The sequence below is a fragment of the Pogona vitticeps genome, chromosome 4 (genome assembly GCF_051106095.1).
Source record: "Pogona vitticeps strain Pit_001003342236 chromosome 4, PviZW2.1, whole genome shotgun sequence".
Taxonomy (NCBI): domain Eukaryota; kingdom Metazoa; phylum Chordata; class Lepidosauria; order Squamata; family Agamidae; genus Pogona; species Pogona vitticeps.
In genome coordinates, this window is record NC_135786.1 from 53,174,618 (window position 1) to 53,416,965 (window position 242,348).

Genomic DNA, 242,348 nt, shown 5'->3' on the forward strand with positions numbered 1-242,348 from the left:
CCAGTCAGGAAGACAGGAGAAAAATGGCAGGAAAGAAAGTATAAGAAAGGGGGAAGGCACACCGTCTAGTTTAGTAGAGACAGAAGAAAGTGAGAGTAGTAAGACAGAGAGGATCCTGCCAACTGGATGGGAATGGATCTGCTTAAAGAATCCCTTGACACACAAGTGGGAGAGATTGATGGTGCCCAGGGAAGAAGCTGAGCACAGGAGAGTAGTTGTTCCTCAGAAACCTTCTTACTGGGGAGAGAAAGAAGCACAAGAGTGGGGGCATAGGCTGAGAGAGGAGACAGCAAGAGGAGAACAAGAAAGGAGAGAGAAAGCCAAATGAAGGGCACAAGAGATGATGGAGAAGAGAGAATCCTGGGGACCTGGGACTTCTTCGAATTGGGCAAGCAATTGAGATGAGATAGAATACCTGGGAGAAACCACCATGCTCCTGCTGCCGTTATCAACAGGGACAACCATGAGAGACTAGGACCAGATAAAACAACCAGGACCCTAGAATGTTAGTCAGGAGAACGGGTTGGAACACCTTGCTTTAGAGCTGGGATGGGGCAGATCTAACGGAGATGGGGGGAGTCAAGTGCCCTGCCACTTGTGCGGCCTCGGGCAAGCTCCATAGTCCCAGAGCGCCACCCGGAGGAGAGACTGCTTTATACTAGAAAACTCATCGGAGGGCTGTCGAGTTAATGGCACTGAAAAGACTGAATTGAAAAATTCCACGCCTAAATAATGTGGAGATTGAATTTTTAAAGCATTAGATGGCGCTGTTGTCTATCGTTTACAATCCTTTATGCTGAGAAATTACTTTCCTTATACTAAAACAATTTTTTCCCTCGGGGCTTGTATTTACCAGGCATCACATAATAATTACACTGGGCAAATATTTCATCCTGAGAAATACCTCCTCAAAGAATACTGACTTAGTAGTGTATCCCTTTCCCATTCCTGCTGTATTTGGTTCCATCCACAACAATAAAGCCCTGCCCACGAGGCTGGAATAAGCTACTTATAACAAAACTGGGGAGTCCCGTTCTCTCAGTGCAAAAGCATGAGAAGGAAACTATAACTTTAAACTGAAGAGAGAAATATACAAATATTTCTTAATTACTCTGCGACAGGAAAACCAGAATTTTTTTCACCAACTTTTTTTTCACGTGGCATAACCTCCCCCCCCCAGTACGAGTAGATGGTTGGTTCCATCCCGTTGGAATTGGCTAGGCAGGAGAGGGTGGCAACACTAACGAACCCCTTAGGAACCGCGGTGGCTGTTTAAAGGCGGCCTGAGGCCGGGGCTGCGCTGCTTTGCCGGTCCCTCTGTCATCGCCGCTTGGCTCTGCCTCATCTCCCCTGCCCTCCCTCAGGTCTTTCATATGGCGCGCTCTTATTCGTCCGTCTCTCACAAAGGCGACGGCGAGGAAAACCGCCTGCTTTCACACGGGGGGCTTTCCCGTTTTCTCCTTGCTCTTTGTGCATATTTATTAGGCTAACGAATACCTGCTCGGAAGTCATTTGCGGCGTGGAGGGAGCGAGAGTCTCTCGCCTCCTCCTCTTTCAGAGTCCTGCGGCTTCTACGAGAGATAAAAGAGGGTTTGGAGGGAATAGAGCCCAGTTTGTCACACGGCTGGGTGGTAAGGCCGAGGAGAAGGACGGCCTGACTCTGAAATGGTGGCCCACGGCTCTTGTATTATATAGAGTATAGAGAGAAACCTAAACAGTGAGGCAAAAGTCCACGGGAAATAAGATTGGGACCTAGGACTCCTTGTGTTTTATGGCAGCCTCGTCTCAGTACTTATCACAGTTTCTATGTTTACGTTCCCACACTGAGTTCTAAAAAATAAATAAGGGCGAACTAAGCTTTGGAAAGTTACTTTTAAATAGCACTAGTTACTATTACAATTTTATTGTGATTGGACAGTTACCTTTTTGTCAGTTTAAGAAATTTGAGAGCTACAAGCCTGTTGGCCTTTTGTAGAAATACACCTAAGTACTGAGCTTCTGTAATGAAAAACGTATCTAGAACAAGTTATAGATATACTGCAAGAGGATTCAAGTAATCACTTGGCACATTACAGTTGTAATATAACTGGGTTATGTTTGTTATTGCAGTATAAAAGTTATTATTTGTAACTAGTTCCAAGGTATGAGACAAAACAGTGAAAGTATTGTAGTTGAGTGAAGACAAATGAGATAAACTTCCCTATTAAAAAAGAAATACAGCTATTTGGTCCACAAGTAAAATAAAAGTAGCGTTAGATAATATGTTTATTTGACCATTGAAATACTAAAAATACAAGCTTTTGAGTCGTTCAGGACTTCTCAGGCCGGGCATTACAAAGTTTGGAATTGGGAGAGTCCAAAAATCATCCTTGATTGGATGTTATTGTTTTGGTATCTGATATTAGGCTTTAGTCCCAAAACTGAAATTGCAGGCTTTAAGGTTCATCTTGAGGTGCAGTGGGGGTCCTTCCCTACATAGGTGTAAGAAAGGTTGTGGATAATTCTTTATGTTTAATACTTAAGTGGGGTAGGCATCAAGGAGTGGAGGGGCGATGGTATGAAACATACTTCATTGTCAATCTTATGTGCAGCAGTCAGAGATCACAAATAAATGAGCTGCTAGGATATACAGTGCAGTATGGCCACTGTTATCTTAGGAAATAGTACCTTTTTAATGCTCATTTGCCTAACTGGGTTGCATTAAAATTTAATTTCCACACCTTTCAGAAGTTGCTTTGATGCTCTGTATCATTAAAGTTGTTTCTTCTACTAGGAACAAGATGCCTAATGTTCAGGATGCCACCTTTAGTGACTGCAGTGACTCTCAAAAAGGCACAGAGTGTAATGCTGGAAAAGCAAGGGAACATGAAAATAGTGATGGTGGAGACATTCCGAATCTTTGTCCGCCTGAGATGCCATCTTGTATGTGTAACTATGTTTGAATGCTGTAAAACTCAGGTTTTGTTTGTATTTGAGGCAAATTGGCAGGTATTAAGGACAAAAAAGTGCTTTAACTTGGTGATTGGTTTTGTTGAAAAAATCTGAAAGTACTTTGGCAATCAATGTGACATCTGAAGTGAATTGTAAAAGTTTTATGCAATTGTTTTGGGAAGAAAATCATACAAAGGTGTGCAGGAAGACTTTAGGCTAATATGATGATGTTTAAGACTAATAGAATCTTTTTTCCATACAGTATTAGATAAAGTTGTTGTAAAACAACTTTGCCAAACAGCAAAGCTCAGAATATGTATTAAACATTTTCCTAAACATACTTATTAGATGAAATAATATTTGTGTTATTATCAAGAGGTTGATGATGGGTGAGTACAGTATTGGATCATTTATTTATTTATTAGATCCATATTCCATCTCCCTCTCCCCACAAAATGGGACTCAAGGCAGTTAATACTACATTCAAAGAAAACATACAGGTAAATCATCTGAAAATACATAGCTGTTGAGCTGCAGTTAGCTTCGCTGTTCTCAAGTTGTGTACCTTTTTGACTGAATACTGATCAGTTTTAAAAGTTGTGCTGTCCATGTATAAATATTGCTTTCACCTTTGGTGGATAAAGTAAGAGCTGTTCTATTTTATTTCCATTCAGCTAGCCTTCCTCAACTTTTTTCTATGCCAGAACTGATAGAAACAGCCAACGAAGTCTCAAAAATGACCATTGCACATGAAATCATAGTAAATCAGGAGTTCAAGTTGCAAGAAGTGAACTTTGCTCCAAACAGGTAGTTATTGTTATTTTCCCCATACTCCAGACAGTTTTCAGGCAATGCTGTACAAGAGTGTAACTGGTAAAATCAGCGTGGGATTGGAATATATTAAATAGCCTTAATTTCTAGATTTTTGTTTAGCATAGGCATCCTTTAGTTTTTGTAATGTTTTAATATATAGAAAATATCAAAAATTTATATTTAAACTGTGACTCTGTATAAGAATGTACATAGTGAAATCCTATGCATAATCACACAGAAGAAAAGCCAGCTAATTTCAATACTCCAGTAACTCGACCCCCTCTAATTGAAAGAGTAGCATTAGGTAATCTATCCCATAAGTGTGTTTTAATAGTTGAACAACATGTAAACCTATTCCTCCAATAGTGTAGTGTAATATTTGAGTTATAGTCTGCCCTTCCTCACAGGGAAGGGAAGTAGAAGTGAATGTAAAGAATGTGCACAACTGTGAGATCCACGAAGCTGAAGCACGGCATGCTGGTGGAGAGCATTTGGGTGAAAATCAGAGGGAAGAGTGAAAATAGTGGCATAACTATGAATATCTGTTGCAGACCTCCTAGTCAGACTGAAGATTGGAATGATGACCTCCTAAATCAGATTGCTAAATGTTTGAAACCATAAGAACTACAATTATAACCAAAACACTGTCCCCCTTTGCTTCTTTTAAATAGCCCCTGAAGAAGGCCACAGGCTGATTTGGTGAAAGGGCAGTTTTTAAAGTATTAAGACACCAGTCCCCCCCCCCATTTCCTTTGACTTACTCTCTCCCTCATATTTTGTGACTAATGTGATGTGGCAGCAGAAACAAATGCAATATGAAGATTCATTGACAGAAGTAAAGCATTCAGATAGAGGAAAGTACTGTAGTAGTACCACTCTCTTCTGCTTTGGTAAGACCTCGGCTTGAATATTATGACCAGTTCTGGGCACTACAATTGAAGAAGAATGTCAGCAAGCTTCAATTAGTCCAGATGAGAGCAACCAAATGATAAAACACTGGGAACTCAACACTGTGAAGACTGAAGGAGTTGAATCTGTTCGTTCTGGAAAAGAGGAAGCTGAGAGGTGTTGCATTTGAAAGGCTGTTGCATAGGAAATGGAACAAGCTTGTTTTCTGCAGCTTTAGAGGACAGGACCAGAACCATTGGATTTAAATTACAGCAAAGGATATTTTGAATGACCATTGGAAAGAACTCTCAAATTGGGAGTGGATACATGATAATATATTCAGCCCTCTGAGCTGTTCCAAGGAGACACATGGTCAGTAGCATCAAAAACAGTTGAAAAATGAAGGAAGATGATCCCACCATCTCCCTAACAAAGGCAGTCAGAGCTGTTTCTGTGCCCTGTTGAGCCTGAATTTAGACTGAAAATATTCTAGATAACTCTGCTATATCCAGGAACATATGTAGCTGGTTGGATGCCACCCTATCATTCACCTTGTTCAGCATTAGGATTTTAGCAATTAAGTGGCAGTGATTTAACACCCTTAGTTGAGGGAGAACTCTTTCAAAAAAGGATGCACCATCACTTTCTTCAACAAAGAAAGAAGGGGGTGGGTTAATTAGAAAGAGATATGGGCACTAGTTGCTGTGTATCATGTGATGTTTCCTGCCTTCCTCTTTATACTTTGCACCAATAATCATCTCAGCAGCAGTATCCTTGGCTGCCCTTACTGTCTCATTCCACCTAGAGACATAACCGAGGCATACATTTGTAGAAATGGAAATAGGTTTAGTGTTAAACACACAAGATCTTTATGATGCATATAAACGGTCTCCATTTCAAGTGGTATATCATGTTTGTACACTTTAAAAATTATGTAGAAGAAATATACCTCAGAATAAACATTTGATGTGAAATTCTTAATCCACTTCTGTAATCTGTTGACTATATAAACTGCAGTAAGTAGGAATTTCCATTTTCCTCCTGACAGTATTTGCGTGAGAAGTTACAACAATTTACGTAGGACTATGAAGAGCTATGTGTAGAGACTGCACAAAGCAGTACTGTAATAAAACAGTGCGACAGTGGCCATATGATGTGGGGGGCAAGATTTTGAGCTGCAGTCTGCTAATATTCCAGTACAGTGTTGTGGTGGCTGTATGTGTACCTCACATTCTCACTCTGACATTCAAGGACTTAATTGTTTAGTTCTTTTTGTTGATGTTTCTCATGATGGGAAAGATTTTAATAGGTTAGAGGAAGAAATACTGAAGGCTTTACTATGGGTCACTTGGTATTAAATTGTGGGTGGAAAAATGTTTACCCAATTGCTTTTGATTTAATATAGTTTGGAAAACAGAGTGAAAGAGACATTGCACAAAGCATTTTGGGACAATCTGAGAGAACAGCTTTCTAAAAGTCCGCCAGATTATTCCCATGCTGTCAAATTACTTCAAGAGATCAAAGAGGTGAGTGATACATAGGTTAGTGAGGAAATATCCTTACTTGTGCTTTATTATTGACCTTTTGTGATGCTCAGATTTTTTTGGTCTTTAGTAAGTTTACATGGGACTGGAAGTAAAACAAGAGTTCCAAAACAAAAGAACTACCGTATTTGCCGGTGTACAAGATGACTTTTTGGGCCCAAAAAACATGCGTCCAAGTGTGTGTGGGGTCATCTTGTACGCCGAGTGCACTTCACTTGGGCTCGCTCGCCCGCCACCCCCCGTTTCCCCTTTTCTTCCTCCTCCTCCTCCTGCCACCCCCCCTCAGCCTCTTGCCCTCTTCCTCACCCTTGGCCAGAGCCCGCCGCCCTGTGCGCGCTGAGCCAGTGGCGCGCTCGCTCACCCGCCACCCCCCATTTCCCCTCTTCCTCCTCCTCCTGCCGCGCCCCCTCAGCCTCTTGCCCTCTTCCTCGCCCTTGGCCAGAGCCCGCCGCCCCCCGCGCACTGAGCCAGCGGCGCACTCGCTCGCCCGCCACTCCCCGTTTCCCCTCTTCTTCCTCCTCCTCCTCCTGCCGCCCCCCTCAGCCTCTTGCCCCTCTTCCTCCTCCTCCTGCCTCCGCCCGCCCAGGCTCTTCCTGTTGGGGGGTCGTCTTATACGGCCGGTCGCCTTGTAGGCCGGCATATACGGTATTTTACACTGCTGGAAGAATTTTGATTTCTATCATGGAAGACAATTCCTCCTATACAGTAACAGCCAGCTTTAAATGTAAGCAATTTGAGTTGTGGATGGACACTGGCCCATACTGAATGAATATCCATCCATCCATCCATCCATCCATCCATCCATCCATCCATCCATCCATCCATCCATCCATCCAATCTATCTTACCTACCTAGCCTATCTTACCTACCTAAAATATTTCTACCCTGCCTTTCTCCTTGAAAAGGACCTAAGGTGGCTTACAACAATGAAAAACAATATTTAAAGTTGAAAATAATGAGATACACAGTGGTTAGCATAGTTAAAAGACAATATTTAAAACTATGAACAATGAGTAAAGACGCATCTTACACCATTAGCAGACAATATTAAGGCAAAGATCAATAAGGATACTTTTTTTTTAAATGCCACTCTGAGAAATGGAAAACACCAAAATGGAAAACACAAGCAGTACTAAAAATCCAGTCAAAGCAGTAATACATAACAATCTATCTAAAAATCACACACAGGTAGCTGGTTACTGAGGGAAGGCTTGCCTGAAGAGAAAGTTCTTTGCCTGCTTATGGAAGAATAGCAAAGATGGGGCCAGTTTGGCCTCCTGTGGGAGGGAGTTCCTAAATATGGGAGCAACAACAGAGAAGGTTCTCTACTGTGTTCCCATCAGACACCCCTGTGAAGGTGGCAGGACTGAGAGAAAGGCCTCTCCTGATAATCTTGACACCTGAGCCAGCTCATAATGGGAGATATGGTCTTTGATATAGTTTGTCCCAGGCCATTTAGGACTTTGTATGTCGGACTTTGAGCCCGATAACTGATTGGCAGCCAGTGGAGCTGCTGTAATGGTGGTGTTATGTGATTCCTGTAAGCAGCCCTAGTCACCAATCTGGCTCCTGCATTTTGAACCTGTTGAAGTTTCCTTACACTTTCCATCGGCAGCCCCATATAGAGTGTATTACGGTAATCCAGCTGGGAAGTAACTAGAGTGTGTGCCACAGTGGCCAGATCAGATCTCTCAAGAAATGGAAGTAGCTGGCACACTAGTTTTAGTTGTGCAAATGCACTCCTGGCCACTGCCAAGACATGGTCATCAAGACTCAGATGAATCCAGGAGCACCAAGCTGCATGCCTGTTTTTTCAATTAGAGTGTAATTCTATCCAGTACCAACTGCAACTGTATTCCTTGATCTGCCTTTTGACTGTCTGGAAGCACCTCTGTCTTGTCTGGATTAAGTTTCAATTTATTCACCCTCATCCAGTCCATTACCAAACACTGATTTAGAGCTGAAGCAGTTTCCTTGGATTTATGTGGCAAGTAGAGGTAGAGTTGAGTGTCATCCGCATACTGGTGTCACTGAACTCCAAAGCTCTGGGTAATCTCTCCTGGTGGTTTCATTTAGATGTTAAATAACATAGGAGAGAAAACAGACCTCTGGGGAATCACACAGGTCAATGGCCAGGGTATTGAACATGACTCCCTCAGCACCACCACTTGAGTTCTTTCCTCCAGGAAGGAGTGGAGCCACCATAAAACCGTGCCCCCAAGTCCAATTCCAGAGAGATGGGTCAGGAGGATATTGTGGTCAATAGTATTAAAAGCCGCTGAGAGGTCCAGCAAACCCAACAGGGACACAGATCCCCTATCCAGTTCCCATTGTAGATCATCTACCAAGGCGACCAAAATTGTCTCTGTCCTATAACCAGGCCTGAAGCCACACTGAAATTAATCTAGATATTGTCTCATCCAGGAACCTCTGGAGCTGAGAGGCCACAACTTGTTTTAGTACTTTCCCCAAGAATAGGATATTAGAAACTCGTCAATAATTATTTATTATTTATTTATTTATAAATTATAATTATTCAGTATTGTGGGGTCCAAATAAGGCTTTTAAACAATGGTCTTAGTATTGCTTCCCTTAAACATGATGGGATCCTACCTTGTTGCAAGGAGGTGTTCACCACTCCTACACAATCAACCAGTCCCTTTCTGGAGGCTTTTATGAGCCACGAAGGGCAAGGATCCAACAAGCATGTAATTTGTTACATCCAGTGTTCAAGTTAGTATTTGCCACACAACTGTGCAGTTCAGTAGCAGTCTTTTGTGAGTCATCCCTATATTTGTCTGCACTTTATTCAGACTATTCAGACCCAGAGGATACAGTCAATCATACAGTTATTTTTTTATAATTAGTGATGTGTGAAAGCTAACTAGCCTGGAAAATTGTTTTAAAAAAAGAAAAGAAAAAAAAGAGGGGGGCACCTGCACTTTGCACTTAAAGCTTTTGTATGGGAAACGATCATACTATTCAGTTATTCATGTTTTTGAAACTCAAGATTGCAAATCATTTTGAGCTGCTTGCACAATGGTTATACTCCATTCTTGTGTTAGGCACTGCTGTCACTGCTTTTACCCCAGCAAACCCGTCTGCAGAGTCAAATTGAAGAAGCTCTGGACATGGAATTGATAAAGCAAGAAGCTGAACATGGGGCTTTGGACATTGCCAACCTCACCACTTACGTCCTAGATACAATGGCAATGCTTTGTGCACCTGTTCGAGATGAGGAACTACAGAGGCTACGAATGATAGCAGATCCAGTGTATTTGCTCAGGTGGGCACTTTTGGCTTGGACAAAGATAAATCTCTAAAAGTACAGTGTTGCCTCGCTAGACAATTGCCTGATGGGATGAAAAACCCACAAGACAATTGGTTTTTGCGATCACCATGGTGCCTGGCAAGACTTTTTTTCTATGACTGTGCTTCACAAGACTTTTTTTTGAGACTGATGCTTCACAAGACTTTTTTTTTATACCGATGCATAGGGAACCTCGCAAGATGATTTTTTTCACAAGACGACGATTTTCGCGGAATGAATTAAAATTGTCTTGCGAGGCACCACTGTAATATATTATTTATCAAAGCTACTTGAATTCAGATTTTCCATGTTGCTATTCTACATGTGAAACATTCCTATTAGTTGAAATGGGGATTTTGGTTGAAGTAACTTTCCAGACTGACTTGTGCATGGAAGTAATAAAGGTATGGGAATACTTCCTTTGTATATCATTTTCTTAAGAATTCCAGAAGTAAAATAAGCTTTGAGCTTGAAACTATTGTTGATAAAAATTGTATTGAATGGGTTGAAATATAACATTAATCCATAATTTAGTGCTGAGCGTAGGCATAGTGATGTGCCTTGGATTTACAGTATATACCATTATTTTCTACTTCTCTAAATCTGTTGCAAAGTCATAAATATCTGCTTTCATTTTTGAGTCAGTGATTTGCATCATGTCTAGATTAGAGAAACTAGGGTCAGTGTAAACTATGGTGTGCTAAAAACCCAGGATGATAAAACATAGTTTAATCCAGGCTTGTTTGAATGAACAATATTTTAAATTCAGCTGTTAATGAGGAATAACAAGAAACTCTAGTTTTGCCTCTTTTATATATGAGCTTTATTTTCTTCCTTTTTTGGGAGCAGTTTAAGGTTGTTAATCTGTTTGATTTATTGCCTTCAGTATTTAGCTTTGGTGGGATTAATGGATAAAAGGGTGCTGAAACAATAGGAATGATGGGCTGATGTGCCGTAAGACAAACTGGAAGAAATTCAGAAGAGGGCAACAAGGATGATCAACAGACAGGAAACCAAACCATATGATGAAAGACTGAAAGAACTGGGCATGTTTAGCTTTGAGAAAAGAAGACTGAAGGGAGATAAGATAGAACTCTTAAAATACTTGAATGACTGTCATACAGAGGAGAGGCAGGATCTGTTCTTAATCATCCCAGAGTGCAGGATATGTAACAGTGGGCTCAAGTTACAGGAAGCCAAATTTTGGCTGAATATCAGGAAGAAACGTAACTGTTAGAATCATAAGACAATGGAACCAATTCGCATTGGAGCACTGCAATCCTGGAGGCATTCAAAAGAACATTAGATGATGATCTATCATATGTATTTTGATGTTGATGCTTGCATTGAACAGGGTGTTGGACTTGAAGGCTTTATAGGCTCCTTCCAACTCCATTATTCTATGATTCTAGGAGGACCAGCAGCAAAATCTAAGTGTGGGATAGATGTTACTTTTACTTCTTCACATTTTTTTCTACATGTAGGATAGTTAGAACATTTGATAACCTGTAGGGTGTGTTTGTGTGTGTCTCTCTCTCTCTCTTTGTGTAGCAGTTATCTCAGTTATCTGTAACAAGACAGCCAAATTATGCCAGCCTGAATTGGTCTTGTTTGTGCTAATTAGGGTTGCTTCGAGATGCAGTATATAATTTGGGGCTATCCTTTGTATCCACATGCAGAGATCAGTCACACTGCATGTTTGGTTCAGTGTCTAGAGGGAAATGTAAGAAAAGTCTGTCTTTCATTTTGATCTGCTATCTTCCGTTTTCCTTGGCTTTGTAAAGCTGTTTCTGGTGCTAAGGTGAATCAAGGGATGGTCAAGCTATCTTCTTGGCAAGGAAGGCAGGCCAGAGACAGCAGATGTGTTCATCAAATACCACCAGTGAACTTGTTTGTACTTTTTAATATACATAGCTCAGCTTATCATGGTGTGGCACAGGTGAGGCACATGAGCAGTACTAATGTCTGTACTGCTCATTAGAGCAAAGTGTAGTAATGCATTGCCCAGCTGCAGCCTATAGATATAAACAGGAAAAAAGTATGAAGGCTGTTTGATTTGCCCAGTTGTTGTTTGGACTTGATGAGTGGTGGCTTGAAGGTCATGCTATCATCCAACTTATTGGGTGCACTGAGGAGTCTAAGTTACTCAATAATCTCTTCCTGTAAGCAGACCTGGAGCTGACTTGTCATCTCCCAGAGATTCTCACAAATTCCTCCTTTATCCATAGGTGGTGTACACACCATGCCCCAAGCAATCCTGTTAACACAATCAATATCTTCTTTTCCTTTAAAGGGAAAGATTTGTCAAGACTGTTAAACTGCTGGCTGACTATACCTTTGGTGAAGCTGCTTAACGATCTTGAGAAAAGAGAAGCATTAGACCAGTGAGCCACAAACTGGATGGAGTGGTCTTGATGCTCCTATATTGGGCAGGCAGATCAGAGTGAGAAATACTGTTTCTCAGCCCACCTACTCTGCTTAAAATTGAATTTTTCCCCACAGGCCAATGCAAAGTTGGGTGGGAAGTTCCCCTCTTTCCTGGCCAATGAACAGTCAAGGTGGGAGGAATCCCCTGCAGTCATTCTGCCTGTGACCCTGGCTGCTCCACATGGGAGCCATCATGGCATCTTTGTTCCCTTTCACAAGCCCATGGTCTGCCACTTCAGCAACAATAAGGGCACACCAGGTTCCTATTTCTGCTAACCTTTGGAAGGGAAGATGAAGCTTTCTATTTCTTTTTAATTATTGCTAACTGATACAGTGCATCAGCGATGTTTTGACAGGACTTTAAAAACTTTTCAGAACATTGCTGATACATTAACAACACTTAAAGGGAGATGCAAAACTTTTTCTCCCTTGCCCTCTAAAGGTGAATGGAAAGGAATCTTTCAGTTTCTCAAGATCATTAAGCAGCTTCACAAAAGCATTAACCAGCCAACTATCATACATGTTCAGTTTGAACCAAAATGGAGTGATCCTACCTGCACCAAAGGAACAGTAGCTCCTTACAGGACCCCAAAAGTGTATGTAGGCAATGATCAGGGGCAGACTGGTTTTCAATGGCTTCTACATTGTGTGGTCACCAGAAAAAGGAGTGATCTAGCCTGTCACTAACCTACACTAAACCATGGGGCAAATGGTCATCGGATAACAACCTCACTGCAATTGACTTTGTTACTATTGCCCATGATAGAGAGATCTTGCATATTCTGGACTTAATGAAAATGGATATGGTGAATTTTACCATTTGGACCCTTCGACCACATCTCCAGGAGCACTCAGTCCAATATGAGAGGACAAAATTTCAAGAGCTCCTGAACAAACTACCAGGTGAGTATCAAGGGTGACAGTAAAGAAGCTACCTGAGCTCTTTTCTTGAGGAAGATTAAAAAGTGATGCAACCAAAAACTCCATAATACTTCCTAAAACAAATACATACACGGAGGAAATGTTGGGAAAAAATGTAACAGTTTATGTTTGAATAGCTGGATATTAGGAGTCTTGTTCTTCTTTGTGGCCTCTGTGAATGCACACAATTGGGCTCTTCTACACCTGCGCAGGACCTATCAGAAGTTTCTAGAGCTTAAAGACATGTGATTAGTGAGATGTTCACCCGTGGAGTGCATGCTCTGCACGCCAGAAGCCCCCTCAATTCCACAGCCGCCTAGAGTGGTCACAAGACCAGATGAGCGGGGTATAAATAAAATAAATAAAATAATAATAAATAAAATTTTAGCCACCGCTTAGGTTTGACCTATTTCAGAGAGCTAGAGCGATTGAACAATTATTGAGATCATTACTTTATTTTCTCTTCTCAGTCACTGCTTTTGTTTGGATGCTTCCTCTGTGAGTTTATCCATTTCCTTTTTAAATCAACTCCACCCATTTTTTTTCTTCCCCGGTTTTCGATTCCCTCTGCTACCTCCTTTCCCCCCATTTTTTCCCAGCCTTTAATGACCCCCTTGGCCTTTCAAGCGGTGCGTGCTCTGCACGAATAAGATCCCGCTTACTTACGGTCATGACTGCCTAGGAGAGCAACACCAAACATACTCTTGCACTGAGTGCAAAAAGCTCACTAAACCTGCTATTAAACTGTGACTCCAGAGACTCTGTTCTTACCTTTGGAAGAAATCACTTAATCCGGCCTCCATGGACTCTGCGGCATCTCCTAATCCTTGCCCAGAGTGTCAGAAAAGTCCTCCACTGATTTCCAGCCCAATGACTCCTTAACCTCGTCTGAAGGACCAGTCGAAGTCGAGCTTAACATCGACGTCGAAGGCTGCAGCCTGTCGTTATGACCCTTCAAAAAAGAAAAAAGATAAAACTAAATCAAAGAAGACCAAGAAGTCTACAAAAACGGCACAAGTAGACCCACCCCAATCATTGCTTCCATCACCAATATTGGAAGTCGTCTAGAGACGCTCCAGGCTCGGTTTCAGACAGAGATGACCCAACTTTACCCCCGGCTCAGGCTTCTGCTTCCATTGCTAGGCTTTCACCGAGTATAGACCTATCTCTAGCTGAAGTTCATTCCAGCTTGGCCTTGGCCCATTCAAGCTCTTCTTTATCAGGGTGGGCAATACCTATTCAGGTCTTGGGCTCTGAATCGTCTCATCAATCCCCTCAGAAACATCGAGCGAAGAGACGACACCTCTCACTGGTCCAATATTACCCTCTGCATGGGGAATTCTATTATTATACTGAGCCACCCCAATACCAAACCAGGGAGGCACATAGGGATCTATACCATCAATATGATCCTTATTACCCTGAAGACCTATCTGAGCATATCTACTATGATGAGCCCAAGAGAGTTAGATATGCTTATCCATCTCGATATTTACCCTCCTTGTCACCTTCACCATCACGACACCAACACCGCTCTTCTTCTTTATACCCGACATCAACTCATCACCCGCTGATCCCTCCTAAATCAGTGTGCTCCTAAATGCTTCCTGCAATGGAGCATCAACAACCTCAACCAAAACATGTTAAGCACGCTACCAAACAACCTTGACAACACAATCTCTTCAAGTCACTACTACTTATAAGGGACCTCCTCCTCCTGACATTGACAGGCGTCCCGAATCACACTTGCCTCCAATACAGGAACTTCCTCCTCCATTGTAGACATTGACATTGAAACCTCCATGTCAATCCTCGTCTTCTGACTCCTTGTCATTGATCCAAGATTCAGCATCTGATGCTTTCCGCAAATCACCTTCTAACTTCCCTACCCCTTCCTCAGATGTCGCTGAGAATCACCCACCCTATCCATCAGAGGATTTCACTTCTTATTCCCAACTTATGAGGATGGCAAAATCTTTACAACTAGACATCAAGGAACCACCACCTCCTAAGTAAGACTTAGTATTTGATGACCTAAACCAAGACAAAACACCACCACTTAGCTTGACCTTTATACCGGCCATGCTGGAGTTAGTTAAGGAATCATGGGATAAGCCCCCTTCATCACTACAAATCTTGAGATGTATTGAAAACCATTACAAAACACACGGTCCAGACACAGCCTTTCTTTCCAAACACCCCATGCCAAATCATTGTTGAATCCAATCAATCATGAGCATGAAACAAGTCATCCATGGCACCTACTAATCAAGAGGGAAGAAAGCTTGACATCTTGGACAGATGCCTCTACTCCCTCACATCATTTTTGCCTGAGGGTCACTAACTACCAGGCTTCAATGGGGGCATACCATAGACTGTTATGGAACAAAATCGTACCAGTCCTCGAAGCGGCCCCTGAAGCTTCTAAGACAGAAGCCTTAAATGTTCATGCTGAGGCTTCTATTCTAGCTAAGCAGCAAATAATTGCTTCCAGACACACTTCTAAAGCTATGGCTACGTCTATCACATTCTGGCATCATGCCTGGCTCAGATTGGCAGGCATATCAGATGACACTAGGTCGAGGATTGAGGACCTACCATTCGGTGGTGCTGGCCTTTTCAACAAAATTACAGATGAAGTAATGGGCAATCTTCACAAGATTCGGAAAACTGCTCGCTCATACTCTACTCAGCAACCATACAGATATTAACGTCCCCAATATCATAGACAACCATTTGGCCAACAACCTTTTCACTCTTTTCAGGAACCATACCGACCTTACAGAGCTCAATTGCAAGACCGTCCATTCTCTGGCCCGTCCACCTCGACTACGTCTACCTTTTGACCCCAACAGCAATAACCACATTGACAGCCCTTTCGATGCCCACAAAAAAAGGGTAATCAATACCCTTAGATTCTTATCATCCTCTACCATTACTTCTACAGTGGTGACTCGCTTAACGAGCGCACCGTATAACGATGAATTCGCATAGCAGTCCCTTTTTGGGGATCGCTAATGCGAAGGCATCCCAACCGCCGCAATGGGCAAAACTCGCATTGCGACGCCCGCGGATCAGCTGTTTGGCAGTTTCAAAATGGCCACTGGACGCCCAAAATGGCCACACGCAGCGTTTTTGTGCCCTGCCCTCGCTTACCGAGGGCGCGAAAATGGCGGCGGATGGGGAAAACTTCGCTTAACGGTGAGTACAGAAGCCATTGGAGCGCATTAAACTAAGTTTAATGTGTTCCAATGGCATTTTCCATCCCGTTTAGCGATGTTTTCTTATAGCGATGGTTAATCCGGAACAGATTAACCTCGCTATGCGGGGCACCACTGTACTTCATTCCAAACTAGATTACAGATTTTCCTTACTGCATGGCATAGAATCACTACTGATAACTGGGTCCTTTCTATAATTCGCAATGATTATTTCATCGAATTCAAAAACACTCCATCTTTCAGCAAAATTAAAAATATGCCCTACTCATTAGCCCTCCAAGAAGAAATTTCACTTCTTCTCCAAAAACAGATCCCTCCCTCTGCCCTGCATGATGGCTTTTATTCTCAATATTTCATGGTACCTGAAAAGGATGGAGGACTCCATTCCATTCTCGATCTTAGGAACCTTAACAAATTCATTCAAACCATGTGCTTCAGAATGCTGACACTTGACACTGTCATTCCTTTCCTTTCACAGGGAGACTGGTTTGTTGTCATCAATCTCTAGGACACATATTTTCACATCTCTATTCACCCACATCACCACAAGTTCCTTCAGTTCCACTTCGACAGCATCACATACCATTTCTGTTCTCTCCCATTTGGACTATCCACTGCACCGAGGACTTTCACCAAGTGCATGGCATCGATCGCTGCCTCCGGCTTCAAGGTATCACCATATTCCCCTACATAGATGACTGGCTGATCGCCTCCAATTCCTATCACGATGCCATTAGAGCTATCCAACTTACGTTCAGCACTCTTCAAGACCTCGGTCTCAAAGCGAACTTCACCAAGTGCTATCTTGAACCCTCACAGACTGCTACCTATATAGGAGTTTATCTCGACTCCTGACAAGCCAGAGCTTTTCTCCCTCAACAAAGAATACTCAAACTGAAATGGGCGATCCAACCATTCCAACCTCATGCTTCGGTACCGGCACATCAAGCCCAACACCTCCTTGGGCTCATGGCTTCCACGACTGCTGTTATTCAGCACGCCAGACTCAATATGAGGTTGCTTCAGTCATGGTACCTATCCCTGTTTGATCTCATGACAGATCACCCGTCCAAACATCTCACAGTAATGCGAGAGTTAGCCCTACAACTTACATGGTGGACATATCTTCCACATCTCCTCGTCGGAAGACCCTTCACCCCTCTTCAGCTCACAGTACAAGTTACTACGGATGCCAGTCCATCTGGTTGGGGTGCGCACTGTCGACATCACAAGATTCATGGTCTATGGAGAAAACGAGAACAGTAATTGCACATCAACCATCTCGAGCTTTCAGCAGTTACAAAAGCGTTTCACGCCTTCTTGGCTATCATCACAGGATGTTCAACTCGCCACAGACAATACCACAGCTCTTTATAATGTGAACAAACAGGGTGGCACACATTCCATCTCTTTCCTGTACCTGACCGTCAAACTCTGGGAATGGTGTTGTCTTCATCCTATCTTCCTGGTAGCAGTCCATGTTGCTACAGAAGACAATTCACTCTCCGACCACCTCAGCCGCCTTACCACAAGGACACACGAGTGGTCATTACATGATGAAGTATTTACCCTTCTATGCCACCGATGGGGGACTCCTTCTGTAGACATTTTTGCCACCAAAGACAACACCAAATGCCGCCACTACTGCTCCTGTGCCAGTACAGACAACTCTCTCGGCGATGCCTTTATGATAAATTGGGACAGCAGCTTGCTCTACCTATTCACGCCAATCCCTCTCATTCAATGAACCATCATTCAACTTCGACAGTTCATGTGTCAACCGACTCGCTCCACCTACCGTTGATCCCCAACCTTCTCACACAGGACAAAGGAATGATTTACCACCTGGACATCAAATCCCTGAAACTGACAGCCTGGAGGATACTCCCGCTTGTAAGAGACATATTGATCGAGCTGGAAAACCCTCAGCCCAAATTCTCTACCAAAATAAATGGAAAGCAATCCTATCCTTTGCTAATTCTCACAGCTTACCTACAATACCTTTTTCTTTGAAGACCTTACTTACCTTTATCCTTCATCTTTTTCATCTCGGACTGTCCCATTCCACCTTGAATGTTTATATTTCTGCTATTGTAGCCCACCAACCTTCTCATTCAAATGCAGCTAGACTATTTTCCCACCCAACTTTGAAGAAATTCCTCAAAAGACTCTGCAATATATGTCCTCCACGCCAACCTATTCTTCCTCAATGGTCACTGCAGCTTGTACTCAATGCACTGACCGGCCCTCCCTTTGAGCAATTGGCTACTACCAACCTAAAACCCTTTTCTCTGAAAACTATATTCTTAGTAGCTATTACATCTGCTAAACGAGCAAGTGAACTTGCAGATCAGACCCACCTTTCTTGCAGTTCCATCTGGACAAGGTCACTCTGTACCCAGATATTTTTTACCTAAGGTTATTTCCGAGTTTCACCTCAATCAACTGTTATTACCTACCCTATTTTAATCCCCTTCCACACCTATTGAGCGCATGCTCCACATGCTTAATGTCAGATGCTCCTTGGCTTTCTATATTGACAGAACCAAATTATTCAGAAAAGCACCAAATCTTTTTATCTGTTTTCATGGCCCTAATAAGGGTTCGCCTGCTTTACCCCAGATGTTAGCCAGATGGATTGTACAGACAATTTCTTTAACATATCAATTGGCAGGTAAAACACCACCTGAACCCTTGAAAGCTCATTCTGCTAGAGCACTGTCTACCTCTACTGCCTTCCAACGTGGGCTTGACATTCCTCACATCTGCCATGCAGCTACATGGTCCAATCCATCAAGGTTTGTGACACATTACCATTTGGAAGTCCGGACAAAGCAGGATGCTGCTTCCGGCAGAGCTGTCTTGACTTCCTTTCTACCGTGACATCCCACCATCCAGTAAGTGAGCTTGCCAGTCACCCAATTGTGTGCATTCCCAGAGGCCACGAAGAAGAAAGAGAGGTTACTTACCTGTAACCATGGTTCTTCTAGTGGTCCTCTTTGAATCCACAGATCCCGCCCTACCTCCCCTCTGTCCGTCCTTTTATATAGCTCTTTGGCAGCAGTGGACTCTTATTGGAACTGAGGGGACTTCTGGTGGGTAGAGCATGTGCTCCATGGGGGAACGCACCACTAATCACATGTCTTTAAGCTCTAGAAACTTCCAAGAGGTCCGGCACAGGGGCAGAACAACCCAGTTGTGTGGATTAACAGAGGACCACTAGAAGAACCATGGCTACAGGTAAGTAACCACTCTTTTCTGCTTCTGCTACCGCATACTCTGTCTGCTTGCAGAAGACGTTCTGGGGTTGACCTTCTGATTGATTGATTGGCCATGTGGAACTCATCTGAGGCGATTTTCACGAGCAGAATAAGGGGAGAATTAGAGTCAGAAAACAGGCTTGAAAATGGTTTGGTGTAAAGTGTAATTAGTGGAAATATGGGAAAGGTACTATGCGGAAAATACTTCTGTCCAAAACTTAAAGAAGGGAAAGGGAGAAGAATACTCAAATGAGAGGAGAAGGTAGAGGAACAAGTGTGGATTACTAAAAGGTGTGGATTACTAAAAGGAAAGCACCAAAGATTTCCTCCACACAAACAGAATTTAATATTTAATTTTTCTAAAAAATTTTCAAAAGTATCTTAATCAAGAATCGATTGTCTCTTAATTTTTCACTGTTATTTGTTGGCAACATTTCTGTTCAGCCTGAGGAAAAGAGGAGAAAAATACAAGGAAACTACACGTTCATCCTTTCTTGCCTCTGCTTGCACACTTACTGTATACTGACATATATATTCTTTGTAATTGTTACTTCTTTCTTACTTCTCAGGGGGCCTAGTTTGCACAACAGACTGGCTGCGCAAAGCAGCAGCTGAAGTATCATCATTTGATTTGCTGTCCACCTCATCCACCTCTGAGATCAATGGATCACCTATTTCCTCTTGCCCCACGGCTGACAGAAATGTCTCATCTATCCCTAGTCCTACAGCTGTGCTAAACCAGGCATACATGAACTTGTTGCATTGGGATTTTGGAAAAAATGACTATCCTGAGGTAAGAGGCCTTTTTCTCTGTGCCAGAAAGAGTGGCTTTGCTTTATTTGAAGACCCTTGCCTGTAAAAGCAAGTGCGATGACAACCCCCAATAAGAATGTCCTCAGTTCCACTGTAGACAATGATTCTATTACAGACTTACGAGAATACCTTTATATTTCTTGTTAGCACATAAGATATGTTGTAAATGTTAGATATTTCTGTATGTGATTGTAGGAGAATATACTGTTATTTCTTTGCAGACAGTGTTGATGGACAAAGCTCGTTTGCATGCCCTTCAGGCAGAAGTAAGTCAGCTAACCATTATTGCTGCAGTTCTGCTAGTGAGCAACAGTACATGTGGAAGTAGGGTGTTCAGCACAGCAGGATATGGAGATAGGCTGAAACAGATAACAAAAGCCCTTCTAGTAGGAGTTCCTGATACGAGGTAAGTTAATCAAAATGTTTATGGAGAGATGGCTGTGTCATTCTGCATCAGGAAAAGCAAACATACATAAACAAGAAAAGTATGGCACCTTTAAAATTAACAGATGTATTTCAGTATAAGCTTTAATGGATTACCATGCTCCTCTTCAGACACAGAAATACAGTGTTTGGGCCACAGATTTATGTATAGTTTATGTGGTATAGGGATGGAGTGGGACCAAGTAGAATGGGAAATAAAAATTGACAGTTGCATAGTAATACCTGGTAATGAGCCTCCAATATAACAATGGCACGATTAACATTGGTAGTGAACATTCATAGTGTTGAATTATATTAACATCCTGACAACAGATAGATGTGAATGACATGAGTTTTAGGCTTATCGAGCTGGTACTGTGCCTCTGCTAGTACTTAGAAGGGCTGCATTCTATATCTGTCAATGTTTATGAACCACATTCAGAGGCAGCCCCATGTACAGCATGTTAGAACAGTCCCAGCCTGTACTTTTTCGTTAGCGCAGAAACCAGGAGAATTTCCTGCCCTTCAGAGGAGTGCAATCCCATAAAGATGCAATCTGAAGTGCAAATTTTAATTTTCATCTATGAAGAAACTGTTTAGGACCAAGCTACGTGAAGGACTATTTTCACTCACCCTGACATGCCCTTAAAAGTCTGTCCCAGATCCATGCTCAGTATTGAAGGCCGCCCATTCTAGGGTTAACAAATAAGCATTTTATTATTATTATATCTCACTCCATGCACCGCTTTTATTCCCATTGCTTCTTCCACAACGCAGCAATTGTATTTAGTTTCAATACAACTTAATTATTGTAACGTCTTGCACATGAATACTTGTGTAACTTTATGTATCTGAATGTATCTGTATCTGTATTAGAAACATCTGTATCAAAACTTAGAAACTGCTTTTACTGTAGACTGACCCTGACTTAGATCTCTTCTGACTCTTGCCACAATCACACCAGGGTGCTAACTTTACAAACACACCCTTGCATATCAAAACACATAGTGCTTCAATAGCCTTCTTTACAAACACACCCTTGCATATCAAAACACATGGGGCCTCAATGGCCTTCCATCTGCTAGCTGAGAGATATCGCCCCAAGGAACAGAACTTTCACTTCCCAAAACAACAGGCCTGCTCAGAGGGCAATTAAGGAGATGATTGGCACCCTTGGTATGCGTAGGGAGGAAGCTAAGGTACTTCCAACTTGACACCAAGGGAAAAGCTGTTACTTGAAGGCCACCATATACAATGCAACAATAAACAAAACGACAGAGATAAAACGAATATCTGGGTACTGTCAAATCAGACACATAGTCGCCATCTGAACCTTAAGGCCAAGGGGGCATGCGTATCATATACACATTCAGGTACAGCCAATAAGTCAGACCCACAGAACATCTAGGGCCAATGGGCATAGAGATCCAAAGTTTCGGGTTCAGGACACCAATCAGAATCTAACTGTTTATGGCCCTTTGTGTGTATTCCTATAAAACATCCATGCACCCGTGTTTCGGGGCTCGTCTCTGCTTTTAAGAGATTGGGCCCTAGCTGTGTAATCTAATAAATAATTGGCATTCTATACAGCTGGTTGTCTCGTGTCTTAGTCTGCTGCCTCTGCCGGAGAATTGCCTCGATTTTCGGGGTTAACATTATACTTCTGACAGGCTTGTAAACACTAGGAAGTGGCATCTCCCTAAGCACTGAGAGAAAGACATTCAAAAAGGTGTCCAGCTGGACGAAGTTTACATAAATGGCAATCTGCAAAACAGAACAACCAACAAGCCATTTAGAACAACTCTGAAGGCATATTTTGCTCTGGCCTTTTGTTAAGAAAGGATTTCGTGGAGTAATTGAATGGTTTGTTTTAATCTCCGTTGTCTTAGTATTTGTTGGAATGCTTTGGTTTTCAGCTTGTTTTTTTTACCTGTAGAAGGCTGTTTGTTTTGTTTGTTTGTTTATGCATACATGCATACCCCACCTTTCTCCTTAAAAGGACCCAGGGTGGCTTATATCATTAAAATACAGTGGTGCCTCGCTAGACGATTACCTTGCAAAATGGTTTATTCGCAAGACGATGAGTTTTTGCGATCGCTATAGCACTTTGCAAAATGGTTTTCCCTATGGGCGATTTTTGCTGGATGATGTTTCGGTCCGTGCTTCGCAAGACGTTTTTTTTCCCGGGACCGTTTTCGCAAAACGACTATTTCGACAGGTAGGTCTGTGCTTCACAAAATGGGTGTTTTCGGGACCGATTTTCGCAAGACAGCGATTTTGACAGCTGATCCGTGCTTTGCAAAACGGTTTTCCTATGGGCAATTTTTGCAAAATGGCAACGATTTTTCCCCATTGGAACGCATTAAATAGATTTCAATGCATTCCATTAGGGAACCGCATTTCGCAAGATGATGTTTTCGCAAAACAGTGATTTTCGCGGAATGAATTAACATTGTCTTGCGAGGCACCACTGTACAATATTAAAGCTAACAACAGTGAGTATACAAATACTGAAAAGGTTCAGGCACCATGATTATTTTTATGTATATATTAAACTTTGGAAATTTCCTGAAGTAGTGGTTCCCTTAAGATGTCATGAATAAATATATGAAGAAAAATGTTTAAAAGTAGTAGTAGGTTTCCCTCCACCCTTATGTAGGGTACAATCTTGAGTTGAAGGCAGCAGGGCTCTAGTAGGATAGTCTGGTCAGGAGAGATAAATAGCAGGTTAGGCTGAACTAACTTTGATGTCAGTCCATTTAGTGTAGCTCACATCCTTTCCAAGTTTTAAAATGAGGATGTGAGCTACACTAAATGGACTGACAGTCATGCTTTAATTGGTTTAGCATCAAAATCATGTCTTTTAATTATGCAAAGGGCATAGAGAACAGGATGACCAGGAGTACAATATGGAGTGAAAGAGTTAAAACTGTGGGAAGAGGTATAATTTGTAAATAATGTTATAGGCTAGTTATTTCCCACTTTTACTCCTGACAACAGATATTTTACATGGATTCTATGAAAATACAGTAAACTGACTCCTTTTTGCTATCATGAGAGCCTCCATGTTTAGTCTCAAGGAGCACACACAGTGACTGTCTGCCATTTATTCATGCTTTAGGTTAGAAGATGCTTTACTGGACATCAGCAATCAAATACATCAGGAAATAAATAGAATACTCCATCAGTTGGGGTATCCTGCTCTTACAGCTGACAATTCTGCTGTGCTTAAAGGCCAATTAAAGAGCCTTGTAGATAAGGATAATGCAGTGCGGATTCTAATTGGTGAGTTATAATTGTGATAATATATTTAATATCACATATTCTTGGATATGTGTAGGATAGGCTGTATGAGCATTGATTTTAATTCTATCCTGTTGATCATGAACAATATTTAAAACCCTATTTTGTGCTTGCATTTTATACGTGTATTTCCATATATGCTTGGATTTAGGGAGGCAAATAATATTTATAGGAGAGCATTCTAATTTATAAGAAAACTTTAGAACTATCAAAATATTCCCCCCAAAAAATCTCAAAATATTTCTATTTATTTTATTTATTTGATTTATATACTGCCCCATTACACAAACACTACACTGGGTGGTCTTCAGAAGATTAAAACTTAAAAATACATTCAGAAACAATATGGTGATACAACTGACAATAATTATAACTATAAATATGAATAAGTATAAAAATTTAAAATTAAAATAAAGAAAAAATTGGTATGGACAGCATCCTGCAGTCAATTACTAAAGGCAGCGTTAAATAATTCAGTCTTTACTGTCTTTCTAAACATAAGGAGAGAAGGAGCCTGGCATAACTGTCAGCATTTTATTCCAGAGTAGGGGCCAAAATAAAAAACACAAGATTTGTTTTGTTCATCTCGGTTCCTGTTCCTTCACTGAAAAGTGAGCATCTCAGCTTCCCATTCAGAGCCTTTCAAATTTTCTGCCTCATTGTCTGCTGCTGTTTTTTCCTCCTCAAAGTTAATATTTACTAAGTGTCTTAATTCTTTATTCCTGTATTTTTTTAAAAAAAATGTTTACTTTTCCTCAGTTCTTCCTTTTATTCAACCTGTTTATGGCTGCTTCAGGTTCCTTCAAAAGGTGTGTCAAATGTAAGAATAAAATCCCAGTGTCTGATGGACAAGCTAAGTGTTTGTACTCCCTGGGGGAAAGACACCAAAACCAGCAATGCCAAGTTTGTAATAAATTTTCAATAACGGCGCTTAAGAATCACCAGTCCTGCCTTCTCTCCTACCTCTGGGAGAAATTTCTCCAGGCAATTGACTCTATTGTGGTTACTTCTCCTCCGGCAGCCTCAAAAATAGGTGCTGCCAAAATAAAGATTCAGACAATGGAGCTTCTTTGTTCTGATGCACCTCCAGAATATATATACGTATTGGCAGACCAGCTGGCTTCTGCCGATACTGCTCAACATATGCTGGGGCCTATGGCTCACTCCATCCAATCACCTTTAGCTTTGGAAGTTTTAAATTCACCACAACACCCAATGTCTCCCTCAACATTGAAAGAGTTGACATCGAAAACTTCCAAACTGTCTAAGAAAGGGAAGCAGAAACCCTCTGATCCTCAGAACTCTGAACTTCAGCTAAGTCCAAGGCTAAAAATCCAAGGCTACAATCTCCTCTAAAAAAACTCTGCACCGGGTGATTTACATTCAGAAAGATGTCATGGCTTACCTAGATTCAGCTTCAGAATCTGACATGTTTGAGGACTGTTAACAGGCCTCCCTACATGGCCATTCCCCAGAGTGGGGCTTTCTGCCAAAAAGAGCTCTTGAGAAGCTTCTTCCTGTGCCTGTTCCAGTCATGGCCAACCCAGAACCCCCTCAACCCTGAGAAAGGTCTCAAGCATCTTCTCACTTGCTGGAGCTAAAAGTAAGACTGTTTCTCCACATGTAACTGAGCTGTGTCATTACTACTATTATTATCCAGGTCGGAGTAGCCATGCCCATCACCTTTCTAGGAGCAGTTTGCCTCATTTCACAGACTTCACCATCATGCAATGAATCCACAAATTTCAGACATGATCCATCCAATTTTACATACTTCAGCTCAGTGCTTATGGCATTCTCCTCATCCTGTCAACATTGAATGCTTCGTCTGTATCAGGTCTCCTTCACTGACTTGACACATGGTTTCTTGGTCCCCAAAGCATCCAGAAACCTCAAAGCACCATTCCATTCTGAAATCTGATTCCTTTTTTCCATCTTGAGACACTTAAGGTACTAAGTCTAAACATGGCAAACAACCAGCAGCGAGAGTTCCCCAACCAGATGCTTAAAGCCCTCAGCACTGAAACCGTCAACACTGAAACTGTCAGAATGCAAGCATGGCTCTAGACAACACATCCACTCTTGACCAGAATATTGAATGGCAAGGTTTGGTACCTTGTCCGTTCAATCTTCTAGCTGCCATTAGCTTGCCAACCCTTTGGCTCTACAGCTGCAGGTGTCTTTACTGACCTGTTAAGTTCCTGAAATGCCTTAATGATGCACATCCTAATATATGACCCCTGACCCTCTCAGTGATCCTTATTTGTCACCCTTTCCCAGCTAACGAAACCACAGTTTGAGCCTTTAGCACAGCAGATTGTTGCCTTCTTTCTTAAAAGACTTTTTTTGGTGGCAGATATCTGCTCAAAAAGCAAGCCAGTTGAGTGCCTTACATTGTGGTCCAGCCTTCCTCCAATTTTCTAGAGATAAAGTAGCTCTTTTTATATGGATCTCTTCTTTCCAAAGTGATATCTGACTTTCATTTAAACCAACTGTTGGTCCTTCCAACATTTTTTTCATCCCCAGTGTCCAGTGTAGAAAAATCTCTCCACATACTTAATGTACATAAAGTCCTGGCCTTCTATATCTCTAGAATGAAGTTTCAGACACTCAAATAGACCTTTTTATTTGCTATAAGAGGTAACAGAAGGGACAATATACCTCACTGCAAAGATGATCAAAATGGGTGGTCAATACTATTTTCCTTTGCTATCAGCTGGCTAATAAACCACCCCCAACCACACCTGGGGTGCATTCAACACAAGCCATGGCATTAATTTCTCTAAGGTGTACGTATCCCAGACATTTTTAAAGCAGCCGCACAGCTGCAACCTTCCACTTTTATCAGACATTACAGACTGGATATCTGGCCCAAGAAAAATGCCTCTTTCAGTAGAATGGTTATTTAATCAATACTTGTGTGACATCCCACTGACGTGTGAGCTTGGCAGTCACACAGTGTGTGAGTTCAGAGAGATCACAGTGAAGGACAGGTTACTTAATGTAACTATAGTTCTTTAGTGTCATCTGTGAATTCACACAATCTGCTCTACCTCCCCTCAGTCTGTCATGGTTCTTTCAGATTTTTAGCAGACTGAGGGAACTGGCTGGCACACTGGTGGGAGCATGTGTGGCAGTATGAGGGCATATCCAAATATTTTTTTCTAAGTTTTGGAAGGTCCTAAGAGGTTCCAAAGTGCACAGTGTAACCCATTGTGAAGGAACTCAATGTGTGAATTCATAGATGACCACTCAAAGAACTAGTTATGGTAGGTAACCTGTCCTTTAATTTTTTTTCAGTGTTTATAATTGGTACTGTATTATCTGTAGTTTATATGTGTTGGTTGTTAGCCACCCAGATTATATATTTCGCATTATTGGGAAGTATATAAGTTTAAAGATTAAATGAGTTCTTACATTTCCATAATCAGTGATAACAAAAATGTCAACAGGGTATAGGGCATTGTTTAGACAATGTTAATTACTTATTCTGTTTGAGAGTTATATGGCTGGTGAAACGCTTGCTACGTGCTTTCAAGTTGTGAATCCTGTTGTGATCAGCTTAAGACAGTGGTCACAAACCATATTTTTAAATCGTTTTGCTAACATCTTTCATAGTTTCACTTCACTACCCACTTAGTCTAAGAAATGGTTGTAGTCCTTGCCATTCATCTTCATTATTCTACCAGCCTTTGCAGTGTTCAGCCTACTGAGGGGTGGGCAAATGGGAAGATAACTACAGCAATCAGGTCTGTTTCCAAATCTATTTGTTTCCTACAGAGCAGCGGATCCAAACTTTCCTGAGGCATTGTTTGGCTCCTGGTGGCAAGATCTCTAAGAATCTACCCCATGGACTTGCTCCTATTCAGGAAGAACTACTGGATGTTGGCCAGAGGTTTGGTAATTTGATTAATCACAACAGACAGGTGTTTGGTCCCTACTACTCAGGGATATTGAAGAAACTGCTGCTTCCTCAGGGAATGGCTAATCCAGGTACTGTTTCCTGTTAACTATCTCAGATGAGCAGAGCACATGACGGCAGGGAGAGGGGAGATGACACCTGGCAATTGCTCAAACTGTATGGCAGTTCAAAGTCCAGTGTGACCAACAGAACAGCTGTCCTGCACTGTGATATGGGATCTAGCACACTTGTGCAGCTGGACTATTGAAGATGAAGTGCACAGTTACACAAACACCAACTGACAATGCCACGTTTGCTGCAGTAAACCTTTAAACAGCTCAAAATGTTGTTTTTGTCATTTAGACCAGCTGATGCATATTCTGAGGAAGGTAAGACTTGGTTCCTGGAAGAAGTCTTAACTGATTTCAAAGGAATGTATTAACAACCATGACTCATACCAAAGAAACTCATACAGAGATATCTAATTTTATTAATTTAGTCTGTTCTAAGTCATACAATTATGAAAAACAAACAAACAACAAAACGACTGCTGGAAGCCCAGGAATATTTACAATCTCGCCTTGTTGTAGTGAGGTCAGTCTATGTTGTTGCACAGATTGGTTATGTTTGGTACCACAAAAAAAGATTAACAGTTTTTATATACAGGAAATAAAAAGGAATCATTCAAGTATCAAAATACAAAGACAGATTAAATAACATTTTTATTACAAATCAGTCCCACTGCCATACATCACAATTATTTTAAAAATGTCTACACTGTAAACCAAACTGCCTGTTGCCAAGAATCTACTTGCCCTCTTGAGGTGTAAGCATGGCAGAAAATCTTGATACAACATTCATACTGATCATGCAAAAGGAGACAATGAGTGAGTGAAATATAATTCAACCCATTTTAATTTCACATGTGAAGTTTCTTTCAAAAGTGAGGTACCATTAGATATCTGGTCTGCAGGAACAGCACAGCTTACCACCTGCGTCTACTCTAAAATCTGTCTCCTGGAGGGGGCAGGGTACAATTGTCATGTACCTTAAATTCAAATAAGAATTTCCTCTCAAGCTAAGGATATCTAGAGGTTAATTTGTATGAGTCAAAATAATATATAACCCATACAGAAGAAAGAGATAATATGAACTTGAAATAAGCAGCTACTCCTTAGCATCTAGAACAGTGGTTCTCAACCTTAGGTGACCCAGGTGTTCTTGCACTGCAACTCCCAGGAGGCCTGGCCAGCACAGCTAGTAGTGAAGACTTTTGGGAATTGTGGTCCAAGAACACCTGGGTAACCTGGATTGGCAACCACTGATTTAGAGTGTTATTCTAGAGCACAACAAGACAAGTGTAAGTTTGCTAATGGCAAGATTTGTTTTTGAAAAGGAGAATATATGGAGCACTGGAACAAGCAGCTCAAATATATGATACCATTTCTGTATAGGCTGGTACTAGGAAACAAACAAGATTTTAAAATCAAGATCTAAAACATATTCAGTGCCAGGAATTTACGGCACATTTCTCATTATACAAACTCCACAAAGAGGCAGAAACTCCAAATACTGCAGAAGCATCCAAACTGATTAGAGCCTGGAAATAAGTGAAATTCCTAGGAAAGATCAAGTCCTGAATGGCTTTTATTGCCAGGAGATGGCAGATATTGCTAAGTCCATGTAAACTCAGAATGGAAGCACCTGATCACTGGAAGAAACCTATTAAAGATTTTACCATCTACCTTTGCCCCCGTATTCTAAGATTATTCCCTCTTTCATTAACAAAGTGTTTAATTTGCATTTATAGGACAATTACAGGATAGTAATATTTATATGAATATAAGCATATCAATCACATGTGTATATGAAGGTATGTTCCACTTCCATAATTCATCCAATTGTTTTCAAATCCAGGCCTCAGGGAGAGTAATTTGATTCTTATACTATCTTTTAATCAACCGGAATAAGACTAAATTACATCTTAAAGATAACAGCAGTAACGAAAACTGAAACAAGCCATTAACACAGTAGCTGGGTACCAAAAGTCTGCCACATTATTTGCACTTCCTCATCTGTCCTCTGATAGAGTATAAAAGGTTGCATTAATCACAGCCATAGACAAAACCAGTGTTTGGGACTGTGATCATTTATATTAAGCATAATTATAAGCATAGCTTTCACCTGAAGCAGTCATTTTTGAGTGGAGTAGAATAAGAAACCAACAGCTGTAGCATAATGCCCCAAAATCTCTCCACATCTGATACTTTGAACTTGTTATACTAAGCATATTTCGATTATGAATTAGTATAAAAGTGCTAATCAGTGAATAAACTTCTTAAAAACCTAAAACCATCAGGGCACAACACAGTTTTTAAAAAATATGGTACAGGAGTGAGATACAAGGAGCTACAGTACAGTTATCTGTATTTACAATCAGAAGGTGGTAACTTTTAATAGAAAAGAAATACTGCAATTATAACATTTATCTGCACTTAAAACAGGAACATAGCAGGCTTTGTTCAGTAATTGTCACACAAAAAAACTATTAGTAATTTTAATCACAATGCCCCATTTCTCTTGTAAATGTTTATGCAGGTCTGAAGATTGTAATTATCAGTCTAGATGGCCTGTACCTTCAAAAGTTTAATATTGCAGCAACTTAGGAATTTGTCTACTCCTCATCCAAGCCAAAGTAAAAATATATTGTTGAATATTCTGGTATCTTCTTAACCTATGTTGCAAGACAGGCATTTTCATGTTTCCTTTTAGCAGTTAGGATTCTCCACGTCCACCAATACTGTGCTGAAAGGTATAGATTTCACAAGATCACTGCATTTAAATATAGAACACATGGCACAAGTCTGTTAACCTCAGATGTTTCAATTCTCCTGCTAGAAACATATGCTGCTTTTTAGTCAGCTTGTGGTTGGAATCCCTTTTCACTCAACTCTGGAAGTCCTTAATGAGCAGCCAAGGACACATCCCAGAGACGGGTGTTGATCTTCATACCGCCAGGGTTTCACTGCTTCTTAGTGATTTGACCCTTTACTACATTTCCATTGGTTGAACGTGGGTGTCTGCAGTTCAGCTTGGCAGAAGGCAAAAGAATGGGGACAATATTAATGGAAAGAAAAATAGGGAATGAGTGATTTCATTCATATAAAACAACTGATGGAAGTGTACAATTACAGTGATGGAAAAGTTAAGAATCATGGCCTTGTATTTGTTGTGTGGTAAAAGCCTGCTATTAATAACAGAATGTTTTGATTCTTCCTGGACAGCTCACCATTAAAAGGCACATGTACTACATTACTTAGTTTTTAAAAGAACCAGTAATTCCTACAAATGTTATAATCAGGAGAACATTTAAACTAGAGATGGGATACATCGCATAGCGACATTTTCGTTCTGCAGCGATTTTTGCGGAACGAATTAACGTCGCTATGCGAGGCACCACTGTATTTGTATTTGTCTCCCAAGGGAGATGGATATGAGCATTGCCATCACAGATGGCTGGGCCCTTTCAGTCCTCCTAGAACCGGCTGGTCAATTCACTGGGCTTCGTGACACACATGATGCCATTGTCAGTAACAGCACGCCAATCACGCAAGTAGCTTGGCCAGTGCTTCCCCACTTCCCTGTGTTGCTGACCACTTAGCAACTGAGTGGGAAGATGGTTGTTGTAGGTTTTTCGGACTCTTTGGCCGTTTTCTGAAGGTTGTTCTACCTAACGTTTTGCCAGTCTCTGTGGCTGGCATCTTCAGAGGACAGCAGAGCACAGAGTGCAGTCCTCTGAAGATGCCGGCCACAGAGACTGGCGAAACATCAGGAAGAACAACCTTCAGAACATGGCCAAAGAGTCCAAAAAACCCACAACAACCATTAGATCCCAGCTGTGAAAGCCTTCGCGAATACATTGAGTGGGAAGACTTGTCATCCCGCCTCCTTGCTGTTGTGGCCAGCAGCATAGGGAGGCAGGGAAGTGCCGGCTGGCTATTCTGCGACTGGTGCGATGTTACCAATGACGGACATGTAAAGCCCAGTGAGTGGGGACCAGGCTGGTTCTGGTGGGAGGGAACAGACCTCCATGCTTAGTTTTCATATCCCCCCAGGATACAAATATGAAGCTCATATGTCCAATTTAAACTATTTAGATACAAGAACAAATGATTTACTTTTTGAATTTCTTTTAGAAGTGTGGCCATCAAACTTGAGAACAAAATAATGTAACATTTCAAATGATCTCTTCGATTGTTTTGGAAAAGTCTACTGTGTTGTCTTGAATGAGATTTCAAGAAAGAAGCACAAGTAGCTACAAGTCTGCATTAAATGTAGAAATCTGTATTACAGAAAGCTTCAGAGCCCAAAACTAAAGAGAATCTAATTTACAATACATTATTACATTTCTGTTGTCACTGAGCAAACTCCACATGTAAACATGCCATCTATTGTAGTCTAGACCACTGGTTCTTAACCTTGGGTTACTCAGGAGTTTTGGACTGCAACTCCCAGAAGCCTTAACCACCAACTGTGCTGGCTGGGGTTTCTGGGAGTTGCAGTTCAAAAACATCCGAGTAACAAAGGTTAAGAACCACTGGTCTAGACAAGCAAAGGCATTTAATTGCTGTAGCTGTACCTAATTGCAACCTATTCTGCCAAGGAACAGATTTCACCTGTAAGGACAAAATGTTGTTTCAGATTTTTGTCCAGTAAGATAATTTCTGTTTCCAGTGTGGACAAAAATATCACATTTAACAGATTGGGCTTAATATTAGTATCTGAAGACGATCAAATCAAAATTTGCCATTCCCTTACAATCTCCGTTTTAAGGAGCTGAGTAAAGTATGCCTTTAAGGATATGGTAAGTCAAGTAGCACAGACTGTTGGCCGGCTTGGAGATTGATGACTGCCAGATACATGGATAACTGAGTGTGTCACATGTAACAGATTATAGAGGAGCACTGTTCTGCATAGAATGTAGAACATGTTCTGCCTTTGAAGAAAAATTGTGAAATACAGCAAACCTAGTCCACCCCTCTATTTCTGTATTTATCTAAAACAGTCCTCACTGTCAGTCTCTGCCCACAAAGAGGACATGTGCCTTTGAAAGGTTCCATTTAAATGCAATCCAGAGAAATATGATTCAGAATGATATTTGTTAGCTGAATGATTACCCTGAATAAAAAGGCCTAGTGGAGATGAAAACAATTGCATAATGGGTAGCTGAAATTATCTGTTGGGCAGTCTCTTCTATATACCAAACCTGACTCCTAGTGGGAAAAAAAGGAAATGTAATAGGAGTGGTCACATTGCCTAGCAGACTTTTATATTATACCATGCATTCAAGGTGTCAAGGGGGAGCAAAAATTGTGAGCAGTATCCATGCAAGGAAATATGGTAAGAGATTTGCAAGCAGTATCACAGTGATTAGTGTCTTCTGAGATTATACGTAAAAGAGTGATCGTTGTTGGAACAGTTTGTGGCCATAGCTCAGTGTGGAGGTATAAATCTAGGTTGTGACAGCATATACATATGAGATCATAGTTGTAGAACAGTCCAAGATGCTAAATAGAAAAGGCCTACAGAGTGTTGTTTCACCCCACAAATTCACAGTGTCAAAATGAAAGTCAAGAAATATCAGGTGGTTTCCCAAATCCATATATTCCACTCCCATAGGCTTTGTTCTCCCACCTCTCAGACATCTAAAACAGGTGGCACTTTCAGTGAGTTAACCCTTGTTTCCATTAGGAGAATTCAATTCACAGTGTTCAGTAGAAATCAAATCAGATACAAAAAGCTGTTTAGTCTATGGTATCCTAGTGTTGCTGCCTCTGATGGTGCCACACCTAGTCCCAGCAATGAGCGGAAGGAAGGGTTTAGAAGAGCAGACAGATCAGACTGCAAAGGCACAGTTAGACTGGATGGATGCAGGATTTGTTTTCAGAAGATAGTAGTCTCATACTTAGTGCTGACGGTCCTCTTGGAATCCTGCTTGGGCTCAACAACCCAAGACACACTAGCATGAGACTGTGAGTCTTGGTCCACTTCAGATGGCTCCAGCTACAAAATATTGAGAAAAGAACAGGTCAGGAGAGCTGCTCACATTGAAAATGTGAACACAGAACTTCAGACACTTTGTTAAACTGTGACAGGAACAACTTTGGGAAACGTGTAGGCTGCTATTCCCCCAGCCCCTTTAAAGCCTTAAGTAAAAGGCATGCCCATGCACAGGGGTATGGCATTTAAAATGTCTCCATAAAGACCTGGGACAGCTTTTCAGTTAGAAACAGAAGCACCTTCTTTCAAGATAGAATACATTTTGTGTAAGTCCAAATGAATATGAACTTTAGATATAACCTAGTAGGCAGTTTGCTGAAATTCAGTAAAAGAAGATCAATAAAGAATCAGCTGGGTTTAAAGCAATACAGTTGTAGTTTTTTCTGGTCTGACAATAATACTGGACAACAGAACTGATTTCTTACTAAACTGAATTTAAAAAGGTAAAACCAAATTTTGTACTGAAGCAACATTTTAACTCCCTCTTGTGTAAAATAAGGGAAAACAGAATGGGCTAATGTATGCTTGAAAGGGTTAACTTGCTAAGACGCTCAAACAAAAGAAACACAGAAACAGTAACAAAGTTCCATGGGAAAGAATGCAGGAGCCTGAAGGAAAGTTTGCCTGGTTACAGAAAGCATTCATAAGTAGAGAGAACTAGCGACTGCAAGAAGGGTAAAGACCTTAGCTCCTTGACTAACAGATTGCAGCGGCAGATAGGAGGGACGGTGTGTAGTACAGGAGTGACAGTAACAACAGCGACTATCAGGAGGGAGCGGCACCTGAGGAATGGGAGCAAGCAAAACACAGACAAGAGGTAACATTACAGGACAGCAACATGTACAGAAAATATGTGGGCCAGCACACCGGTAGCTTTATTTCCTCATTAAACAACAAGGACTCTTGTAATTTAAACTGCTAAAGAACAGAAAATAACTGCCAATTAATACATTGGTGTTGATGAGTTCCTGTCAGTCTGATAGAGGAAGCATTGGATAAGGATTTTGAACACATGCACATAAGGCAGTAGCAGACAATCATTCTCAACTGACCAAGACTGGCATTAGACACCAGCAGATCATGATCCAGTGATTACCCTATCACTGGTGCCAACACAGAAGGCAAAACAGTTCTTGCAACAAAAAGCAGTAACTTTAGAGGAAAAAAGATACAGCCTACAATCTACCTGAAGAACAGCAAGTGTGGAGGGAAAAATACCAGATTTAAGATAGTAGAAGTACTGTCCAGTGTCTTCATGGGTTCCCATTTTATTTGCAACTTAGCAATTCCATGCAGAGTTCTTAATCAAGAAACACGTTTAACACAGAAATTTTCAGTGACATAGCTATGTTAGTCTATTGCAGCACAAAGCAGTCTTGTGGCACCTTAAAGATGTAACAGCTTTTATTTGGTATAAATTTCCATGAACTGTAATCCATGCATCTGAAGATGTGGGTAACAGACAGTGAAGGCCTGTGCCAAATAAAACTTGTTAGTGTTTGAGGTGCAACAAAACTCCTTGATGCTTAACTTAACAGCTTTTGATCTTGGCACAAAGATCCGTGTGAATATGGATCTTAGGCAAATTCTTCCATGCAGGTGCACAGCATCACTAAGTGAAACATAAAATGAGACATTTTGCACACATTCCTTTATTACTGTTTAAAACTGGTCATACGAATTCATCTCATCAGAGCATAATGTGAAAGAGTTTTCCCATGGTTGGTAGATAGATCTTTTCTGAGGGAAGTATTTATTTAATTAAAATATTTTTGCCCTGCCTTTCCCCTAAGAAAGGACCCAAGGAGGTTTACATAATATTAAAGCTAAAAAAATATGAAAATTTCAAATATTAAATTAATAACATGTTAAAAATTTTAGGTAACACAATACTAAAACAGATCTAGAAGTAAGAAAATGCAAGCTATCTCCTTTCTGAATGCTCAAACTATGAGTATTACCAAGTCAGTAACAACCTATGGCTAACCTATGCAAAAGCCACACAAAAAAAGAATCTGTGACCTGAAGCAACTGCAGGCAATGGCCAGAACCTTGTTATTTGTCGCCACTGGTATAAATCACTGCAGCTAATTCCCACTGGTTAAGAAGCCAAGGCTTTCATTTTTTAACTGCATACCAGTCATGTGACTTAGCCATTTACTAAAATGCAGATGTCAACTTTCCAACTAGTGACAATTTGCCAAAGCAATTTATGCTGTTTGACTTTTGTTGATGGCTGTTAGTTATAAGATTCTGTCCACTGTCAGCAATATTCTAACTCAAAAATTATGGGTTAATATTCCAAAACTCCATGGATGAATATTTTTAGTGTCTTAAAAAAACAAACAAACCAAGAACTGTATTAACATACAGTGGTGCCTCGACTTATGAACATCCCGACTTACGACCATTTCGAGTTATGACCAGCTCTGGCCGCAAAATTTTGCTTCGATTTGCTGCTGGAGCTTTGAGTTACAACAAGAAAAAGGCAGGGGGGAAAGGCGGGAAATTCAAATTGCTAACTTCTGGTAGGTGAAGGGGCTGCTTCTTTATAGCTCTTTCGCCCCAGCAGTTAGAGAGTGTGCAATAGGAAGAGGCTTCAGACTGCCTGGTAAGGTATGGTGCTGCTTTCTGCTTTTAAAAAACTTTTCTGGGTGGGTTTTGCAGCGTGGTTTTGGGCTGGGGGGGTTATGTTTCTGTGCTGTGATGGGTCTTGGGGGTTCTTTTTTTGGGGGGGTTCCCCATTTTCAATGGGTCTTGGGGGGTCTGCTTGTTTTTTTGAGTCCCCCCCATTTCCAATGGGTCTTGGGGGGTTTGCTTGTTTTCTGATGCTCTGCTTTTCCCCCATTTCTGATGTATCTTGCATGTTTCGCTTGCTTTGTGCTCCAATGTGTCTTGCATGCTTTGCTTGGTTTTTGCTTTGCTTTTCCCTAATTTCCGATGTGTCTTGCATGCTCTGCTTGCTTTGTGCTTTGCTTTTTCCCCATTTCCAATGCGTCTTGCATCCTTTGCTTGCTTTTTGCTTTGCTTTTTCCTCATTTCTGATGTGTCTTGCATGCTCTACTTGCTTTTCTACCCCTCCCCCCAATCAGCTGGAAGGGATTGTGTTTCCGATCGGTCCTGCAGTATTTTGGGTTTGGGTTTGTTTTTTTTTTTGGAGATTTTTTTTCTTCGGCTGGAATACGGCCATTTCGAGTTACGCCCATCTTCCGGAATGGATTAAATTCATAAGTCAAGGCACCACTGTAGTTTCAAGTCTATAATAATGCACAATACCTCATTCTAGCTTTATAGTTGTTTGAAATTGCTCTACAGAGTTAGTAGAAATGACAAGAATTTATATTGTTCAGAAAGGAAAAACAACTATTATTTGCTAAAAGTGTATTTTCCTGTCAGCTGAGCAAAGGCATCATGTTAAACACTGGCATAATTCTTAAAGTAGAGATCAAAGGATTTCAAAAAAACATACGTACTGCTGATTTCCTCATGCTGGCTCGAGGTTTAGGCACCGGTTTTGAAGATTTTGTTTCTGTTGTTTCAGCAGTCAAAGCACCTGGATGTTTTGATTTTTGAGCCTGAAGGGCCAACTGGTAGGCTACTTCAAATGCTTGCCCCAATGTCAAAATGATTTCATACGTGAGGTTCTTGAAGAAAGAAACGTAACATGTTATTTAGCAATAACTCTATGTTAAATATCATTTGAATGTAACTTATAGGCAAGGTTCACACTTCAGTCGCTGAACTATATTTGAATATTGCTTCTCTATATGAAAAAAAAGCTACATCCCAAAAACAAACCAGTAACTTGTTCACCTTTTACTGTACTTCACATCATGAATACAAATTATATTGGTCCTTCTTATCTCTATGTGTTTTACTGGTAAACTTCAAGTACGTGCACATCTCTGTTGATCTATCAAGTACTTAAAATATGGGTTATATGATAATTACATCCCTTTTTTCACTGAAAAAACTCATAACTGAAGAATAGGCCACCTCATGCGTTTTCCAGCGAATATAGCTCAATAAACATCAGCTATACAGTGGTGCCTCGCTTAACGAGCGCACCGTTTAACGAAGAATCCGTATAGCGATCCCTTTTTGGGGATCGCTATACGGATCTGCCCCAATCGCCGCACTCGCTTTGCGACGATTGGGGCGTCCGGCGGATGGCCCGAAATGCCCCCCGCAGTGTTTTCGCGACCTCCGTAAGCAAGGGGAGGACGCGAAAACACTGATAGGGGGCCATTTCGGGTCATCCAGCGGCCATTTGGGAGCCGCCGATCAGCTGATCGGCGGCTCCAAAATGGCCGCCGGATGCGAAAACATCGCTGGAGGGGTAAGTTTAATGCGTTCCAATAGGCTTTCCTTGCCCGTACAGCGATGTTTTCGCATAGCGAAGGTTAATCCGGAACGGATTAACCTCGCTATACGGGGCACCACTGTACTTCAAGAAATATTCAGTGTTATCTACAACTGAAATTTGGTATTATTGAACTTTTTGTAAAGAAACATTCTGAAGATGTACACGATAGATAGATAGATAGATAGATAGATAGATAGATAGATAGATAGATAGATAGATAGATAGATAGATAGATAGATAGATAGATAGATAGATAGATAGATAGATAGATAGATAGATAGATAGATAGATAGATAGATAGATAGATAGATAGATAGATAGATAGATAGATAGATGAGCTGAAAATCTACTTTGTAATACTTTAATTATTCCTATTTTGGAGTGCTCCTTCAGATATATATACCTTGTGAACTGCACAAATTTGCCAAAGGCTGGTATTTTTAAAGTACCATAGAATGGCAACATTCCCAAAATTGGATATAAAGAGAACTCTGCTTCTCTGAGTTTGGCTGATGCCATTCACAGGAAGAACATGTCAAAGAGAAAAGGGTCTCTAAATTTTATCTCAGTCAGCTCAGGACATTTCCCCAAGCCTGATAAAACTAGTACAGGGATCACCCAAACTGCATTGCTGCCAGTAGTGGAAAGTGTTGCCAAACTGTTGATCATGGGTTTTCTTTAACAGTTGCACAATTTTATTACGTCTTAAAAACAAACAGTATTTGAACATTTTTCCATAGCTTTGTCAACATTGTATCGGTAACAGAAAAATGCTTATGAGGGCAGAGATAGGAGAAAATTCAGTTTTGGTGGAGGTGATCTCTCTTGTTTTGGCAAAAATGTCTGTGATTAGTGTCTCGAAGTTAAATAAGAAAAGAAAAAGCTTAAAAGGTTTTTTTTTTTTGTGATTTTCATAGTTCTCATGAAATCTCAAAATAAAAACCAGGCTTATAAATGATTGTAGCTTTTACTTTTTACTTTTTAATCATTAATTTTCCTGAAGAAGCACTGTTGTTTATTTAAGAAGTTGTAGAATATAATTAAGATGGGAAACAGAGGAGTGATATCTCAACAGGTATCTTTTGTACTTGAAATGTTAATAAAATTATCAATTTTGTACAGGCTGTGACCATCAGGACCTAACTATACATCTTATACTGAACAAAATGACTTTTTATTACATCTGGTATAGTAGTTGTAAGCCATGGAATTTGCTTCCATAGTTTTTTGTTGTTGTTGTTTAATCGTTTAGTCATGTCCAACTCTTCGTGACCCCATGGACCAGAGAAGGCCAGGCCCTACTGTCTTCCACTGCCTCCCGGAGTTGGATTAAATTCATGTTGGTCGTTTCGATGACACTGTCCAACCATCTCATCCTCTGCCATCCCTTTCTCCTCCTGCCTTCACACTTTCCTAACATCAGCGTCTTTTCCAGGGAGTCTTCTCTTCTCATGAGATGGCCAAAGTATTGGAGCCTCAGCTTCAGGATCTGTCCTTCCAGTGAGCACTCAGAGTTGATTTCCTTTAGAATGGATAAGTTTCTTCTCCTTGCAGTCCAGGGGACTCTCAAGAGCCTCCTCCAGCACCACAATTCAAAAGCATCAATTCTTCGGTGGTCAGCTTTCTTTATGGTCCAACTCTCACTTCCGTACATCACTACAGGAAAAACCATAGCTTTGACTATTCGGACTTTTGTTGGCAAGGTGATGTCTCTGCTTTTTAAGATGCTGTCAAGGTTTGTCATTGCTTTCCTCCCAAGAAGCAGGGATCTTTTAATTTCGTGGCTGCTGTCACCATCTGCAGTGATCATGGAGGCCAAGGAAGTAAAATCTGTCACTGTCTCCATATCTTCCCCTTCTATTTGCCAGGAGGTGATGGGACCAGTGGCCATGATCTTAGTTTTTCTGATGTTGAGCTTCAGACTGTTTTTTGCACTCTCCTCTTTCACCCTCATTACAAGTTTCCTTAATTCCTCCTCACTTTCTGGCATCAGTGTGGTATCATCTGCATATCGGAGGTTGTTGATATTTTTTCCGGCGTTCTTAATTCCAGTTTGGGATTCCTCCAGTCCAGCCTTCCGCTTGATGTATTCTGCATATAAGTTAAATAAGCCAGGGGACAATATACAGTCTTGTCGTACTCCTTTCCCGATTTTGAACCAATCAGTTGTTCCATATCCAGTTCTGTTGCTTCCTGTCCCACATATAGGTTTCTCAGGAGGTAGATAAGATGTTCAGGCACTCCCATTTCTTTAAGGACTTGCCATAGTTGCTGTGGTCCACACAGTCAAAGGCTTTACCATAGTCAATTAAGCAGAAATCAGTGTTTTTCTGGAACTCTCTGGCTTTCTCCATAATCCAGCACATGTTAGCAATTTGGTCTCTAGTTCATCTGCCCCTTTGAAATCCAGCTTGTACTTCTGGGAGTTCTCAGTCCACATACTGCTGAAATCTACCTTGGAGGATTTTGAGCATAACCTTGCTAGTGTGGGAAATGAGTGCAATTGTACGGTAGTTGGAGCATTCTTTGGCACTGGCCTTCTTTGGGCTTGGGATGTAGACTGATCTTTTCCAGTCTTCTGGCCCCTGTTAAGTTTTCCAAACTTGCTGGCATGTTGAATGTAGCACTTTAACAGTGTCATCTTTTAATATTTTAAATAGTTCCACTGGAATGCCATCACCTCCACTGGCCTTGTTGTTAGACAAGCTTTCGAAGGCGCACTTGACTTTACTCTCCAAGATGTTTGGCTCAAAGTTGGCAGCCACACTATCTGGGTTGTCCGGGATATCCAAATCTTTCTGGTATAATTCCTCTGTGTATTCTTGCCACCACTTCTTGATGTCTTCTGTGAGGTCCCTCCCATTTTTGTCCTTTATCATGTTCATCTTTGCACAAAATGTCTCCTTTAATATCTCCAATTTTCTTGAACAGATCTCTGGTTTTTCCTTTTCTATTATTTTCCTCTATTTCTCTGCATTGCTCATTTAAGAAGGCCCTCTTGTCTCTCCTTGCTATTCTTTGGAAGTCTGCATTCAGTTTTCTGTATCTTTCCTTATCTCCCTTGCATTTTGTTTCCCTTCTCTTCTCTGCTATTTGTAAGGCCTCGTTGGACAGCCACTTTGCTTTCTTGCATTTCCATTTCTTTGGGATGGTTTTTGTTGCTGCCTCCTGTAGAATTTTACGAGTCTCTATCCAAAGTTCTTCAGGCACTGTGTCCACCAAATCTAGTTCCTTAAATCTGTTCTTCACTTCCACTGTGTATTCATAAGGGATTTGGTTTAGATTATACCTGAGTAGCCCAGTGGTTTTTCCTACTCTCTTCAGTTTAAGCTTGAATTTTGCTATGAGAAGCTGATGATCAGAGCTACAATCGGCTCCAGGTCTTGTTTTTGCTGACTGTATAGAGCTTCTCCATCTCTGGCTGCAGAGAATATAATCAATCTGATTTCGGTATTGCCCATCTGGTGATTTCCATGTATAGAGTCACCTCTTGTGTTGTTGCAAAAGTGTGTTTGTGATGACCAGCTTGTTCTTTTGACAAAACTCTATTAGCCTTTGCCCTGCTTCGTTATGAACTCCAAGGCCAAACTTTCCTGTTGTTCCTTTTATCTCTTGACTCCCGACTTTAGCATTCCAATCCCTTAGAATGAGAAGAACATTTTTCTTTGGTGTCAATTCTAGAAGATGTTGTAGGTCTTCATAGAATTGGCCAATTTCAGTCTCCTCAGCTTTGGTGGTTGGTGCATAAACTTGGATTATTGTGATGTTGAAAGGTCTGCCTTGGATTCGTATTGAAATCATTCTATCATTTTTGAGATTGTATCCCATTACAGCTTTTCCCACTCTTTTGTTGACTATGAGAGCTACTCCATTCCTTCTACGGGCTTCTTGCCCACAGTAGTAAATATGATAATCATCTGAATTGAATTCGCCCATTCCTGTCCATTTTAGTTCACTGACGCCCATAATGTTTATTCTTGCCATCTCCTGTTCGACCACCTCCAGGTTCCCAAGGTTCATAGATCTTACATTCCAGGTTCCTATGCAGTATTTTTCTTTGCAGCAACGGACTTTCCTTTCACTTCCAGGCACATCCACAGCTGAGCGTCCTTTCGGCTTTGGCCCAACAACTTCATTAGCTGTGGAGCTATTTGTACTTGTCCTCCGCTCTTCCTCAGTAGAATGTTGGATGCCTTCTTTTATCCTTTTGTTTCTGGTCATGGGGTTTTCTTGGCATAGATACTGGAGTGGCTTGCCAAAGACTGCTCCTGGTGGATTGCGTTTAGTCTGAACTCTCCACTATGACCTGCCCGTCTTGGGTGGCCCTGCACGGCATAGCCCATAGCTTCTTTGAGTTACTCAAGCCCCTTCGCCATGGCAAGGCAGCAATAGTTTTTTAAAATAGTGTAAACTAGTCTAAGTCTCTACCTTATTTTATATGTCATAGGACTGGTAGCCCAGAACATTTACTTGACTCTTCTACTTTCAGATGCAAAACAGTTCTATACAAACAACAAGATTCTACACATGCTGCTTCAAACAAAATCTAAGTATCTAGGTTTCATGCTTTTGGAGCCATGGCTCTTATACATCGTTAGCATAAATAGCTTACAACATCAACGGTACTGAAGACATGGCAATAGTGGTGGCTAGTCTGCAAGTCCTTGGTGATATAGGCAAATGTACAGAGATCCTCTGGGTCCTGGGCAGCACAAGAGATGTTACGGATTTCATGCTCAGCAATAACATTCTGCCAAATATAACCAAACAATGGATTTTTCTCATTATTAAACAGTACAGATTGTGCAGTAACAATATTCACAATAAAATAAAGTTTCATTTTGCTCATCTATAATTTCACAATAGTCATTCATTACTACCAAGTGGCTCCAGATGTTTCTATTAATCTTCTGCTAAATTGTAGGAATTATCTTGTAAGCTTAAATGGTCATTTAAGCCATGAGTAGGCAATTTGTAACTTTCTCCATGCCGTTGATTTGCAACTCTTCCCATCCTTTAATATTAGCTACATGGCTAGAGAAGGGTTGCAGAATCTCCTGTCTTTTCTGTTAGCAGCCACAGCACAGTCTGAATAGAAACAAACCTAGTGAACTGAAACAGAGGGAAACCACTCTTTCATATGCCCTATGGTGGCAATCTTTATATTACTTACCAATGTACTTTCTACAATAAGGAGTGAGAAGCTGCAAAGTAGATGAATGCCCAATTACATCTGCTATGTCACTATCACTTGTCATTCTAAAAATACTAGCCATGTGCTTGCTTTCTCTTACCTTGTTAGATGCATCTATAAACTTCACCCCTTTGTAAGTGATAGATAAAATTATAGTTGGGATCTTCTTCATATGTTCTGTAGATTTCTTTAAAAAAGAAAAAAAATGCATAAAGCGACATAGATAAAATTGTTCTTCTCATAAATGGGGCATATGTAGCCAAGAGTTATAATCTCCCATATTACACCATGTTTTTAAAAACTTATTTAAATATTATTTTGCACAGTTATAAAGAAAGGGAGGGAGGGAGGAAAGAAGAAAGGCATTAAAAAAAAACTGGCAGAAGCAAAGTATTAAATAAAAATCTGCCAACTCTTCTGAACTACTTCACGTTTGCTAAAAAGAAATCTGCTGAACAGCTCAGTCAGTACCATGTAACTGTAGGATAATTATGCAATTGAAAACCTTTTATAGTTTGTCTGTAGTATGGCCTGTGCTCTAAGCCACTGGTTCTTAACCTTTGTTACTCGGATGTTTTTGAACTGCAACTCCCAGAAACCCCAGCCAGCACAGTTGGTGGTGAAGGCTTCTGGGAGTTGCAGTCCAAAACTCCTGAGTAACCCAAGGTTAAGAACCACTGCTCTAAGCAAAGTCCCAAACTGAAGTTATGCAATACAGTTTATTTTTTCAGGAAACTTAACAGTTCCAGTTAGTGGATTTCTTTCATAAAATGCATACTTACCCTCATCTTTGCACAGGCATCCTGTGTAGATTCTGTCCCTCGAAGATCTTTGATTAACATTGATCCTAAATACTGATTAAAACAGAAAAGCAGTAACAATTGTTAGCACAGCTATTTGTATACAGTGTTCTCCAAACACAGAGAAAATGCACTTTCAGAATAATTGTAATTGCCCTTGAAAATCTGTTGCTCTAGCTCAGTGATGGCTAACCTTTTTGAGCCTGAGTGCCCAAATGGCGACACAAAACCAAATTATTTCTTTCGAAGTGCCAACATTGCAATTAAATCTAAATACTAATGTTTTAGTTTAGAAAAAACAACTCATACAGTTGTCTGAATTAATCATCACCTTTTGTCTTCAAAACATAACAGAACTTTCAATGATACAAACACTTTTTAATTGAAAAATAACCATTAACTCTAGTAAATGGAAACAAATATTAAAGTAATACAAGTCAGGTAATTTATACAAACTTTTAAAATAATTATATGCATGTATTTTTAATAAGTGATACTCAACTTGTCATGCTTTTGCACAATGTGATTTTTGATGTTGTATGCATGCTGATAATTTGTCAAACCTTGGCCCATATGCTGTTAGTTTGAGAGCAACACATGCAGCACCCATACAACCCAGATGGTGTGGTTGCTGACCTTGAGCCAGACATCCTGGAGAGTGAAGTCAAGTGGGCCTTAGAAAGCATGGCTAACAATAAGGCCCGTGGAGGTGATGGCATTCCAGTTGAATTATTTAAAATCTTAAAAGATGACTGTTAAGGTGCTACACTCGATATACCAGCAAGTTTGGAAAACTCAGCAGTGGCCAGAGGACTGGAAAAGATCAGTCTACATCCCAATCCCAAAGAAGGGCTTTCTTGGGCTCCGTGATCATTGCAGATAGCATAACATAACAATTTCTTAAACTAAGATCATGGCCACTGGTCCCATCACCTCCTGGCAAACAGAAGGGGAAAATATGGAGACAGTGACAAAGTTTACTTTCTTAGGTTCCGTGATCACTGCAGATGGTGACAGCAGCCAGAAATTAAAAGACGCCTGCTTCTTGGGAAGAAAGCAATGACAAACCTAGACAGCATTTTAAAAAGCAGAGACATCACCTTGCGACAAAAGTCCGCATAGTCAAAGCTATGGTTTTTCCAGTTGTGATGTGTGGAAGTGAGAGCTGGACCATAAAGAAGGCTGACCGCCGAAGAATTGATGCTTTTGAATCGTGGTGCTGGTGGAAACTCTTGAGAGTCCCCTGGACTGCAAAGAGAACAAACCTATCCATTTTGAAGGGAATCAACCCTGAATGCTCACTGGAAGGACAGATCCTGAAGCTGAGGCTCCAATATTTGGCCATCTCATGAGAAGAGAGGACTCCCTGGAAAAGACCCTGACGTTGAGAAAGTGTGAAGGCAAGAGGAGAAGGGGACGACAGAGGACTAGATGGATGGAGAGTGTAACCGAAGCTACCAGCATGAATTTGACCAAACACACGCGCACACACTCCTCACTCCCTCCATTTTGTACATACATTTAAACACGCTTGATGGAGTCACACATTCCTTCCCTCCTTAACCTGGAGCCTTTCTCTCCTGCTTGCAGTCACCTTTGGGTGGAAGCAGTCATTCACAAGCCCTGGATTGACTGCCGGGAGCTAGCTGTAACCAATCACACAGGCTTAGCTCCGATCTCTTAAAGAAGGAGTGTTGGAACCAAGGAAAATAGCAGGAAGAGGTGGCTGACGATGGTGCAGTTTGAGATTCGGCTGTGGGGGTGGGTAGTGTGGGGTAGTGCTCTCCTTGTGTGCCAAGGGAGACGTCTCCGCGTGCCACAGGTGGCACATGTGCCATAGGTTTGCCATCACTGCTCTAGCTAGTTTTGGCTCAGAGTCAGCAAGGGGTAACTTTATTCCTTTTGTGCTCTAAAGTTATGACTATGTGGGCCCTGTAATGATAGAAGAAAATCACTGTTTTTCAAGTACAGTGGGGTCTTGACTTGAGAACTTAATCCGTATTGGAAGGCGGTTCTCAAGTCAAAAAGTTCTCAAGTCAAATCTGCATTTCCCATAGGAATACACTGAAAACCATTTGGTCCGTATCTGCTCTTTTCCGTCCATAGAAACTAATGGGAAGCTGCTATTCCGCCTTCGACCACTAGAGGGGGATATTTTGTTTCTTTTTTTCTTAGGTCAAGAAAGGTTCAGGGTAGGCAGGGAAAAGACAGTCCAGGCAGTACAGTACCAGGCAGTCCGAAGACTGTCTCCCAATCCACTCTCTAAACGCTGGGAGGAGTGAGGAAGCAGACAGGCACCCTTTTCACTGGCCAACAGTTAACTGAAAGTTCACATTTTGCACTTTCCCTGCCTCCCATGTGGTTTTTTTCAAGTTCTTAACTCAAATCTAAGTATATAAGTCAAGTCAATATTTTCCTATGAGAGTGGTTCTTAAATCAAAATGTTCTTAACTCGAGCCGTTCTTAAGTCAAGACCCCACTGTACTATGCCTTGTGCTGCTGCCTCATGTTCTGTTGTGGCAACAATGAGAGGAACAGGAGATGTGTCTTTTATACTGCAGAATAGAGGTTTGTAGCATTCAGAGGCCAAAATCCAGCTGGTGATTTACACTTATGCAAGCAAATATAAGTATGGTGGCATATTGCCATTAATTAAGACAACTGCTGATTATGTGCCCAAGAACAGAATAATCACATTGTTAATTAAGAACAATTTGCTGCTATGACTTCACTCAAATACAGTGGTGCCTCACTAGACAGTTACCCCATATGACAGGGTTTTTTTTGCTAGACATTGGCTTTTTGCGATCGCTATAGTGATTCGCAGTACAGTGATTCCTATGGGGGAATTTCGCTGGACAATATTTGGTCCGTTTCGCAAACCAATTTTTGCTAGACAACGATTTTGTAAGCTCCCTCCGTGCTCACAAAACGGGTGTTTTGGGGACCTAAACTTCGTAAGACAGCTATTTAAACAGCTGATTGGTGGTTCGCAAAGCGGCTTTCCTATGGCCGATCTTCGCTAGACAACAACGATTCTTCCCCATTGGAACGCATTAAACAGGTTTCAATGCATTCCAATAGGGAAATGCTTTTCACTAGACAATGATTTCGCTAAACAGCGATTTCAGTGGAACAATGGATTATCATCGTCTAGCAAGGCACCACTGTACAAATTATCAATTGGATTGTCCCCAATGTATTTTTTAAAAAAGTAACTAAACTATTTTAATTACTTTAATTACAGCCAGTATTACACTGCAGATAAATTTATTTGTGTAAGAATCCAAAATGCACTTACATTGGCTTCATATCCACAGGACTCAAATATAAGTTTTTCTGGCTGGTGCTGCCAGTGTTGAACAGGGGCATAAGGAGCTGCCAGACTTGGGGGTCTGAGTGTAAGTTTTGATTCTCGGCGTTCCTCCTGAAAACACAAGTCACAGATTCTGGTAGAATCATGTCATGGAGTACTACTTTATTTATATTTATGTTTCGAGGATACATGTTAGACAGCATCCATCTCAAGACATTTATTTAAATATTTGTATACCACTTTTCAAAATGCTCCAAATGGTTTTGAGTGGATGCTAATGTATTGTGCCTTGCCTTGCTGCAGAGTGACATTAATGGAAGACAAAACGTTTCAGGGAGGTAAGTTCTCTGACCTGTGTCTTGAGTCTCTCTGTTCGAGGGTAAGATGCAGTATCATGGCTGCTCTCGTGTCTCCTCTTTCCAGCATCTCCCAAAGGTAACAAGAGCTCTGCAGACCTCCCTGTACAAGAGTCACTCTGGCTCAATGGCGAGGAAGTCTGGGATATCAAATCCTGGCACTGTAATCAAAATTACAATTTACATGTGGTTGGACAGCTTCAGAATATGTTTGCAAACCATGAAGAAACATTAGAGGACAAGCTCGTACTAGCATGACTGTTAAAACCAACAGAGAAATGTTGATTACCTAGTTAATATTCATGCTGAAGAAATCTGCTTTCAAATATAAAGAACAATAGAAAAAGGTTGTTCTCCGAAAACACAGGCTGAGGACTTGATCAGTAGCACAATGTGCACTGATCTGGTGATGCATTTGAGATATTATGTAAGTCTAATACAGAGTATGAATCACACTAGGACTCTCCCCAATTCAGACTGGCAGTCAGCTATGAAGCATTAGCAGCTGAAGGTCTAAGACTGACATCCAGCCAGCAAACTTCTTACAACATTTTAAGGTCATCATGTGAAAAAAAAAGCTTTTGTAACTACAGTGAAAAGAAAGACAGGATTCTTTCTGGATGGAAGTAATTGCTCTTTAGCCTTAATGAATAAAAAAACTTAAGTTATCACCAGTAACACCGGACATATTTATTTCCCATGTCAGCTATAGCCCTGTCTATAGAAACAAGTTATTTGACATCAAATTGCTTCTGACTTACAATAACCCCAAACTGAGTTTTCAACGTACATGAGATGTGCAAGGAGTGGTTTACCACTGTCACCCACCAGTGTTTTCACAGTCCAGTGGGGGTTTGACCCGAGATCTCCTGAGTTCCAGTCTAACATTCTGTTTACTACACCAGTGGTCCCCAACCTTTTCTGAGTCGTGGACTGATTGGGGTGGGTGGGGTCCATGCGTGGACGGGTGGGGTGCACTCACATGCATGTGTGGAGGGGTGGGACACGCTCATGCGCATGTGCGGAAGGGTGCGTGCACACTCACAAAGGGGCACCCGTGTGTGCAGGTGGCGGGCCGTGCGTGTGGGTGGGGGGAGTGCATGCGGGGGGGAATCTGTCTCCATGGCCTGGTCGTGTCATGGCCATGGACCGGCACGGTGCCACAAACTGGGAGTTGGGGACCCCTGCACTACACCACAGTGGCTCAAATTATGTCCTATCAATTCTGACTTACAGTGACCATCTCAGCATTTTCTAGATACAAATATTCAGAAGGTTTTTTTTTCTGGCAGCACTGTGGGACTACATAGCATGTCCAAAGCTACACAGGCTGTTTTTTCTGCCAGGAGGAAATGTGGGAAATTGAGCTCCTCACTCCTGGGCTCAATGAGCAGGTGCCCCAAGCCACTGAGCTATCCAGCCTGCACAATACAAAAATAAAGTGCCAAATTAGGCTTGTTTCATACATTATGTAGGAAGCCTCAGTCAGTTCCAATTCCTTAATGAATGCATAACATCTATTTGCAAATGCATCACTCATATTCTGTATTTTACATGGTTTAAATGTCTAGTGCACATAACATACACAAGCACACAAAGTAACATGACAACGGCCTAAATAATAAAGGTTTTTGTTAAACAATAGAACTATAATACATAGTACAGATGAGACTCATTTCTCCACTGTTGTGCCAATGCTAGAGAGAAGTTGCCAAGGCTTACTCCCTCTCTTAATGTTTACATCTGCTTTACCCATTGCATGATAAAAGGGTGATTTGAAATTGTGCTGCACAGTAATCTTTTTCATTGATTGTCCCATGATGAAGAATGGGATACAACTATCACTGCAATAGGGATGATAATGGGCTCAAACTCTGGCTGAATAATTTTGCAATGATCCTCTGGATTTTACACTCAGAAGTAGCTAATGTGCCATATGTGCTCCTGCAGGAGGCTATGTTCCATTTCAAAAGGCTATTCAATAAATATTGTCAATGAAACAAGAGTCTGTTGATACTGCAATTATCACACAGTTGTAAGATCTTCTTACCAAGACAAAGACTACTTATGAGGGGGACTGACAGGCAATAAAGCATAAAGGATCTCTCAGGTAATAAAATGTATGAACAATGCCTTGGTATAAGAGGGCTGCATGATAGTTAGGAGGCTATCACTTCAGATATTCCTGACAACCTGTTTCCTTGATGTTCTTGAAGTGAGTGGTTGATTCTCAAAACAAACTTATCAGCCTGTAGATATGACCCCTTTGGATGGTTTGGTTGAGGCTCAGCTTCTGAAGCCAGCAAAGTACATTCTGGGTTTTGCTACAAAATATTCTTTATGTAATAGAAACCAGCATGAGATTCAAGGGCCTCCTTGGTATTTAATTTCATGTATTAAACCAGCCGTACCCAACCTTTTCAAACCGTGGACCAGTTGGGGAGGCCAGAAGCATCCGTGGGTGGGTGGGCGGGGCACACATACACACACACACGGGTGGGTGGGAAACTCATGCACGCATGTGCAGGTGGGTGGGGCACCCATGCACACGTGTGGGTGGGCAGGGCACCTGTGCGTGCTTGTGTGCATGTATGGGAGGTGTACATGCAGGAGGCAGGAGGTCTGTCTCTGTGGCCCAGTTCTGCCAAGGTCATGGCCCCGTAACAGGCTGTGGACTGGGACCCCAGTATTAAAAGACTGTTTTCAACTCATGATCATTTAATTGTGTCAGTCCTGCAGCTTTCACTTCACCTGCTGCCACTTCACATACTCGGTGACGTCATTCTGTTGTACATTTATGGCCTTTTTGTCAAAAGACAAAACAAAACTGTGCTTTGACTACATTCGTATGTATTTTAAAAGTCAAACCAGTACTTTTTTCATTGGCTTCAATATATATTTTTAGGATTCATCGTATAATCAGTTGCATATAACCATTAGATAAAAACTATGCCACTATTCCGAATCAGTTTGCTTGGGCATATCAAAACTGTGGGCACGGTTATGTATAAGGTATTATATGCACAGATCTGTAGCAAGCTGCTTTTTATTGTTACAAGTTTTCTTTTGAAGAGGAAAGATCATGAAACCATGTGTCACATAACTATTTAGCGAGCAGAGGCAGAAATGCATATAGCTAGCCTGTGGTACATTGTACTCATTCAAATACAGACCACTATCTTAACCTGCAGGCTGGCTGGATAGTTCAGCGGTTTAGGTTTCTGGCTGCAGAGCCAGAGGCTGGGAGTTGGATTCTCCCACTGTGCATCTTGCCAGCCTGTGTGGCTGTGGGGAAGCTGCACTGTCCTCCCCCAAAATAATTTTTCCACTTTTACATTTATGTAGTGGCATGTGTTCAATGTTCTCCCCTCCAGTCCAAGAAGAGAAATTTGGTTTTCTTAATTAAATGCTAACTGAAGAACAAGAAGCCAGTGTTCTTTGCCAACCAAAGAAGAGGAGCCTCGTGGCACAGTGGTTAAACTGCTGTACTGCAGCCACAACTGTGCTCACGACCTGGGGTTCAATCCCAGGTAACCGACTCAAGGTTGACTCAGCCTTCTATCCTTCTGAGGTCGGCAAAATGAGTACCCAGCTCACGGGGGGAGGGGGGAATGTGTATCCTGTGTAATTAACTTGTAAACTGCCCAGAGAGTGCTTGAAGTGCTATGAGGCAGTATATAAGCAGCACACTTTGCTTTGCTTTACCAGTTGAGCCAGGATAGTGTAAAATAATAACAGTGACTCACTCTTAGCTGAGAGAACCGTGGTGGTTTTTGTGGGGGTTCCTCATATGGTCTATCTGCTAGGGAAGCTATTATACGCTTGCGATGGCCAAGAAGATTTACTTTCAGCACCTGCAATAAAGGAACGTTAGGTTTTTTTTTTAAAAAAAAAACTATTATAAAGGTTTTCCTACATTGTGGCATCTCAATATGAAGCCAGAACTTTAATACAAAAGGATCTGACTGTTGATGTTAGCTAGAGCTCAGTCCTATGAGCAACTTACATTTACTAGTTCAAGTTCCCAAAGGTTTTTCACAGAGTCTATAGAGCTGTAGCCACTTGACAAAAATGATTGAATGTAATCTTGTAGCCCTAGGGAGTCCAGCCAAGCAGGAACAGAAGGCTGAGTCCCATCACATCCCAGGGATTTCACCTGCAGACAGTGGAAGAGAAAAGATAAATGAGATCAAATACTTGCTCTTCCTAACGTCCGAACAGAAAAAGAGGAACTGAAAGGAAGATGGAGGAGGTGGAGCCTATATACCCTGGGGGGGAGCTAACTGACTCTTTTTTTCTATAGCTCTAGAATCTTCCAAATGTCCTGTGCAGGCGCCGGATTAGCCCAGTTGTGTGCATTCACAGAGACCACTACGAAGTAGCATCTGTTTACACTATGCAAGATTTTCCAAGAGAAAACAAGCGGAGCTAAGTCACTGAGACTAACTATAAAATACATCTAACTAAATATCAGTAGCCCTTCACCAGGGGGAAAAACTGTGGGGATTGAGCACAGAATTTAGAATACAGAAGCAAAGAGAGGAGCATTTCGAGAAGTATTTAGTTTTCTCTAAATCACTTCAGTAGTTCCTTTCCTTAAAGAAAAAAAAAGTCTGCCTATGTTTTCCTATTGTCAATGGTTCCCTTAAAGGTGAGAGGTCAAAGTGAGCCAAGACCTTATAAAGGATATTTCAACAATCCTTAGATCCTGGTCTCAGCTCAATTTGGTATGACTTCCTGTAAGCAATTGTCTTTGGGTTTGAAGATAAATTGGTCTCCCTTGGCTTAATGGAGGTAGGAAAGAAAAGGCAGGCCAGTCTGACAAAGAAAGAAAGAATGGAAATGGATGTATAGTTTGCCCAGTTTTGGTTCTGTCCCTACTTAATATTGGCACTTGGCTACTTGATTGATTATATCTGAGGAAACATATTCCTCAAAGAAAATAAAGTTCTCCACTCTGATGTAAAAGTTGTCTGATATCAACATATCCCAATTCTGAACATTAGTGACAAACTGCCCATTGTGTATATGAGTGGAACAATAAAAAACCTAGAATCTTTATATAAGAATCCATTTGTTGGATTCAGGAAGTTAATAGAAAATGCATACAGAAAGAATTAAAAAGGCATGGAAAACAGATCTTTATCTATAAAAAAATTCCAATTGGGAAATTACGTGGTCAATGTTGCTCTTTAAATAAGTCTCTGATTACTTTCATGAGAATGTACTAAAATTATACACCACTGACATTTAACTCCTGTCAAATTAAATAGACCAGATGGACCAGGTCTGGTCAATTGCACTCAGTGAAAAATCAACATGTAAATAAGAATATCAAAAGGATTTTAAATAGGAGAAAGATTTGTGCAAATTTTGAGTACTTTCTCGAATAGATTAGTAATCTTTGCCTCCATTAGACCACAGCAAGATAAGCTCATATTCTCAAAAGATGTTTTGTGAATCTTTATGCAGTTGATGTTTTGTTTATAATCAGTTTATTTCATATTCAGTAACAGATTTTTAATTGTGTTCTGTTGACCTCCTTGCCCCATTTAGATGGAGTTTAGTTTAGTTTAGTTTATTTGATTTATACCCCGCCTATTTGGCCCAACAGACCACTCAATTCAGGTATTTCACTTTTCAAAAGCAGATCACAGTGATCAAGCAAACCAGTGCTGCTAGGTTACTATTTGAATCTATTGAAAGCAAATGGTTTTTGAATTCAACACTAACATTGCTATTCTAGGAGTCATTTCATTCAAATGCAACCTTAATGCTTCATTAACTATGAAGTACAGGAGTACCATTTGGAAGCACCCTTTATTTCCAACAATAGAATTAGATAAAGGAAGTATTTACTATTGTATGTAATAACAGAAATATTTATTTTATTTATTTATTTATTTTATTTGTATCCCGCCTATCTGGACTACCAGACCACTCTGTACTTTTATTCTTAGGGAACTGCAGTCTGAACACAAACTATCTTTTTTTTTGTACTTAGCAAGTACTTAGCCTCTTTCTATTACCAGCCCAATTATTACCTTAAAATCATGGTTTTATCACAGGTCAATGTAAATCCCTTCACAATGTCTGAACTTTCTCTGGTGGAATCCTCTAGTCTGCAAATCTACCATTTACTTGACTGTTGCAATTAATACATTTTCTGGACATTGCTACAGAACCACTATTTAGAACTTTCTGATTCAAATATATAACTAAAAATAGTGTTCTACATTTGTTATTAGGCTCAACATTTCTAACTCATATTATAGTGGCAGAACATAGTTATTTGCTTCTTCTCCTGTAAAATGACCTGCCCATTCATAATTATAAAATTAAGGTATTAGAATACTACTTTAACTGAGTTTACATGTGGAAATATGTACTATTTTGACCTTAGGAAGGGAGCGTGCAGCCTGGAGAAGTTTCCTGCGATGCTGTGGGTCACTAATACCAATTTCTCGAAGGTCCTGATCCTCCATGACATTATAGCCCTGCAGGAAGACAAAAGGCAGACATGAGAAGAAGGCATGATAGTGGCAAAGAAATGAAGTACAGCATATTGTATACCAATAAAAATTGTTTGTGTTCTACAGTTCTGCATAAACACTGTGCAAATAAGGAATCTGGTATTTGGCCCAGAATTCAGCATCCTGAGAAATCCAACTTTTAATGTCGTTTCTTAGTTCTTCTGGCTATAAAAGATAGCCATGGTGTTTATGCAGAACTATAGAAACATAGGCAGACCTGCAGATATATGGAACCACACAAAATGCCTAAGCAGCTGGGGAGAAGCTCTATTTCTAGTGGTAAGGATTCATTTTTTCTACAGAGCAGCAGAATTATGCAGACAGTGATATTTTCATAAAATATAGTGATCAGAATTCAGATTTCCTTGGCACAGAATATGGGTTACATTAATACAGAATCATTCAATTAATCACAGCTTAATTTTCAACTCTGATTTGAGAATGGGAAACAATACGGGAATTGTTAAGATTAAACATTCACAGTTGCTGGCTAGCTCATAAACTCTAGATTTATTCTCAGATACTTGTTTATGCAGTGTTAGTCCTGAGTTGTAGAAAAATCTAAAGGAGATGTGCAGATGTCTTAGGCACCTTCAGGCTAGCATCTGTGACATATTTTAATGTACTAAATATACATCAAGCGTTTCTATTAAACTGTTTAAGGCTGCTTATAGTTTTAATAGCTTACAATATAAGAGAGATGAAACAAAAGAAGAAAGGAATGAAAATAAAGATATTCAGATATCAGTTTTTTCATACTATTGCATAAAGAAATTGCATAATGACCAAGCAATGATTCCTGTAGGAGATGGTTATGTAACAGCCAGTGTCAAACAGTAATTGGTCCCAGGAAAAGTCAGCAGAGAAGGATTTACTGCGTCATGTCTACTGGTGCACCCAGGTGGACACGATGTGATGATCAGCTATTCAACTTTCTTTCTCTTACATCAGGGAGCAATTTCTAGCAATTCTTTGCTAAACATTATTTGCTAGATCTACAGCCATATATATACCTGACAGCTCAAGGGCACATCCATGTCCATGCTGTGAATAACAAACTTGTCCCAAGCCTTCTTCTACAATGCACATTGACTTCCATTCCTCAGCTGCACTGAAAAAGCCACAAACTCATGTGTTCTGGAGTCTACTTTCACCATTAGCTGTACTGCACCTCTTTCCATCCAATACATTTTAGCCAAGTGATTTACATGACCTTCCCACTTCATAGATGCTTGCTTTCCTCAGTCATCCCTCTGATCACAATGTAACAACCTAGTATATCCAGATGAAGCCTCAGCTGCCTGGCCTTCTCTTGTTAGTGCACTGCACTGCATTCAGGGATAGCTCATCTTTGCCTGAACTCCACTGAGGTTCAAAGAAAGAAAACTGGTTTTATTTTAGAGCACACTAGCAATCCAGGGAAGGTCAGTATCACCATAATTTATCATACGTCTCCAAAGAAATGAAAACAACCACCTCTTTCCAGAGAAACAACTTTCATAATTAAACATCACAAAGCTCATTACTCCCACGTATGAAGTGTACAAGAATAAATGAGTACACGGTACTAATGAAACCAATGCTCAATACGTATTTTACTATATACCATTTTATTAAATAAAGGATAGATCCAACTGGGACCTCCTGTTTTTCTCCATGCATACATTTGTAGTAATTAAGTGCTAAAACTGATTCTCAAAAGATAGCTGAACAGGTCAGTTAGACTTCTCATACCTCTGCATGAGAATGGAAACACCAAAATGCAAAACCATCATCAAGGTAACTGACATCTTATTATTTTATACTACTTCTTCAGAAAAAGGAAGCTACCTTTTATGACTTCCCCCTTTTAAAGTTCAAGGATAAAATTTAGAATAAATTAACTTTTTCTAACAAACGACTCTTTGGATATGCACTAAAAATCCTTATATACATGCTGTTCTACATATGTTGATAGAACATAAACACAGAAGGTTGAATTACTGGTATTATATTAAGTATTCAATACATGACGAGATGGTTGGACAGTGTCATCGAAGCTGCCAACATGAATTTGACCAAACTCCAGGAGGCAGTGGAAGACAGGAGGGCCTGGAGTGCTCTGGTCCATGGGGTCACGAAGAGTCGGACACGACTGAACGACTAAATAACAAAATTCAATACATAGCTTGGAGTCTGAATATATGCAAGAGCATCTCTTGTCACATGAACTTGCAGGTCAATTATGATCACTTCTGGAGTCTCACCTCATGTTCTTCCACCAAGAGAGGAAACAAGAGATATGACCTTTTTGACGGTATTGTGCTGGTTCTAGAATCTCTCCCTGATTATTTCCAAATAGGCAGTTAAAATGATTTTATTCTGCTAGACTTTCAATATATGTTAACTGTGCCAGCTATTAGTCCTGCTTTTGTAAGTTTCTGTGTGGTTTTTAGCATCGTGTATTAAGATTTAGGGGGGAAAAATTATCGCCAACTGCCTTGAGGACACTCTGGGACCAAAAGGTAGAGATAAGAAATAATTTAAGAAGTGTCATACAATATGAAATTCCTATGCTATGCCAGCTGTCAGCATATTTAAGCAATAACAACTGAAGGGGCAGAAGGAAGAATACCTCAGTTATCATTCCCCTGAGTTTATTCCCAATGCGCCACTATCAATCATGAGAAACTGCACAGGATAAATCAACCTTTGTGAAGACAGCTTGCTATAAACATAGCAATAAAATACTGGAGACTATTTGAAAGTGAATTTGTTGTCTGCTGAATATGTGAGACAGATCAATTTTTTTAAGACATGGAATGGCAGCAGTAATAGCACTCTGTGAAGTAAGCCAGCGTACACTTGGTATGAGCACAAATATCACAGCATGGTGATTGTTCATTGCAATTTATGAATTTTACATGGTATGCTGTTTTTATAATTTTTAGGGACAAAGAAATATAACAATGAAGTAAAAGAGAACAGCAAAAGAGGAAACCTAAGAAATCTCTTTCAGAAGATTCAAGAAATCAAAAGGAAATTTAAACCTAGATTAGGAATGTTGGAAGACCAACTGGGGAATATACTTTGACCAGGAAAAATATAGAAAAGGTGGAAACAGTACACCAAACAAATATACAGAGGAGATGCAAGAATGACAGATTCCTCTGAACACAAAGTGGAGTGAAAGCTGCTTTGAAAGCAATTTGAAGAAATGAATCACCAGAGTATATGGAATATTAACAGATCTATTCCAAGATGCAGAGAATGAACCTGTCAAAATTATAACAAGAATGTGCCAACAAATATAGAAAACAAACTGGAAATATTCAATGTACATCCAAATTCCCAAGAAAGGAGATGCCAAGAAGTGCAGTAACTGCATTAATTTCACATGCAAGCAAAGTGGTACTAAAGCTATTGCACAAAGATCTTCCCCCTATATGGAGTGAGAAATCCTTAGCATTCAAACTGGATTCTAGAAAGCAAGAGGCATTTGAGAACATATCACAAATGTATGTTGGTTATAAAAGTGCACCAAAGAATTTTAAAAGAAGATCAGTCTGTGCTTCATAGACTACAACAAAGAGGGGGTGCTGATAAGTATTGAGCCTTTCCCAGAAAAAATTGAGCTAGGAAGCTATAACTGCCACAGTTACTCCCTCGAGGAAATCAATGCACTTGCGACATCTGTCCTGCAGCTTCTTAAGTCCCTGCAAATAAAATTCTTCTGACTGCTGGTGTAAGCACTCTTTTGCAGCATTAGTTGCCTCCAGAACACTCCCAAATCATTGTCCCTTTAGGTGTTTTTTGAGTTTGGGGAACAGATAATGGTCAGAAAGAGCCAGGTCGGGAGAATAGGGTGGATGGGGCATCACTTGAAAGCATAAGGACATCAGTTTTGCCATTGTTTCACCTGCACTGTGTGACGAGGTGTTGTCATGCAACAGGATGACACCTTTGAAGAGCTTTCCTTGATGTTTTTCCTTGATGTTTTGCCTCAACTTTGTCAATAAAGCACAGTAATATTTTGCACTGATGGCTGAACCCTGTTGGAGGTAGTCCACCAGCAGAAATCCCTTCTTATCCCAAAAAACTGTTGCCATTTGCACCCACCTTTGCACTCGAAACTTCTTTGGCCTGGGGGAATCACTGTGCCTCCATTCCTTAGACTGTTCCCTTGTCTCAGGATCATAACAGTAGATCCATGTCTCATCACCAGTTATCAGTTTGCCCAGGAAATCTTGCAAAACGTTCCAAAACAGCCACCAATGACTCCACATGTTTCCTCTTTTGTTTGGTTGTCAAAAGCTTGGGGATCCACTTTGATGCCAGCTTTCTCATTTCCAAGTCGTTGTGGATAATGGCACCAACTCTCTCATGTGATATTCTCAGATATATAGCAATACTTTTGGCTGATATTCGGCAGTCCTCCATGATCATGTAATGGATGGCTTTCACATTTGCAGGCACAGAGACAGAAACAGGCCTTCCACTGAGTTTCTCACTTTCAATACTGAAATAGCCAGTTTAAAAATTGACAACCCAACGTTTAACTGTTGCATATGAAGGGCCACTGTCACCCATAGTTTGTGACATTTCATCATGGATCTGCTTTGCACCTTTCCCTTGGAGAAACAGGAACTTGATTATGTTCCTATGCTCTTCCACATTGAACTTTTCTGGAGGTGCTGCCATGTTCACTTTGGACTTCAACATGAAAGATAAGTTAAAATCATAGGTAGCTGATTTTTGCACCATTGAATACAGACAAATTGGCCAATACATCCTGCAATTTATAGCTTCCTAGCTCAATTATTTCTGGGAAAGGCTCAATACTTATCAGTACCCCCTCGTATCATGAAAAACAACTGGTTGTTCTGAAAGAAATGGGTGTGCCTCAGCACATGATTGTCCTGATGCACAGCTTGTATTATAGACAAGAAGCAACAGTTAGGACAGGATATGGAGACACAGAACGGTTTTCCAGAAGCAAAGATATCAGACCAGGGTGTATTTTATCTCTCTGTTGGTTCAATCTACTTGTATAACACATCATATGGAAACTGAATTAGATTCAGATGAAAGATGAGTCAAAACTTCTGGAAAAAGCTCAATCATTTAGGAAACGAAGATGATTTTCATTTGTAGGAGTATGTCCATGTAACAGAGTGCTTCCACGCATGGCTTAAGACGTTGGCTACAGTGGGGACAGCCTCCACGCCGTTAGGTGAAGGGAGTCTAAGTCTGGATGAAATGTCCTGCTGTGATGCAGGGTCAGCAAGTGAGGAATTGCTGGGAAACAGAAATGGTCCACTGTTCTCTGCTGCAGGGTGGAGAACCATGGCTGGCGGGGCCACTGCAGAGTGATCATGACAATGTCCATATTGTACTGGCAGACCTTGATGACTGACTTCTGGATGAGCGGAATCGGTGGAAACATGTACAGCAGGCCAGAGGACCAGCTGGTCATGAAAGTGTCCTCTCAGGACCAACGACAGATCCCTGCTCACGAGCAGTAACAACTGCACTTCATGTTGTCTGCCGAGGCAAACACATCGACGTGCCATCTGCCCCAACTACAGCAGAGAAGACGGAAGATCTTGTTGTCGAGTGTCCACTTGCGGCTGCCAGACTGGAGTCCGCTGAGATGATCTGCTAGGGCATTCACCTCTGACACCACATGGACTGCCACAGGGTAAATGTGGTGGGCGTAATACCACTCCTAGAGTTGGACGGCCATGAGTGTCCCCTTGTTTGTTGACAGAACATGACTGTCATGTTGTCTGAAGCCACCTGAACCACACAGCCTGCAATTAGCTGTTCAAAGGCTCGGAAAGCCTTGACAACTGCGAGCAGCTCCAGGAGATTGATATGAACCTTACTCGGGGACCATAGGCCATGAACAGTCATGTTTCCACAGTGCACGCCCCAGCCCGTTGGGCTGAAATCTGTGGTTAGTTGGATCGATGGAACAAGAAGGCCAAATGACCTCCCCACCAGGAGATTCGAGGGACATCCTCACCAGGTCAACTGGGACACCAGCTCGACAGTGACTTTGAATAACTTGGATGGGGGGGTCGACTACCGTGTTGAAGAGGGACAGGTACAATGCCTGCAAGGATCTCATTTTCAGGCAAGCATGCTGGACCACTGCCATGGTCAATGCCATGAGGCCGAACAGACGCTGAGTCCAATGGGCCGATACCAAGGCCCTGAGGAGAAAAAATTTACTATCCTGTCCTCTGGCAGGTAGGCTTGGCCTAGCAAGGAGTCGAGCATTGCCCCAATGTAAGACACTAATTGAGTAGACTGTAGGGTAGACTTCTCCAGGTTGGCTTGGAGATTGATAAAAGAGAGTCAATGCTGTGTCTCGCTTGGTCTGGGCTCGAGACAGCGCCACCAGCAGCCAATCGTCCAGGTAAGGGAATATAGTGCTGCCCTGCAGGTGGAAATGAGGTGCCATGGGACTAATCACTTTGTAAACACTCATGGGGTGGTTGAAAACCCAAAGGGAAGGGCCTTAAATTTATAGGTCACACCTTTGATAGAGAATCTGAGAAAGCAGTGATGATCCTTGCAGATGCTGATGTGAAAGTAGGCATCCTTGAGGTCTATGATTGTGAACCAATCATTTTGGCTGAGCATCTGGATGGTACCCTCGAGGGAGAGCATACGGAATTGCCGAGGAGTGATGAAAGAGTTGAGGTGATGGAGGTTTAAGATGGGGCGCAGACCCTCCTCCTTGTTCGGGATCGTGAAGTACTGGGAATAGAAAATGAGTGTTACATCCGGGTTGTGAACCTGCATTATGGCATCTTTGTGAAGTAAAGAACATACCTCATATTCCAAAAGAGGAGAGGGGTTCATGGTTTTGAGTAGCCCTGTCATGAGAAGAGCATTGAATTTGATGCCATAGCCGATGGCTATGATGGTGAACATTGAAAAAGGGGTCCAGATGAATAGAAGAATGGATGACTGCTGGTGGATGAAAAAGGTCAAAGGTTCTGTGAGGCCTTGCGATCCGGGCAACGTGCCTGTTGCTGGGGGCGCTGCCTACACAGCTGCTGGTGGAAGGGTCTAGGTGGAAGACCTGAAACCTGTGGTCTTTGCTGGTCTTGAGAGGGCCTAAAAGTGTATGGGTGGTGGCAGGCACTCTGAGGGCGATATTGCTGGCTGGTGTATGATCAATTTTCCTCAGCTTCAGCAAATTGTTGAGGATCTCGTACGTCTTCTCATCAAACAGGCCAAGCCCGTCAAACAGAAGGGCCTCAACCTAGCATCCTCCAAAATGCTAGCGGACCGCAGCCAGACATGGCGGTGCAAGGTGACTGCCATGGCTACCTGCTTTGAAGCAGCATCTACATTGTGCCGCACCACTGTACTGTACGCTCCTGACATGCTTCCTGGTGGCAAGTGAGACCCAGAGTTCGGATGTCCTCTGGAGCAGCCTCCAGGGCCAGCAGCACCTTGTTCCACAAATGGCAATTGTAATGTCCAATTTCCTTCCCTCCTTGTTATTTGGAGTCGTTGCAGAGTCGTTCCTCACCCTGTTTTGTGTGGCATCAACAACAAAGGAATTAGGCAAAGGATGTTTTGACAAGAACTCCGTGTTGAATTTCCACATTAAAAAGTATGGGAAGCAATAACTGAGTTGTTGGAATTGTATCTTTTTTATGTACTGCCCTGAGCATCTTTGCCTTTATTTTTTAATTGGCAGAATGATCTAAAAAATTCAGGGCACTGAAGTATAGGATGTTCACAAACAATGTGGAGTTCTGACAGTAATTTGACTAAATGTAATTTAGTGTCAAGTCAGATTTGCCTGCAGTGATCTTCATTACCAAGCTGGCTTGTTCTTCCCAACCCCCACTCTTGATTTACAAGAGTACAGGGTTGAACCACAGCAACCTTGGGTGCATTAGTGTGCTGAATAAATGCTTTAATTAATGCCTGCCCCATCCTATTTCAATTAAATGTGAAATTTTATGCTGACAGTAAAGATTTAAGACTACAGTATTTGTTTCATACCCAGAGAAAGTAAACAAAGATTTCATTTATAGAGGATCTGATTTTGTATTTCTAGCTTAACTAGCATATATCTTTTCCCTCTGGGAAGTATGTTATATCTTGCATATTATATCTACATCCAAAATTAGGGACAGACAAGCTTCCCACTTTCTATTATAAAGAAAAAATACACATAAACATTGAAGCTCCTTTTACCCTATTATGAAAATAAACTAGCACAGGCATGAGGGAAAGGGTTTACCCCCCATGCACTCTCATCTAGGTCACTGGTTCTTAACCTTGGGTTACTCAGGAGTTTTGGACTGCAACTCCCAGAAGCCTTCACCACCAGCTGTCCTGACTGGGGTTTCTGGGAGTTGCAGTTCAAAAGCATCCGAGTAACAAAGGTTAAGAACCACTGATCTAGGTCACATCCTACTCCAGCTGCTGCTTCCAATGATGTTGAGGCTGTAGAGGCATTCAATTAATCTTCACTATCATGTCTATTTTGTCCTTAAGATTAGGATTCATTGTCTTTAATTCCCACAGGTTCCTAGAGATGCAACATGATGCATCTGAGCACCACTTAAGCAATGTAAATATGCTAGCCAATTAGTCTATGGCATTCTTCATTCATATGTTTTCAGAAGTAACTTAATTTGTGTGGCCAACATTTGACCCTACACTGAATTTACACCAATGTTGACCTTTCTTAGGTCACATTCACTCATGACTTTAAATCATTTTCCTTCTCATAATCTCATGGCACAGCTATCTGATCGCTGAATAAAACACCCTAGATAACTTAGGGCCATATGTATTCTGTTTGTGGTGAGGAGTTTTGGCATGTGCAAATTAGCAATTAGGATTTTTTATCTCCAAAAACAGCCATCAACCCCACACTATATAATAAGCTGCCTTTAAGACTCAACTGTGTTTCATAAACAGTTTGAAATGGAGGCACCATACTTTATAATTTACTGACCAGACTCAAATCTCTGAGCATGCCAAAAAATTATATTTGCATGCCGTCCCATTTATTTTCACTTGAATTCTGTGAAAAAATTAGTATAAGAAATAAAGGTAAGTTTTAGCTCTGATCTGATATAGCAGAATGTTGGTTTGGACATGTCTCTGCATGCTGCTTTTACACATTTTTCATACTTTCTTTCATTCTGTGGTTTCTTTTTGCTATCCTAGCAAAAGAAAAATGTTAGTACTGAAATATAATGCACTATGCTTGAGCCATAATTATATATACTCTTTGACAGAGAAAACAGTGCTTCATTTACCGGTGTCCGGTTTCTTCATAAAGACACTTCTTAATGTTTAATGCTTATTTTATATCTCAGTCAAAGTAAATAATGATGCACACTGTGAGAATCTAGATGTCTACTCTTTGAAATAGTTTATTATGTGTTATGTGCTGTAAAGTTGATTCTGTCTTATGGTTATCCTTGTAGGACTTTCAAGGTATGCAAGATATCTAAAGGAGTAGTTTTACCAGCGCCATCCTCCCATCAGTGAGTCTCTGTAGCTGAATTCTAGTCTAACTTTCACACTTGTGAGACAGCTGCTTCTCTGAAATACTTTCACAGAAGTAGTCAATTTTTTGTGGATGTAGAAAGCATGTCTATATTTAATTCTCTTTAGTGCATGAGATCATAAGGCCAGTAATACAGTGGTGCCTCGCATACCGAACGCACCGTATAACGACGAATTCGCATAGCGATCCCTTCTCCGGGATCGCTAATGCGAAGGCATAGCATCCGTCCATATGGAGAAAACTCGCTTACCGAAGGGTGCCAGGAAGGAGCCGCCGCCGCCGCCGCCGCGAGAGTGATGCGGGGCCGCGCTGGCCGGGAAGAGGAAGGCAGGCTGCAAGGCAGGCAGGCGAAAGGAGGGAAGCCGCGCGTTCGCGCGTCCTCTTCCTCCTCGTCCTTCTGCCGTCCCAAGGGACCAAAACAGGCTGCAAGGCAGGCAGCCGAAGGGAGGGAAGCCACGCGTTCGCGCGTCCTCTCTCCCCCCCCCACTTTCCCTCTTCCTCCTCGTCCTTCTCCTGCCGCCCCGAGGGACCAAAACAGGCTGCAAGGCAGGCAGCCAAAGGGAGGGAAGCCACGCGTTCGCGCGTTCTCTTCCTCCTCGTCCTTCTCCTGCCGCCCCGAGGGACCAAAACAGGCTGCAAGGCAGGCACTTTCCCTCTTCTCCTCTTGCTGCCAACCCCCCAAACCTCCCAGAGTCGGGCGATCAGCTGTTTGGCGGTTCTAAAATGGCCGCCTGACGCCCGAAATGCCCGCATGCAGCATTTTCGCGCCCTCCCCTCGCTTACCGGGCGCGAAAATGGCTGCCGCTATGGAGGAAACTTCGCTGAACGGTAAGTTTAGGGCCAATTGGAACGCATTAAACGATGTTTAATGCGTTCCAATGGGCTTTTACATTCCGTTTAGCGACGATTTCACATAGCGAGGTTTAATCCGGAACGGATTAACCTCGCTATGCGGGGCACCACTGTAAATGTTTTCTGTCTTGTGTTTTTCTTAGTAGCTAGTTTAAGTGTTCTGGCCTCACAATGGAGATAAATGTTAATTCATTTTAAAAAGACATCAAAGTGTATGTATTAAGAACTTTGGAGAATATCAAATACATATCTCCACTATTCAAAATTAGTAATAGAGTTAGTCTATTTTTGCCCAGAGCAATTTACCTCTGCATTGGTACTACACTGTTACAAGTATAGTAGTGATAAAGTAAATTAGTCATGGTTGTCAAACATCAGTAAAATAAATGAGGGGTAAAAAAAGAACTGTCACTTTACTTGCATTCTTAATTCTTGTCAGCCCTGAAGCAGCTAATAAATCAAATGTAATTTGTTTTCAGCTGTTGACTTTGTTACACTCATTGCCCTTTATGTATTCAATTTCTCTAGTTCTAGAAACTAGCATTCATATTGGTCAGATGGGTCACTTGGGGAGGCAGGAAATCATACAAGCAAAGAAAAATATTACATTTTATGAATAGAGCAACAACCTTATAATTAAATTTTGATTCTTGAATTTGCTCACTAAAATTCAATGTCCACTGACAAATTCCACTGAGAATAAGGCAAATGAGGAATCCATGCTTAAATTGTCCTACTGGTACATGCAACTATAGTTGGTGCAAATCAGGTGGAATACAATGGAAAAGATAATACTGGCACAGACAGGAACCAAACTAGAAAGATTTGAAACCTCTCAGAAGAAATGGGGTGAGAGATGGGATGCCCAATACTTGAACTGGGGAGATTCAAAATCAAGTTCCCAATTATTGGCATGTCAAATAACTTCTGTAACCTCCAGTAATTTCCTATTTGCTGAGAAACCAACATCAAGTGCTAAATGCTCTTAACATCCTGAGTAAACTGGTTGGACTGTACAGAATGGAAAATGCTTGACCTTCGGGGATCTGTTCTGCTACTGCGAAGGAAAAACAGGCAAGTGCCTTATTCTGGACTGGATTGTCACCAGTATTCCTTCACAGATGTACAGTGTCTACATGAAGGTAAGCCATGTGCAGCCCAACATTTCCACATTTGCCCATTTTTAAAATGTTGCTAAAGTCCATGTGTACCCTCTATGGGATCAATTTTACTACGTCTCAAGGTTATTCCAGCTACTTCCACACACCTAAGTTCAATTCTGACAAATTATTATTATTGGCCAATAGGTCACAAGAAGGCTTTTTTGGTTTAAAAATGTTTGAAAGAAAGTGGGAGATAGGTTATAAGATAGGGTGCGATCCCCACAAAGTCCAGAAAAGGTGTGCTTGGCCTTTGGACTTTCACAAGTTGCTAAGCCTTTATCTAAATCAGGAGAAGTAATGGTACCAATCTATCTATTTATTTTTAATTATAGAGTTTTCTGCTCCAGGACTGAATTTTTGGAAAATCCTGGGCAGTTGTCACCACCCCAGTTTGGGGTTTCAAGGTACTGGGGCCCTTTACCGAATTATGCAGAGGGACCAAGAAGTTAAGACTGGAAATAGAGCTGCCCCTGCCCCATGTTGGCAGCCATACCCAACTAGCAAGTTTTATGATGTTTACTGGAATAAAGAAAAAAAAACATAGCAAAACAGGTTGTTGCCAAGAGAAAATAATAATTTGGGGGTTATCAAAATGTGGACATATATAACAAAACAGGAAAGTAAGATCGCCAAGATTATGTGTTACCCTGATTTAAGGGAATAAGCTTCCAACCTGCCTCAGCAAGCCACAGGCTTTTCCTTTAGCTCATGCTTCAAGCTCCCAGGGGACGGACGGACGTCCATCCATCCATGACACACTGACCAGAATTCTATTACTTACACATGCCAGGGTAAGTCAAACAACATTAAGACACAATCACAAAAGAAAATACAACATTCCTTATATAGTTTCTGAAAGGCTGGATGTTTCATCCTTCTAGAAAATGAATGAAAATTAGGGCACTCTAGGCATCTACATGCTAGAGAGAGCAGCAAAATACTATTAAAAATCTCAAATTACTTTTACCTCAAAATCCCCTATTTTATACAGTCAACCCTCGATTTACGAACGGCCCTAGTTATGAACATTTCAACTTACGAACCACTCTGATAGGAAAAGTTCGCCTTGACTTGCGAACTTTGCTTCGAGTTACGAATGGAAAGGTCTACTGCAGTGGCCCACAGAACGGACCATTCTGGCTGGTTCACTGGCTGGTGGAGGGAGGGAAGAAGAGGAGGAACCTTGCGGTTGCCCTCAGGGTTAAGGAGTCTCCCCCCCCCTCCGTGGCCTTACTCTCTGTTGTTGTTTCTTTCAGGCCGAGACGACGAGGGTGAAGGGACATGTGGGGAGTGCAGTGGTTGTTGTGGTTGGCGCGTGCGGTGGGGAGATTGTTTCTGTGTTTGGTTGGCCGGGAAGGAGGGAACGGGCGGAGGTGGAACCGAAGTGGCTCGTTCGCTGGCTGGTAGCCCTCGGGGTTAAGGAGTCTCTCCGTCCATCTCATCCTATTCTCTCCACCATAATAAGATGCAAAAAACCGAGGCAGGCAGCGCCTCACCCGCCCCTTCTCTCCTCTCCCGGGAGCTGGGAGTGCACCATGTGAGAGGTTTGGTCAGCCAGGAAGGAGAGAACGGGTGGAGGTGGAACCAAAGTGGCTTGCCATGTGAATCCAAGTCCGCACCATCGAACCCAGACCATCTGGCAGCGCCTTTTCTACTGGGCAAGCAGGTGAGACGGCCATGACACTCCCTCTCTGAACTTTCTTTTCTGACTACGGCTTTTCTGATGACTTGCAGGAAATAGGTGACGTGCACAAGACAACTGTTACTGACATGGAACTGAGTAGGCTGCAGATGAACATTGCTGCCCTGCAAAAGATGAGATTGCTGGACTCAGGTTCTGTCAAAGAAAAAAAGTTTCTCATTCTTCTGGAAGGGAAAACCATTGAATGAGACCAGGGAATATGGTGTTGGCTTTGCAGTTAAGAAATACTCTGCTGAGATCCATTGTTCCACCTACTGCGGGGAGTGAAAGAATTCTCTACAGCTCCACTCATCAGCAGGACTGGTTACCATCATTAGTGCATATGCACCAATACAGTGGTGCCCTGCTTGACAACGATAATCCATTCCAGCAAAATCGCTGTTAAGCGAAATCATCGTCAAGTGAAAAAAACCCATTGGAATGCACTGAAAACTGGTCAATGCGTTCCAATGGGGAAATACCTCATCATCCAGCGAAGATTGCCCATAGAGAACCGCCGATCAGCTGTTTAAAATCGCTGTCTTCCGAAGCAGGGGGTCGGGAAAACAGCCATTTTGCAAAGGGAGGGAAGCCATTTTGCGGAGCTGGAAAAATTGTCATTTAGTGAACAAACAGTTCGCGAAACAGGCTCCTAATCGACGTCAAGCAAAAAAAACCCCATCAGAACCATCGTTTTGCAATCGCAAAAAACTCATTGTAAAGTGATTTTGACGTCATGTGGGGTAAGTGTCAAGCAGGGCACCACTGTACTGTCGTCTACAACAGAAGGCAAAGACAATTTCTATGACGATCTGGCAGGTATTATAAAAAAAATCCCCAAGAGAGAGCCGCTGTTCATTCTCGGAAACTGATCACAATTCTTGGCCCAGTTGTCTAGGCTGTTTTGGCATTGGGAAGATGAACAAAAATGGCCAACGCTTGCTGGAGTTTTGCTGTTATTATGGTCTTTGTGTCAGCAACACATTCTTTAATACGAGCTTCAACACAGAGTCTTTTAGAGGCATCTAAAATTGAAGCATTGGCATCAGCTCGATTTGATCCTCATTAGACACTCACTAGACGGGACGTGGTGGTGCTGCGAGTTAAACCGCAGAAGCCTCTGTGCTGCAAGATCAGAAGACCAGCAGTCATAAGATCGAATCCACGCAACAGAGTGAGCTCCCATCACTTGTCCCAGCTCCTGCCAACCTAGCAGTTCGAAAGCATGTAAATGTGAGTAGATAAATAGGTACCACCATGGTGGGAAGGCAACGGCGTTCTGTGTCTAGTCGTGCTGGCCATGGATAAATGCTGGCTCTACAGCTTGGAGACAAGGATGAGCACCACGCCCTGGAGTTGGACATGACTGGTGTCTGGAGACTGTCTTGTTTGGTGGTAGTTACTGTTGGTTGTACTGTTTTCTGGTTTTGGATTAGATTGTCATTCTCTTGCCTTGCTTCTCCTTTTTGAGGAAAGCAAAAGTTTTTGTCACACACTCCTGTGGTTGTTACATGTATATGGGGCCCACAACAGATTGTTGGTACTATAAAGCATTTCTGGTCAGGTTTTTAACCACTCTGTTCTTAGCCTCCCAGACGTACCCCCTTTCAGTCAGTCAGCATTTGGCAGCTCCAGAGTAATGATGTTCAGTTCTCAACAACCCCCACACCCAATTTAGACTACATAAAGCCCCGTCCTTTTTATTTCTGCAAGCTCTGGAGCAGACCTGGGCAAAGTGTGGCCCTCCAAATGTTGCTGAACTGCAAATCCGAACACTCCTCACTGTGTGGGCTAGGCCCAACTCTCGGCTGTGTGGGCTAGACTCAACTCTCCTCACTATTGGCTGTATGGGCTAGGAATTATGGGAGTTGCAGTTCAACAACATCTGGAGGGCCACATTTTGCCCACCCCTGCTCTGGAGTAATGTGGACCCTGCTGTCTAAACTTAAGCATGGACACTCAGTTGAAGATTGGTTTTTATGTATCATCTGATATATATAACATTAGCTTTGCCTCAGGACTATATTATTTGTTGAAACTGACAACTGTTGCCATGCTGCTTTATACATTTTTCCTAGTTAATAAATTAGTTTAAAAAGCAAAAAGAAAAAGAAAGAAGTGTGCTGCTTATATACCGCCCTGTAGCACCTAAAGCACTCTCTGGGCAATTTACAAGTTAATTATGCAGGCTACACATTGCCCCCTCCCCAGCAAGCTGGGTACTCATTTTACCAACCTCGGAAGATTAGAGGGTTGAGTCAACCTTGAACCAGTTACCCCAGGATAGAACCCCAGGTCATGAGCACAGTTTTGGCTGCAGTACAGCAGTTTAACCGCTGCGCCACAAGGCATATTTTGTGGAAAACTTTGGTTGTTCTCTCACGTACTATGCAACTAACTACATCATTTATCCACAGCATGCATTCTGTGTCTAAATAATCAGCTATGCCACACTGGTGGCTATTCCCTTTCAAGCCATAACTACTTTTTAAATGAGATTTCAATGAGATATTTAGCTAAAGGCTTTTGAAATGAGTTAAATCCAATCAGTCTGGCCATCCATCATATTCACTGACAACTTTTAGAAAGTTTTGTGAATGCTGAAATGTTATTACAAAAAAAATCCATAATGATTCTTCTTTGATATACATGTTTACCTACAAATTTAAGCAACAACAAAAAAGTTTTTCTGCAGCTTCTGCCAGTTTGTTAGACTACCTTCTCTGGAGAATAGATTTGGAACTGGTTTGCAACACTTTTAAGAAATATGAGTGTACAGTGGTGCCTCGCTTAGCGACGTTAATTCGTTCCGTAAAAATCGCTTCAGAATGAAAACGTCACTATGCGATATTAAAAAGCCCATAGAAACACACTGAAACTACTTCAGTGCATTCCTATGGGCTTAAAACTCACAGTTGAGCAAAGATCCTCCATAGCGCCACCATTTTCAGTGCCTCTAAAGCAAGGAATCCGTCCCTAAACACTGCGGGCGGCCATGTTTTTTCCCTGGCAGCCATTTTGAAACCGCCGATCAGCTGTGCGAAAATGGGGGCTTTCATGCTATCATCGCAAAGCGAAATTTCCCCATAGATAACATTGCAAAGCGATCGCTTTTGCAATCGTGAAAACAGCGTCGCTAAGCGATTTCGTCGCTAAACGGAGCTATCGCTAAGCGAGGCACCACTGTATTCTGTTCTGTTGTCTAGAATAGACATTAGTTTGGTGGCCTGTTAGTATCTAAAAGTTCAATTGACAATATCTGTCCCCTCCCTAGATTAATCACTAATCAGGATTTAATTAGAAATATACTGAATATTGTGCATCAATCCTTTTTGAATAGCCAGTTGCCCATGGATGAATAAAGGTTCAAAGCTGTATATTTGCCCCAAGCCAGTACTGCATGCCATGTAGGTCACCCAATTTTTTTAAAGTGGAGCTATCTCTCACTTTCAACTATAATTCAATTTGAAAATAAAAGGGGAAACCAGTGAACACATTGTATAGTATTGGTCAGCCATCTAGCAAGACAAAGAGAAGAAATACAGCATCTAGGAAGCAGAGCTAGGGCCAATGCTAAATAAATCAGTAGCAGTCCAGCTTCTATTTCAGGAAGAAACTGCTTCCAATTTGAAGGAGGTAAACATGGGAAAAAGCAATCTTAAGCTTTTACTTTTATATAACTCTCCTAGGGACAACTTATTAAATGGGCCCAGGGGATGCAAGTGCATTTATACTTCCCAAGTAAATATATGTTACAGTAGTTCTAAGACAAGGCAAATAAAGGACCTAGCCATGCCAGTTAATATCCTCAGTGCACTTTATTTAAAATGAATTCAAAACCCTAGCTTTAGTGTTAATTTTATTTCAAATGGAATCGTAGGACAATAGTGCATTCAATGTCAGTTGATGAAAAGAGTACACTTATCATTGTTACTCAATATAGTCACCAAAATTTACATTATAGGAGGACCCCCATATCCATTGAATCAGTATCCATGATTTTAGCTGTCTGCTATTACTGCTGCTGCAACCCAGCCCTCATGTGTATGCACACTTTCGTTCTCCTCTAGCCCTTCTCCTGCCTCTTACTCTCTGTGGTTGCTTCTACTGCAACCCAGCCTGCAGTGTGCACTTCCTGCCTCCTTCTGCCCTCCCCACAATTCTCACTGTCTATGGTCACAGCTGTTGTTTGCTGCTATCTGCAGTTTCACACATCTCGGGGGGGGGGGAGGTTTGCAGCTTATCCTCTGTGGATACAGGACTCCTACCGCACATCCTGTCCTTCTTCCAAAGACCTTGTTATGCTTGTTCCTACTTTATGCTCACAACAACTTTGTGAAGTAGGATTAGGTAATTTAGTTTACCATCTTGTGAAAGTCTGAGACAAATAACATGCTTAGTCAATCATATTAAGATACCTACCCCATGTTCTCTTTTTAGTGGCTTTCAAACAACATAGAGAGAAAGTGTAAGTGGAAACTGACATACAGATTGTTTTAAACACATGACATATTGATACAGGAACATATTTGCTCTAATTTGTTAAAAAACATTTTTAAAATATTTGAGAGACTTAACAGGAACAGTTAGGCATCCTTCAGTCTCGAAAGACTATGGTAGCGTGCTCTGTATGGAGGACTTGGAACAGCGTCTAGTGTGGCTGAGGAGGCCAATTCGAGAGTGACAACAGGAACAACATTTCACATATTCCAGCAACCAACCACAAGCATATGCTTTGATAATCATAGAATCCTGTAGCTGATAGAGTATTACACAAATTGATTCACAATTTGCAAATATTTTCCTTGTACTGATATTTGCAGAAAACCTTTAGCTTACAGTTGGAAAACTGAGTCCAACTTGCCCAGGGTCATCTGCTGTATCTACAGCATCAATGTACCTGCTTCACCATATTATCAAAGGAAATTTTAATCTTTATCCACCTTCTCTTCATTCCTTAGTTTGTTACATGACTGCAAATATTAATGCATAGAGTATTAGTTATCCCATTCATTCCAAAACAAAACTCACACAGGAAAGATTTTATTCCTCCAAAAACCTAGACAGACCTCTAATAGGGCAAAATATTTTCAATAGATGTTCAACATCAGATTCAGAAAATACAAAAGCATGGACATGTGATGTAAAATAGTCAACACTGCTTACTACCTAAAATAAGATTAATTTAAGAGAAGCCAAACACAATATGCTTTTAGTACATATAAGGCACAAGACCAGCGGGAATATGCAAAATTAACAGAGCTGCAGCTAGGTATTTTGGCACTTGTGAAAATTGGCCCCATCAACTCTCCCCTCAGCTCTGAGGCATGGGTGAAAGCATCCCATGAAAAAGTAGGAGAAAGTGCTGTGTGCTCCCAAAAGACAAATTTTATGTTGGGGGGTGGGAAGCATAGCAAATGGGGCTGGGATGTATTGGTATTTACTTTCCTAACACTCGCCAGGAGATTCATCTCTAAGTTTTGGTGACCTCTGAATGTTGATGCCCTATGGCAAAGCCCAATTTGCTCCAACCTAGTTACAGCCTGGGAATTAGCACGCACATGCTCAATTAAGTCAAAGGGAGCTTTAACTCACATGTGATATCTTTTACTGGGATGGCAAGCCCAATTGGCCAAGGCTTCTGTATTCATGGAAGAAACTCTACACACTTGAGCTGGTTCCCTTCAAACTGAACAATCACATATTGGTTGGGGCATGTTGCCAGTGAATGCAGCAACTTGATCTGGATATTCCTGGTGTCCCTTCATATATTTGGCAAGAAATGTGTGAACAGAACTTTTAGTTTAACTAAAGGTCCGATGTAATGGGCATTTGTCCCCAATTTGGTTTGCTGTGGGGATGGGCTGGTTCATTCCTTTTCCCAGTGACTAAATTATGTATGGGCCACCAGAAACCACCCTGTCCCTGATCCATAGCTACCTGCACCTTTTGTGGTCCCTCACAAGAGCTACTGGTTTGTTTGTTTTTGTTTGTTTGTTTTGATGGTGGTAGGATCATTTTGGTTCAGTTCTGGCACCAAAATGGAACCACAAAATGTGATTCCGAGGATCAAGCCAAACTGCATGGGTTAAGTTATCCTTTTGCTTAAGCCACTTGGTGGTATCAGAAACTGAAAACGTCCTCCCACTCCCTCGAGGGGGCGCGCGAGGAGACAAGGATTTTTTTAAAAAGCCTCAATGCAGTGCTGATACTATATTACAATTTTAAAAACCCTGAAAGCTTTATCTCTCTCTTTCTGGCCACAAGACAGCGAGAGGAAGCTTTCAGTTTCCCATGCACATGAAGCCCCTGAAACAAAACAGGATAGGAAGGAACAAGGAGGGTTTTTAAATCACATTTTTCTTTCCCAAAGGAAGGAAGAGCTAAATAGTGTCAGTGTGGTTGATCCTTGCATGTGGATGCAATAATTGCCCCAAATGACATACAGTACTGCAATTCAAAGTGACCCTATTAAGCATAATCTAGGTTTTGATAATTTGACTTTCTAGCTACACTCTAAGATTTTAAAAACATTTTGTAGTATTTAGCCATGCCCAAGCCAAAGCATAATGAATAAATTTTAATTTATTTATTTATTGGACTTATATAGCGCCCCATAGCGCTACAAGCACTCTCCGGGCGGTTTACAATTATACAGGCTACACATTGCCCCCCAGCAAGCTGGGTACTCATTTTACCGCCCTCGGAAGGATGGAAGGCTGAGTCAAACTTGAGCCGGCTACCTGGGATTTGAACCCCAGGTCGTGAGCACAGTTTTAGCTGCAGTACAGCGTTTTAACCACTGCGCCATTTTTTAACCATTGTTTTTATATGTTAATAATTTAAACTGCCTATTATTCTTCACTTTGAGAATCCTGGTAAGCAGAAAAGTGACAAATACTTCAAAGCATTGTGGTCGTAATTGACCAGATAGGCAGGATATTAAACAAACAAACAAACAAGCAAGCAAACAAATGGTCAATTGCAATAAATACATGAACAGGAGAAAGATGTGTGACCCAAGTTTTGTTTCTTCATAATCTATCTGGAGAAACAACTGTAATCTTTTATTTTATCTGCAACCTTTCCCTTGGGGTTCTGTCATGACTGGAACCAAAGAAGCTGATAACAATTGCTGTGGGTGCACAGAGGAGCCCTATTCGGAGAGAGACAGAGTCACACAGGGAACCTTGGCTGTAATTGTCAAAACCTCTTCAAGGGCCAGCGTATGTAAAATTCTTTCCAGTAAACTAAATGGGCATTTCCTTTTTTGAAAACATACAGAGATTCTAAGCAGTAACTTGCAACTGGCTAACTCCTTTCAGTTTACATGGTGTTCTTATTCTACACTACTTAAAATCTAATTTTCAAAGGCTCATTTTTAGATGTCAGCAGTACGGTTGATTGCATATTTATGGACTAGCATGGAATGCAAGTAACAAAGAGCACACAGACCTAAGGAAGTCCTCTAAACATCCCTGCCCACAGGAACTCCTGACTTTAAATGAAATCGAAACCAATCAGATGTATGCACATCTTTCTAAACATCAGCTGATCATTTGGAAAAAAAGTGACAGCTAACCAATATTCATTGGAATAGTACTTCATATAGAAAGAGAAAGTTCAGCAATAAATAGTGCAGTAAACAATGCAATAAAATGCGCATCTAAAGAGGCAAATGTGCTCCAACTTAAAAATTTTTTTTAAAGGACTATAAATAAACACAATTTCTTCTTTTTATATATAAATCTTCAACGACACTCAGAAACTTGAGAATCTAATCCCAGAAGAAATGCTATATAGTAGGAAAATAGAAAAAGGAAACTGGACAGTTTGACTGGTGCAGATTTAAAGATCTAGATTCCCTTCTTATTAGAGTAAATTCAGGGCCATACCTATTAGGGAGAACATTTTTGTGACTACACTGAGCAATAAAATCTAATTTGCATACAGACAAATTTGATTCAAGAAATCAATGTAATTAAAGGCATGTTGTATGCTTCCATTTAATATTCTGAAGCTTGTGTACAAAAACAAGGTATCAAATTCACTTCTGGGCCTTCAAATAAACTTCATCATTCTCACACTAATTTATTCTCCTGAAGTACTCAGACGATCTGGATTATGAGGTAAGAGTAAGAAACAAGAGACTGGGGAAGATCTGACTGTGATTTCATTTGCTCCCATGCTTTTCATAAATAGTAGATGATGATAGCAAAAATAATCTTAGATGTTATAATCATAGGACATTTCTGACTCTGTAGGTATGGGTTGGAAGTAATTTCACCATTGGAGAAGGTTACACACACACACACACACACACACACACACACACACACACACACACACACACACACACACACACACACACACACACACACACACACACACACACACACACACACCCCACATGTGGTAGAACGCACTCTAAAACATTTTTTATCTTTCCTGTCTTCTCTTCCATTAGAAAACTACAATGGGCATGTTATGGTAGGGACCATATACTGTCATTAATGGAGTGTGTGACAGCTGCAAATCAACAGTAGGTTGGGCATAATTTAAGGAGCTGCTAATTCTGCTAATAGCCTTTCTGTTTCCTAGAAAATATATACACATGTGTCAAATTAAGAAAGCTGCAATAAAAGAAAGCTTTAAGTACAATATTTTGAAAACAGTTCTGGAGAATGACAAGTCAAGAAAAAAGAATCCATGGTGTCTTGTCTTCAACAAGCTTTTTGGCCTTACTATGTACTGGACAAACTCAGTTCATTTTCACTTCTCAAGAGGACAACTGGATGCAAACCATTTTTGATCAAAGAACATATGATTCTCATACAATTCATCTATTTTGTTTTCCCAACCAAAACAAACACAAATTAGCAAATTTAACCCATGAGATACAAGAGCAGAAAATGTTTTACAAAAAGAGTGTTTCTATCCTGTACTGCTTTTTTCCTCAGGTAAACAGTTTGTACTTTACTAGCAGCACAGCAGCATCCTGAACCCTCTTCCATGTGCCACTCATAAGGCTTCATTTTGGAGTTACAATAGCATTATCAGTATCAGCTGATACTGTTGTAAATTGTGATATTACCTGCCAAAATGTCCTGCCACCTCGTCACAGCCTATGATCTGTCTCAGGACCCAAATCAGCATAAACTTAAGATAGGCACATAGTTCAGGCTGCCCAACACTGTCTTATGGTACATTGCCACCCCCCCTCTATTAACAGAAGAGAGGATCAAAAATGCTTCCCAAGCTGTAGAATGACCCAGTTGAAAGGAAAGGATTGGATAAAAGTACTGCACCTGTCCCTCATTATAAAATTTGCAAACCTGATTTGCATGGTTTATTAAAGTTTATTAAAAGAAAGCATAGAAAGGAAATCAAGGGAACAAAAACACACACAGCAAAATGATTACATACCCTTTCCCAAGTATCTTGTCCCATTTATGAACTACTGATGTAGTTGGAGATTTTGGAGTATTAAGAACAACCTATTTTGTGTAATGCTACCCAGAATTTAACACAGAATGAGTTAGTTCTAGTACAACATCCCAACTTAATGTTGGCTATTGTAGACCAACATTCTGCATGTTTTGCTAGCTTGTATGTCAGTGAGATTTAATGCAACTCTTGATTTGAACCAATCTGTTAGACACACACAGGTTCACAACATCTATTGTTCAGTTTTGGGGAGGGGGGAATTAAATTGTTCTGGCAAAATATGTGATGAAGAAACATATCCTTCTAGACTATTCTATCTCAACTGGTTTCAGGAGACAATCTATCTGAACCTTTTGGAAAATCTATTAACTAGAAAAACTTTGGCTTATCTGTCATATTTTGATTATTATAGTGACAAACAAATAAATAATAAATAAATAAAGATAATTTCTGGAAACTACATGATTTCTGGAATAGATCAGATATAAGGTATTTCACCCTTATAAGCATTGCTGTGAAATTGAAAAGCAACTGGTTGCATGAACAACTATAGAAGAGGTACACTTTGTTACAATTTATTGTTCTAAGTAAAATAAATGGCGAAGGAAATGCACAAAGGACATTTTGCTGGATGAAAAAAGCTGAGGATGCACCACAACAGCATTGTTTACAGTTGCCATATCCAAATTCAATAGTTACAACAACATCAAATCTCCTGTACATGAGGAACAAGAATAAAGTGTATTTTCATTCATACACATGGGTCAAGATAGCCACCCATGTGACTGAACAACAGTTCACAACCAAATCTCTAACAAGAGATGTACTATTTCCCACTACTATTTCTAGTGTCATCTAACACACTCAAATAACCCTTGTAACTTATGGAGAGATCACTTTTTTAAAAGTACAAACTTTAAGTATGTTCTTCTTCCTGCAATCAAAAGTAGTTGTAGTTTTTGTACATCTTACAAAACAAAAAGGAAGATATTTGTGTAGCAGAAACTCATCTTCCCTGTCATGGCCAAAGTACAGCAAAGTCTCTGTATACAACTTATTACTTTGGAGCTGTCCAAGGTATTGAAAGTAATTATGGAAATGAAAAAGGCTTAGGAAAGATGTCCCTGTTCTGTATTCTGAAATTCATTCTTCTACCAGAAAAAGCTAATCAGAAATTAGTCACATAAGTGCATGGTTCTGAAAGTATGCTTCAGGAACAAAATGAATTCCTGACTTCCATTCTTATACAACCCTACACCAGAATCCAGTGCAAGCAATAGACAGCAATCTTCCCTTTCCCACTCTAGCTCCTCAATATGCACCCAAAATCTATTCCAGAGAAGTAGAGAACTCTCTGGAGCTGGTTTCAGGTAGCTCTGAGTGCTCTGGGGTGGAAGGAAAAGAAGTTTCATTACACTGGAGTTATAGTCCAGAGCTACATTGGATTTAGGTCTTCAGTGCAACTACTAATTTGAAAATCTACTCTTTGGCTATATAGTTAGGATAAGAAAATATATGAACAACTTAAGTTTTTCATCTCCTGCTTCAAATAACATCTTAGAAAGGAAAAGGTCAAGGCACACATTCCTTGGAGCAGTGTTTAACATAAATAAGACATTATAGACATTATAGATTTACATATGCAAAATGAGACATGCCACTTAACTGGCAAAATGGAAAGTATTAAACTGTGTTACTGTGGGTAGTGTAACTGTGGGTAGTGTAACTGTGGGTACAACTTGGCATGCTCTCTTTATTAAAATTAATCTATTTAAATTTTCCAGAATTTGTTACCTCATTAATGTGACTCCACAGTATTATTTTACATGAGGTAACTATGAAGATGGTAGAGGCAGTTCCAAAATCCTGTCTTTCAGGCATTACACTGAGGCAAGAGGGAATCACACAATTCAATTGCACAAGTGGTTGCATGATCCCCACTGTGAATATAAAATTGCAACAATTGCACAATATGTACTTTGTGGATAGCACTTCTGGCTTAGTGCTATTCCAGCTTTTGTTACACCTACATAGCTATGGAACAAGATTTCAGCCTATGGAGAACAACAGTAAGAGTTTACAGTTTGTCACTACTGCTCTAAAACAGTAGTTTAAGATGACAGCTATTCTTTTTAGTGATTAACATAAAAACAGATTAAAGGGTAGACATGCTGTTGCCATTTCAGAACACTTTTATTGCTTTGTGTAAATCAAATTTTACATGTGCTTAGCAAGGCAAATTTAACCTTGTCTATCTTGAAACTGCATGTTTGTGGACTTTCCTATAAAATCTGCTGATAGAGGAGCAGTTCAAAAGACTCTGCATCCACCTTGAGAAAAATGAAGGTTAACTAAAGTCTACTGTACAAAACGATTTGCAAATGTACATTTCACACCCTAAACTGTAACAGCTCACTGACCAATCAATCTGCTGAACTCTTGCTTTGTCCCTAAACCTACCTATCAAATGAAATTGGGCAGGCTGTTACTCAGACTCAGCTAAAATATCCCCATAAACATCGATTCTTGCTCAGTACCAATGAATGACAGAGCATAATTTATTTAATTGCTGACAAGGACAATCAGTGCTCAGTAGCACTGACTGTATAATGCTGTGCTTTAAGAGACTAGGTGACATGAATATAAAAGCTAGCACATTACTCTTATTGTTACTCTTGACTAGAATGGTCAAAGCATATTCTCTCCAAAATGTCCTGCTCTTAGAAACAGGCACTGCACTAGACATAGTGGTGAAAGAGTTATTTTTAAATGGAAAAATAGTGATCTATATTAAAGTAATGAGATTTGCTACTGTGGTAGTTAGTACAGAATGCTCTTGTTACCAAGATAGCAAATTTCCAAGAATTTTCTGGTAACAAGATACATCTTCATGCACCATCATGCTGATGACATAAACTCTGATCTGTGCAAAATTAAATGCAAAAAAAAAATGCCAAAAACATGAAACAGTGCTCAAGGATGTCAAGCATGTACTCAAGGAGTACAATGTGAATAAAATAAATTCAAAAATTATCCTGTCTGTCATTTTTACCTGATATTAACAATTATACTCTCTAAAATAGTTTAATCCACTCTTTCATAAATGTCGGTACAACTCCAGTTTTAATCTCATCTAAAAGAGTCATCTCAATGTCTTCTATATAAGTCTGGGATTTTTATAAATTCACAAGAGAAGCAAACTTTAAAAAGGATATTAAATTGTGTTCACTGTCTGTAATTACTGAGAGAATCAGTTGCTTAACTAGATCTAGTAGCATTACACAAACTGTTTTATGTGAGAACTAAATAGAGCAAAGAAACAAAATCTCCTGGACAATCTATCTGTGGTATGCTGTATTTTGTGAGTCAGAATGTATTTTTCCAAAAATTGTTTTACAATTCCCAGAAAAATCTTTAACAGATTCCTACACAAGTACTTACCAAGAAGCGGACATCATCAAAGCCATTGAGAAGCAGTTTACTCTCATACTGCTGTAAGCCGATGGACTCCAGCCACTCCCCAACACTCTGTTCCAGCATCCGTGAACCTGACGAGAGAGGAATCGGCAGACGCTTGAAAAAGGAAAACCCATTAAGGCGGTAGCAGCGGCACTCTGAGGAAGACAGGTGGCATTGCCACATCATAGTCATTACCAGAAAGAAGCCAAAGCAGGGCCGGAGTACAACTATTAGCTGACAGACAGCTCTTCTTCCGCACACAAACCAAGAACAATCAAGCTTCTGTTCCTGTTCAGACTAGTGTGTTAATTGGTCTTCCAACTATACACATGAAAATTCTGAATCCAAGCTGTTCAGAACCATTCCTGGGACCAGGCATGACATGCATCATGATCTCCTGGATCAAGTGTGTTCCTTGCCAGACATAAGCAGCCCAGGCCTCACAAGAATTGTGGTCAGCTCCTTGTTTCATCTGAGGGGACTGCAAACTTTCCAAGGCATCATTCCAAGCCAGAGCTACAGGCATGAGAGACAGAAAGGGCCAGCTCACAAATACACACAGCCCAGCAGACGCTTGCATCCATGCAACTTCAGATGCATTACCTTGTAAAACAGGCCAGTAAGGAAGGCTGTTAGCACTGGAGGTGCAAAGCAGTTAGAGAGAAAATACATCTTCATGCAGCTGAGAGAGACAAACAGACACGATGGGTGTTCAGAAAAGCAGCAGCAGCCAGATTAGTGAACAGCTGTCCAAAGGAAGACATGCAAGACAATAAAAAAAGAAAAAAAGAAACAAACACACAAACTGCAGTAGAAGAATAAAGATTATACTTTTTTTCCCCCAACAGTCCCGAAACAGGCAAACCATGGTTAGGGCTTTTCTTTGTTATTTTATTACAAGAAGCTGAGGCATGAGTGACAATAAGCCTAGGCTTAAAAGTCCTGCTGCTGTCATTTTACCACCTATCCAGATACTTAGCATCCTGACAGCTTGCATTAACTGAACTGGGCTGGGAACCAGTGCCAATATCTAGACTGGAACAAACAAGTGCACAAGAGCATCCAGTTGGAGCAAAAAAGTAAGTAGTCAGCTCAATTCCCACCCAACACGGCTGTTTCTGACAGTCCTTTGTTGACTTGTGTTAATCAGTCCTTCATGTTCTTCCACTAAAGCCAAGTAATACCTTCGCATTCCTTACTCAGATAATAAGCAGCTTTCAGAACAAAGCATTTCAACTCTCCGGTGTAAGAGAAAGACAACAAATAAGACAAATATGCCCCCTCCCCCCCTCTCTGCTGCAGATAGGGTTAGATATGTCCTGGCACCTCCTTTCAGCCGGTTATTCAGAAAGAAATTCCTCAAGGGCCCTTTAGAAGCTATATAAAGTAGCTCTTCTTTCCTCAGCACTTAGGAGGAGAGTCTAGGAACTTGCTACTTTCCTTGTGCGGAACTGGAGATACTTGATGTAGCAAGGAAAAGTTCAGACCCAACGTCCTTGCAGTCCTCAGAGGAATTGCTATGCAAGTCACGCAGTATTTTCTCAGCCTTCCCAGCATGTCCGTCTTTGAAGGGCATTTGCAAAATACTGAGTAAGACAGAAGGGTTGCAGCCTTTGAACCCTGTGGTTATCTGAAGTTCTACACATGCTAAACTAAACCCCGCCCCTCCTTTTCTGGAATGCCTACACAATGCAACGCTGGTTATCTGAACAATTAGAGGCAAGAAATCCTGCTGCACTGGCTTGGAGAAAAGATCCTCTGTTGAGTAAGTCAGTGTTAATGAGTGCTCGGGAGCCGGCCAGCCTTCTTAGTGCATACTGCAGCACCAGGGATGCAGCACTCACAGAAGATTTCCTCCTCCCTTTTTGAACAAAGCCTGGGCAAAGGGACAGAATTTATCGCCACAGTTCAAGAAGCAGGCTCTTGCTTGGTTGGAGGGTCTTCCATTGTCCAGGGCAATTTTACTTCCATTCCATAAGCAGGCAGGGAGACCCTGTTCTTTTCTCAGGCAAGTGTGCGTCCCTTTCAGAGGGCTGCTGCAGACTGCTTTGTCTAAAGGCAGCAAGCCTCACACTTGCTGCGTCTCTTCCTCTCTCACTGGCTGTTCCCTCCCCCTTCCTCATGCTCACACCCCTTCCAGCAGAAGCAATGATCAGATTTCAGAACAGAAACTGGTAGACAGGAATACAATAGCAGCTTCATAATATCCATGTTAAAATTAAAATTACTATTTGACATGTTCTCGTTTTAAACTGAGACAATTTGCTAGGATTAATTTATTAGGAGTGAACCAAGGAGACCTTAAAATGCTGAAAGGTAAGTGCAGTTAAAAGGCAGGGAGAGTAATCAAAAACAAAAGTATGCTTTTTTCCCCTCACTGAAAGTATGCATTTATTTGCCTGCAACCTTTACTGTGTCTGGGAATGTTTAAGATGCGTTGCTTATAACCAATCCAATAAGATCACAATAATGAAAATGATGGCAGTCTTTGAGAAACTAGGAAGAAACTCACCTTATCACTATTGTTATTTAAACCTACCAGAATTATTTGGCAACAGCAATGTACAAAACCATGCACATTTTGTGTATCAATATTATGAAACCAGAGAGCAACAGCTGTAATACTTCCAAAAGTACTAAGCAGCAATGTGTAGGAAGTAAGGAAAAAATAATTCACATCTAAAAACCACTGTCATTCACAGGATTCTTTAAATGTGGATAAAGCTAGCTACTAGGAGAGGAACAAATAAGCCAAGATTTTAAAGTACTAGTGATAGTCTTTATCTTGCTCAATCACTGTTCAAAACCAAAATGATAATTACCTAATCTTACTGCAATCAAAGTATTGAAAAGTGCACTTGTACACCAGCTTTCTCCAACATACTTTACACCATTATACTGATGTCAAAATATCAGAGATATAAATATGATGCAATGTCCATATAGTCACAATACATGTATTCCATCTGTAGTACACTGTTAACAGCAACTACTGCCAACTGCCAGGCAGCACAACGGCTCTGTACAGAGGATGTGAAACTACGGACAACTCACTCAGGCAATACCAAAACATTCTGCCTACCAAGAAGTCAACTGTGTCACTTCAATCCTACGCCTCTCTGGTTTGGCAGCAGTTTTTAATGACAGAGTTGCATCTGGCTGGTTGCACAGCAAAATGACCTTGACAAGCACAGGTCAGGATGCTATTATAACTGCACTACTGTGGGCTAATCTCTGTGTTTGAGCAAGTCTGTGTGTTTTGGGCTGTGCATCATTAGGGTTATAATAACAATACCTCATTTTCTCTGGCATATGTGAATATGACGTAAAGTGCAAGTATCTTTATCCTTGCTTGTTACTTGAAAACAAAGAACACAAGCAAGCAGAGGTGCTAAAGTGAAAGCAATTCAGCCACAGCTACAAAGAGGCTAGATCCACAAAACAGTACATAAATTAATTAGACTTAATCTGTACCAAAGCAATAACATTGCCACAGTTTGCCAGTTCTTAAGAAGACAGTTATTAACCTAAAACAGTAAACCAGTCAGCATGTTTGGAATTTAAAATGATGAAAGGCATGCAGCTTATAATGAACATATTCTCAGAAAAAGGAAAACCTTTAAAACGTATAATATTTAAGTACATATAGAAATAACTTACAGACTACCACAAATTATCTGTAATGTAAGCTTGCTGATGCTGCATAGGTTACCCCTTCTTTTCTAACTTGGGTAAAAAACTGATATACTGTATGATATCACAATAAAAGCAGCATACAATCTGTGTTCACCAGAACTATCATGTTCTAGAAAATTGTAAGACAGCAAAGATCAGTTTCTGTCACAAACCAAATTTGCCTCAGTGCTTTAGTTTTTCAAACAGAAAGAAGTGTGAATAGTTAAGTAGAAGCATACTAGACAAGACAGAGCTGAATATGCAAAAATATATAAACATATTTCACTGCTTGCAAATAGTGGCCCAGGGAGAAGCTGCTACTGCCAGACAAAACCTGTTCGTAAACCACACTCTCCTTTGAAAGATCTGTTGTTAATGATATATTGCCTTGAACAGATTTTTTCCTCAGTGACACTAGTGAAAGAATTCATGGACAAAGATCAATGCGCACATTGATGTTTGGACGGAATCCATCTAAAGCCTTAGAATCCATTTAAGCAGAAGCAACAGCAGAAGGAATCACTCATATAATCAAAAGGAAAGTAAAATCCATAAACTGAACAGCCCATTTAGAATTAAAATTCTCCTCTTTTTAAAAGTCATTCTTTGAGGAAAAATGAAGTCAGGATCAAAAGAAATGATGATAATGATGAAGAAATAATGCCCTAAAATATGTTAAAGCCTTTAGAGCCAGGTTGGCAAATACGTAACTAGGAAGCCACCTATCTCTTCCATTTGAAGGAAATATGAATATATGCTATAAAGTAATGCTTATGATACTCTACATCAGGGGTGGGCAATTAATTTCTATAGGGGGGCCACATGAAAAATCTGAACTGTGTTTGGGGGCCGAACCAACTTTACTTAAAAATAAAATGAAACAGTGATGTTATGATTGTTTTTATTTTAAACTTGTTAATCTTCACAAATACTAAAGAGTTTTTTTGCAGTATGTTAAAGATAAGCAACTGATCAACTTCAGACAAAAAGCTATAAATGGTTTTGATGTTCAAAACTGTCCACGGGTTGGACAGGAGTGGGCCATATGTGGCCCTTGGGCTGCACTTTGCCCAGGTCTGTTCTTCATATATATTTCTGCCCAGATGTATAAATGTTTTGATAGTGCCACAAGCACATGAATGATGTCTGGTACATCTTGCATACTCCTCAGACAAAGAGCAAGCTGTGACAGAGGGTGTGCATAATATATACTGCAAACAACTAATTTATCTTCTCAAAAGTAAGAAATAATTGTCCATGTAAAAGAGCCTCTGAAAAATAGAGGGCATGAATAGAAGATAAAGAGGACAAGAGTCTAGCAGTTCTACAGAGGAAAAGTCATGGAAGCAAATAAATGTTTCATTATACCTTATGCAAAAATGCAAATTCAACTTATATCTGATTCAGGTATGGAAATATTTTATTGAGGTTTTATTTCACAGTAGTCATACTTATGTAATGAAAGCTAATCAGTCATCTGCTTCTCTCAGCATTCAGTTTTCTAAGGATGAAAATCAATCTAGATATCTTATAACGAGGAACTGGTAACCAAGCAAAATGCAGACAACTAAAGAGGGTGTGTGTGAGAGAGAGATTTACACCTCCATGCCAGAAAGGACAATGTCTTCTGCAAAGTAGGATCATCCACACAGTGGTCATCCATAAGCCAGTTCCTACGGTTAAGATCAGTAAAGATAGTCCATTGTATCTTGGTCCCAGTATGCACTGTTAGGCGTAACCTGATGCCTGCACACCTACCAATGATCCATTCAGTTTGCAATCTCCATCTTGAGAGTGAATTCAACTGCAGACTTTATGGCTGCAACATCTGACCTAATGTTTAGACCGCTCTGTTCCTTACTCAGTCTCTTACTTTTCTCTACAACCCAGGCTGATGAAGGAATTACACAGAATTTCAAAATGTGCACCTTCTGTGGAATTCTGGTAATAGTTAATAATGGTACTGGACAACTGTAGACTTTGTGTCCCCCCCCCCCCAATTGATAATCATGACAAAAAAATGTAAGTTAAGATCATGTGTGCCATAATCAGAAAGAGCAACCATTTATACTTCAACTAGATTATGGATATAAAATATTTCTAGACTGGAAAAGGGTGAAAAGCATGCCACATACTGCTTAAGATGGGGCAAGGGTTATATTCAGGAAAGCCTGAGTTGCCATTTTCAAATTTGAATGATATCAAAAATGATGATAGAAAAAGAGTGACAAACTATTCCTCCTGACTCAAGAGGAACCACTAATGCTTAAAAAAGACACTGTCTAGTTAAATGTTTCTGAATGTGACACAATGACCTAGAACCTGGATAGCTCAGTGATTTAGATATATGGCTGTGGAACCAGAGGTTGGGAGTTTGTCTCTCCACTATGACTACTGGTGTCTGTGTCACAAATTCTTTTTTGGATTTTGCTCCTTTCACTGAATTGTGATCAACCAGTGAATTAGTTGTAATCAGCACAATCCTTTGAGGGACTGTGGATATCAGGTGTGCTAACACTGCAAAATTCTCCAGTTGGAAGTGTCCCTAACTTAACTGCAGTAATAGAGTTGTGAGGTGCAGTGGTTAAACTGCTGTACTGTAACTAAAACTGTGCTCACGACCTGGGGTTCAATTCCAGGTAGCCGGCTCAAGGTTGACTCAGCCTTCTATCCTTCTGAGGTTGTTAAAATGAGTACCCAGTTCATTTTTTTGGGGGGGGGATGTGTAGCCTGCATAATTAACTTGTAAACCGCCCAGAGTGCGCTTGAAGCACTATGGGGTGGTATATAAGCAGCACACTTTGCTTTTTTTAAAATTTATTTGTTTATTTATTTATTTATTCATTCATTCATTAAGCTTTTTAATCTACATTGAACACTGTTCGTGTTGTTTCAAGGCTGTACAGACTGCATGGAAACAGGAACTATCAAGCTTCCATATAAGGATAGGTTTACTGAAAGAGCAACACATTCTTCAGTAAAAGAAAATAATACAGGAGTGGACGGCTATGCTGACTAGGTTTGATGATAACTATGGCCCAGCAACTTCTGAAGGATCAAAAGTTGCTCATCCCTGATCTTTCCCATATAACTGCACCTAAAGAAACCAAAGAAAAGAAACAAAGTTTGCATTTAATGATCAGACAAGGGTGGCCACAGTAGTTCATTAACAATACACAAATCCACCCAACTTTTTGAGACTATGAAATGATTTTATTGAAATAGCATGCACTCAGAAGACCGTTTTAATCAAACCTTGTTATAGAATACTACTATGTTCTTTTGGTTCCAGAACAAAAAAAAAATCTGAAAACTTGCAATAAATGAAATGAGGAAAATAATCTAAATAGGCTGGTACTGTAAGTAAGCAAGCCAAGAGTGGGCTATTTCTACTCAAGTTCTTAAGTTAGAAATACATTCCCTTTCTTATTCTTAAAACAGAACTATTTAGCCTTCAGTCAGAGGAAGAATATTTTTAGATTCCATCTGGAAACTGCCTACAGATAAAATTTATTTCATGTCATAGTCCATAGCTGCTAATTTTAGTTCATACTAATCTAAGGGGATCATCTGGGTTTGAGCATCAAAGCATTTATATTGGTCTCCCCTGGGAGATCAAGATGGGCAGCTGAATCACATGAAAGGGGCTCCCATCCTCAAGAGAGTCATCTGTAAATTTCTCTAGATTTTAACACATCCTCATTATATAACACCTAAGAAATATCTGTATGTCTCCACTTGCAGTTATAGTTGAGAGAAAAATAAGAGATAGCTGGACTAAGAGGTTAGAACACAGGACTATAATGGGATACTATGTAAAACAAAGTAATAAGACCATGACAGTTTTACATTATTCTGTATGACAGTGTTGTGTTTCCTAGTAAGCTGATATGGGTCTGGTAAGCCTCTAAATAGGGAAGGTCACCTTTAAATACCATGTAAAAAATGAGTGATGATACACTTATCACACAGAGAAGAGCTGAACTGCATTTTGAATGCTGCCATTACTTTGTTCTACTTTGCTTTATCATTAAAGAAAAGGTAAAATCAAGGAAGCTTCAATTTTCAAAGACCATACAGTTAGAAAAGCTTTGCTTCCTCATCCAAATATAAAAGGAGTTTGGAAAAAAAATTCCTCAAAAAGATTATCTATAAAGACATCTTAAAAGGTAAAGGTAAAGGTTCCCCTTGACATTTTTAGTCTAGTCATGTCTGACTCTAGGGGTCGGTGCTCACCCCATTTTCCGTTGCCACGTGGCCAGCATGACTAGGGAACGCTGTTTTACCTTCCCACCGAGGTGGTACCTATTTATCTACTTGCATTTACTTGCTTTCGAACTGCTAGGTTGGCGAGGAGCTAGGACAAAGCAATGGGAGCTCACTCTGTTGCGTGGATTTGATCTTACAACTGCTGGTCTTCTGACCCTGCAGCACAGGCTTCTGTGGTTTAACCCATAGTGGCATCATGTCCCATATAAAGACATCTTAACCCATCTTATTTTTCTGAAGTGTAGAACTAACCACTGTAATGCGCTCTACGTGGGGCTCCCTTTGAGGCTGCTGCAAAAACTACAGGTGGTGCAGAATGCGGCGGCCAGATTACTTAGTGGAGTGAGGAAATTCCAACATATCTCACCCACTCTGGCCGCATTACATTGGCTGCCCATACGATTCCGCATCGACTTCAAAGTGTTGTCACTTACGTACAAAGCCCTAAACGGTTTAGGGCCTCGATATCTGGCGGAACGCCTACTCCCACCAAGTTCTACCCGTGTCACTCGTGTGAGCCAGGAGGTGAGGTTGAGGAGCCTAACGCCGAGGGAGGCCCGGAAGGAGAAGACAAGAAATCGGGCCTTCTCGGCGGTGGCTCCTCGCCTCTGGAACAATCTCCCTCCTGAGATTCGCGGGTCTCCCTCGCTGGGTATCTTGGGCAGGCCTTTCCATCATATTCCTCTTGACCTCCTTCTTCCCTCTTTACTGTTTCTGTTTTGCACTCTATGTAATGTATTGTAGTGTTTTTTACTAATTAGAATTGCTTATTTATATTGTTACTGTATTTTATTGTTGTTAGCCGCCTAGAGTGGTCCTCACTGATCAGATAGGCGGGGTATAAATTAAATAAATAAATAAAAAATAAAATAAATAACAGGAAACTTAAGGTAAACGTAGTCCAGACAGGCAACCATGAATAGATAAGGGCTTGCATTACCTCTGTGAATGGAAACAACGGCTGGTCAAAAACCCACAATATATCCTCTGTGTGGATGGGAAAGCAAAAATGTGCCCGCTGACCCAAATAAATATGTGGTTCCTCTGATTCAGGAGGAATAGTAAACATCTCACACAGTGTTGCATGCCACTTAACCTGAGAGCGATTCTTAGTTCTAAGTATGACTAAGTCTGAATTCAGCCATGCAAATTCCACATGTAATCTAATTTTGTAACCATGTAGTTGAAACAGATTGTTTCACAGAAAAATGACTAAGGTTACAAGTGCTTTAAGAGCCTCTACCAAAGACAAATCTTAACCAACAACAACAAAAAAAAAAAAAAAAAAAAAAAAAAAAAAAAAAAAGGAAGGGAAGGCTGGTGATAAACTGACATTTTAAAAACAAACAAACAAACAAGTGAACAGTATGAAAATAGCAGGCAAGAATACTGACAGAAGGCAAAGTGCTCTTGGCAGGCAAATGCATTTCTGATCCATTTAGGCTTAACAGATTTGTATAAAAGAACATTTTTCCGCAGCAACCAAACCGTATGAAAAGCTTGAAAGAGCAATTTTGCCAGTAAGAGAGATCAGTAAATATAACTACACTCTTTACTTCCTTACTGACACTGTTTACTTCCTTGCCTTACTGTAATAAAATAGTTTTACTATCTTAAATTGTCAAGATTATATATACAGTGCCGTTATTACATTTCAACTGTTTGAAAACAGCTGTATTAATTTTTATTGATGTTTAGTGCATCTAAGCAGATAAAAGGCAAAATGAAAACTACAAGCAAGGCAAAATCACCCTGACATCCACTGTATCTTTACGAAGCCCTAGTGTTGCTTTTTATTCTTAAGTCTACCTTGGTGCTTGGCACAGTCTTAGACTGTAAACTCTCTGCCTGCAGACTCTCTCTATTACGCACAAGGCCCACCACAAGAAAGGCAATAAATAAGCTGCACATATGCACTCAAATCCTCTTATATAGTTACGCTGGCATGACACAAACAGTTTTAAATTTTAGAGGTTTGTTGCCCCATTAAGAAATCTTCTTAAGGACCAAGGAGATAAATGAGGTAGGTAACTACATTAAAGTTAGAGGTATGTCTTAAAATAGCAGTTTTATCAATAATTGATCAAGTGCAATATAATTGGAAAATTAAACAACTACTTTCCAACTATTAACAGTAGCAAAATTAATTTGGCGCTAGGAAAACATTGTACAATTTTCAGTTAAATAAACAGTATAGCAAAGTTTGGGATATAGCTAATAATGACAATTTAACATGTAATATTAAAGTTAAGAAGGGGTTGATAAGTAAGAATGTATTTATAGATACATGGGGAGAATTCATTGATTTCTCAAAGAGACATGCACCTTTGCAAGAGTCAACACAATTTTGGAAGGGGAAGGGGACTCCATAGAAAGGGGAAGAAAAGGGTTATAACTCTCAAAACAGTCCCAAGGGGGGGTGGGGGAACATGATTTGTATAGATATTTTTATTATTCGTTATTAGATTTTTTAATGCTACTGTGATTTGATTTAATAATTTTTTAAAAAAAATCAACATAGACATTATCAGCAGCATGCTGAGTCATGCAACTAGTAATGTCTGTAGTAATTCCTTAACTTGGGCAATGTGTCTCCAAAAGTCATGCCATTTGCATAGCTACACAGTAACATTATGGCTAGTGTGTGGGGAAGTAACAAAAAGAAAAACTAATAGCTGCCTGCGCCAAAGAACAATTCATTTTATTAAGCATTATGTGTATGCCGATTTGGAATTGCAGAACAGCCAAATGGTGTCTCTTAGCTGGATGCCAGGATTTAAAGAAAATCCTTAAAGAAAAATGAAAAGTCTTAAACCATGGCTTGATAAACTCAAGGCCCCAATCTCAAATCCCAATGCAGACCCCAGTTTTTGCACTGTTTCTCATTTTCTCGTTGGGATATACATGCAAGCTGAGATGCTTGTTCAAGGCAAACTCACTCAGACCTCTCAGCAGTTCAATATGGTACCTGACATCTTCCGCTGCTCCTGAGAGAAGTCAATACCTTCACCAATGGAACTCATTATTTTCTCAATCTGAAAAATATAAGAAATATTAGTGAGACTATATTCATAAATGTATAGAGGCTAAGTAGAGAGCATCTTAATCGTATCACATGTGTTTAAATAAATGCTGCATTTATATTATCTAGAAGTCATGAATTCTCAGACAGTGTAAGAAGGGACTTTACAGAAGCATCTTAGTAACGGAACAAGTAGTAAGGAATGATAAGAGTTGTTCACACTGTAAAGAAATATGTGCCATTTTAAGGTTTGCATATTTGAATGGAAGTCTTTTTCATACTACAGTATTGATTCTCCTTATGATACATAAATCCTCTTCAGTCAACAAAGAATGCATCACTCCAATTAAGGAGGGCATTCAAGTTACTCATACCAAGTTGTTTCTATTGAAATACCACAAAAACATTAACATAAACTGTAAAATATGTGCAGAAAGCAGAAGCATCCAGGGTAGTGCTGTACCAGCTACGAAAAGAAAGACAAATCAGTCGAAGGATAAACTAAGCCACAGAGTCATCTACAGGTCCCAAGCATCTATAACTCAAAGGAAGAAAACAGAAGCTGCAAGAAATGCTTTACTAACATAATATCCAATTTTAAAAGACCCAAATACAATTAAAATACTTCTACAGAGAGCATTGAAATATCAAAATATAAGCAGCAACCTACAGAACTGGAAATTCTCAATCAGTCCTACAAAGTAACCAAAGAACAATTTCACTGTTGGTTAGCATGTGAGTCTAGAAACTTAGACCATGTTTTCTGTTCAATGGGGCATGAATAACTTAAATTTGATATATGCCCAATTCGTACAAGAAAAAAAAATCAGCAATGATACTATGTTTTAACCCAAATTTTTGCTTCACACTGTCAATGTTCAGATGGCGCTTGAGAGCAATGGAGACAGAAAATTTTGCTCTTAGTTTGCAGCCTTATGCCACCAAAATAAAAAAATAAAAAATTCAGAAACTTACTAAGAAAATGAGTAAATCTGAAGATGCCCATCTCTGGTAAATGTCTAAGCATATGTAACAAATACATAGGCATGTTTGGAATTTGGAAAGCATCTTACTTACTTCTAGTGCTAAACAATTAATTTAAACATTTTACTAAATTTGATTATGCAGACTTAGTATCATTAAAATTTAGCATGAAGTCTAAACAGACTGAATATTTGTGGATAAAACACCCATTTTGCCTAACAATTATTTGAATTACAAACCAATTTGCCCAGCACATCAACTTCCCATGTATTTACAAAGATCAACACAAAAAAATTCCCGTAACCAGCAAACAAAAAGCACAAACACAATGAAAGCCCAGAATAACTGCACAATTAGGCAACCTCAGCGGTCAGAATGCTTCTCAGCACAAGCAAAGCTTTTCAGATTTCTTACATGGGAGAAAGACTGAACTTCGGAGGTACCAGACACCTGCAGCTGAAACTCCTGAGAAAGAGCAGAACATATTTTCCATGGGCAATTCAGTCAATTAAATTAAACACAATTTACTCCAGAAAAGTATATAAACTACAAAAACTCTTGTGTTTGAACCAGAATAGCACAAAAACTAAGCAGGTGTTTGTAATACGACATATTCTCTTACACTATTGAGTTGCTTCTTGGTCCTTATATTTAAGGTTTTACACACTTCTGGGATTCACTTCACAAATGACCACAGAATCATGGCATTGCAATACCAAAAGCAGATGTGGAGTGAAGCTTTTTCAGGTTTAATGTGAAAAAAGGTTTTTAAGATTCCAATTTCTCATGCTTCCAACAACTTAGTATGTAAACTATCTACTTCAGATTTTTTTTGTCTAGAAATTGCCTAGACAGAAACAGAGAAGAAACCTTGATTCAAAACCGTGATCACAGTATCTTAGAAGGCACTAAGATTGCAATTCCATAAGGGATGATGGAAGCGCAAAACATATATGATTCTTTCCATGCATTTAGAGTACTCTCCCTCCACTCAACAAACAAAGTTATAGAACAGCTAATAAAAGGACAAAAGAAACAATGGAAATAAACATGAGCTTTGATTTGTCTTGACTGGGAGAGAGAAGCCTCATATTGTTTTTTTCACGAAAGCCATTGTAAAAGCAAAAAGCATATCTGAAGTCAGAAAACAGATATCTAACATTATATATTATGATCTGGATTCCAGGACATGCAAGTTGCATTCTGCTTATGGAACAGGACTTTCTTGACCCATCCTTCTCACTGATCTTGTGGGATATGGTACAAGGAAAGGCAATCTAGTACTGCACAGATGTCCTGAACTGCAATTCCTGTAAGTCCATGTCAACATCCTTGTTCTGGGATAAGCTGAGCAGGAATCCGAAACACTTGGTGGGCACTAGGTACCTATTTTTTCATGGCCAATTTGTTAATAATTCCCTTGATTCCTATTGTGCTTAATAAATAATAATTGTGTGACATCAAGTCAATTTTGACTTATGACCGGCTACCCTTCTCAGGGCTTTCTAAGTAAAGATACTCAGAAATGGTTTACCATTTCCTTCTTCTGGGAACATCCTGGGAGCCTGCCCAAGGCCACACAGGCTGGTACTTCTTCCAGGCACAGTGGGTACTTCAACTCCTAACCTCTGGCTCGGCAGCCAGATACCTAACTCACTAAGCTATCCAGTCAGCTTAAAATTATGGGTGCTTACCTCACCCATAATTGTTAAATGACAACTCAAAACTGCCCCTGGAAAGACAATGTATTTTGGAAGGCCACAAATTTAGAGATAATTTAGAGATAATTTAAAATCTACATGTGTTTATGGCTTTGTTATTCAGTATTTGTGGAACTTTCTTTCCACCGTTGAAAGCAGAGCTGCCTAAGCAAACACCCCATTTTAGGAATAGTAACTGGTTCTGCTCCTCTGCTGCTCCACCAACAAATCCTATTATGCATCCCCAACATGCAAGCTCTGCAACATTTAATGTTAATAAAGCCCCTCCATTTAGAACAGCTGTGTTCCTCCCTTAGTAGAAACATGGATACTTGCCAAAAGGCTTCCTTCAGTCAGTACCAACAAAAGCAGCTTGACATAATCATTGCTGGAAAACAAACAAAGCTGCCACGTCTGTTAATATTTTTTGCCTCTTCAGTACCACCTCATGCATAAAACTCTTGCACATTAAATTCTTCTATAAAAAGGTAAGTGCCTGAAGGGATGCTTCAAGGCAGTCCACCTTGGATTTCCAAATCTCTTTCGATTTAGTTCAAGAGTGATTTTAAGCTAAAAACTGATGCAACAAACTTCAGTGAGAAAAAAAGTATAGACATTTTTTTTAATCCAAGCTATTGCAGTTTTGTAATAATGAGATGAGCAACACACCAGCACTGGTCATTTCACCTCAATGCTTCCATGATTCCAGATAAATCAAGTAAATCTCATTTACTTGAGTTACCACAGAATCCCACTCTAGCAGTTTTCTGTGCAAAGTCCCTGCAAAGAGGAGCGTGGACACTTAGGTATCTTCAGATAGAATCCCCAGAGCCCTGAGTGTCGGTTTGCACAAATCTTAACTTCCACTTAGGGTGATTTTCAAAAGAGACCTCATATGCCATGCAACTACATGTGGCATCCCTACCCCACTGGGTATTCAAGCGTACAAAAGCTCCATTTATCAATATTAATGCAACTTTCCCTTCAAGCTTAACTGCTATACAGGAGGGTACCATCCCTGTGGAACTACAAAATCTGTTTCCTCCCTCGCAGGAAAATTAAGTTTAGGAAAATAAAATTCCATTGGTATCAAGACAAGATTTTGTTCCACGTGATATTTATTATATGTGGTGGAGGCAATTTTCCTTTGGGGGAGAAAGAGAAAGAGAGGGATAAAGAGAGCCTGGAAAAAATTAAACAAAGTGATGGAGGGAAGGAAATGAAAAAAGATGAAAATGTGCTTTTTGCCCTCACCAAGATGAAAGATTCTTTGCAAGAGATTGTTCTCTAGGTACCTCGGTTGTGTATTAGAGTCTGGGTGGTGGTAGTAGTGAATGCTTTTCTCTTAATCTCTGTGCGGCATTGTCTTCTACAATGATTCAGACAGCTGATACATATTGTGCAGTTAGATTGCATATTCAATATTGTTTGTTTTGGGACTAGTCACTGGAATGGGCTAGGGAATATGCGTTCCTCTTACTTTATAATTTAATCATATGGGTACATGCTGGGACTTAAGGAAAGTCACAGTTCATCACATGAAGACACGACTCCAAGGACTACAGAACAGAGGAAATGAGAATGTCCTCTAAACTGCTGCTTCAATTATGTGTCTTTGATATTTCCTTTTCTTTTTCCAGGCCCTTTATGCCTCCTCCACACTATCCATAATTCCATTGTTCATCTCAGTCCGATCTGTATCTCCACCCACCCACCCACCCACCCATCCATCCATCCATCCCACCCCTTACCATCCTCCTTGTCTCTCTTCTCTCAGCACTATTCTCAAGTCCTCACACCTCCATTGCACCATTTCCTGACAGATCTATGCATCCCTTTATTAATTTTAGAGGAAGACTTAAATAGAAACTGATAAAGGAAGGGGAGTTTAGTCACAGATTTGCCTTTCACTTGTTTAGGATTAACATCCCGTCAAACTTTTGGAACTCTAGTACAAACTTACATTCTTACTTATTTGCTGCCTAAAAATGGCAGTGAAGTGTTTTATGGATCTCAAACATGTTTATTATGGCAAGACAATAGTTTTTGCTGCTTTAGAGTAACATAGCAACCCCTCTTGAAATCTTTAGAGGGCATGGTGAGTGAGCAAGCACAAGACAAGGAAACTATAATCAGAAGTGGGGGAAAGAGCTAATTAAAAGATCCCACAAATCACACTCATTTCTTGCATTTTTATATTATTACAACTCAAGAGATACTGTATAGAGTGAAATACAACTGCGTATATATTAACTGATTTTTATTTATTTTTAATGAGATTTGGATGAAAAATTAGTTTGCTGCCCTTGCCTTTTGTGAAATTTAAATACTTCCTACTAATTATGTTTGAATGTCTATCTAGAGGCAAATATGAGAATATGGAGATTTTATGAAGATTTATTTTACATGTTATCCACCCCAAATCTTTCATGTCTGGCAACTTAGCTGCCAAGTTTAAACAGCAACTGGGCATTTGGCATGAGAACTACTTATATGAAAGGGGGTTCATGTTATTTTTGCCTGCTTTCTCCTTATGCTTTCTTGCCAACCAATGAATTGCTTTTTCAATTTTGTAACGGCACTGGTATATGTACACAAACACAACACAGAAGCCATGGCCTTGATCACTAGCATTCCTATTTATTGCCTCTTCCTCAACCCTTTAGGTTCATCCAGCTTTTCCTTCTAGCTAGCTTATTTTTTAAAAAATAATCTTACTTTTTTTAAAAAAATGCAGATTCAGAATCCTAAATTCTTGACCAAACATAAAATATTGTGAAAGGTTAAAGGATACACAACCAATCACAGTTGCAGCTTGATGTTCTTCAGGATCTATAGAGGGTGTCTTCTGAAGAACTACAACTCTCAGTACATTTCACAGCAGCTTCCTTTTTTTGAGCATCAACAACACAAAACAAGTCTGAAGACAGCCATGCAGACTTGGGAGATAGGCTCTGATTCAGGTAAGCAATGTACAGGTATCTGTAGGTGTGATCTCTGGGCTGGAATACCCAAAATTCTGCCTGAGGAATTATTGGAAAATTCTGGAAGTTAAGAGTGCAAAAAATAAAAATTACACATCCCTATGAGCTGGTTGTGCTGAGGTCAAAATTTTGCCAAAGAAAACAACTTCTGGTGTACCCTGCAAAGTGCAGCAAAATCCAGTTTTAAAATACAGTGCCAAAAATTGTGGTCCTTGTATAAGCTTCTAGATTGACATTGGAATTTATAGACATAATCCACTTCAGTTGCAGGACATCAGATTCCCTCTCTAATTTCTCTTCGTAATACCTTTCTTCCATAACCACTTTGAGTTCACTAAGTTTGAAATGTGTTGACACTGGCTTTTATACCTTGCCACTTCAGACGTCAGATTTGTTCTCATTTATTCTTCTGAGCAAAGACTGTCCTGTCTGCTTTATGTAAAATGCAGATGGGCACAGCCTGCAGAAATCCGTCCCTCTGAGAGTTCCCTAATGATATCTATACCCTACTTGATACTACCCTGCAAACATGTACATTGTATATGTAAATATGTGGTATAATTACTGTACTTCATGTGTCTGAGGAAGTGGGTTGTAAAAAAAAAAACTCACACTGAAATATATCTGTTAGTTTTTAAATTCCACAATTATACATGTTGAAGAAGACTAACGCAGCTAGCTCATGGAAAACTGCTAAATAGGTAACCTTCATGCTGGCAAAATGGAATCTCCTCTAATGGCCTACAAGAAGACAGAAAATAATCAACTGTGGGAGACAAATGGCTAAGTAGAAGTTTAAGATGTGGGTAACCTATAGCTCAAGGATTTGCATCAATTACACAATCTAATACGAATTCTGCCTTTTAAATTGCAACATCATCTTGTTTTTGACTAGGAATATGATCTAGATCAGCCATTCTCAACTTTTTTTTGGCCACAGCCATAAACACAATATGGAATAAATATAGGCTGAATGAGGATTGTATAAGTCTTCTAGTCCTACCTCCAACCAAATGGTATCAGGCGACCATATCAGCAAACCCTCGAGCCACACGGTGCTGTTGATGAACGCCAGGTCAGTACAAAACAAAACTGCCCTCATCCATGATGTAATTCTGGATGAGGGGGCTGACCTGGCGTGCATTACTGAGACCTGGGTGGGAGAGGAAGGTGGTGTCCCCCTCTCCCAGCTGTGTCCTCCTGGGTACTCAGTCCAGCACCAGTGTCGCTCAGAGGGTCGGGGAGGGGGAGTTGCTATAGTCTATAGGAGTTCTATCTTCTTGACCAGGCTTCCTATCCCTTTGAGAGGAGGTCTTGAGGGCCTGTATTGTGTGTTGGGCTCATGAGACAGATTAGGGATTCTGTTGGTGTACCGCCCACCCTGCTGCGTACCAACAGTCTCCCTACCTGAGCTGACGGAGGCAGTCTCGGACCTGGTGTTGAGGACTCCCAGGCTGCTGGTGCTGGGGGACCTCAACATCCATGCTGAGGCTGCCTTGACTGGGGCAGCTCAGGACTTCATGGCCGCCATGACAACCATGGGGCTGTCTCAATGTGTCATCGGCCCGACACATGAGAAGGGCCACACCTTGGACCTGGTTTTCACAACGGGACTGGAAGGTGGTGGTTTGGATGTGGAGGGGCTGGTCGTGACCCCATTGTCATGGTCAGACCACTTCCTGGTCAAATTCAGTCTATTAGCTTCTTCTTCCCTCTGCAAGGGTGGGGGATCGATTAAGATGATCCGCCCCCGGAGACTAATGGATCCGGATGGTTTCCTGAATGCTCTGGGGGAGTATCCGTCTGATATGGTTGGCGCTCCTGTCGAAGCTCAGGTCACCCTATGGAATAGGGAGATGACCCGGGCGGTTGACACGATTGCGCCTAAGCGCCCTCTCCCTGCTCGCCGAGCCCAGACAGCTCCCTGGTATACTTCTGAACTGCGGGCGATGAAGCAAGAGGGGAGACGGCTAGAGCGCAGGTGGAGGAAGTCCCGCTGGGAATCCGATCGAACACGACTTAGAGCCCATTATCGGGCCTATTTCGTGGCAATACGGCTGGCGAAACGGCAATATTTCTCCAGCCGTATTGCTTCCTCAGAATGTCGTCCAGCAGAGCTGTTTCGGGTGGTCCGGGATCTTCTTCAACCGGGAAACCCGGTGGAGGTCCCGGACTGCTCATCAGCTCGCTGTGATGAGTTTGCTATTCATTTTGAGGAAAAAATCGCTCAGATTCGCAGTGGGCTGGACTCCACTGTTACTGCAAAATCGGAAGATGTGTCCAGTGTGCCGTGCTTAGGTCAAACTTTAATGGATGAGTTTCAATTGTTGAGACCCGAGGATGTGGACAGGTACTTGGATCTGTCCGTTCTACCACCACGCCGCTCGACCCTTGCCCATCTTGGCTAATTGGAAGATCTGCCAGGGGGGTTCGCACTTGGGTCCAGGAGGCCGTGAACGCCTCTCTGAGAGAGGGAGTGGTCCCTACCGCCTTGAAAGAGGCGGTAATTCGACCACTCCTTAAAAAGCCTAACCTGGACCCAAGGCTGGTGGTCAACTACCGACCAGTGGCGAACCTCCCTTATTTGGGCAAGGTGTTGGAGCGGGTTGTGGCCGGGCAACTCCAGGCGCTGCTGGATGAAACGGATTTTCTGGATCCATTTCAATCGGGTTTCAGGCCGGGTTTTGGTACAGAGACAGCCTTGGTCGCCCTGTATGATGACCTTTGCCGGGAGAGAGACAGGGGGAGTGTGACCCTGTTGATACTCCTGGACCTCTCAGCGGCTTTCGACACCATCGACCATGGTGTCCTTCTGGATAGGCTGGCTGGGTTAGGAGTTGGGGGCACTGTTTTACGGTGGTTCCGCTCCTTCCTAGCTGACCGTATCCAGAGGGTGGTGCTGGGGGACAGTTGCTCTGCCCCATGGCATTTATGTCATGGGGTTCCTCAGGGCTCGATACTGTCCCCCATGCTGTTTAACATCTACATGAAACCGCTGGGAGAGGTCATCAGGAGGTTTGGGCTGAGGAGTCAGCAATATGCTGACGACACTCAGCTCTACCTCTCGTTTTCCACCAATCCAGGTGAGGCGGTTTCTGTGCTGAACTCGTGTCTGGACCTGATAATGGACTGGATGAGGGTTAATAAATTGAAACTCAATCCAGACAAGACGGAAGTGCTGTTAGTGGGTGCTTCGCCGGACAGGTTGGAGGGCCACTTCCCTGTCCTGAATGGGGTCACACTCCCCCTAAGGGACAGGGTCCGCAGCTTGGGGGTGCTCCTGGACCCCAGTCTAACACTGGAAGCCCAGGTGGACTCGGTGGCCAGGGGCGCCTTCCTCCTATACCAGCTACGGCCCTACCTGGACGAGCGGAGTCTCATGACAGTTACACATGCACTGGTAACATCTCGTATTGATTATTGCAATGCACTCTACGTGGGGCTGCCTTTGAAGACAGTCCGGCGACTGCAACTGGTCCAGAATCGAGCTGCGCGGCTGGTGAGTGGTGGGGCCGCCAGAGAGCACATCAAGCCGATTCTGTATAATTTACACTGGTTACCAGTTGCTGTCCGGGCCCAATTCAAAGTGCTTGTTTTGACATATAAAGCCCTAAACGGCTTGGGCCCTGGATACTTGAAGGACCGCCTCCTTCCATATGAGCCTACCAGGCTGTTAAGATCTAGCCAGGGGGCCCTTTTGAAAGAGCCATCCCTCAAGGAGGTAAGAGGGATGGCTTGTAGACAAAGGGCCTTCTCGGCAGCTGCCCCCAGACTATGGAACGCCCTCCCAACTGAAATTCGCCTGGCGCCGACACTGATGACATTTCGACACCAGGTTAAAACCTTCCTGTTCCAGAAGGCTTTTAATTGAAATAACATTAACTGTGGGTCTTAATGATGGCAATTTTAATTGTATTTTTAATTGTATTTTAATTGTATTTTAACTGTATTTTAATCATTTTATTTTATTGCATTGAATTTTAATTGTTGTAAGCCGCCCAGAGACCTTTGGGTAGAGTGGGCGGCATATAAATTAAATAAATAAATAAATAAATAAATAAATAATGAGACTTATGAAGTAGTGTGTGAAGAATTGTTCCGAGTCTGTGGCCCCCTTCAAATATGCCAGGCCCCCCTATTTAGAATAGCTGGTTGAACATCTGTGAAGCTGATTCTGTACTCAGTTCTTCACAATACAAAAGTAATATACACTTTTTCTGTTCTCTCCAAGAGAGTGCTAGTTCTTCCAGTGCAAGTACAAAAAGAAGCTGAAGTTTCATTTTCACAACTGTTTTTCTCGCTATTCCCTCACAGCTACCAAAGCAATTATAGCCACAAAGCCAACTCTTGTGTAGGTTTCAAAACAAGATCCACTGAATTCTAGAAGTGTTTTATGGAAGCAGCATGTTATATTTTCACACTTTTAGGTATATGGATCAAACTACTCATGTCTTTGGGAGAGGAAATCTTTTCTAAATTATTTTCTAAAGTCTTTTTAAGGCGTTTGAGAATATACTACTAACAGAACACAGAGCACCAATCCCTTAGTGATCCCACCATCTTGACACTTTTATTAATCATTGCTTTTCATGTGTTTTTTGTGTGTCAAATATTGTGAAACTCCCAAAATGGCCTTTGTAGCCAGATGGGCAGTATAGAATGAAATGAAATGAATGAATGAATGTCAATTACAATGAGATTTCCTGAAGAAAACCACTATTTCTTGTGCATACTGAAACTAAAACATGTGAAAACACTATTGATAGCTCCAATTTGTGAGTAAATCACTTATCCATGATTGGATAGGTTTGAAGGGGAGTCGATTCTTTTTTTCCAGAAGTTTTAAACTAATATGAGTCTACAGAAGAACTATTGCTATGCTATTTGTTCTCTGAAAACACTTAGCTGTATGCACATTCCTTCTCAATATTCTCTAGTCTTTCTTCAACAAGCCAAGTTCTTTTTAAAATATCTGACAACTATTACATCTCTGATGATTATAACATTAGAAAAAGAAACATGCCCACCCCAAACTAGTCAGCTGTCATTGCATTGACAGGGAATTCACTCAGCCTCCACTAAACTGTTTATGTTGGGAGGGGGAGGTGTCTTTCACTTAACATTTTTCCACCAATTTTGCAAAACCTATGTTTCCTTCCAAGTCTGCAAATGCATTTGCTTTGCACAAAGATGGTGCCATTTCGACTATATAAAGTTGACAAGTGCCTCTAAACTTAGGAAAGAGGAGGAATTATGCCTGACAATTTCAACTGACGCAACAGCACAATCAAAATATAATGAAGAGGTATTTGGCCAGGTAGAACCTGTGCAGAGATACAAAATGCACTACAGAGTGTATGTAGTTGTAACAATAATGTTTTAAAAACTGCTAAGTATTATCTACTTGCCAAGAAGATTCATAAAGGCAGCAGAACAAGTGGAGTAATACTGCTGCAGTTAAGAGTTAGCTTACAGCACTGTGATCCATAGCACCACTATGCTCACTGGGCCCATGAGGCTCTTGTTGATCTGCCTGCTTGTCTTTCCCACCTAATGAAGCAGCAAGAATTCTACGCATGGATTCTAAGTGGCCACTTGCTGATAAAGATGGGAGTAATGTGGTTCCCAGATGTAAGTACCTTCTAAAACCTCTTCTATGCAACTATTATAGGTTCAAGAATTCTACCCCTTATTTGTACCACCCTACTGGGAATCAAGCCCTGTTAGTGCATAGTCTGCACAGGTACATATGCAGACGGAGAAAGCATTTTATTACATTGTTACTAGGCACAAAAACATGGAAGTGAAGTACTGTATGGATCCTCATTATGTTTACAATAATCTCCTGCCCTGTAATCCACAAGCAAAGCATAGGCTATCACTGTATCCAGAAATGTGATCAGTAATTTAACTATGGCTTTTCATTTTATCACTGGACACAAGCTGCCTAAAGTTGATGATAACAAAAAATTGGAAATAGTAGCAGCTTTCAGGTTTTTGATGGAAAAGTCTAAGCACCGAACATTAGTAATTGCAGCAGCAGTAGCTCTTAAAGGTTGACATCAACTCTTGGGGTGATCTAGCCCAAGTTTATATCCTCCATTCCTGAAGCCTGGATGTGGTCGTTCTACTTGGAGATTTATCATATTATATAATATGGCAACATCAACTTTGACATAATGGTTGAAATCCCACTGGTTTAGCATAATAAATTGCAACTAGAGTATACACACTGAAGCAATGGAACAGAGGAGTCACCAAATCCCCACCGATTCAATGGGTCTATTGTTCTTGCAACTTACTATGCTAATCAACAGGTTTTCAGCCATTGTCGGTGGACAGAGATGGCTGCGTATGGGATTCTAACTTTAGGTGGTGGAGGAGAAAGGTCTGTATCCTAGTTATTCTCAGTTCACTGCACTTCCATTCCCACATTCACAGGAGTTTGACATGGCATATTATAAGATATACTATATATTAAGTCTGGCTACAAGGGGCTAAGTTATTCCTTCATCCACAGTAAGAACTTTCTGCAGTTCAGCAAAAGCTGTTTAAGAAGCAGCCTTGAATTTGGCAAAAGAGTACAGAAAGACTGCCACTGGAAGAAGGCAGGCTTGACACCCTGATGCTGCCACATGATGAGTCCTTTAAATTTCAATTTGACACGTTTCTTCCAGTTGTAAGAAACCGGAGCTACTTTATGAAATATGAAAGAGCTCTGAAAGCAACCTGTTAGTAGTTTCTCTTATTTTGTGATTTATATTCCTTTTAAAGTTATAAGTAAACAGTAATAGGAAGAAGATTCTGTTTATTTGTATCAAGAGCCTGTGATGAATATAAAAAAGAACTTGTGATTGTAGCTAGGGGCTACGGTAACTAATTTTATTTCTTGTTTCTATTTACATTTTAGAGATGTGGATATCAAACACTGTTAAGTTGGAGTTTTGTAGAGTAATATAATCTTAATATGACTTTAGGTAAGATTGTTTCAATGTTTACTTTCAATTCCTTGTTTCCGAATTTGTAAAACTGCAGGAGAAAAGGGAAATGAAATAGACTACTCAGAAAATACAAAGGGAAAAAAAGACATACAGGTGTTTTCCACTACTATGCACAGAATATGAGGCTTCAGTTTATTTATTTATTTATTTATTTATTTATTTATTTATTTATTTATTTATTTATTTATTTATTTATTTATTTTATTTCTATCCCGCCTATCTGGTCATACTAGACCACTCTAGGCGGCTTACAATTGGAGCAACAATAAAATTAATTAAAAACATTACAAATAGACAAAAATGGAAATCAAAGAATATAAAAGAAAAATCGTCAGGGATTATCTGTTGGGAAAGCCTGCCCATACATCAGTGTTTTCAATTGTTTCTTAAAAATGCCCAGCGAGGGAGCTGCGCGAATCTCAGGAGGTAAGTTGTTCCAGAGGCGAGGAGCCACCGCCGAGAAGGCCCGATTTCTGGTCTTTTCCTTCCGGGCCTCTCTCGGCGTCAGGCTCCTCAGCCTCACCTCCTGGCTCGCACGGGTGACACGGGTAGATCTAGGTGGGAGAAGGCGTTCCACCAAATATTGAGGTCCTAAACCGTTTAGGGCTTTGTAAGTAAGCATCAACACTTTGAAGTTGATGCGGAATCGGATGGGCAGCCAATGCAATGCGGCCAGAGTGGGCGAGATATGTTGGTATCTTCTCAATCCACTGAGTAATCTGGCCGCAGCATTCTGCACCACCTGTAGTTTCCGCAGCAGCCTCAAAGGTTAACGTGATGCAAAGTTTGAGGCTTGCACTGTTATTAAAATGCATCTCATAATAAAACTGGGACTGAAGGGAAGTCATGCTTATTAAGAAAAATAAGTAACTCCACCACCATAAAATTATTTACACAACTATACATATTAAATTAAAAACAAACAAACCAGCTACAGTTTACTAGTGTACATTGAGTGTTGCATATAAAGTGTGAAGAGGCTCATCATGTCTTGTAAATGTTAACAGTATTTTCATTCTTGCTTTAGCTGAATTATGTCATTAACTTTTTCTAAAAAGAGAGCACACAGGGTTCAATCACTTGTATCTTGCAGCTAAACTGTGAAAATCCAGTCTGAAATTGTCAAGGATGGCCCCGAAATTTTTCCTCACTACACCAATGAAGCCCTCCCCCAGCCAATTCCATGTACACAGAATGACTGAAGTGTCAAATCAAAGCTTATTACAACTTGATAAGAGGGTGTATTCCACTATATCTGAGGATAGTGAGGACACAGAACAGGCCATGATGTTACATGGTATTTGCAAAACTGGCTTTTAAAAAAGTTACTAGCGTACAATTATTTCAGCAGGAACGTTAATGATCAGACCTACAGAAGTCACTAATTCATGGCATTACCATAGGTAGAAACCAACTTGATACAGTGGACCCTCGACTTACAGACGGCTCGACTTACAGACTTTTCGAGTTACAGACTTCTCTGGCCGCAAAATTTAGATTCGACTTGCAGCCGGAGAATCGACTTACAGACCAGAAAAAAACCAAAATGGAACAAAAATAGAATAAAAACTCCAGTTATGGGATTAATTGGTTTTCAATGCATCTCAATGGAGATTCGACCTACAGACTTTTCGACTTGCAGCCACCGTTCCAATACGGATTAATTCCGTAAGTAGAGGGTCCACTGTAGTACAAACAACAGCACCACAGCATACCACCATTACCTCAAAGCACTCATTTAAAAAAAATCTCTCAAATCTCTGACCTCAAAGCAGCTAAATATTGTCACTGTAGAATATTTATGGCCATATCTACAAAGTATGACAGACCTTGTGAAGGTTCGGTTTCTGGCTCCTTCTGTTGTTCAAATAAACTGGGAAACTTTTGCATTTTTGAAACAGGAGTAAGGTTTATTGGGGTATTTAACAGGTAACCAGTATCAACAGGCTTATTCCAATGTCTTTCTCCTTCCAACAATGGGCCGGGCAGGGGCTTCCAATCTTCTTCTAGGAACGGGTTCTTTTCACCTGTGTCCCATGGACCCAGCCAGCCTACAGACAAATTCTGGTCTACCGCTTGTCCCGATTCACCTTCCAACAGGGGCACGGTGTCTTCATCCCGGTCATCCACCCACACAGGGTATTCGGAGGGTGTGGGGGTCTGCCAGGGTCCACTCAGTAGTCCCTCGTCCGCATTTCTCTCACCCTATATTCCAACTTTCTCTCTCTCCCTTCTCTCTCTCCATTCTCCTTTTCTTCTCTCAGAATCCGTCTACACTCCCTGGCCTCTGCCTCTCCCCAATATGATGGTCTCTGGAGAATCTCTCTCCTTCTCCTGTAATCTGCCTCCTCTTTTAGTATCCTCAGTTTCTCCCAAGCGCTGGTCCAGGGATCGTTCATCCAGACCCATTCCCAGCCTGGGGGTAACTGCCTCTCCTCCCTTTTTATCTCCGCTGTTCCCGCCTCAGTCTCCACCCTCTCCTTCAGTTCTGTTCCCGCCATCCTCATTTGAGTTCCTTCAGCCGTTAATTTCTGCATCTCTCTTTCTAATTCTTGGGTGTCAGTCCCCCGTTGTTCTGTTTTCTTGGGGGGGGGGTGAAGCTGGCAGGGTCTGTACCTCTTTCTTGACAGTGTGGGAGAGGGATGGCACTCCGGTGAGAGGGATACTACTCTCGCCCCCTGTCTCACAGACCTTTTCAGACAGATGGACAACTGTGGGCCAATCTGCTGAAAAAGACTGATGCTAATATCGCCTTAAAAAATAGAATCAACAATTGTCACCAAAGTCATGGAGAAGTCTACCAATTAAGGACAGCCTGGGAATATGCTAAGAAATAACTATGTAGCCTCATTCTTCTCAGTAAACAAGTCATTAAAATCCTAGAATTATGTTTACGAATTACATGACCAGACTGAACCACAAAACTTACAAAATCAAAAACCAATACATAATTAAGAGAAATGTTACTTGTCACTATCTTTCCTATAAACCGAAACCAGCATTCCACAAAAGAGTAATTGCAACATAAACGTATAGGAAGACCTGAGTTTATGATGCTTGGCTAATTTTGACAGTAGTGTCACACCACAGAATTATAGGCCTGTAAATCACCATTATTTCATTTCATATATACATAATATAGCAACCTTGATGATTACAAGCTTAGCAACACTAATACTGAAGGCTTGAAAATTTAATGCTGCTCTTATTAAACTGAACTGAAAGTAATAAAATAAAGTTGTATGTCTCATAAATTACCTAAATAAATGCATGGGCTAAGACAATGCCTTTCTCTTCACTACTGAATAATTTTAGGAAATGAACTAGAAACACAGCACTTCTAATGCACAGTGGCTCCTTATTTCCATGTCTTTAAAAACAAAACAAAAACAAGGCATATAGCTCACCTTCACCTTATATGGAACATATTGGAAAGGCCAGCAATATGGATCAAAAGCTAGACTACTGCAGCAGGGGGCAGGGCGGGACAGACACAGAATTTAATATATTTTCAGAAATTTCATTGAATTTTAAGGTGATTTCAGTTACATATGTGACTGAATAATGCAAGGTTATAAGTTGGGAGCAGCTGTGTGTCCTTCTTGACTTTCCTTTATACGTTTAGAAATTCTTAATTCTTTAACATATATTTGAGATTCAGAAAGTTACAAATATTTTCCAATAAACTTTTTTTTAACCAAGTATGCCTTGCATCATCTGATTTTCTGTTTGGGTAGGTATAAGCAAAATCAGAAAGGCATGGGGCTGAACTTAATTTGCATATTCTGTTATACAGAAAATCAGCATGTCAAGGAGAAAAGGCTTAACTTTCCCTTTTCATATTTTTGTGTGTTCAAGACAGTGTTCTTGCTGTTTGAAGGAACAAAAGCTAAGAGAAAGACTACAAACCAAGGCTACAGATCTGCTGCTCTTCAGGCTCAGTGTGAGACCTGATACTAGCAAAGAAGGAAAAGCAACAAAAAGGAAAAGAAACAGAGGAAGCAATTGTTCTCAGTATTTCATGCATTAGGAAAAATTAGGAAACCAGATAGGAACATGAACCAAAGCAACTATAAGAAAATATAGAAAGTAGTGGAGAAAGAATTAAAATTGCATTTAGATAGGTATATTTTATACACACACATTGGATGCACACATGTGTGTGTGTGTCTTTTCCCATCAAAAATTAATATTTATATCTTGGAGAACAGTTGTTGATGAGAGAACATAAACAAAATGGTTATTTTCTAAAATGAAAATGTATTTACATCTTCAATCATAAGATGGCAGTGTTTACCAGAAGAGTTTGAAATTGATCTAACAAGTATTTACTGATGCCTAGAATGGTAGATTCATTATACACAAGTACCAAAAGGTATGCTTTTTACCATGTATCACTACATTTATTATATAAAAATCAACCAAAGGTTGCTGTTACTGCATACTGTTAATTCACTTTCCATGCATGCCTTACCCTATTAATTAATCAGCTCTAAAAGGCCAAGTCATTTTTCAGTCTTGTTCGAGTCTTTCAAACTAAAGGCTATGGCTTACTTTATTGACTCAATAAAGCACTAACACAACAGAAAAAAGCAACCCTGCCCCCCTCAAAGGGTTATTTTGCTAGATATCTTTGACCTATGATTTGTGTTAGAAGAACGATTATTCTTTATATCTCCCTTTTTTATAAGCTCTAGCCCTCTCTTACAACTCCAGCAGTGATTCACTAATGCATCACACTTGATTTGTAGCGAATGACCTTGACAATATATTTACATCTAGTAAATAGGTATAATGAAAAGCTGAAAACGTTGATCAGAGTGTTTTGATCCGAAATGCAATGCTCTGAATTATCACAGTGAATAAAGAGAAAAAGTCTAGGAAGATAACCTACATGCCAGATCTTGGACAAAGAAACTTGTTCTGGTAGGAGCCATAACTTCCTTTTCAGAGGTCTTAAAGGTACCATTCCTCATATATTCTATCAATACTCTAGTTCAGGCTTGTCCAACACGCGGCCCGAGGGCCGCATGTGGCCCAGGTCAGCTCGTAATGCGGCCCAGTGCAATTTTTAATTTTTAAAGAAATTCCAAAATTTCAAGCTACACTGCTGGCGCTTGCGGCTGGAATGTGGCCGGGACATGTCACAACAGTAGAGGGGGAGAGAGGGAAGGAAGGAAGGAGTGGGAGGGGAGCGGACAGGGGGATGCGTGACTGCAATGTGCCATCCCCGTCAATAGGTGGACCCCCTCCCAGCCCCATAAATCCGCTGGAGTCAAAGCTGGCAGCCTGTGCTGTCCGAGATCGCAGCTGCCAGTAAGCGCGCTTGCAGCGGGGTTGTGGAGGATGGCTAGGGCTGCCCCCCCCATGCGGCCCAAATCAAATTCTCATCTTCTAATGTGGCCCAGGGAAGGTGAAAGGTTGGACACCCCTGCTCTAGTTCTTTAGGCATGTCTCCTTTTCTTAAATTTTGTTCTGTAGTTCTGATCTCTTATTATAGACACCTCTGTCTTCACCAAACAAGAAAAATTGTTTCACTTGTCACTTACATATCTTCACTTAATATTATTCTTCCCTTTTACAATATAAACTTATAAATTGTGTTATTATTTGTGTGACATTAGACTGAGACAATCTGTATGCGAATTAAGAGCAAGAAAAACCAGTCTGATAGGAATCTAAGATTAAGGAATCTTGTTGGAGCTCTTGTTCTGAGGCTGACATAAATTTGCCTCAGGTGGTGTTGCACATTTTATTGCATATAAAGCAAGATGCTGTGTAACTATGGAAAGTAGATTTCCTCCCCTAAAATCATAAAATATTTAGTTTTGCAAGAACTAATTGTTATCTCATATTTGTCTTTCTGGATGAAGTCTTCTTTAAAAAAAATCAAGGCTGTGCTGAATTGACAAAGATCTTTTATCAGCCACCTAAAAACCAGGAGCTTTGTTTTAGGTATAGCTCAGAGAAGAACCCCATTTTTGGGTGATTCTTTAAACTAGAGAGGATGCCATTTTGTTTTCTCACAAACTTACAAGATGCTGTTTGAATGAAAGAAAATTCAAAATGGCTGCTGTCATAAAAATGACAGTCTCAACTATCAAACAACTGTTTGTAATCAACATAAGTTGAATATATAGAGAAAATCACTCACTTTTACAAACAAATTAGATTGTTCCTCCAGTATCTCATTTTATTCACAAAGCACAGTGTTAAATAGCTATAAAGTAAGGGTGATTACTGAAGTAGGCTTGTCACAGATGAAAAGATACATGGTGCCATTTCTTGCAACCTGAACTACTAGGTGATATGTTTGTTACACCTAGGGTTGTTTTTTGTTTGTTTCTTTGTTTTTTTGGTAAGAATGTCTTGCCAAATAAAACAAAAATCAGACATTTTATAAAAAAGGTAAACTTAGTTTAAACATTTTTGCTAGCACTGCTTTTAAAATAAAAGGAATCTGTTTTGATAATGTAATCTTATATATGCAGAATCCTAATCCTAATGAGTTCAGCAGAATTTTCTCCTAAGTAAATGTGCTGAAAAAATCAACCAAAGTTGACGGCTGGGTCAATAGACTTGGCGGTAGATCATTAAGCTCTTTCTGCTTGAAGTGTTGCATCATTTTCATGAATTTTTGGTCACCATACAAATACCCCGTTTCTCCGAAAATAAGAGCTAACCTGAAAATAAGCCCTAGTATGATTTTTCAGGATGCTCATAATATAAGACCTACCCCCAAAATAAGCCCCTCTGAGTGAAACCTTGCCCTCCACCATTGCGCTGTATTTGAATAAATGTAGATTGTTGTACCTGAAAAAAAATGAAACGTTGCCTGAATATAAGTCCTAATGCATTCTTTTGGAGCAAAAATTAATATAAGGCCCCTGTCTTATTTCCCCTTCACAGATTGTTGTCTTGTTGTGGTGAAGGGGCTTCAGTAATTCAGAGAAGTTATGGGCTATGCAGTACAGGGAAAACCAAGACGGACAGATCATAGTGGAGTGTTCTGACTAAACGCGATCCACCTTGAGCAGGAACTGGCAAGCCACTCCAGTATCTTTGACAAGAAAACTCCACGGACAGAAAAAAAAAAGGCTAAAAGATATGATGCTGGAAGATGAGCCCTTCAGGTTGGAAGGCGTCCAACATGCTACTGAGGAAGAGTGGAGGACAAGTACAAGCAGCTCCAGAGCTAATGAAATGGTTGGGCCAAAGCCGAAAGGATACTCAGCTGCTGACGCCCCTCGAAGTGAAAGGAAAGTCCGATGCTGCAAAGAAAAATACTGCATAGGAACCTGGAATGTGAGATCTATGAACCTTGGTAAGGTGGATGTGGCCAAACAGGAGATGGCAAGAATAAACATTGATATCCTGGACGTCAGTAAACTAAAATGGACGGGAATGGGCGAATTCAATTCAGACGATTATCATACGTATCTACTGTTGTGGGCAAGAATCCCATAGAAGGAATGGAGTAGCCCTCATAGTCACCAAAAGAGTGGGAAAAGCTGTACTTCCCCTATAATGAAAAGAACATCTTTCTTTGGTGTCAGTTGTAGAAGGTGTTGTAAGTCTTCATAGAATTGGTCAGTTTCAGCCTCTTCAGCATTGGTGGTTGGTGCTTAAACTTGGATGACTGTGATGTTGAAAGGTCTGCCTTGGATTCGTACTGAAATCATTCTATCATTTTTGAGATTGTATCCCAGTACAGTGGTGCCTCACAAGACGATTTTAATTCATTCCGCGGAAATCGCTGTCTTGCGAAAACATTGTCTTGCGAAACGCGGTTCCCCATAGGAATGTACTGAAATCTATTTAATGTGTTCCAATGGGGAAAAAAATCACTGTCTTGCAAAAAGCACCCATAGAAAACATCGTCCTGCAAAACGCAGTTCCCCATAGGAATGCATTGAAATCTACCATATCGGGGAAAAGCAATCCCCTCACCTGCACTGCCTTTGAAAATGCAGTGAGTCTCAGACAGCCTTCCCCCTCTTTCTCTCTCCAGTAGCAAAGAAAGAAGGTGAAAGGAGTCAAAGCTGCCCCCTGGCTCCTGATCACGGTGACTCCTTTTGCCCTGATCCTTTGCCACTGGGGAGAAAAAGAGGGAGAATGCAATACAAGGCATTACTAGGACTTGCTGCCTTTGCAATAGGACCTAATGAGGGAAAAAGAGATGAAAGGGATTCTAGAAAGACCAGGGAAAGCACAAATGCAATGGTATTTCCCCTGCAAGGTATGAGTTGGAGTGACCGTTTCACCTCCTACCCCCTTCTGTGCAAGGCATGGTGACCCCCCTGGCTGCATCCTCCGCTCAGAACAGGGCTGCACAGCCCCAGTCCTGCCAGAGGCCAAGAGAGCTCCTCAGTGTTTTGGGGCCCCGCGGGACCCCCATCAGGGCTAGGTGTTCCTCCCACAATCCTCTAGTGCACAGGTATTAGCGTGCAGGGGAAATACCATGCTCATGAAAGTGGTTTTCCCAGGGTGAGGCTCATCCATTGCACTTCAGGTGTGCTGATCCCTGTGATTTCTCCAAATGTGGGGAACTCAACTGCGTAATTCGTGGTAATGGGGGATTGAATTTGTGCTTCCCCTGGTGTTTTTAGAATCTCTTTACCCTTTGGTCCTTGGCTGTTTTCACCATCCTTTACCATTTAAATTTGCAGCCGTGGCCCTGCTGGCTTTCCAGGAACAGATCCTGGAAAGCCAGCAGCATATACTCCCCCTCCCCACTTTTTTGGGATAAAAAACTGGGTGTTATATAATTAATGTGTTCCAATGGAGGAAAGAACCATCTTGCAAAGCATCGGTCTTAAAAAAAAACCCGTCTTGCGAAGCATAGACCAAAACAGCGTCTTGTGAAAATCGTCCATAGAAAACATCATCTTGCGAAGTGCCACAGTGATCACAAAAACCCATCGTCTTGCGGATTAATCATCCTGCGAGGCAATCGTCTTGCGAGGCACCACTGTATAGCTTTTCCCACTCTTTTGTTGACTATGAGGGCTACTTAATTTTTTCTACGGGATTCTTGCCCACAATAGTAGATATGATAATCGTCTGAATTGAATTCGCCCATTCCTGTCCATTTTAGTTTACTGATGCCCAGAATGTCAACGTTGATCTTACCATCTTCTGTTTGACCACATCCACCTTACCAAGGTTCATAGGCAGAGATGGGGGTATTCGTATATAAATACAAATATTATCCAACACTGGAAATAACGAGGGTCTGGCCCCACTCACCATTGTTCCACTGATGCGAGCTTGATGGAGCCTACCTACCGCATCATTGTCCACAATGGATTAGCCACTGTGCGACCTGGCAGAGAGGCTTGTCATCCCGCCTCCTGCCAGGAGTGGCTAATCGATTGTGGACAACAACGCAATAGGAAGGCTCTGTCGAGCTCATGTCAGTGGAACAATGGTGAGTGGGGCCAGACCCTCGTTATTTCCACCTGTTGGGTGATATTTGTATTTATATACAAATACCCCCGTGTCTATTTCTGATACAGAGCATGGGTGACACGAGCAGGCTTCTGAAGACAAGCATGGGTGACACAAGATCACAAATGAAGTCACATTTACATATAGAGCCACTACTGTGAATCCCACACACCAGGGGTCTACAGAACTACATGGACAAATTAGTACTTCAGCTACTTCAGTTTAAAGCTTCCTCCAAGAGCTGCTGAAATCAAGATGCTGTACTCACAACTTCTCCTGTCAGGAGACACTCATTCAACATGTTTTTCTTATCTACCAACATGAGCAAAAGTTGAAGATTAATGTACAGAGTTTAAAAACTGGTTTTTAAAAGAAAATGCCATAGCTCTTTTAATTATGAAGAGCTATGGTCCATAATGCTGGGTCCCAAAATATGATCTAAAAGTCACCTGATGCAGCAATTTTACTTAAGCCAAGTTATTGAGTGCTTGAGCAGAAAAGGCAAAACACATATAATTTTCATGACAGAACACAGTTACGTTTTATGCAAAAGGACACAGAATCAATATTTGGTATTTCTAGTCAAAAGAATAAGGTAGTGGGAACTAGGAAAGAGTTGCTTATCTCAAAATGAACTTCTGCCACCCAGACTAGATATGCTTATATACAGAGTTTAAATAAACCAGCAGTACCACTCAACTGAAAGGCAGTTTCATATATTGAGGTCAAATCCCAGATGCTCATAAGCCTATTTCATGCTTCACATTTCTTTCTCATTACTTCCATGTGGGAACATGCATGTGCATCTTAACATAGCCTCATAACGTCTATTTGGAAGCTACATCAATGTGAAAATTGTGATAAGACAAAGAGCAAACTATTTCCTGATAAAAGAACCACTATATCTAAAAGTTACATCACAAAACTGACACAAGCAGCTTAAACTTTTTAAATAAAGTATGATTAAATTGTGCTCCAATAATTTAAAAAAGTAAATAGATGAGCTAGATTAATTCTAAATAAATGGAAGTACTGATACCCAGATAGGATTATTCAAGTGGGTGGAAGGAAAAATTTACAGTGGCAGTCAGAACCAGGCAAACATAAGTTATTCACATTATGTAAAATGATGTGTGCTTTGACAGCTGCACATTGATTTCCTGACTGCTGAATATTTATGAACAGATTACAAAAACAAATTTACCACTTCAGCCTTTAGCTAAACACATTCAAATATTTATGCTTAAAGCCTACTTCCTACACAAGTTCATTCCTTCTAGTTTATTCTCCAGTAAAGCGAGGCAATAAGCAAGGTTCTTTTAGTGTGTGCTACTTCTTACTTTCATATTTCTACATCTTGCTTTTAAGCAGTTGTCAGAATTTGTACTGCAGCCTTTGACCATCAACAAAACTGAGGAACAGCCCAGTACTGGCTCTGAAAGGTCTTCGCTGAATACATGTCAAGCTTTTACTTTTAGGTGTCTTTAAGATGCTTCCAACCTAGACAACCCTAGGAATTAATCATCTTGTAAAGGTCTTACCACTAACAGCCAATCTCTTGCAAACTAAAGGCTGTGGTTTCCTTTTCTGAGTCAATCTATGCCATATTAGATTTTCCTATACTCCTACTACCCTCAGTTCTTTCCACTATAGGTTTTCCCCATTGAGTTTTCTCATGATATGTACAAAGTATGAAAGTCTCATTAGTCATTTTCACTTCTAGAGACAGATTCTTTTGATTTTATATAGATCCCCATTAATCTATCTTTCTTCAACCAGGGTACAACTGTCTGTCTTAAGGCTTGAAGACAGAAGAGGATGTGGCTGCAAGTAGCCCCATAAAAATAAACACCTATAAAAATGAACATCTCTAACCCCCCCCCCCCAATTTATCTTAGCTTACATACACTTTACCCTTGGATTTTTACTCTAATACTGTATATGCTCTCACTTTTTATATCCCCCCAAACAATTACAACTTACTAACTGAAATTCTGTGGTGCTGCTACAGAAAAGACATAACTTTAGATGTGAACTGCTTTAAGTTAAGAACTCTCTGGAGATATCCAAATGCATGCTGAATCATGTGACTCAGTGGGCAACAGATAATTTCTTAACTTGAGACAGCTTACTTTCAAAAGTTACATCTTTGCATAGCAGTGGATTTCAGATTTCTAACTTGTAACAAACCAGTGGCTGAAATGGTCAGAATTTTAGCTGCAACAATGACACTTTATCTAAAAAGAAAAATGTAATTAATCCAAGCAAAACTGAATTAGCAGTTTATCAAATGACAGATGCTGGTTATCTTTATTCATTTGGAAAAACAGCAAATGTAGGGAAAATATATTAATTACACAGGATCAAACTTTTGGAGAGCAGCAGGAGGTATAGCAAGCAAAGACTTTTTATTTTAAAAATATTTATTTAGTTATTTATTTTGCAAGAGGTATGAAATGATTAAGGGTTATTTAGTTAGATTATAATTTGCTTCTCAGAAATAACAACAAAAAATAATCACCAGTTAAACAAACCTTTATTTTAAACCCTAGATATAGCATAGTCTCTGGTTCCCTCTAGTGGACAGGTATCTTTGATCTATACACCTTGGAAGCACATATTTCTGGGGTTCTTTATTTTATTTAATATTTTTGGGCAGTGGATAAGTGAAACAGTGGGTACTGATCCTGCAGATATGGTGTTTCTACTGTACTGACAAATACTATGATCAGGGAAAACCTAAATGACAGAACCCAGTGGTGGTTCTTTTATAATAAATTGGTGATATCCAGTGAAACCAAGAAGATGTATGTTGCTTTCATGAAGACCTCCATGTCCTCAAGTTAGAGATGATTTGGGGGCAACACCGAAGACCGCCGGGGGGAGGGCTACAAACTTCTACTTTGACTATTAGTACAAAATTGGAATTACCCCAGTGGGTTGAATCTTGATTTAGTCATGCTTACAGCAGATACACTGATAACATGGGGTCATGAATGAGTCATGACTCAATGCTTACAGAAATAAGATGGTGTAGATCAGTTTTCACTTCTGATAAAATCAAAGTATAGGGGAAAATAGAAAATTCTGTTGCAGCTTCCCAACTTTAGATCAGAGCTTTTTACCTGATGTACTTGACATTAATAATTAGAGAGATTTGAAAATATAACAACAGATACAGAAGACTAGTCACTGCTAGAGAGAGACAGAGATACAACAAAAGGTGAATGTGCAAAATGGAACAGATAATAGAATGATATTATAATTTACATTCAGAATGGATGAGAACTTAAATGTCATATATTAAACAAAAATTTGGAAATACTTGATGCCAGTAAGACACGTGGCTTTATATATGAAACTTGGAGAATGCAGCTTTAAAATAATAATTTATCCACGCAATGACACATGTGAATAAAATTACTCTCCATTTCATTAGGAATTTTTAAAAACCAAAGTGATTTTATTTTATCTGATGAACATGTATGCTCATGCTGGTTGTAACATGATAGACGATCTACTATTTCTTCTTTTATAAAATAGGATAGTGACCTGGGTAATTATATGATGAATTAGTATGTACCAAATTAAAGAATTTCAGAATGGTAGCAAACATGTAAGATTTTATGGCAATTGTTAAACTGACATCTTACAACTGGCAAACTAAATGATTTTATTACTAGTTTGACACCACTGATTTTTTCGACATTTATTTAGTGATAGTTAGCATGCACCTTTGGTTGGAACAAAGCCGAAAGGACACTCAGCTGCGGACGCCCCTCGAAGTGAAAGGAAAGCCCGATGCTGCAAAGAAAAATACTGCATAGGAACCTGGAATGTAAGATCTACGAACTTTGGTAAGCTGGATGTGGTCAAACAGGAGATGGCAAGAATAAACATTGACATCCTGGGTGTCAGTGAACTAAAATGGATGGGAATGAGTGATTTCAATTCAAATGATTATCATATCTACTATTGTAGGCAAGAATCTCATAGTCAACAAAAGAATGGGAAAAGCTGTAATAGGATACAATCTCAAAAATGATACAATGATGTCAATACAAATCCAAGGCAGACCTTTCAACATCACAGTCATCCAAGTTTATGCACCAACCACCAATGCTGAAGAGGCTGAAACCGACCAATTCTATGAAGGCTTACAACACCTTCTAGAATTGACACGAAAGAAAGATCTTCCTGTAATTATATGGGATTGGAATGCCAAAGTAGGGAGTCAAGAGATAAAAGAAGCAACAGGAAAGTTTGTCCTTGGAGTTCAAAACAAAGCAGGGCAAATGCTAGTAGAGTTTTGTCAAGAGAACAAGCTGGTCATCACAAACACTCTTTTCCAATAACACAAGAGGCGACATGATACATGGAAATCACCAGACGGACAATACCGTAATCGGATTGATTATATTCAGCCAAAGATGGAGAAGCTCTATACAGTCAGCAAAAACAAGACCTGGAGCTGATTGTGGCTCTGATCATCAGCTTCTCATAGCAAAATTCAAGTTTAAACTGAAGAAAGTAGGAAAAACCACTGGGCTAGTCAGGTATAATCTAAACCAAATCCCTTATGAATACACAGTGGAAGTGAAGAACAGAGTTAAGGAACTGTATTTGGTGGACAGAGTGCCTGAAGAACTATGGATGGAGGCTCGCAACATTGTACAGGAGGCAGCAATAAAAACCATCCCAAAGAAAAGGAAATGCAAGAAAGCAAAGTGGCTGTCCAAGAAGGCCTTACAAATAGCAGAGAAGGGAAACAAAATGCAAGGGAGATAGGGAAAGTTACAGAAAATTGAATGCAGACTTCCAAAGAATAGTGAGGAGAGATGAGAGGGCCTTCTTAAATGAACAGTGCAAAAAATAGAGGGAAATAATAGAAAGGGAAAAACCAGAGATCTGTTCAAGAAAATTGGAGATGTTAAAGGAACATTTTGTGCAAAGATGAACATGAGAAAGGACAAAAATGCTAGGGACCTCACAGAAGCATCCCAATCCCAAAGAAGGGAAGTGCCAAAGAACACTCTGACTACCGTACAATTGTACTCATTTCACACATTAGCAAGGTTATCCTCAAAATCCTACAAGGTAGGCTCCAGCAGTATGTGGACCAAGAACTCCCAGAAGTGCAAGCTGGATTTCGAAGGGGCAGAGGAACTAGAGATCAAATTGCTAACATGCGCTGGATTATGGAGAAAGCCAGAGAGTTCCAGAAAAACATCTACTCTGCTTCATTGACTATGCAAAAGCCTTTGACCAAACTGATGATCAGAGCCACAATCAGCTCCAGGTCTTGTTTTTGCTAACTATATAGAGCTTTTTATTGACTATGCAAAAGCCTTTGACTGTGTGGACCACAGCAAACTATGGCAAGTCCTTGAGGAAATAGGAGTGCCTGACCACGTTATCTACCTCCTGAGAAATCTGTAAGTGGGACAGGAAGCAACAGTTAGAACTGGATATAGAACAACTGATTGGTTCAAAATTGGGAAAGGAGTATGACAAGGCTATACAGTGGTGCCTCGCTTAACTATGTTAATTGGTTAAAAAAACCCATTGCTATGGGAAAACATCGCTAAGCGAAACACATTTTCCCATAGAGATGCATTGAAAACCGGTTAATCTGTTCCAATGGGAACGGATTACCATCCTTAAGCGAAAATGGCCATAGGAAACATCGCTAAGCAAAACAATGTATCCCCCATTGGAATGCATTGAACCCGTGTGCAAACTTCCCCCCATTGGAAAGCACTGAACTGAAGGTTTGACAGCTGTCAAAATTGGGTTCAATGCTTTCCAATGGGGGGGGGAAATTCGCCAAAAATTAACGAAGAGTCAGAACAAAGCCAAATTAAGTTTGCACACGTTTTACAAGGTGCTCTAACGAATCCAAGCATTTAAAACAGTTTCTGACTCTTCATTAATTTTTGGTGTATTCCCCCCCCCATTGGAAAGCATCGAACTGCAGGTTTGACAGATGTCAAACTTAGGCTCAATGCATTTCAATGGGGGCGGGGGGGGGAAATTCACCAAAAATTAACGAAGAGTCAGAACAAAGCCAAATTAAGTTTGCACATGTTTTAGAAAGTGCAATAACGATCCCAAACATTTAAAACTATTTTCGAACCTTTTAAGACACTTTAAAAATAGCGGAAACGGAACATCGCTAAGCGAAACAGGGGACCTAAAACCGTCATCGCTAAGCGAGGCAAGGTCCCGAACATCGCTATGCGAATTTTACTCATATGAAACATCGTTAAACGGAACGCAAAATCGCTCCAAAAACCTCATCGCTAAGCGAATACATCGTTAAACGAGGCAATCGCTAAGTGAGGCACCACTGTATATTGTCTCCTTGCTTATTTAACTTATATGCAGAATACATCATGTGAAAGGCCGGACTGAAGGAATCCCAAACCGGAATTAAGATTGTCGGAAGACATATCAACAACCTCCGATATGCAGATGATACCACTCTGATGACAGAAAGTGAGGAGGACTTAAAGAACTTCTTAATGAGGGTGAAAGAGGAGAGCGCCAAAAATGGTCTGAAGCTCAACATAAAAAAAATAAATAAAATCTAAGCTCATGGCCACTGGTCCCATCACCTCCTGGCAAATAGAAGGGGAAGATATGGAGGCAGTGACAGAGTTTACTTTCTTGGGATCCGTGATCACTGCAGATGGTGACAGCAGCCATGAAATTAAAAGACACCTGCTTCTTGGGAGGAAAGCGATGGCAAACCTAGACAGCATCTTAAAAAGCAGAGACATCACTTTGCCAACAAAAGTACGCATAGTCAAAGCTATGGTTTTCCAGTAGCAATGTATGGAAGTGAGAGCTGGACCATAAAGAAGGCTGACCGCCGAAGAATTGATGCTTTTGAATCGTGGTGCTGGAGGAGACTCTTGAGAGTCCCCTGGAATGCAAGAAGAACAAACCTATCCATTCTAAAGGAAGTCAACCCTGAGTGCTCAACTGGAAGGACAGATCCTGAAGCTGAGGCTCCAATACTTTGGCCATCTCAGGGGAAGAGAAGACTCCCTGGAAAAGACCCTGATGCTGGGAAAGTGTGAGGGCAAGAGAAGAAGGGGACAACAGAAGACGAGTTGACTGGACAGTGTCATCGAAGCTACCAACATTGACTTTGACCCAACTCCGGGAGGCAGTGGAAGACAGGAGGGCCTGGGGTGCTCTGGTTCATGGGGTCACAAAGAGTCAGACACAACTTAACGACTAAACAACAAAAGCATACAGGTCTGCTATAAATCCACAACTGATTGTTTTTGGTATTATTTATACGAATAGAGCTCCCAAATTTATTTACCTATTTTTCGCTCCATAAGACGCACCTCTCCATAAGACACACCTCATTTTTAGGGGAGGAAAACTGGAAAAAATATTCTGCCAATTTCATGAGGCAGTAGGAATAGATAGATGTTGTCACATCAATTACCTCAAACTTCTTGCAGTATACAACACACCGTGAGCTTTCGAACAATTTGTAGTTGGCAAGGTTATTCCAATAGCCACAGACAACAACACTACAATGCTTTATATCAACCACCAAGGAGGAACAAAATCCATCTCTTTCTTGCTACTAACAATACAGTTTTGGGGCTGGTATATTCTCAAGCATGTCATTTCACAAGTTATACACGTACCAGAAGTGGAGAATCATAAAGCAGATTTCTACAGCAGGAAGATGACACACAATGAGTGGAAATTACCATCTCAAGTGTTCACACTTATAATGAATTGTTATTGCACTGAAAGAGATGAATAAACAGATTGTTGCTGGGTAGTCAATAAGAGCTATGATGAAGAAATCACCACCAGCACAAGTGTAAGCAAACAGCAAAGCATGCCTCACTTCATCTCCCTCCCTCCCTCCCTCCCTCCCTTCCTCCCTCCCTCCCTCAGAGATAACTTTCAGAAAAATGCCAGAGAGCACTCAGAAGTGGTTTAACATTCTCTTCTTCCAGGGGTATGTCTGTGACTGTTCAGCTTCCTTTGATAATACAAGGTGGAAACTGAGGATCAGCTCTAGTAAATCAGCAATTTACTTGCCTGGATTGTCAGCTTAAGAACAAGCAGCTCTTCAGAAAAAGAGTTCTTTATGCAGTTATCTTATCTTGCATTTTGCTTTCCAAGCCTCAGAAAAGTCCTGGAAGGTCGCAATTTTGCCCCCGTTGGCCCCGCAAGGGGGGGAGCCTCCAAAGGGTCCTGGAAGGCACACTCCGACCCTTTGGAGACTCCCCCTGCCCCCCCATGGGGCCAGCAGGTGCGAAATCACCAGCTTCCAGGACCCTTCTGAAGCTTTCCAAGCCTCAGAAAGGTCCTGGAAGGTCGCAATTTCACCCCCGTTGGACCCACGGGGGTGGGGGAGCCTCCAGAGGGTCCTGGAAGGCACATTCTGACCCATTGGAGGCTCCCTCTGCCCCCCACGGGGCCAGCAAGGTGAAATCGCAAACTTCCAGGACCCTTCTGATACTTTCCAAGCCTCAGAAAGGTCCTGGAAGGTCGCAATTTCACCCCTGTTGGCCCCGCGGGGGTCGGGGGAGCCTCCAAAGGATCCTGGAAGGCACACTCCGACCCTTTGGAGGCTCCCCCTGCTCCCCCCACGGAGCCAGCAGGGGCGAAATCGTCAGCTTATTTGCTCCATAAGGGAAAAAGTGCATCTTATAGAGCAAAAAATACGGTAGTATTAAGACTAGCAAGCGTCTTCTGAATTCATTTCCTTAGCTTTATTTTAATCCTCTGATCTCCTTTTCTTTCATTGTCTTTCTCTTTGAAAATGCAAAAAAAGGCTAACCTTCCCTGACAGCTATAGATAATGCTGATGCAGAAATAGATTTGGATTCAGATCAGGCTAAGTAGCAGTCCTATATACCAATGCGACAATAAGCCCCAACAAACTTGGCAGAACTTATGCCTGCATAGATGTGAATAGGGTTGGACTGTCAGTCACTGTAAGATCTCACTGAAACCCCTGTGAAAAGTTAGTTATGATGACTAACTTGTATCCCATCATTTCTGATCATGACAACTATGACAACTTTATTCTGAGTCCAGCTGAGTTTATTACTAGTTTGGCACCACTGATTTTTTTCCAACATTAATTTAATGATAGTTAGCACACAGCTCTGACAAGCAAAGAGAAAATTGACACAAAAGGAAGATCAGCTTGCTAGTCTATGAAGAGAAAAGTCTATTTTCAAGATAGGCCAAAGGTTTGCATAGGAGAACAGTCTGAACAGAGATGTTTTCAGTTAAATGTCTATCAGATACATACAGTAAAGAGACAAATGCTAGGCTTTCTTTTGTTTAATTTTCAAATGCAGCTTGAACTGCCACAAGAAAGACTGTGCGCTATTTAACACAGATGGCACAGCAAATATATCACTGGTATAGAATGCCAGAATGACTGGCATATCTGAATAGGCATTTGTCCCTCTAGTGTGCTGCGGGGGCAGATTCATTCCCTCTTTTTTCTGGTATTCACACAATAAGCAGACCAATTTGCTTTCAACACACCCCAATCTGCACCTTTGTGAGTGTACAGGTTGGTATGTTCTTGTTTGGTCTTTTTCCAGTGCATCCTTGACCATTGTTGATGCACTGAATCACTTAGATTAAATTTATTTTTTTAAAAACCTTTGCCTCTATGTGATGTGGCAATCGAAATGGCAGCATTTATTTTCTCTCTCTCTATTGATTCTGCTATAGGCATTTTCTATGGGTGTGGGTGGATGTGCACCTGCAGCTTAACAAATGCCTCACAACTTAAAAGAAAAAGCAAATAAACTTTTTTTCCTTTTCCCCCCTCCTCTTTTTTGTATGTGTGTGTGCACATGTTGTCGTGTGCAAAAGAGAGGAAGGAAAGGTGAGAACAGCTGGAAGGCAAAGTGCAAACAGGGAGGTGAGTGTGCACTACAAGGTGCAAAAAGGGGACTCCCTTTGTCTCCACTGATGAAATCGAGGGGTGAGAGATTGCACACACTTCTTCTCTGTGTGTTCTCTTTTATCTCTGCTTCCCTTTCTGTCCCTTGCCCTCTCCAAACTCAGGGAAGTGAAAAGGAAAGACAGGTGTCTGTTTGCTTTTGATTAGTGATCAACTGCTTTTACAGTGGTGCCTTGACTTACGACCGTCCCAGCTTACGACTATTTCGAGTTACGACCAGCTCCGGACGCAAAATTTTGTTTCAACTTTTGGCCGGAGCCACAGGAAAAGGCAGGTGAAATGGGCGGGAATTCAAATGTACTAACCATTGGTGGCGAAGAGGCTGCTTCTTTGTAGCTCTTTCGCCCCCACGGTTAGGGAAAGGGATGCAGCAGCGGGGAAAGGCAATGGGGGTATCCCTTGGCACTCGTTGCCACCCCTCTGCGGGGGCCAATGCTGCTGCTGCTGGGTCCTGGGCCTCGGCCTCGATGTGGGGGCCCTGATCCTAGCTCCTGGAGGAAGGGTCCTCCCACACCGCAGCCCCTGGCATGATGGGGCCGTGCTCAGCCCTTGGATCCCTGGGGGCGGCTCACCTTCTCCACCGGCGGGTGGTTCCTGAGCAGCAGGTCAGTTGCCCGCTGGTGGTGCCCGCCGCCGCCTCCCGCTCTGGTAAAGGTACCACCTCCAGCGGCTGCTTGCCGGGGCGGCCATGTCCTCCAGGACGGGGGGGGCTCACTCAGCACCTCTGGGTGTCAGAAGATGGAGCAGGTTGGCCCATTACCCTGGATGCTAGTGCTGGCCAGGTGCTCTTTAGCAGCCAGAGCAGCAGGCAGGCAGCTTTCCAGCCCTTGGAAAGGTTCGGGGTTCAGGCGAGAGTTGCTGTGCTGACGGCAGTAAGTGGGATCCCGCTGTGCAGAAAGAGGGCTGGCCAGCTTCTGCCCACCCGACCAACCCCAGGCAAAAAGTGAACGGGAGCAGACCAACCCCATAGCAGCTCCACCTGGAGCCTTTCTCTTCCCCCTGAAGAGGGCCCCGCCTGGCAGGGAGGGCATTTGCAAGCAGCAGAAGCACTGAGATGGACAAAGCTCCTGGACAAACCGCACAATGCTTAATTATGGTCCTCCATCAATCCCAGGTGAGAAGGACCCTCTTCTGGGTCAGCCTAAAGCCAAGCCTTCGGCAGCCTCCTTCCGAGATGCTCGAGCGGAGACAGGCTCGAAGACACAAGAGGGATTCAAAGCTCCCTCCCGTTCCAGAACCGGCTCCAGTGGCTGCTCGTCGGGGCGTCTGCGTCGGGCCTCAGTGCTCCTCACCTCTCCTCGGCATGGGGGTGGAGGGAGCCCTGATCCTGGCTCCTGGAAGCAACGCCAAAGGAAGCTTGCTAAGGTAAGATGCTGCTTTTTTTTAATAAAAAAACTGTTCTGAGTGAGTTTTTCAGGGTTGTCTTGGGCTGGGGGGGTATGTTTCTATGCTGTTGTTTGTTTTTAGGTGATTTTTTAAATGCAGTCCCAGTGTGGGACTTGCTCTGTTTATTTCTGTGTTGTGATCGGGTTTTTTTTCCAGCCCCAGCACATTCCTATGGGGCTTGCAGTGTTTTATTTTTATTTCATTTTTCTGTTTTTTGTTTTTGTTTTTGTTTTGTTTTGCTGGAATGCATGCTTCGACTTACGACCATTTCGAGTCACATCAGCTTCTGGAACGGACTGTGGTCATAAGTTGAGGCACCACTGTACTCCCCTTGCACCATCACACATAACTTTTCCCTCTGTCTTTCTCTGCCTCCCCTGCCTGCCCTTCCCAGCCATACTTGATCTCACCTCCCTTTCCTTTCTTCCAAAATCTGGTTTTGCACAAACATGCCACTTTGAGGTTGATATGTCTTTTGGATATGAGGATCACACCAAATAATTTAATTTGATTTAATTTAATTTAATTTATATTCTGCCTATCTGGTCGGGTCAGGACCACTCCTCCCCCCACCTCAACCAACCCAATTTAGACCACACCAGCTTGCACCAAAAGGGTCAGTCTGGACATGCCCTAACTTGACCAGCAGATCTCTATCATCTTAATGTTTCTAAACCTGATCATGGCCGTTAAGGATGATTGAGGCAATAACTCTAGAAAAAAATGGACTGAGGATTTAAATTCTATGCGGAAAATATTGTCAAAGTACTCAAATGCTTTTTAAGGGAAAATATATGTAAAAGACATTTAAAGAAAGTTTTAACTGCATTTGCAATTATTCGCATTTCATAAGAGTAGTAATTTTAAACAGGATTAGTACATAACAAGATCAAAATTATAGAGTTCAATAGCATGGAGAGCACAGAACTATTTCCAGTTCAAGAATTCGCACATGCACAAAAACTCTTATTCCTAACAAAAAACTTAATCTTATGTAGTATTTCTAAACAAAACTTCTATCAGTCATACTTCATAATGTCAGTGAAACATACTGCCAACTCAGTTGATAACAGTCCATATTATTATTTGTTTTTAGATGTTTGTAGTACAGCTAGTTTTTATTTGATTGTTTCAGCGATACTATGGGAAGCTACTTTCTGTGCAGGCTTCTGAACCCAGTGTGTTGTGAGAGTTCAGATCCAACTATTGTCTTGTTTTTTTTAAAGCCTGCCTTTCTCACATGAATATGTATGATACATTCTGAAGAAGAAGGTAAATAAGAAGAAACTATGAGTCTTCTATATTCTTCTTATTGTGTTTGTTCTGGCTGCTTTTTGTTGTGTCTTGGAGTGTTTTGTTTTTGTTGTTGTTGTTTGTTATTACTGAAAATACTTTCTTGAGATGACACACAAAGAGAAGGATTACTCAACAAGTGAATCACAGATTTTGGATATTTGGAAACATTATTACCAGCTGTGCACTGACTCAGAAAACAAGTGAAATTGTGGCCAAGCAAAACATCCTATTATTATTTTCTATGTCTCAATTACATATTATAGGTTATTATTTTCAACAAAGATTGACTTCACATAGTACCAGTTCTGAGGGTCATGTTTTCAGAATGACTTCATGGTGAGTATATATGCTGGATACTACCATTATGTTAGATATTTGGTACAGTGTACATGATGGAAGTATACAAATTTATTCTGAAGGTTTAATATATTTGAATCATCATCATCATCATCTTAGAACTGCAGAGCTGGAAGGGACCCTATGGATCATTGAGTCCCGCTCCCATCAAGGAAGCACACTGGGGAATCGAATTCCTGACCTCTGGCTCTGCAGTCAGAAGCCTAAACCACTGAGCTATCCAGCATTTCTTCAATCATAATTTAGTCTAATATTTGACAGTTTTCATACAATTAACAATATGTATATCACTGAATTCGAAATAGGAAAGGGAGGAAGATAGTGATGGATGAATAGTTCAACTCAGCTGCTGCATTAGTTTATATTTTAATCCATTTTTTAATCTGACTAGGATTATTTTATCTGTCCTGGATTTTATTTTGTCTCTCGAGGCCACTCTGACCTGGCCCATTTCTTTTACTTTCTCTTTCTTTCTAACAACCTTATTGGAGACAACTTGCCCTTTAGTGTCTTTCCTCAGTGGGAAATCTAGCTATTCTAATCCTGGAGAATTTATGAAGTTGCTGGGACTTGTTCTTCCAACGAAGTTTCCCTTCCAGATAAGTCAATTCTAACCACCAATTATGGGAAAGAAAATTTGAGCAAGAACAAGCTCAGACACACATTCGTTATTAAAATCTGCCCAAAAGTTATGTATCGATGACTTGCTATCATAAGCAAGGAAGCAATAAGTGAGTTTTCTGTCTTCACTTCCTCAAATAAATATAAGACATTAGAATCAGAATTATAAACCCAGGTAACCCCAGATCACTATCCTTTTGTAACCAAACTCTAAATAAACAGTTATGCCATTATTTTAACTCCAACCAATATCATTTGCCGGATAATGAATGCCTCTTTACATGCTAGTCAAGCTTGACATGCAGCTCTTGTAAACTTATATTTGTGTTATGGTTACTCCTTTAGTGAATATGGAACTCTTATCTTTCATGTAACTTCATTTTAACTCAGTGAAAATCAGCAAAGAATGCTTCACTAATGCTGTGGTGCCCTTTCAAGAGGACACTTAATCTCAGCTGACTTGTTCAGTAAAGCAACATTTTTTCAGGAAATATTTAACCAGTTAATGATCTTTCACACATTTAAGCTGCAATCCTACAACTCCAACGGTGTAAGATTATCAGAAATCTGGGGTTTTGAATGCTGCTCTGTCCTCAGAGAAAAAGATCTGATCTCAGATGCTTCCTCAAGCCTGCACAAAGCCCCTTCAGCTCCTGACCATGGCCCCCAATATGGAGAGAAAAGTAGCTATGCCTCAGGCCTTGGTTGAAGTACAGGAAAAGCACCACAAAGGGAAGTAGCACAAGAAGGGCTTGGGACATAATGAAGCCTCTGATATTAGAGCACTTTGTCCACTGGGCTTCTTGATTTTATAACATCTCCTTAAACTGCCTTTCTGCTAATCCTTTGAATGACCTGTTCTAGAAGAGAACAAATATACAACAGTGAAATAATACTGAGGCACCCCTTTCTTTATTCGAGCTTTCTCATTACAAAAAGCAGACACTGATGACCCACAAATGCGACCCATTATTTTGTGCAACCTATGCATCAGGGAATTAACTGTGAAACCCTATTTTAGTGTGTGACTACTGATCCTCCCATGTTTTCTGCCCCCACTTCCCGGTATCAAACCCCCCAGCAGAACAGAACTCATGTCACAAAATCATAAACAAACCAGAAGAATCCACACCCTGAAACCCAACAATAATAATTCAGCATTTTATCGCTCTCCCTCAGTTCTATGTAGATATACTTAAAGCTCTGAGATCAATTTATGGAAGGTAATTTTAACTGTTAGAGTCAAACAACATTAACTCTACCTCTGAGATGCTCCGATAAGCTCAACTCATACAGCAATACCTATTTCACTGAATATAGTTTTATGAAGTCAAGGTTAGTCTCACCTCATCCCATTCTGAAGCAAACGAAGGTGATTTCTCCAGCCTTTTTTTCCCAGTGCTACAATTGGAAAGGGATTCACTTCTGCTTCCCATGGTATCGTCCTCTGTTGGTGAGGTGGTCAAAAGGTCAGAGTCTGATTTTGATAAGCTGCGGCTAAGTTTGAGTTCTGCTTTGGGCTTGCCTCCTGGATGGACTCTGCCCAAAATGCTGCTCTTCTCTCCTTCTTGAACACCACCAGGGTGTTGGAGCAAGTGATGATGAGCTAATGTGTCAGGGTCCAATTTTTTGTCACTTGTATGGTGGATGGTTGAATAGACCACTTTATTTTGGTCTGCAGTGCTAGTCTGTCCCGATCCAGATGTCTCAACATCTTCCAGCTGCATAGCAGTCCCTTCTGTATTTCCTTTGCCCACAGCAGAAATGAGTCTGAAAGGGTCCTCATTTATTTCACACACTGGAGAAGAACCATGCAGCAGACCTGAGAACTGATCCAGCACTTGGACATCCTGGCCATCTGCTTGACTGTGGCTACAGCTGCTTTTCCTTTGGTCTTCAAAAGGACAAACAAATAGCCCCCCCCCAAATTCAAAGAACAAAAAACCACACGCACACAAAACAAAAAACAAAAGAATAAAAATCAAGATGAGTGGGACTCAAGCTCCCCCCCGCAAGACAGAAAGAAATAAGAAAGAACAGTTCAGTATTGTTCAGAGAGCTCAGACTGTACCCAAAGTCAGAGCATTTATGAAATTCCAAACACTGGCCTGATTTATGCAATCTGGCAGCCCGCCCTGTTTCGTTTTATTCCTGTTAACACTAACAATCAGTCCTTGCTATATAAGGTTTGGAGAAGTGCTAACTATACTCTGTAAAGAGAGAGGCAGGCTGAGACTCCTGGAACACGAGATATTTCCATAAAGGCCAAAGTGTTATTTAGAGCAACACTCCCTACCCTTGGCACAGAGCACTGGGTGGGGAAAAAAGAGCTGCAAACAACCTGCAAGTCTGAAAACATTCCCCTCTCCCTACAGCTGCTTCCTTCCCTTGTGGCATGAACTCACCTCTTTATGCAAGAGAAATAAGGGTTTCGCAGCAAGTTTAACTCTACCAACCCCTTGCTTCTCATTAAGCAATTTCTCTATATGAAATAGTCTCTTCTAGCACTGCAGTTATCTGCCAGAATTATGCACTGCTCCTGAAATGTGGCACTATTCACAGACTTGTCTTTAAATATAATGTACCAAATGCCAGGATCTGGTTAAAAGCATGCATGACTGACACAAATTATTTGATCTGAAGAGAAACCAGAGTATGTCCCCACATAATACAGCATTCTCACACAATCAGTCATTATTCAAAAATGCTCCTTAATATCTAAACTCCTTAATACCTAAACCTCTACCTTATGGACCACATACTTGACATGAAGAAATATGTCTTGGAATCTTATATGTGTTCAGGGAGAGAAGGGTGGAAGAGGTAAACTTCAGCTTAACTGGTCAAACATTTTTGTTTCAATAGGATCAATCCAGCCAAATGTAGGTATTCATCAGGCTTCCACTGATTTCAGCCATGCTTAACTCTCTCAAAACAGAAAAGTACTTAAATTTAGTTTTAACAAACTAGTTTACCAGAATCAGGTGAAATAAATAAGGATCCTCTTTTGGAAAGTTCTATATTTATTCCTAAGCAATTTTTGTCTTACTTTACAAAGAATATATTCCAACAATCTTCAGTGAGAGCAGATCTGTTGTGATAATGTGTGCTCACAGAAAAGTTTGTTCTTCTTCTCCTTGCCTCTGACCCATGGCAAAGTAAAGAACAGCTCTTCACTTTACTTCTTACACAGGACTTATGAGATCCTGCTTCATACGGCATCTGAACACAGTGCTAACATTTAAAAGAACTGGTATCACTGGATGGCAAAGCAGCTGACAGTGTGTGTTGCAGAGTGGAACATTTGACTGCCCCAAAGCCAGCAACTAGGCTCAACAATGAGATTACTGTTCAGATGAAATAGTGGCTGTGCTTTCCCTCTACTCAAAGCAAAATGGCATTCATATAAATAACTTCTAGCATACTAGCAACATCTTATGAGACAATTATGACTATAATTTTAGTAATGTTCCATGTTTAAAAGTCCAAATTATGCTCTGAATATGTACCTTACACTACAGCAAAACTGGAGTAACATGGAAATCACACTTACCTTCCAATGTCTCTATCAATTGCGATTCAGGACTTGGATATTGCTCAGAATGACCAGAAGAAAAGTCAGAAGTCTGGCAATTCAGTGACCACTGTCCATCCTGGGAGGATGGACCTTTTCGTGGCCAGGCCTGTAGAGAGATCTTGTGTTATTTAAATTTCAATACCATTATCCAAGTTGCATCTGCCACAACTCAAATTCTATACCCAGAATAAAGGATTTAGATTTATTGTATATTTTCTCATTATGTTATGTACCCTGGTTCCTGGAATTTAAACAGTGATTTTGTGGAAACTGCATAGAGGAATAAAGGGGGTCAGCAATGAGTTAAATAACAGAGAATTAGAGAAAAAGAAACAGCTGTGGGAAACTCTGAAGCTGTAGCCCTTGACAATGCATACTCCCTTATTCTGACCATTTAGTAATTTCCATAGGATAGTGGATAAAAATTGCTCAAGAAGAAAACAAGTAAGATTTCTATGTGCCCTTTGAAAGACATTTGCCATGATCCAAACAGAGAAATAATTGGCTTTTTAGATAAGGAATGAGGAACATATGCCTCTCCAGTTTCTGAACTGCAACTCATTATTGGTTGTGTGAGCAAGATACGAAAGGGGTTGCATTCCAGCTATAGCTGGAGGTTCAACAGAATTTAAATTCTCCAGTCCCTAAGCAAGTTTAGTGAACTGCTCTCTTCTACTCATGGCAATGTACCTTGAAAATCTAATTATATTTTATATAGGCCAATTAACCAAACCTAGACTGTAAATGACACCTTTTCATGCTATTGTCTTTCCAGCCCCTGTTTGATCAGTTTCTCATTTTAAATCCAAAGTGCATGCAGAAATGAGTTGAGCATTCATGCAAATAAAAACACTCAGGAAGAAAATGCAAAATTTTGCTATTACTGTCAGAAAACTGGTAAAACAAAATTACAAACTGCATCTAATAAGCTGCTAACATAGATAGGACTCATGTTTATAAATGCCCAGTCATAGAATTTATTGAGAACTCCTGTCAGCTAATGGAAGTCACTTGGATAAGTATTTGGAATAAATCTATATACCAAAACATTGACATTATACTGCAAAGAATGATCTGCGAAGAAGCAATATTATGTAGTCTTATACATTCCATGCAGCAAAGAAAACAGATTTGCTACCAACTTCCAAAATTTATACTAAATTTTATATTTGCTAAACTATTAGAAAACTCTCTACATTACCATTTGTGCTCATGTCCAATCATTTTAACTCTTGCTATTACCTGTGTATTGTAAGATGTATTTACAGTAACCTTTATTTTAATAGCTGTACTAATGCACAATCATTTCTCAATTTATCTACCAACGAACTCATTAAAGCTCAAATAACCTATAGCCAGACTGAACATCACATTTTTAAATGGTTCTTCTTAACAGTAAAGCTACAAACTGTTTTGAAGTGCATAAAACTAAAAGGTTACTCTTTCCAAATGTTTATTTCTGATCTATTTACCTTCAATAGAAATTAAAATTCCATACCTGTGGCTGGAGATTGCTGGCAGCACCTGAAGACAATTCACCTAAGAATTTTTTTAAAAAATGAATTTAAAAAATGCTCAGTATTTACATTACATATATGTCATGTAAATCATTAGCCATTCAGAGTGAAGATTAAGGTGAACAACTCTGAAAGAATATTGACCTAATTGCAGTTTAGTATTGTTTTCAAACTTCCAAAGAGTATATAATCAGCACTTTTTCTGCTACTTTCCATAGCATGGTGGCTCAACTTTTTCCATGCAATTAACATACAGTATTGCCTAAAGAGGCAAGCCACACACAGAAAGAAGACAAATTAAGAGATAACTAGACACATCCTAAACATTTGTCTGGAGTAAACTATCCTACAGATATGTCTCAATACCACATCATTATCAACTAAACAAAGGGTCAAAACTGAGCTGTATGAAACTATTTCACATTCTAGTATCTGAAGCAAACCTTTGCACTTTAAAAAACCTCATTTCTTCCATACTTTTGCTGCTTTCTATCTTTGGCTATAAAAGGCTGCACTGGCTCTTCTACTCAACAGCTAAAAGCAGTAAATTTTTCTCCAATCCTGTATGTTCCATCTGCTTATCTCTGTCCTTTGCACAGTCAAATAAGCTTCCATTTTCACTTCTTCGGTATTCACTGCTCCAGTTAAAGACACTGTGAGTAAACTATATGCTGTTGCAACATACTGATTTTCTAAGTAAATTTAACTGTAATATTCAGATAGCTTCCAAAACAGCCTTCTTATTTAAGAATCTGTCATACTTATCAAAAAACTTCTAGTTCTATATAAGTTATGATGAAAAATTTTCTTTCAAGAAATATCTAAACAATTTGAGATTTTCTCCAGCACAAAAACACACTTGATCTCATTTCATCTGGTTAAGCAGAAGAATACAGTCAAGATGCCTTGAGCTTGCACTCTTCCTGGTGCCCCTTCACCTCCAGTACAGGCCCAAGAAGTCTGATAGATTTTATTTCTATTTTAAGTATGGCTTTTTGTGCTGCCTGAATCTACATTAACATGTTTATTTTTTAAATAAGACTGGCATCAAACCATGGATGAGAGCTAACTCATCTGAACAAACAATAGTTAAAATTAGTCACACTTCAACGTTTGGAAAAGAGAAGTTACTTACCGTAACTCTCATTCTTTGAGTGGTCATCTATGAATGGATTCATCTGCGCTTAGGTTTCCAGAATCTTCTAGAGCTTAAATATTTGTTCTCCAGGATCACCCCCCTAGTACACGTGGTCTGCCCGTCCTGGCAAGTACCTCAGTTCCCAAACAGCCTGCCGCTGCATAAGGAATACATACGTAATGAGCAGAAGGGAGGACGGGCGGGAAGTGTGAATTCACAGATGACCACTCAAAGAACCAGGGTTACAGTAAGTAACTTCTCTTTCTTCTTCGTGGTCTCTGTAAATGCACACTAATGGGCGATTAACAAGCTTACCTTTCTGGAGGAGGGACGTCATGGAAGAACAGATGACAAGACTTTGCTCAGAGGTCCAAAAGGTAATGAGAGGCACAGGTGGGCAGCATGGACCATGTGGCAGCCCTGCAGATATCAGGGACAGAAACACCTCAAACGAAGGCCATGGAGGCAGCCACTGCCCTTGTAAAATAAGCCTCGATTCCAACCGGAAGAGGTTTCTTGGCTAATTGATACACAAGGCGTATAGTCGCCTCAATCCATTTAGAGATGTTTTGGGAGGAAACAAGGGATCCCCTGTGTGGTAAGTAAGGAGAAACAAAAAGTCTTTTGGATATGCAAAAAGTAGCAGTTCTTGAAACATAAAAGGCCAGAGCTCGTCTAACATCTAACAAATGAAGAGAGTGTTCCAGGTCAATGGTTGGCGATGGAAAGAAGGTAGGTAAGACGATGGGTTGTTTAAGGTGAAACTCAAGAGATAACCTTAGGGAGGGAGGAAACATCAGGATAAAGCATGACCTTGTCAGGATGAAATTGAAGAAAGGGGGTATCAACTCTAAGAGCAGCAAGTTCTGAGGCCCTGCGAACGGAAGTGGTGGCAACAAGCAAGATGGTTTTGAACAAAAGAACGCAGTCAGACATTGTGGCAAGAGCTTCAAATGGAGGTAGTATAAGGCGTCGAAGGACGATATGTAATGATCATTACAAAGGGAGGTGTGGTCTGGCAGGTTGCAAGTTGGAGACTCCTCTGAGAAATTGTTTCAATGTGGGGTGATGAAAGAGTGTAGAAGCATCAGTCGTGTGGTTGGTGGGCTACTATAGCTGATAGGTAGACCTTGATAGTAGACAGGGAAAGTGGTCTGCTAAAGAGATGAGTAAGAAATTGCAGTACGGTGTGAAGAGTAGTAGGAAGGTGATGCTGTTTCACAAATTTAACAAAGGCAGCCCATTTATAGGCATATCATTGTGTGGTAGCCGGTTTTCTGGCACAAGCCAAGATAGCAGCTAAGGAGGGTGAATTCTCCATGCTGTAAGGTGGAGCTTGAGAAGAATGGGATGAAAGGTCTGGCCCTGGTTCTGGGTGAGCAGGTGAGGTATGGGAGGTAAAGGGATGAAGTCCATAGAGATTGAGCGGAGCATGGTGAGCCAGGATTGTCTGGGCCACCATGGGGCGATGAGGATTGCATTGGCCTGTTCGTTATGTAACTTGACAGTACAGTACAGTACAGAAACCTTTATTGGCATGCTGCATAAATAAAACAATAAGACAATAAAATACCAGGGAAAGATTCATTACTGGGGGGAGGAGGAACCAGAAAATCATAGTTGGAGCCCCTCGTTTTGGGGGAACATGTTGCAGCGTCTCTGGATAATGGCCTGGATGTATCTAGCGGTTGATAGAGTGACTTCCTTACTAAGGTCACCTAGAAGGTATTGTATTTTCCTCAGGTCTGCCCATCCGGAATGAAGGGGGAGAAAGACCATCTGATGTGACAGGCGGATATCCTTGTACAGTGTGCAATAAAATAGCATATGCTGCAGGGATTCAGTCTTTCCCTGCCCACATGGGCAAACTCTCAATTCTGTTGGTAAGCCCCTATACCTGCCCTGCGCTAGACTTGATGGTAGTATGTTACATCTAGCGAGGGTGAATGCCCAGCGGTCTTGTGGCTGTTCCAGAAGATGAAGGTAGTTAGGTCTGCGTCCGAGGGTGAGAGGTAGCTGAAAGTACAGCGGAGAGCAGACTTTCAGGGCCGCGCTAAACAGCGTTTGCCCTTCTATGTCCAAGACCCTGTTTTTGATGGTTTGGAAGACCCTAGAGGGGGGTATTGAGCCCATTAGGTCTGGTGACAGCCCTAGGGTCTTGATTTTCTTTAAGAATAGGGCCAGGCCTTTGGGTAACAAACTGTCAGCAAGCAGGGCTTGAAGCAGGGTGTCCTTAGGAGAGAGAAAACAGATTTTGACCCAGTATTTTAGGAAACTGAGCCAGGCCCTAGTTTCAATTCTCTGTTGACCGCATTCAAGGCATAGGGCAGCATATGGAACACAGTGGGGAAGACCTAAGATTTTGTATAGAAATACAGATTGGACTCTCTCCACGGAGCTGTGTAGTGAAGACATCCAGATGGGGACGCCGTATAAGAGCTGTGAGATTGATTTCGAGTTGAAGATCTGAAGGGCAGCGGGGATGTAGCCATGGCCCCAGGTGTGATGGAAATGTAGAATGGCTTGTGCCGAGAGCTTGGCAGACTTAGTTGCTGCCCGTTGGTGAGCTGTCCAGGAGTGACGGTAGTGAAAGAAAACGCCCAAATACTTGAACTCTCTGACCTGCTGGATAGATTTCCCCTGGAAGGACCATGGGAAGGATTTCCAAGCCTTGCCAAAGACTATGATTTTGGTTTTCTCGAAGTTTAATTGAAGGTTATTGTGTGATAAATAGTCAAGGCAGCAGGTAATGAGCCACTTTAGGCCGACCCTCGTACGGGAAAGAAGGACCATGTCGTCCGCGTACAGTAGGATCGGTGTCTGTAGATGGCCTAGTTTGGGGCTGTGTCCGATGATATTACATAGAAGTGGGGCGAGGTCATTGATAAATAAATTGAACAGGGTGGGGGCCAGAACGCAGCCTTGCTTCACTCCTCTGTTGGCAGGAATGGGGTTGGAAAGGGCCCCCTTCGACGAAATTTTTATACGGCATGTGGAGCCTGCGTGTAATTTTTGAATTAGGAATAGGAGCCTCCTATCCATACCCAGCCTAGCGAGCTTTAGCCATAAGATATCTCTATTGATGGAGTCGAAGGCCCCTTTTAGGTCTAAGAAGGCTGCGTAGAGGCGGGTATTGGGTTGTGAGGCGTATTTGGAGATCATGTGGGATAGGATCAGGCAGTGGTCTAGTGTAGACTTTCCGGCCTTGAAACCCGCTTGTTCGGGTCCCAGGATGTCTTGATCTAGTAGCCAATCTTGAAGTTTGTAAAGTAGGTGACTGGCGTACATCTTCCCAATAATGTCGAGCAGACTTATAGGTCTATAGTTAAGTCGTCTCCGACTCTTCATGTAACTTGACAATAGTCCTCAGGAGGAGGGGAATAGGAGGGAAGAGATAGATTAGATGTGATGTCCATGATGAGAGCATCTCCCAGGGAGCCGGGAGCAATTCCTGCTCTGGACAGTAGAGAGGACATTTTGTATTTTCTGTCATTGCAGAGAATTTGCCAGGTGATTGCAGTGAGTGGAGATATGAATTACTATTGGAAATATATGGCGCTTGAGACACCATTCCCAGAGTTGGATGGTGAGGTAGAGGAGAGGGAGAGAATGGGTGCCACCCTGCTTGTTGATATAGAAAAGAGCTGTGGTGTTGTCAGCTATTACCTGCACGACAGTACTGGTGACAAGTGGTTCAAAGGCACAGAGAGCCTTCAAGATGGCCAAAAGTTCCAGGTATTTCTCGGAGCGAGACCAGAGGCTGTAAATATGTAGGCCACTGCACTGAGCTCCCCAGCCAATTGGACTTGCATCTGTGGTTATTTGCATGGTGAGTTTGGAGGGGTACAAAGGGTCTGCCTATCAATAGATTGGCTGGAGTGTCCCACCTTTGCGGCTGTGTTGCGAGTTCGGGTGTGACCCTCAGTAACATTGTGGGTGGATCTGACATAGGATTGAAGAGGGACAGGTACCACGCCTATAGAGCACGCATTTTCAGGCATGCATGTTGGATCACTGATATTGTAGATGCTATGAGTCCGAGCAGTCTCTGTGTGTGGTGTGCAGTGACTAATGCATGTGGTCGGAAATGCTGAAGGGCAGCATAAATCTTCAGTGTGCGTTCTTGGGGGAGGAAGGCTCATGCTTTTTGGGAATCTAGAACTGCGCCAATATAGTTCACCTGTTGTGAAGGAGTGAGGGTGGACTTTTAAGCCCAGATTCTCGAGGAGGGACAGAGTGAGGTTTACGTTGTGTCGTGCTTGAAGATGGGAGACCAGTTGTCAATGTAGGGGAAGATGGAAATTCCTTGTGTGCAGAGATAGGCTGCTACTGGGGCCATGCACTTTGTGAAGACACGAGGAGCGATAGAAAGCCCAAATAGAAGGGCTTTGAATTAACTCATAGACAGTATTTCCGAGGGAGAATCTGAGAAATTTTCTGTGATTGTGACAGATGTTGATGTGAAAATAGGCATCAGTTAAATCGATAACCATGAACCAGTCATCCTTTTGGAGGAGAGGTAACATGCATTCTAGAGTTACCATGCAGAAGCATTGTGGAAATATGTAATAATTGAGATCCTGTAGGTCGAGGAATGATGAGTTTGATTAATCTCATGAGGTGTAGGCAAAGGGCTGGTACAGGTAGTAGTGACCTGAACTTATGAAGTGAGGCCTGTGAATGTGTGGTGGGTTCAACACATGGTACCGAGACTTTAGATTATGGTCGGGAGTGTTTTGGCACTAGTGGCTGAAGCAGAGGATGTGGAGAGATATGTTTCCTTTTACGGGAAGACTTTCAATGCTTCAGTATTGGAAGCGGTACCGAAGAGTCATCTGCATGGGAGGACTGGTTATGTTACTGTGAATGGTATTGAACAGGAGATTCAGAATCTGAGTCGGAATAGTAGTAGGAGTACCGAGGGCGCTTAGGTTCCATGTATACCTCTGTATCAGGGCGCCAGTAACGGTATTGACAATGTCGGTATCATCGTGGTGGCATTTCATAATAAGTGGGTGGCTCATATAGAGTGACCCTCTTGCGGTGACAGTACCGTGTGAGTCATGCGATGCCAGTAACCCTGTCAACCTCTGTGGATGTGGAGCGTCAACATCAGAAGGACCGGTCTCTGGTGTATGATGTGTCTTCCGAGACTGCTTGTGCAGGGGTTGTGGATCAGCCAAGATAGACGCTGAATACGACTGATACATGGAGATGGAGCAACCCGAAGGGCTCAAATGGTCATAACGTGGACGCACTGTAACCTCAGCTGAGGTATTAGCCCACAATGGGGACTGTGCCAGTAAAGGTGATGGTGGTTGGCCTGACGGTGGTGGCAGATAATAAGCATCATCGATGGAGATAGAGTCCAGGCAAATAGTCTGCTGCTCTTGAAGCAGGATCGACAAGACCGCTTTATCCTTTTGGTGTTTAGAAGATTGGGTATCAGAGGATAACTTTTTTGATTTCTTAGGTTTGGACTGTTGCTCTGGTACCAAAGGGGACTTTGGTATCGGCGTTAATTTCGGTGTCGATCTACCAGACTTTGACTTGGAAGTCGTCTTAGCCTTACATTTTGATTTTGCCAAAGAAACCACAGAAGCTTCCAGAGAGGCCGAATGAGCCTGGGAAGGTTGTGCAGGTTCCATAATTGGTGTGGGGAGAAGAGAACATTGCCATCACCGCTGCCCGAGGCCTCCGAGGGCTTCCCCGCCGCTACCAGAGGCCTCACGGGGGTCCCTCGTTGCCGCCATCGCCGCTGCCCGAGGCCTCTCAGAGGTCCCCCGCTGACACAGGCTTTCCCAGGGTGGACTGCGTCTACCAAGGAAGGGCTTCTCCAGAGGCATGATAGGTGGCGAGAGGGACCTCTGGATGCCTCCCAGGGCTTCTCTGCCACCATGGGAGGCCTCTTGGAGGTTCCCCCCCCGCCACCGATTGTGCCTCCGAAGCACGATTGGCAGTGGGAGCGGACCTCCAAGATGCCTCCCATGGCAGCAGAAAAACCCTAGAAGGTATCCAGAGGCACGATCAGCAGCCTATGGACTGGAAGGGGGAGGTGGGGAAAGAGCCAATTTTGAATTTGGCGCTTTCCCCACCACCCCCTTCTGGTCCGTAGCTGATTCTCCAGCCGCAAGTCAAAGTGAAATTTTGTGGCCAGAGAAGTATGTACATCTAAAAGTTCATAAGTGGAGCCATGCACAAGTCAAGGATCCACTGTATTTAAAGTTAGTCTTTCTCATCAACTACAACACAACAATAAGTAATGGCTTACAGGAAAATACATTTCTCTCAGATGCTAGTTAAAAAAAAAAGTAGCTAATGTCTATAGCCGCAAATCCATGTCTTCTTATCAAGGAACCATCCAAATAAATAAAGTGAGACTTACTTACAAGTCAACAAGCTGTAGGATATCCAGCTGCAAGGCTACACTTTGAACTGCAAAGGCTCTCATGATTGCTCCCTGCTTTCCAATGTACTTGGCCTAAGTGCAGACTAGAGATTCACATGGCTTCCACGCGCTTTTATTTTGTTTGTTTGTTTGTTTATTACATCTCTATCCCGCCCATCTAGTCATTTCGACTACTCTGGGAGGCATACATCAAACACACCAAAAACAATTAAAATAATATCTTATTTTAATATTTTACCTTTTGTTTTTTTATCCAGTGCAACATGCTTTTTTGTTTCTGCTGTTAGAAGGAGTTCATAAGGGTGCTCCTCTTCATCATCAGCTGTGCTTCCCCTACTCTTCCTCTTGATGACCAAACCCTAACCAGACACGAAGACATTAGTTACCATAGAAGATACCACAAGATAACAATCAACTAACAGTACTATGGTCACTTCCTCACATTAGCCACAGTCCATGTTTAAAACATCGCTGCCTCAGATACAGTATATAATGAGACAAAAGCCAGAAGCTTCTGCACTACATTGCCTCCCTCATCAGCACTGTTCTGTTCAATACAGCTCCTATAAATCCCTCATTGCTATTTCTCTCCCATTCTAAAAGCTCCACACCAACTTCCTCTCTTAATAACTTGTCATCCTACCACTCCAAATGGGAGCACGCTTCATGGTACTTCTTAAGTACCCTACCAAGTGTTAAGAGATAGAGAAAATAGGAAGTATCTTGCACCATCACACTAGCCACAAAGCACATTGCAACATTCTCATGAATCACTCATAACTGAAGAAAATTCTGTCTAAGGGGTTCCATGCTAAGAGTGTTGGAAAACAGGAAAAATCGATATTTGGCAGACAATAATAAAAGAATAAAGGACCATGAAGAGAAGGTGCTTTCCTGAACATCCAAACCCACTGCCTACTCTTCACATTAATGTTGTCTCCATCCAAACCCCCATATTTTCCACAGTGAAATCAAATGCACAATACATGCTAGCAGATACCAGGTGCCTATAAACATTTTTCTTCTCTCATGGTGTACAATGTATTCTACATCCCTCCAGTTGTTGTTAGACTACAATTCTCATCAGCTCTAGCATAGCCAATATAACAGAAGCTGAAGTCCAACAACATCTGGCTCTCTTCCCCACACACACACACTTCCCCATCCTGTAACATTACATGGCACAAGCAGTCACTTGACTTCACTGTAATGAGCAGTTTCTTTTTATGAAAATGAACTGTTATGACGCCTGGACTTATGATTTTCCGTTTTTTAAATTTATATCCACAAGAAGGAGTGGGCTAGGGAACTAGAATTTACCATTTGAGAACAAACCAGGATCAAAAACACGTTTTACTCTTTATATGTTTACTCTGACACCAGCCTAAACAAACCACAGTTCCTGAGTTCTGACATAAAGGAGAACTGTGGTTCAGTAAACTCATTAAGCCTGCTCATCACAGGCATGAAAGACAACGAGGAACAGACTATGGAAGTTCTTTCTCATAATGGAAAGCCATGCTTTCTTATTATATCTGAATCTCAAGTAACTTTTTCTTTGGAAGAAAAACATTATGGGAAACAAGATACAGAGAATACATTAAACACTACACATGCACTTGAACCACAGTTTACATTCCAGAGAAGTGCCAGATGAAGAATAAAAGGTTTATAAGCTCTGAACATGAATACAGGTGAAGTTGATTGCAGGCTATATAATTGAAAAAGCCTCATTTGCATAACCATACAAGTACTGTATAGAGAAGATAAGGTTCCTGAAATATTTTAAAACATTCCTCCTACCACAACACAACTTCACAGGAAGAAAACAAAGAACTCACTTTAGTGGACACACTCTGCTTCTTTTCAACAAATTCTTCCTCTTCATCAGGGGGAGGCTTTGTAGGAGGAGGTGGACGCTCTTTCTATAGTACAGAAAACCACTGTGAATGCCTCTGGTAAATTTCACTTCAAATTTCAAACCTTTTTAAGAAGTAATTGCAAAGAATTTGTTGAGCTCGAGCAAACAAAGGCTCCATCCGAAAAGAACCAGCACCTTCCCTTTCTTTATTGCTTTTTAAATTGCACTGCAGTGTGTCTTGATGGTGGATCGGTCCCTATTATCAGAGTACTTTGTGAGCCTTCATTTTTAGGAACATTCCAAATTATCCATGATTTTGAATATCCACTTTAATTAATCTCCTTCCTTGAACAAATACTCTCTCCTGACTATTAGAAATTTTCATGGACCTTGCTCTATCTAATGATTGACTCTGATATCATTTCAGGAAACAGGCATTCAAATCTTTGAGATACTCAAAGATTTAACATCTGCATGAATACTTATGCAAATTAATGGTTTTCTTCAAGGATAGGCAGGTATCAGACTTTCAGAATATTCCGACTAGATTAGAACCTAAATATTCAGTAACCAGAGTCCAGTGTAAAAGGTAACTGAAAAGAATCTAAAGCTGATTTCAGCTGAACAGTAACAGAAATTTCCCATCAGCGAGAGCTGTTTGGCAGAAGCAAGCTCTCATTTGTTGACTGTATATACACAAAGGCTGGATGCCCATCTATTAGGGATGATGCAGCTGCACTGCAGAGGCTGCATTAATCAGAGATTGCAATTAGTTACTCTCCAAGACACCCTCCAGCTGTATAATTCTATAATACCTTCTCTATGACTTGCACTGAGGCAGTGTATCTGAGTGTTGCGCTGGAAGCAATACTGTGGCAACTCACTAACAACACTATGCTAAAATTATGAGGGCCATCTCCTCCCATTGTTGGTACTGCCTTAATCAGATTCTTTACCATGCTGCTGGCTGGTCTTGACAATATTTTTATAAATCTTGATTAAAAATAAAAACCATATGATTTCTGCAGGTCTACCACCTCTCCATCTGTTAGACTGAACACTTTGCTAAAACCCACGCTCAGCTTTATTCAGCACAAATGATTAGAATGTCTGTTCTGGCTCATGAATTTAAAAACACTCTTGCCGCCCAGAGTAGACCTTTGATCTAGATGGGCGGGGTATAAATAAATAAATAAATAAATAAATAAATAAATAAATAAATAAATAAATGAATGAATGAATGAATGAATGAATGAATGAATGAATGAATGAATGAATGAATGAGAAGAACATACACCTCAGTCTCCTGTCACCACCTCTGGGCGTGGGGTGGGACATTACTTACTGAAACAGTATTGCTTAAAATGCACATTTGCTAAATGTAATTTTTTTTAAAAAAAAAAAAACTTGAACAGATATTCCAAGGCCTGCTTGAGAGAATCAGTCAACCAGCAAAGAAGCCTCTTAATATGGCAAGGGAAAATACATGGTTTTTTCCTGGCTGTATAAATGGTATCGAGATCAGATGTGGTCACTGGCTTGCACCACTCAGGGATGATGTACCTGTCTCCCCTGCTTTAGGCCTATTTTCATCTTGGAGCATTTAACTCTTACCTGCACCCCAGACATAAGCTAAGCGTTACTGACACAAACACAACCCATTCCTACAGAAATGACTATTTTGTTTTTTAGTCAATAACAACACTATGCTATAAGCCTATGAATGTCTTCTTCCACAACAACACTATGAATGTCTTCTTACAGCTTTAATTATGTGACATCACTAGTGTACTTTTTCAGTTTTATGCTAATGTTGAATATTAACAGTTTAGAATCAGTACAACAAGCTGCTCCTGGTCTTGTTTTGGCAAAAGAACACAGGTTCTCCATATCCTGCTTCCAATTACATAGTCTATTTGATTTCCATAATAATCTCTTCTATAACAGAAAGATGTCTGTTTGGTTGCTAGAAGGATGTATTTGCAATACAGAGACTGTTAGCTTTGCAGAACTCTATGAGTCGTTCTTTTGCTTAATTTTTGTCCCTGAGGCCAAATTTTCCAACATCATTGGGTTCTGCTTTGTTTCCTATTTTTGCATGCCAGTCACTAATGATCCTAAGCATGTGTCATTTTGGTCTGCGATCAATTTCCTCCTGGATGCCTATATAATAGTTTTCATCTCCTTCATTTGTACATAGCTGGAGCATAAACTTAAATTATGGTTGTTAATAGGTTGATATTATTTGGTCAGACCTTGCATTATAGCCCCAAACTGCCTGTGCTGCATCTTGTCTATAAGAGTCATGCTGTTTCTTCTGGGTTTGTCATTTCTAGAATAGAACATGTTGTAGCTGTCTGACTAAAAATATCCTGCTCCAAGCACTGAAATGTTTATAAGTTCCATTTCTTGTTTTACAGTTTCCAGTTTACCTTGATTCATAGTTCTCATGTTCCAATAGTATGTGTTATGCAGCATCGGACTTTCCTTTCACTTTTGTGCATGTCAGTCACTAGACATCTTTTCAGCTTTATTCTAATTGTGTCATTAGTGAGAGAGCTATTCATGCTTGTCCTTTGCTCTTCCACAGTAGCTGACTTAACATTTTCTGACCTGGCAGTATCATCTTCCAGCACCACCTCTTGTTCGATGACTGTCTCATCATAGGGTTTTTATGGTAAGGAAAGTTCAGCAGGGGCTTACCATTGTCACTTTCTTTGCAATACTACCAAAAGTTAGTTTGAGTGTCATCATCGTTGCCTCTTTCACCAGCACCACCTTCAGCTACTACTGCTGCTCAGTAGAAGAGGCCTTGAAGAGGGTGGATGAATCTTTGTCTGGTGTCTCAGCTGTGACCATTCCACTTTCCGTGACTTTGCTAGGAGTTGAGGCTTGTAATGGGGTCTGGCCTCCTAGTGGCATTGCTCTCAGTTTCACTGACACAGTCAGATCCCTTCATTATGTTAAGGTGTCCAATACACGGCAGATTTTTGGACAGTTTTGTATCTTTACAATATAGAGCACGAAGAAAATCCTTGCCATAGTAGTTGATATGTCAGGGTTCTTTATAACACACTGCACTAGAGTGCAGCACTGTTTTTGCTAGTTAAGTACTGGTTTTGAATCTGCTGCAGTGTTGGCCATATGCCTTCAATAGGTTTTCTATGAGACTGTTCAGGCAGAAACACTGAAGCCAAGGTAGCATGCTTTCAAAGAACACTTTTCTCTCTCCTACAGTACATACAGAGTACAATTTACTAGATCTGTCAAATGCAGATACTTTAAAACAAGACTCTGCTTTTACATGGAATCTTGATGTGGTTACATAGTTATTCTGAAAAGCCTCCAAGCACCACCTACTGGATTTCATCTGCAAATTGTGTAAGAAACTGATATTTTGCCAAACTGAAATCACAAACTGTCACTGTGACAAACAACTGATTGGCATTCAAAATGCATGCAATTTGGTAATTTATTATTTGCTAGAGGAAAGCTGAATGAAAACAAAATTGAATGAACAATATGTTCTAGACAAGCTTCTTTCCTTGTAACTACACCAAGTTCACTAGCTTTAGCAACATGAAGAGATGAAATACAGTTAATGCATTCCACAGCCAAACAGATCTTTCCAGAATTTCACTGAAATTCAGATAGATATTGCATCATGAAGGCAGAATGCTTAAGGAGCTCTGGCAGAGCATCACACATAACACATGCAGCAGAGGGTGGCTTCTAATTGCTTAGCAATCAAAGCCTTTTGCAGTTATTTAATATTATTTCCAAATGGTGTGGGTAGGCTGTCAACTTACTGCAACTGTGGAGAGTGCACAGGCCTTGTGAATATCTCAGACTAGTTCCCATAAAAAGGAAAAGACAACACACATCAGGTTACATACAGGCCTCACTCTAATACTGGTCTCCGATTCCCTATTCACCGAGTCTCTGTCTGAAGATCTTCCACTGGCCAGGCTGTCCAAAGAATGGCAGGATGTTGCATTGTACAAGACTTCATAAGGACATTCCTCTGGCTTTCCATCAAAATCAATCATCAGTTCTGTCACAGCCTTTTCCACATTACCTAGGGGTAACAAACATATACAAATCATCAACAATTGCAGTCACTCTCAAGAGTGAAGCCTCTAATATGGTGAACAGGGGTCACAGCCTCTTCCATCCTATCTTCATATCAAAACAAAAGGTAGATCCCATTACTGGCAGGAAAATCTGCACAAGTGCTTCTGTGTCTGCAAGAAGTTTGTGGAGCAAGAAGTTTCACAACTTTGCCTGAACACTTGGAGAAGAACCCTGAGACTGCTCATGACAGTATGTTACATACTTTGAAACAACAAATGTTATCAACCTAGAGTGACAAAGATCCCATTTCCAAAAATAGTATCTCAATGACCCTTTAACACATGTTCATATCTATACAGTGGTGCCTCGCAAGACAAGCGCCCCATTTAACGACGAAATCGCATCACAACGAACTTTCTGCGATTGCAAAAGCAATTGCTTTATGATGTTTTAAATGTTTTTTTTTTCACTTTGCGATGATTGGTTCCCTGCTTCGGGAACCGATTCTCGCAAAATGACGATTTTTGGCCAGCTGATCGGCGGTTTCAAAATGGCCACCGGGACAAAAAAAAAAGGTTCCTTGCTCTTTTCTGGGATGGATTCCTCGCTGCATGGGCAGCGAAAATGGCCACGCTATGGAGGATCTTCGCTGGATGGTGAGTTTCAAGCCCATAGAAATGCATTAATCGGGTTTTAATGCATTTCTATGGGCTTTTTTTGCTGGAACGAATTAACATCGTAATGCGAGGCACCACTGTATTTATCTATAAAACTTCATAAAATGATTGTTTTAAATTACAAAAGTTAGCTTCAAATATAATTTTATGTTTCTATTTGATTAAACAATGACTTTTACAAAGTATACATAGAAGTTGCATAGAAATTGATTAACAATATTTATGCATTTCAAGTCTATCCTTTTATCATCTGCTTTCTGTGTGACTCTGTTGACTTAATCCCAAGAAAAAACGCTAGTAAGGCCGCACCCGGAGTACTGCATACAGTTCTGGTTGCCACACCTCAAAAAAAAAAAAAAAAGACACAGTGGAACTGGAAAAGGTGCAGAAGAGAGCAACTAAAATGATGACTTGACTGGGGCAACTCCCTTATGAGGAAGGGAGCTCTCTGGGCTCTTTAGTCTAGAGCAGGGGTTCTCAAACTATGGCCCATGGTGCACATCTGGCCCACCATGCCTTTCTATCCGGCCTGGCATGCGTGCAGGTGGGCTTGTGGGGGCACAGAAGTGCAGGTGTGCAGGAGGGATTCCGTGTGTGCATCTATGGCCCTCCCGCTGAAAAGTTTATAGACCCCTGGTCTACAGACTTATTAATATTCTCGAGGACCCCTGGCCAGGCAGGACATGGAAGAGGAGGCAGCAGCGGCTGCCCCTTCGCTAGGGCTGCCCAGGCAGGCTCATCCCCACTCCTTCCCTGCCGGCTCATCCCACTTCACTCTTCAGGCTCCAGGGCTAGCTGGCTGACTGCCATGGCTCCTGGGCCCCTGACCCGGGAACTGAACCCATGCCCTTCCTCTGGGACTTGCTGGAGGGTGCACCCTGGCTGCTAAGGGGGCTGCCCAGGCTGGGCAGTGGGAGCACCCACAGGCTCCTAGGACAGCGTCCTGCCAAATGCGGACTCTGCACTCACCATGAGTTTGAGGTGAATGGCCGCCAGGCAAGCAGAAACATTTGTGGATTACAATCTGTTGGGGGGCTTTTCAGAGAGAGCCGCAATTCCTTGTTGTTTTGCCAACGTAGTGGCCTCTGTATGGACATTGATCATTTCAGTCTTGATGGATTCAAGTGCTGACTCAAGGATAGGGAGAATTTTGTTCCAACGCTGGGGATGGTAAGCCCCCATCACCGCTTGGTAGTTTGCAGTTCAGAGGAGGTGTCACGTTCCTGGGGGTTATAACAGCTGAAGTCCGATAAACCAGTCCAGGGTCAAGAATACCAAGAATGCACAGTCAATGTCCATAAATCAACTCACAGAATAAAGTCCAGTGTCAAAGTCCAGAGTCCGATACACAGCGTAGTCCAGGGTCAGAGTCCGAAGTCCAATACCAGCGTAGTCCAAGGGCAGAGTTCAGGGTCAGGAACACGGTTCAAGAAGCGTGGATACAAGCCAAGGTTTTGACTCTTTGCTTCCACAGAATTTCTGGCTTCACTGGGAGCTGTTTTATAGTAAAATAGCTCCTTGAGCTGCTGAAAAGCTTTCTATCCTGTTAATACTCAGGACTAGATGCACGTAGGTTTCTGTGGACAGCCTTTGAGCGATCCTCTGATCTTCTTGTCCTAAGTCTTTCCCAAAGCCTGGCCCGAAGCTTGTCTGCTGTGGAAGGAGAATCTGGAGGCGGTTCAGGTGTTTCCAATCTCTCAGCATGCTCTTCAGCCTCAGTTAACCCTTCTGGTTCCAGGTCTTTGGATGCACTCATGACAGGAGGAAGCATTGGAGTGAATAAATCCTTCTGCCTAGAACATCAATTTTTCTTCCTTCCTTATTAGTTGGGGCTACTGACGATTTATTCTGTGCCCTGGACTGGTTGGAATCTACAATTATTGAATTTGGAAGAGGGTGTTTTGCGAAAAATTCAGTGTCTGGGCCATGAGTCTTATACAGATTTTCTGTACGTCTTGAAATTTGCATTGTGGATGGTGGTTTGTCCCATGCTTCTCTAATTAGTTGTAACATTGATTTGATGAAAGTTAGGCTGAGTGGAGGTGTCCTTTCCTGGTTAATGTCATCGAAAATGAGTTGAGCTTTAGGTGAAGGAGGTTCTTTGATGTGGAGTTGGAGAGCTTTAGCCATTCGGGGTATGAGTTGGGAATATGATCTAAAATCTTCTGAAGGAGATGAAGAATGATTATCATCAACATCAGAGGTGGGGGTGGGAAGGTTGGCGGGTGATTCCTGTGATGAGTCAGATTTGATGTCTTCGACAGAGGATGAGGAGGATGGTGATGGATCTCTAGCAATGGGTGCCTGAAGTAGTATGGAAGAGAGCTGGGCTCGGAGAGAAGATAGAGGTGGATGTGGTTCCGTTTCACTTGGAAGATGATAGCCGACAAATGTGGTTGTTGTATGAACTGACTGCTGTTGCTTAGAAACATACCGAGATAGTTTTAAATGTTCGGTCTGAAGTATCGATTTCGAATGCTTTTGGCTTAATTGAGGTGGAACTGAAGGTGTGGGAATGGTCGATTCTACATGTTGAGACCGATGGCAGTGTCATGGTGGCAAAGAAGAAGGTGATAAAATATGTTGATGTTAAGATGGTGAAGCATACCGAACGCATTTTGATTCCTCGTAATATGGTTGGTCATGATGTGCATGCATCATATACGGGTCATAAGTGTTGAAATCTCTCATCCATGTCGAAATGGTGATATCGGGGATACATTGGATAATGATAGTATTCTCTGTAGGGAGGAAGAGGTCGAGGTGGAGAAATATGCTTCCGCTTCTCCTGATGTTTTTGGGGAGAATGGGAAGATTCCGACCCAGAAAGTAGAGTCTCTATCACCCGCCCTGAAGAAGGGCTAGTATGGGCCAAGGCCTGACTGGATGGTGCCTCAGCCATTGAAATTCCAGTATGAGGAGAAAGGCTCACAGTTGATACTGGGGCCTGAGCTATTGCTGGTGGTGACTCGTCTCTCTCAGAAGTTGAGCCATGAGCCTCCCTAGATGATTCTCCTAAAATTGGCGAAGGCAAGTGGGGGCTCAATGTGTACTGATTTGGTTCATTTAGTCTTCTTGGCAACTAATTTTTCTTTCTTTTTCTTAGATGGCTCATGTGATCAAGTTGGGGCTTTCAACGTCGACGCTGATTTTTGCTTCAACACCGGTCTTGCCTTTTCGGTAGTCTCCTTGGGTCTCGGAGACGGAGTCATTGGGCAAGGAGCTGGCGGAGATTGAATCTGCCGCTCTACTGATGGGGCTGGTGATCTCACCACTTCCATGGATGCTGATGGAGGATTCATGACCGTCTCCCAGAAGAAATATTGGAGCCTCTGGAGCCTGAGTTTCAGTGCAGGACTTGTTAACTTTTTACAAGCCGCACAGATATGGATAGGGTGCTGCTCGCCCAAGCAGAATAAACAATGCTCGTGGCTGTCTGTATTTTGTTTGAACAGCCAACACAGCATTTAAACGGGGCTGGCGGGGCCATAAAGAGCAGGAAACCAGAAGGGATAACGATTGAAGATGGGGGCATGGAAAACCAAAAATGGGAAAGGTAAAAAAATAGAATAACTCACAGGGGAACGTAGATTACTTGATTGAAAATAAGAAGGTATCACTTTGGTTCTGATTAGAAGAGGAAGTAATGAATAATCACTAATAAATTGCTCAAAATCGTTCTAACTCGCTCTATTCTTCTGAAGGTCTGATCAGCTCGGCGGAAAAAAGGAACTGAGGGCAATCTTGGGTGGGCGGAGCATGTGCTCCACGGGGGAACGTCCCACTAACTTTGTAACTTTAAACTCTAGAATCTTCCAAGACGTTTTGTGCAGGCGCATTACAACCCATTTGTGTGCACTCACAGAGACCACGAAGAAGAAAGGAAGACCTTTCTTTCTCTGGCCTAACGTTACGACAAAGAATCTTCAATGATGCAATAATGACATTTGGCCTATGTTTTATCTGTGCTTGTTTACTAGATGTCTTGTTTATTAGGTGTCTTAAAAGACTATGTTAATATGGAAATTCATGTTTTATAATGGATCACCTGTTTTTTGAGATTATAGAAATTATATTTTAATTGTAATATATTGCTGGTCTTTGACCATAATTTATTTATTCAATATTTAAAGACGCCATGATCATTAGTTAACAAAATGTGTGAATGCTAATAATAGGTTCTTGGGCAATCATTAAATAATACAGTAGGTTTGTAATAAATTGGAAGTGAATTATACAACTTGAAATAACTACATAAATAGACCCTGGATTTTTTAAAAAAAAGTAGGTCCTGTTAAAAGTATTGAAACATTCCTATCACCTGATGAGCTCAGACTTTACACCGTCTGAGATTCATTTCCATATTAGGTTTAATGCTGGAGTTAAATACATGGTTTGGAAGTAAAGTCTTGCTGTGTTCCATGAACTGCTTCTGAATAGATATGCATAGGTTTTAATTGTAAGTATGAAGATCTATGCTATATCCTAAATGTGGAGGAAAGAGTGCAGATCATGGAATATATCTTAAGGAGAAAATGAGAACTTAATCTCAAATGGGTTGAACCTTGCTCTTGTTGTCAGTGTTGGGCTACTGAAGGAACTTTTGACAGCTTCTCCATTTTTCCATTACAGTTGAATGAGTTGTAGCAGTCTCATGTGCGGCAGGATTTTTAAAAAAAAATTAAACTCACTTTTGCCATTGAAATAAAATGCCATCCTCCATTTAATCACTTATTAACATTATCATTAATTTATACCCACTTTTGCCATTGAAATAAAATTTCATCCTCCATTTAATCACTTATTAACATTATAATAATTAATTTATAATAACTTTCCATTTAAGAACAAAAAAAATTCACACCTATTAAGTAAATCCATTCGTTCATATATTTTTTTTCAAACTATAGTCTGGCCCCGCAACAGTCGGAGGGACAATGAACAGGCCCCCTGTTTTAAAAGTCTGAGGACCCCTGGTCTAGAGAAAAGGCACCTGAGGGGGGACATGATTGAGACGTATAAAATTATGCAGGGGATGGATAAAGTGGATAGAGCAAAGCTCTTTTCCCTCTCATGCAGTACTAGAACCAGGGGACATCCACTCCAATTGAGTGTTGGGAGAGCGAAAACAGACAAAAGAAAATATTTATTTACCCAGCATGTTGTTTGTCTGTGGAACTCCTTGCCACAGGATGTGGTGATGGCATCTGGCTTAGATGCCTTTAAAAGGGGATTGGATAGATTCCTGGAGGAAAAGTCCATTACAGGTTACAGCCATGATGGGGATGTATAATCGCCAGACTTAAAAGGAAAGTACCTCAAAATGCCAGATGCAGGGCAGGGGTATCAGGAGATAGGTATCTATTTGTCTCATGTGCTCCCAGAGACATCTGGTGGGGCCACTGTGAAATACAGGAAGCTGGACTATCATTTATCATTTAAATAATGATCAGTGCCCTTGGCCTGACCCAGCAGGGCTCTTCTTATGTTCTTACATCTTTGCAGTTTTCATACCACTTACTTCCATATTCTTCTAGCTTAATACCTGGGAACAAGGTTGTAAGAGTTGTTTCGAAACTGCCTACAGACCTATTTCCAGAAAGTAGCACTGGAGAGCAATCTTTGCTATGGGATCTCACAGGACATCGGCTTTTCATCCATGATTTTTTAAATCAACAAGAGCTGCTGGGAGAGATCATCTAGAAATCTGGGCACCATAAGCACGCTTGTGACAAGCAGCTCTGTATTTGTTTCTTATCCAAATCAGGTAAAGAAGTACAAACCCTCATCACCCCCCCGCACACACACACTATATGTTCTACTGCCAAAGGAAGTTTTTCCATACAATTACACTGTTGTAAACCAACCATTAAGTATGACTACTTAATTAGATTTAATTAAATCTTCCCACTAAGCCTATCTAAATTTTATCATGTTTTGCTGGCATAAAGACTTGTTCCTCTGTTCCTGTTCTAACTAAGCAAACACAAGAGTGACACTCCTTGCTAAAGTGGCTGACTGATCTATAGTCCTAGCCAGGCCTATGTCTGCAAAGAGAAAAGAGACTGATTATCTAGACATCTTTGTTTTACAGGGAAACTGCAATCTCCATTTTGCTTTGCTAGTGGTCTGACTTCAACACCAACAGTCACTGCATCTGGTTTGATTTCGTGGACTTCTCATGCCTGCGTCCACCTCAGAATTCTGTACCATCCATGGCTGAAGATGTGTAGGCATCCTTCAGTCTCGAAAGACTATGGTATCGTGCTCTGTATGGAGGACTTGGAACAGCGTCTAGTGTGGCTGAGGAGGCCAATTCGAGAGTGACAATCCCTTCCACACTGGAGACAAATCCAATCTGTCCCCTGTCCAGCTCCCTGGTTTTGCTTCCTTTGTGACTTCCTCTTTGCCTCAGCCTGCTGGACAAGGGTCTCTTCAAATTGGGAGAGGCCGTGATGTACTGCCTGCCTCCAGGCTGAACGATCAGATGTCAGAGTTTCCCATCTGTTGAGGTCTATTCCTAAGGCCTTCAGATCCCGCTTGCAGATATCCTTGTATCGCAGCTGTGGTCTCCCTCTGGGGCGATTTCCCTGCACTAATTCTCCATATAGGAGATCCTTTGGAATCCGACCATCAGCCATTCTCACAACGTGCCCAAGCCAGCGTAGACGTCGCTGTTTCAGTAATGTATGCATGCTGAAAATTCCAGCTCGTTCTAGGACTACTCTATTTGGAACTCTGTCCTGCCAGGTGATACCAAAAATCCGTCGTAGGCAACGCATATGGAAGGTGTTCAGCTTCCTCTCCTGCCGGGCACAAAGGGTCCAGGACTCGCTGCAGTACAGGAGTGTGCTCAGGACACAGGCTCTATAGACCTGGATCTTGGTATGTGTTGTCAGTTTCTTATTGAGCCATACTCTCTTTGTGAAGAAGAGGTCTTGAAAACCTGAAACCTTGCTTTGTTTGTAAGCTTTTAGTGACCAGTAAGGGATGTAACCAATCAACAAATCTGTAAATGAATCACTTTACTGGGAATATACCTTACCATCAAATATACCATCAATAACTTTCCTTTATTATTTATTAAATATTTATTATTTATTAAATATTTATTATTTAATAAATAATAAAGGAATAGTTCATTATTTATAAATCTATTATTTATTAAATAATAAATATTATACACATATATATGATCATATTATTATATCTATCTATCTATACATACAGTGGTACCTCGCAAGACGATTACCCCTCAAAACGACGAATCTGCATAACGAGGTTTTGCGACTGCCATTTTGCTTCGCAAAACAGTGATTCCTATGGGGCAATTTCGCTGGACGATGATTTGGTCTGTGCTTTGTGGACCGTTTTTTCGAAAGACAACAATCTTTACAACTGATTGTCGGCTTCGCAAAATGGCTTCCCTAGGGGCAATCTTTGCAAAATGTTTGTTTTTGGGCCCGTCTTTCACAAAACAGCGATTTAAAACAGCTGATCGGCGCTTTGCAATGCGACTTCCCTATGGGCAATCTTCACTGGACAATGACGATTTTTCCCCATTGGAACGCATTAATCGGGTTTCAATGCATTCCAATGTGGAAACACTTTTCGCAAGATGATGTTTTCACAAGACAACTATTTCAATGGCATGAATTAACATCGCCAACCTAGCCTCATACGGGGCAGAGCTCCTATGCTTGGGAGAAGCCTCTCATAATGCCCTCACTTGTTTCTTAACCAAACATTCCTAGGAAGGTGGCGGGACCAAAGAGGGACCACCCATCAATGGGAGATCTCCAGTGGTAGAGAGGATTGAGCAGTGGCTTCCTTCCCAACAATTTCTCACCTTGGGGTAATCGAACAGAGGCTTCAGTAGAAGTAACTGGTGTTGGTGGTGTCTTCTCTTCTGCCTTTGCTGTCTTCTTTCCTGTTGTGCAGTCTGAACCCATAAAAAGAGCAAGTCAGTAACAAAAACAAATAATGGCTGAAATTCTGTATGTGTAGTTGTTATGTAAAATTGCCCCTATGCAAATTTACTGGTTATTACAATGAGGCAACAAGAAATCATGCAATTCAGATGCACAGTCAGTCTAGAATCCTCACTGTGAATGTTGTGCAATGCACAGGTGGAAGTCCTTTGTGGACAGGTATTCTATCTACTGTGGGCATAAGGTCTATTGTATCAAACAGTATCACTACATTTGCAGGCAGATCAGAGATCTTTCACTTAATCTTTGGGGATCCCCACTTGCCCTTTTCCTCACAACTAAAATAACTAAGCTCATCCAGAAGGGTCTACAAATGCAGAATTTGTAGAAGGGTTTTCAAAATTATGGGGAAAATCCCTGACACTTTACTGTCAGATACCAGAAAGGATTAAAGAACACTGCACCCTTCCAATGTCTGAGTGAAAATGTTCAGAACATGCTTGTTTCCTCACTGATGGCTACTTTTAGTAATGGCCATTTCCTCAATTGTTTTACAATAGTTATCAGGACAAATCCTTCTTTGTGGTTTTACAGTTCTGGAACATAACACCGACAGATTTATGCTTCTTCTCCACTAGTCAATAATTCAGCATTAAAAGTCTTTATTATATGACTACTTCTGACTAAACTGCAAATAAATGTTGAAGAACAGCTCAATATAATTTTCCTTTTTCTTTGGTAATCTCTTCATAACATTGTCTTGTACTTTACTATTCCTGTAATGTACATTCCTTTTGATGGCTCCTAAAAAATAGCTGATAAATGCTATTAATAAACTGAAAATTAACTACTGTATTTTTCGGTTTATAAGATGCCCTGATGTATAAGACAATCCCCACTTTTCTAACTCCAAATTAGAAAATTTGATCACTGCTTTCCCTGATGCTTCCTAAGCCCCACGGGGATTAGCAAAAGGAGGGGGAAAGCAGTGGTCAAAGGGCTGCAGGATCACTTTGACCACTGTTTTCCCCACCACTTCCTAGCCCATGGGGCTTAGCAAATGGAAGGGGAAAGCAGGGATCAAAATGTGGCAGGATCACTTTGATCCGTTCCCTCCTCCACTTGTTTTTGTTCTCTATCCAGTTTATTTCTGTGTATAAGGCAACCCTCAATTTTTAGTCTAAAGATTTTAGACAAAAGTATCATCTTATACATGGAAAAAATACAGTATTTTATTACACCCATACTAAACTTACAGTAGATAAGGAAAGCTGAAGTAAAAAATATTCTGTAGTACAAATAAGAAAGCTATACAGTGTACTTATGGAAAGCATACAACATACTCCATTATCACACTGTTATTTTTCACACCCATTTACTTTCCATATTATTTACCTTCAATGAGAGCAGCTATCTGTTGGCTTTTCTGAGATGGAAGGTCTCTCACAATATCCAAAGCAGTCAGGCCTCTATTATCTTTTATATTCACATCAATGCCTTTAAGGAGTTACAGAAATATTTATACATACATAAACACTTGGTTTTATATGCAAAGAAGAAGAGAAACGGCACAAACCAAACCCTGAAATTGCTACTGATCTGTGTGTCTCTGCTTTGATTTTTCACTGCACATCAATCAGGAAACCTGATGTGCAATCAGGAATCAAGCAGGGACTTGTTAATTAGAGAATTTGCCACTGCAAGATACACCATTGCTCTTCAGCCAGTGTAACTACACAAGAGGATTTTGGCTATATCTTGTCATTATTGCACTACTGCATACAATCATCATTAAGGCCATCCAAGACTCTGCAAGCCACTTGAAGGCCTTTAATTCCCCATAACGTGTTGGAATTTTGATATTATTAATATTTTAATAGGTTAGAAATATATAGTTAAAATACTACCATTTTATTGCAGTTGTTTATTCTTAGCTAAATAGAGATACATTTGTAGAAAATGTGGCATGCAAAATATATTAAGCATATAAACTAATATAACTAATACCTCTTCACTGTAGTTAAAGTTGGATGTAAACATAAAACTCAGCTATGGTGAAAGCAAAGCCTAACAAGTCAGCTCAAAATGATAAAATTCCCTTCTTTAGGCATTTACTAAAGTCCAACTCCTTATGGAAAAACTGCAAGACCATTCTGTTTCACCCCTTTTCCTGAAGAGGAGCTGAGCTGTGTTTGGGAGGACATTTTATTTGGTGAGGTATTTTCTTCTATGCTGACCTTTGTTCTCCCTGGCCACATGGTCTCAGGGGTGAGGTTTTGACTGTAAATGTGGGCTGGCAGAAGCTCTAAGCCCTTTTCCTGAAGAGCAGCTGAGGCAGGAGGTGAGCTGTATTTGGGAAGACATTTTATTTGGTGAGGTATTTTCTCCTAGGCTGACCTTTGTTCTGACCGCATGGTCTCAGGGGGTGGGGATTTGGCTTTAAATGTGGGCTAGCAGAAGCTCTAAGACTTTTCCTGAAGAGGAGCTGAGGCAGGAGGTGAAGTGTATTTGGGAGGACATTTTATTTGGTGAGCTATTTTCTCCTAGGCTGACCTTTGTTATCTCCGACTGAATGGTCTGAGGGGGTGGGGTTTTGGCTTTAAATGTGTGCTGGGAGAAGCTCTAAGCCCTTTTCTATTTTTGACTCTAATTTGGTAAATAGTAAAGCGAAATAGCATCGAATACACCTAGGGGCCAGGGAAGTTTTAGGGGTAGGATCAGACTTCTTCCCTTTTTTAATTCACTGACCAATCAGTCAAGATGGAGAGTGCAGGATCTGTTGCACTTGCAACACCTGTGAAATATTTGTTTTCTTGCCAATGAGGAGCCTAGGTAGAAATGCTCTGTTAATTGGTGGTCTTCTTGGAAGACAAGGTCTGGCAGCTGGAGGCCTGTGTTCTAATCTCCACGTTCTTAGGGAGCAAGCCGGATTGCTGGGACTCATCAGCCTTTGAAGGAAGCCCGTCTAGGAGAAGGAAAACTAAAATTTCAAACCTCAACGGCCTTGTGGCTGTATCCACTGATGGATAAGGCTTCAGGAGTTAACCTCGAGGCAAAATCCGGAGCCAGAATCCCGGAGGCAGTTTGTGTCATTCTGGCAACTCCTGTGACATTGCTCGAACCAGTTGTATTGGCTCTTGCCTTTCCATTGGACTATTTCAGCGACGTGGAGAGGGGGGAGTTGCTGCTTGGGTAACAGACTATCTTCCATATTATTTTACCCAGGCTTTGTTCTCTGGAGTGGTCACTCCAGCTTCACATACAGCGTCGAAACAACACGGGAAGTAGCAGTTACCAGTCTTTGCTCAATTGGCGTACAGCATGACACGAGGGGCTTCTTGTGATGGTGGGAGAGGTCATTGCACCTCACTAGGTAGCTACTGGCCGCCTTGAGCTAGGCAGTCCCCAGCCAGTAAGGTGCTACCTCGCCATTATCTGTTAACCTCATGGGGTGTGTGGGGTTTAGGGTGAAAGCCGACAAGCAGATTGATAACCCTGCACCATGCAACAATCATAAGAAAACTTTTGCCCTAAAGTTGAGCACTTGGAATGTTCGGACAATGACCCCTGGCTTTTCTGACAACCTGCAGGAAATAGATGATGTGCTCAAAACAACTGTCATTGAGATGGAACTGAGTAGCCTGCAGATGGACATTGTTGCCCTGCAAGAGATGAGACTGCCAGACATGGGATCTGTCAAAGAAAAAAATTTCTCATTCTTCTGGCAGGGAAAACCATTGAATGAGACCAGGGAACATGGTGTTGGCTTTGCGGTCAAAAATACTCTGCTGAGATCCATTGTTCCACCTACTGTGGGGAGTGAAAGAATCCTGTCTCTGCAGCTCCACTCATCAGTGGGACTGGTCACCCTTCTTAGTGCATATGCATCAACACTGTCGTCCACAACAGAAGTCAAAGACAAATTCTATGACGATCTGGCAGCTACAATTAAAAAAATCCCTGAGAGAGAACCATTGTTCATTCTCGGAGACTTTAACGCTAGAGTTGGTGCTGATCACAATTCTTGGCCCACTGGTCTAGGTCGTTTTGGCATTGGGAAGATGAACAAAAATGGTGAATGCTTGCTGGAGTTTTGCTGTTATTGTGATCTTTGTGTCAGCAATACATTCTTTGATACGAAGCATCAACACAGAGTTTCCTGGAGACATCCAAGATAAAAGCATTGGCATCAATTTAATTTGATCCTCACTAGATGTTCTAGCCTTCCTAGTATTACGATCACACGCAGTTACCAGAGTGCTGATTGCGATAGTGGTCACTCCCTGGTGTATAGTAGAGTAAAACTGTGAGCAAAGAGATTGTATCACAAGAAAAAGGAAGACCTCATATTGACATCAGCAAGACTTGCAATCAAAAAAAGTGGAGGAATTTGCCTAAGCGCTTGAGGAAACCCTTCCGGGCCCAGCTGATGCAAATGCACCTGAACAATAGGAACATTTCAAGAATGCTGTTTATAACACTGCCTTGTCCACATTTGGCAAGAAGACCAAAAAGATGGCAGACTGGTTCGAAGCCCATCCGGAGGAGTTGATGCCAGCCATTGAAGATAAGAGGAGAGCTCTAGCAGCATACAAAGCCTGTCCTAGTGAGTATAACTTGCAGGCTCTTCGAGCTGCTCGTAGCCAAGTTCAACAGGCTGCCATAAGATGTTCCAATGATTATTGGCTTCAGCTCTGCTCTCAGATACAGATAGCAGTGGACACAGGTAACATCAAGGGTATGTATGATGGTATCAAGCAGGCTTTAGGTCCAATACAGAAGAAATCTGCTCCCTTAAAGTCTGATACAGGCATGATCATCCAGGACCGAGCACAGCAAATGGAATGCTGGGTGCAGCACTACTCTGAGCTATATTCCAGAGAAAATGCAGTAAAAACAAAGAGGCATTAAATAACATCGAGTGCCAGCCTATCTTGGAGAGCTAGACAGCGAACCAACTTTAGCAGAAATAAAATCAGCCTTCGATTCCCTTGCCTCTGGCAAGGCACCTGGGAAGGATAACATCCCTGCTGAAGTGCTGTATAGAAATCATCACCACCGAGCTATATGAAATCTTTTGTCTTTGCTGGAGAGAAGGTGGAGTACCATAGGACATGGAGGGCACAAACATCATCACACTGTATAAGAACAAAGGAGACGGGGCGACTGCAATAACTACCGTGGTATCTCTCTTCTCAGCATTGTAGGGAAGCTGCTTGCCCATATTGTGCTGAAGAGACTCCAGGTGCTTGCAGACAGAGTTTATCCAGAATCACAGTGTGGATTTTGAGCTAATAGACCCACCACTGACATGGTATTCCTCCTCAGACAGTTGCAGGAGAAATGTAGGGAACAACAACAGCCACTCTTTGTGGCCTTCATAGATCTTACAAAGGCTTTTGCTTTGGTTAGCAGGGATGGCCTTTTTAAAATGCTTCCCAAGACTGGATGTCCACCTCGACTCCTTAAAATCATCAGGTCCTTTCATGAGGAAATGAAGGGCACTGTAGTTTTTGATGGCTCAACATCAGATCGCTTTGACATTCAAAGTGGAGTGAAACAGGGCTGTGTCCTCGCATCAAACCTTGTTTGGGATCTTTTTTGCTGTTATGCTGAAGCACGCCTTTGGAACTGCAACAGAAGGTGTCTATCTCCAGACTAGATCAAATGGAAAGCTCTTTAATCTCTCTAGATTGACAGCAAAGACCAAAGTCCAGCTGAAATGCGTGCAGGACTTCCTCTTTGCCGATGAGGCCGCTGTTGTTGCCCACCTTGCTGAAGACCTCCAACAACTCATGAATCCCTTTAGCAAGGCCTGCCAAGACTTTGGATTAACAATCAGCCTGAAGAAAACACAAATCATGAGCCAGGGCCTGGACTCACCTCCCTCTATTACCATCTCCACATAAGAATTAGAGGTTGTTCATGAATTTGTGCACCTTGGCTCAACAATCTCTGACACTCTCTCCCTAGATGTTGAGTTGGATAAACGCACTGGCAAAGCAGCCAACACCTCCTCTAGACTCACAAAGAGAGTATGGCCTAATAAGAAGCTGACAGCATATACCAAGATCCAGGTCTATAGAGTCTGTGTCCTGTGCACACTCCTGTACTGCAGTGAGTCCTGGACCCTTTGTGCATGGCAGGAGAGGACGCTGAACACATTCCATATGCGTTGTCTGAGACGCATTTTTGGTATCACCTGGCAGGACAAAGTTACAAATAGAGTAGTCCTAGAACGAGCTGGAATGTTTAGCAAATATAGATTCCTGAAACAGCGACATCTACATTGGCTTGGGCATGCTGGACACCAATCAATGTGACCTACTGGGATCTGCCACACGTTAACTAAGCTGCCACCAACCATTCCCTGTAAGAAGTCACACAGACCAGGGATGGATTTTTAACCAATAAAAGAATAAGGTTTATTTAAAACAACACACAGGGAAAATAAAATGATCAGGTGAATAAGATATAGTAACGTGGCTTAGTCTCATTCATACATGCATACAGTTTTGTTCACACAGAACACTTAACTTGAAGCACAGACCCTGAACCTATCAGTTCTGGCTAACCAACAGACACCTGAACCTATCAGGTTGGTACTCTGACACACAGTAGTACCCTGTCTGACACACAGACTCCCACACCAGCTTCTTCTTCCCAGCTGCTGCTTCTTCACATCCCAGCGTCTCCTAAATTCTCCACACAAGCTTCACATATATATACAGTACAGCCCCTCCTCCTGATGTCCCGCCTTCCACTCCCCATAGGATGGAACTTTCCCTCCAAACCCATGACAGACAGGTAACATCAGTGCTGTATGTAACAGAGTAGTCCTAGAACGAGCTGGAATGTTTAGCAAATATGTGTGTGTGTGTTTAGTCGTTTAGTCGTGTCCGACTCTTCGTGACCCCATGGACCAGAGCACGCCAGGCCCTCCTGTCTTCTACTGCCTCCCGGAGTTGTGTCAGGTTCATGTTGGTTGCTTCGCAGACACTGTCCAGCCATCTCATCCTCGGTCGTCCCCTTCTCCTCTTGCCATCACACCTTCCTAACATCAAGGTTTTTTCCAAGGACTCTTTTCTTCGCATGAGATGGCCAAAGTACTGGAGCCTCAGCTTCAGGATTTGTCCTTCAAGTGAGCAATCAGGGTTGATTTCCTTTAGAACTGATAGGTTTGTTCTCCTTGCAGTCCAGGGGATTCTCAAGAGCCTCCTCCAGCACCACAATTCAAAGGCATCAATTCTTCGGCGGTCTGCTTTCTTTATGGTCCAGCTCTCACTTCCATACATCATGACAGGAAAAACCATAGCTTTGACTATTCGGACTTTTGTTGGCAAGGTGATGTCTCTGCTTTTCAAGATGCTGTCAAGATTTGTCATCGCTTTCCTCCCAAGAAGAAGGCGCCTTTTAATTTCAGGGCTGCTGTCTCCATCTGCAGTGATCATGGAGCCCAGGAAGATAAAATTTGACACTGCCTCCATATCTTCCCCTTCTATTTCCCAGGCGGTGATGGGACCAGTGGCCATGATCTTAGTTTTTTTGATGTTGAGTTTCAGACCGTTTTTTGCACTCTCCTCTTTCACTCTCATTACAAGGTTCTTTAATTCCTCCTCACTTTCTGCCATCAGAGTGGTATCATCTGCATATCGGAGGTTGTTGATATTTCTTCCGGCAATCTTAATTCCGGCTTGGGTTTCTTCCAGTCCAGCCTTCCGCATGATGTATTCTGCATATAAGTTAAACAAGCTGGGGGACAATATACAGCCTTGCCGTACTCCTTTCCCAATTTTGAACCAATCAGTTGTTCCATGACCAGTTCTAACTGTTGCTTCCTGTCCCACATATAGGTTTCTCAGGAGACAGATAAAGTGGTCAGGCACTCCCATTTCTTTAAGAACTTGCCATAGTTTGCTGTGGTCCACACAGTCAAAGGCTTTCGCATAGTCGATGAAGCAGAAGTAGATATTTTTCTGGAACTCTCTGGCTTTCTCCATAATCCAGCGCAAGTTAGCAATTTGGTCTCGAGTTCCTCTGCCTCTTCGGAATCCAGCTTGTACTTCTGGGAGTTCTCGGTCCACATACTGCTGAAGCCTACCTTGGAGGATTTTGAGCATAACCTTGCTAGCGTGTGAAATGAGTGCAATTGTACGGTAGTTGGAGCATTCTTTGGCACTGCCTTTCTTTGGGATTGGGATGTAGACTGATCTTTTCCAATCCTCTGGCCACTGTTGAGTTTTCCAAACTTGCTGGCATATTGAATGTAGCACCTTAACAGCATCATCTTTCAAGATTTTAAATAGTTCAACTGGAATGCCATCACCTCCACTGGCCTTGTTGGAGCAAATATAGATTCCTGAAACAGCGACATCTACATTGGCTTGGGCATGCAGTGAGAATGGCTGATGGTCGGATTCCAAAAGATCTCCTGTTTGGAGAATTAGTGCAGGGAAATCGCCCCAGAGGGAGACCACAGCTGCGATACAAGGATATCTGCAAGCGGGATCTGAAGGCCTTAGGAATGGACCTCAACAGATAGGAAACCTTGACATCTGAACGTTCAACTGAAGGCAGGCAGTGCAGCATGGCCTCTCCCATTTTGAAGAGACACTTGTCCAGAAGGCCGAGGCAGAAAGGCAGTCCCGAAACCAGCAAAATCAGGGAGCTGGACAGGGGACAGATTGTATTTGTCTTTAGTGTAGAAGGGATTGTCACTCTCAAATTGGCCTTCTCAGCCACACTAGATGCTGTTCCAAGTCCTCCATACTGAGCACGTTACCATAGTCTCTCGAGACTGAAGGATGTCTAATCAGTTCTGTTTCAATTGATATATATTTCCTTTTATACATTAAGATGTGTCTCCAGTTTTCATTAGCTTTCAATAGCTGTCGTTAACAATAAATATCTTGTAGAACACTATGCTACTTGGCATAAGCTTTGCAGTAGCTGTAGCCCACTTTAATGATCTGTTAATGAATTTACCCTCTGGCAATTTATTTACAATGACCAGAATCCTATTTTGGATTTATGCTGTCATAAATGTTATCTACCTAAATTGCAGGGAGAAATTGCCATAAGCGAGTTGCTTGTTAAGTTTCTAGTCACGTTCTTGAAACATGACAAGGAATGTGATCAGTGGCAACTTGCTAATTAGAGACAAATCATCTTAGTACTTTACACAATTACATTTACACAAGTGCAAATCCCCAGGAGGAATCTGACTAAAGTTATCTTTTTAATCCTGAAAAACTCACCAAGCACAGCATGGGGCAGAAGTTAAAGAAAGTCTGAAGGCAGTGAGGAGACTTCAACATATTATTTACTCGAGAGACTTTAACTCAACTACCTAAACAACAATTATTTTATTTCTTCCCAGGAGGTATGCTGAGGCAGTTTGATGTTTACAACAGAACAAAGTGTGTCTAAAAAGTTCAAAAGGATTCTCACCTGAATCTAACAAAATCTGGACCACATCTGTTTTGCCAAACAAAGCAGCCTCATGCAGAGCGCTGCCTTTTTCTGTCTGTAAGTCAAAAAACAGAGTAAGCGCAAACTAAGAAAGGAGTCAGAAAACATCTATGCAGCACATACACAAGGACTCATTTTATATATGGAGACAACCTGCTATGGTTGCTCTACTACTGACAAGCTTCTTTACCTGGACTGAAATTCTAGTCTTTAAGGAAGCTTTTTTAAAATGAAGAGTGATCATACTGAACCACACAAAATTAGAAAAAACAATACCTCTAATCTGAACAAAGAAACTTGTATATCTCAGTGAGCAATACAGTTACAACACAGAATTGGAAATGCTATAGTTAGCTGAACATGCAATATTTTAAATATATGTTACAGAAGCTTATAAAAATGATACAGCTTCTAGAAGTATGAAATGAATATTGAAGGATACAAGCTTGGATTTATATTGTAGTCTGAGGAACGCATTTTTTAGATCCTTGAGACTCCAAAGGATATATAAAATGCTTGGGTTTGTGATCAAACGTCAGATATTAAAGAAAATTAAGTAATTTTTATGAAAAATGTGGTAGTGATATCAGCGTTAATGTTGTGATTGGCACTATTGGATACTTGCTGAAGAACACTGTACAATAAAGAGCTTCCTGTCAAACACTAGAGCCCTCTGGGCCTTTTACATGCTAATGTTGCTTCTTCACTTGCTTCCTTCAAGCAACCACCAAGAAAGGGAGTGAGTTAAAGAACAATAACTTGGAGGACTTGGTTCTAGGGTATCTGAAGGCTCCCATTTTCCCAGAAGTTCCCCGAGGTGCACCTGGTGAGAACATCTCCATAACGGCTGCTGTCATGCTGTGGAATTCCCTTCCACAAAATGCAAGGCTGGCCCTTTCCCTACAATCCTTCTGGTGGAAGGAAAACACCTTTCTTTCCAATAGGACTTTTAGTATGTAACTGACTGCCAAATAAGTACTTTTGTAATCTGAGTGCTACATGTTTTTAAAATATCCCTTTAAGCTGTTTGTAACTGTTTATACTCAGTAGTTTTAACATGTAACATGCTTTAATTGGTTTTAATATTCTAATTTATTGTATCTTAAATTGTCTGAACATTTTTCTTCTAAGTATTTTATAAGCTGTCTTGGGTTCCTTTAGCGGAGCAGGGCAGGATATAAATAAGAAGAGCAAATGAATAAAGGAGCACAAAGTTTGGAATCCCTTTTGTATTGGGGTGTGAAGGAGGGGCAAGCAGCTCTACGTCAACAATGATGGGAATAAGGCGGCAGGTGCACTAAACGAGGAGTGTGACAGAACATCTTGCCCATAGGTCCCCCAAGACCTGGAACCAGCATTGGATAAATTTAGTTAATTTCATAGGGAGTTTAAGCCATCAAAGTACCTCAGATGATAACTTTTTAAACAACCCAAGACATCTGGAACATTTTATTCAACATTAAATTCTCAAGTGAATAAAGAAACAAATACCTGATAATTATTATCCATGCCAGCTTCCAAGAGAACATGAACTACAGCTTTATGGCCATTTCTAGCTGCCAGATGTAAGGGGGTGTGTTTCTTAGTATTGCAGCTTAATAGATTGGGATGGGCATTGAGCAACATCTTCACCACTTCCAATCTCCCATAGAGTGCAGCCAAATCAAGAGGAGTCTCAAACTTGTTATTACGCATTGTAGGATCGGTCAACTCCTCCAGCAGAACCTTCACCACTTCTGTATGTCCATACTGAGCTGCGCAGTGGAGTGCAGTTTCATTGTCGTTATTCTGAGATTACATAAATTCAGAAAAAAAACAATTAAGATTCAGAATGAGTTACAATGTTATCACCTCTTTAACACACAACTCTTATAGGCAGTTGAGACAAATGAAACTGTTAATTTACATTAACTTAAACCCAAACTCAAAACGCTTGCTTGCAGTTTACACTGTGCCACATGACAAAAACACATCCTCCATGTAAGAGCAATTGCATCAAGGTATCATAAGAAATCATATATACTGTAGTCACATACATATACATACATACATACACCACACAACTGATGTCAGCATTACAAAATATCTTATAAAGAGGTATAAACAAATGCATATTTCATTTTTCAGAAGAATATTTATGCTTCTGCAGTATTAATGTAATTGCTTTTCCCACTATAAACTTACCTTGTATTATCCCCCACTTCATAAACGCAGTGTATACCAACCTAGTTTTGTGTAGTCATCTAATGACAACAGTACCAAATCATATTTCAACAACAAATGTTATTGGTTCCATTGCTTCTATTTTTATTTGTAAAAGCTACAGACTTTCCCTCTTATTACTTGCACTGTTTGTTTTTTTAGCTCCTGGGATCCAAAGAACTGTGAAACTAGTTCTGTAAGCTTAAAGGACACTTGATATGTCTCTCAAGCAGCAGCCCCTCCATGCCACAAAATAGCTTTTTCTAAATAATGAGAAATTCCAAATACAGTTTGTGATATGAAAATCTAACGTTATGAACCAAAGTCAAAACATCCAGCAGGCTTAGTTAGACCTCTTGACAGAAGCCTATGAAGTTCTTTAGAGACTGTAAGCAAAACTCAGATGGATGTACAAAGTCAACTTAAACTAAGTGTTAAACACTTAAACTGTTCATGTTACCATAGCTTGCTGTTATGGATCAGTATGTGCATGCAACAAACTGTTGCTATCAGAGATATCTCATTTTTAATTATTTACAGTGGGGTCTTGACTTAAGAACGGCTCGAGTTAAGAACATTTTGACTTAAGAACCACTCTCTTAGGAAAATATTGACTTGACTTACATACCTAGATTTGAGTTAAGAACTGAAAAAAAACCCACGTGGGAGGCAGGGAAAGTGCAAAATTTGAACTTTCAGTTAACTGTTGGCCAGTGAAAAGGGTGCCTGTCTGCTTCCTCACTCCCCCCAGCGTTTAGAGAGTGGATTGGGAGACAGTCTTCAGACTGCCTGGTACTGTACTGCCTGGACTGTATTTTCCCTGCCTTCCCTGAACCTTTCTTGACCTAAGGAAAAAAGAAACAAAATATCCCCCTCTAGTGGTTAAAGGCAGAATAGCAGCTTCCCATTAGTTTCAATGGACGGAAAAGAGCAGATACGGATCAAATGGTTTTCAATGCATTCCTATGGGAAATGCAGATTTGACCTGAGAACTTTTTGACTTGAGAACCGCCTTGCAATACGGATTAAGTTCTCAAGTCAAGACCCCACTGTATCTCTCTCTTTTGCACTGTATAAGCATAAAACAGTTCCATTTTTTTAAATCCTGTGTGCTAGATATATTAGGCTCTGGTAACTACATAAACTGTGCCATCAGCCACACAAAAATATGTGAAAATGGATGAAACAGAACAAAGCTTATAGCCAGAAGTGCATTTTTCAAAAGCATGATATGTGCATAGATTTGAAAAACATGGAAAAACACTACAGTTTGATTATGACATGGTAATGGCCCATGTCAAGCAATTGCTAAGGAAACACAGATTTACGGCAAAGGTGAATCTAGATGAGGTAATGCAACATTAATCTACAGGTAATAAAAGGAAATTCATAGTGCACAGAAATGCACATGCAATAAAGGAAATTAGCATATGGCTCAGAATGCATAAATAAAATTAGGTATTTAAGCACAAAATGCCAAAAAATCATACCTTTTGACTGGGTATTATATAAGAATTATATATCATATGACACAGTAGACATCATCAGGAAAATGAGTTAAGAGTTCCAGATTTGTCCTACTTGGATATTTTGTAGCCTTTAGTAATAGCACAGGTAGATGTAGTATCTCCAACTTAATCTATATCGTACTTTAAATATGAATATGGACTGAATGGACGGGGGAATAATAGAAGATAAATATGATTTAACATTGAAAGCTCTCAACTAAAGATGGGATATTTGTATTCGTCTCCCCAGGGATATTTGTATTCGTCTCCCCAACATCAGGGTCTTTTCCAGGGACTCTTCTCTTCTCATGAGATGGCCAAAGTATTGGAGCCTAAGCTTCAGGATCTGTCCTTCCAGTGAGCACTCAGGGTTGATTTCCTTCAAAATTGATAGGTTTGTTCTCCTTGCAGTCCAGGGGACTCTCAAGAGTCTCCTCCAGCAACACAATTCAAAAGCATCAATTCTTCAGCAGTCAGCCTTCCTTATGGTCCAGCTCTCACTTCCACACATCACAACTGGAAAAACCATAGCTTTGACTATGCAGACCTTTGTCGCAAGGTGATGTCTCTGCTTTTTAAAATGCTGTCTAGGTTTGTCATCACTTTCCTCCCTAGAAGCAGGAATCTTTTAATGCTGTGGCTGCTGTCACCATCTGCAATGATCACGGCGCCTAAGAAAGTAAACTCTGTCACTGCCTCCATATCTTCCCTTTCTATTTGCCAGGAGGTGATGGGACCAGTGGCCATGATCTTAGTTTAAGAAATTGTTATGTTATGCTATTTTGAATGGATTGATAGATAACATAAAATATTTTGTAAAAGCTCCCATTAGATTTTAAGCCTGTACCTAAAGGCCATATTATATTCTTAGCTCCTGTAATACATATGAAGCTACTAGTAACTGACAAGTCACACCTGAACTTTGTCCAACTTCTGCAGAAATGATGAAACAACCATAAAAAAGCACAAGGGCTCAGACTTTCAGCTTATGTATTATTTAATATTTTAGCTAATTGATGCACAAATTTGTAGCATTATTCTGGTGATATTTAAAAGAAGCAAGCATCTTCTCAAGCACCTAAGGGCCATAAAGTACAAGAAAATGCCTGCCATACTTAGTACACGAACTAAGAAAATGGTGGCCATGTGTATCTCCCAATGGCCAGGTAAGCCAAAAAGATGTTCTCTTCCTCTGCCCTACCTCCTTTAAATGAAAGATTAAGGAATGCTTTCCATTTGTTTGTACCCTACCACATAATAATTATATGCTGCCATCAAGTAAATTCTGACATGCTAACTGATGTCAAGAATTCTCAAAAGTGATTTATCATTCCCTTCTTCTGGGAGCATCCTGGGACAGCAGCTTTCCCAAGGCCACACAGGCTGGCTCTACTCACAGCAGGCACCGTGGGAAATCAAACTCTCAACATCAGGCTCTGCAGCCACATACCTAAACCACTGAGTGATCACAAATACAATTAACTGAGAAAAATCAGCAGATACGCATTCAATCAGTGTGAACTGGAACATATACGGAATACAGTGTGCAACTGAAAACAATCTCTGAGTAAAGTGGACCCTCTACTTACGGAATTAATTGGAACAGTGGCTGCAGGTTGAAAAGTCTGTAGGTTGGGTCTCCATTGACCTATAATGCATTGAAAACCAATTAATGCCATAACCAGCCATTTTTGTTCCATTTTGTTTTTTTTTCTGGTCTGTAGGTCGATTCTCTGGCTGCAAGTCGAACCTAAATTTTGCAGCCAGAGAAGTCTGTAACTCGAAAAGTCTGTAAGTCAAGCCGTCTGTAAGTTAAGGGTCCACTGTACTGTGTTAAGAGTGAATAACATGTATTCAGAAAGAGCTAACACTGGGAATATTTTCTCAGCTGGTAACAATCTGTGCTGTAGTTTATATGTGTACAATGTGTAGCCTGCATGTAAACCGCCCAGAGAGTGCTGTAAGCAGTATATAAGCAGCACACTTTACATATGATCCCAAAATTATATATGTTGAAACAGCTGGAGGATAGAATATCAGTAGGAAATTTCAAGACTTGCAACTTACATAAATATAACATTAATGATTGCTATATCGGTGGAAAAATGCACCTAATTTCTTAACAATCAACATACAGTGGTGCCCCGCATGATGACGACCCCGTTAAAAGATGAATCCGCTGGTCGATGACTTTTGTTTCCTATGGGGGATTTTCGTTTGACGACAATTAGGTCCATGCTTTGCGAACTGTTTGTTCGCAAGACAATGATTTTTCCGGCTCCACAAAATGGCTGCCCTGTGTGTTTTCCGGACCCATGCTTTGCAGGGCAGCCATTTTAACAGCTGATCAGCGCTAGGAAAATGGCTTCCCTATGGGCAATCTTCGCTGGACGATGAGGTAATTTTCCCATAGGAATGCATTAATAGGTTTCAATGCATTCCAGTGGGGAAAATGTTTTCGCTTAACAGCGATTTCAGGAGAATAAATTATCGTTGTGGTGCGGGGCACCACTGTATTTCCCACTATCTAAAACTGTATGTATCTTAGATTTTTCTAATCATAAACCTTTGGGATGCTTTGAAATGTATATATGTACACATATCCATTTGTAGTACTCAGGGTTGGCTTTATAAGAACACCGAGATCAAAGATCTTTCCAGCTTTTATTTGTTATGAAGTTATTTAAAAAAAAAAAAACCCACAAAACCCAGGCACCTGTTGTTAGTCTGTGGAACTCCTTGCCACAGGATGTGGTGATGGCATCTAGCCTAGATGCCTTTAAAAGGGGATTGGACAGATTCCTAGAGGAAAAGTCCATTGCAGGTTACAAGCCATGATGGGGATGTATAATCTCTGGACTTAGAAAGAAGGTACCTCAAAACGCCAGACGCAGGGGAGGGATATCAGGAGAAATTTATCTAATTATCCCATGTGCTCCCAGTAGCACCTGGTGGGACCACTGTGAGATACAGGAAACTGTAGTGGAAGGGCCCTTGGCCTCATCCAGCAGGGCTCTTCTTATGTTCTTATGTAAGATCCAGAACATACTGTACATTTCATCAACAACATTTGTGGTACTCTTTAATATACTTACATTTTTCCCTATAAAGGAACCTACCAAAAAACCTTCAAATATACTGAAGGTATACCCTAATGTACTTTGGAAATGATGGCATTTAAAATAAATTTATGAAATGAATCCTAACATGACCATTTTATCTTCAGTAACACAGGTGTACAAGATGCAATATTCTCCTGATTTTGCAGCATGTAGACATGCAGAAGTATAAGAGAGAGGAGTGAATCCCTACATTCTTCTCTCTTACACATATACACATACCAAGAAAGACGACAGGAATGAGTTCCTAGAAACCCCCCTCTCATGAACTCCCAAGATAAACAGGAAAACTGATTTTTAAAATGGCTTCCACCCATCCTATATCAATCTGGTGATTGCAGTGCCTATTTATATTGCTCTCAAGTTGCCTCTGATTCTTGGCAGTAAACAATTTGCATTCACAAGCCCTCAGCTAACAACATGGGGAAGAGAAGCAAACAGCCAGTTTACCTTTATCTTGACATCTAGGGCTGTGGAGTTTGGGCAGGACATACTGTAACAAAGCTAATTTTCCCTGCTTCCAGAGACATGCCACATAGGACACCTAACAGCTTCATAAAGGAGTTGAATGGTCACACCCAGAGTTGACTCTGTGATGCCAAATGCACTGAGATGGACACTGAGAATTTCCATGTGAATATCACTTGATAATCAGAAAAGATGAGCATAAACTGGCATCCAAGTATGCATTTTTTCTGAAAGCTACACAACATGAACATTATCAGCACCTCATGTACCTATATGAATATACAAGTTGAATTAGCAAGTTTAAATATCAAGTGATATGTATGGATAACCACATTTTCCTTCCTTAGACTAGAAAAAGGAAATGGGGAGAGGGTAAGAAAGGAGGGAGGAAACCTTAGTTGTGCTACACTACAGTGGACCCTTGACTTACAGACGGCTTGACTTACAGACGGCTTGACTTACAGACTTCTCTGGCCACAAAATTTAGGTTTGACTTGCAGCCTGAGAATTGACTTACAGACCAGAAAAAAACCAAAATGGAACAAAAACGGCCTGTTACAGGATTAATTGGTTTTCAATGCACTGTAGGTCAATGGAGACTTGACCTACAGACTTTTTGACTTGAGAACCGCCTTCCAATACAGATTAAGTTCTCAAGTCAAGACCCCACTGTATTTATCCTCATGCAGTGAGCTTTTTGTAGGATTGATATGGGAAAGAACAACAGCTTGCAGTGTAACAAGGAAGAATGAAGAAGAAAATGAAAAACAATCTTCAATTTGTCAAGAAAGTACATCTATAATTTATAATATTTAGAAAAATATTACATCATATACACAGAGAGTGTCAAAGCAAAAACAGTCCTTACATATAAACATGTAACTAATTTTCCCTTCCAAATATTTTGTTAAGGAAACCACTAAAAGCTCTGCAGGTCTTTGGTATGCAACTATAAATCCCCGCCCCTGCCCCTCAATTTGGGAACCTGTCCTAGCCATCTAATTCTAAAACAAAAGTGTACAACTTGTTATATGAACACAAACAATTACTTTTCATCACTGAGGAAGGCTTACACAGCTGAACACCTTGGCTCTTTCTCAGGAAATGCATATTTTCATTACAGAATTTAAAAAATCCCTAAGAAATAAGTCTGTACTATTTTTCTTACTACTGTATACTTCTTTCTAAGCATTTCTGGTTCTTGAGGGCAAAAGAAGGCCTACAAATTAGGAATCAGGTCCTAAAAACCTTCATGGAATGTGTAACAATATAGAGATACTGACCATCAAGCAATAAACTACTGAGTGAATTGAATGACTATCATTCCTTTCATACAGAAAATAACTCAATCCAATTTAGATTTGAAATTATGTTATAAATATACTTGTTGGTATTTATTTTAGGGAGAAGAGGCTTGTGGTTTGGAGACTTCTATTAAATTTCACAAGGTTGACATAAACCCTTATCTTGCTTCCTGAAAAAAATCTTTGTTCTCTGCTGCTTCTGGTGGATTGCCAGGTATAAGGGATTTCTCCCGTATTGACTTCAGGGTGGCTATTACTGTGGTTTAAAGAACTGCTACATTTTTCTGGGAAATGTTGGTCAAATAAATAGTTTCCAGTCTCCTTCTCATGAGTTGTTTCTAGGTGTGTGACATAAAATTTTTTTCATATGTTGTACAGTGGTGCCTCGCAAGACGATGTTAATTCGTTCCGCAAAAATCACTGTTAAGTGAAAACATTGCCTTGCGAAACACGTTTTCCCATTAAAATGCACTGAAAACCTGATAATCTGTTCCAATGGGAATGGATTATCATTGTAAAGCGAAAATTGGCATAGGAAACATTGTTAAGCGAAACGCGGTTCCCAAGCGAAGACAGCCGTCTAACGAAACAGAGACCATTAAAAGACTCACATAGCGAAGCGAGACCAAGCTGTCAAAAACATTGTAAAGTGAAAAACAGGGACCTAAGATTTAACCATCTTGCAAGGTAAGGTCCCTAACATCGTAAAGCGAAAATCGCCCATAGGAAACATTGTTAAATGAAGAGCAAGGTCGCTCCGAAAACCTCACTGTAAAGCGAATTCGTCGTCATGCGAAGCAATCGTCTTGCGAGGCACCACTGTATTTGCATTCTGCAATGTTCTGAAACAATGTCACCTAGGTGTAAATCTGTATAAACTGCAAGTAGATTTTGCCTCCATCCCAGTGTTCCTTCTAGCTCTTGGCAGTCATTAACATTGTAGAACATATGCATAATCACCTTATTATATTCCTTGATCATCTTCTTGTGCCCTGCTGTCTTCTTATGTGTTCCTTGTCCAAATGTCAAAATGAACTTCTTTGGAACAACCGACTCTAAAGAAAAACTCTAGCTTGGATCTTGGTCCAGCACAAGGTTTTGGAAGATGAGGGTGCTCACATCTTGCTCAATGGTACTGGCCTTAATCAATAGTATTACTGGGTTCCTGCTCAACAGTAACAGGTGCTTCACAGGTAGAATGTAGCTGATTTCTTATATCTGGCCCTCCTCCACAGCCACACAGATACTTGTCTTATCACTTTGGAATGATAAAGACAGGACAAGGATAATATTGCACTTTTTATTTCTCAGCATTGCATGTGCATGGAGGCAGACCACAGAATCAAATCTAACAGTAGGACTGACATCCTAAAAATCTGCAGGTGAGATTACATGCTTGCAAAATCACTGATACCTAAATTTCAGGAAGCAAATTAACAGCTATTGGCAATTATTTTAAACTGGTAAACAAAGATTTGGAATAACCCCTGCTGTTGAAATTGCTTCAATATTCTTTTTATTTCTTGCCTTAATGTTTGGAACTTAGCTATTTTTGTACTTCCTTTACGTTTGAGGCTGGTTGTTGACAGAACTCCAAATTCTATTAATGCATGCATTTCTTTGTTGCTTATCCAGAAGTAAACTATCCAGCTTATTAAAATCAATTGTTCTATCTGTGATAACTTGATTGTCCCAGTATAGTGTTGTAGTTTTGTTCTCTAAAACTGGAGGCCACTGGAATGTTTTGAATTCTCAAGGCATGCATCCCTATATTATGGAACTTTCAAAAAAAGAAAACACACTCAAGATCATAATGCAAATGCTGTATGTACTAATGACTGTAGTGCTTCTTTATCTGTATGCATGAAAAACTATGGGTTGTTCAGAAAGAAATGCATGTGCCTCAGCACTTGATTGTCCTGATGCGTAACTTGTACTGAAGAAAAGAAGCTATGATTACGACATAATATGGAGAGGCAGAATTGTTTCCTATAGGCACATGTTTCAGACAAGAGTGCATTTTATCCCCTTATCTGTTCAATCTGTACACAGAACATATCTTGTGGAAAGCCAGATGAGATTCAGATGAAGGAGGAGTAAAAATGGGTGGAAGAAACATCAATAATTTAAGATATGCAGATGACACAATCTTACTTCCAGAAAGCAGCAAGGACTTGAAATAACTTTTAGTGAAACTGAAAGAATGAAGTGACAAAGCAAGACTCCAGTTGAACATTATTAAGACCAAAACTATGACTACAGAATAACTACACAACTTTAATGTTGATGAATGAACTGAAATAGTGGGTGAATTTGTATACTTGGTTGAATCATCAATCTAGATGGAGACTGCAGCCAATAAATTAGAATAAGACTGATACCTGTAAGGGCAGCAATGGAATTAGAAAATATCATCAAATGTAAGGATGTGTCATGAAGACAAAGGCAAGCTAATCCACTCTTGTGTATTTCCAATTACTATGTACAGATGTGAAAGCTTGATAGTAAAGAAGGTTGAAAGAAAAAAAAACTTGATTTGAAAAAAAAACCTGTTTGAAATAGAGAAATGGAGAAAAACTTTGTGGATATCCTGGGCTCCCAGAAAGATGAACAAGTGAGCCCTAGATAAAAACAAGCCTAAACTATCTCTGGAGGCAAAAATGTTGAAACTGAGGCTATCCTACTTTGGGTACATCGTGAGAAGGTAAGATTATCTGCAAAAGACAATAATGCTAGGAAACGTGGAAAACAGCAGGAAAAGAAGACCAAATACAAAGTTGATTGACTCCCTAAAGGAAGCCACAAACTTGAATCTGCAAGAGCTAAACAGGGCTGTTGAGGACAGGGCATTCTGGAGAGTGCCCGTTCATAAGGTCACCATAAGTCAGATGCAACTTGACGGCACATCACAACAAAAAATATTTTGGGAAGTAAATGGTGTAAACAACTTGTGAATTGTGAGTAAACAGGCGACAGGTCAGCAAATTTTAGGATCAGATAAACTGATAGATTTATGATCAAATGGATTATTCCTTGTATGAAGAATTATTTAATAAGACACAGATTGTGAAGGGTTTTGTTTAAAAATTTAGACGAATGTGAGTAGATTGAAATTAATTTTTTCCACCAAAAGTAATGGTTTCCATCCACTTGCGGACTTCTAATTTTGTGCCTTCACTACTGCTTCACATAAATCCTTATTGTTTATTTCATAGATGATGATAAATGGTAGGGAGCTTTAAGAACCAGGATCATTGCTGTTGTTGTTATTATCACCACCACACCTGCTGTCATGCTGACTCTAACTTTCTAGGGTTTTATAGGTATAAAACACTTGGAAGTGGTAGTGCTCAGGAACCAAACAGCTTGCCTGAAGCAGCATAGATCAAACATGGCATCGCCCAATCCAATCTACTGGCAATAGTAAAAGTGGAATTCATGAATTTGCTATCAATTGCAATAACCAATAGCGGCTAAATAAGAGTTTCATTTTCCCAAGTCTATGCAGTTAGGCACAGGCAACAGGGGTCTGATGCTTTTATACCATACATAGGAACTTCCTCCATGGCATCTGACTGGTGCCACCGGGAACAAACTGAATGACAAAGACTCTTTCAGTAAGACTTATACAGTATGCCTTTAGATAACCAATAGGCCAAGCTGAAAATATCTAAACCAAATACCTTGCTTCAAATGGTAAACTTTTGTGAAGTTAAACTAACCAAGCTTTATTGATTTCAGCACCACCCATTTTAGGCAGAATGACACTACTCAGACAATGCTCCTTTTTCAGAGATAAATGGTTTCCCCATAATTTGGGATTTTTTTTGGACACTTGACAATTAAACTACAGTATATGTCACAATAGATCATGTCCTGTATTTTAGTGGCAAGTTGCATAAAACTGTTAACAAAAGAACCGTTTAGTTTATATCAAATGGAGAAAACCTCTGTGCTCATTAACTCCCTGCTCTTCCTTTTAGAAAGTCTATGTACTTGCTCACGCAAGAGGTTAGCACTAATTCAGTGAATGTTGACTCTGGGGAGGCATCATATCAAACTTGTAGAATTCCCCTCAGTTTCAGAGCTGCTGTTTGAGACAAGTCTACAGAATCTTAAGAGAACTGACATAGTTCCTTGCATCCCAGTCTTAGTTTTCATGTAAGCAATCTCTTTAATGTTCTTGCATGTGCACAGAGAGCTAAAACACAGCCACAACTAATCTTTTGAATTACCAAAGAGAAAATTTGGGTTACCTCCTTCTCTGATTTAAAATTCTGATCTGTTTCATCAGTTTGAATGCCTGATCCCCTTGGCTGCAGTGTGCCTCACTGGAAACCTTAATAACGAGTATTACATCCATTGCAAGATGAAGAAATTGAGAGTATGGCTTCTGAAATGTCTGATGTCTAAAATGTCTCTCTGGCACTTGGCAAGACAAAGCAAGCTGTGACCTTCACTGAAAAATGTGCATGATAGTTCTTAGTACTGCAAACTCTTTACTACACCAAGGACTGAGCCATACTACATTAAGGACAATACTACAGAGTTTCTGCCAAGTTCTTGTAATAGGAATCTATTGTAGCAATTTTTTTTTATTAGCTGCCAAGCTAACCATTTTCAGTCACTGTATCAGTGTTTTAAGGTAATGCAGCTTAAGCATATTGACCAGAATTTTACTAGTGATCTATGCAAGAATATCTGAAATCATATACAGTGGTACCTTGACTTACGAACTTAATTGGTTCATGAAGATGGGCATAAGTAGAAATGGGTGTAAGTCAAAGCACCATTTCCCATTGAAATGCACTGAAATGCAATTAATCCTATCTGGCAGAAGAAAAAAATCACCCCCCAAAAAATCACTGCAAAACTCATTGGAAACGAGATTAATCCTTTCCGGCTGAAGGGGGGCAGGCAAAGAAAAGCAATCAAGTGTGCAAGACCCATGAGAAATGCACAGAAAACAAAGGGGCCAGGTCGGAAATGCACAGAGAACAAAGGATGCAGTTCGGAAATGCACAGAAAACAAAGGGACCAGGTCCGAAATGCACAGAAAACAAAGGGACCAGGTATGAAATGCACAGAAAACAAAGGGACCAGGTCCGAAATGCACAGAGAATAAAGGGACCAGGTCCGAAATGCACAGAAAACAAAGGGGACAGGTCAGAAATGCACAGAGAATAAAGGACACCGTTTGGAAACGCACAGAAAACAAAGGGACCATGTCCAAAATGCAAAGAGAACAAAGGAAAAAGCAAGGGAAGCATGCAAGACCCATCAGAAATGGGGGAAACCCCCAAAAAGTAACCAAATCCCCCCAAACCCATCAGAAATAGGGGAAAACAAACAACCCCTCCAAAGACACATCAGAATTGGGGAAAAAACCCAACACTCAAACAAACCCCCAAGACCCATCAGAGCACAGAAAATAATCCCCCAACCCAAAACCAAGCCGCAAAAACACCAACAGTTTTTAAAAAGCAGAAAACAGCACCTTACCTTATCAGGCAGCCTCCTCCGATCGCACACTCTCTAACTGCTGGGGCGAAAGAGCTACAAAGAAGTAGCCTCATCGCCACCTACAGTTAGAAATTTGAATTTCCCGCCTTTTTCCCCTGTCTTTTTCTGTTCATAAATGGAAGCTCCGGTTGCAAGTAAAAGCAAATTTTGCAGCCGGAGCTGGTCGTAACTCGAAATGGTCATAAGTGGGGGCATTCATAAGTCAGGGCACCACTGTAAGTCATAGCAGCAAACCGCTGCTAAATAATAAGTTATTAGTTGTATTCCTGGTCATGTGGTATGCATGCACCCAGGAATGTAACTGGCATCCCATTAATTAGCAACAACACACCACTATTACTTCTACAATTTCACTCATGAACATGTAAATTGCCAATAGGATTCTAGCTAGTAAAATTTAAGTTGTAAGCGCCAGTTCTTGCAGAAGTTGGCAAATAAATGTTAAATATATTATAATCCCTTCTTTTAAGATGTTTGTAGGAAATAATTTTTTACAAAGGTGTTTCAAAATATACTATAAGAGTGAATATGCAGTATCTTCAAATTTCAACTATTCTCAGAAGCTTTATTGGTAAATTGCTTTTGTTCTTTGTCTCTAGATAAAGAATTGCTGGAAGCAAGGGAAGAATAATGGCAAGACCCAGACAAAGAAACATTCAGATGCAAAAGTACAGCCAGGGAAGTAAGAAAGAATAAATGCATACAGTATATACACCCAAAAGCTACCAGCAGTATTTTAGCACTGTAGTGTGTTGCTATCATTAGCAAAATCTTGATCTACTGTAATTTAGAGTGGGTTTGGATCATATAACATAAACATTGCATTTCCCCTTATTAAATATGAGAAACAGTAACATTTTGAAATTAATTTTCAAATTCTACCTCCAGGTGGGAACTTATCAGTATCAGAGACAGAGCAAGTCAAAGCATTAGAGGATCTCACTAAACATCAAGTAGCATTCTCCTGAGCAATCTTATTAATGCTGGCTTAATACAAATTCCACAGTAAATAAAAAACAATTTCCAGTTCCCACCCTCTCATTCCCCAATAGGCATCATCAACCAATTGGCAGATAATGCACCTGAAACCACAAAAATTACAGCTCGGAATAAAGATATACTGAAATCCTGGCAGCGAAGTACACACCTTGGCATTGATATAGGGGTCAAAGGGGCCGTACTTTTTGAGTTCTTTGATCTCAAGAGCATTCTACAAAAAGGAGAGGAAAAGAAAATGTGATGATGAAATGGGCAAGATATAGCAACAAAGCAGTGAGTGACTCTGAAGGAAAGGAATGGAAGAACATGACAATATTTCATTCCAATGAAAAGCAATTAATCAGTGGCCATTCCAGCTGTCAATAACTGCACCATGCATATCATTTTAAAGATAACATGCAAACTTTAACTAAACAGATTCTACAATTCACTTCTTAATATTTTAGTAACTTTTTGTGTATTTGGCCTCATCATTAGCACATATTTGATAATTCACTTTCATATGGCTTCCTTCCAACACACTAGAGAATGGTAAGCAGTGTTATAAAACATATGTTATTAACTAGAACAAACTGATCACAGCTGCACTTCAATGCACAATGAGTAGAGTGCACCAAAGAGGATTTGCAAACAATATAATCAAGGGCCATTTTAACATGCACATTTGGCTCTTTTAATTTGAAGAATGATACTAATCATTAATTGAACAACATTTTTGAATGTCTTTTCAGTTAGAAATTTTGTTCCTAGAATAGCTTATTTCTGAAAAACAGTGCTAAAATATACAATTTCACAGATGTTAAGCCCAAAAGCCATGAACACAGAACAGAGATGGAATATAAACTTTAATGTTGAATAAATTTGTGCTTGCCCCCTCAGCATCTTCGCTGCAATCCTGGCCGACACTATCTAAAACACCTGTATGGTGTAGCATGGATTACTGTGTTACTGGAAATGTACAGATGTACAAAATATCTAATAATATTAACATGCTGCAAGGTCACTTCTGATTTATAGCAACCCTTTTCAGGGTTTCCTAGGTATTAGGTACTCAGAAGTGGTTGACCATTTCATTCTTCTGGGCTTGCTCACCATGTAGTTCATCCAAGATCCCAGAAGGTTGGCTCTTCTCCCATAAGGCACAGTAGAGAATTAAATTCCCAACCAACCCTGCTCCAGGTAATTAACCTATCAAGTCAGCTATAAATTATATACAGTACATTCACCTAAATCAAGTCTCATATCCAGTTAGAAAATATGCATACTGCTCATTTTATGGGCAGGCTACTGTAGCAAACTGTTCAGAAAACCTGCAAGCATTCTCTATATTCCATCTACTTTGAACATTAATATTTCTAATTTGGAGAGATACTGAACATATGATTCATTGAACTTTGTGTGCCAGCCACTTACAATTCAATTGTTTTAGAACACAGAGGCACACGCCCATAAAATCAGTGTTCGCCCATGAAGCAAACAAAACAAAACACACTGGATTGAACTGACCCATATGGATTGCACTTTCACCATGCACATACTAAAGGACATCTGGAATACTAACTGTTAGCCTCCACACTTAAACAAGCGATAGAGAACAATCTGTATAAGATACAAGTTATGTAGCATGCATCTCAGCATGAACAATTAGACATGTTTCCCTCATGTGAGTAGAAATAAGTTGAGCAAAAGCTGTGCTGTAATGAACTTGCAAAGCTTAAATTCTAGAACAAACTCACAGCAGCCATAAAAACATGTTTAAAGAAGACTATGGTTTCTTCAGTTGGCTCCAACACAGAAAGGAATTGGTACATTACGTTTAAAATTATCTAGCAAATGGAAAAAAAAAACATTCCACTACTCTGCACATATTGCAGATCATTACTGCTCACTTTCACAGTTCCTAATCAGATAGCAAGCTAGAACTTCAGCTTTCAAGACAGATACATATATTTTCATTATGGAGAAAATACTAAACATTTACTTCTTTAAAGCAATACATCCTATGTAAAGGAACTCTCACAGGTCCCGCTAACAATAACAGGTTATTAGAAACACGAAAAAGAAGAATATAAGCAGACCTGCTCATTCACTTTTGTGTGGGATGGTCCCTGGTGTATTAGAAGTTTCACTATCTCAGCATCTCCTTTCCAAGCTGCCAAGTGAAGAGGATAACAGCCTTTGCAGTCAGCCACATTGGTTAATGCATCATTCCTCAAAAGAACTTCTACAACATCCCTGTAGGAGAGAAGGGAAATGACACCATGAATACTTACAATTAAGTCTAGGGCAGAAGAGTAAAGAAATAAGAGCCTACTGAGTTAATATACAACACTGGAATGCTTGAGGATACAATATGACCATTTAAATGTATGACTAGATAAACACAATTGTGGATTCAAATATTCAACTACATGGCCAATTAAGAACCATGAAAACAAAAATAATGTATAGCTACTCCACCCAGAGGAATACAGGTGTTAACTTGAAACAAAGTTACTTAGAACTGGTGCCCAGTGGAGAAGCATATAAAATGGTCTGTGAGTAGGTTTGCATCAAGTGTAATGTATCCCTTTAAGACAGTCAAGTCACAAGTGAACAAGCAGGTTGCTATATACTACCAGTAATCTGAATTAAAGTTCACCCAACAACTGAACTGCTGAACACCATGTCTGTATAAGATAAGACTGAATGTCTGGACTACTACAGGTTTGGTTGCACTGTTGCTGCACATTTTATACTTTATTTCACCAATAATTAAGTAAACTAGGAGAATAAAATGAACTTTAGCAGTGAATAACAAACTAAAGGAAAGAATGATCTAGAGTGCCATTGCTCAAATTAAAAGGTAGGGAGGAACGTCACTTCCACTCAGGAGGGAGAACTGAACCTCCACATTGCCAACATGGAAAACAACTTTTAAAATACATTTCGTCCTTCTGAAGACTGCTTTTTTCTGCATAAACCTTCAAAGGGAAAGATAACGAATGTGTACATCTAGTTAAATTCTCTAAAGACTGTGTTGAACACTACTTTCGCTTTTGAGTCTGATAAGTTGCTAGAATTTCTTTAGAGGCCTGCTTTTAATGAAAATTTCGCAACAATATTCACTCCTAATTATTCTTCTCTATGTCAAAGAAGAAAGATAAGGCTGCTAAAACTCCTGCTTGGACAAGAGATAAAGCTTTAACTAAAACCTATAGCAAAAAAGTTGGATCACAGTTGCTTGACAAGGGTAGTTTCATCAGCCCAACTCGAAGATAAACAGGAAGCAATGGACAAATTGACGCAGATTGTGAAGGACATGTCCTACAAAATGAGTCAAGGTTTCAAACAAGCAGAGAGACAAGCCAAGTCTATTGAAACGAGCATTAATAAGCTTCAAGTTTCAGGAATGATAAAGGAGTTGAAAAATGTTAGACAGTTAAAGAGCCCAGAGACACAGCAAAAACTAAGAATTTAAGATAAGCAGCTTGGACGAGAGAATCAGTGAAACAAACAAAAAGTTGATTTATTTGAAAGATAATTCCAGAAGGTCCAATATTAAAATAATGAATTTTCAACTGCAACATGGACAAGACCTCAAAAAAGAGATTATAACCTGGGTTAACTCCATAATGGGTACACAACACTTGCTTGAACAGGACATAGAAAGAGTTCATTTTGTCGGTAATCCCCAAAGCCCCAGAACAAGAACAGTGGTGGTGAAGTTTTTTAATTATACAAAAACAGAACAATTTATGAGAGAAATCAAACGAAAACAAGACCAGCTGGTCTATAGGGGCAATAAACTTGTTTAAATTAATGAGAGGAAAAGGACATACTGAACTGAAGCAACTAATTGTTGAAAATTGAGGGTGTGTGTGTGTGTGTATGAGAGAGAGAGACTGACTCAAAACTATGAAAAAAGGAGCAGGCAAGCAAAACAGAAGGTGGGGGGAAGGGGTGGCTTTTTAAGATGCTGTCTAGGTTTGTCATCGCTTTCCTCCCAAGAAGCAGGCGTCTTTTAATTTCGTGGCTGCTGTCTCCACCTGCAGTGATCATTGAGCCCAAGAAAGTAAAATCAGTCACTGCCTCCATATCTTCCCCTTCTATTTGCCAGGAGGTGATGGGGCCAGTGCCCATGATCTTAGTTTTGTTTTTTGATGTTCACCTTCAGACCATTTTCTGCGCTCTTCTCTTTCACCCTCATTAAGAGGTTCTTTAATTCCTCCTCACTTTCTGCCATGCTTTTGGTTAGTCAATGAAGCAAAATCAGATCTTTTTCTGGAACTCTCTGGCTTTCTCCATAATCCAGCGCATGTTAGCAATTTGGTCTCGAGTTCCTCTGTCCCTTCGAAATCCAGCTTGCACTTCTGAGAGTTCTCGGTCCACATACTGCTGAAGCCTGCCTTGGAGGATTTTGAGCATAAACATGCTAGCTTGTGAAATGAGTGCAATTGTACGGTAGTTGGCACTGCCCTTCTTTGGGATTGGGATGTAGACTGATTTTTTCCAATCCTCTGGCCACTGCTGAGTTTTCCACTAATGATGATAAAAAAAATTTTAAAAATTGCACACTGGTCCTTTGATACTGGCCCGTGGCACCAGGGTGGGTGACATGACCTTTAGCCTGGTTTGTTCCTTTTTGCACACCACACACAGAATGATTAAAGTGGTATGGAAAGCCCCCCCCCAACTCTGCATTGGCTGTCTCTAGCAAGCATGTCATTGCTAGCACCACTTTCTTGAAGAATAGAAATTGAGAGTATTAACTGAAGTCTTCCTAATGGGGAATGAAAGTTGAACTTGATGACATACTCCACGGGAATGACAATTGTTGGTGATGATGGTGTGCTAGATAGAATAATTGCACGAAAGACAATGATCTGAGGCAGTGGCTGGAAGTAGAAGAATCATAAACTATAGTTGAGGATAAAAGTCAAAGGAACTGTTAGATGAATGAAAGCTCTTCGTTGATAAACAGAAACAGTACTGATATTGTATTGCCTGTATGGATGTTTCTGTTGAGCCATCTGGGAAGATGAGTGAGAAGCAGTGGCTAGGGATCATGGTCTCCGGTAAGCAGAAGACATTTTCTTCCAAGATGATGTGAGATGATGTTGAGATACAACTAACTCCCAATCCCCAGCTTTTTAGCTGTGATCGCTGCTTTTATGAGGTGCCCCATGTAATCAACTGTTTTGGAACTGAAAAGATCCATCCCATCAAAGGAAAGGTCTTCAGTGGAGGACCATGTATCTTTGCTAGCACTGGTAGCACGCAGTCAATGATTCTACTGAAATGCCACAGGACCTGAGATAACCCTGGAGGCACAGGTTGTGACATGCCTTGCCAAATTAATTTGGCATCCATCCATGCAATGAGATTCAGCTTGAAAAGAGAAGGCAACATATTAATGGTTCACGAGCAAATGATGAAGGAAGGTGTTATGCGTCCCTCACATGTCCCAGGTTGTTTCACTAGCCTGAGGCCCATGACACATTATCTCCTTTACGCAGCCACCAGCTGACCTCCATCAACACCCTTTAATTAGAAAGATTGAGGCCCAAGCTGAGTGTATAAAGTTGAACAACACAGGTTTATTGATTACAGTTCACTTAAACAGGTTCTTCACAATCTTTAATGTATTCATTAGATTAGTAATAACTTGTTTCACACTTAACTCTCTTAGCTCTTTATAAGTTCTATGCTCTTAACTCCTAACTCTGCCACACTCTCTAACTACCACAGACTAACTGCTACTTCAGACTCTCATCTCTGACTCTCACAATTCCCCAGACTCTGACTCACTCTCCCTTCTAGTTTCTCTGGCTCTGCTTCCCAACACTTCCCATTGGTGTATCAAACAACTTCCTACATGAGCCAAAGTAGGGTGATCGCCACAGAAGGCCTCAAATGTTTCCAAGATAAACTCCTGATATATGGCCACTGCTGCTTGATTACTGCTAGCACAAGCAGCCAGGGATGCGGAAATGTGGAGGCATCAACTTAAAATGTCAAACTTTCTACAATCTTTCTCAACTGGTGAAGAGCAAAACGTCTGTTCACTTTTGGTCTCTATTGACTCTAGGGAGCTAAAAAAGGAAAGAGGCACCTTCTTTTTCTATGCAGTATAAAACACTATGCACCTTGAAGTGTGTGTATTGAGAAAGGTAGCATTAGGGACAAAGTACCAGGATTGAGGATGGCTGATGGATATATTCGAAAACCAAAACATTCAGAGAATGATGGAGATTTTGCTGTACACTGAATCAGCCAATATCCTCAAATGGAAAGTGCCATTATTTTGTCTATAATGAAGACAAAATGTATTTAAAATTGTCCCACTGTTGTGAAATTAGGACACTCATAATTCAAGTCAGAGTACTGTAGAAGTTCAAGTGTGGGCTAGGATGGTTTTTAGTAAATGAGGTTAAGATACATTCTGGTTTTTACAACTGTCTTTGAAAAATGGGTTTACATCTATTTATAAGACAGAATTTTATTTATTTTATTGCATATCACTTTGAATGCCCCAGAGAGCATAATAGGAAACAAAAAATTACTTTTGATAAGTAAATAAATAACATGGAATTCAGCAGATTGATATTGTATGTTCCCCCCTTTCCTTTTGATGTTTAAAATTGCTGTAAGCAGGGCTTGAAAAATTTTAGAATGTCTCACCAGTCAGTCAAAAATTTCACCAGTCAGCATGACCAGACTATAGCCTTGCAATTTATGTTAACAAATTTAAACTAGGCACTTGTTCACTTTTATTTCTACGTAACAATGTGTACAAACCCAAAATAAATTGTATTATGTACATGGTATTCGCCTATGCCTTCTTCGTAGAAAATGCACTGCTGTCAGAAGTATTGCACTTGTTTCCTTGAACATGTCTGGTAGCTTTAGCACTGTAGTACCATTTATCAATGGCTTTAGTAGAGTTAAACTGCAATAGTGGAGGTCCATTTAGATTCACTATCATAAGGTCATCTAAGCTTTCAGTCTCTAAACATGATCTGAATCTATTTTTGATCAAATTCATCTGGCTGAAACCCCTTTCACAGCTAACTAGAGAAACTGGTAGAACCGAGGCAATTTTAAGGAGTTTCAGAAGAATAGAGAACCTACCCCCATGGTGGTTCATCTACCCTCAGACCTGGGTTGCTTTATTATTTGCGTGCCTGTGGGGTCATGAAGCTTGTATTTTGAATGCCTTTCTTTTGAATGTCTCCAGCAAAAATAAAACTGAAAGTAAAAGTGTCCGGCCTCTTAAAGAACCATGGTTCCCTCCCAGCCCAAGATGTGTCCTCGTTCGGTTGAAATTGGGAGCAGTGAATCTCCATATTTTAATTTATGTATGTATGTATGTATGTATGTATGTATGTATGTATGTATGTATGTATGTATGTATGTATGTATGTATGTATGTATGTATGTATGTATGTATGTATGTATGTATGTATGTATGTATGTATGTATTTACTTACTTACTTACTTACTTACTTACTTACTTACTTACTTATTTAATTTATATGCTGCCCACTCTACCCAGAGGTCTCTGGGCGGCTTACAACAATTAAAATTCAATACAATAAAAGATAAAATGATTAGAATACAATTAAAATACAATTAAAATTGCCATCATCAGGACCCACAGTTGATGTTATTTCAATTAAAAGCCTTCTGGAACAGGAAGGTTTTAACCTGGTGCCAAAATGTCATCAACATTGGCGCCAGACGAATTTCAGTCGGGAGGGCGTTCCATAGTCTGGGGGCAGCTGCCGAGAAGGCCCTTTGTCTACAAGCCATCCCTCTTACCTCCTTGAGAGATGGCTCTTTCAAAAGGGCCCCCTGGCTAGATCTTAACTGCCGGGTAGGCTCATATGGAAGGAGGCGGTCCTTCAAGTACCCAGGGCCCAAGCCGTTTAGGGCTTTTTATGTCAAAACAAGCACTTTGAATTGGGCCTGGGCAGCAACTGGTAACCAAGGTAATTTAATCAGAATCAGCTTGATGTGATCTCTAGCGGCCCCACCACTCACCAGCCGCGCAGCTCGATTCTGGACCAGTTGCAGTCGACGGACCGTCTTCAAAGGCACCCCCACGTAGAGCACATTGCAATAATCTATACGAGATGTTACCAGTGTGTGTGTAACTGTCATGAGACTGCTCGTCCAGGTAGGGCCGTAGCTGGTATAATATCCGCAGCTGAAGGAAGGCACCACCTGGGCTTCCAAAGTTAGACTGGGGTCCATGAGCACCCCCAGGCTGCGGACCCTGTCCCTTAGGGGGAGTGTAACCCCATTCAGGGCAGGGAGATGGCCCTCCAGCCTGTCTGGCGAAGCACCTACTAACAGCACTTCCGTCTTGTCTGGATTGAGTTTCAATTTATTAACCCTCATCCAGTCCATTATCAGGTCCAGACATGAGTTCAGCACAGAAACCGCCTCACCTGGATTGGTGGAAAACGAGAGGTGGAGCTGAGTGTCGTCAGCATATTGCTGACTCCTCAGCCCAAACCTCCTGATGACCTCTCCCAGCGGTTTCATATAGATGTTAAACAGCATGGGGGACAGTATTGAGGGCAGTTTTCCTTTTGCAATGGGAGGGGGAAGGGGAGGACTGCGGGATTAGAGAGAGACAGGCGGAGGGGAAGGAGACAGGCAGGCAGGGAGCTATGACTTGTTGGGGAAGGAGGCAGGCAGGCAGGGAGCTGTGACTTGTCGAGCAGCATTTTTCACTTGTCACAGATGAGTGGATGAGTGCATTTTTCAATCCTCACTGTAAGCCACTTTCAGGCCTCAGTTGCAATAATCTTTGTATCCAAATATACACATTTAACAGCAATCTACCATGGTCTTGAAACAAAACTAATTTTGCTGAACCACTGTTTATACAAATCAACATGAAAGTGCCACAGAATGCTGTAGTTGTAACAAATTCTACAGTTAAAAGTAACTGCAATTTAGATAGGTTAACAGTTAAAAATTAATGTGAAATTTAGGAAGCTTACTTGTGGCCATTCAAGGCAGCATGATGCAATGGAGTGTATCCAGTATTGTCAACACAGTTCACATTTGGTCCTCTCCATATACTGTAAAACAAAACATATCAATATAATAAGATACAGAGTACATTTAAGATAAGCAAAAACAGAGGTAGAGCCAGACTAATGCAAGGTGTCTCTACGTCTCCAACAACAGAAGTGGGCAGAAGTGGGGCATAATGAAAATCAATTTGTTAATGGTCTTAAAGGAAAGACCTGTTCTAGTAAAGTGATGACCTATCCTACTTGTATTTTTCACCACAGCTTCTTTTACCATGTTACCAGATTTTAGAAAAACAGCAGTAGCATAAAACCATATAGAAACCAGCCAGCCCATGGATACTGTTCCAAGCCACTGGAAAAGCTTTTAATTAATAGTATGACATTCACAAAATCATCATTATTTCTGACCACTCTTCATTCCCTTCCCACAGCACTGTTGTTTATGTAAGTGGATCTTTCATCTCTACCACAGATTCAATCCCACAGCACTACTAGTGACCAAAGGAAAACTTCCAAGGAACAGCTGTTCTTGATGCATGTAAAACAAGTGCGCTTGGTAGGCTTCCAAGGACTGAAGTCCAAACTGCCTTTTATTATTACTAATCCCAGCAGAAATACCATTGAAATTCTTTCATCCTTTTCATTCTAAGTAGTTATTGCAGAAATGGGCTGAAAAACATTTGCAAAGGATTCTCAGATACTACCATGCTTGAACTAACAACATATGAAACAAATTACTATTCTTAAAACTTTTATGCAGGAGGGGGAAGAATTCCTAAGAAGTGTCTGCATTTTTCACTTCATAGCCATATGTTTTCTCAGCTTACTATGAAAGTAACCATTAGGTAAAAACAGAAAGGCACAATTTCCTGTAGAATCTCCTGATGTGATTTTTTAACCTCTCTCATGTGGTGCTTAGTACTTCCCAATCCTTACCAATCTTTCTGGAATCAATATCAAGTGTTGTTCTTAATGAACAAAGCCTGGTAATTTTATTTCTTGAACAGTGTGTGCTCATTGTGGCTCAGTCTTACAAACTGGAATATTTCCAAATAATGAAGATGAAGCTGGACATAAACTTTATCTTTAGAATCTAAAGGAACCCATTCACAAAGGGGTAGGTGCGCTCTCTCTCTCTCTCATACACACACACACACACACACACACACACACACACACACACATAGAGAGGGAGAGAGATACTAGGATGCTATTGAGAATGTCCCTACATAGCCCTCACATTGTTGAGTATAAAAGTGAAAAGACAACACTACCAGAAAAAGCAGTGATTTCCTGTAACGATTCTCAGAATGCTATGGCAAAAGTTACTTGAACAGTACTGTATTGCCCACCCACTTCTTCAATCTGTGTACACAGCATAGACCTGATCCATGTCTTAAAATGAAGTCAGAAATCAAGGATCTCTTTAAAAATGAAGATTCTCTTACAAGCACTAGGGCGGCAGAGGAAAAAATAATACATCCTTTTAGTAGTCATAACAGTGACCCCTGAAGCAAAGCAACATGAGAAACACTTTAAACTCCTAATTAGAAAGCTAATTCAGATGCACCATATCAAACCATGTGACCATTTAATAAAGCTTCACTGCCAATTATACTGCTACTCACATTTAAAGCTGTTATGTTATCACTTAACATTCTAGGCTTGAACAAGAAACATTTGATGCTTATAATGTTCTAATAATAGTGTTTCTTTTTTTTCTAGCAGAAAAGAGGCTTTTAAGAACTCACAATTTATTTAGCACTTCAGATACAAGATGGATGGCAAACATTTTTAAAACAGAGAAGCTAATTAGTTGCTTGCTGAGGCAGCTGTGCTGAAACCATCTATCCTCAAAAATCTTAACCCAAATTGCACACTTAAGCTAAAGAAGGGGAGAATTAGTTATTATAAGTAAAAAAAAGGAGGCAATCAGTTTACCATATATACTTATGGCATAGGATACTCGTAGGTGCTGACAGCGGCCAGCATCCTGTTGAACTGGAATCAGTTTATCGTCATTGAATGTATATGCACCATATAATACACCATATACACATACAACGAAATTCACAAATAACACTCAGAGACCAGACCAAAACACACAAACACCCTCATAACAATCCCTAAATCCCAAAACCCTGCCTGAAACTCATAGTATCCACACAACATACAACACAACAGACCAAGTAATAGTAATACAATCCAACAACTCAATGCTGGTAATTCTTAAGTTCCTTATTTAGTGCAATTATAGCTCAAGGATAAAAACTGTTCAAAAAACATGTCCTCTGAGTTTTAATTGTTCTGTATCTTCTGCCGGAAGGCAACAGTTCAAAGAAGTTATAAGCAGGGTGGGAAGAGTCTCTGAGAATATTTAATGACTTCCTCGAGCAGTGAGATGCCAAGATGTTGTCCAAGGTTGGAAGCTGAAGTCCAATAATATTTTGGGTAATTCTAGCAATTCTCTGTAAAACTTTTTTGTCCATTTCAGAACAATTCCCATATCATGAGAGGATGCCATGTGTTAGGACACTCTCTATGGTACCAGGATAGTAGGACAGAAGTAACTGCTGAGATAGATTTATCTTCATGAGCACTCTTTGGGTGATTCATACTGAATCACACTTTATAAGACTTAGCAGTGAATTGCCATGAATTAATGGCATGTTGGAAGCATTACCAGGCGCACCCCTATTGTGCAATTGGGCATATGCCTCATAAAGCAACCAGCATCTTGCTACTTCTCTGCAATTTGCCACAGTGAGATATATAATTTAACGTAACTTATGATTTAACTTAAACAGAATTCTAGCCAATGTGGAATAAAATCACAATGAAATATGTTTCTCTCTTCTCCCTGCAACCATCCAGGTTTCTCAAGGCCTAACCATCATGTTGTTCAAGAAACAAGCAAGTTAATAATCACAGCAAGTAGACTACAGCAGAAGGATCTTCTATTCCTTCCAATAGAATATTACTTGGGCTGTCATTTAGATAACTATGATAGAGAAAAACATTTGTAAAGGCAGAAAGCCAGCAGAGGTACAGGGGCTCTGAAAAGTATCTCAAACTGTCAGTGTGGTGACTACTGCCTGCTAAACAGAGGTTGGGGGGTTGCAGTGCAAACTGCTACTGGGTTGGGAAAACATGTTTGTTCCCTTGAGTTCAAGCTTGCTGACCTGATAAAGCTTGGCAAAGGAGAGAGGATAGACAAGGCAATTTGGGGATGTGATAGTGTCACTCCATACGTGGGTAAACCACTGTCTTTGATGTTGAGGGAGAAAAATAAAGAATGCCCTTAGAAATTGAATCTCTTGGGAGAGGGAACAGAGGGTGTGGTTCCAGAGAACAGGAGGCTCAAAGCATTGCATGATCTAGTCATTAGGATTGTCTTGGATATGTAAATCATATGGTGCCTTAACTGACAATTATTTAAGTTTACAGATTTCACACATTGTTTAGATAGGTTGATAATCGGTGCTGGGCTGAAGACATTGGTCATCATGCACAGACTTTGATGACATAAAGCAGGGGTCGCCAAACTTTTCAGCATGACGCACATCATATATTTTACACATTTTTGAGGGCCGAAGGAATACATGCGCGGGGGCTGAAGGGAACGCACCTGAGCCTGCAGCGTTTGCTGGGCTAGATAAAAAGGCAAGGTGGGCCAGATGTGGCCCGCGCGCTGTAGTTTGGAGACCCCCGATGTAGAGAAACAAAGTTGAGCTGTCCTAGAAACCAAATGTCACTAGATATAACAGTAAAAGCTAGGAATTCCAAGGCAGTTTTCTCTGAAATGCTACTTGCTTCACATACAGGGTTAGCTAGAGATTTGAAACCTGGGAGTGTTTTTGTGGATAGGACTGTGGTGTCTGGAACTGAGGTTTAGAACAAGTCAGACCCATACAAAATGAAGCAAATCTACTTGGACTAAACTGCCACTGTTTAAAATCAGAAATGTGGCACAACTGCCTTTAAAATATTCCCTGGGGAAAAGCTATCATGAATCTGGGAGCTTCTAGATGGGTTGGATCAAGCCAAGAAAATGAAGGTGAAAACTGTTCATTCCTCATTAGGTAAAAACAAGCTATGAGCATATGACAGAACACAATAGCTGGCCAAAGGGCCAGAAAAGTAAGTGTACAGTTTACTGCAGAGGCATTTGGAAAACAATATTAGATAAATGTAAGTAAATGCTAACCACAGAAGCTTCTGAGGAAAATACAAGAGGTACAATAATTCATTTTAAAGGAGAAAAGTACAGGTGACTGGTATAGCATTGTGATTTTGTTGGTGTACTGTCCACCCTGCTATCCAACAGTCCCCATCCCTGAGCTATTGGGAGTGCTCTCCAATGTACAGTATTGAACTGCCCCAGGCTTATTGTTTTTGGAGAACCTCCACATTGACATTGCTAAGCTAGGAACAGCTGCCATGACAACTATAGACCTGTCCAGGTTAGTAGCTGGCCCCACCCATGTGGTAAGGCATACTTTGAATCTGATAAATTTGTCTGGTGGTAAAGGAGATCTGAAGGTAGTGGAAGGGTTATAAGTCATGTCATTGTCATGAATGGCTCATGGGTAGATGGGGGCTCGTTAACCTTGGAAGGCAGCCTGTCTAGGAGAAGGAAAACTCCAATTTCAAACCTCCCCTGCCTTGTGGCTATATCCATAGATGGAAAAAGCTTCAGGAATAAACCTTGAGGCAAAATCTGGAGCTGGAGTCCCAGAGGCAGTTTGTGACACTCTGGCAACTCCTGCAACATCACTGGAATCAGTTATATTGGCTTTTGTCTTTCCATTGGACTATTTCAGTGACATGAAGAGGGGGGATTTGCTGCTTGGGTCCTCCATATTATTTTACCCAGGCCTCATGCTCTGAAGAAGCTCGTGCTTTGTATACAGCGTCACCGGTATTAACCTCCAACAAGGGTGGTGGACCATCTTTAGGATGAATATCCCAGAATTCTGCCTGGGGGATTCTAGGAGCTGGAGTCTAAACAATCTAAAAATCGCAATAATATAGGTCATATTTGGATAAAGCCTCTATAGCACAGAGAATTGCTTACTGTGCGTGGTGACACTATGTACATCCAAGAAAGCATTTTTCAAAACAAAGAAAATGACCTGCGGGAAAGTACAAAGATTAATTCTGCCTTTGCTATTTAAGCTAGTTTTGTTTAAAATCTACGTTTCAAGAAACCAATAAATCATTAAAATTTTTCTCCAGTCTATCTTCTTAGGAATGACTCAATTATTTGACACCCACCCACCTGACAAATAGTTATCAGGGATCAAGCCACATTTTAAATTTATTTATTCAGTGCATTTCTACACTGCCTTCTGATGATGTCTCACTTACTTGATACACTAATATATTTGTCACTAACACCGTACTGTGATCAATAAATGACATACTATTTTAAGGAACTCCAACTACAGTCACCATAAATTAGGTAAAGGTAAAGGTTCCCCTTGACAATTTTTGTCCAGTTGTGTTCGACTCTAGGGGGCAGTGCTCATCCCCGTTTCCAAGCCATAGAGCCAGCGTTTATCTGAAGACAATCTTCTGTGGTCACATGGCCAGTGCGACTTAGACACGGAACACTATTACATTCCCACCGAGGTGGTCCCTATTTATCTACTCACATTTGCATGCTTTTGAACTGCTAGGTTGGCGGGAGCTGAGACAAGCGAAGGGCGCTCACTCCGTCACATGGATTCGATCTTACAGCTGAAGATCTAAAGACCTTACAGCACAGAGGCTTCTGCGGTTTACCCTGCAGCAGCAGCACGTCCCTCCTCCATTAATTAGGTATATCTATATTTCTTGCTTTTTTTGCATCTCTGCTACTACAAGGATCTTGGGCACCTGTGACTGGAGATGGAGGACTTGTAACCTGTCTCAAGTGTAAAGACTATCACCAAATAAGTTGCATAATTTATAAAAAAGAGAAAAAATGTTCTTGGCTCTAGCAATCACCCTGAATAGAAAGGTATTTACAACTGAAGCTCAATTTGTTATTTTATGGGAGGATGTACATGGGCATTTGAATAGCTAGGACAGTAATACAATAATCAAGCAAAAGGCATACAGTATTAGAACCTTTAGTACTGCATCAAGCATTAGTATTACATCCATATATATTTGGAAGCAATAGATAGACTTTTAAAATAACTGAAAAGTTACCCTCAACCTCACACAGATCTCCTATAGAGGTCACAGACTTCTCCAAAACACCTGCTTACAATCCAGAGCTACTACTGGCTGTTCTTCTATTATTTTCCTACTTGTATTCCTTCATCCTTCACTAGCAGAGAATTCTGGTTTGAAGAGGTTTGGAAAGCAAAACACTAAAACATTGTCTGATATAATGCTATATATAACCTGGAGGAAACATCCGAACAATTAAGTAGGTAATGACCCAAACTATGTATTATAAGAAATAGTAAATTATTTTGCATATGTATGAATGTGGAAGCACACACATCTGTGTGTACCCATGTGCATGCAAAAATGTACAGTACATGTCTTTTAAAATTATTCATCAATCTGAGTACCGGTAGTTCATGAATGCAACTGAATTAAAGCAGAGAACACTTGAAGCTGTCTCTACTCAAACTACTGAAAGGGTTGCCATCTGTCATATTCATCTAAACTGAAGTCACCAACTTTTTAACCTACAAAACAGATGGTCTCCCTCTGCAGCTTCCATGAAAGGGACATAACCCAACGAGAGTGACCTCTGATTGCAGGAAGCTATTCTTATTTAAGATATGTGAACTATGCTGGCTAAAAATTTCATTTGTGAGAAAGCAATGCTTCCAACAAGAGACTGAAAAGAATTTGACATTATCAGGCCTGGAAATAACTCCCCTACCAATATCTCTTGTTAAAAGATTGCTCCACTGACTCTCTTGCTTTGAACTAAACAAGATACAGTGGGGTCTTGACTTGAGAACTTAATCCATATTGGAAGGCGGTTCTCAAGTCAAAAAGTTCTCAGGTCAAATCTACATTTCCCATAGGAATGCATTGAAAACCATTTGATCCGTATCTGCTCTTTTCTGTCCATTGAAACTAATGGGAAGCTGCTATTCTGCCTTTGACCACTAGAGGGGCATATTTTGTTTCTTTTTTTCTTAGGTCAAGAAAGGTTCAGGGAAGGCAGGGAAAATACAGTCCAGGCAGTACCAGGCAGTATGAAGACTGTCTCCCAATCCACTCTCTAAATGCTAGGAGGAGTGAGGAAGCAGACAGGCACCCTTTTCACTGGCCAACAGTTAACTGAAAGTTCAAATTTTGCACTTTCCCTGCCTCCCACGTGGTTTTTTTCAGTTCTTAACTCAAATCTAAATATGTAAGTCAAGTCAATATTTTCCTATGAGAGTGGTTCTTAAGTCAAAATGTTCTTAACTCAAGCCATTCTTAAGTCAAGACCCCACTGTACAGCATGATGTCATAGGACCCGATTCAAGTAAAAACAGTTCTCTCAGTCATCATTCTGAATGAGCCAATATTTTACTTATTTTGTAATACCAAAAACATTTCCTGAAATGTGAGATATGAATCTTTGCTGTTTGTCACCTCACAGTGGCCTGTGTACTACCATAGTTTTGGTAGTACACAGACCAGGAGTCAAGGCCCTTTAGGGGAAGCTTTTTCTATCTGTGGCTGTGGAAATACAAGGAAAGGGTGACTTTCTTCAGCTCTGAATCCTCCTTCATGGTCCCTCAAGAAATTTCTCAGAGGTCTTCTTTATGCAATGAAGTAGTAGATATTTTTGTCTTGGACTGAAATTCCATACCTTAGTGTTTGAATCACAAAGTCCCCTAAACCATGATATCAGGAAGCACTACCACAATGGTGAAACTGCATGTGGAATTGCCTGCGCTGAACTGCTCCACTCTCATCAGCTCGTCTCTTTTTCCAAGTGTCTAGATCTGGACAGAATGGCCACCAATGGTGATTTTCAGATTAGGGATACATGGGATATACAAGTATTTGGTATTATCTGTTCTCACGGTAATAAAGAGTGATTTGGAGTGTCTGATTAAGGCTGTATCCTTCTGTTCCCAAAATCACTGAGGGAATTCCCTCCTTCTTTAAGGGTCACAGACTGAAACAGGCACTGCACTGGGCTGCTGACAGAGAGAACTTCCATCACTTTCTTCATTTCAGTGGGAAGACTGCATCAATTTATAAACATATTGTCCAGTAGTTTCCTGCTTGCTGGAAAGAACATGAAGAGTGTCAAGCCATTAAAACAAAAAGGTCAATTAAAATATTGACCAGTTCTCACTTACTGAGTTATTGTCAGAATCACAACTGGGCATGTGTGGGAGAGCAAAGAGCCAGAACTCGGGCCAATCACCACATCTTCCACACTGCCCACAGAAGTGGCCAGGGGAGGAGTGGCCACTCCACAGTCAACCAAGAGAAGTACAAGGCCCAGTCCAATGGGAACTTGCCCTTGGGGTTGTGGCACCATACCTGGCAGTAGCAGGGGTCCTGCCCATGGCAGGAAATGAGATGAAGTGAAGGGTTGAATTGGTTTCAGATTCTTTTGCAGCTGGGGAAGCAGGGCATAAAAATGAGGGATGACTCCAGCCAATGGAGGAGGAAGAAAACAAGGACAGATGATCAGAGGAAAGGAGAGATGTCCACAACCGGACTGTGATGGTTGCCCCACATCACTCCTGTCACTCACAGTCTGGTTCTCATTTGCATGAGCCTATGAGAGGAGTGGAGGGGCGGAGTCAGCTGATATAAAGAGGTTTGACAGAAGAGATGGAGAGAGATAGGCAAAAGGCAGAGAGAAAGAAGCAGAGAGAGCTAGAGAGATAGTCAACGAGATGGGGAGAAATAATAATAGAGATAAGGTGGTCAAGATAAACAGACAGAGCAGGTGGTGAAGGTGGCACACATAGGCATCCTTCAGTCTCGAGAGACTATGGCATCGTGCTCTGCATGGAGGACTTGGAACAGCATCTAGTGTGGCTGAGAAGGCCAATTCGAGAGTGACAATCCCTTCCACACTTAGGACAAATACAATCTGTACCCCGTCTAGCTCCCTGATTTTGCTGCTTTCGTGACTGCCTCTTTGCCTCAGCCTGCTGGGCGAGGGTCTCTTCAAATTGGGAGAGGCTGTGATGCACCGCATACGTCCAGGCTGAACGCTCAGATGTTCTGTTGAGGTCCATTTCCAAGGCCTTCAGATCCCGCTTGCAGATATCCTTGTATCGCAGCTGTGCTCTCCCTCTGGGGCGATTTCCCTGCACTAATTCTCCATACAGGAGATCCTTTGGAATCCGACCATCAGCCATTCTCATGACGTGCCCAAGCCAACGTAGATGTCGCTGTTTCAGTAGTGTATACATGCTAAGAATTCCAGCTAGTTCTAGGACTACTCTATTTGGAACTTTGTCCTGTCAGGTGATACCAAAAATGCGTCGGAGGCAACACATATGGAACGTGTTCAGCTTTCTCTCCTGCCTCGCATGAAGGGTCCAGGACTCACTGCAGTACAGGAGTGTGCTCAGGACACAGGCTCTACAGACCTGGATCTTCGTGTATGCTGTCAGCTTCTTATTGAGCCATACTCTTTTTGTGAGTCTTGAGAACATGGTAGCTGCTTTACCAATGCGTCTATCCAGCTCGACATCTAGGAAAAGAGTGTCAGAGATTGTTGAGCCAAGGTACACAAATTCATGGGCAACCTCTAATTCTTGCATGGAGATAGTAATAGAGGGAGGTGAATCCATGCCCTGGCCCATGACTTGTGTTTTCTTCAGGCTGAGGACACAGCCCTGTTTCACTCCGCTTCAGATGTCAAAGGGATCTGATAGATATATGATATTTGAATGATTATATAGTATGTATTGAATAATGAACAACTGTGATTATAATTAAAGTTAATACAGTGGTGCCTTGACTTACGAACTTAATCCGTATTGGACCGGCGTTTGTAAGGCAAAGGACCATTTCCCATAGGAATGAAGTGAAAACCAATTAATCCGTTCTGGCTGAAGAAAAAAATACCCCCCAAAATAAGAAATAAAACACTGCAAGCCCCTGGGGCTGCAAAATACAAAACAAATCCCAAAATAAACAGAAACATAACCCCACCAGCCCAATCACACCCTGGGATACATTCGCGAAGGCTTTCACGGCCAGGATCCAATGGTTGTTGTGGGTTTTTTGGGCTCTTTGGCTGTGTTCTGAAGGTTGTTCTTCCTAATGTTTCGCCAGTCTCTGTCGCCAGCATCTTCAGAGGACAGCACTCTGTGCTCTGGTGTAGTTTGCTTGGGAGTGGAGTATTTATGGCTCTGAGATAGGCTTTTGTCCTTTCCAGCAGATGGGTGATAAGTGTGTCTTGTTGTGGGCGTATTGTTGTGATAAGGAGGAGAGATTATCTGTCACTGTGATTGATGGGTGTCATTAGCTGGTCTTTTGTGTGTAGTGATTCCCGGTCCGTGTGGCTGGGTAGAGTTTGTTGACCTTTTGCACGCTGTATTTTTCAGAGCTGGGAGCCAAGTTTTCTTGAGTTTCAAACGTTCCTCTTTTTTGTTGAAGTTCTGCTGGTGCTTGCGGATTTCAATGGCTTCCCTGTGCTGGTGTTGTTCAGTATTTCAGTATTTTGAAATAGAATTTCATGTCCAGCTTGTTTTAGGGCATGTTAAGCTACTGCCGATTTTTCTGGTTGTTTTAGTCTGCAGTGTCTCTCGTGTTCATTGATTCTGGTGTGGATGCTTCGTTTTGTGGTTCCAATATGTACCTGGCCACAACTGCAAGGTATCCGGTATACTCCTGCAGTGGTGAGGGGGTCCCTTCTGTCCTTTGCTGACCATAACATTAGTTGTATTTTTGTGGTGGGCTTGAATACTTTATTTAGGGGTGGCTGAAGAAGAAAAACAGCCACCCACAAATAAAGTATTTCTGCCATACATCAAAGGGGTCACAGACCGCATGGGGAAACATTTGAAAAAACACAACCTACAAACGGTTAGAGTGAGTGTGTCGGAGGAGGCTTTGGACTACCTGGAGCTGCTTTCTGCTCCTGAGTAAGTACATTGACTTTGTTTCGCAGGGTGGGTTTGGGGGGTATGTTTCTGTGACGTGATTTTTTGTGTGTTTCTGTGAAGTGATTTTTTGTGTGGCCATAATTATTGCTGTGTGTGTGTGTGTGTGTGTGTGTGTGTGTGTGTGTGTGTGTGTGTGTGTGTGTGTGTGTGTGTGTGTGTGTGTGTGTGTGTGTGTGTTTTGTGTGTTTTTCCCCAGCCCCATCATGTTCCGATGGGGCTGACTGTGCGTGGGGGGGTTGTTTTTGTGTGTTTTTTCCCAGCCCCATCGTGTTCCAATGGGGCTGGCTGTGTTTTTTTCATTTTGGCTGCCCCAGGATAGACTTTCCAATGAGCTCTAGCTTGTGTCTGATGAGGTCTGCTCTGAATTTTCCACCATCACCACTCTAGTCTCTGTCCCACTTATTTCATCATTTCCACTCCCTAATAAGCCAAGCACATAGTTTGACTGTCCTGTGTGGGAAGGGCTATTTAAGAGCAATATTATCAATATCCCTGGCCACCTCTGCATTCCAGAGACCCAAGGGCTCAACTGGATCATTTGACAAAACAATTTAAAACTTCTCAAGAACTATCAGGAAATCCTTTGGATCAATCAGTTTTCTAGGGCAGTGGTCCCAAACCTTGGGCCTCCAGATGTTCTTGGACTACAACTCCCAGAAACCTTCACCACCACCTCTGCTGGCCAGGATTTCTGGGAGTTGAAGTCCAAGAACATCTGGAGGCCCAAGGTTGAGGACAAGTGTTCTAGGGCACAGCATTTAAATTGGGCCCCACTGCTGCAAAGCCTCAGGGTTCCAATAAGCCTAACTCCTACCAGGTAGTGATCTGACCTTGACAACAGAACTGCTGAGAGTTCTTCCACACATAGATCATCACCATCTTGCCCAGTACAGAAAGCCAGGCCATGAGTTACTCATGTTGCAGCGCAAACTCTTGGTCTGGCAGATACCACTCGGGACAGCCCCACAGTTGTCACAGTATACCTAAAGTCCCCAGATGCTCCTGATAAATTGGTCTCTACATGGGTGTTGAAGTCCCCCAGCACAACAACCTAAGATGACTGCAGCACTTCACCTGAGAACAAGTGGACAGTACAGTAAGAGAATCCCTATTCTGTCCTGGGTATCCACTCTGAGATACAGACACTCAATCCCAGCAGTCTGTGGGACTAGGCACCTACAGTAGTAAGCATGACAGAAACACTATTTCAACTTATTCTTCCCAACCCTATGTATTGATTGCTGCTGTACATAGAATCCAGATAGACAAAGCTAAATCCTCCAGCTTCATCCAACCAGGTCTCTATAAAGCAAGCCAGATCAGTGTGCTCATCCAAAGTACTGTATAATTCTAGATGTTAGGTTTGGGGATTTTGGGGGGACATGGGAACAGCACTCTATTTTCTCCCAACCCCCCATGATATCATTGATGCCTTCCAACTCCATATCTCCCTCTGCAATTCCAATTACTACTCCCTGTTTACTGCCCCAACATTCCCCTCTCCTTTGAAAACACACCGCCTCCTCAACAAACAGAAGATCTCACAACAGCAAACAAAGTTGGGCAAGCACAGGACACATTAAATAAGACCCTTCTTCCTTATCCCTATCATCCTTTCTAAAATAAGAACATACTTCCCTGCACACTCCACTCCTAAACAAGCAATAAAAGTCAAGGAAAAGAAAAGTCAGGAGAAAAAAGCAAAACAGTTGCGTCATAATCCAGCAGGAGGGAGGGCTTGGTCCTGCAATAAAGCTGAAGCCCAATGGCCAAAGTTCTGCAGGGGAAGCATATCAAAAGAGTAGCAGATGTTCCCCAGACCCACACATTTCCCTGCCCTGGCAGATGACACACAGGCACTCTCTTTTCCTCCATTCAAGGTGACAGTACTTCACAACAATCTATGTTTTGTGGTTTGCATTTCATGGCATCTCTAATCAAAAGGATTAAGTAGCAAATGGTCTGAAAACTCCATAAGTGAGAGCATGATGTTAGCTGGACAAAACGACAAGTGACAGAATTAATAAGCCATGGCCACTTCAGCATCTTCAGCTTCCTGCTTTTCTGTAAGAATGATTCTTAGCTATGTGATATTGGTAAATTAGGATAAGGTAACTCTATATATGTAGGGATGTGGTGGCGCTGTGGGCTAAACCGCAGAAGCCTGTGCTGCAGGGTCAGAAGACCAAGCAGTCGTAAGATCGAATCCACGTGACGGAGTAAGCGCCCATCGCTTGTCCCAGCTCCCGCCAACCTAGTGGTTCGAAAGCATGCAAATGCAAGTAGATAAATAGGGACCACCTCGGTGGGAAGGTAACAGCGTTCCGTGTCTAAGTTGCACTGGCCATGTGACTACGGAGGATTGTCTTCGGACAAAACACTGGCTCTGTGCCTTGGAAACGGGGATGAGCACCGCCCCCTAGATTCGAACACGACTGGACAAAAATTGTCAAGGGGAACCTTTACCTTTACTTTAATAACTCTATATATAGAGAGAGAGTTACCTTATCCTAATTTACCAATAAATTAGGATAAGGTAACTCTATTCACTATATATATATGTATGTATACATATAGTGAAAGGAAAGTCTGATACTGCAAAGAAAAATACTGCATAGGAACATGGAATGTAAGATTTATGAACCTTAGTAAGCTGAATGTTGTCAAACAAGAGATGGCAAAAATAAACATTGACATCCTGGGTGTCAGTGAACTAAAATAGACGGGAATGGGCGAATTCAATTCAGACGATTATCGTATCTACTACTGTGGGCAAAAATCCCGTAGAAGAAATGGAGTAGCCCTCATAATCAACAAAAAAGTGGGAAAAGCTGTAGTGGGATACAATCTCAACAATTATAGAATGATTTCAATACAAATCCACTCCCCCTAAGTACAAAGATATAGAGGAAAATAACAGAAAGGGAAAAACCAGAGATCTGTTCAAGAAAATTGGAGATATTAAAGGAACATTTTATGCAAAGATGGACATGATAAAGAACAAAAATGGAAGGGACCTAACAGAAGCAGAAGACTTCAAGAACAGGTAGCAAGAATACACAGAAGAATTATATCAGGAAGATCTGGATGTCCCGGACAACCCAGATAGTGTGGTTGCTGACCTGGAGCCAGACATCCTGGAGAGTAAAGTCAAGTAGGCCTTCGAAAGCATGGCTAACAACAAGGCCAGTGGAGGTGATGGCATTCCAGTTGAACTATTTAAAATCTTAAAAGACGATGCTGTTAAGGTGCTACAATCAATATGCCAACAAGTTTGGAAAACTCAGCAGTGGCCAGAGGACTGGAAAAGATCTGTCTACATCCCAATCCCAAAGAAGGGCAGTGCCAAAGAATGCTCCAACTACCGTACAATTGCACTCATTTCACACGCTAGCAAGGTTATGCTCAAAATCCTCCAAGGCAGACTTTAGCAGTATGTGCACCGAGACCTCCCAGAAGTACAAGCTGGATTTCGTAGGGGCAGAGGAACTAGAGACCTAATTGCTATAAAGTGCTAGATCATGAAGAAAGCCAGAAAGTTCCAGAAAAACACCTACTTCTGCATCATTGACTACACAAAGCCTTTGACTGTGTGGACCACAACAAACTATGGCAAGTTCTTAAAGAAATGGGAGTGCCTGACCACCTTATCTATCTCCTGAGAAACCTATATGTGGGACAGGAAGCAACAGTTAGAACTGGATATGGAACAACTGATTGGTTCAAAGTTGGGAACAAAGCACGACAAGGTTGTATATTGTCTCCCTGCTCATTTAACTTATATGCAGAATACATCATGTGAAAAGGCAGGACTGGAGGAATCCCAAGCCAGAATTAAGATTGCTGGAAGAAACATCAACAACCTCCGATATGCAGATGATACCACTCTGATGGCAAAAGTGAGGAGGAATTAAGGAACCTCTTAATAAGGGTGAAAGAGGAGAGTGCCAAAAATGGTCTGAAGCTCAACATCAAAAAAACAAACAAAAACAAAACAAAAACAAAAACAAAACAAAAAACCAATATCATGGCCACTGGTCCCATCACCTTCTGGAAAATAGAAGGGGAAGATATATAGGCAGTGACAGATTTTACTTTCTTGGGCTCCGTGATCATTGCAGATGGTGACAGCAGCCACAAAATTAAAAGACGCCTGCTTCTTGGGAGGAAAGCGATGAAGAACCTAGATAACATCTTAAAAAGCAGAGACATCACCTTGCCGACAAAGGTCTCCATAGTCAAAGCTATGGTTTTTCCAGTAGTGATGTATGGAAATGAGAGCTGGACCATAAAGAAGGCTGACTACCGAAGAACTGATGCTTTTGAATTGTGTTGCTGGAGGAGATGCTTGAGAGTCCCCTGGACTGCAAAGAGAATAAACCTATCCATTCTAAAGGAAATCAACCCTGAGTGCTCACTGGAAGGACAGATCCTGAAGCTGAGGCTCCAATACTTTGGCCATCTCATGAGAAGAGTCCCTGGAAAAGACCCTGATGTTGGGAAAGTGTGAAGGCACGAGGAGAAGGGGACAACAGAGGACGAGAAGCAACCAACATGAATTTGACCAAACTCCGGGAGGCAGTGGAAGACAGGAGGGCCTGGTGTGCTCTGGTCCATGGGCTCATGAAGAGTCGGACAGACTTAACAAGTAAAGAACAACAAATGCTATATATTCAGCCATAATACACAAATCTTTTCTAAAATACACTGCATTAAAGTTTATCTTTGCACCTGGAAACCAGCATTTTAGGAGATTCTAGCCTAAGCTAGTTACCTCCCAAGTGTGTTAACTTTCAATGTGCAACATGTTTTTACAGCAGATAACCTATGTAAAATAGCTAACCCCAACTTAAACACAGAGATCATTCCCCAATATGTGCTTTATAAGAAATGTTGACTAATAAAATACGCTCTGCTGAATTCAACCGAAGATATTTTGGGAGAATGCAACATCATTTCCCTACTTTATAATTTTGCAAGTGAATACCACATACACACACTGCTCAGCAAGAAAGCGGAAGTCACATACTCCTCCCACCCAAGTAACCAGTTAAACTCAGAAGATCTGAGATCTGATGTATATGGAACTCTTAGATTTAGATCTTTGCTTATGAATGCTAACATCTGAAGAACAATTTGTATTGTTGTTCCCACATTTGGAATGGCACAAATAAAAGCAATGACATGAACACTGAAAATAAATTTTCCAGTTTTTACTTTCTCTGTGTTACTTTGTATAGACTCCTTTTCACTTCCAGCATACATCTGGTCCTGTTGCAATAAGAGACATGTTTTGCAAGACCATAACCTTTCAAAGCATTTTCTATGGTGTATTATTACACATAAATTTGCAATAACGTACCTTAGAGAAGACAACTTCTGGAGGCTCTAGGTCTTGTTTCACAGAATTTTCACAACTCAGCATTCTGCATCACCTATGACAAGAAGTCCCAGCCACATTTCAAAGTCCTAAAAGACTTCTTTAAATGGAATGACAATCTGTTGGGCAAATCTGTTAACTAGCAGGTGGCGGAAGCGGAAGTGGCAGCAGAAGGGGGAATCCCAGGCATGGAGATACCTCCAGACTCCACTCTGGATCTGCCTCCAGTCGTGCCCAAACCTGCTACCGCCTAGAGCTTGGCCCACCTGCTGCCACCAGCGCCAGCTGCTCCGGATCCTGGCCCGCTCCCTGTTGGGATGCTAGCACCGCAGCTGCAGCTGCCTCTGGCTGCTGGGGGTAACAATCCAGTGACATATGGCTCGCGTACTCACAGGGAGGGCTCTGCATGCTAGTTGTGGCACGCATGCCATAGGTTCGCCATTGCTACACTAGGGCACTGATCAGACTCCATGTCAGTACTGAATGCCTGAAAGCAAACACTGTAGAGGCCATTCTTTCTTCTCATAGTACATTTTTCATTCTGTGATATGAAATATCATGATTAGACCATAAGTTGTGAGTGTAAACCTAGGTTAGCCACGACCAGCTTAAGTGATTCAACAGGATAGCCTTTTAATAGTGAAGATGGCTATCTAAAAACAGATTGTGTAAAAAAAAAATAAGACAAAAATACTTAGAATACAATTTGGAGCTACAGGTTTGAAAACAACACTCACACTCATCTTTATCTCAAGTTTAGCAGACAAGATAAATTTCACTTTTCCTTCTAGGTGCAGCATTTTTTTGCTACAAAATGATCCAAGCAGATGATCCAGAATATATCTCACTGACAAATTATGACACTGTACAATGAGACACATGTGTCCAACACAAATCCATCATCTTTCAGCTGAAAATTATCTCCCTTTTCTACATGTACTATATGAAAAATTTGATAAAACAAAATTAGGTTACAGCAGGGAATTGCTGCAGGAGAAGGTCAGACCTTTCCTTAACAGAACGTCTGCTGGTATAAAATCCCTCAGCCTAAATCCCTCTTCCAGTTTAGAAACCATTTGAAAAGTCTTTTCCCATATAGTGCAACAAATGCTGCATATGCTTTAACTGAACATTTGATTTTGCTGCATTCTGAAATATTCCAAAATTAGCATCTGATTGTATTATATGCTTTCAATCTTTTCCTCCACACCCCATAAATCTAAGCAGAAGTTTTCAGTGTCTAAAAAAAAATTAGCTTAAATAAACATCGTACAGAGCTTTGAAAAAATGGGAAATTGTAAGCTAACAGTGAGACACATACATAAACATGAACTTTAAAAGTGAAGATTTATTGGGCGTAAGAGGCAAAGAAGAGGACACAACCATAGTTTAGCTGTACACATAATTAGTTGAGCACATAATTTTTGCATATGGAAAATCACAGGTTCAATCTCTGGTAGTAGAAGTGGATGCTGGCAGATTCAGATTCCTACCTAATATCCTGGGCAGCTGCCGATAGTGTGAAAAATACTGAGCTAAATGAAGTAATATATTGATTCAGTGTTAGCTCTAGATCATACTGGTAAATGGCACACAGATCAAGTAAATTCACAAAAACTCTGTTGTATCAGGATGACATCTTAATGTCTGATGCCCATGCCTCAATCTAAATACGACTGTATTGGCTGTTTTAGATATTTTTGAAGTGGTTCTTAACCTTGAGTCCCAGATGTTTTTGAACTACAACTCCCAGAAATCATGGCCAGCACAGCTAGTGGGAGTTGTAGTCCATGAACATCTGCGGACCCAAGTTTGGGAACCACTGCTTTACAGGAAACAATTATAATACAACAATTAATAGCGGAAACAATTATAATACAACAATTAATATTTCATTTTATTTAATAAATTACTATACTTCCCCTAAAAATCATCAGGATAGCTCGCTACAGAAGTTATATAATGGTAAAACCTGAAAACATCAGTTAGAACAGCAGAAAAAAATACTAAATCGATACTAAAATTTTACCAGATACTAAAAGCCTGAGGAAAATGTAATAAGATCTCTGCCAGCACAAACAACTTTTGGTACCACGGAAATGTCCCAGAGAAACTAGAAAAGCTGCTAAAACAGAAGACATTCTTCCATTATTTTCTGCACTATGAATATAAAAGGTAAAGGTAAAGGTTCCCCTTGACAATTTTTTTGTCCAGTCGTGTCCGACTCTAGGGGGCGGCGCTCATCCCGCTCTTCAAGCCATAGAGTCGGCGTTTGTCCGAAGACAATCTTTCCGTGGTCACATGGCCAGTGTGATTTAGACACAGAACGCTGTTTACCTTCCCACCGAGATGGTACCTATTTATCTACTCGCATTTTGCATGCTTTCGAACCACTAGGTTGGCGGGAGCTGGGACAAGCAACGGGCGCTCACTCCGTCACGTGGATTCGGTTTAGCCCACAGCGCCACCACGTCCCCCCACAGCGCCACCACATCCCCAGTTCTTTAAAAAACTAGTGAGACATTTTCCCTCTGATCTACTTCTGTTACAACCAAGCTGCAATATTTTTAACCCGTCATTTCAAAATGATCTTCAAAGAGAGCACTATATATACAACACACTGCACTAGTCAAGCCTAGAACCTACCAGAACAGGACTCTTCCAGTCTGTAGGAGATCATGGCAAGCACACTAGCTAATGCAATATGCTCTATACTATTTTGGCCACCTTGGGTTTCTACCAATGCAGTTAGGGTTATTCTTTCAAACACTGCAATCACATGTAGAGAAGGCTGAACACAGTTGAACCCAATGACCTCTATTACAATAATTGACAGTCATCTTCGATCTCCTACCTTTGGTAAATAACTAAGGCTAGATGTCTTACCAAGAACTGAATCTGATAACTTTTACAATTGTAATAATGTTTAAAAACCTCTTACAGTTCTCCTTCTCATAGTTTATACCCATTTCAGATACAGAAGCCTCACCAACAATTAGATCCACCAAATCCTAATCAACAGATAAAGTTCTTTTTGGCAACAAAAACAGAACCTGAGAACAGGACTCTGCCAAAAGGTGAGGTACAAGACATATAACATGTACTGTGACTATTTTTGTGTTTTGAATCCAGTGAGATATAGTATTTCCAGCTTTAGTTTGAGATGGGGAGATCTCGTCCAGGAATAGAGGATGCTGCCTTATAAAAACATGATTTCACAGTATGTTGCCCTAGGTGGAAGGACAGCATATAAAATAAATTATTTTTTCCCTAAGAACACTATAGCCTGGCAGGGTCTTCCATCATTCGTAGCAATTTTTGTTTTAAGGAAAGTAGCAAATGATTTACACAAATTCAGATACATAAGGAAGTTGCCATATTTAGAGTAGACAGAATGCTGATCTTTTAAATCACACTTTTATTTTTTGGAGCTAGTATTTCCTTCTCAGGATATACTACACTCTGCCAAGTTCTACTAAAACCTACAACAGCCCTCTCCTTGTTCTCATTTGGAAACAAGCAGTTTTGAACTTCAGGTTCTTTAAAGTTACACAAAGGTGTTTCAAAGCGTTTAACTGCTTCTGAATAGCTATAATTGTCTTTTCCCCATTTCCAAAAGACTTATTACTAAAGTACCATAATATTCCTCCCTAAGCAAATTTATTCCAGATCTTATTTCACTGTCCTTGTTTTATCAGTCATGTTCTAGATCAAAGCAATGTAATTTCAACCACCCTTCCATCACAATTGCCAGTTCCAGCACACAATCAAAAGGAACTGGAGACAGCAGAAAAAGCCTGCAGACAACAATGAACTATAAAACATTAAACCAGTTAGCCAATTACTATGGTAATATGTCTTTTCAACCACAGCTAACATTAATATCACATGCTATAGGGCAAACAGAACTTAGAAGGAAACAGAATTGCACAGCAGTCATGCATGCATTGCCCTTCAAAGCCCTGAGGTCTAGAGGCTCTCATCTTGCTCTGAATTGTAGAAAGTGGATCAAGATTCATATTCTCTCTCTGCAACTGCAAGATGACAAAATGTTTATAATAATGAAAGTCAAAAAAGGGTATTCCTGCCCCACTCCTTCTCTAACCATTATTAATAAGGCTTATTTGCTCTTAAGAAAAGCAATTAAAGGAAATACTCACAATGGCAAATTAGAAACTTTCTTCCTCTAGCAGTGTTTAGTTCACATTCAGTACAAATTTTGGAGCCATTCAGTATTTTCCTAAGAGCAATCTGGCATTTCACTGAAAGTGTACATGTATAATAACCCTACTGTTAAAATCTTCCCGTTCTACATTAGAATGTTCAGGAAGCTAATTCATTACCTATAAAGACAACGCCAGACTTCCAAAAATACATTTTTAGCCCAGTGACTTCAAGCAATTCCTACTTTCCACAGACTCAAGCCATGCTTTCAAAACAGGATGTGCCACATGCCAAGTCACAGGCTCTAAACAATTCAAAGAAGCATGCATTTCAGTTCAAAAACACACAAGCTCTCCTGAAGAGTCCAATGATTTACTCACATTAAATGTTTGTAGGACTGGAGTTTAGGATGATCAGAAAACTGCTTAGAGATATTGGAAACCTGGGAAGATCATAGGTGGAGAAGCATCTATTAAGACCTTCAGACAATTATCATTTAAAGAAAGGGAACCATTTAGAAATATTAAAGTGCTTACTTTAATAAGGATAAATTATACTGTAACTCACTTATGTAAATATACTGGAACTATATTGTAACTCACTTGTGTAAATGGTCACACACTAACTATGCACTTCCTGATACAAGAACCAACTGTCCCAGAAATAAAATTACAAAACACTTCCAATATAGACAAGAATGCAGTATGGAAAAGACTTAAATATTTTTATACTTGTCTGTCTTCGTGATTCAGACTCCAGAAACAGATCTAGTATTGCAGAAAGGCAAAAACTAGTTGTAATACACCTTAATCAGAAATTCAGTAGGGTTTTCATACTAAATCAATAGCCGCCCAGAGTAGACTTCGATCTAGATGGGCGAGGTATAAATTTATAAATACACACACACACACTAATGTACATTTAAATGTGTTGCACACAGAAATACCAACTTTATATTGTACGCAAAAGATATATTACACATGCTGTGTCATTCTTCTCCCAAACTCCATATGGTGATAGTGAGACAACGCTTTACTGGGAACAGCCATAGAAAACCCAAAATAATGTAGAAGTTTCAGTTGACACATTTTATTAAGAGTTTACATGGAGGAAAAAATTGTGAGAGAAAATGTCTTACTCATAATGGAAATCCCAAAACACATTCTGCAACAATCCATTAAAAACTAAAGATTAATTCAACATTCTTAATTAGTTTAAATTGTGTCTCCAGAAAAATTTCACATGAAGTCAACAAGCAACTGATCATCCTGGTGAGCTGCAAAAAACAACAGGGAAATGCAAGCATGTTCATTTATCTGGCTTTTTAAATGGCATTTCATTCCATCAGCCATGGCATCCTTCTGGAAAAGTATCTTGGTGGACAGTTCATCCACCATCCTAGTGGGATTAATGTTCTGGAGTGGACTGCACCCTTATGAAGCAACCAAATGCACAATTGGGGAGTGCTATTATATTGACCTCAAACAGACTTAGTGGTTTAAAATAACTCTTAATAGTCATGGCTGATGTGCTGTCACCCAAACTGGATAGATATTCTACCCCAGTTCTTCAGATAACATACACTTTTGAAACTACAATGTACTTTATACAGGGGTGCTTCTGAAACTAGTTTAGGAACTTCACGTAGTCCAGAATGGTACAGCTATACTGCTAAATGGAAGTGGACAAAAAGATCATACTCACTGGATTCCAAGACATTTGTTTTAAAGATGGATACAAACCGTCACTTGGGCGGTTCATGCCAGTTTATTTTTTGTCCAAACAGGTTCTCAGCACTTCCCAGTCCCACCTCCTTCAGCGAGGCCCACTCATGCCCAGCTCTAATTTGTTTTATTCAAAGTGCTGGTCTTAACTGTTAAAGTCCCCTACAGCTTAGGACACAAGCACTTGTTGGACAGCTTTCTGTCCAATGTGCCAATTCATCTAGACCAGTAGCTCCCAACCTTTTTTTCACTTGTGTATCCCCTTGGCAGCCTGTTTCCTTCAATTGTACCCTTCATATTAGCAAAATGTCTGTAATTAATATGGTTGCTGTTCTCTGAAATGTATATGTTGTAACTGTAAATACATAGCCCAATAATGGGATTAAAAATCAATGGAATAATAAGGTAAATAGAGAGAGTCAGGTGCTCAATTTATATATACAATGGTATCAGCCCAACTACATTCAAATATTCATGAAGCAGAGGAGAGTGGAAGCTGAACCTGTGAGGGACATACAGTTAAGCATGTGCACTGTACTGCCGGGTTTGCCATAAATTGTTTAGGGAGGGATTCCCCACCATTCGCTTAAATAACAAAGCAGGAGAACAGGTCTTTTCTTGAGATTAAACAACAAAGAAAACCTGCTCCAGTACTTCTCATAACATTTAATTAATTTCAAAACTTTTGATTTGTATTTTATCTTATATTGTTGATGTAGGTGCCTTTTTCTGCCATTATTCTTTTTCTTTTGCATACTCCTAAATGCCTCAGTTTGTATCCCAGAAGGTATGCACTTCACAGGTTGGGAATCACTGATCTAGACCATAATCTGATCTATTTTTCTTAGTGTCACCACAAAATTATAGGGACTGACCAGTGACTCGAGAGAGTCACTAAGCTGTGGCTCCTTGATTTTGAAAGGGTTTTCCTGGGGAACTGCTCTTGTGCTACCATTTACACACCATTAAAAATTACCTCCACTTTCCTAAACTTTAAGAACTACTAATATTTGCATTTTTAACTTAGAAAAGTGGTCCCCAACTTTGGTTAACCCAGGTGTTCTTGGACTGCAATTTCCAGAAATCTTGGCCAGCACAGCTGGTATTGAAGGCTTCTGGGAACTGTAGTCCAAAGACACCTGGGTTAACCAAGGTTTGGAATCAGTTAGAAAGATTCTCTTTTCACTGTCTGTTTGAATTAACTATTTTAGTTTGTTGCATTAAGATATACAGTTGTTTAGAAATGCTATCGCCATCACCATGCTCATACTTTAATGATTTTCTACTTGTTTAGCTGCCCTGAGAATACAAATTTATGTGGAAGATACAAAATATGTTACATAGGGGGAAAATTCAAATTTCACTCCTGTTCAGCAGAGAGCAGAAAAAAACATGGTAGCTGGGGGGTAGCAATATGGGTAATTACAGATGGTACTCCAAATTGGGGTGGTGAGCATGAGACCACAGTCAATAGTGAGGGGTACTGACAACTGCATTCCAACAAACATCTAAAAGTTCATATGCTCCCCATTTCAATTCATATGTTTCCCATTTCTATGCTAGATATTAAAATAAATAAAATTTAGGGAATACTACGCAGCAGCTGGAAAATGCTATAAATGCTTCCAACTTTGCATTTTAAGATTATTACACACTGGAGGTGTCATCACATCCAGACATTTTTTAAATTTCTTTTCTCCCAGGCCTTTCGTGTATCAGCTCCCCACTCCTATTCTAAAGAAGACTTCATATTAATGCAAAAGCTTATACAGTACAGTGGACCCTCTACTTATGGAATTAATCTGTATTGGAACAGTGGCTGCAGGGTGAAAAGTCTGTAAGTCGAGTGTCCATTGACCTACAATGCATTGAAAACTGATCTTTCCCATAACCAGCCGTTTTTGTTCCATTTTTGTTTTTTTCTGGTCTGTAGGTCGATTCTCTGGCTGCAAGTAAAACCAAAATTTTGCAGAAATCTGTGTTCAAAAAGTCCATAATCAAGCCGTCTGTAAGTCGAGGGTCCAGTGTGGCTGGAGTCATTCTAATACAGACATTTTTACACTTTTCTACTGGATAACATGTTTATGATACAGTGCTCAAAACAAATTCAAACAAATACAGTACTGGTACTTTTTTCAAAGAGAAAGCTACCAACTAATACACAAATTATCTCCACAATTCATTTAAGATTGGTCTCAGCTTCACACTGTTACTTCTATCGTGCCTAGCAACATTGTCCCACCACCTCACTCCTCCTTGCTTCTCAAACTTATATTTCGTTATAAAACAACACATTTATTGGGGGGGGGGGTTGGGGAGGTCAGGAAAGTAGGCTGAGAATTTCTAAATGTTACCCATAAAGAGGAAGAAATGGGAAAGGACACCCTGAAATCAAGGAAATGGCAACTACATCTTCTTCAGTCCCAGCCACAATGAGAAACAAGTACTAGAGTTCACTTTTTTGAACTCAGTATAGGAGAACAAACCTATCAATTCTGAAGGAAATTAACGCTGAGTCCTCACTGTAAGGACAGATCCTGAAGCTGAGGCTCCAATACTTTGGCCATCTCATGAGAAGTGAAATTTCCCTGGAAAAGACCTTGAGGTTGGGAAAGAGTGAAGGCAAGAGGAGAAGGGGATGACAGAGGACAAGATGGTTGGACAGTGTCATCGAAGCTACCAACATGACTTTGACCCAACTCCAGGAGGCAGTGGAAGACAGGAGGGCCTGGCATGCTCTAGTTCAGTGGTTCTTAACCTTTGTTACTCAGGTGTTTTTGAACTGCAACTCCCAGAAACCCCAGCCAGCAGAGCTGATCCTGAAGGCTTCTGGGAGTTGCAGTCCAAAAACATCTGAGTAACAAAGGTGCTCTAGTCCATGGGGTCACAAAGAGTCAGACACGACTTAACAACTAAACAACAACAAAAATAGCACAAAATAAAGCTGGGGGACACCAGCAAATCTACTATCTAAAGTTGAAAAAGAAAAAAAGGAGCATTTTAAAAATTCACAACTTCTGGGGAGGAAATAAAAGAAGCATGAAAATCAGCCTATCTGACACCCACTTAGGACACGATGCATACAGTACTGTATTTTGCCGTCTTTGCATACAGATTCCAAGTCTCTCATTCTATGCCTGTTTCACATTTTCTCCAAGAAGAGCAAACTGGAAGACTTTCATATACAAAAAAAGGGGGCTAGATGATGGTTGCCCTACTAGTTAGTAGTAGAACCCATTTTCAATTCAGGAAGGACCTTTCTGTTAAACGAGTATCTCCCTCTCTGTCTGTAACATAACAGGTGTTTCAATGGTGGTGTAGTTGCAAACATGTATCTTGAAAAAGACAACAGGAAATATAACTAGGCGTAATGGTTACAAAGAATTAATTCAGTCTGCTTCATAGAAAAAGCAATAAAGCTGCACTGATTCTTGGCAACGAAACAGACAAATGATGCTTCACGTATGAGCTTCTTCCCCCCCCCCCCGGCCAACCCACATACACACACCTGGGCCGTCCATGTCAACCATGAGAACCAGTTTGAAATGTTGCTTCCAGCATCTCCTAAAATAAAGTTCAGCCGGACATTTTTTTTCCACCTGAAGCTTGTACCCCTTACGACGGGAATCGCCATTCGCCCAGCTGAAAGGGACTTTTCTCCAGGGAGCCCGGAAGCTCCAAAGAAGTACTCCGTCCACTATCTAAACCCCACAGCCCGGCAACCCCGAAGCCACCTTCAACCGCTTAACACACGCAAACACACACACACACACACACACACACACACACACGCACGCCCAGCATGCAGCCAGCCCGAGAAGCACACGCGCCCTCCATCCTCATGCCACAAATAGGCACCGAACTCAAAGGGCACGGGCGGCGGCCACCGCCTCGAGGAATGCCCGTGAGCAGATACCGGGGAGGCGGGGACTCTGCCCACGGAGAACCGCACCTCGAGGCATTCGCAAGGCAGCCCGACACACCCCCGGCCCGACAGCCACACCGCCGCCTGGCACAGGCAGGCTCCGTCCCTCCACAGCGCCACCTCGGCCGGCCGGCCGGCCGCCCTCCACCGCGCCGCGAGCGGCCACACCCCTGGCAAGCACCTACCTGAGGAGGCTGGAGAGTGGGTGTCCCCCGCCGCCGCCGCCGCTGCCACCTCCGCCGCCGCCGCCGCCACCCCCGGAGGACCCGGAGCTGCCCCCGGAGCCGAAGCCCGAGCTGAGGCGCTTGCCCGACAGCAACTTCTCCACGGCGGGAAGATTCCCGGTACGGGCGGCCTCCAGCAGCTCCTGCTCTTTCCCCATGGCCCGGGCCCGGCCCGGGAAACCAGACCCCCCGCCTCCACCTTTCGTCTTCGGCTACCGCCGCTGCCTTAGCCCGGCCGGCGCGTCCTTCCGGGGCGGGGCCAAAGAAGCCACACCCCCTCCCCTACTGCCCCCCCCAACCCCACCCGCGCGCTGCTGCTGCTGCTGCTGCTGCCCGCTGGCGAAGAGGACCGAGCAAGCGGGAGAGCGGAGTTTTTGTTCGCACGCTGGCAATTATTCAGAGGTTGTCGCCTGAAAAGATGAGGTAAGGCAAGGTAAAGGGGCTGGCTGCAGCATTGCCTACTGGAAGAATACGGTTCGTCGCCTCCGCTGTGCGCATGTTGGGGAAAGAGGAAGGAGCCGCTCCAGTTTCAAAGAAGGTTTCTCCCAGCAAAACGGAACATACTGTAGTATTTTTGATCGTACGACAGAAACGCTCGTTATAAACCTGTCCATTGAAGACAAAAAGGGTGAAAATTCCACGTGAAGACTGCTCCGGCATTAAGTCACAAGTAGCAGAAGTTCTTCAAGTAGGGATTTGTATGCAAATCCGTTTATAAATTAATAAATTATGGCAAAGCTGTTCGTGGACCTGTGGCACATAAAACAATATGCCATAATTATGTCAGTCTATTAAGTCAGGTCCTTCTTAGGAACTGTATAAGGAAAAAAAACACCGAAGTTTTGGACAACTTTAAGGCTAATAGATTTATTTTAGAATCCAATTTTATGAATTTCTATCAACATATTCAGAGATATGGAGTGCAACAATTAAGCCATAGTATACCTGACTGTGGAGGTGGGATTAGAATGACATGAAATATAGAAAGTTATAATGATATTAATAATGGTAATTAGCTTTCAGGTGTTTTTTGTTCTTCCACAATTCTTTGTGAATGTTAATTTTGCTGCCAGGAAAGAGTTATTCTGATATTACAGATTCTGTGAAAACATGTATTCTCGAAGGTTTTCACATCCAGGATCCGATGGTTGTTGTAGGTTACCTTTAGCCACTTTGAGATCATTGTTAGACAGAGTTCTAACTTCAGTCCTTTGAAGATGCTGGCCACAGAGACTGGCAAAACATTAGGAAGAAAAACCTCCAGAACATGGCCAAACAGCCTGAAAAATCTACAAAAACCATCTGTGAAAACAGTTTGGCTGTACACAAGACTGTTGAATATGAATATGAATTGTATGAATGTTTTTAGTGTGCCAGGAAGCTCTTCTCTCTGTGTTCAAGCCTCTACTTGCAGGTTGAAATTTGTGAATTTATCCTAATTCAGCTTTCTCTTGGATTTCTCATTATTCTTTTGCTGCACTTTGAGAGGGACATAGTGGCGTTGTAGGTTAAACCGCAGAAGCCTCTGTGCTGCAAGGTCAGAAGACCAGCAGTCACAAGATCAAATCCACGCGATGGAGTGAGCTCCTGTCGCTTGTCCCAGCTCCTGCCAACCTAGCAGTTCGAAAGCATATAAAAATGTGAGTAGACAAATAGGTACCACCTTGGTGGGAAGGTAACGGTGTTCCGTGTCTAGTTGTGTTGGCCACATGACCACGGAAACTGTCTTCGGACAAATGCTGGCTCTATGGCTTGGAAATGGGGATGAGCACCACGCCCTAGAGTTGGACATGACTGGATTAAATGTCAAGGGGAACCTTTACCTTTAGCCACTTTGAGATCAGTGGCAAAGTATCCTGGAGAGCAATATGTTCAGTGTGTCTGCCACTTCTGGTGTCAGATTAATTTATATCCCTGCAGAGATTTTCCTGTTTATCTTATGTAGACTGCAAAGGGGTATTGCTGGCAGAGGATAATGTGTATCATATAAGAATATGAAAGTTGCATTGTGAAGTATTCAAACACATTTTGCTTCATTTTAGTATAATGAAAGATATTACAGATAGAGCTTTTCCAGTCGAGATATTCTATGCAACACCTCTGTGATGAACTGTGTATTTCCTAGCAAATTAAATCTTAGATCTGCAGAGCTGGAAGGGGCCCTATGGATCATCAAGTCCAGTCAAGGAAGCACAATGGGAAATCAATAGTGTATTGAATGGTGGGAGGCAAATAGTCTCTAATCAATTTTTGTGTTCTGTTGTTAGGTCTGTAGTTGAAACTACCAATCCAGAGTAGACCCATGGAATCAGTGGGATTGAAATAAGTGTTGGCTCACTTTTCAGGAACTGATACATCATGTGTACTCTAGTTTGGACTACCTTTCAGATTCAGGACATTGATATAACCACATACACATTTAATTTCCCTTATGCTCCATATTAGGCCATTGCCAGTGCATAATTGGCATTTTTTGAAGAGACCTGGAAACTGCTTGTCCCTTCCAAAGTGGACTTCAGAATTAGACTCCCAGCTGTCAAACATATTGCATGTATGAAATGTAGATAGTCATGTGTATGCAGCAGTATGTATGATATATAGGATTGGAAAGAGAAAGTTATCAGGCAGCATAACCTTGGAAAAGTATGCATACTACAAACATGTAATTATTTCTGAATATATACCAGTACAAACACTAACCACATTAGCTGATACTTTCAGATGATGGAGATGTGAACTTTTACACAAGATACTTTATGTATGACATAGGGACGTTTTGATATTCCTGTAGTTGTTAGGTGATATATAAAGAATGTCTCAATTGATGCTTTTAATATACTGGATTTTTTTCTCATTTAATTATAATGCTGAGAACAGAAAATGGTTTTATGACGGCTAAAGATTGTGTGATAAGGCCATTGTTCTCCTTCCTCACACCCCACTATTTCTGGTTAAACAGCTTTTTCAGGTTTGCAGGGCATTGCAAAGACTTGCAAAACCTGATTAACTAAAATTAAGGTCTGGATGAAACACTTGAGGGGAGTATATGCAGGTAGCAAAAAGTATGGCTGTTATTGTCCCTCCCCCACTGAAATAGGGAAGGGATAATGTTTGTTTCTTCATCCTTCCAGAGAAGATACTGAGCCTTCCTTATCAATGCAGAAATCAAGAATTCACCTAATGTTAATTTCTCTCTTTCCATTGGAAGTGTGTCCTACTGGAAGAAAGGATTGTTCCTTGAATGAAGTGACAAGAGAAGCAGGACTTTCTTCCAGGACTTTCAGCATTATAAACTGTTATAGGAACATGGACATAATTACATCTGTTTCTTTAAAGCTCTGAATGATGAGTAAATTATGGCACTATCATAAGGGTATTTCAGGTTGATCCACAGTATGTTTTTGTTTATTGCACAGGTAAGAGTGCTGTTTTGTTGTTTTCATGGCTCCAAGTAGAAGATCTTTTATACACATAGTAGCAAAGTACTGGACCCCCAAACTTTGGGTACATCATAATAGTGACTATCTTGATTTATAGTTGGACTCAGCAGTTCTTGTAAATTTAAAGCTTTTGTGTAAATTTAAAGTTTTTATGCAAGCATCCAAGAGGAAACTGATTACACATCAAAACAATTCAGGGTCTATATCAGTGGCAGTGAACCTTTTTTGGGCCCAAGTGCCCAAACTGGAAAGCAAACAAACAAACTGGCGGAAGGGGGAATCCCGGTAATGGAGGTGCTTCGAGACCCCACTCCAGATCTGCTGCCAGCACTAGCTGCTCCAGATCCTGGCCCACCGCCTGTCGAAGCACCAGCACCGCAGCTGGATCCGCCTCCTGAGGTTTGGCTCGGGGGTAGAGTAGTGATCTGGCAATTTATGGCTTGCGTGCCCACAGAAAGGGCTCTGTGTGCCAACTGTGGCATGCGTGCCATAAGTTTTCCATCACTGCTCTGTATGATCCTGTCCCTTTGGGCATATCCAGATAGAGGAATTTGGAGCAATCTGGAGCATCTGTAGCATGTTGTAAAGAATTATCAGCTACTATGGCAAGGATCGTCTTCTTGCCCTGTGTTGTCAGGATACAAAACAGTTCAAAAACCTGCCATCTATTGCACACCTTAACATAATGAAGGGGTTTGAGTGTATTAATGCAACTGAGAGCAATGCCACCAGGAGGCCAGACCCCATTACAAGCCTTGACTCCTAGCAAAGTCACAAAAAGTGGAATGGGCACAGCTGAGACACCAGACTAAGATGCATCCACCCTCTTCAGGACCTCTTCTACTGGGTGGCAGCAGTAGCTGGCAAGTGAGGCAAAGGTGACAACACTCAAACTAACTTTTGGTAGTGTTGCAAAGAAAGTAGCAATGGTAATCCCTGCTTTCCTTACTATAAATCCCTATGATGAGACAATCCAATATCAAACAAGAGATAGTGCTGTAAGATGATGCTCCCAGGTAAGAAAATATTCAATCAGCTACTGTGGAAGATCAAAGGACATGCATGAATAGCTCTATTGCTAATGACACAATTAGAATAAAGCTGAAAGGATATCTATTGACTGACATGCATAAAAGTGAAAGGAAAGTCTGATACTGCATAACAAATACAATTAGAACATGGACCGTGAAAAGTATGAATCAAGGTAAACTTGAAACCTTAATGGAAGATATAGAACTTATGAGCATTGCAGTGCTTGGTGTTAGTGAACTGCAGTGGAACAGGATATTTTCAGTCAAACAGCTACAAAGTGTTCTATTCTGAAATGACAAACTTGGAGGAAATGGAGTGGCTCTAATACTGAGGCAAGATGTGTAACACAGACGCTTCATATAACCAGATAGGCGGGATATAAATAAAATAATAAATAAATAAAATAAATATAAGGTCTGAAAAATATCCGTCAGACACTCTGGAAAACCAATACACAACCATAATTCAGGTGTTTGCTCCAACTACTGATGCTGAAGAAGATGAAATTTACAGCTTTTATGCAAGCATCCAAGAGGAAACTGATTACACATCAAAACAAGACTGGCTTATGGTCATACTCGTAAGTACAGAAACACAAAAGTAATAGGAAACAAAGCAGAAACAAATATTGGTGGAAAATTTGACCTATGGGACAGAAATGAAGCAAAAGAATGACTCGTAGAGATCGGCAAAATCAACAATCTGTATATCAAACAACCAAACAAATGACTGTACATGTGGACATCTCCAGATAGTCAATATAAAAATAGACTATGTAATTGGAAGCAGGAGATGGAGAATCTGTATTCTATTCAAAGCTTGGGGGTGCTCGTGGATTCATCCCTGAATTGGGATGTTCAAGTCTCAGCAGTGGCCAAGAGTGCATTTGCACAATTAAAACCAGTGCACCAGCTACGTCTGTTTCTTGAGAGATCTGATCCTGACTGGATTACTGTAATGCGCTCTATGTAAGGCTGCCAATGAAAAGTGTCAGGAAACTTTAGTGCAGGCTTGTCCAACCTGCGGCCCAAGGGCCGCATACGGCCCAGGTCGGCTCATAATGTGGCCCAGTGCAAATTTTTATTTTAAAAAAAATTCCAAAGTTTCAAGTTACACTGCCGGCACTTGCGGCTGGAATGCGGCTGCGGCACGTCACAACGGCCGGGGGGGGGGGGAGAGGGAAGGAAGGAAGGAGCAGGAGGGGAGGAGAGAGGGGGCTGTGTAACTGCATTGCGCCATCCCTGTCAATAGGTGGACCTCCTCCTGGCCCCATAATGGCACCGGAGTTGAAGCTGGCAGCCTCTGCTGTCTGAGATTGCAGCTGCCGATAAGCGCGCTTGGAGCGGGGCTGCGGAGGATGGCTAGGGCTGCCCCCACATGCGGCCCTAAACAAATTTATGTGTGGCCCAAACCAAATTTTCATCTTCTAATGTGGCCCAGGGAAGGTGAAAGGTTGGACACCCCTGCTTTAGTGGGTCCAAAACACAGTCAGACTGCTGACTGGCGCTAGTACAGGGATTACATAATCCTCCTGTTACAGAGCTCCACTGGCTGCCAATCAGTTATCGGGCACAATTCAAAATGCTGGTTTTAACTTACAAAGCCCTAAATGGCCTGGGTCCAAGCTATCTTGAAGAGTGTATCTCCCGTTATGAGCTGACTCAGGTGTTAAGATCATCAGGAGAGGCCTTTCTTTCAGTCCTGCCATCTTCTCAGGGGTGTCTGATGGAGACACAGAAGACAGCCTTCTCTGTTGCTGCTCCCAGACTTTGGAACTCCCTCCCACAGGAGGCCAGACTGGTCCCATCTTTGCTATCCTTCTGCAAGGAGGCAAATACCTTTCTCTTCAGGCAAGCCTTCCCTCAGTAACCAGCTAGCTGTGTGTGATATTTTAGATGAATTGTTATGCATTACTCCTTTGGCTGGATTTTTAGTACTAGTGTTTTCCATTTTTGTGTTTTCCATTTCTCAGAGTGACATTTTTTAAAAAATTCTGTACTTATTGATCTTTGCCTTAATATTGCCTGTTAATGATGTAAGATGCCTCCTTATTCATTGTTCGTAGTTTTAAATATCATATTTCTATGATGTTAACCACCATTTATACTCCTTGTTTTCAACTTTAAATATTGTCTTTCATTGTTGTAAGCCACCTTGGGTGCTTTTCAAGGGGAAAAGCGGGGTAAAATGTTTTAAATAAATAAATAAAAATAAATATTCTCTGTCAAAACAAGACTAGGAGAGGACTGTGGTACTGATCATGAAATGTTTATCTAACATTAGAGTCAACTCCACTTCATGACTCTTTACAGACTTTGTGGTGGTAAAGAAGAATTCCAGTGCCTGTGGATTCTAGCCCATGTTCGGTCAGACTTGTTCTAGATTTTCCATCATTATCACTCGTGTTACAGTCCTCCATGTTTCATTTCCGGCTGCTCACAAATAAACTAGGGGGCTAGTTTGGTTTCATTCATGGGAGGGCTACGTAAGGATAATCAGGTCTTCTGCACTGGCCATCTCCCCATTCCAGACTTCTAAACCATCATGGTAATATTGTTTTTCTTATACTGTATTAGTTGCACCATCCTCATAAGCAAGTAGCATATACGTATGTTTTTCTATTCTGCCTGCATCATCCCTAAATGGGTAGGCTCAATAAAGGAAGGCATAGCCTTTCATTTCCAGGATTTAAGCAGGATTAATTATTAGACTTTTTGATGGATTCCTACTGTGGTGTAGTGGTAGTGTGATGAACTAGGAGTCAGGAGACCAGGGTTTGGATTTCCACCTAATCATGGAAACTCACTGTAGCAGTGGAACTGGTATAACCACTTCTTAAATATCTCATATACTTCAAAAGCCCTATTAGGGTCACTGTAAGTTGGTTCTGACTTGATGACATAGAACAGTTTTGATGGTTCAACAGTGCATAACTATAACAACTCTTTATTAAAAAAATTAATGGGAATTATGATTTGCTGTGGTCCATGGGGTCACAAAGAATTGGACACGACTTAACGACTAAACAACAACAATGGTTTGCATTGCTTCAAAGACTTTGTAATAATGGTGAGTGCAGAGATGTGTAAGCCTGGATGAAATAAGTATTGATTCTTGATTTTCAGACTTTTTCACTGTCTCCATGTGTGTGTCTGTGGGGTCAGTAGTCGTCACAGATAGAAATTTAAAAGTTCCCCAAATGGGCATGTACTAGTCAATTTAAAACATATGCGCAATATCGATCCACCAGGTACTTCAATGTTGTTTGAAGTTTTTAAAAGACTCAGACGCTAACTAGAAAATCTTGTTCAAAGGCAATGGTGTTCAAAACAAAGCCTTTCCCTCCCCCCCATGGGCGTGCGGTGTTGCCAGGGTAACACAGCGGTAGGGGAACTCCTTGATGATGTCACCAGGACGCGACAGACGCCTTTCCTTTTTATCAACTATGGCTGAAGTGGGGGAGTCTTCCCGGGAAGATGCAGTTCTTCCTCCCGTTGTATCTTCCCCGTCGTCTACCGAGGAGTCCTCTGTCGTTGCTCCAGTAGTAGTCGAAGAGCAGGAAAAAGAGCCAGAACTGAAGGAGGAGGTACAGGCTATCGAGGTGGGTAGGAAAAGGACGCGGCGCGTACAAAGTTCCCATAGGTACACCCTTTTCTCACTGCCTGCCCGGCCATTGGGGTAACTGTTCCGTAGATGCCGAATTCTGGCTCCATGATAGTTCGCGGCTTAGGGTGGCTGATTATGTTTTTCAGGTGTCCATAGTTAGGAGAGACGACCTCTTTTATGACGACGTTTACTATCTGGGGAATGTATTTGAAGTATTCTTAGATACGTAAACACACGGCCTCTTCCATATCTCTGGAAGTAGTTATCTCGTTTGGATTACGACTGTATACGTGTCGTGTAAATACATATGAACGCAAAATCATCTTATGGGTCCTTTTTGTCGGTTTAGTAAAGCATCCTCCTTTGGAAGGTAGCACAAGACAGGCTATTGCAGAATAAATGAATAGTATTAGAAAGAACTAAAAAGAATATTAAACTTCCACAATATGTAAGGGGAGGAGATTACCTTTATTGTTTATTTATGTGTTTATATATAAAACTATTACATATGCTTGTAATTTTAATACAAGAAAGGAGATCTAAGGACATAAGTACAGCATCAGTGTTTTAATTTGTGGTAAAATATGTCTGTTCCTCTGACCCATGTTTTCATACTGTATGAATCGTGAGTAGTACATATCAAGGACAAAAAAGATGAAAATAAAAATACCAACATTAAGTATCCAAATGATTTATTTCTGTACAAGCCTTTTGTTAAAGCAGACAAACAATTCAGACCACATATGTGGTAACAGTGGATTAAATCCAGCATTCCACTGGTGGTTTGAGGACTTTTTTCCCAACTGGAAACAAAATCCAGAGGGGTTTCAAGGCCATAAAGCCTGCTTTTGATGCTTCGTCAGGGGGAGAACAACTGGAAGAGAGAATATTCTTCCTCTCATAACATTGGATCTTACTGTTCTGCCAGTAGAATATAATAATTGGTCCCATGCCTTCAATGGCTAGTGTCCACTATTATAAATTTATGGTATGTAGTGACTAGAATGTAAAATTCGTGGTGAATGCTTAATATCGGTGACAAAGTAAGCATAGAAACAAAGCCTAGCTGAATATCTTTTTTTTAACTAGATAAAAAACAATGAACCTTCTGAGCTCATCCTTGGTGAAATGGAAGAGTCTACATCACAGTCTTGTGCAGCCAAAAAAATAAAAATAGAGATAAAGGAGAAAAAAGAAAAAAAGCATAAAGTAGATGAAGATGAAATACAAAAAATGCAGTGAGTAGTTTTCAATTTACATAGCATGTAGCTTGTGTTGAAATGTTAAACTATTATGTAAAACTCTAAGCTTAATACTGTATATTTAAGAAGCCAGACAGTTTTTTTCTGCCTGTTCTGATTCAGTAGGAGCAGAAGAGAGGATGTTTGATTTTTAAAAATCATTGAGTTTTATCCACCTTATTCTGAATGGAACATGGCTGACAGGATACTTGTGCTGATGAAACCTCTGTGATCTCACCCTGAAACATTACCTTAGAAGTTCCTTTGTGCCATATATAGGCTTTCTTAGGGTACTGCTGCCATCAGGGTCTTTGTTAGATAAATTGTTGCTATTGTGTTTGTCTTGAATTTTTTCAGCCTATGACACCAGATTTGGTGGACAAAGCGCTTGATCGCTGCCAGGCCACCACTTCCTCTCTTGACCCTTGCCTGGCCTGGCTAATCAGAGTAGCCAGGCCTGTAACAATGGAATGGGCTACTGCGATAATTAATGGGTCTCTCCAGGAGGACCTCTTGCCCTCAAGGAGACATTCATTAGGCTCATAAGAAAGAAACCTAATTTGGCAATTATAGGCCTGTCGCCAGTGTTTCTTTCCTTAGTAAAGTGGTCGAGAGGGTGGTGGCTGATCATCTTCAGGATCTTTTGGATGAAACCAATGCCCTGGATCCATTCCAGTCGGGCTTCAGGCTGTGCCACGGCACAGAAACGGCACTGGTTGCACTGTTGGATGACCTGTTGAGGGAGGCTGACGGGGGCAAAATGTCCTTGTTGGTCCTCCTCGATATCTCTGCCGCCTTCGATACCATCAACCATGGTATCCTCCTGGGGAGGCTCTCCGAGTTGGGAATCGGTGGCCTGGCACTTGCCTGGCTCCAATCCAATTTTTTTCCCCCAAGATGGCGCCGGTGGCAGTTGGCTGGCACTTTTCTCCACTGCACCGGCTTCCCTCTTGGGCCCCTTTTACTATTTTTGCTCTTCTTCTCTTCCTTTTTTCCTTTTCTCTTTTTTACTTTTCCCCAGTTGGCCTTCCCCCCTCGTTTTCTTTTTAATCGGTCGCCGTATTTAGAGCAGGACTGTGGGGACTAGATCTGGAGCTCAAACGCGGGGTCTGGAGCTGAAGCTCGGCTGTGGAGCCTCAGCTGTTTGACGGAGCGCGGAGCTCGGAGGCTCGGGAGCCTTTTTCTCAGGAGGAGGTGGGTGAGCGCTGGTGGGGAACAGGTTTTTGGGACCAAGCCCAAGCCCAGAGCGGAAACTGCCACTGAAGGGCAGAGGACGAAAAAAATCTGGAGGCTGTAGGCCCGGTGCCCCCCCCTTCTTCCCGACGAACTTGCCCGAGCTTGCCCGATCTGAGGCGGATTTGAGGTCTGGGAGCCCCGAAAGTCTTGGCTGTTGGTGAAGTGGAGCCGACCATTCCAGGCTCTGGTGGCAGGACAGCAGGGAAAAATTTCTGGGTGGCCGTGGAGGAGAGAGAGCTGTCTACTGTGGATCTTGGCTAGGCGGTCGCCATGTTGGGTTCCTAACGGCAGCCTTCCTCCTAGAGCTGGACTGCTCACCCTGCTGCTCTTGACCTATCTACAGAGACACCACACTTCCTCTTAAGGAAGGGTAAAGGAAAAGCTGGGGACTGAATATCTTTCTCCCTGGACTTTACTGTTCCTGATGCTCCCTATGCTCAATTTTAAGACCTATGTGATGCAACCCGTGAATAGCATCCTCACTCCGCTGTTTTTGCTGCTAATAACATCAACTTTAACAACTTCGAAAATAGCTCCAATAACATCAAGACTAGTAAAACTTAAAAGGACAAAATTAAGAGGTGGAGGAGGACAGACCTGGACTATATGTGGGGGGTAACTTCTTGGTGTTTTTTTAATGTAATTTTATATATGGGGCTCTTTGAATTGAGATTTTACTTATAATACAGTGGCGTCTTGACTTACGAACTTAATCCGTATTGGAAGGCAGTTCGTAGGTCGAAAAGTTTGTAGGTCGAATCTGCATTTCCCATAGGAATGCACTGAAAACCATTTAATCCGTATCTGCTCTTTTCCATCCATAGAAACTAATGGGAAACTAATGGGAAGCTGCTATTCCGTCTTCTGCCACTAGAGGGGGATATTTTTTATTTTTTTTCTTAGGTCAAGAAAAGTTCAGGAAAGGAGGGAGAGGCAGGGAACAGTTTTAAAAGCACTTTTGAAATCGTTTTTTTTTTTCCAACAAAGCCAATTTTAAAGCATGTTTTAAAGCATATTGTGCTGATTTTTTCAGCACAAAGACACACAGGCAGGCTTTTTAGGTGCTGAGCAAGCTTCCCCAAGCCTCTTCAGAGCCAGCCGATCAGCTGTTAGGTGGGGAGAGGAGGGGGCAGGAGCAGAGAAAAACACAAAATGGCTGCCAGGCTCCCTTCTGGGTGTCGGCTTTTATCTGTTTGCTGCTCTTTTTCCTGCAGTTCGGGGGCTACCAAGGCCTGGTAAGTGACTTTCTTTTATTTATTTTTAAGTTTCTGACCTTTTCCCCCCCTCCAGAAGCCTCTAAGGGGAGGGAGGGGCACTTTTTTCCTGTTCGTAACTCGAGGGAAGTTCATATGTTGAGTATGTAATTTCCCTATCGGGTGGGTTTGTAAGCTGAATTGTTCGTAAGTAGGGCCGTTCGTAAGTCGAGACCCCACTGTACTGTATAATATTGTATTTGTTTTTCTATTTGTATTTGTCCTGCACTTTTCTTTTAAGTTGCAGTATTATTTAGGGTTCTGTTCTTTACTTTCTTTTCTTTTTCATTGATATGGAGTGGAAGGCCTGTTTGCCCAGCAAGGGACCTTTTAACATCCCAGTGATCACGGGTAGAGGGAGATATGGCATTGGCGCAGTCCCTACTCGTGTCAGAAGAACAACGAACAGATGTTTGAAGGCTGTCTGTTGTTCAGAGACTGTGACCAGCCCTTAGTATCGAGGTAGCCAGCCCAGCCAGCCCTCCACTCTAACTCTGGTACTGTTGAACGCCAGGTCTGTAGCCAACAAGCCCCAGGTGATTCACGATCTTATCCTGGAGGAATATGCAGACCTGGCATGCATAACCGAGACATGGATCAGCGGGGAGGGGGGTCCTCCCCTGGCTCTTGTCTGTCCATCCGGTTATGCTGTCCAATACCAGGGTAGATTGGAGGGGCGTGGGGGGGAGTAGCCATTGTTTATATATCCAACTTGGAGGTTACTAGACGCTCCTCGGTGGTAAAGCCGGGTCTAGAGGCACTCCACGTGTCGATTGGGGCCAGAGAAGGTATTGGGATTTTGCTGGGTTACTGCGCTCCCCACGATCCAGCCACTTCCCTTCCGGAGTTGACCGACTTTATCTCTGCGGCACTATTGGGATCCCCAAGGCTTTTGGTCTTGGGTGATTTCAATGTGCATGCGGGAACAGAGGCATCTGGGTCAGGTCTTGAGTTCTTGGAAACCATGGCTTCCTTGAACATGTCCCAACATGTCAACGGCCCCACCCACGTGAGTGGTCACACACTGGACCTGGTCTTTTCCTCCAGCTGGAGCGAATGTGATTTGGTGGTGACAGACCTCGTGTCAGTCCCCTTATCATGGTCAGATCACCACCTAATAAAATATAACCTCACAGTGGCTCTCCCCCTCACAGGGAGCAGGGACCTATTGTTATGGTCTGCCCTCGAAGGCTACTGGATCCTGTTGGATTCCAGGATGCCATGAGAGGTGTTACAGCTGACCTGGCTAGCGCTCCTGTCGAGGCTGTGGTTGATAGCTGGTCCACTGCTGCCACCAGGGCCATAAACACGATCGCGCATAAACACCCTCTCCGTTGTAGAGCTCGGCCAGCGCCCTGGTTTAACTAGAACCTCCAAGCGCTGAAGTGTATGAGGAGAAGGCTAGAGCGTAGATGGAGGAAGAACCCGACGGATTATAACTGGATAACTGTTAAGGTCGCAACTAACCTTTACCTGAATAAGGTAAAGGCTGCATGTCGATCTTTCTTCGCTAACCGGATAAGCGAAGCGTCAAAACAGCAGGCGGAATTATTCCGTATAGTTCGTGACCTATCCGGAACTGGTTCGGGTGATAGGCCTCCCCCTAGTTTCTCACCTGACCAGTTTGCAGCCTTTTAAAAATCTAAAGTGGAGGCCATCCGCCAGGAGCTCTCTCCTTATTTGAATAGTGAGTCGAGCAGAGATGTCCAGTGCTCCGTCTTGCCCGGTAACTTTCGACACCTTTCAGCCTGTCATGCTGATTCTGTAGCCAAGGTGCTTGACCGCTGTCGAGCCACCACCTCCTCCCTTGACCCTTGCCCGGCCTGGCTAATCAAAGCAGCCAGGCCAAAAACAACAGAATGGGCCACAGCAATAATAAATGAGTCTTTCCTTGAGATCAGGTTTCCATCTGCCCTCAAGCAGACACTCATTAGGCCCATTAGAAAGAAACTTAATATGGCGGCGGACGAGATTGGCAATTATAGGCCCGTCGCCAATGTTCCTTTCATGAGCAAAGTGGTCCAGAGGGTGATCACTGATCAGCTTCAGGCCCACTTGGATGAGACAGATGCCCTGGATCCATTCCAGTCAGGCTTCAGGCCGCGCCACGGTACAGAAACAGCATTGGTCACCCTGTACGATGACCTGTTGAGAGAGGCTGACAGGGGCAAAGTGTCTCTGTTGGTCCTCCTTGACATCTCAGCGGCCTTTGATACCGTTGACCACGGTATCCTCCTGGGGAGGCTCTCTGAGTTGGGAATTGGTGGCTTGGCATTAGCCTGGCTCCATTCCTTCCTGGAGGACCGACCCCAGAGAGTACAGCTTGGGGAGAGTGTCTCGGCCCCGTGGAATCTCAATTGTGGAGTCCCACAGGGGTCGATTATCTCCCCAATGCTGTTTAATATCTATATGAGACCACTGGGTGGGGTCATTAGGGGGTGTGGAGCCTCATGTCATCAGTATGCTGATGACACCCGGCTTTACATCTCCTTTTCACCAACTGCAGGTGATGCCGTCCTGTCCCTCCAGCGCTGCCTGGGGGCTGTACTGCAGTGGATGCAGGAAAATGGGCTGAGGCTGAATCCGGACAAGACGGAAGTTCTGAGGGTGGGCGCCCTTGGGGTTGGTAGCCTGGGTGGCTCTCTCACATTTGGGTGTGTGTGTGACCCTGGCTGCTAAGAATGGGGTCCGCAGCCTGGGCATATATTTGGACCCGATGCTAACCATGGAAACCCAAGTGGTGTCGGTAGTTCGCACCGCCTTTTTCCATCTTTGGCGGATTGCCCGGCTGCGACCCTACCTTGACATGGGGGCGCTCACTACCTTGGTACATGCACTCATAATATCAAGACTAGACCACTGTAACGCGCTCTACATGGGGCTACCTTTGAGGCTGATGTGGAAACTTCAGGTGGTGCAGAATGCAGCGGCCAGACTCCTTACTGGAGTGAGAAAACACCAACATATTTCTCCTGTTCTGGCTAAACTGCACTGGCTGCCCATCCGTTTCCGCATTGACTTCAAAGTTGTAATGCTTACCTATAAGGCCCTAAACGGTTTAGGACCTCGATACCTGGCAGAACGCCTGCTCCCACCAAGATCTACTCGGATCACCCGCATGAGTCAGGAGGTGAGGCTGAGGAGCCTGACGCCGAGGGAGGCCCAGAGGGAAAAGACACGAAGCCGGGCCTTCTCGGCGGTGGCTTCTTGCCTTTGGAACAACCTTCCTCCGGAAATTCGCGAGGCCCCAACGCTGGGTACTTTCAAATGCCAACTGAAAACATGGATGTACATCCAGGCCTTCCCTCCTGTTAACTACTGATTTCTTTGCTTTGCTATTTATTATTTATTTATTCCTGCACTATTTGTTATTGTTGTATGCTAATGTTTTTATGTTTTTTTAAAAAATTGTTTTTGATATTCTGTAAGCCGCCCAGAGTGGTAGAATATACCAGATGGGCGGGATATAAATCGAACAAATAAAATAAAAATAAAAATAAATCCTACTTGGAGGACCATTCTCAGAGAGTTCAGCTTGGGGAGAGTGTCTCAGCCCCGTGGAGCCTCAATTGTGGGGTTCCGCAGGGCTCAATCATCTCCCCAGTGAAAAAAAAAAAGCAAAGTGTGCTGCTTATATACCGCCCCATAGCGCTTCAAGCACTCTCTGGGCGGTTTACAATTTAATTATGCAGGCTACACATTGCCCCCCCCCCCCCGCGAGCTGGGTACTCATTTTACCGACCTCGGAAGGATAGAAGGCTGAGTTAACCTTGAGCCAGCTACCTGGGATTTGAACCCCAGGTCGTGAGCACAGTTTTAGCTGCAGTACAGCGATTTAACCACTGCGCCACGAGGCTCCTAACATCTATATGAGGCCGCTAGGTGGGTTCATCAGTGGGTGTGGAGCCTTATGCCATCAGGATGCTGATGACACACAGCTCTACATTTCCTTTTCACCTACTTCAGTAGATTCAGTTCTGTCCCTTCAGTGTTGCCTGGAGGCTGTACTGCAATGGATGCAGGAGAATGGGTTGAGGCTGAACCCGGACAAGATGGAGGTTCTGAGGTTGGTTGGCCCCTCCATTGGCGGCTTGAGAAACTCCCTCTCTTTTGGGAGGATGTCTCTCACTGCGAAGAGTAAGGTTCACAGCTTGGGAGTGCATCTGGACCCGGCGCGCACCATGGAAACCCAGGTGGTGTCAGTGGTCCGCTCTGCCAATTACCATATGTGGCGGATTGCCCAGCTGCATCCCTATCTTGATAGTGGGGCCCTCACCACTCTGGTCCATGCACTTGTAATCTCGAGATTAGACCACTGTAATGCGCTTTACATGGGGCTACCTTTGAGATTGATGCGGAAGCTTCAAATGGGGCAGAATACGGCAGCCAGATTACTTAGTGGAACGAGAAAATTCCAGCATATCTCTCTCATTCTGGCTGCTTTGCATTGGCTGCCCATTTGTTTCCGCATTGACTTCAAAGTGTTAGGACCTCGATACCTGGCAGAACGCCTTCTCCCACCTAGATCTACTCGAGTCACTCGTCATAGCCAGGAAAGACGGCTGAGGGGCGTGACGCCGAGAGAGGTCCGGAAAGAAAAAACAAGAAACCGGGCCTACTCGGTGGTGGCTCCTAGACTTTGGAATAGCTTGATGCCAGAGATCTGCCTGGCACCCTTGCTGGATATTTTTTTTTAATTCTTTATTTTATTTAGGAACAGGGATAGAGGGTACAGAAAGAAAGAGGGGATAGGAAAGGAAAAATGGTTTTGGGGGATAGGAGAGCATAAAGTATAACATCATCCAATCAATTCATATTACTAATACATATCAACTTTTTGCTTTTTCACAGTTTGATTACCCTCCTGCTTTTATCTTATCATTTAATTTTAATTTTATTCTATGTTATTCCAACATTGTCTGGTAGCTGCTGCCATTTATACAATACATCCCATCGTTCAGTTTCTTTTTGAATTGAACAGTCTTTCAGCCCATCTGACAGAATATCCATTTTTTTCACTTCCCATATTTTCACCATAAAATTATCTGGTTTCAGTATCTCTGCCTCCTTAAGATTTTTGTCATAATGCTTTTTAATTTTGGAAGCTGCATGGGTCACTGGATAACTCTCTACTGCATTCATATTACCTGGTGTCATGTCTAATACAGACGATTCTAAAGTCTGTACAACTTCATTTAAGTTTTGTTTGGCATCTACTGTCCCCTCTTTCGTCCCTTTCATCAAATTTTCTATTTTGCTAAGACCTGCATTCACTTGCTGAAACCCTGTTAATATTAGCCTTTGTATATTAATCTGCCATTCCTTTTCTATTTCTTGCACCACTATTCCAGAACTTTGGGATTGAACAGACCAAGTCTCCATTTGTTCTTTTGAATTTTTGGGGTCCATCTCAGGCTTTGGGGTTTGTATAAATACCACAATAATCACCCCCTAGAAATCCTTCCACAGTTTCCACAATTTTATCAACAATTCAAACCCCTCATCATAAACCTCCCCTTAGATCTCCCTCCAATCTTTGTCCAAATATTGTGGTATAAAAATCAACTTTAGCCCAGCAAATACAATATCAATTAGAACCGTGACGCAGTTATTTCTTCTTCTCCTGAGTTCAGCAAGCTTCTATTATTAGACTCACACGTGGTCACAAACAAAACAACAGTCACAGAGTCTCAAACTGTCCAGTAGATTGTCCTTGGAGCTCGTCTTGTGATCTTCATTAACCCCTTAATGCTCCTTAGTCCAGTTGGCCACGTCAGCTCCTTCTCCCGAGAACCACCAGATTCTATTATTTATAGTTCACAAAGTCCAGAGAAGGCAAAGAGTAACGTATCCCAGCCACACTGCATCCACCGAAGTCTCTTAAATCCAGTCAGACGGTGTTGCTGTCTGGGATTCTTCTTCAGAAACATAAGATTTATTTTTCCATCTCAGACTCTCGGCTTTAAAATCAGCCTGGCGTTTTAATAGTTCACTTGGAGAAGCTTAGTTTCGCTTTTGAGTCAGACTGATAAGATAAACCCGCCGCTGCATTTATTCTTTCCGCCAAATATTTTCATTCTTATTTCAGCTTAATGAGGCTGTTTCATAAATCAGAGGCTTCGGCTTACTTACTTGTTATATATTTTTAGTTTATATTGATTGCTCTCCTCTCCCCCGGTAAAGGGTTCCTCGCGGCTCAGTGCCAAAAAATGGCGCCCGCTCCAGTCCGTGCACGGTGATTTCTTCAGAAGAAAAAAGTCCGGGTCTGCCTCCCTTTCTTCTCCTTCTGCTGCTCACCATCTGCTTCAGAGAGACTTCTTCTAGACTCTCCTTTGATCCCCATTTCAAAAGGGGGATCCCGGACCGGAGGGTTCCAGCTTTTTCCAGAGAGAGCTCCTCTCTGGAGTTGCTGGCAGCACCGCAACAAAGCCCCGCCTCCACCCTTGCTGGATATTTTTAATAGCCAATTAAAACTTGGCTCTTTAGGCAGGCCTTCTCTCCTGCCAATACTTGATTTTTATTTTTCTTGTTTTTTGTTGTTTATCCTCCCATCTTGATTATATTATTATTGTAGATTTTAATTGTTGTTTTAAAATCTGTTTTGTGTATAATATATTGTGAGCCGCCCTGAGTAGCCGTCATTCAATCCTCCTGTGCTCCCCTTACTTTGTAATTTAATTACAGTATAATACAAAATGAAAACTGTAATGCAACATTAATGTTAACATTATAGAAGCAAACAATGGATCAAGCGTATTATTAATTTAATTGAATGGTACACTATTGTATCTCCTGACATCAACAACTATATAGTGGTGTAAGTTTTGAAAATGATATTAGTGTTAAAGTGATGCTGCTAAATCTGTGCTATAACTATTGTTTCCTCTAGAATATTAGTTTCCTCTTTTTCTGAAGAACAACTAAATCGTTATGAGATGTATCGCCGGTCAGCATTTCCTAAGGCTGCTATTAAAAGGGTAAGCCTGTGTTTCATGCCAGATTAAAATTTATCAAATTAACCTATAGATGTGGGTAGATTATAATCTATGAATATAGAGAAAGTACAGTGGTGCCTCGATTTATTAGCTTAATTGGTTCCGGAACTCTGGTTGTAACTGGAAATGGTCGTAAGTCGAAGCACCATTTCCCATAGGAATGCATTGAAATGCAATTAATCTGTTCCGGCTGAAGAAAAAAATCACCAAAAAACCCACAACAGTGTAAGACCCATCAGAAACGCGATTAATCCATTCCGGCCAAAGGTGGAGTATGAAGAGAAAAGCAATCAAACTGTGCAAGACCCATCGGAAATGCAAAAAAAGCAAAGCAGAAAGCAAACAAACTGCAAGACCCATCATAAATGCAAAAAAGCAAAGCAGAAGTAAACCATGCAAGAACCATCGGAAATGCAAAAAAAGCAAAGCAGAAAGCAAACAAACTGTGCAAGACTCATCAGAAATGCAAAAACCAAAGCAAAAAGCAAACCCTCCAAGATGCATCATAAATGGGGAAAAAACCCAAAAAGCAAACAATCCCCCAAAGACCCATCAGAAATGGGGGGGGCAAACAAACCCTGCAAGACCCATCACAGCATAGAAACATAATCCCAGCACCCAGCCCAAAACCACACTGCAAAACCCACCCAGAACAGTATTTAGAAAGCAGAAAGCAGCACCTTACCTTACCAGGCAGTCCAAAGCCTCACATTCTGTGTGCCTTTTTTTGTGAAAGAGAGAGAGTTGGGGGGGGGGAAGAGATTGAAAGCTAGAAGAAGGAGTAGAAGAGGGAAGTAGCAGCAGATAGGGTGATTTCTAATTTGTATTTTTCTGCTTCTTAGTGGAGTTGTACAGTAGATGGATGAGGTTGGGTAGGGCAGTATTACAGTGAATGTGTACCTGGCTTGCCTCACTGTTTATATATCTGAATTATCTGTCCTTCCTGGCTTCACTCTCCTTTGGCTGCTACGCCTGAGACACAGTGGGTATTAGGTACTGCTGTAGGTAGGGTCTTTAGTTAGGTAGTAAGGTGGGTAGTCCATGCCTCACTCAAGTAGTTACTTCCCCCTTCCCTCTCTTTCTAGGCAGAAATATTGCAATGCATAAGTAGAAGGCTACCTGCCTTATACTCGCTGGATAGTTTAGTGATGTAGGTATCTGTGGAGTTAGAGGTTGGTAGTTCAATTCCCCATTGCATCCCAGAACTAGCCTATGTAGCTTTGGGCAAGCCGCACAGTCTAAGAGCACCCTGCTGCTACAAATATTGTTACTGTATAATAATGTTCAGGATTAGAAATGTAAAATTCACACCTACAAAAGTGAATACAGTATTCAATCTTTTCTCTCTTCTCAGTTGATCCAGTCAATTACTGGCACATCTGTCTCTCAGAATGTGGTTATTGCCATGTCAGGAATCGCCAAAGTCTTTGTTGGAGAGGTAGTAGAAGAAGGTAAATATCGAAAGAATAACCCAGAGATCAATAAATGTCAATGTCACGTTCTCTTGATTGGAATGGCAGCATAACATTGGGCTAATGAAAATGGGACTTTTAACCTGTTTCTCCCACTTGTAGTTATCAGTTATGCAAGCACTAGCTTCCGTAGGTAAAAATCTAGAACCATGTGAAGTATGTCCTCACATTTCTAAGACAATTGTAGGTTATAGCTAGGGTACCCATTTTCTCTTTTTGATTCCTCTATGCAAATTACAAGTGTATATCTAAATATAGGAGTACATGCTTTAATGGAAGCAATTTCTGTTATGATTGGTTGAGAACTTACGATATCAAGGGATATGTATAAAATAAAGTTTCCTTTTTGTTTGCGGAAGTATAACAGATTTTGCAGTCATTGTGTATAACCCAGTTGTACTGAATTGACAGATTTACACAAAAGACTTGCTTTTGTTTTTTGTCCAGCACTAGATGTATGTGAGAAGTGGGGAGAATTACCACCTCTGCAGCCCAAACACATGCGTGAAGCAGTCCGACGCCTGAAATCGCGAGGACAAATCCCTAACTCAAAATATAAGAAAATTCTCTTTCATTAGAGAGGAAATGAGAGAGGTGTCTGCAAGTGTGACAGGGACTTTAAGATGGACTGAATGATTTTTTTAATATATTGCTGATGATGTTTTCAGTTTGCTTAGAACGACCCCATAATGCATTCCTATAATGAAGATATTTCCAAAAGAAATATCCTAACTCTAAAGTCCTGCACCCCTGACAACAGAAACTACTGTATATGCAATGTTATTTGGAGTGAATATGGAAGTACTTTTTAAGTACATAGATGTAACAAGCTTTACAATAATATTATAATAAGGCAATGTCAAGCTTGTTGGACATTATTTAAGATCTCTTTTTAAAGGAAAAAAAAGGTAAGGACAGAGCGGTAAGAATGAAAATTACAATATCCATAACAAAGGGACTATAATTTGCAAATTGCTTTCTTAGAAAGTACTGTATCTCTATGAAAACAAGTGCAATACCTCAAGCTTAACTTACAAGTAGTAAAGGTAATATGTTGTATGAAATTTCATTGTTTTGAAAATTTTCATGTAAACTTCCACTGTACATATTCCTACTAATGACACTGATATTGTTAGTCTAATAAATATGAAGTGGATAGCCTACATTGGTGAAGATGTTTGTGATGTGCATATTACCATGCACAACATATATTAGTAGTCAAAGTCATGGAGATTGGGGCCATTACTCTTGATGGAATGACCCCATTACCAGATATGATGAACCTTTGTGTATCAATTTTTGGAGAACATGAGGAATACGCATGCTGTTGCACTCAATTTCTTTTCCTTAGGGCTGTGGTTGGGCACAGCTAAAACAAAATGCTGGGTTTCATAGGGCTGCTGTTCTGTTTGTCACTGAAAGAAAAGGATACGTTATTGAAATTCATCAGTTTTCTGGTGATGAAATAGGAAGTTATACATAACAAGTCAACAGAAACGGAGGTTAATAAGTTTAATGTGTAACTTTTAAAAGTGGTTCACAGAACCAGTACAATGATAGAAGAAAATGATATAGTGTAACAAATACAAACGCAATACTGTTGAAGGCTTAGATTCAAGTCCAATTTATGCCCAGTGCTCTGTGTATTCTCACAGCATTCTTAGCAGCACTTATAAGAAATTAGAAGTAGTCTACAATAAATAAGACCTTCTTTGTATTTCAGTTATAGCATTTCACAAGTAGTTTTTCCTGTTGACTTCTCTTCAAATGTAAATATAGCAGTGAAAAAAGTGTTTTTATAAACAGAACCACACTAATGTAATTTAGCCACCAAACATATCTATATCAGTTTCAGTGGCTTTCCTCTTTATCCTTGTTGGACACTTAGAGGAATAAAAGTCTTCAGCACAGAGAGGAAGCATCTGGACCATAAATACCACAAGAAGCTGATAAACAAGGTCTCTCTATGCGACTGATAATTACAGCCAAACTGTACCATACTATTTGCCTATCCCTGTCTTTTTTATATTTTGCCCTCTTTTAAGCCAATTTAATGTGTTGAAAGTTGCTAGAAAATGTTCAGTAGAAGTGCAAACATCAGACCAGTGCAATTAAATACTCACTTTGAGTACATTTCTAGTATAATCTTTTTACATCTGCAATATGCTCCACTTTAAAATTCAAATGAACAGAAAGCAATGGGTACAAAATTTAAAAATTTTATGTGAGTAAGACTATCTTTCCTCCTTAATCATGGAGAAGAAATCAGGCACATACAGTCTTGTTTACATGAAAGCTGTCTTTGGGCAATTGATCAGGGATTGTAGATCTTTAAAACGCCAGGATGTAATGTCCTTATGTACATTCACTAGTAACTGTGGAATAACTATGTTGGTTTCTGATCAGAAGCTCTATGTTTGCAGAACACTTGTTTCTACAGGCAGCTTACTGGTTTAACAGAAAGCACACAATTATCCTTAATATGTGTTCATTGATGTTTCCTCTTAGTACTATTTCATACAGCAATAGCATTGTCAGGCTTATAAAGTTTCCAGACTTCAAGCTCTCCCAAGTCTATTTAATTAGGCAAAACTGGATTAACACATAAGGGGAAACTATAAAACACACTATACTCTTTGGATAAAGAGTCTTCTGCCATTGTATTAAAGAAGGGCTGTCTCACTGGGGCATTATCCAATATGGAGAGAGTGAATCTTGTTTATTCCCATGCATGGACAATCTGAGCACAATGCTGCAAAAAGGATGCTCCAGGAAAAAGGCAGAAGCAAAACCAGTTCATTGCACAGAAAATGAACAAGCAGGAGATACAGCACATGCAAACTGATATACAGAAATCACCACTGTTGAATTAATGAAAGTGACAGTGCCGCAGCACAGCTGCAAAGCTTTCTGGCGTTCAGCAGCCATGTGCTTGCCTCAAGGGCTAGTGAATTATGTCAGGGAACCGAAGAAAGATTTCTTCCCCTCCCTTCAGAACGAACTCATTTTAAGCTGCTTTCTCTGATTCACATAGTGAAGGTCACAGACTGACTGCTCCAAGGCAGTCAGATCAAGGCAAACAAACAGATGCCGGAGACAAAAAATTCATTTTGCAGCTGTAGTGGAAGGCTTGTGTTGCCATCAGCTACCAATTGCTTAACAAGTCCTAGATGAAAAATTGCAAAAACTATTTCATTCCGGCATTTTATTCACAATCAAAAGATAGGGATAATTTAAAGCAAAATTGCTGGTTATTAGATTACAGCCTACTAGCCTAGCCATATTCCATTTTGTCATTTACATCTTAAGTGCCCTCTATGATTTTGTATGGTTATTACACAACAACTATGTTCTCAGACTACTCATGGTGTTAAGTACAGTATTATGTTATGGCACACTATATTCTTTTCTTTAAAAAACTGGCAGCACTACTTGCAAACTCCTTTCCATTACATTTTAGGATTGTGACTTAATGTATACACTGTGACTACAGTGCTGGCCAGCTTCTAGCCTCCTCTATGCCATCCTTAATTTTGATGAACTGTATGTTCTGAAGAACTCCGTAAAGCTTGCACACCAAAACATTTGCATTGCATTGGCTTAATAAAAAATAAGTTTTTTTTTCCTTACAGGCAGCACAACAACCTTTAAATTTTGTGTTGGATATTTACAGGTGGTTTAAAAATACCTCTGACATATTACCCAGTTTCTGTAATCAATCCTGTACAATAGTATGTATATTCTTTCTAAAAGTATTATGTTTCATTTCAAAACAAAAATGCAAAAACAATGGCTTAAATCAATACAATGTCTCTGGTAGTACTGAGATGTTCAGCTCTGCCCCCCCCCGTGACCCTTCCCAACACCAAATGTCAGATTCATGTTTTCCCACCCTCAAGTTGGTTTTGAGGGTGCATACGGGGGTGAGGAAGGCATGCAGAGAAATAGTATTTTCCCACTTCTGCTAGCAGAGACCATTTAATGGCTAACTATTCTTCAGACTTTCATCTACTTCATCTTTTTAGTAGCTATGTTTATGCATGGCTACATTAAACATTATGACCACTCCAATTTTAATATTTAAAATGTTACCCTTCTTTTAAAAATGTAAATGAAGTGTCAGGCTGGTTGCATTTCCTTTCTTCCTTCTTTTTTGGCTGGAAAAACAGCACTTAGCACAGGCAAATACAGACCAACATAGCTGCTTTCTTAAAGACAAAACTAGCCTTCTGCACTTACACACATGGTTTGGCAAGTACTACTATGACCTTCTTGCTACTAGAATATGCTGCATATGTGTGATATCAATCTGATTCGGAATCACACATTAAAATAGTGATGCAATATTATAAACACCTGGATAAGAACTAGCCTAAATATGACATGAATTGCAATCTATTTGCATTCAAATGTTGTAAGTGGCTTTTTAATAGAGTTTAATTGCAGTTAGAGCCTGCATGCCTCTTAGGAAGGATTATGACCAATCCTTTTCACATTTAGCTGTTTTTCACCAAAGCTTTACTCAACATAATACCCTCTAGATCAGGGGTGGCAAATTAATTTCTGTGGGGGGGGACATGAAAAATCTGAACTGTGTTCGGGGGCCGAACCAACTTTGCTTAAAAATAAAATGGAACAGTGATGTTATGATTGTTTTTATTTTAAACTTGTTAATCTTCACAAATACTAAAGAGGTTTTTTTGCGGTATGTTAAAGATAAGCAATTGATCAACTTTAGACAAAAAGCTATAATGTTCAAAACTGTCCGCGGGCCGGACAGGAGCGGTTCGCAGGCCATATGTGGCCCTGGGGCCGCACTTTGCCCAGGTCTGCTCTAGATAGATGCTTTGGAATGCAACTTTCAATATCTTTGATCAGTAGCTACCCTGGCTGGGGCTAATGGGAGTCACATTCAAAAATTATCTGAAGGGTACCATATTGGCTAAGACTGATATAGAATATTAACTTCAGGGTCTATGGATAGACCTCAGAAGGTACATGAACTGGGCCCAAAAATGATTTTTCCTTCTGTTTTTGTAGAGATTTTTTATGATTTGTCTACATGAAGGAAACCGGTTTCAAATGTAAGAGAATAAATTGAATAGAGAGAGAGAATGTGTTTAAGTGTAATTGTGTGGGGGAAAGGAGTTCACAGCTTTCATCAGATTCTCAAAAGGGAAAGAATAAATATTAAGAACCATTGCTCGTATATAATCATCACAACCATCATAAAATTGCACAGATGGAAGAAAAGCTATGGATCATCAAGCCCAATCTCTGTCAAAGAGGCACAGTGGGGAATCGAACTCCCAACCTCTGGCTCCACAGCCAGATGTCTAAACTGCTGCACAGGGTGCACAACCGTTTTCTTGGTCATTGCCTGAAATGGTACTTTAAAAAGAAATCAAACTAAACAATCCTCAATAAAAACACCAGTAGAAAGAAAACGGCAATTTGAAGTAGAATAGGAAGCTGACAGAGAAGGGATGTGTGTCAGTTATCATAAGCTTTGTCATCAAAAAACCTTACTTTTTGCTACACAAAGAATGCAATATAGGATTGCTGTGGAGTTTGGTAGACATCTAATTTCTTTGATCACAGGAAGTAGTTACTTCATCTATAGCAAGAAAAGGTCTTTTGCTCGTATTGCTGAATTGTGTAAACTTGTTTGATGTGCAGAGGTGCAGTCTTGTGTTGGCCCAAATCCAACTGCCAATTTACACTTGCATAAATTAAAATGGAAGTAAGTTAAGGCAGAAAAATACTCTTCATTAATTAAGGTACTGTATTTATTGCATTCTTCCATGCATGCTCAGGAACACAATCGCTGCCTTGTTAATTAGAGGCAGTCTCCTGCTGTGACTCAAGCCAACCCATTTACACAAGCATAAATCAGCAGTTGGATTCTGGCCATCAGTTTAATGATGGATTCCTGCACCCCACCAACACATGAAACTGAAAACCCTTTGCCACCCAGAGGGTCTAAAAATACGAAACTAAATTGGAAGGGTTTCTGCCTGGCCCAATTTGCAAATAGACTAGACCTGTTTATTCTTAATGGAGCAATCAGTGAGAATTTCCCAGGGAAATTAACATACTGGTCAGGAAATGGAGCCAGGACTATTGACTTTGTCGTCCCCTCACACAATCTGCTAAAATTAGTAACCTGTCTGGAGGTTGGGACACATTAGGACAGTGACCACCTATGAATTCTCCTGAAACTTTGTTGTTTAGTCGTGTCTGACTCTTCGTCTCCTGAAACTAGGGATCAAGTAATCTATATATCAGAGAAGCCTGATATAGATCCTATGCCCAATTCTGGCTACAAAATAATCAAATGGATTAGTAAAATAGAGTCTGGATTTTCTTAACTCAGTTGAAGCAGCACAACTCTGTAGTAGAATTGTTAACAAATTATCTGACACTTGCTTTCAAGCCTATCTTGGGGTGGCAAGAGCCTTTGTCTGAATATCCCCGGGTAGTTCAATAATTTAGGTATCTAGCTGTGGAGCCAGAGGTTGACAGTTTGATTCCCCACTGTGCCTCCAGGGAGACGAGCCAGCCAGTGTGGCTTCTGGGGCAAGCTGCAGAGGCCCAGAGAAGAGAATGGTAAGCCGCACCTGGAAAGCTCTGAAAAAGGGTCCCCATAAGTTCAGAATTGACTTGATGTCATATGATGATTAACCTGTCTTTACGCAACCAAAAAAACACTCTCATGAGTGCACAGTAGCAAAAAAGCAGTTAGTAATGAGAATTAAACTGTCTAGGGCTAGCAATATCGGGACAATTGCTCCTGTATTGCAACTCCAAAAAGAACAATATAAAGCATTAAGGGCGGGGGGAACGAAAGTGAGTCATTAAGAAAAACCTGGTCCCAGTTTATCCAAGCCATTAGAACATTTTTCTCATGAATCATAGCAGGCAATTTTCAGGCAGAAGTTCCAAGGACATCATGTATTATTTCTGATGTCTCCAGGGGGTCTTATCTCCAAGCATTGCACACAGCCAAGTCAGCTTACACTACTTCCCTGGACATTGGTCTAGAAAAATCTTCCTACCTGGCCACCAATTACAGTGACAGACATCAAAAGACTCATAGCTCAGTTAAAACTAGGGAAGGCCCCTGGGGTAGTTATGATTTTACCAGAGTTGATTAAAAAAATGTTGAGTGCTGGTGGCACTCTACCTAGATTGACCAAACAGCCGAGATCTTTACTTATTGGGGCATGCCCATCATTATTCCAATATATTATAAAGGAGCTGCATATATCTCACCCCTCAAATTACCAACCCATAAGCTTGCTTAGTGTTATGAGCAAACTCTGTACTAGGCACCTTTGCTGGAGGTTGTGGGATGACCAGAGCAGGAAAATGAAACAGCAAGGTTTAGGGCCAGTCATTACATCCTTGATCAGTACTTATATCACAGCAGAGAAGTATAGCACCAAGCCTCATGAGGTACTTTATACTGCTTTTTTAGACCTTAAGAAACCCTAATTCTCACCCACCCAAACT

At 41.1% G+C, this 242,348-nt stretch overlaps 3 protein-coding genes, 1 long non-coding RNA gene and 1 other non-coding gene across 18 annotated transcripts; 4 read left to right on the forward strand and 1 right to left on the reverse strand.

The window, feature by feature from the left end:
- Window positions 1-1,225: 1,225 nt before the first annotated feature.
- Window positions 1,226-30,744, forward strand: TCP11 (t-complex 11). Of its 4 annotated transcripts, none has more exons than XM_020796163.3 (10): window positions 1,226-1,364; window positions 2,774-2,922; window positions 3,606-3,738; window positions 6,038-6,158; window positions 9,242-9,462; window positions 12,680-12,816; window positions 19,885-20,108; window positions 20,350-20,534; window positions 23,673-23,836; window positions 27,635-30,744. In XM_020796163.3, the coding sequence occupies exons 2-10, from the start codon at window positions 2,781-2,783 to the stop codon at window positions 27,862-27,864; spliced, it is 1,557 nt and encodes a 518-aa protein (XP_020651822.2). In that variant the 5' UTR covers window positions 1,226-1,364; window positions 2,774-2,780; the 3' UTR covers window positions 27,865-30,744. The 4 variants fall into 4 exon arrangements, with proteins under 4 accessions (XP_020651822.2, XP_078248829.1, XP_072853507.2 ...); XM_078392703.1 differs by lacking the exon at window positions 1,226-1,364 and adding an exon at window positions 1,535-1,631; XM_072997406.2 differs by lacking the exon at window positions 1,226-1,364 and having other exon boundaries at window positions 2,465-2,922.
- Window positions 28,226-214,810, reverse strand: ANKS1A (ankyrin repeat and sterile alpha motif domain containing 1A). 11 transcript variants are annotated; one of them, XM_072997399.2, is made up of 28 exons: window positions 214,520-214,810; window positions 188,013-188,093; window positions 181,095-181,251; window positions 179,165-179,227; window positions 165,385-165,681; window positions 163,873-163,948; window positions 155,818-155,919; window positions 154,341-154,433; window positions 145,637-145,818; window positions 141,721-141,804; window positions 140,118-140,238; window positions 132,314-132,354; window positions 130,792-130,921; window positions 128,585-129,132; window positions 91,433-91,499; window positions 80,503-80,609; window positions 54,246-54,344; window positions 51,854-52,003; window positions 51,594-51,701; window positions 47,844-48,008; window positions 47,477-47,602; window positions 44,158-44,229; window positions 43,476-43,562; window positions 42,794-42,931; window positions 37,289-37,459; window positions 34,499-34,597; window positions 33,721-33,818; window positions 28,226-30,846 (listed from the first exon to the last, which is right to left on the reverse strand). In XM_072997399.2, exons 1-28 carry the CDS (start codon window positions 214,714-214,716, stop codon window positions 30,843-30,845), a joined length of 3,663 nt encoding a protein of 1,220 aa, XP_072853500.2. In that variant the 5' UTR covers window positions 214,717-214,810; the 3' UTR covers window positions 28,226-30,842. The 11 variants fall into 11 exon arrangements, with proteins under 11 accessions (XP_072853500.2, XP_072853504.2, XP_072853501.2 ...); XM_072997403.2 differs by lacking the exon at window positions 34,499-34,597 and having other exon boundaries at window positions 214,520-214,809; XM_072997400.2 differs by lacking the exon at window positions 28,226-30,846 and having other exon boundaries at window positions 31,943-33,818; window positions 145,676-145,818.
- Window positions 34,496-57,463, forward strand: LOC144588992 (uncharacterized). Its single transcript, XR_013544800.1, has 2 exons — window positions 34,496-34,632; window positions 57,311-57,463. It is a non-coding gene; the product is annotated as an uncharacterized LOC144588992 (long non-coding RNA).
- On the forward strand, window positions 112,593-112,754 carry LOC140707264 (U1 spliceosomal RNA). The gene has a single exon (XR_012087184.2). It is a non-coding gene; the product is annotated as a U1 spliceosomal RNA (small nuclear RNA).
- Window positions 214,811-222,344: 7,534 nt separating the features above from the next.
- Window positions 222,345-235,996, forward strand: TAF11 (TATA-box binding protein associated factor 11). The gene is made up of 5 exons (XM_072997408.2): window positions 222,345-222,631; window positions 223,726-223,874; window positions 233,256-233,343; window positions 234,716-234,812; window positions 235,281-235,996. The coding sequence occupies exons 1-5, from the start codon at window positions 222,431-222,433 to the stop codon at window positions 235,409-235,411; spliced, it is 666 nt and encodes a 221-aa protein (XP_072853509.2). The 5' UTR covers window positions 222,345-222,430; the 3' UTR covers window positions 235,412-235,996.
- Window positions 235,997-242,348: the final 6,352 nt, after the last annotated feature.

Excerpts from the sequence above, each read along its gene's own strand:
- TCP11 (XM_072997406.2), top strand. The coding sequence starts at position 2,739 with ATGCTCTGTATCATTAAAGTTGTTTCTTCTACTAGGAACAAGATGCCT. Across the intron at positions 6,159-9,241 it reads TACTTCAAGAGATCAAAGAG|GCACTGCTGTCACTGCTTTT; the intron begins GTGAGTGATACA and ends TTCTTGTGTTAG. Across the intron at positions 9,463-12,679 it reads GATCCAGTGTATTTGCTCAG|AGAGATCTTGCATATTCTGG; the intron begins GTGGGCACTTTT and ends TGCCCATGATAG.
- ANKS1A (XM_072997398.2), bottom strand. The coding sequence starts at position 214,716 with ATGGGGAAAGAGCAGGAGCTGCTGGAGGCCGCCCGTACCGGGAATCTT. Across the intron at positions 181,252-188,012 it reads GCTGCCTTGAATGGCCACAA|GGATGTTGTAGAAGTTCTTT; the intron begins GTAAGCTTCCTA and ends TCTCTCCTACAG. Across the intron at positions 43,563-44,157 it reads ATGCCTGTGCAAAGATGAGG|AAATCTACAGAACATATGAA; the intron begins GTAAGTATGCAT and ends TCTTTTTTAAAG.
- TAF11 (XM_072997408.2), top strand. The coding sequence starts at position 222,431 with ATGATGTCACCAGGACGCGACAGACGCCTTTCCTTTTTATCAACTATG. Across the intron at positions 222,632-223,725 it reads AGGAGGTACAGGCTATCGAG|ATAAAAAACAATGAACCTTC; the intron begins GTGGGTAGGAAA and ends TTTTTTAACTAG. Across the intron at positions 234,813-235,280 it reads TGGAGAGGTAGTAGAAGAAG|CACTAGATGTATGTGAGAAG; the intron begins GTAAATATCGAA and ends TTTTTTGTCCAG.